This window comes from Sceloporus occidentalis, unplaced genomic scaffold (assembly GCF_023333645.1).
Source record: "Sceloporus occidentalis isolate IW3139 unplaced genomic scaffold, rSceOcc1.0.p SCAF_8, whole genome shotgun sequence".
NCBI lineage: Eukaryota > Metazoa > Chordata > Lepidosauria > Squamata > Phrynosomatidae > Sceloporus > Sceloporus occidentalis.
In genome coordinates, this window is record NW_028316988.1 from 35828520 (window position 1) to 36116877 (window position 288358).

Here is a 288358-nt window from a genome sequence, read left to right on the forward strand (position 1 = left end):
GCGGTCCCTTTACACTTTTTTCTCATTGGTTGCATGGACAAACCCACCTTCAGAAGTGGCGGCATGTTCAAGTCCCATTGTAAACAGTGGCATAGTAAAATTGTGCCCTTATACAAGATGACAAAATTAAGGTTTGCTTTTGGAATCTTTATTTCTGGAATATTTTCAAGTCATGGATGGTTGAATCTGTGGATGCAGAATCTGTAGATTCAACCATCCATGACTTGAAAATATTCCAAAAATAAAGATTCCAAAAGCAAACCTTAATTTTGCCATCTTATTTAAGGATGCAGAATCCGTGGCTAAGGAGGGCTGACTGTACTTTGCAAACACTCACCCACCCACGTACATGTTTTTGTCTCTCGAAAAATTGTCCTGCAGCACTTTCAGATGCTGAAATACTGGGAGAAAATTGTGCAAATATTCGCACTGGTTTATTATGCTTCCTGATGGAGTTTTCTGATTATTGAGACATCAATTTTTTGAAAAACCCGGGAACGAATAATAAGAAATACTCTCTCCATCCCTAACCTAGAAATAGGTCTGCCTGAGCCATCCCACATTATCTGTCTTCCACGTTGGTCCCGGAGCAGCCCTACTGATGTATGGCATGTGACATACAACTCCCTGGCTGTTAAGGCAAACGTCGACTAAATTTCAGCTTCATCTTACTCAGAGAGCAAGAAACCAGCTTTTAATATGGTGTGCTTTGCCAGCTCCCTTCCTGCAATATTGAAAGGGTGCCCTCTCCGTTTGGCTGCTGTCCATAATGGATTACTGATCTCTCTTAAATGTGACAACTTTGCTCCCGTGATCTATGATGGAGTGGCTCATTCCCAGACAGTTCAGTTCACCAGTGGAGTTGGGTTTAATTACAGGAAGCTAGTGATGCCAACGGCAAAGAGGCTTTGGCACTGGAATGGTTGTGTTGGGCCAAAGCAGTACTTGTTAATTTATTGATCCATTAATTTTAAAACTTGGGTGGGGTGCAGGGACAATGTACACAATTGCAGTTACCAGGCGTTTTGCATTCTTAACAGTATATCTCGCTAGATCGAGGGAAACCTTGGCACAGAGAATCCAGAGGTGGGTGGGAGGAGCAAGATGGGGTATTTGTCATGTAGTTTGCTTTTGCATGATTGCTTTCTCTTTAATACACAGCTGGCAGTAATGGTGTGGGATGGCAAGAGGGAAAAATCATAGATTTATGGAGTTGAAAAGGACCTCAAGGCCCATCTAGTCAAACCCTTTACCATGCAGAAATAAATAAAGCCCTCCTGAAAGATGACCACCCAACCTCTATTTAAAGACATTGAGGGAGAGGCCATCAACTTCCATTCCAATGTTCAACAGCTCTTGCTCTTGGAAAGTTCTTCCTAAAGTTTAGGCGGAATCTCTTTCCTTGTAATTTGCATCCAGTGGTTCATGTTCTAGCAGCAGTATGAGAAAACATGGCATGTCTTCATGTATTTAAAGATGGCTATCATGTCATCTCTCATTCTTCTATTCTCCAAGATAAACATACCCAGCTCCCTAAGTTCCCTGAACCCTGCAGTGTTGAAATGATGGCACTGAGGGAAGGTTGCCTCTCGGTTTTTAAGCAACAGTCCTGTTTTTGAAAAAGCAACAGGGGAAAAAGTTAAGTGGTAGGGGTTGCGTATTTTTGCAAATGAGTAAATGAATGAATGATTTCATTTTATTAATGGTTGCTTCATTCATTTGATCACTAGTGCAACCCTTTCTGAGTCCAGAGGCCAGCCTGCTTGGGCACAATAAATCTTTGCGCGTGCGTGCGCGCGCGTGTGTGTGTGTGTGCATGGTCACACTCATGTCTGTTTGCCGTCAGCCTTGGAGTAGAAATGAGATTAATATGCAGATAGGCAATTATCAAAAAGCCCCATTGACATGGGCCTTAACCTAAAAAAAATACAGTAGCGTCACAAGCAATAGCCCGTTTCCCTCGTGAGCCTTTATCATTCCTCTTTACAAATGTTAGCAGTAATAAATGAGAGCAATAAAACTCTTTGGGATGCTGGAGAAATGAGTGAGCGAGCCTATCTCCCTGCCACCCCCGCCCAGTGCACACATGCACACTTGCTTGGAAAGAGCAGCAGGAATGCGTGGGCAGAGAACTACTGCATTGCCGTAAGGAGTTTGCTTCCACACTTCCCTTTCGCTGGGGTTGTTTCCCCGTGATTGTCTTCCTGCTCCCTATTAGGAAACATTTGGCTTTGGCTGCTTATTATGGCTTTTTGTTTTTATTTCCTCGCTGGCTGTTCTGGGCCATCTAGGAGTTGAGATTGCCAACAGTTCCCATGGGGAAGCAGGGAACTGATTGGCAAACTAGACGGCTTTCTTGGAAACTGTGTTTGAAATATGAGTTAGAATCAGAGATGTGAATCTTTCCTTCTACATTATTGCATGTGCCAATGGAAAAATAAAAATCAGTTTTCCTCCCATTGAGATGTTGGGGAGGGGTTTTTGGACAACTTCTTTGCATTTTTGGGACCCTTTATTTCACATATATATAAAAATAAAAGAACACAAAGAAATCTTTTCATTTTAACTCCCCTTGCGCCTGTCTAGGAGTTGATTTTAAATGTGCTTTCCTAATTACATTTCATTATCTCTTGTCTCCCAATGTTCTTTCTACTTCCTTTTTCATTCTCCCCATCACCTTCTGTTATCTATGTACAAAATTTAATGTCTCTTTTTGCTTCTCTCTTTCTCTCTTTCACTCTTTAATCTATCAGTTTTGTATATACCTTAATATCAATATATCTATATTATTCCATATATTTGCTCGTTTATCTTGCTATGCTTTCCTTTCCATTTTTTTCTCGTCCTTGATGTGAGGGTCAGTCAGTTACATATATATGTGTGTGTGTGTGTGTGTGTGCATTATACGTTATTTATTAATATTCCACAAAATCTAAAACAGATATTTCACTCAGTTTCCTTTTCCAAAATTCCATAACTTTCAAGCAGATATTTGGGCCCTCTTTGTAAGAAAATTCACCAGCTGTCCTTGTGCAGAAACTATGGTATGCAAAATACAACATTGTTCTCACATGTAAAATACAGCATTGTTATCTTGCATAAGTGCAGTATTGTGTCTCATGCAAACTACAACAGCTAAGATCCTGCAAAGCTTCATCTTTGTAGATGCACATCTTGGAAAAGGAGGACACCTTGTCATCCATAGTGATAGTGGAGTGCTGAAGTGGCTTGTTGCAATGTACCTTGCTACTGGGAGAGGGCTGGTTGCATCCTCACTCTTTGCCCCACTCTCTAAAACCTCACACAATCCTCTGTTGTGAGGGCTGTGTACCTTAAATGGCAGCTTGTGGGGGGGCCTTTTGGTCATAGTAATGGCACAATGACTGTAGAAGGGAGTTGGTATAATTATAATGTTGCACGTTCAGCTTACAAGATTGCAATTACTGAACAGGGCATCAGCCAACATCATAGCATGTGCAAAACACAATGTTCTTATGCATAAAACATTTTTTGCACAAAACGCAATGATTTCAGACCCAAAGGAAGGAATGAGGGGGAAACACCCAGACGTTCTTCTATGTAAGAGACAGAGGTCCAAAACACACTGCAGAAATAATTCAGTTTGAGACCGCTTTAACTACCCTGGCCCAGCGCTAGGGAATCCTGGAAGTTGTATTTTATTGTGGCCCCAGTGCTCCCTGACAGAGAAAGCTCAATGTCTCATAAAACTACATTTCCTAGAATTCATTAGCAATGAGCCAGGGCAGTTAAAGCGGTCTCAAACTGGATTATTTCTGCAGTGTGTTTTGGACCTCAGGTCTTAGTGGTGAGCCATGCCTACATTTTGTCCAGTTGTAGCTCTGAATAGTGAAGTCCAACTTCTCATGTTAGCACAATCTATCAAGGGGATGCTTACCAAAACTAAAAATCCCTGTAGCTTACAACAACACTCAAATACAATTAGTAGCTATATGCTGGATAGATTAGTAGCTATATGTTGGATAGAAACATCCTGACATACTGAATGCAAGCTGAGATCTTTTCAGCTGGTGTCTGGGTTTGCTCCTCCATTTAAAATGTTCCTTTTGGGGGGTATTCAAGAATCATTTCGCCCGCTTGCCCCCCAGTCAATGTCATATAAGCCATTCCTCTGTGAGGAAGTCTGGTGACCCCAGAACCCTTTCCAATTACACACCCGCAACTCACACACTACATTGCCGTCAATTAAATTGGCCTAAAAATAAAACCTCCAATCAAACCCCAACCTCTTATATAATTAGTAGCGAGGCTGTTTGCCTTATCTCTCGTGCGGAATGCCAAATTAAAGGAAAGGATTTTGCAATGCATATTTAAAGGGACGGGAGCAAGTGGGAAGCCTTTTCATGGAAGTGTCAGGACATCCCATGCCAGTTGTGAAGCTGGGCAAAATCTGCCAAGCAGCCAGACACCTGAACACAACCTTGTGCGTGGAGCAACGAATGGGAGGCAAACAGGACTGAACCCTACAGAGATGAATGAAAAGGACATGGATCTGAGCTGTTGGATGCTCTGTAAATCTGGTGCATGCAAGCTGAGATCTTTTCAGCTGGCATCTGCAAGTGCAAGAGAGCTCTACTTGAGTGTCAGTCTATATACAGTTACAGCAATTCAGTGGCATTTTAGCTGCCATGACTCCTGCCTATGGCCAGGGATCTGTAGTTGGTTGAGATAATACTCTTCTAGAGACCTCTATTGCACTGCCCTACATTATATGGAGAAAATATTGATCCTCCTGATAGACACCTCTCTCTAATAATAACCTCTATTTCTAGTAGAGGCGGATTCATCAGAAGGCAAGGGAAAGAAGCCACCTCAAGCAGTGGATTATGGTTACTGTTGAAAGATGGCTTTGAATGGGGGCCAGAATTGTCTTGGGTTTACACCCAAGGTTTTTGTAATATTAATCATTATTTGGTATTTTAATGTAATTTGATGTTGTAAGCTGCTCGATCCAATTGGAGAGGCAGGATATACAGATATAAAATTATTATTATTATTATTATTATTATTATTATTATTATTATATAGAATTCTAACAAACTCACCAAACTGCAAATCCTAGGATTCCCTAAGATGGAGCCAAGACAGTTAAAGAGGCATTAAACTCCTATGGCGCTGTGCACTGAAGGTGTGTGTGTTTCTGTGTGTGGTGTGCCTTCGAGTCATTTCCAACTTGGCAGTAAGGGCATTAATAGATAAAATATGCTGGCATTTTTAGCAATAACCTTTTGCCTTTAGGTTTGTCTACTACTAGAAAGTGTTCCCCAAGAACTTCTATGGACTTGAATGTGGCACTTGGGTTCAAAGAGGTGGGGGATCTTTGGTCAAAACATTTGTTTAACCCCAGGATAAAGCCTGATCTGTCGGAAAGATCTGGTGCCGCACCAAACTACAAATCCCTGGATCCTGCAGGAAGGAGCTATGGCAATTAAAGTAGTGACAAACTGCTTTATTTCTGCAGTGTGGATAGACACTTCGTAGCATCACAGACACCAAGCCTCACACAACTGCCACATTTCTTCCAGGGCTCTCTCATTTTTGCAATCCAAGGGTTAGCCAGCATATAACAATCCCACAACACTGTGGGGAAAAACAATCTTATTCTCCTTTTTTTTTGTCCCCAGTCCTAAAGTACCGTGCGTCCCTTTGCATAAAAATACATATTATCTAATTGGGAAATAAATTATAATAATGGCCTCCTTTGAAAATCAAATCTTTTGTCACTTAACTTTACTAAAGAAATTTCCCTTTATAATGGAGTTTGCATTAGCTCCTCGGGCTTTTTAAATGCATATTTGCAGACATCCCTCTCTCCTGGCTCCCTCCCGTTTCCCAGCAGTCCTCTAAAAGAAGAGGAAACTTAGTTATTGGGTCTGGAAAGATGCTCAGAATGATTTCTCTCTTCTCCTTAAACACACACACACCTGTTTCTACGGAAACCACTTCTCCAGTGCCCTTTCAGAATTATCAATTTTGCTGCCACACACGGCTCCGTAGGTACCATCCCTCTGCTAAGAGTGAAAAGAAAGCAAAGGCATAAATAGTGAGATTTTTCAAGGATATCTGTCTGTCCATCCATCCAATCATCCATCCATTCTTCCAGCCGTCTGCCCATCCATCATCCATCCATCCATCCATCCATCCATCCATCCATCCATCCTCTATCTGTATTTCATCTTCTGTCCAGCCCTGTCTGTATCTGTCTGTCATTTCTCATCTATCTATCTATCTATCTATCTATCTATCTATCTATCTATCTATCTATCCATCTATCATCTATCATCTATCTATCCATCCATCCATCCATCCATCCATCCATCTAATCTATGCATACATATCTCTCTACTCCAGATTTATCTCTCTCATCTTCAATCTAGCTCTGTTTTCTATCACTTTATGGTTCTATATTAGCAATCCGTCTCTATAATCTCACAACAATATCCATCTATTTCCATTTATCAGCTATCCATACGCCAATCTGTCCATCCGTCCATCCATCCGTCTATCTATCTATCTATCTATCTATCTATCTATCTATCTATCTTTAACACAATTTATTTAAAATGGGTCCCCCACTAAACACATATAGGCAGGAGCCATTTGGTTTGACTAACAGTCTTTCAAAAAGGAAGGAAGGATGGAAAAGAAAGTATGCACATTATGAATGAATGTCATGTACATCTCCAGATGGAAGTTCATGGCAAAACATTTTCTCCAGGTTTACTTTCTTGAAGATGATAGACAACTCAAGGCTTAAGTTCTCACCATGACATTTGAAAAGTATAGCATTCTTGGGGACAAAGAGCAGGTATTCTTAGATGGCCGTAGATCCACTCCCCTCGCCCCAATCAGATCACTTCAGAGGCTGCTCACCTCTTCCTTGATGCCTCCAGCTAACTTACCATTCCCCCTTTATCTGTGCATCTCTCTTTGCTATTATATGTTGGAACACATATGTGTAAGAACTCCAAAAATTCAGAAGACGCATCCCTTTGAGCATGAGATACAAAGCACCTGCTGCTTCTGGATCTAAAAGAAAAGATGATGATGATGATGATGATGATGATGATGATGATGATGATGATGATGATTTGGGTTCTCCTCCTCCTTCCTTTGGCAAGATTTAAATAAGGTTACTAAACTGAGACTGTTTCTCCATCTTCCCCCTACACATTTCCTGTGACACATTGCTCCATTTATTGCTGTCTCATGGTTCCAGACACTGAAGCAATTGAAAAGCAAGGCTCTGCTGTGCAGTTGACTATTTTAACACTGGCTTCACTACATCCTGGGGTTTAAATACTAAGATTCACCCTTTTAGAATGAATGAATGAATGAATGAATGAATGAATGAATGAATGGTTCTCTTCGATTACTTGTAATGCAGTCTTGGAAATAGGTCCAAGAACCTTGCAGAAGTGTTTACCATTCTGACAGGTGATGAGACATTTGTCCCTCTTGGATGGAATATTAGCATAAGGAGGTTAACATCTCAAGAATATCAACGTTGCATCAGACCTAAGGCTCAGCAACTCCAGCATTTTGCTCACACAGTGGCCAACTACTTGGGAAGCCTGGCCACATGATAGGAATGCAACTGTCTTTTGGACCTTGGAGGCATACCCAGAAGTGATCTGTAGTAGTCATGACTAGTAGGCATTGAACTCCATGGCATTTCTTAGGGGGAAAAGGCCTCTGCCTGTCAAAGCTTGATCTGCGATGGGGTGAAATGGACCTGATATCCTCTAGGACAGTTGGCCAGAATCCTGTATGCACAAAGTTGATTCATAACCATGGTAGCCCCCAATCTCTGCTTACCTCCTCCAATCCGTACTTACTGGTCAATAGCTGTTGGATAGTTAGAAGTGTATATCTGAGATTTATTCACTTAAGACTGTTTTGTATTCATGATCCCTATATATCTCTTGTTTAGGGTATACATAGGGACCGTGAAAATTCCTCAATCTGCTTTTACCAATTGTTCTATGGAGTGTTATGTGGCATTTTTCCCCCAAAGAAAATATTTCAAATTTTAAAAAGAGGTCCCCAGGTCCCTAGAAAAGGTTTCAGGGGCAATGGCCCAGACCCTCTCAAGAAACAAGAATATTGACATATCTATATCTATATCTATTAATAAGTTGAAAAACATGTTTCTCAAGTGTCAAGGAACTCCTGGACTGATCAGAATTTTCACAGTTCTAGGCTTATTCTGTGAAAATTTTGCATGCAGTTTCTTTGTGCAAAAAACAACACTTCCTGCGTAGGAAACATTATTTTGTTCCTGTAATGAAAATGGTATTTCTATGTATGTGCTCACCTTTCATATGGTTGTGTTTTGAATGACATCTGTGGGGCAGCGGGTCATAGAGTTGTATCCTGTTGATGCCAAAGCCACAGTTGAGTTGCCATGCCCAGTGTGACTGGCAGCCTATATCTGATGCCACAAGGCTGGCGTTCCGGTGTCTAAGCACAATCCTCTCCAACACGAGGCCAGCTTCTAATCCACCCTGGGATTTGACAGCGTCTCTAAGCAACGGCCAAGATGGATTTACTGATGCTCCGTATCTTGGCTTGTATCCTTCACGTGGATGGCCCAGTGTCCTCAGACATTGCTGTTATTCTCTGCCTTTGACAGAAAGTGTGGAAGGTGTTTTCCTTTCTCCTTCTTTTTTTAACCACTTGGCAATCCTCCCAAGCAGTGTGACTGCTAGGAAGGAAAAGGCCTCCTACCCTAAATATAGGAACTTCTTCTGTATTACTATAGCTACTTATGTGGGGTGTGAAATGACACATTATTGTGTCCCAAGAATTCTGCATATCTTCTGATGTACGTCAACTAGACTTTTAAAGGTGGCTGTGACCACCACAGACTTTAAAACTTAAGAAGAGGGCAAAGCCCTCAAATATTTGAGGAGCTGTCATGTGGAAGATGGAGCAAGTTTGTCTTCTGGGTTTCAGATGATAGAACTCAAACGGATGGATTCAAATAATAAGAAAAGAGAGTCCAGATAAATATTAGGGGAAACATCCTGATGGTAAGAGCTGTTTGAAACAGGAAGAGACAACTCCAGATGGTGATGACCTGTCCTTCATTGGAGGGTTTCAAACAGATGTTGGATGACCATGTGTAAGGGATGCTTTAGTTGTAAATTTTCTCAACTGGGATGAGATTAGATGACCTGTGAGGTTCCTTGCACTTCTGTCATTCTATGATTCTGATGTATTGTACCACATGGCCAAATACTTTAATATCTTTATGGAGATGATGGTCCTTTCAGGTTTGAGCCAACAGGCCAGGTTTCATCCTGACTGGGCACAAACCTCAGATGTGATGGGATGCCATGACTCTGAAGTCCTTTTTAGGAACTTCTAGAGAGTGAGACACCTCATCCACCTACCTTAGGGTTGTAGACTCTGGTCTTCCAGATGTCAGTGGATTGCAACTCCCATCAGCCCTATCCAGAAATAATGGTGAGAGGATAGTGAGAGCTGTAACCCAACCACACCTGGAAGGCCATACTCTCCCATTCCTAACTAGCTTGATATTATCCACCCCAGGCTTCAGTTATCCAAGCTAAAGGTCTGTCCTGTCATCTCTGGTGGTTTTCATGTCAGGTCATTCTGCAGCTCAGCCTAGGTTATACCTAGAAAATCAGTTCTGAATTGAGCTAATGAATATTCCACCAGAGAAACACAGCAGCCAAAAATGGTGACAGGCTGGTTGTGTGAATGAGAGAAAGATTGAGAGAGAGAGAGAGAGAGAGAGAGAGAGAGAGAGAGAGAGGGGCAAGGATGCTTTTTGCTGGAAGAGATATAGAATCATGCCGCTCTGAGATATGGCCTCTAATGGCTTTTGAGGCTGGGCTGACAATGAGATATTGATTGGTCTTCACCAGTGTAAGAATTTCTCATTTTTTAAAAGAAGGGGAAAAGAATAAAGGAGGGGCACAAATGATTAATCTTTGTCATCCCCCCCCAAAATATGACGCACAACTTCTTGCTTGGAGGAAATGCTGCCCCCCCCCCTTCATTGAAAGCTGTGGCTTATTTGGAGATGAAGCTGTTTCTAGGGGAGAAGTCCAGAAGCTATGAAGCAGTGTTGTGTTTTTCTGGTAGGTGGGTGGAAGGAGAGATGGTTAACCTTTTCTCCATTCCAAATCACCTATCTCCAGCACTTTCTGTCCCCTGATCTCCATGGGTTATCAAACACGGGGAAAATACGTTGTTATTGCTATATGCTTTCAAATCATTGCTGACTTATGATGACCCTTAGGCAAACCTATCATGGGCTTTTCTTGGCAAGATTTGCACAGAGGCAAATCAATGACTTCCGTTCTCCCCAGGGCTTTTAAAAGAATTTCTCAAAGTACATGAAAATGAGTCCCCCCAGAACATGGCTCTCCGGCCATACAGGCAGAATGGATGGTTCAAGACTATATTTCAAAATCTAGTCCTCCTTTTCTGGTCCTCAAAGCATGGGAAGAGGAGCATCACCTTGAAAAATGTCTCTCTCTGCATGTATTCCTAATTTGTTTAACTTGATGTTAATTAATTACATTCTCTTTGCGACTGTGGCCGATGCATGAAATATCATGTTTAATGATATCACCTGAAGGCCTCTCCTTCTGTGGAATCGCAAGGAGCTAACCCTAGGTCTTAGGTTGGGCCCTGATGTCTCAGAGCCTGGGATAGTCTTGATGTGGTGACCCCATTCAAAACCCATTCTACAACCAGGATCCTGTCTTGTAGGTCAAACACATATTTACAGAATTACAGAACTGGAAGGGACCCCAAGGGGACGTCTAATCCAACTCCCTGCCAGTGTATTTAAAAGCCCCAATGATGAGTGGAATGGAGAGATAATGGAATGGGAAAATGATGAGGCAACCTCTCCCTTTGCAAAACACCAAAGAGCCTCAGTGTAGCAACTTCAAGATGCCTGGATTTATTTAAGCATGTGAATGTATGAATTACAACCTGCTTCCTCAGATGCATTGAGTAGAAAGGTATCAATTCCCACCTTCAGGAGCTCTCCCAATCCACCTAAAATATCCACAAGGTCCTCATTTCATTTGAGCTTTGAACATCCCAATCCTATGCTTACTTACTAAGATAATATTCAATGGGATTCTTGCCTAGCAAAGGGCACAAGTTGCAACTAAGCAAAATGGAAGGTGGCTCTGGGCTTTAATTCTCCTGTGAAAGTTCTTCAGTTATGTCGACCTCATTCTGGTGGCAGTGGAGCAGTGAATCCATTGCAGGGCTTAGTTTGGCATGTAAAAGAATAAAACCTATTTTGGGGGGTAGTATTCAACACTGAGGGTGCCTCCTTTAAAGTCTGGATGAAGCTCCAGAATGGACTCATTGCCCAATGACATGGAAGTCTTTACCATCCCCAGCATTGGTGTGTGAACTGTGGGTCCTCATGTCTTTCTGGACTTCCACTCCCAGATGGCTTAGACAACCTGTCCAATAACCAAGGATGCTGAGAGTTGAACTCTAGCATCATTTGTGTGTATGCACTTTTGTCGCCTGATGGGGACCCCATGAATTTCATAGGGTTTTCTTAGGCAAGGGATACTCAGAGGTGGTTTGGTATTGCGTTCCTCTGAAATATAGCCTAGAATTCCTATCAAGTACTAAACTGGTCTAACTCTGCTTAGCTTCCAAGATCAGATGGGATCTGGTGCCTACAGAGTATGTACTCCTTCTGACAACATTGAGGGACCCACATTTGGGAACCACTGGCCCACACCACAGGCATGTTTGTGCGTCTCTGAGGTGAGAAGGCAAAGAAGATCCATGGTTTTTAAAAAACAAATCCACAAAAGCTGTTGCCTTTTTTTAAAAAGTACATCATAATATAAATTAGTTTATTCAGTGCATGGTTGTATACAACAAATAATAAATGTCTCCTTCATACAGAGCAGCAGGAAACAGCTCTCACCAAACCATGTCAGCTTTGTACAGCTCCATAACAGAGGCCAACAATGAGCAATGCACAAAAAGTCTTCACGTCATGCAATTCTTAAGCCAAGATTCCAACTTTCTCCCATGCAACGGATATGAGGAAGTAAATGAAACTCTTAACGGAAGATTTTGTTTTATTTTGCTTTAAGGAAAGGTAGATGGGCAAGGCAAATTGAACCTTCCTGGAGGCAGCAGAGCAGGGTCAAAGGGAAGGGAAGACGATACAAGATTGCACCCCATCCAGTTCCTTTACCAGGCTATCTCCAAATCAGGGGCGTTGTAACTGGCGAAGGCATTAAATATGTTCCATTATTCATCTCCCAGCTGAAAAAATGGGTTTCCCAGCACTTGGGAAGCATGGTTGGGAAGAATAACACAAAAGTGAAAAAATTGGCAGTTTTTGCCCTGTATTTATACATCCAAAAGTTTTTTGGGGGAAGTAATTCTGTGCAAAAATACAATATGGGTCCGCCCCTGCATGAATATGTGGATGTTGTACAACCTCCTCTCCACACTCTCCAAAAACATATGCTGTTTTGGGTGCAAAAAGCATTTTTTTTTTGCACAGGAAAACCATGTGAGTTTCTGAAGAATGAAAAAAACAACAACACCCTGTTTGTGGGGACCTGTTTTTTTGCATTGCAAACTGACTTACAATTGCACAAAGTTAAATTCTGTGCAGAGAGATCTTGTAGCACCTTTGAGACTAACTGAAAGAAAGAAGTTGGCGGCATGAGCTTTTGTAGACTTCAGTCTACTTCCTCAGATGCTTTTACTGAAGCCTATGAAAGCTCATGCTGCCAACCTCTTTCAGTGAGTCCCAAAGGTGCTACAAGAACTCTCCACATACTGATTCTACAGACTAACATGGCTATATCTTTGAATTTTACCACTATGGAAAGTTAAATTGTGTTGTTGTGCAATGTCTGTATGCTCATGTGGGACACAGAGGCCTATGTGCAGGTAGAGCCAACAGTATGGCCATTGGGCACAGGTTCCTCTGCAGAATGTGCCCCAATGTTCAATGTGTGCTGTTGTGTGAGCAAAGTCCGCATTCCACAACAGGACATCTTGTGCAGCGGCTCCTTGTGCCTCGTTGCAGTTAACTAGCATAGTTGCATATCATGTCAGTGACATAGCTCCATCATTGCAAAGTTACACTTTGTAATATCTGAAGTAGGACTTCAGCCACTGCTTGTGTGAATGCAAAAAAACTGACATTTTTTGACTATAAACAAACCGACGTGTATTTCTGCACAGAATTATTTCACAAAACACTTTGGAAATGTGTGAATGCCGTGTGAAAATGGCACAGAGATATTTGTTTTCTCCTGCGATGGCGAGAAAACTGCGGAAATCATTGCTCCCTGTGTTCAAGGATGAAATAGCTGAAGGTTTGCATCCCTATGCTGCCATATTCAGTTCCCTGAATGTATCCTAGGAACAGGTTCCTCCTCAATGGAAGACGAGCAAAAAACCAATGTTGTCCTACATAAAAGAAAGTCATTGAAAGGAATAGGGACTTATTAGTCAGAGTTCCTATTGATTGCAGTGGGTCTACTCTAGGTAGGCCTAACAGCAGATTTAGCATCTTTCTACCATCCCACTACCTTTCTGTGCATAGAAGGGACTGGATGTTTTTCCCTTTCCATAGGAATATATATATCCTTTTAGCAATGAGTGTGTTTAAAGCTCCTCCTATCCAAATTTATGTAAATGAAAAAAAAAGGATACATTTGTTCATTTTTACAAATCGGATGGTTAAGTCACCTTAGATCCACAGTTTCTGTCTTTAGAAAAAAGAAGCCACGACAACAGGGTTGTGGTTGCTTTTAATAGGATACACAAAACATCATTAGGAGAGAGAAGAGGGGAAGGGGAAAAAGTCGACAGAGTGGGGATGACATGATCCCCCTTTTCAAAATAAAACAACGAAAACAAAACATCATCTTCCACTGACTGGGGTTTAATGTAACACCTCAGTTCCTACAGACTTGGGGTCAGCACAACGACTCGAAACAGGATACTACAAATCTATTTCTTAAAAAAACTGTATATATTTCAATGTTGTTTTTTTTCAAAACCACAAGAACACTTTTTGGCTGGAGCCAGAGGTTCAGCTCCAAACCTGAATCCCCTTCCCCCAAATAACCTACCGCTAGTAGCATCATTTTGCTTGCAAAGACACACCTCTGAAGAAGACCCATTGGAGTTAATAACTCAAACATCTGCCCTGTTCCAAAGGGGGGGGGGAATGCATTTGGGTTTGTTCTGCCTAGCAAAATTTAAAGAGATATAAAATGGGAAGCCGAGAAACAAAACAGAAAAGGTTCTACCTTCCTTTTTTTTTTGCCCCTCTGATGCTAGATATATATAAAATACTGAGCACGAAATTTCCCCCTGAAGAGGAAAGAAAGAGAAAATGGTCTTTCAGTCTCTCAGATAGGAAGCAAATTCACACCAGCTATGAAAAGGTTTCCTATATGTTGTCTTTTTGTATTTGCTTTGCTTCTGAATAAAGTTAAAAAAGAAAAGAGATGGAAGGAGGGAGATAAAATAGTTCTTCTCCACTGTTTTTATGCCACAACGCAAGGATGCCTGGCTCTCCTTGTGAGATCGCACAAGCACAATCTATGCTACTGGGATGTCTCCTTTGAAAAAGGAAAAAAGCAACCAAAACAATACAAAAGAATAATGTTATTTTTGAACAACCAAGAGGTCTAACATGGCTGATAAGACAATGCGACTCAGGCCAGTTCCTTGGCGTTTGCCTGGGACACGGAACGGTTGGGTGGGTAGACGGCTAAGTTAGGGTTCTCGACTGTGATTCCAGAGCTAAGGTTCCATCAATACGTCTCTCCGCTCATTCTCCAATGCTGGCTACGTCGATTCGTGCTGGCTCATAGATTTCCCACCGTTTAGCACTCCGGAGACGCTTCTGCTTTTTGTGGGCGTTCCGCTGCCGGACCGTGAAAATTCTGTGAGATCGTGGAGGGAGGGTTCTTTGTACATGGCCACTGGAAGAAACAAGATATTTGAGTCATTTAAGATGAGATGGGGAACCTAATGCTTAGGGGAAAGACCTGACCCTTCCAAGCTCACAGCCAGGACCTCTGAGAGGGCTGCACCCTCTTTCCCTCTGTTCTGTTCCTTGCAGAACTGCTTTGATATTGAATTAGGCTCTTAAACTGAAATAATTTTTCCTAGATGTGGTTCTAATGCCAGCATGCCAGAGTATCTTTTCCAGATTTTGCCCAGCATTCCAAAGGAGTTATCTAAGGTGATGGATGTAGTTGAAGGATAGGTTCCAACACCATGGGTAGCTCCTTTGTGAACTAAAACCAGGAATCATCACACAACTGACTTGGGAGCCACCAGCCATTATGGGGTAATTTACTTTTCTTGCTATGCTTTTGTGTGTGTACCAGATGGCCTTCATCACTGAGATTTTGTCCTGTCAATAGGCATCCTCTCTGCTGTTGGATGGCATTCTCTCTCCATCCAGCCACCACTTTTAAGAGGGTTAAGATTCTTCCAAAATGGACCCTCTACAATCCATTTATGTCACTAGCAGACTGAAATAAATTAAAAGGAGGGAATCTGGCATGCTCAACATATATGTGCATTTTTCTGCAAGCTACTAAGGCAGTTCTCAGCAACATTACCTTTTAATGGTTTGGGAAGGAAATGTGCGGCGGGCTTGTTTTTCTTGACGTGGTTGCCTTTCATAATTTCGCCTTCTTTGTTAAGACCCAAATACCAGCCTCTTCCTGACTGCTGTTGTCTGTAGATCATGGAGGAGTAAGTGACATAGTAGTTTTCAAAAACGGATTCTTTGAACTTGCATTCTGGTGTGAAATGTTCCTGCAGCAAGGGGGGAAAAAGGTTGGGCGGTATGGATGGGGGGAAAGAAAGAAGGGAAAGAGAAGGATCAATGCATGCTACACAATATGGCTGAGATATTACATTGAATCTGTGTAGTGCAGGGCCTTGTCTGCACTGGCCAGGATACTCTGGGCTCACTATGGAGTATCCTGGCCCAGAAACTCAATCTCCCTCCATTACCTGGGGCCCTCTATCCTGATACTGGGCAGATGTTCACTTGGACGTTATGCTCTGATACTCAATGTATCCAGGGTGGTGGCATGTCACTCACTCCTGAGGTTAGAACAAGATGTCCAGCCTTGGTCACATAGCTGGACCCCTTCTTCTTACCTCAGAATGAGTGACATGGGCCAATGACAGCTGCATTGGGTGACAGAACAGGATGCCCATGTTAACAGCCACCTGGTGTTTGAACAGAGGGCTCTGGATTTGCCCAGAAGATCTGGAGAAAATGGGGAGTTATTTAATCCATTTTAACAATAGTATACCCTGGGCTTAGTACTGAATGGACCAGATGTTGCCTGGTCTATTCTCGCCAGACTTGACGTATGAGCTGTTCATTGTTCAGTATCCCTGTCAAGAGGATGGAGGAAGGCTGATTTATTTAGTCTATGCAGACAGAGCCTAGGTCAGCACTCACATTGTTAGACAGACGTTGAACTATGCCACTTGTCTGCTGAATACCAACATTGTGCATTCAGTGGTTTATCTGCCAGTTTGCTGGCTGATTGAAGATACTGAAGATACTGATATTGAAGATACAGATGAACTGCTATGCTCCATCCAAAAATGCACCCCTGGAATTTTGTTGGCTGGTCCCAAATAGGGCAGACTCACTGAACCAAGTCTTGATCAGTGAGTCAACCCAGAGGTCAAATCAATCGATTCAATGGCTCTACTCCAGTTGGGACTAACAATAAGATGCAAGCTCATGGGAAATGTCACCCCTGCAGCCATGAACTGAAACTGTCTAACCTGTGTAAGGAAACCCATACTTGTGTACATGACAACAGGAATCTGGTCCACATCTCTGAATGTAAAAATAATTTCATACATTTTCACCCCAAAGGGCTCCCATGGCCACATGTCTACCTCCTCTCTGAATGCAGAACAGTGGCCTTCAAATGAATTTGAGCAAGACGTAATGCAATTTTAAGCACGCAGACTGGCTCAGGGAACAACCTGAGGGCAGTGCGGTAATACCACCTTAAGTTAAAAAAATATTGATCAGAAAGACAATTGCATTATCAGATTAGAAGTATCTATTTTTAAAAAAACACAACAGCAGCAATAGCAACAACATCAGCAGTGTGAACAGCTTGCTGGGTTGTGATGGGGAAATGTTGTCTAGAGTGAACAATTCCAAACAAACACTCACTGCATAAACAGTCATTTACCAACTGATGGTTGTTCAAACGATGTCTAAAGGTTACCTTATTGCATGGCGATTATTTATTTGCAAACTTTTATCAGTGCAGTGCAGGCAGGATGCCCTTGAAAGCCTATAATAGCGACCAGAAGCCCTCACAGTACAAATTGGATTGTGCACTTGGATCATTGTTGTGCGTGTGCCACAATGCATATAGATTGTATATGCACTTATCTGCATAGCTTGCATTGGTTTTAGGATGAGATGGGAAGCCTGATGGCGGCATTCCGCACGGTTCAAAACAAAAGCGTTTCTTCCACTCAACGCTTGCTGAAGCGAGTTGGTGGGACGAAGAGGAAAACCACAGAGTGCGTCATCCAATTAAGAGCAGTAACAGAGAACCCTGGAGCGTGCAGCGGGTGATTATAGCTTATGTATGGTAATGTGCGGCTGTTTAGGGAGCACAAAACTTTTCCCATTCAGAGATGAATGATCAAATTAAGAGCCAAGCCACACCATGCGCAAGCAATTTCTTCCGAGGGCTCTTCCCAACATGATGATCTCTGCATCTTGCAGCCAGTGGGATGTTTCCATAGACACACATATATTTATGCATTGTACATTTGAGGACGTGCTCAAAAAATGTGTTTCACCCAGGAGACCTGAAACCCACAGGATGGCTTTGGGCAAGTCACATGCTCTCAGCCTCAGGGGATGGCAATGGCAAACACAGATGACAAAAACCCTGTACAGATGAGAACCTTCACAGTTCAGGACTTATACTACACAAAATTCACACAGGGTTTATTTTGTGCAGAATATTCTTTTCGGCCCAGAAAATGTTGCTTTGTGCACCGAAAATGCTGTAGTTGGCGACAGAAATTTGCCTGTGGTTGTTTTGCACTGGGAACGGCATTTTGCTTTGTAGGAAATAGCATCCTCTGCACAGAAAAATCCTAATTCTCCACAAAACAACCACGTGCACATTTTGCGCAGAACAAGTCCTGAGCTGCAAATCGTTTTTGAAAACTATGCAGCTTTCAAAGATTTTCTTGCAGCAGGAAGAAAATTGCTTAAATTACTCATTGCTTTCTTTGAGAATAAATTTAGCACACTAATTTGGACCCAACGCAATAGCTAACTAACAACAACAGCAACATTTAAACCTTTTCCATAATAATAATAATAATAATAATAATAATAAATTTTATTTATATGCCGCTTTTCCACAGATCAAAGCGGCGTACAGACAATTACAACCATACAGGCATTTCATAAAAGGATAAAATCCCATCATAAAACCATACAATTACAGAACTCTAAGTACAATCATTCGCCTTCAAGGGTAAGCAGGGAATCGATGGCAACAGGGTAGATAACTTCATTCTTCAGGGGGGAAGGCTTGACAAAAAAGAAGAGCTTTAAGCCTCTTTTTAAATGTTTCTAGGGGGGTCGTCAGATGGAAAGAAAGAAAGTATAGAGAGAAAGGAAGAAGAGGAAGAAAGGAATAGCCAAGTCTAAGCTTGTTTGTATAATGGTGAACTCAGTCTCCCCTTGAAAATTTGTGCCCTAACATTGGTTTATTTCAAATTATTCATTTTGCCTCTTATACCAAAACAACAGGTGGATAGATGGATGGAGTTCATAAACATTAAATTTGCTTATTATCTTGCTTGTGCTTCTCATAATATTATTATTATTTTTTTAAAAAAACTAGAGCAACTTTACTGAACCATTTTTAACATGGTAATTCAAAATATATGTACATTCTTTTGATTCAGTGGATCTCAATGAGGATTATAACAGGATGTAGGTCCATTAATTTGTTAATAACCTAAGTCTCCAACTTGGAGACTCCTGCCTTGCTGTTGTCTCATCAGGTTCATAGTTTAATAATTCTTGACTTTAGACTTGTTCATAGACCCAACTGGAATTTCTGATTTTGTGGGCTTGACCAGAGAAAATCCCAGCTCTCTTAAAACATCGGCCAGAATCCTATTAGTGTCTTATTCCTGCATAAATTCCCCAATGGCTGTGATTCGATGCTTTTGTCCGATGTGCAAAATCTCCATTCAGTCCAGGGTTATGGAACCATTTGTAAATGTGGCGTCATCTCACTTATGAGGAGTGCATTCGGTTGTGGTCTGTGTTTTGTATTTGATTGTACAAATGCGTACACACCATCAGTTGTACAACATCATCGTTTAACACAAGGGTTGTGTAGTACCATAGAATCCCTGTAAGGGATCATAGCCAGTTTCTTCGTACTCCCTCCAAAATCCCACTATTTCTTGGCTTTCCATCTGCCTCCGACTGCCTGTCACTCCATGTTGCCCATGCAGATGATTCAATGTATTTGCTCCATTTTGATAAGTATGAACAGTGTCTGTGTGTGTGAAGTGGGGAGGAGGCCAACACACATAAGTACTTTCCTCAGGGCTTTCACGTTGTATTAGCTACAGTCCTTGGACATGCCTTACCTAGAGCAGTGCATCTAATTCTATCGCTTCAGCTCCTTTCTGATAGGACAAATGTATAATCAAATAGATTTAAAACCTGAAAACCATTCAGGCAAACTGGGGGGAAGGGGAAGATCGGGGAATTTCTTCAATTACTCCTTCAGTTAAAGTAGACCTAGAGGACAAATATTAGTGTTTTGTTCCATGTTCAGTAATGCTAGTTTTCTACTCCCAGGAAGACGCAGCACAAGGCACATCACTTAGTTTGTTTTGGGACCAATTCAAGCTGCTTGCTTGTAGCCCCAACACCTTACTGGGGCAGTCTGGAGAATATCTATTGAGACTGGAGTTTGGAAAGATACTTTCAAGAAGAAGAACTATAATAACCAGAGAGAGCCATCCACAACTGAACAAGAGTATGATGATACTTGGTAGGCATAACAAGTAACTCCATTACTTTGGAGCAGTGAATTCACACCGGGGTTTACTAGAGTTACTTCTGGTTTCAAGGGAGCTGTTCAGGATGCTGAACCTATTTTTTGATTCAGTATTATGGACAACTCTAATAAAACTGGGAGTAGCTCCTGTGAATCCCAATGTGGATTCACTGTTCTGGAGGGGGACTGGACATACTTGATGCTCCGGGTCCCAGAGCTTCATCCTTCCTCTGCTCACTTATGGATGGCTTAAGCAAGCCATTGTATGAATTCTTCTTCAGGATGAATTTCCAAGCTCAGACTGAGACATAAGCTGCATTGATCTCTATAGGTATTTCTTCCAGGGAAGACTGGGGCCTCTGTGACTGTGTAGCGGCTATCTGAAGTGCCTCCTCTTACATAAACCTGGCTTGAATCCCAAGGTAGGCTTTTCAATGGTTGTTAGTCACGTAGTAGAGCCAGATCTCTTGGGGTCAGTGCCATAAGTCTTTTGAGGAGAAGGGTTGATGGAACTAACAGTTACTTCAGAATTTAGCTGCAATTATCCCAGGATATGGAGGTAAAATAGATGTTATGAGTCTCCATGTGGCGATGCAAAGGATTCAGGGGACAGGTTGGCCTTGACTGGGCTATTTAATTAATTGATTTATTTATAACATGTATACCCTATCCTTTAGCCAAAAGGGTTCCCAGAGCTACTGGCTTCATAAAAGACCTATTTCTGATGGAAACTGAAGGCATGTCTCTACTTGCTCACCCCACCTAGATTTACTCCCATCCACCTATGGATTTGAATCCATAGAACTTCTGTAAATCTTGATTTCCTTTGGGTTTACTTTAGTGGGTTTACTCTTTGCTGAATCAGGTTAAAATTACTAGAAATGGCTTCTTGGTGTGGATCAGTATGGCACTCTGCAATTTAAAATTTCTTCCCTGAAGGATGGCTATGGAGGCTGTCATGAGGAGCTGCTGTTGCAGTCAGACCATACAGGGACCGTTAGGAAAACCTATCATAGGGTTCTCCAAGGGGGTTTGCCATTGCTTTCCTCTGGGGCAGAAAGAATTTGATTTCCCAAAGGTCACCTGGTGCATCTCATGGCTGAACAGCTATTTAAATGCTGGTCTCCCAAAGTCCTAGTCCAACACTCAAACCACTACACACTGCTGTCTCCCTGTCATGCCTGCTCTTATAGATTTCCTAGTACACCCATCATAGTTTTCTCCGTCTTGTTGGTGAGGTGGAACGCTACTTCTCTGAGATGCTGCCTGTCGCTTCCCATTTCAACCAAGAGCAGATTTTGGAAAAAACAAATGGAGAATTGTTGACATCAAAATCATCCCTAGGGCATGTAGGGTTAAAAATCCAGCAGCATTTGAATTCAGATAGCACCTTCCATCTACGTTCTTCTATCACCCACCTGGGCTGTCAGATCTTTTGGGAAACCTCTCCACTTAAAACCACTCTTTGAACTTGTTGAAAAGTTACTGGCTTCAGCTACTGAAAAGGGAAACAGCCAAGGGAAGCTCTTCTCTCTTTTTCATTCTTTCTCCTGTGACTTTTTCTCTCTCCCTCTCTTTTAAAAATGCTAGGAGGTTCTTTTTCTTTTGGTAGACCAGATTCCAAAGCCAACTGCGAGGAGTCATTACTCAGAGCGTTGCTGTGAAGAATTACAAAGTGTAAAAATAATAGAGTTTCTGCTCCGTTCAGATGAAAGGACTGCTCAGGGTTGGCGGACTGCCAGTCTGGAACATGAGACAGGGCAAAGGATTATGGGTGGTAAGGACCCTTCTTTCTTCTTGTATAAAAGTTGTGATTGATGTAGGGACTGTCAACGACTACTTAAATATAATGTGATACTGAGCTGGGTGGGCCAATGAAAAGCAGATTTAAATGTTTTTTCTGATGCTGGATGGCCTTTCCTGAAGCTTGGGCAGTTTAATTTTCTTGAGCTACAACTCCCAGAATGCTGGCTAGGAATTTTGGGAGTTGTAGTACAAAAGGCAACTTTTGCAAGGTCTGAAAACCATTGTCCACTTCTACCAGACATCAAACACAATGACACACCATTTTCACAAACACTTGTTTTCTGGCTGTGTGATTCTGGAACTTGTGTTCCAAAACGTAACTTTTCCATATTCTTCTAACAGGCATGAGGCAATGAATTAGAGATTTTTGGCCTGATGTATGCAGAACATCATGGATGGATCCCCCTTGTTTGTATGATATGGGTCCCCTTGCTTGTGTGACATGCCCATCATAATGACGGACAGGTTTTTCTAATGGAACCCTTTTTTTCATTGGAATCCATTGTTTTTTGTGGCTCTGTGACCATGTTCTGGAAGAGTTTATTACTAACATTTCTCTGAAGATCCCGTCACAAATGCAGGCGAAACATCAGGAATAAACTCTTCTTTCAGAACACAGTCATGGAGCCCAAAACCCCCACAAACAACTAAGAATGCAGAATGCCAAAAGTGCAGTAGCCGAAGGAATAAGTGTTGTCTGAGAAAGACCAGTCTGAGGTCAGGAGCCATAAATCAAAGCAAAGTCCACATAGGAGTAACAAGATATAAGGGTTAAAAACAGTCCAGGGTTGTAAATCAGAAAGTGTATCTTACAATGGATGCAGGCTGATAGAGAAACAAAGTTTGTTTCCAGCAAATCAAATGATGAAAGGCTCCTGACTTATAAGGCCTGCCGATTCAGTCCCAGCCAACATGTCGATTATATTTCTAGAGTTAATAAATAACAATAAAACTTTATTTATATCCCACCTCTCTGTCCATGACAATTGAAATGGCTTACAAGTTCACTTTGCAGCTGCAGGAGTGCAGCATCTCACTTCGCCGGTGGGGAAGGAACTGGGTTTGTGCCAAATGCCAAAGCCTTCACCTCTCCATGGACTTGGTGCTCTCTCTTCTACTCCTTAATCCTCTCAAGAACTCAGGTTGCTGTCATACTGAGTTGGAAGAGGCCACAGCTGCAGTAGATGAGTTTTTTTGTCTTCTGAAGCCAAATTGTCAAGGGGAGGCATGACACTCCAAATCCCCGGAGAGAGAAGAAATGGGGATCTGATGAGCCACTAGAACTCTCTGGCTAAGAATTCTGAATATCTGCTCCTAAACTACAAACCCCAGGATTCCTCTGGATATTGCCATGACAGTAAACTGCTATGCTGCATAGTGTGAAAAGGACCTTGGTTCAGACAGCAAAAACAGCAAAGCTCACCAGGCTTGCAACTACTGAACTGACCTGCACAGCTGAACTGAGTGGATCTATAGACATAAGAAAGGAAAGGTGACAATTTTAACATACCCCAGAATGATGTGCAACTTAGGTTACATGGCTGGAGGAGTAAGGTTACAAGTTGGAAAGCATTTCTTGAAGACTAAAAAAACTGGTGACGGGAGAACTGGGGGAGAACCCTAAATGGCAACGCACATTTCCAAGTCCGTGAGGGGAATGGAAGATGATATTGCAACAAGATTTCTATAGCAACTGTCAAAAGACTCCCTCCTTACCGCCATCCCCTCCCTACTTGGCAACATCAGAGAGATCGAGCTAAGTCCAATATTAGACAAAGATAAAGGTTTGTTGTGGCAAAAGCTTCCATCGACATCCTCGAAAGAAAAAATATGTACAAGACGAAGGGGGGGGGGGAAGAGATGAAAGATAGCGAAGTTGATGTGGGACGCCTTTGAAAAATGGGCCAACAGGTAATTAAGCCTTCAAAAGGAAGAAAGCCACAGTGGCTTCCAAACTTCCAAGAGATACCAATCTAAATAATGTACAACTTGTTTACCCTCCTTCTAGGGCCTGCAAAAATCTCCTTAAAGATTAATCCAGAAGCTCACCGACAAAACATTGCCACTTTTCTGGAGCAAGGTGGCTTCCTACTCAACCGCTACTCATCCCGTGTAACACAGATGGCTGCTTGCTTGCTTCTTTGAGCATGGCGCAGACTCAAAATGTAGCTCAGAACAGCCCATTAACCCCGTCTCCCCGTCCTTTTAAAGTCAGAAATCAGACCAGGAGGATTAATTTAGAATGTCACAACATTGACTAAAGCTTTGACATGCCAATAATGATAGCACAAGATTAATGGTACGTTTGCTTCTTCCTGCAGCAAAATCACAGAATGTTCCCTTTCGTGGAAGCAGATATGACTTAATTATTATTATTTTTTTTAAAAATTGATTACGATAAACTCAAATGAAGAACTGAAATTAATAAACAAGAAGAGAAGAGATATGAGACGAAATGGATAACATGCAGAGTTAGTGGAGGGAAACGTAAGAAGGAAAAGTCAGCAATCAAAACCAGGGGCCTAATTTCAGGGATATAGAATGAAATGACATAGAATAAAACAGAAGACAAAAGATTTAAATCCTATTGTGATTCCCAACTTGAATAAAGCCACTGGATCAATGAGATTTACCTTTGTGTTGAAACACCCTCCAGTAACGGATTCAATGGGTCTATTCTAGTTGTGACTAACCAACAGGATTCCAGCCAAAAAAAGGTATTAGCCTCAATCCAATGTATAATCCCAACTACAGTAGAATTGTTGAGTTAATGGGATTGACCTAAGCGTCAATTTATCATTCAGCAACTGTGAGTTGCCATGAGTCTCATACTGGAAGAAAGCCAAGATATACATCTAAATAAATAAATAAATAAATAAATAAAATGGATCTACTCTACTTGGGTTTAACAGTTGGCTTCACACGTTGATTTGAATATTAACTTGAAATGGGACATAAAAGACTTTCCCTCTTTCTCTTTTCATTGCAAACTCCTGCTCCTCTCCCCCACAAAAATCCATTCGGTGGTCTGCAGTCTTTTGGGGAATGATTCAGTTTAGCTACAGATTAGGTCCTAGAAAACATTAAATATTATTTTGTTACTCTTAAATCCTCAAATGTTTCGACAAGTGTTTAAAGAAATTGTAGCTGGAATCCTATAGGGGATTTAAAGTCTTTGTAAACGGACGTGTGCATACAGGGATTAGAATTGGGAAGTTCTGCAATGCTGATATCCAGTGGATGGCTGTTGTTTTGATACTACATGGGAATGGTGACAAACTGCTCGATGTACATTAGGACCAATGCAGAACAGGACCATTGCACAATGAGACCAGTGTGCATTGGTTTCGTTGTACATCAACACCGGCTAGGGAGCACCATTGTACATTGGTAGAGTCAGACGTACATCAGGACCTTCTTGCCAGCTTCCTGTTGCACATCTTTGCAAAGCTGTAACCGAGTTTCTTAGTGCCTCTGCTATGTAGCTAAGAATACCTAAAGTTATGTAACGTTGACCATGATAGATGATTCTGGCCCATTATATTAATCTCTAATGGCCAAAAATGATATTAAAAAAATAACAGCATGCTAAAAACTAATTAATTAATCAGAATTTTCCCCTAATGGTTTAATGACAACTAACCAATATTCTATAATACAGTAACTGACCAAAGAGACATTTCATCAGGAAGCAGAATCCTTATTTGGGGGCATGTCTTCATGTTGTCTCTCCTCCCCGGTAGCTATATCCGTGACCTGATCCATGTTTGGGAATGTTGTGGCTCTCCAGAGATGGTTGAAGTCCCTTTTCCACCACCCGTTGGGTGCATCTACAAGTGTAGAAATAATGTGGTTTGATACCACTTTAACTGCCATGGCTCCAGCCTACAGAATCCTGGGATTTGTAGAGAGGCACCAGCACTCTTTGGCAGAGAAGGCAAAAGATCTTGTGAAACATCAAATCCCAGGATTCCAAAGGATGGAGCTACTGGACATAAAGTGGTGTCATACCGCATTACTAGTCAGCCTGGTGAATGGTGAGCCATGATGGGACTGCTAGTCCATTGATCCCTGAGAAGCTGAATGTTATCTAGCCCTTCTCTAGACATCTCAGCCCTCCAAGGGCAAAGCAGCATCAGTTTTGATCCCTGTCCAAACAACAGGTTCGGTGATTACATCTGTGTTCTGCAAAGCTGTTAAGCAGCTTCCCAGCAGAAACTGTGGCTGCACACCGCAGCTTGCCTTTGCTTTAATCATCTCTCAAGCCCACTTGCATGTTTAATTTTTGCAAAAACATAATATCAGAAGGCTTCGATTGTCAGAAATGTCATCGTTGCGAAAGCAACCACACGCAAACACACATTCAAAGCTGCCGGAAAAGCTGGAATTTGTTATTTTAATCGGATGTTGGGGGAAAAACTTAATTTCAAGGCAAATAAGATTAAAACGAGAAGTTGGATGCATATACATGCCAACAAGAGGGGGGGGGGGATGAACAGGATAGCATCTGCAAATACAACAATATTGGTCTTTTTTCCATTTAATTGAGCACAACAGTATTATTAAATTAATGCTTTCTTGAGCTGCAGGCTATGGAGATGAAATTATAAGGACGGATTGACTTTCCTGATTTGTTTTCATGTACCAGAAAAGACAACACCCCTGAACAGCAAAATCTACTTTTTGTATGTCTACTCGGAGGCAAATTTTTTGGTGTTTATTGGTTTGAGCACTGGACTTTGGAGACTAGAGTTTGAATATCCATTCAGTGATGGAGAACCATTAGGTGACCTTGGGCAAGTCACACTCTCTCAGCTTCAGAGGAAGGCAAAGGCAAACCCCCCTCTGAACAAATCTTTCCACAAAACCCCGGTGATAAATTTCTCTTTGTTGTTGTATGCCTACAAGTCGTTTCCAACTTATGGCGACCCTAAAGCAAACCTATCATGGGGCTTTCTGAGGCTGAGACAGTATGACTCACACAAGGTCACCCAGTAGGTTTCGATGGTTGAGCAGGGTTTCGAACCCTGATCTCCAGAGTTGTAGTCCAATGGTCAAACTGCTGGTATGAGTCTTGGACTACAAATTCGGGAGGCTGGTTTGAGTCCCCTGCTGAGCCCTAGAAACCCATTGGGGAAGTCACACACTCTCAGCCTCAGAGGAAGGCTATTGCAAGCCTCCTCTAAAGAAATCCTAAGAGAAGGTTATCATAAGTTGGAGTCAGTTTTATCACCTTCAGCACATAGCAGCAACAAAAACAAGCTTCCTGTATAATGCCCCAAATGTTCATGCACCTGAAAATGCAGACAAAAATGCAAATGATTATTTGTGCATTTTAAAAACCCACATATGCCCAAATGGGCACGAATGAAACCGTGCTTTCAACATGTGCTTTTTAAAAATGCAAACCTTCTGGAAAGCAGAACAGAGTCTTCCACCCCATGTCTGCCAAAAGCATGGAGTGGATCTTAACAAATAAGTGATTATATGCATGACAACTAATTTTGCATTTTAAAAATAAGTTGGAGTAGAACAGAAAGGGAATTGGGAGAAAAGTTATCTGAATATATGGGGAACAACCTTCTCTCTCCAAAAATAAAAATAACATCAGAAAGGGTGGGTTTTGGGGGGATTTTTTTCAGTGGTGGTAGTGGTGATGATGATTATGAAATCTGTATTGTTTTTAAAATGTGATTAGCTGCCTTGAGTCCCATTACTGGGAAAAATGCAGGATATAAATGAATAACAGATGATGATGATGATGATGATGATGATGATGATGATGATGCAGTAGAGTTTCCAGAATTTTTACTGGCCCTCCAACTATGCTAGAATTTAGTTGCTAGATTTCTGTATGCCATATTGTTGGTTCAAGGCTACCCATGTTATAAAAAATCTCTTATGGAAACATATTATGGAATGAATAAAGGCATGGTTAGATGGATAAGCATTGATGGTGATGATGATGATATTTTAGAAACTTGTTTTTTAAAGTATATACAAGATTGTTCTTACTAGCTACAAATTCATATCAGAGGCTGTTTTTTTAAAGCAATCATACCAGTGCTGTTCAAACTATCTGAAGGTCTTGCATTTTCTTTCCCAATGTGCCAAGGACTGAATGTGGCAATATCTGTGGCCTATTACTCTTATTGTATTTGCACAGCCTCTCGGAAACTTGCTGTGGACCAGCAGCCGATGGCTCACAGACTGACAAAGGTCTGCAGATCTGTACTTTGTGTAGCACTGAGTTCTACCATGAAAACCAATCATCACCCTAAGCTGCAAAGACCTCTGTGGAAATTTCCTCTGGGCTCCAAAGACAGCAGTGGTGATGAATGCTTTCTGTTGCTGACAGGGTGAGTATGGCTGCTGTCAAAGAACCCTACAAGGAATGCAAGATTCTGCTTTTTGGTGTCGGTGTTGATCCCAAATCCCTGGGAAAACCAGCTCACACAAACACTGCTGCTCAGATTTGTAAAAGTACAGGCAGAGAAAACAAAGGTCCTGATAGGTTTTGCTGTACTCTGGGCTCCAAACTCCCGGTAGTCTAATTGTCGAGGAAGTATGCACAGCATACAATCCATTTGGCACTGAGACTGAGCCCTGGCTCTATTGCTACTGCATGAGAATTCCCTGGTTAACTCACACAGTCTCCTGAGAGCGAGGCGTGACGAATCATAACACCGGTGCCTAACAAAATACCAGCAAGAGATCCAACACAACCTATGTCCTTGATTCTGCACTTAAAAGACATTCACCCGATGCAAGGTTTATTCGCACAGTAGTCATGCCAAGCTGCTAAATGCAGGCAAATGTAATGTCAAAGCGCCCGGTCACACGGACTAGATCCGGATTCACAAAATGCATGGGCAGGGACCTGCTTTACCTAACTAGGAGTAGAAATAAAATTGGGAACCAGTCAACAATTGTCCAAAAAAATGAGTTTCCAGAGTGTGAAGTCGAAGGCTTTCATGGCCAGCATCCATAGATTTTTGTGGGTTTTTTGGGCTCTGTGGCCATGCTCTAGAAGAGTTTATTCCTGACGTTTCGCCATTCTCTGAAGATGCCAGTCACAGATACTGGTGAAATGTCAGGAATAAACTCTTCTAGAACATGGCTACAGAGCCCAAAACCCCCACAAAATCTATATTTTCTTGAGTGTTGGACAGCCCTGTTAGGAGAATCCTCGATGATGGAGAATCTTCACACTTCAGAACTTACTCTGCATTAAAAAAACTCACCTTTTTTTTTTTGCACAATTCTTTTTTGCAGAACCCAAGATTTTCTACATTGTTTTATGCCATTATTTTAATGCAAAATAACTTCTGCACAAAAGACAAACTTTATGTAGAGAAATCAGCATATTCTGCAAAGAAATAAAAATTTATTCAATATAGCCCAACCTTTAAAGGGATGATCCCTTAAGTAGGTTCAGAGTTTTGGACAGTTCCTTTCTCCCTGGAGGGACCCAAGGCAGCTCACAAATAAAACTTTAAAAATTGCAACAGAATCCAAACAATCCAAACATCATGAACAGAAATGAACAGAAGTCCACTGTATCCTGATCTTGATGATGCTGTGTGTCTTCAAGTCATGTCAGACTTATGGCAACCCCATCATAGGGTTTTCTTGGCAAGATTTGCTCAGAGAAGGTTTGCCATTGCCTTCCCCTGAGACTGAGAGCATGTGCCTTGCCCAAGATCACCCAGTGGCTTTCATGGCCAAGCTGGGATTCGATCCCTGGCCTCCAGAGTCATAGTCTGACACTCAAACCGCTACACCACACTGGCTCTATGCCAAACCACTACTCCTGGAAACTTCCAGTAGTAATAAAAGCACTTTGATGGGTATGTTTTCCTGCCTGGGGGCACCATGAGGGACCCTCAAGCACAGCTTTTCGGGGTTCAATATGTGCTTCATCAGCTTCATATTGCTCTCCTCCGGCCTACAATGTCTTTATAGTGAATCACAACAATTGCTTAGAAACAGCTCCTCTTGAAACAAAGCTGGAAAGTTTCTAGCAAAGGAAATGTGGGAGAACACATCTAGGCTCACATCAGCTCCTTGTTTCTGATGATACATCACTACCTGTCTCCTTCATCTCAAACCAGATCTCCTCCTTCGAGGCCGTTTCTGAGCTTCTGTAGCAAGGCAGTGGCAGAATTAGGTTCATTCCCTCTCTCTCTCTCAATCTCTCATGTGTTAGATCTTCCTTCCCTTTGTGATAGCTCCATTTTTTTTTAAGGGGAACCATTTCAAAGGCTGTGAGCATCAGCCCCGGAATGACAAAAAGGGTGTGTGGGCGTACGGTTGATCTGCCACTCGCCTTTCATTTACTACCCTGAATCTGTTTTTCAGGTGGCGAGGCACCTTTGTTTAAAAAAAGCCCAGAACTCACATAAAGTTCTTGAAACGGGGGGGGGGGGGGGGATGCAGATGGAGGAGAAAATGGAAAGAGGAAAGAATTCCCTTCTCATTTGCAAGCACCACTGCAGCTGGGAGATCCTACAAGATCTAGTGCAGGCATTTCTGGACTGCTAGTTTAAAGGAACTGACACCAGCCTGAAAATGTTTTGCTGACGAAAACCAAGGTACATGTGACCAAACAAAATCACAATGTGGTCAAGATGACGACAGTTATCACTGAGGAAGAATGCACCAGCTAGGAAAGGCTGCTGCTGTTTGCTTTTGACCGAACCTGCTGGGAAGAGCAAGATCCTTCTTCTCCTCTTCCTCCACTTTAGTTAACCCAATGCAAACTACTCTTTGCGCTTTGAACACAGTTTGAGAGCAACAGTTGAAAGTGGGAGGAAGAGAGAGAAACCAGGACATTTTAAAAGCAGTTGAGAAAGTGGGATGACAGAGAACTAATTGGGACTGTCCCTGGCAAATTGGGACAATTGGAGGGTATGCATCAATGTGAGTTAAGAAACAGTTGTCACACTTTAAGAAAGGAGTGGTAAAATGGAAACCCATGGGTTGCATGAAGTTCCCCAGGTCTCACCCACTTTTGTCCTTTCTAGCTCTGTAAAACCCCTAGTGATCCCTCCAAAAATCTTTGACTCTAAAAGATCCCTTTGCACCCTCCAGACTCAGGGTCACTTCTTGTTCATTTTCCCGAATGCAGCATCCCTCTGTGCCACCTGCTCACCAGTGCCAGCATGAGAAGCTCCTTCAGAGGTCACACTGAGGCATCCATCCATGTGATTGATGGCAAGGGACTCATTTTTGACCTCAGAGACAGTGACTGGCACCAGTGGTGGTGGCTGGCACAGAGGGACGCATGCGTACACAGCTGCCTGGCATCGGTCCAGAGTGCTCAAGTAATGGGGTGAATCTGGGCAGCTTTGGGGCCAGAAATCTAGCTAGGGTAGACCCACTCTTAATGCACAGTTCCAGCCCAAATCTCCTAGTTTTCACCACACTGTTGGCCTGCCCTGGACTGCAAGGAAACAACTAATAGTTACAGGAAGGTAATACTAGTGAGAACAATCAAGAGAAGAAAGATTCTGTATATAGAATTCAGACATAGCTGTGTTAGTCTGTAGAATCAGTATGTAGAGAGGTCTTGCAGCACCTTTGAGACTCACTGAAAGAAAGAAGTCGGCAGCATGAGCTTTCCAAGACTTAAGTCTACTTCCTCAGATACCTCTGAAATACGAAAGCTGATGCTACCAACTTCTTTCTTTCAGGTAGTTTCAAAGGTGCTACAAGACCTCTCTAAGCATTGGTTCTTTTGACTAACATGGCTATATATTTGAATTGAGAGAAGAAATGAAGTTCTTATTGACAGACTGAAAACAAAGAATTTTAACCCTGTAAGGCTGCATCCACACTGCAGAAATAATCCAATTTGACACCATTTCACCTGCCACAGCTCAATGCGATGGCATCCCTGGAATTGTAGTTTGTTGTGGCACCAGACAGAGAAGGCTAAATATCTTGTAAGACTACAATGCCCAGAATTCCATAGCATTGAGCCACAACAGTTAAAGTGGGGTCAAACTGCATTAATTCTGCAGCGTGGATGCAGCTGATTCCACTTTAACTGCCACGATTCCATTTGATGGGATGCTGGGACTTGTAGTTCAGTGAGAGAGATTTAGATTTTTCAGCCAGAAAGCTCTAGTGCCTCCCCAAAACTGGAAATCCCACAATTTCTAGAGAATGTTGTCTGAGTCAAAGTGGAGTCACAGAGTTAAGAAGTGCATAGATTGAAAGGGACCGAGAATTGTCATTCGTTCCAAATGGCACCCATCCAAACGTTTTCAAAGAACACGTTCAAGAATTTGCTGATCTGCAGAACGAAATTGTGTAATATGCTAGTAAGTTCAACATCTGTACCAGATGACTCTGAAAGACCTACTCAAAAACCCAGCAGCGCATACTATAATACTCAATTTATTAGGATCAGCACGACTGCAATCCTAGGCATGGTTTACCTGGGAGGAAAATCTATTGTACTCAGTGGTGCTTGCTTCCTTTTGACTGCATAGGCTGAGCTTGTTGCAAAAACACACTGAGCTTTAAGAAAAGGCTCCCAGCTGGATGAAGTGCGACGGTTAGCTTTTAATTAGAAACGCAAAGAATCCTGCAAAAAGGACTCCCATTTAAACTGACAGCATGTAGGGGAACTCATAAGGCATAAAACAACAAAGGGAGCAGGGATATAAACTGCCAAAAAACGTTATTTGCATTTTGAGAACAGTTTTCTTGATTTGTGAGCAATGCTCAGTCATTAGTTTCCATTCGGGTCTCTTTTTGAGAACGTTCATTTGTCATAGGCTTGCTCTTTCTGCACTGGAAAGAGGATTCCTGCACAGAAGACTGGACACAAAACACACAGTTTCCAGAACAAAAAGAGAAAACTGCACAGAAAACACATTTTCTGCACCAAAAACATGTTTCCCACGCCAAGAAAAAGCTGATGGCAACTTGCCTTTCCCTTCCAGAAAAGCATACTGAAATACGAAGAATCTCATGGCTGTTTCATATTTTCTCAGTTCTGAGGCACCCATTTTTTTCCAGTAAAGATGAAAGATGATAATATAAGTTCACATTTTAAAGGAACGACTCAAATCTAGGTGACATCTACATTGCAGAATTAATGCAGTTTGACACTGCTTTAACTCCCATGGCTCAGTGCTATGGAATCCAGGGATTTGTAGCTTTGTGAGATATTTATTCTTTCCTCTCAGAGAGCACTGGTGCCACAACAAACTACAGATCCCAGGCTTCCAAAGGATGGAACCTGGTGGTTAAAGTGGTGTCAGACTGCATTAGTTCTGCAGTGGAACAACAGCACTATTCTGCTTTTGACACCTTGGAGAGCTCCTTCCTTACAGGTAAAAGTGGAATTGGACTCACAGCCCACTGACAGGGGCTGCATTCGCATCTGTAACAGGTATAGGAGGCCAACCAACTCTTTTGCTTGTTTGCTCCACTTCTTCCTTCTTTCCCTCCATGGCCATTTAACATCTGTACCAATATTCCCCTGATGCCAGTGGAGATGGGGAAGGGAAGCAGTGCTACACAAGGCAATCCAGGAAAGAGATTTTTCTCAGCCACTATTGCTGAGAAAACCTATTGTCTCTCCAGCGATTGTGTTGATTGCAGAGAAACTGAGAGGGAATAGAAGAAGCTTGAGAGGAGATAGAAGGTACCTTCCTTTCTCCTGCTAATCAAATAGTTCTTGCCCTTAAAACCTGCAAGGCCTGGCTCCTCTGCAACCCTGATTAACAAGAAAGAAATTGGCAAGAAGGGAATCGAGGCATAGGATTTTAATCGTGTATATTTTATTTTATTTTAGGTTTTTCAAAGGGATCCTGCCAGTTGTTTCGACCCGGCCACGCTAAGGGGGCACCAAAGCGTAGAAAGGCTAAATTTCACATCTTGTTTGGAAGAAGCCAGCCTGCCAATTCTTTGACTACAAACTTCTGATTAGGTTTGCAACGACAATGCCACCCCAATAGCAGACCTAATTTTCACTGCATAACAAGGGGCATTTCTCGCTGTTGTTTTCTCAGTTTAGCAAGTGCACCAGAGCTTGGAAATGTCTGTGCAAATGGGGACATTTTAATCTGATTTTGAAAAGACTTACCCAAGATGTTGAACTTATTGAGAGGGCAGGGTTCAAACCCTTGGATAATGCCTTTAAAATTCAGTCTAAAACCTAGCACAGACGCATGGCCCAATAACATCAAAGTTATCATTTATTAGTGACTGAAATCAATTAATCAATCAATCAGTCAGTCAATCGCCTGAGATTTTTAAAAATGGGCTAGCACTTAAATGGGTATTGCCAGTTATGATTCTGTATGAGAAATAGCATACCCTACGATGTACACCCCTGCCATCCCAAACTGCATCTGAAAATGCCCACAGCAACAGAAGTACTGAAGTTCTCCTCCTCCATGGAAAAGAAACCTTTTTGAAAAAATTACTGGGCATCCCAAGGCCCTTGGGCACAACGAAAATAGTCACTTGAATCTCAGCCACGTAATTCTGCCATTATGGGAAGGAAGCCATAGGTTACATTTCTTGGCAAAGTCCCTGGCAACACAGGAGGATTATAATTGGGATCGGCAACAAAATGTTGTGCCATAAAAACTCTCCTGTTCATGGTTCCAGCCAGCCAGCCAACCAACTAGTCATGTCCAGTTTCCCAATGCTTCAGTTTTATTCCCCATCTCCTTGCCATTGCCATTGAGCATGCCCTCATACCCAGTATGGGGTTTTCTTAGGGGGCACGGATCAGACCCCCTCAGTCTTCTGCAGCAAGGATTATGCAATCCTGCAAACCTCTATGTTTGGAGTCTGTTGCTTCTTCTTTTCTGTGTTTGCTTGTTTGTTTTGCAATGCAAGGCTATACGTATGCTGAGCGAGTTTGCTATTTGCATTTAGCGTTTGCTTCTTTTTCCCCATGCTGCAGAATTTTAAAAGGGTGGGGGAGTCAGATTGTACATTTTGTCGGAGCATTGATTAAATGGCTTGTGAAACTCCACTCAGAAGGAGGGGAGCACCGAAGCCCTTTTCAAGTCGGGTTTCCGTGACCCTTTTTAGTCCAACTGATTTTCTGCTAAAGCAAACAAGAACATGTCTGATGCCAAATTCAAAGAACAATTAGGAGGAAATTCATGTAAAGTTATGCATCTGCAACAGAATGACCCACTTTGAGGGTGTTTACCAAGGTTTTACCTAGACATCTCCATTTTTTTAAAAAGGTACCTTTCCTTCCAGGAGCATCTTGCATTACAAAACCTTCTCTCCCCACTCCTCCATTTTCTCCACACAACAACCCTGCAGATTTATTTAGGCATGAAAGGAGAGAGTAATGGTGGCTAGTGACTCCTATCCAATGGGGCAATGAATTTGCTCCAGGTTTTAACCCAACCTTTAAAGGGATGATCCTTTAAATAAGTTCAGAATTTTGGACAGTTCCTTTGGAATTCTCCAAAACTGTACTAGCCCAGAATGCTTTAACATCTTAATAAATGACCTCCAGGATTGTATCCCAAGGGTGATTCGGACATTTGTTGTTGTTGTTGGGCACCTTCAAGTCATTTCCGACTTATGGGAACCCTACAGTCACAGGGTTTTCTTGGCAAGTTTCTTCAGAGGCTGTTTACCATTGCCATCCTTGGAGGCTGAGAGAGTGTGACCTGACCAGGATCACCCCATTGGGTTCCATGGACAAGTAGGGATTTGAAGCCAGTTCTCCAGAGTTACAGTCCAACACTCAAACCACTACACTTCAGATTGTACTCCATGGGTGATTCAGACGTTTTGAAATGTATAGCAAAAAAACCTCAGTGTATGACTGCAACATACTTTGTGTCTGCCAGTAGCCATGAGATTAAATGTGTGCTTGGTTGCAAACCTTTTGGGTCCTATGCTACACAGACCCCAAACAAGAATGAGAAGATACACACCCATCAGATTATTCTTATACTCGTCCGAGTTTTATTTTGGATATGATTCCATGCACTGCTTTTCTGAAAATCATCTCCATCCTCAAATCCAGCCTTCGCCAACCTGGTACCATGTTGCTGGTTTGGATTGCCACTCCCATTATCCCTGACCAAGTAAGTACAGAGAATGGTTCCCCCTCCATGATTATTGTTATGAGAGTACATATTCAGCGCCTGATGAAATTCAAACACAGTGGAACTAAAGGGACACTGCAATGTCGGATGAACATTCTGAGTGTGAATCTACTCATCCTTAATTTTAATCTCTGTATTTGGCACAGTGCATCAGCCAGAACCTACTAATGGCCTGGATCTCGGTATCTTATTCACTCTAGAAATGGGGTCTGGACCCATACCCATCAAAGAAAAAACCACATATACAAAAGAAAACATCCAAAACGCCAAAAACAAGTCCTATATATATATATATATATATATATATATATATCCCCCACATAGCAACATCACAATAGTCTCAAAACCAAAACAGAAGAGCTCTCTTTCAATTTCTTAGTTTCCCATAGGTTACCAAGGCTCCTGCCATACTGCAGTTTGACACTGCGTTAACTGTCATGGCTCTATCCTATGGAATTTCAGGATTTGTAGTTTGTTGTGGCACCAGAGCTCTCTGAGAGAGAAGGCTAAGCATTTCACAAAACTACAAATCCCCAAATTCCATAGCATGGAGCCGTGGCAGTTAAAGCACTGTCAAACTGCATTAATTTTGCCCAGTATTTGCCCAGCCCTAGACTCGCCACAGGAGACCAGGCAAATGGTTCTTGTAAGCTTTTGCAAAAAGGGATTTAGTTGTCCTTCTAGAAATAGCCTTTTCATCTACATTCACTAGAGGATTCTGTTACAAGAAACCAGACCTGAGAAGCAGGTTGCCTCCTTTGCTATTCCTGAGGCCGGGTTTCTGACACACACAAAAGACAGAGAAACAAATCAAGAGAAAGCAGGGACTTACCGATGTGTACAAGTATCCTTCGCTGTTCATTGCTAAGTACAATTTTGTCTGAACGCCCTGAATGGCCACCACTCGTAATCCCACAGGTATGAGGTTAAACAAAGCTGGAAGAAAAATGGAGGAATATTAGCCTCTCTGGCTTTCAGCAATAGGACTGAGCCATCCTGAAAGAGCCATTTTGTGAATGCTTAAATTTCCTTTCTGAGTGTGCATGGGTTTCATTGAAATTTTCAGTAGTTGAGCATGTCCCTTCGAAATGGAACAAACATGAGCAAATCACATAAGATGTGTCTTATGTTTATCCATCTAGCTGGAGATGGAGAACTCGCGTTGGACTCTAAATATTTGGACACGAGTCTCAGAATGATTCAGGCATCGTGACCACTATTTTGTAGCATCATCTGCTGGCAGAGATTCTGACAGTAGTCCCCAAAAGTGCTGGATGGGGGATTCTGGGAGTGGCAGTCCAGGCAATGAAGTTTTTCCAAGCTGTGTGTGTGAGTGCAATCTGAAGGGTTTTCACAGCCAACCTCCAGCACCGGCAACACAAATCTCACACTTATTATTTTTTAATGCAGTGACTCAGTTCCACTACAGCTGCAGCTGCACTGCAGAAATAATGCAGTTCAGTCCAAGGCTGAAAGAGTGCGACTTGCCCAAGGTGATCCAGTGGGTTTCTATGGCCAAACAGGGATTTGAATCCTGGTCTTATAGTCCAGCACTCAAACCACTACATCAGACTGGCTCTTACTCAATATTATCTGGCTAAACTGAAATAAATCAAGCTTTCCAAATGGATAATAAGCCTGGAGAGAGGAAGACAACATTCATCTGAAGTCTATCAGCATAGCCCAGTGTACAAAATGCCAAATTTCCATTATGGATTGCTTTCTCATTTCCCTGTTCTATGAGATCATTTGTTTCTCATTTTTAAAAAATAATTATTGTTTTTTGGAATAAAGATGGCAAGGCATCATATCAGTCAAAATGAGGGGGTGAGGAACTTTTGCTGGCTAGAGAATAAAATCCCTAATCCAAAACGAAGTGACGAAGCCCTCCAGATCTCCATGGAGATAACATTTGGACAGGTTTTGCAGAAAGCACAACTACCTCTGCTAGTTGATCAAGTGCTCGAGTGTTTCTCTACTCCAGGTTGAAAGAGCAAACATGCACACAATGATTAGGTTGCTTGGTTTCCATCTATTGCCCCTCAAAGTGCCCTTGATTTCCAAAGGCCATTCAGATTACACAAACAAACCAAGACAATATCTCTATAGTGGGTACTCACTGTAGGTACTCTCTTCCTCTTTGGTTCCATCGATAGTTCCATCAGCTTGCAACTGCAAGTGATACCCTTGCCGGCTGTACAGTTTTGTTACAATGCCTTTAAGCTGTGGTTCTGGAAGAAAGCAAAGCGAAGACGAAAGGTTAGAGTTCGGAAGGCAACATTGCCTTATGCTGCCGGTTGAAACAGAACAAAACAAAGAGGAATAAAAAGGCCTGGTTTTGCTTCTCCTAGAAAGAAAGCACCAAAATTTAGAAGCTCGGAAGGTGTCTGCAAGACTGCAGATCAAATGAATGGCTTGAACACCGGTGGCTGCAACCGATTATGTTTACCTTGGGATAAGAAATGCAAGAAACTTTAAAACACCAATCTTGTGCTGGAGAATCAGAATTCCAGAAGTGTGTTACATGGCTGAAGGACCAAGATCTGATCTCCATTAAGATTAGAAAGACAGTGGCGGGAAGAAGGGAATCCGGCTTTTTAATCAGCTGAGATTCAGCAACAGAAGAAGAGGGAAAATACTCTTCTAAAATGACGAGAGAGAGAGAGAGAGAGAGAGAGAGAGAGAGAGAGAAAGAAGATTGTGTACCAGTCAAGAACCAAGTTGATAGCTATAGTTAGCAGCTCCGCAGGTCAGACGAACCATTCAGCATCAAAGAGACTGAAGAAATAAAACATATGTCACCCTTCAGTAACAAGGATAAAGCTTAGCATCCCAGTAAGCTTAGAAATCCATATTATACTTTCAGGTGGTTCTAAATGGGGAAAAGAGTGAGTGAAATAAACAGGCAAACACAGGGATTGATTTCAGTGACTCTGGTATCCAGTGAATGCTGAGTCTTCCCTACAAATGTTGCCAGTGTTCAAAGATAGATGGATGTGGTCAATTATAATCTGTGGCAGTTCGTGCCTCCCATGTCAGTGGGACAGTGAATCCACTTTGGGGTTTAGTTTGAAGCTTAAAAGAGCCTATCCAAATTGGTGGACCTATTTGAAGATAAGATTCGGAATATTGGACAGCGACATTAAAGGCTGATGCTGCTTTGCAGAATTAATGCAGTTTGACACTGCTTGAACTGTCATGGCCCCTTCCTATGGAATCCTGGGATCTGTCGTTTGTTGTGGCACCAGAGCTCTCTGACAGAGAAGGCTAATGTCTCACAAAACTACAAATCCAAGAATTCCATAGCACTGAGCCATGGCAGTTAAAGTAGTGTCAAACTACATTAATTCTGCAAGGCGGCATCAGCCTTTAATGTAATTGTCCAGTGTGCTGAACCCTATCCACAAATAAGTCCACCAATTTGGGTAGCTCCTTTAAGCTTTAAACTAAAACCCAAAGTTCAGAGTAAAGGCCAGAATGAATTCACCACCCCAGTTACATGGAAGCTACCAGAGATAGCCATCATAGGTCTGAATTCTCTTACTAGGACTACATAAAGTAGACCCATTGAATGAATGGGGCATACCTATGTGTTGGCTTCCAGTTCAGCAATTCATTGAATGGGTCTTCTTTAGTTGGAGTACTAACCAAGAGAATTCCAGTCATAGAATTTGGAAGAGACCACAAGGACCATCTAGTTCATCATCCCCTGCCATGTATGAATACACAACTAAAGCACTCCTGAAATATGCCTCTGTTTGAAGAACCCCAAAAAGAGTCCAACACCCTCCAAAGCAGTCTATTCCAATGTTGGACAGCTCCTATGGTAAAAAAGAAATTCTTCCTAATGTTTAGGTAGGAATCTCTTTTCTTGTAATTTGAATTTCATATTTTTCTTGTCATTTGAAATTAAAGTGGGATCATAGTTTCTGGTTTAAACAGATTAGCATGAACCCATCTGCTAGTCCTAACTAAAGCAGACCCATCGAATCAAGTGAAAAATATGTAAATGTTGATATTTTTATTGTTTTAAATTGTTTAAGTGGATTTTAATATAAACCACCCAGATAGTTTAGGAAATATACATACAGACTGAGTTTTCCTTATCTGGGATGCTGAAATTAGAAATATTCCCAAAACCAACACATTTTTCATGGGTGGTTGAGATAGTGATGCTTGGCTTTAAGGCGACTCAATGCACACAAACCTTGTTTAGGGTCCTAGATCCAGGATATCTCATTTTGTACATATGTGCAAATACAGTGATTCCAATATTAAAAAAAATCCCAAATCCAAAACACCCCTAGTCCCAAGCATTTCAGATAAAGGAGACTCAACCTGTACTTCATTAAACAAAACACAGAAATTAATAGACAAACGTAAGTTTTCTCTTCCTTTTAGTGTCGGGTCCTTTCACACATTCTCTTTCTTAGGCATATACAGAACTAGAAATATAACCCGTGAACACATACATGTGTTGTCAACTCATGCACCACCTGAGTGCATTTTTGCAAGGCCCGCCACCATTCTTGGCTCAAAACCCCCCATGTTTCACACATCACAGCCATTTGATGTGTAAAACAGTCTTTTCATTCTTCAACTAGTCAACTACCTTGAGAAGACTGGCTGGTGACAGGCCTTGTAAGTTGAGCAAAATAAACAAGGGGAGAGGGAATCTGTTCATCACCGTTTTCCAAAATATTTTAGGCTGTTTTGATACTTGGCCATTCCTGCCCACTCCTATTCGCAGGCTTTCTTCGTGTTGCAAGTTCTGTTGTTTAGACTATTTTTACAGAAACAAAACTTTGAAATAAAAAAGGCACTGGGGAGAAGAGCAACCTGTAAGCAAAACACAGATGTGCAGAGAAAGAATAGCGACAGATTAGACAGTATCTTGGAAAAGAAAGACCGAGCTATACATCTCTCTTAAGCAATTTACCATCTCTAAGCTGAATCTATTTCACCTGATGGCAAAGCAAGATGGTTTCACTCCATGTACGTAGTACCACATATTTGTCAAAGGAAGAGTCACAGTTAAATGGACAGAACAGAGGCTTTGCAGGAAGAAAGCCCAGGTCCATTCTCTAATATCTCTAGAAATAAACTGTTTGCAAACAATAAATGTATACCTGTTCTATTTGTTATAGTTTCAAATACACACACACACACACACACACACACACCACAGGATATTGTACTAAGTGATTTGCCAAAATCACTATACAGCTGTTTCAATCTTAAGAGGCAGCCAACCTGGCAATCTTCCGGTATTGGACTACACACCTCACCATCCCTAGCCATTCACTACATTGTTAGGCTGTGCTCAAACACCTCTGAGGGCACCATGTTGAAGGAGACTGGAGTTAGACCGGTGTTTCTCAACCAGTCGTCCAAATGTTTTGAAATGCAAACCCAGCCAACATGGCTGGACAATAGCTTAGGATTCTGGGAATCGAAACCCAAATCCAGTGGAGGTCCAATAGTTGAGAACCACCCCTAGACCCGTACTATTCAAAGTGATGTTCCATGGACCAATGGCAGTCTGTGAGCCTTGGACTCACTGTCAGTCTACAGTGAGTTTCTAGGAAAGAAAGAAACAGTTATAGCCAACGGGCAGAAATATGGTTGCATTCCCTGGCACATCAAATTGCTGGTTCCCCATCTCAGACAGCCAGAGAAGCACTGATCTAAAAAAAATACTGGGCTATATGGAGAGATTGTCTGATAGATAGAATATCTGTCCTCCTGTGTGTGCAACTTTGCACAAAGATGTGCAATGCAAAGATGATGCACAGACAAAATCAGAACCATGGAAGGCTATCCCCCACTCCCTCCTCTCCATTTCATTTTCAAGTACCACATCTTGAGTGGGTACATTGGGGTATATAAGAGATCAAGAAACTGATCACGTCCCTTCATGACTTCCAAAACAAGGATGTGCGTGTGGAAATCAATGGTGCCTATCAGCCAAATTGGGTGTGCGTAGGTGGCATGCCCGAATCCAGAGAGATTAATAAGCTGGCGGTGCATGCATAAACCTCAGTTGCAACTGAATGCAAAATCAGAGTCTCAGGCACAGCCACAGTTTGGGAAAAAGCACACAGAAAGAGGAAAAGAAAATGCCATTTGCCACTGAATTGATGGCATTGAGTGTTCTGAGAGAAACTAACACATTGATGGCTTATAGGGAACATATAACTTCCCTTGCTGCAACAGCTCCACTGGCTGCTGGTCTCTTTCTGGGAAAAACTGAAGTGCTAGTTATGTCCTATAAAGCCCTATGTGGCTTAAAAGTGCTTTTGCACACTTAAAGACTGCATCCGTTACTAGACAGGCTGCAATGCTTTTAAAATGGCTTTTTAACATTTTTACTTTTACTTAAACTGTTTTAGTGTTGTTCATAATTTAAATCTATTTTAATATTGCTTTTTTTTGGGGGGGGATATTTTAAAACTGTATTGGACTTATTTTAATTTGTAAGCTGCCTTGTGTTCCTGTGTTGGGGAAAAAAGGTAGGACACAAAGTTAATAATTAGTATATTGCATGCCAGTTTCTTTGTGCATGCAAGAGGGATGTTTTAGAAAGGACTTGTCCATGTAAAAATGAAAAGGAAAGGAAAACTGCCCCTGTTTTTTCATCCTGGTGTCAGATAGTCAGAGATATAGTGTTTGGAGTTTCTACTTAGCTCTTCTGCTCCATCCAATCCACTGATCGGACCAGACCTATTCTAGGAATTTGCCTGATCCTTCCATGGAGACCTCAAAGCTATTGGTCTGTATTCTTAACCCACAGGGTCCAGTTTAACCAATCAGCCAACCAATCAGCAAGCCTCTCATGCACAGAAGTCCCAAGTCTTCTAATGGAGAGATGCACACCACAAGGAACTTTGGCTAATAAGCCAGCTGTGACAAATGTGCCACTACAAAGCATGACATGTTACCTCTTTGGCATGTGTATCACATACTTCAGCAATACTGCACATCAGGCAGCCATAGGAGATTACAAGAAAGGGTCACAGCTTTCCATGGCCCATCCCAGGCTGAGTCCCTGGCATTGTGAGCCCCAGAAGAGAGGAATGAGAAAAGAACCAACAATTGATCTGGATGGACAGATGGGCTGACTTAGTATAAGGGAGCCACACGGTACTAGCTCCTATCCTTTCCAGAAGGCAAAACAGTTTGAGAAGTGTTTCCTTAAGAATATCACAAGAAAAACAAGGTGTCATCAAAGCAAAGGATCTACCATCTTGACACTTACATTGGCCAACCAGATGCCTTTGGGAAATACACAAAGAGGAGGACGCATAATAATATGAATCCCCATAACACTATGGTCCTAGCATGATACCCAACAAAGTAGACCACCTGGGAGGTCCCATTTCTAACCATCATGGCTAGTTAGACAATGGTGGGAAGAGTGTGGCTCTCTAGATGTGGCTGAATGGCAAGTCCCAGTATTCTTCACCTGTGTTGGCTATGGGTGATAGGAGTTGCAATCCAACAACATCCTAAGAGTCAACTAATTCCCATCCTTGATATTAAGAAGATAAGTCTTTTTTGACCTGGACCAAATGATCCATCTCCAGTCCAGTGTTCTGTTTTCCACAGAGGTTGCCTGTATACCTCTTGAAAGACTGAGCCTAACCCTCTCTGACCTGCTGAAAAAATGATATTCTGAGGTATCTTGTGTACAATAGACTCTCCCAAACTAACATGGATGTATTAGGACTAGTTTCAATCATTTTGGGAGGACAGGATCTATGGTCCAACACATCTGAAGGAGTGCTAAGTTGGAGAAAGCTGACCGAAGCGGGCAGCTTTGATTTGTTTTTGTTGGTTTTTTGACATTAGTGTATGCCAGTCTTCTTCAACCTTCTGCCATATATTGTAAAGTCCAAAATACCACCAAGAGTCATAACCCACTCATCCCTTCTTCCATTCCCAGAGAAACTAGGTTAGACAGCATGCACAATCTTTTGGGCTTCTGGAAGTATAAATCCAACAACTTTGGGAGGACCAGAAAGATTGAGAACTCCTGGTCTACAGAAGGCTGGTGGCTGCTAGGTCAGTGAGAGCAGTGAATCTACTCTGGATTTTAGCCGAACTAAAGATGCTGAGTCTTGTCCCTCCTATATAGGTTAAGCACACTGGAGAGATACTTTAACTTCCTATCTTTTCAATACCTGGAACAGATATATCACAGATTGAGAAAGAGAGAGAGAAAGAGGTGAGAAGAGTCCTACCAGATCAGACCAGTCTATCTTTGTCCAGGACCTACTGACCTGAAATGGTCAAATCAGAAGGCTATAGGAATCCCCCCAGCCATACCACCTAGCAGCAGTGGGAGTTGTTTTCCATGTCACTATGGTGGTGGTGAATCCAGATTTAAATGAGCTATCCAAGGCGTTGCCCAAAATATGTTCAGCATTTTGGATAGCATCCCATCTTCCATCCCACTGTCATGGGAGCCACCTGCTAACCAGGACAAGAAAGGTCAACATGCCCTTCCTTGGCAACCACATCTAGTTGTTTGGGTCCCGGCTAGAGTCAATGTCAGCTGATGGCTTCCATATCAATAGAAGTGATGAATGGAGACTGAACTAAGATGCTGAACTGTAGCCACTCAAATAGGTTCTCTGGAGACCAGGGTTCAAATCCCTGCTCAGCCATGAAAACCCACTGGGTGATCTTGGACAAGTCACACTCTCTCAGCCTCTGAGGAAGGCAATGGCAAACCTCCACTGAACAAATATTGCCCTGAAACCCCCATGATAACCATATCTCTGGGTTGGCACAAGTCGGTCCCCTTAGGTTTGCCATAAGTCTTTACAGACACTATAAGTCAGTTCCCTAGGGTCTCTATAAGTTGGTCCCCATAGGGTTTCCTTAAGTCGGCATATAGCAACCCTCTTAGGGCTGCTTTAAGTCAGTCCCCTTAGGGTTGTCATAAGTCCATAGATTGGTCCACATAGGGTGGCCATGTGTCAGTCCCCTTAGGGACACCATATGTTGGTCCTCTTAGGGCCGTCTTAAGTCGGTCCCCTTAGGGTCTGCACAGGTTGGTTCCCATAGGGTTGCCATATGCCAGTCTCCTCAGGATCACCATACATTGGTTCCTTAAGGGTCACCATAACTTGGTCCTCTTAGGGTCCCCATAGCTTGGTCCTCCATAGGGCTGGCATAAGTCAGTCCCCTTAGGGTCTCCATAGGTTGGTCCCCATAGGTTTGCCATATGTCAGTCCCCTTAGGGTCACCATAAGTTGGTCCTCTTCAGGTTGCCATACGCCGGTCCCCTGGCTTAGAGTCACCACCGTAAGTGACTCTAAGGGGCCTCCACAAGTCCAGAACGACTTGAAGGCACACAAGCACCCCCTCTGTGTCATCTCTTTCCAAGTTCCCACCAGAAGCCGGAGCAGAGCCCTCACCCCAAGCCCAGAGGGGCGCCCACCTGGTTTCCTCCGTCGCCTCTTCTTGGATCCGAAGAGCTTGACCCGGGAGAAGACGCTGAGCTTCTTCTTGTCGGCGCAGGAGGTCTTGCTCTTGCTGGGGCTGCTGACCCCGCACTTGCCGCCGGCGTTGGCCTTCTCGCGCTCGCGGGCTTGGCGCTTCTGGCGGATGAGGGAGCTGGCGATGGCTGCTGCCATGGCCGCCACCCTGCAGGCTCCTCAGGCCGGGGGAGCCCCAGGCATGCTGCTCTGGCCTCCCTCGGAAAAGAACAACAACAACAACCACAAGAAGAAGAAGGGCTTCCTCCAAGGGCCCAGCCGGGAGAGAGGGGCCCAAGGGGGCTCAGCCGGCCAACAGGTCCCTCATCTCCGGGAGCCTTGGCGCAGCATCTTCGCCAGCCTCTCCTCCTCCTCCTCCTCCTCCTCCTCGGATCCCAAGCAACCTGTTGGAGGGAGGGAGGGAGGGAGGGAGGGAGAGGGGGACAAGGGGGATCGGGAGGACCAAGGGCCCGGGGGTCGCCAAAGGGTCCCCCCCCCCGAAGGTTTCTCTTCCTGCTGCTGAGCCTCGGTTGCTGGATCGAGCCCTTTGGTCCTTCAAGAGGGACGGCGCCTCCGCCTCTGCATCTTCTCCTCCTTCCTCGATCCGCTCGGCTTCTCCTCGGAGGGGCTCTGCAAAGCCAAGGGACGCGGAACGGGGGCAGGCTGCCTTCGCCTTCCACAGACTCCGGCCCCGCTCTCTGCAAAAGCAGCAGCAGCAGCAGCGGCAGCAGCAGCAGCAACAGAGGCTGCGCTCTCCTCCTCGCCTCTCGGACGATGCAAGAGAGAGAGAGAGAGAGAGAGAGAGAGAGAGAGGCGACGCGGCACAAGCCCTCCCCAACGTGCCCCCCTCTTCTTCTCCTCCTTTCTCCTCCTCTTTTTTTCAACCAACGCAGAAACCGGGCTCTAGAAGGTGGAGGAAGCAGAGGAAGAAGAAGAGGAAGGAAAAAAGGAGGGAGAGGCAGAGGAGGAAGGAGAAGAAGAGGAGGAGAAGGACAAGAAGTGGAAGAGGAGGAAGAGGAGGAGGTGGGGACGAGGAGAAGGAAGAAAAAGAAGAAGAGCTGGTGGAGGAGGAGGCGGAGGAAGATGAAGAGGAGGAGGTAAAAGAGAGGAAGAAGAAGTGGAGGAGGAGAATGAAAAAGAAGAAGAATAGCTGGGAAGGTGGAGGAAGAAAAGGAAGAAGAAGAGGAGGAGGAGGAGGAGAAAAGAGGAAGAGGAAGAAGAGAAGAGAAGAAGAAGAAGTAGTGGTGGAGATGAATGAAAAAGAAGAATAGCTGGGAAGGTGGAGGAAGAAGAGGAAGAAGAAGAGGAGGAGGAGGAGAAAAAGAGGAAGAGGAGGAAGAAGAAGTGGAAGAGGTGATGGAGGAGGAAGAAGGCAAGAGCAGGTGTGTGTAGAGGAGCAGCCTGAAGGCAGGCGCAACTGTTGCCAAAGCCAGCCAGCCAGCCGTCTCCGTGGGTCAGGAGAGTTGGAGGGTGGGGAGGGTCTTAAGGACCAGTGCCTCCTTCTCTGGAACCAGAGAGGCCTCTGGGGGGAGACAGAAGGCCCAGCAAAAGGCACCCAAAGAGACTTGGAATGGGCAAAGCCTGGGCGGAGCTGAGAGCAGCTGGAGAGGGAGAAGCAGGTTTTGCTGGAAAGGGTCCTGAGATGTCCACAAGTGGAGAGGTGTGGGACTCTCAGGAGACCAGAAGGCCTACGGAGAGAGAACAGTGGTGGCTCTCTATGTCGATAGGGGAGTGAATCCAGCCAGGTTTCTTACCAGAAGAATCTGCCCGACTGGATAGGAGCTAAAAGGGCAAAGGCCCATCTCAGAGCAGCATTATGATCCCACCAGGTGACTCTAGGAAGCCCACATGAAGATGCAGATCTCTGCCATTCTAGTAGGAAAAGTAGAGGGGAGTGATAGTAGTCATGGACAAGGAGGCTGAAATGTTGAATGTCCCCCAAGTGCACCATCTCTGGCCACTGACTCCCTAGTCGACACATGCATTAAAGGAGATACATGTTCCCGGTGTGATGGGACCACAGTTTGGAAACGTTGCTTTTCTGAACATCCAGCAGGTGTACACTGACCATGTTGCAACCAAGATGGGAACAGATTCTAGGGACCGTGCTCCAAAAATGTAAGCTTTCCAGGCTGTGGATGACAACTTCAGGGTTTTAAATATGCAACACGAAGCTGGTCCTTTGGTGAGGTTTTCTCCAGGAAAGCATTTCAAGGCTGTGTGTTTTTTCTGTGAAGGCTTGACTGTAAATGCCTCAGGCAAAGACAATTTGTTTCTTCATATTTGACTTCGGGAGCCTGACTCAGTTTCTACTCCCAAATAGAAGAGGCAGATTAGAAGACGTCATCCATGATTTATAATTTGCAGAGTGAGGGGAAGCCAGGTCAAATTTCTATTAGAACGTCTCAACAACAAGATTTGGATTGGACCTTATGTGATTCTGATTTCTGAGACTATGGATCCCAAAATGGCTGGGAAAACTGAAGGCTTCCCATTGCCATTTCCAAAATTCGTCCATTATTCACCCAGAACTGGTCCATTTCCATTCTTTCACATGTGCATGAATGCATGCTAAACCTTCTCTCTTCCATCTCTGTCCTCTCTTCAGTTTCTAAAGCTTTCTGCCAAACCTCTTCTTGCAATATCACCAAAGACAATTATTCAGGAGTGGATCACAGAATCAAGGAGTTAGAAGGGAATACAAAGATCCTCTCTTTAAACCTGTTGCCAATCCAGGAAATCCAGTAATACAACATGCGTAGTAGGTGGGCATCCAGACTCGGGTTCAAAAGCTCAACTTCTTCTAAGGCAGTTTACTCTAATGTTAACTAGCTTGTATTTTCAGGAAATTCTCCTTAATATCTAGTTGAAGTCCTTTTGTCTTGAATTCATTGGTTTGGGCCCTACTTTTCAGAGCAGTGGTTCCCAATTCTGCATCTCCAGATGTTTTGGACTTCTGCTCCCAGAATTCCTGAATGTTGGTCAAGCTGGCTGAGGCTTCTGGGAATTGAAATCCCAAACAAACATTGAGGAAGCACTATTCTAGAGCAAAGAGTCTATTCTCAATGTGATAAGCCTTCAGATGTTTGAAGATGGTTGTCATAAATATCTTCATTGTAAGGAAGATACCATTGGGTATGGGCTTCAGGTAAACTATACCCAACTCCTTTCCACGTTTCCTCATGAGATGTGATCTCCAGGCCCCTCATCTCATAATGCCTTCTGGACATGTCACATTTTGTCAGTATCTTTTGTAAACTTGGGATGCTGAGAACTTCAGGTGGTACCCCAAGCGAAGTATGGTGAGACAGGCATTGAATGGGACTATTATTTCTTACATTGTGGACACAAAGCATAATGGGGTCTATGGCTGATAGCAATCCTTACAGAGTCAGTATGGTATAATAGACTAAGTTTTGGACTGAGAGATTTTTTATTCGAATCCCTGCTCAAACAAGACATTCATTGAGTTCCTTTGGAGAACCACATTCATCATAAAGCTATTTCACAGGGTTGTTGTTGGGCTAAAGCATGGTCACCCTTGGTGAGAACATCTGATACAAATGCAAAATAATAATAATAATAATAATAATAATAATATGGCTTCCCTCTAAGCAAGAAAAGAAGCATACAGTAAAAATGTAAAGGTAGGAACAGATCAACTTTCATTAGTACATTGCACCTTTACAATAATGAAAATGTGCCTTGGTTCATTACTCCCTCAGATCAAAGAGAGGCATTTCAAGATGCAAAGGCACAACTGGTTCTTTTGCTACTGGCAACATACCAGGGTTATCACTGCTATATTTGTCAGATTGCCAAATGCAATGTAAAAGGTTCACATCAAATCCATTTCTGCCCACCACATGGATCAAATCAAATGCAGTTAATTCATTCCCTCTGTCCAGTTGTAGGTAGGGCTGTTTAATTCAATTACATCCGAATCCTAAACGCACTGGTTTTGCTTCAGGAGCGTGATCTTTGCTTTGCATGGAGCAATTTTGAAAAGCAATGTTGAAAAGTCCCTGCTTCACCTTTAGTACAAGCTGGTCCAAGTTTAATTGCTTGCTGCTCACATAAAAGTTTAAGAAAATGTGTTCCAACCTATTCAAAATATATATACATATATTTTGAGTCTCCCTTATCCAAAATGCTTGGGAACAGAAGTGTTTTGAATTTTGGAATACCTGTATTTGCATATAGGTACATAATGAGATGCCTTGGAAATGAGAACCACCTCTAAATGTGAAATCCATGTATGTTTTGTATACACCTTATAGACATATCCTGAAGGTATATATACAATATTTTATACAATATTTTAAGCAAGCGTACCTACACAAATTCTAGGGCACTCCATAACACCATGAAAATGGATTCCCTGTAATGTAATATGAGGCAGAATATAACTCTTACCAAAGTGTATGCATGCAAGCAAACACATCCACAAATTAGCTTGTAATCCTTCCTCTGTGCTACACCACCTATAAGATGTTAACTTAAAAACCACAACCACAACCACGACAAAGCTTAGAAGGTGAGTAAATCCATTGTGCAATAGTTTGAGTGTTGGACTATGACTCTGGAGGCCAGGATTCGAATTCCTGCTCAGCCATGGTAACCCACTGAATGATCTTGGGCAAGTCACACTCACTCATCCTCAGAGGAAGGCAAAGGCAAACCCTCTCTGAACAAATCTAGCCAAGAAAACCCCATGATAGGGTTGCTTAAGGGTCATCATAAGTCAGCAATGACTTGAAAGCCCAGAAGATGGTGCCCATTACATTCAATGCACAAAAGCCAAGAGACACGCAGAGAACACTTTCTTTGAGAAAACAGCAGATGAACAACTTGCACCACACTTGGAGGCACAAGACTAGATTAAGATGACACAGGGCAGGCCATTTAGCATATAGCTTTGAGAACTGATCTTTTTTTTCTGGGAAACAGGCCTTGTGTAATGTGCTAGACTTTTATCTGTTGTCGTCATTGTTGTTTTAATTGGTTTTAATTGGCTTCAGATATTATGATGGCTTAATTGTAGGCTACATTTCAGAGGAAAGAACTGGCAAAAACACCTCTGAGTATTCAGAGGAAGGAAGGAAGGGGGAGAGAGAGAAGGGAGAAAAAGGAAGGAAGGAAGGAAAAGAGAGGGAGGGAGGGAGGGAGGGAGGGAGGGAGGGAGAGCATAGGGAAGGAAAGGAATGTGAGATGGGAAAAAAGACAGAGAAAGAGAGAATGGGGAAGGAGAAGAGGAGGAAAACAGAAGACCAGCATTTTGGCCGCTGCTGAATTAATGTAGTTTGACACCGCTTTAACTGTTGTGACTCCATCCTATAGAATCCTATGGAATCCTATGGAATCCTATGGAATTTGACAGAGGAGGCTAAACATCTCTCCAAATGTCAAATCCCAGAATTCCATGGCATCGAGTCTTGGCAGATAAAGTGGGGTCAAACTGCATTAATTCTGCAGTGTAGATGCAGCCCTTGCATTGTGCCTCGAAACAGATGGGAAGCTAGTGGAGATGTTGCAACATGAGAGTTGTATGCTCCATGTCGTCAGCACCCATTAGCAATCTGGCTGCAACTCTCTGGACTAGGAAGACTTTCCCAAGAGAATTCCAGGTACAGCACATTCATATACACTTTACCTGATAATAATACCTTCTGAACTCAAGTCTAATTTACTTTTGCTTAGCAATCAATAAGATTCAGAGGTGGGTTTTAAAAATCCTTTTTGTATTGCAGTTCCCAGAATCTCCTGGACAGAAGGGCCAGTGGTCATGCTGATGAGGGGATTCTGGGAGCTGTAGTCCAAAAAGGCATATCTTTTCCAAATGTGGAAGGATTGCACCCTGGGAAAGTAAGTCACTTCCCTTTACTGAGTTTATCTTTTCATGACATTTGAAGCTTGGGTTCTCTTACAATAATTATCTCTTGCAAAGAAAAAAATCTTCACATATCGCACTATATTCGTAACGGCAATTTTTAACCAGATCATGGCACTGTGAATTGGCTTTTTTAAAAACAAACAAACAAACAAACCTGCTGCAATTTTTAAAAGTTTCCAATATTAAGATATTATCTATTTAATATTTGGTATTTACATATGATCTACCAGATGGAGAGGTATCTGTCCCTTTACTGAGTTTCATCTTTCCATGAGAGAAGAAGCTTGATCTTGTAAATCAAACACAACACTCAGAAGAGAAAAACCAAGGAAATAACAGATTTGGACATAATGTTTTGTTTTTGTTTTCATTTGGGGGAAGTAATTCCAATGATTGTCTGGGAAAAAAGGATTTATTCTGGAGTTGCTGGAATGTTTTTCCCCTTCTTGTTCCACTGTAGGGCGTTGGTTCAGTAAGTAGTTTGATCATTTCATAATGTCAAATGAGTACCTTTTGAATTAAAGGGAGATTATATGTATAATTCTGATCCTGGTGCAGATAAACAGATGCAAAAGAAAAATAGACTTGCAAACATACTGTTTAACTTAAATAAAATAAACTTCAAACTTCAGAAAAAACTGCCTTGTGGATATATATACATAGCTGCAATGTCATTCTGAGGTCACAGCTCTAAAACCATACTGACCCCTTGGATCTCCAAACCAACACAGATGAAATCAGACTTTAATATGGTGCTTCAGGAATTAAAATTTATTAAAGTCTTCAGGTTGGTACCTTATTCCTCCCTTTTCAAAGAACTATTCCCTGCCCCACCAACTTTGTCAGTGATGTGGTTGGTTCTAGCTATACATAGCATTAGTTGCATCTTCTCCAACGTCTTCTCAAAGGGTTTGCGGATGGGGATAGAAACTAAAATTGCCATCTCATCAGTATACGCAGGTACCTTCTACAGCCTGGACCACAAGAGTTGTTCCTTGTCACTGTTGCCGTTATTAAAGAAATAAATTTCACAGAGGGAGCAAGTCAATAAAAGAAAGGATATTAAAACTCAACACTCACAACACATTGCTAGATGGCTAAGGTTAGGCGTGCATCTTCCCCCAGCTACCAGACTTTTCAGAAGCCATAGTGGTGACCAACCAGTTCTCCTGATTTTCTCCCCCTTCCAAACTAATTTTCTGCTTCCACTTTTCTTACCTGAGTAAGATTTTCTCATCCCCAAAGCCATATCTGTCTTATGAGACGATGCTGCCCTTTCCAAGCCCAGCCTGCCTTTGAGAGCGAGCTCAGAGAAAGTTTAAAGGCATGTTTGCAGTATTCTCTAAGGTACCAGCCAGAAACATCTTTGTGGTATACACAGAGATCATTAATGGGCATTAGGAGGAGCAGACCATTACGACTTTCAGCGATCATTAAAAATGCATGGGCTCAAAGAAGAGTCGTCTTCTGGCAAACCTGGAACCATTTCTTGGGCGGTGGGCCGGTTGCTGCTGCTCTTGCTTGCTGGGTGGTGTTTTGCTTAAATGTGTTATTTTTGCAAATGCCAGATTTCATTGTCTCATCTCCTGAAGTAATGACATGGGGGAAGGGAGAGGTCCAGGGAGCTGTAACCAGATCCCATAATATGTTAGGCCTGGCTAATGCTTTTTGCGTTCTCTCTCTCTTCCTCTCTTTGCAGCTCAAATAGCCTTTTAGAGGCAAAAAGAAAGCATATTCCTTCAGTTTTGTTTAAGCTGAATTATTGATGAGCCCTGGATGCGACCAGGATAGTTGTAAACATTTGCAAGAATTGCATTCGCTGGACATTCTGGTATAATTACCATGCGGACACCTCTTTGTTGGGGTTGGGGATGTTGCTGAAGATTTATTTCAGACAAAATAGGGGCATGGAGGAATATTTAGACCATTACTACTAAGTCCTGCAGTTCTGATCCACCAGTCAAGTGCCAGAAGATGAGGAGATGTAGTTGCATCTTGCTGGCATCCTCATTTTACAGAGTCCTCCATTTCAGTGGTTCCCAGTGCAGAGGTAGGACCGCCACCAGCATCTTGAACACTCCTGATCCTTAGGTTTTTGTGGTTTTTTTCAGGCTATATTGCCATGTTGTGGAAGAGTTTATTCCTGATGTTTCACCAGCATCTGTGGCATCATCAGAGAATGCTGTCATGAAGATGCCAGTCACCAATGCTGGTGTAACATCAGGAATGAACTCTTCCAGAACATGGCCACGTAGCCCCAAAACCCCACAAAAAAACTATGTATGCCAGCTGTGAAAGCCTTCGACTTCACACCTGATTCTGTCTCTTTTTGGAAGCTTGTTAGGACTTGCATGGGAAGCCACCAGAGAACACCAACCCTCCCCAGGAAGGGCTACGAAAGAATATTACTTGCAACTGAAATTCACCTTCCAGTCAAAGTTGACAGTACTGGGGCTAGATGGACCAACGGTCTGACCCAGTCTAAAACAGTTCTGATGCATCTCTAATCTATTGCTAGTCCTCAGCAGTGACCCAAGGTTCCTGATTTAAAGGCCAGAACTCTTCTTCACCCTAAACTCAATTGAAACAAGAAACACTGGTGCCCTTGCACAGTTCCTGTAACACATGAAGTAAGGAGCTTTCTTGTAGTTCTCATTACACATGTAAAAGAGAACTTCCTGCTTTTAAAAAATATATAAATCCCCAAAAGCAAAGCTGTATTTTGTCATTTTATATAAGGGAAAACATTTTACTATGTCATTGTATTTAATGGGACTTCAGCATCCACTGTAGTTCTGTACCTGCACAAGAAAACTTCTGTACAGGTGGCTCCTGTATTCAGGAACAATATTCACCATTCATTATTAACAACATTTCTGTTGTGAAGTCGAAGGCTTTCATGGTTGGCATCCATAGTTTTTTGTGGTTTTTTTGGGCTATGTGGCCATGTTCTAGAAGTGGCCACATAGCCTGAACATGGCCACATAGCCCAAAAAACCCACAAAAAACTAACATTTCTGTTGTTAATCAAATGACAAAATGAAGTGTGAGGAGTTGTGAGATGTAGGGCCAGCCAAGGCTATGTGTAACTCTTCCTTTGCATGATGTCCCGTGCAGCAGGAAGGAGAAAGACAGTTCAAGATGGGAAATCGAACAGTTAAGTTCCCCTTTTGCTCATCATCATGATGATATGACCCATTAGAAAAGACGATCATCCGTGGCAGAGTTGGTGACAATGAGAAAAGAGGAAGACAACATCACATTGATTCAACCATGGAGGGCACAGCTGTGAGTTTGGAAGATCTGAGCACTTTTGGAGGCCTGCCATTTATTTCTCCTCCTCCCTGTGCTCCCCACCTAAGAGGCTGCCATGGGGTTGGGGACATTGTACTTTCCATGCATCTAAACTGAGTGCATCTCAAATAATATTGCAGACAAAGCAAGAAAAGCTAGTTTTTTGGACTGGCCGTGCAGGTTGGGGATTCTGGGAGTTGTTGTCCAAAGAAAGGGCTTTTCCATGCTTGGAGGAGGACTCTAATTTGTGTATCCAAATTTTAAAAAAGAAGCCTGTCTTGTATTTGTTAAATGCAGTAGCTGAGTCTCTTAACAATTTTACATATCTTGAGAAACTGGAGCGTGTCCAAAGGAGGGCGACTAAAATGGTGAAGGGTCTGAAAACCATGTCCTATGAGGAACGTCTTAAGGAGCTGGGGATGTTTAGCCTGGAGAAAAGAAGGTTAAGAGGTGATATGATAGCCCTGTTTAAATATTTGAAGGGATGTCATATTCAGGAAGGAACAAGCTTGTTTTCTGCTGCTCCAGAGACTAGAACGCAGAACAATGGATGCAAACTACAGGAAAAGAGATTCCAGCTCCACATTCATAGGACCTTCCTGACAGTAAGGGCTGTTCGACAGTGGAACAAACTCCCTTGGAGTGTGGTGGAGTCTCCTTCCTTAGAGGTCTTCAAACAGAGGCTGAATGGCCATCTGTCAATGGGAATGCTTTGATTGTGATTTCCTGCATGGCAGGGGGTTGGACTGGATGGCCCTTGCGGTCTCTTCCAACTCTATGATTCTATAATTCTATGATTCAATTGATTTCTCTATCTCTTTAATATATTTGCATGTGTGTTTTTGCCTCTGTATGATGACTGGAATGCAAACCAAAGAACTAAAATAAGTTCACTGGCAGCTGCTCACAAGCAGATACAAAATTCAAGGGGAACTTGAATTTTCCCAGATCTGATTCCTAACCAATCTTCAACGGGGACCTTTTTTGCTTGTCTTACTCTGCCCCCTGGTGGTCAGATAGCAGGCATGCAACCCAGTGCTGCAATTTCAACCCAAGTTCTTCCAAACTGAAGCTTATTTTCACAACGACAATAGAAACACCTAATTTTGAAATATATCTGTGAGGTCCTATAATTCACCCCCCTTGTTGCAGAAATCTACAGATTAGAGATGAGCAACAGCTCATCAGTCCTGGCATAAAAACACTTTTGTCTTGTGACTGGTGTTCTTACAAACGTACGAGTATATTACCTGTGATCAAATATGTATTTTTCATGTCCCCCAATTTATATTCCACCTCCATACATATCCTACTCAATGTGCAAACAGTGTGTTTTTAAAGCAACAACATTTGTATATGTCAATAACAACCCTTTAAAAAAAGTCCAATGTTCTTTCCTTCCAGACTAAACCATGATATGTTTAAAATGGCTTTGAAGAAGGGCCGATGATGGTTTCTATAGACTTTGGGCTTCCCATAGTAGAGCATGCATCTTGTTGGTAATTCCCAACTAAGTTGACTGTTTGAATATACTGGATTTGTCTACATAGTTACTATAATAATAATAATAATAATAATAATAATAATAATTTATTTGTATACCGCCCTATGGGAAACCAATCTGGGCGGTTGACAACAGTAAAATATAAAATATAACAATTAAAAACACTTTATCCCTCCCCCCCTTAAGACAGTATTAAACAGTATAACATATTAAAAACACAATATCAAAGCATAAAAACAACAATTAAAAACTAAAAACCCTGATATCCCTCTGTTGATCCTCAACCATCACTAAGATGGGGCCACGGGAGGAATGAGGGAATCAGGGAACCTGGGCCGGGATGGTTAATCTGGAAAGGCCTGCTGGAAGAGATCCGTCTTGACCGCTTTTTTAAAGCTGTCTAATGATGTTATCTGATGGATCTCATCCGGCAGGTCGTTCCAGAGTTTGGGGGCGATAGCAGAGAACGCCCTCTGGGAGGTCGCCGCAAGCCTAGATTTTAAAGGCTGTAGTAAGTTCTTCCCAGAGGACCGGAGAACGCGGGGAGGATTGTACGGGAGGAGGCGGTCCCTGAGATAGCTTGGACCCAAGCCATTTAGGGCTTTAAAGGTAATAACCAAAACCTTGTATTACAATCGGTCCTCCCCATTTGGAGCTTTGCAAATTTGATTATTCACGGACTTGATTAATCATGTTCTCTCTAGGAATATCTAAGTCCTCCAGCATGACTCTATTGTCAATTTCTGCCAAAAATCAAACTGGGGGGGGGGGGGGGGCTAGAGATTCCTAGAGAGAACACTTCTCAAGGCATATGTAGGTCCTCCAGTGCAATTTCATGGTCAACTTCTAGCAGATCCCAAGCATAGAATTGCCCTAGAGCACATAGAGATTCCTAGAGAGAACACTTCTCAAGGCATATGTAGGTCCTCCAGTGCAATTTCATGGTCAACTTCTAGCAGATCCCGAGCATAGAATTGCCCTGGGGCACATAGAGATTCCCAGAGAGTTGTTCTCTCAAGCAAAAATAAAAATAGTGGTTTTTTATTTGTGGTTTTTCCACTTTCATAGGGATCCTGTGTTCCTAACCCCGGTGAATGTGGAGGATTCACTGCACTCAAAAATTGATTTAGTGAATCTATTCTACCTGGGATTATCCAAAAGGCTTCTGCGGAAATTCTGTTACCTGAAAATCTTTTACTTAGAAATGCTAGAAAATCCTTATTTTGCACAGATATTCTACATGAAAAGCTTTTGCTGAAAATGAAAATGAATAATATGGCTGAACAGGGATTCAAAACCTGGTCTCTGGGAGTTCTAGTCTTATGCAAATCATTGCACCATGATGACTCCTTAATATCTAGATTATAATATTGCAATATTTTCTGTACTGGGCAGCTCTTGAATACTGTTCAGAAATAATGCGTTAGACATCATTGTTAGTCTCCACTAAATAAACCCACTGAATCTATGAAAATTACATTAATAAAGAATAATAATAGCATAACGGAAGGGTGGGATAAAGAAGAAGAAACTGGATCAGAATGGGGAAACACAGTGGGAATACTACAAGTGAATATTGTATATCAAGGAAACAGGTAAATATATACATATAATTATGATATGCATGAAGAAGTCGATTCATAGCTCTGAGCCACTTGTAGATCAATGGTGATGAACTTTCAAGAAGTAAATGTTATTATTTTAAACTGATAATAAATCTCCAGGTAACTGAGGACCAAAATATGGTAAAGGAGGGCCAAATGTCTAAGTAAATGAAAAGGAAATATAACAGTAAGGCCCACACATCTAACCCAAATACAATAAACTATGTCCAACTGTCAAGGTAAGTGACAGTTAAGGAATGGATATGTAGGTAAATGTACAAATATATTAAATACCAGAAGTCCAAATACACTAATTTCTAGGCAAATGAAGGCCAAAAAAGAGTAAATGAAGACCAGATTTCTTGGTAAGCAAAGGCTCAATGCAGTAAGTGGGACCTAGAAGTCTTCTTCGTTGTATTTTTTGTACAACCTATACTTTAAATAGGTGATTAACTTTCCATTTTCTTTGCTATAGTTGGCTCACAGGCCAAATGAAAAAAGGGAGAAATATTACCCAATGATAACACAAAAAGCATGTGAGGTGTGTGTGTGTGTGTTTGTGTGTGTCATGCCAGTGCTGCAGCATGACGCATTGCAGCGCAACACCAGAAGATGGCACTCATTCCTAAAAGTTAATGATCCTGAACTTCACGGTGCAGAGAAATCTTTTCTGAGAGTTACGTATTTTCTTCCTTCGGCTAGCAGAGTGTCTTTCTGTCATGATAGTAATTTCATGAGTCAGATCTATTGCCTAGGCTATGATCTTTCTTGTACCTTCTCTTCGGTCATCTTTGATAAATATTAAGGTGCCAGGTTCCTTTGGAGTGCTGCTTTTAATTGCACTCTTTGAAATCACTTTCTTATGATTTTTAACTGTGTGGTTTCACTGTTTTTTTATGTTGTTGTTATTGTGTGTTTTCATAACATTTCTGACTTATGGTGACCCTAAGGCAAATCTATCCTTTTGCAAGATTTGTCCAGAACAGGTTTGAGGCTGAGACAATGCAGCTCCCTATGTTATGGACACTTTAATGACAGTGAAATGTTCACGTTTTGCATAGTCTATCTATCCACTCAGCCTTCCACATTTGTGGCTTTGACTTGTGTGGATTTGGTTATTCACGGATTAGAATAATATCTTCTCTCTAGGAATCTCTAGGTCCTCCAGCGCAACTCTATGGCCAACATCAGCCGGAGGACCTACAAATGCAATTCCTAAACTCTAGGTCCACATGTTGTTTCAATGTTATAGCGAGTGTGTGAAGCAGAACCAAACGTTTTGGACTCATGGATGATGTAATTTTGAAAAACTACCAGCAGAGGGAACCACATTTCTATGCAATGTACCCAGAGAAACATTCATCACATAAATCAAGCAGAAGTATATTGTTCTAATCAATGTGTACAGCAGTCTTGCTCAACTGGTGTCCTCCAGAAATGTTCCACTACAGCCTCTGTTGACCAAGCAAATGACTGGGAATTAGGAAAGTTGCAATACAAAAGATCTGGAAGGCAGCTATAAATAGGGGCTGACTGCATCAGAAGTTAGCTCCTTCTTGGGAGGATTTTTAAACAGAGGCTGGAGGGCCAGCTGTCATAGAGAGTGCTTTGATTATGTCTTCATGCATGGCAGAATGGGTTTGGACCTGATGAATGTCAGGGTCTCTTCCAACTTTATGATCCTATGATCCCACAGACTATTGTTGGGTTTCTTCATGTTCTAATAGGCAAAGAGTATCAGGGCAGAAGCAATCACTTGGTGGCCAACTCAAATGTGACCATACAGGTCACTACCAAACAATGAGATGCACTGTGGGGAGGGCATGATTTGACAAGGAGAAGGTGAGGGGAGGATGGGTGCTTAATCCTCTCCATATCAACCAGTTCTCCCAGTCATGGCAAACATGCTGGAGAAGTGAAGTCGAAGGCTTTCATGGCTGGCATCCACAGTTTTTTGTGGGTTTTTTGGGCTATGTGGCCATGTTGTAGAAGAGTTTATTATTTAAGAGCTGGCATCTCAGCCACAGATGCTGGTGAAACATCAGGAATAAACTGTTCTGAACATGGCCACCTAGCCTGAAAAACCCACAAAAATATGCTGGAGAAGCCTGGTTCTGGGAGAATGGAGAGAGGGCAGGAAAGAAGCGGTGTGCTTGGGAAGAAGGAAATGGAAGGGAGAGACTGATACATTATTTCTTTCCCATCACTTGTCCCTTCTGAGAGCTTTGGTTCCAAACAAGATGCATCCATGTCCTCCTGCTTTCTATGAGCAACAGAATGGCCACAGTGTGGGCAGACTCTAGGACTTCGGGGGCAAATTTCCCAGTGACCTGTCTGCACTTCTGTCTACGAATGCACTGAAATTCTAATTGTTATTGCCCTTGTAGTGGAGCCATTAACTTTTTATGGGCTTGTTTCTCTGCTGTCATTTCACAGACAGCTGAATTTATAGCCCAGCTCTTCATTAGCAGGAAACACTTTAATTCAGGTGACATTTGGAAGTTTCTCCAGCGTAATTTCATGCCACTGGGGAGGCATTGATGAAGAGCAAAGAGATGCAATTTAGAGAGAGAAGTGCTCCCATGAGTTTGTCAGATGTCGTTCTCTTGGTTTCACCTGTGTTGTCTGAATGTGTGTGCATGTGTACCGGACTTAAAAAAAGTTACTTTTAAAGACCTTCACCTCCCAGAGTCTTCCACTAATCGCAGTCTTCATGTGTGCATCAAAACCTGGAAAAGTTACACTTTGGATGATAGTGTCCGCAGTCTTCCAGCCAGCATGCATCACAGCTGGGGAAAATTGTGTATGTAAAGATGGCTATCATATAATCTCTCAATCTTTTCTTCTCCACACTGACAACACCTAACACCATCAACTATTCTTCACGAGGCTTTCTTTCCAGACCATTTACCACCAAGATCCAGAATCTCCCAGTCATCGCGGCTGCGGCTATGATGACTTGTAATTAAAAAATAAAAATACTTTTTATATTATTATTTAAGGAAGCATTTGTTTTTTAGTACTTTGCAGCAGATAAAAGCTTTTAATTGAGGGCGACGGTTTAGTGTGTGCACTTTATTATGTTTTAAATGTCTTTTTAATGCTGTTGTTAATGTTGTTTTTAACTTGTGCTTCTTTAAATCAGCTAGTTTAATTGTGTTTTAATAGTTGTATTAAGGGGCTTTTTAAAAACCCAAAACAAACTCTGTACTGTGTTTTTAAATGTTTTAGGCCACCTTGAATCCATGTTTGGAGCAAGATGGGAAATAAATAAATAATCTGTCTTGGTTGCTCTCCTCTGGATACCTTTCCATTTGTCAACATCATTCTTGAACTCTGATGCCCAGAACTGGGGCCCGTTCATACTACAGAGATTGTGGTGCAATGATTCCACTTTAACTGCCACAAATCAATCCTATGGAATCCTAGGATTTGCAGTTTAGGGAGGCATTTACAGTTCTTAGCCAAATCATTCCAGTGCCTCATTCAATTGCAAATCCCAGAATTCCATAGGATGGAACCATGGCAGTTGAAGTGGAATAACAGTGCTATGATTCTGTAGTGTGAATGGGTCCTGGGAGACACTATTTCAGGTGAGATCTGACCAAACCAAAATAGAGTGCTGCTATACCTTCCCTCCAGCTGGAACCTAAACTCCTATCAATGCAGCCTTGGCATTGCGTCTGTGCCCAAGTCATCTGTGGCCCCATGAATTTTCTGGGGTTTTCTTAGGGAAAGAATATACTCCAAGGTGGTTTTGGCCATGCCTCTGAAATACAACCTACAATACTTGGTAATCTTTGATGGCTTCCCATCCAAGTACCAACCAGGACTGCCCCGGTTTAGCTTCCAAGCTCGGATGGGATCTGGTGCCTTTAAGGTGCTGAGGCCACCAGGGCAGTCTTGGCATTGCATTGGCTTTTAGGGTTGCGTATTACACATTTATTAGTATTGCAGTTTTTGCTAAGGCCTTGACTCCCCAAGGGTCTCATAGACCAAACATCAGTATGGACTGGTGAGCAACTCATGTTCCTTCCTCATTTCTATCCCAGTGCTTTGTTCATCTCCCTCTGGGATGTAACATGTTTTGTTTTCATTCTCTCCTTTCCACTAAAGCAATAGGAAAGGCAGAAATTTAAGCTTCCCATGGGGAATATAGGTTTGGCAAGCCACCAACTGACTGCAAGCCGTCTGAAAGGCACCAGTCTCCCTTTTTCCGCTGAGTGTCGCTTTGGACAGGCTCCTCTGTTGCTTCTGTCATTATTAATGATGCTAATTGAGCTGATGAGGTTAAAGAAGAGGAGAACCCCCTCCCCCCAAAAAGCCCAAACCCAAGTGAAGAATTCCTGGCGGGTTCAATAGGAAAGTTAAGATCAGCAATGCTCAGATTGCTCAATGCAATTAAGAAGGCTCATTCTTTAGTCGCCAACCATTTCCCAAGCCTTGCCACAGGACATAGATTTTTAAAAAGCCAAAGCGTTAAGGATGACGCATTGGAACAAGAGCGCACCGCCGGCATCGCACGCACACCCGCTGTGCTTTACACAAAAAAATATGCTTAATCTAGAGAGCCCTGCATATCAGAAAGCATTGCAGAAGTGTGTATCTTTTCAGAACAAACCGAGAGAGGAAATGGTCAGGGCCAATTTGCTAATGAGATCATTTCTACACTGCAGTCTGTTTTAGATTAAGAAAACTGGGAACCTATCAGGCACAAGGAGGATAAAATTTAAATCTGCCCTGTTAATTTACTGGCTGGACAATAGCCATAGTCACACTGGTAATATGGTGTGGCAAACATTTTTTGAACCCGGAACACTCTTGGAGGAATTCAGGAGAGGTGGCAGTGTAAACTGGATGAACATACAGTGGGCCATTGGTATCTGCTGGGGTTTGGTTTTAGGATCCACCATGGATACCAACATCCATAGATGCTCAAATCCCATTAAATACAACGTTGCAGTCAAATGGTCCCCCTTATATAAAATGGCAAAATCAAGGTTTGATTTTTGGAATTTATATTTTTCAAGCTATGGATGGCTGAGTCCATGAAGAAAGAATCCATGGATACAGAGGGCCGACTGTACAGGGGGTCATTGTGAGCAGAGGTGCCAAATGTCTGTGTTTCCAATAAACATTACAAGGCATGCAGATATTAATTTGGCATTGTGTCTATGTATGTCACAAAGAGGATTCTAGGTCAGCCTCACATCCAAACAGAGCTGGTCCTACCATTTGAGATTCCACCTAAACATTAGGAAGAACCTCCTGATGCTAAGAGCTGTTCAATAGTAGAAGATGCTGCCTTGGCGAGTGGTCAAGTCTCCTTTTTTGGAGGTTTTAAATAGAGTCTGGATGGCCATCTGTCAGGAGTGCTTTGAATGGGGTTGGATTGGATGACCCTTGGGGTCTCTTCCAATTCCAGGATTTTATTATTCTATAGACAAAATGAGGAATACTCCTCAGGCCACAAATGCTGGGTGGCAACAACGGCAGTCACCAAACGCCTGTCTTCATGAGTCTTCTGGTTGTTCCTTTTTTGTGCTTTACACTAAATCAATTGCTGCTCGTTGGGGTGCAAGCACTTAGAAAAGCAGTCATCATGCTGGATGCTGGATGCTGGGAACTTAGATGAAAAAAGGTAGAGTACTCTCTCTTCCTGCTAATGTGAAATAAGATTCAACAATCAATCTAACTGGGTTTTATGTACAACACACAGACTTGTACAAACTTATCCTTTGGCCAATCTTATCCTTTTCTTCAGGCACCAAAATGTATTGGGTCAGCCCTATCCTAAAGTGGCTGTGGACAAATTATTGGTGATGGTTTTCTAAAATCTCCCCTTGAAGAAAAACAGCAACAGCCTGTTCTTTGACGCAGCAGGGACAACATAATAGAGAGTCAGTGTGGCGTAGTGGTTTGAGCATTGGACCACAACTCTGGAGATTTCAATTCTCCACTCAAGCATAAAAAACCCATTGGGTGTCCTTGGGCAAGTCACACTCTCTCAGCCTCAGAGGATGGCAATGGCAAACCCCCTCTGAAGAAACATGCCAAGAAAACCCTATGAGGCGGCCTTAAGGTTGCCATAAGTAAACAAGTGTGTTGGAGGTACGCAGTGACAGCAACAATTTGATAACCAACTCAGAGAAAACCAGAGAGCCTCCATCTCCATCTTTCATTTTGTACTTCAATTTGGCCATGTTTTGACTATGTTTGTTTTATTACCTTATTTGCTACCTATTCTATTTGTAATATTTCATGGGAATAGAGAGAGAGCGAGGGGACGTGCCTTCTACAGACATCGCCAAAGCTTTGAGTCATTTCTGGCAAGGGGTGAGCCAAGCTCCTTGACATGGCACCCTCATGCTCCGTCATGTGTCCTTTATATCTCAGCCGCCACATCATCCAGAATTAGATGGCGCAGGCAACCGTATGTCCCCAGATCGCTCCTTCCAGCCCCATCTGTCAAACCCTTCACAGGAGAGTTACTGGGAAAATTGATCAAAATGACAGCCAGAACCTCTGTTTTCTCCCTTTGTGCTTGGGCTTTGAATCCCCACACGACGTCAAAAAGCATCCCAGCTGCTAAGCAACAACATTTGGGAGGGCTAGAGGAACCAGGGAGGACTTTACACGACACAAAAACAGCCACTGGCATAGGAAAAGGACGCAATTGCTTTGTTTGTTTCCAGCTGAGGTTTCACGGTGAGGATGCATAGAGGAAATCTCCACATGGGGAATTACGTTATGACTGGCGCTACCCAGCCCTTGCACTGAATGGCGACATTAAACAATTGGACCAAGACACCAAATGTAGCACAAAATGCACAATCCAATATGTCACCACATCTATGCACCAAGTGCACCCATGTGCAATGGCATCACATGTAGAAATCCACTCTCACAATGCTGAACTGAAAGTGGATGTTCCGCATTAGGCAGAGAAAGACTATTTTTAAAACAAGGGATAAATGGTAAAAAAAAGTAAAGAGGGGCAAAACCTACCATGTTTTTCAAATGTCAACAAACCTGAAGAGAACAATTCTGGAATGAGAAGAGTATCGACAGTTTGGGACTTACGCTGTGCAAAGTTTGCATGCGGTTGTCTTGTGTATAAAACTATATTTTCTGTGCAGAAAACAAATTTGGATGCTGGAATGTTATTTTCTGAACAGCTGGTCCTGTATATCAGATAAAATGAGAAGCTCTGCTCTAAATAATGGGTGAGCAAAATATAACCCTGAGACTACATGTTCCCCCTTTTTGATTTTGAGGCCTTATCCCCTATAGACACTTCTTCCTTTTTTAATTTTTTTAAATTCAAATTCAAATTTCATTAAAAATTAAATTTTTAATTTTTTTTTAAAAAACATTCTTTTAAACATTCTTTACGTTTTAACCAAATCTTCACAATGTATATATAAATACATTTAGGTTATGCATATGGTATTGTAATCTGAAGGCATAATTTTAATTTTGCTAGTTGTTTTATAGTTGTGAAACTATTAGCATGACATTTAGTGGTATATGGGAATCATGAGTTACGAGGAACATTTGTGCAAAAACGCATTACTAAGGATTCTGTATGGTGTGAAATGGGAGGAGGTCAATGAGTGTGACACCATGGGTTCCCGCATCGGGTGACACTAACTCTAGGGACACCACTGGCAGTATCTGGTGTAGTGGTTTGAGTGTTAGACTGGGAGATCAGTGTTCCAATCCCTGCTCAGCTGTGGAAACCCACTGGGTAACCTTGGGCAACCACACTCTCTCAGCCTCATAGGATGGCAATGGCAAACACACACTGAATGAAACTTGCCAAGAAAACCCCATGATAGGTTTACTTTACCGTTGCCGTACATCGGAAATGACTTGAAGGTGCACACAACGACAACAAGAGCAGCCTGGTGTGTTACCGATCAGACAGAGGTTTATCTTCTCAGAGAGAACTAGCCACATGTTGAATGCATGATTTTTATTTCTGCTCTATGACAGCCAGCTGCTTCATTCATCCAACCAATTTGGTGAGATAAATGCAAAGGGAGCTCTAATGGAATCCATTTGCATTAATGTACATGCTCAGTGCTCTCCAAAGGTAATGATAACCCAGCTCTTTTATTTCCAGCACGTCATATTTTATTGTTACTCTTACGTCCCTTTGTTGTTGTGAAATAGCAGTGCTTGATTCAATTAGAATATATATTTGTGTGGATGACAAATGAGAAACCTTTGATCTACTGTTTTCCGTCTGGATTTCCTCCTCTGGTTCCCCTCCCACCTGCTTTGAAAAAAGCCAAATAGAGTGAACACTCACTCGCAAATAATTCCTGCCAGAAAAATCACATTATGCGGACATAGCCTCCCTTCCCAATGAATTTCCTTGACATTTCTGTCTCAATGTAAACCCGTTGGGGGAACACACAGAACATAGAAACTCAACTGCAAAACTTCTTCTCAGCTACGCTGATCTGAACGTCTCCTAAGAATTACGTCTGCGCTAGTTTTCAGAAGTGGTATCTGCATGGCATTTTGTCACTTGGTGCCCAGGAGAGAGCTAAACACAAGCCTGCACATTATTAGTTATGTTAGGAGCCAAACTCTGCTGGAGGAGAGATGGTGTGTATATATGTATGTGTATATGTATGTGTAGGAAATCCCTAGGGTGGGTTCATTCAGACTGAGGTAGCACAGATGCATGTGGCAATTCTATGGACGTATCACAGAAAATGTTAGATGCTCCATGGGTTTCAGCTTCTTATAAATGTTGGAATCCATTAGAGATCAGAATACAAACCCAAGCTTCTAGTCCTTATTGTGGAATATATATGACAGGCAGTGTTGGTATTGTTGAGTGCCTCCAAGTCATTTCTGACCTATGGCAACCCTAAGGCAAACCTGTCATAGGGTTTTCTTAGCAAGTTTCATCAGAGGGGGCTTGTCATTGCCATCCTCTGAGGCTGAGAGGGTGTGACTTGCCCAAGGCCACCCAGTGGGTTTCCACAGCTGAGCAGGGATTCAAACACTAATCTCTGAGAATCCTAGTCTAACACTCAAACCACTACACTAGATACTGCCAGTGGTGTCCCTAGAGTTAGTGTCACCCGATGCGGGAACCCATGGTGTCACACTCATTGACCTCCTCCCGTTTCACACCATACAGAACCCTTAGTAATACATTTTTGCACTAATGTTCCTAGTCCAACAGTCAAACCACTAAGCCACATTGTCTTAGTCCAACAGTGTCCTAGTCCAACAGTCAAACCACTACACCACCCTGACTTTTATAATACAGGCAATACATATGGCAAAAACTCAGAAGCTTGAAGAGCTGCCAAATCAAATAGGCCCAATGATCCTCAGACGCTTGGATTCCAGGGTCTTTCCCCAGAAATGGGAAGATGGATTTATTGTGCAAAAATAGAATGTACATGCTGAGTCTATGACAAGGGTTTGGGAATAATAGAAGCAAAGAGGCATCAGCACTTGTACACAGAGATTATCGAGAGCAACATAGCTGTTCAGATCTTTCAGACAGAGGACCATGGCTTCCTTTACTGAGTCCATCCACTTGTAATGGGCTCCCCCCACCCTTTTCCTACTACCTTTCACTTTACCAAGCATCATAATCTTTTCCAGTGAGTCATCTCATCTCATGATATGTCCAAGTATGATAGCTTCAGTTGAGTCATTTGGGTCACACAGTCTGAAAAAAATACATTTCTGAATCTTTTTCATCTGATGACCTGACATTACAAGAGAGAACATACTGTTGGCCTCAACAACAACATGGTTTTCGTGTTTTTAAAATCTCTTTCATTGTTGCTGTTGTTAGTGTGCTTTCATTTGTAACTTATGATAACCCTAAGTCATACCTTGTTCTTGTTGTTGTGGTTTATGTGGTTTCTGATTTATGGAAACCCTAAGGAGAACTTATCATGGGGTTTTCTGGGGCTGAGAGTGTGCAACTTGCCCAACGTCATCCAATGGGTTTTCATGGCCATTCAAGGAATCGAACCCTAATCTCCAGAATTAAAGTCCAACGCTCAAACCACTACACCACTCTGGCTCTCCTATCACAGGCAAACGTATCACAAGTATTTTCCTGGACAGCTTTGTTCAGAGTGGGTTTACTGTTGCCTTCTTCTGAGGCTGAGAGAGTGTGACTTGCCCAAGGTCACTGAGTGGGTTTCCATAACCAATTGGGGGCTTGAACCATGGCCTCCAGAGTGCTATTCCAGCATTCAAACCTCTTACCACAAGTTATCTCACGGAGGCATTTGACCGTAAGGGCTCTATCCATTCAGAGATCCAGTTCGTCATGGAGAATAGTTCAAAACAGCCAGTGTGTCAGCATTAAAGTCTGTGCACACAATCCACCAAAAAAGGATGCAGCTCCTTGGGTATTTCCTTTAAAATTCAAGCTAAAACCCAGAGCGGATTCACCACCCACCAACATGGAGGTTGTCAGTCACTGCTTCATGCAGAACCAGCACACAGTTTCATCATGTGAAGTCATGTCTGGCTTCCATGTGGGTTGGCGCTTCACTGCAGCCATGTGCTGTTGATGAGCTTCTGTTGTGGTGGCTTGCAACAGTGGCTATGCATTTTCTCCTTTTCCCTGAAACATGCCAGGAAAAAAACAAAACAAAAACCCAGCACCCTCTGAATCGTGTTGATAAATTCTTGCTTAACAGCTGTCAAGGACAAGATGGCAGATTAGCCCGAAGGGCTATCTTGGGGCATGTCAGGTTCAGTGGGAGATCAGCGAGAGATCCAGCACAGATGTGGAGAATGGAAATATCACAGAGATGCCAGTCTGCATCTTGTCTTCACTTAGCATATGCATATTCATCCGGTATGATTTCACTCTCTCTCTTGCGCACACACAGAGCCACAGATCTCTAGATGTTGCTCATCCATGCTGCCTGATGATCAGGTTTCTGCCTGAACAATGACCTTTTGACTTTCCTCCTGGCAAAATGATGTTCCTAAAGACTGGTAAACACTTGGGTTTTCATAGCTTTTTGTGGGTTTTTTGGGTTATGTGGCCATGTTCTGGGAGAGTTTATTCCCGGCATCAGAAATAAACTCTTCCCGAACTTGGCCACATAGCCCAAAAAGCCCACAAAAAACTCTGGATGCTGGCTGTGAAAGCCTTTGACTTCACACTTGGGTTTTCACATCATCAAATGTGACACACAACACGACACACACACATGCAAAACACACACATACATACACACACACAGCATCCTTCTCAGATATGGAAGCTTCTTACAAAATGTTATTACATTTTGTTCTTCTAAAAACTCACCTTTCAAGTTCAGATTTTTACCTGCCCATGTTTAATATTTAGTATTTCATTTATTTATTAAAGTGTCCACATCCCTCCCTATATCTTAGGATTTCAGGGAGACACATGGATAAAAATGAATCCAATGGTTTAAAACAACATAACACTTAAAACAAGCTTAATTTAAACACGCTCAAAGCATATTAAGCAATTTAAGAGCTTGCTACAGATTTTAAACATTAATAACAGTTTAAAATCTTGTGCATTTGGGATTAAACTAGTCTCTACAAAAAGCAATGTTTTATGGTGCTAGAATAAAGTTCAAGTTGATGCCAATGAGGCCTTCAAGGAAAGGGTATCGGTATCATCATCATCATCATCATCATCATCATCATCATCATCATCATCATCATCATCATCGTCATTATTGCCAAACTGGATTTGCCACTTCATCTCCATGCACAAAGGATTAGTAATTTGAATTGTCATTCTCACATACCAATGGCATATATATGTCTGTCCCTGGCTTCCACTCCACCAAATGCATCTGAGGAAGTAGACTGAAGTCTACGAAAGCTCATGCTGCCAATTTCTTTCTTTCAGTTAGTCTCAAAGGTGCTTCAAGATCTCTCTACATACTGATTCCACAGACTAACACGGCTATATCTTTGAATCCTTGTAGTCTCTTTTGTTTCCCTTGTCTGGAAGGAGCATAGATGAGTCCCCAACTCCAATAGTGGCTTATAGTTTTTAACCATACATGAGAGCCAGTTTCTAGGATTCTTGTAACCAAGTATAGATCAACTCATTTTGTTTGTCTCCTTTCCGATCCCAAGATGGATTTCCGGAGACAATAAATGTAAGCTTTCTTTTTCTACCTTGCAAGAGCATCCAGAGTCATTTCTCCCATTTCTGCCACAGATCCATGCTGCACCAGCCCTGATGCACTCTGCTTAATATAGATACCAAATTTTTCTACGCACATTTCCTCCTCCAGGCCTAAGATTCCCCAAACCTAATTATAGCATTGTTATCCACAGTTGGAACAAACCCGGTGAGGTACGACATGTAAAGTCTTCTGAATAACATGTTTCCACATTTTCCCATTCACTCAGTCTCCTCCTTAATTCCCTTTTCTAATTAAACACACATTTCTTTGGAAGCAAGCGGCACTCAGTTTTGGGACACCCTTAGATTGTTTTCACACAACCCAACACTGCTATCACTGCCACAATGCATCGCGCAAGTGTGGCATCGCTTTTATGTTCTTTCCACTCTCTTTTCCCCCCTTCCTTCGTTGTGCTGTCAGCTCGATTCAGTCTGGTTTAATATGCACAAGCTATTTTTAAAGCTTCCCCCCTCTCTCTCTTTCATATTTTGCAATTCAAATCTGAGCCTGTAAGTCTAACAGATAATCTCGCAGCTCTTTGGCAGTCTTGCACTCCCAACTGGAGGAGCCAGAGCTGGCAAGTGTGGACTGTTCTCTTCTTAAAACTTCACTCCTGATGGACTTGGTTTCAAAATAAGCTGCTTCTTTTTCGTTTCCCAGACTTCCTTCCAAAGTTGGGAAGGAGAAACATTAAACAGAAGGGCCTGGTGTTTTTGTTGCCCTTATCTGGGGCTTGTTCTTGTCTTCCTTACAACGGAATTGGAAAAAATAGGGAATGATTGAATTGGAAGGGATTACTAGAGTCACCCATTTTGACCCTGCAAGCTCAGTTAGTGTATCTCTGGCGTTGCTTAAAAATCTCCTTCTATGGGGTCTGAAACAACAACGATGTACTGGGTGTTTTATAAATCCCAGGTAAGTCATGTGCAGCAGGGACGTAGCTAGGATTTTAGGAAGGGGGGGTCCAGACTAAGTGCCACCATTATAATGGGGCTTGGGTGTGGCGGCGCAGCAGCACACACCATTTATTTTTCTAATGGAAGGGGGGGGGGGGTCCGGACCTCAAGACCCCCCCCCCCCTTTGGCTACGTCCCTGTGTGCAGGGTTGCCAAATCTCAGGACCCTGGGCCTGAGTTTAGAAGTTTTCTGGGTCATTCCCGGGCAGGAGATAGAATACAAATTCTGAAGTCAGTGGGGCTCTGCTCTGTAGGAAGGACTGAATTTTGTTGTGTGTGTTCAAGCCATTTCTGACTTATGGCAACTCTAAGGTGACCCTATCAAAGGGTTGTTGGTTTTTTGTTACGGTATATTTAGTGAAGGTTTGCCATTGCCTTCCTCTGAGGCTGAGAGAGTGTGACTTGCCCAAGGTGGGCTTGCATTGTGAGAAGGGACACATCCATCCATATTTGACCAAAGTGCATGTTGAATCAAAGAATAAATGAAAAAGCAAACATTCTTATTTTTGCCCTTTAAAAAAACGTGGGTGCCAGTCTTGGACTGTGTGTTGAAGGAAGGCCAGTCGTTGTAAGATCATTTCCAGCGTTGAGCTGTCTAAACGTAAGCCGAAAAGGATTTATGCCTGTGCGGCTCAGTAGAATGTTGTGTCTTCATTTCTTTTGCTTTAACATAAAAATCAACCTAGAAGGACATCAGCTAGATGCTGAAATGACAGAATTTTAATTATCCAACTCTCTTGTTCCTTTGGTTTCTAATTAATACAGGGTTCTTGAAAAGAAAAAGGAAAAAAAATATCACACATCCTTGGGGATCTCTCTCTTTTTTCTTCCTTACCACCTTGGACTCTTTTTAACCTTAAAGATTTTATTTTGCAACAACACATCTTGGAGCTGGGTGGCAGAGATAAGAGGCTAGCTGTAAATGGGTTACAATTTTGAGTGCGGCTTCTTGAGAGAAGGGAAGCTCTGCCCCCTGCCCCCCAAATGGGATTTTAAAAGTCAGGTTTTATAATGGTCCCTAATAGCATCCTCAATGCTCCTGCGGAGGCCAGTGGCTTTATCATTTGCCATAGGACTCCAGCTCTAGCTTTAACTGGTAAGGAGAGTGGCACATGGCCAATTTGATTTCCCACAATGTCTCTGTCACAGCATCGCATTGGGGTCCTGTGGGAAATTACAATGGCTCCTGTCAATGGTCTCACCACTGGCCCAGAGTAGATGGGATTACTAATATAGAATCATAGAATTGGATGGGACCCCAATGAGCATCTAGTCCAACTCTCTGTCATGCAGGAAGACGCAATCCAAGCACCTGCAACAGACTGCATCACACTCTGAGGCAGCATATTCCACTGTCAAAGATTCTTCCTAATGTTTAGGTGGAATTTATTTTCCCATAGCTTGGATACACTGTTCTGTGTCCTAATCTTTGGAGCAGCAGAAACCAAGCTTGTTCCATCCTCAATAGGACATCCCTTCAAATATTTAAACAAGGCTATCATATCACCTCCTCTAGGCTGAACATATCCAGCTGCCTAAGCCTCTCCCCACACGGCTTGGTGTTTTCCAGACCATGCACCATTTTGGTCACCCTACTCTGGACATGGTCCATCTTGTCAACATCCTTCTCTGAATTGTGTTGCTCAGAACTGGACACAATATTCCAGGTGAAGTCTGACCAAAGCAGAATAGAGTGGTACTATCACTTCATTTTGTTGTTGTCCCTCTTTGAGTTGACCTCAACTCATGGCGACTCTGTGGATGAGAAATGGCAAGACTTCCTATCCTCCACTGCTGTGCTTAGGTCCTGCAAATTCATATCTGTGACCTCCTTAATACAGTCCAGCCATCCAGCATGCAGCCTTCCTCTCTTTCTACATCTCTCCACCTTTCCTAGCATTGTTGTCTTTTCCAATGAGTCATGTCTTCCCATGATGTGGCCAAAGTATGCCAACTTAATCATCTTGGCTTCCAGGGAGATTTCAGGCTTGGTTTGTTCTAGGACCCATTTGTTCATCTTTTTGCCTGTCCGCAGTATCTTTACCAGTCTTCTCCAGCACCACATCTCAAATGAGTTGATGTTCTTCTTACCTGCTTTCCTCAATGTCCAGCTCTTGCATCCATACTTACTTTGGTGCTCAGTTGTATATCCTTACACTTTAGCATCTTCTCTAGTTCTTTCATAGCTGTCCTCCTCATTCCTTGTCTTCCGATTTCTTGACTGAAGTCCCTGTTTTGATGTATGTTTGATCCAAATACAGCAACTCTTTGACTATTTTGATTTCCTCACTGTCTCAGCTGAATTTGTTGTGTAGATCCTCCACGGTCATTATTTTTGTATTCTTTATGTTCAGCAGTAAGCCTGCCTTTGCACTTTCTCCTTTGATCTTTCTTAGTAGTTGTGCCAGGTCTGTGATGTTTTCTGATAGTAGTATGCTGCCCATCCAACACAGACAAGGGCAAATGGTGATAGGAGTTGTAATCCAAATCAACTTGAGAGTCAGTGTTTTCTCCGCCTTGTTCTAGAATGCAGAAATCAATCAATGGGGCCATAATGTAGCCATAATTGAATGACATGCTTTTCATCTCTTTCCCTCTGGCCTATTATTGCCTCGCCAGCCTCTTCTTCATCACCTAAAATCTTTCCCTCTCCTGCTTCTTTCCAGTTCCCAGCACTTTTTCTAGCCAGCTTCAGCCTTTCCGCAGCTACCCCAGTTCAGGCATCTACAAGCGTCCCTTACTCCTAAGCTGATTATCTCTCATTTATCAGTGCTCAGCTGCATTGCCCAGCCACAATCCAGGTACTCAGATTAATCCCCCCTCATGGATCATATTAAATTGTTTCTCATTATCCGCTCTGCTCTCCTTTCAGCACCATTTATAAAACTGAAATCTGCTTTGCTGTAGTATAAATCAAGTCCTTTTGTGTGTGACAAAGAGAGAGGTACAGCAGAGAAATTTGCAGAAGGGGTGCAACCCAGAGCAGCTCCCAGGGGACAACATTGATCCCTGAACCATTCCCATCCCTCTCTTAGATTTTGTCTTTCCTCCTTTGCTCATGATGTCCCTGGTTTGTAAATGTACGTCTTTCCTCTCTCATTTCTTCCTCCCTTGCAATCAGTCTGTTGTGACAATTCATTGGTTTCCTGAGTCAAGAGAGACTGTTTCTGAGGAGTTTAATGATCATATATTTTCCCAAAGTCCCTCTCAGTTGATGCCTGAACGGGAAGTAGCAGAACAGATGCAATTTGCTCAAGAGTGATTCTCTTAGCAGGCAATTGCTTTCCAGAGCATAAATAGAAAATTCGCAGCAGAAGTTGGTCAACGAATGGCAAAACAGTGTTTTGCAAGTACGCAACGGAACTGGGTTCCCCAGTCTTACCAGTCTAAATATGACTTTGATATTAGCTAGGATGTCTTGCTGTTCATTATATTCCTGTTAATGCTTGTCACCCTTTCCTACAGAAATGCAACTTTGTAATTAATCATGTGCTGTTGCTGCTGCTGTTGTTGCTGCTGTTGTTGTGTGCTTTCAAGTCATTTCCAACTTATGGTGAACCTAAGGTGAAGCTATCTTGGGGTTTTCTTGACAAGAATTCTTCAGAGGGGTTTCCCATTGCCTTCCCCTAGGCTGAGAGAGTGTGAATAGGCTGACAGAGTATGAATAAAGTTTAATAATAATAATCTGGAATAATGATTGTACATATTCTGGCTGCTATGGGACAAAGTAGAGCAGAAAGAAGTGTTCAGATGGTGACCAAAAGGATAAAAGGTGCTAAAAGATGCAAAATTTCCATCTGAGGAAGTAGACTAAGTCTATGAAAGCTTATGCTGCAGTCTTTTGCTAAATTAATCTCAAAGGTACTACAAAATCCTTTTGCATGCTTATATTCCAGACTAACATGGCTATGTCTCTGAATGGTTGACCTTTTTTCTGATGGGATTTCACAATATGATGAGACATCCTTTCATGTTGACAAGAATGTTTACAAGTACTCTGTCCATTTTGTCTACTGTTTTCATACTCTAGCAATAGAACAGTTGGTCAAAGGTGGACTTTCCCATTCTTCTTAGTCGCAATCATCAAATGCCACGCAATGGCTTGTCGAAAGATATCTGAGGGATTTCACTGCAAGCAGGAAAGAAGGCCAGGGAATATCGAACTGTGTATCAGACTTGTGCTGGATGCTTTTCGCTTCGCAGCACTGCTTCCCAAGGCAACAGGGAATTTGGTTACTGAGGGCTGCAGTGGAGAGACAGCTGTCTCAACATAACATGATTACATGGCTGGAGGCAGGCGCATTGAGCAATAAGGGTTCATGCGAGAGCTTTCAAGGGGAAAGTTTTGGTTCTAAAGTTGAGTGGGGTTGCTTGCTTGTAGAAAACACAGACTTTATAGGAAAAGCAAAAACAGCTGCATAAACCAGGGGTAGGCAACCTTTTTGAGCCGGGGGCCGGGTTGCTGGCCCTCCGACAACTGGGGGGCCGAAGCCGGGGGGAGGAGCTACCACCCTCCGGGGCGGGGCCATGTGCTGGGGGTGGGGCTTCCAACCTCCAGGGAAAGAGCCTCATGCCGGGGGCAGAGCTTCCACCCTCCGGGGGCCAGGCCTCCTCCTCTTTGCCGGCCCCTGATGGGGCCCCAGGCCCTGTCAGAGGCCGGGAAAGAGCCGGCGGGGGCCGCCAACACTGGAGGCCTCCCCCTCTTTGCCGGCCCCTGACGGGGCCCCAGGCCCCGTCAGAGGCCAGCAAAAAAGCCGGCGGGCGAAAAAATGGCAGTGCCCAGAGGCGAAGTCTCGCGCGACCACAGAAAAGGTCGCGCGAGACTTTGGCCTCCAGGAGGCCCGCTGCGGCCGATGGAGCCCTCAAACAGGGCTCCGACGGTGGCAGAGGGCCTCTGGGAGACCCAATGCCATCGCTGGGGTCCTCCAAGAGGCCCCTTGCCGCCGCTGGAGCCCTCTTGGAGGGCCCCAGCAACGGCAAAAGGGCCGGCAAACAGGAGGAGGCCTCCAGTGCTGGCGGCCCCCGACGGCTTTTTTGCTGGCCTCTGACAGGGCCTGGGGGAGGCCTCCAGCGCTGGCGGCCCCTGCTGGCTCTTTCCTGGCCTCCGACAGGGCCTGGGGCCCCGTCAGGGGCCGGCAAACAGGAGGAGGCCTGGCCCCTGAAGGGTGGAAGCTCCGCCCCGGCATGCGGCTCCGCCCCCCGGAGGGTGGAAGCTCCACCCCTGGCATGCAGCCCCGCCCCCGGAGGGTGGAAGCTCCACCCCCGGCTTCGGCCCCCCAGTTGTCGGAGGGACAGCAACCCGGCCCCCGGCTCAAAAAGGTTGCCTACCCCTGCTTTATGGGATTACTCCATGGAGTAATTGGACTCCTGAAAACAAAGGACACGAGCATGGAAAGATTGCTTTGGATGCAGGACAAAGAAGAAAGATGGAAATCTTGGCAGCAGAATAAGACACGGCTCTCACGGACAACTCAAGCTAATTTTAGAACTCGCTGGCATCACAAAAGTTGCTTGTGCCTTTCGAGAGCCAGTAATGGACTCCACAAAGCCATGTTTAAGAACTTGGAAGGTGCCATAGAGGCACTGCCAACTCTTGGCGAGGCTACATATTCAGCTGAGCGAGCTCCAGTTTTATCCAGAAGTTACATTCTTGCCAAGGCTTTGTAAGGGAAAAGAATGTGGGCTAGTTTCCCATCTCTATGAACTTCAACTGGAAAGGTACTGACCTTAAACAGTGATAGGGGATAAAGTGGATGAATGTTGGTGGGGAGGAGGGATATTTTAAAGTTTGGCTTGTGAAACGTCCATCTTTAAGCGTTGGCACACAGGAGTTGTATTTGTAAATGGCACCTTAAAAATTTTCTACATGTGGCACGATCTTCTTGGGCTGGCAAAAAAATAAAAGAAAAAATAAAAGAAGGGCAAGTCATTTGAAAATTTGTTCCCTCGCCCCTTCCCTCCACTGGAGATCGGCTTTCTCAAACATGCCTCCAACATTTGTTGTACTACCATTCCCACTATCCCCTGACATCACTGACCACAGTGGCTAAGGATTGATGTTCTAGTTCAATAGATCTGGAGGGCACCAGACTGATAGGCATTGATATAAAACAACTGCTTACTCTGGAAAGATGCATAACTATGTCTCCCACATTTCCCAGCCAGTTTGGCTGATCTTCAGTGATTTGGGGAGTTGAAGTCTAAAACACTTGGACATCAGCGTTTGGGAACCACTGGTTCAGACTACAGTCTAGAGTGGATTCACCTTCCCACTAACATGGAAGCTACCAGCCAGCACTGCTTTTTAAAATTTGAATAATTTCAAATTCAACCAAAAAGGAAAAAGGCAGACTCTGGCATTTGGAACAAGCCATGACCTCTTTAAAATAGACAATAAAAAAATCTGTTTAAAATGCATTTTTTAAAAAAGGTGCAGGGGCTGACTATGATAGATGCTGCTGGCAACCCAGGCCCTGTGGAACGTGGACTTACAGCTTGGCATAGATGGTCCCAGCACATCATCCAAGAAAGGGCTTTGGCAACCCTCTTCTCTGCTTATAATTAATCACACCACTAACGTTGCCTTCAGTATTGTGGAACAATCATGGCCAGCCACGTTTGCCTTTGCTGGCAGACATATACAGCCATGTAGCACCCCTCAGAAAAGAGCCAAAAAAGTACAGTGCAAGTCACGTATCCTGCAAATATAAATTACTTCTCCCTTTAAAAGAATCCAGTTACTTGCTGACTGAGATGCTCTCCCCCTCCTCTTTGGGTGTTCTGAGTTCATACTCGTCCGGCACGCACAGCAACTAGGAGCAAAGCAAAGGAGTTGGTGGGTGCCTGGTTATTTTTAAATGCATGTCCCTGGCAATGCACTTGGGCCCCTTTAACAAAGGCGCAACTAGTTTAGAAAGTCCGAAGCATAACTTTAATGGGATAGCGCAGCATTCTGGTGTCCCAGAGAATGTGGGGCAGAGTTAGGAACCCTTCAATCCTATCTATTTATTCTAAAAGCGGTTAATATGTGTTTAGTCATAGAATCATAGAGTTGGAAGAGACTGTAAGGGCCATCCAGTCCAACCTCCTGCCATGCAGGAAATCTCAATCAAAGCATCCCCGACAGATAGCCATCCAGCCTCTGCTTAAAGACCTCCAAGGAAGGAGACTTCACTACACTCCGAGGAAAGAGTGTGTTCCACTGTTGAACAGCCCTTACTCTCAGGAAGTTCCTCCTAATGCTAAAGTGAAATCTCTTTTCCTAGAGCTTGCATTCATTGTTCTGGGTCCTAGTCTCTGGAGCAGCAGAAAACAAGCTTGCTCCCTCCTCAGTATGACATCCCTTCAAGTATTTAAACAGGGCTATCATATCACCTCTTAATCTTCTCTTCTCCAGGCTAAACATCCCCAGCTCCCTAAGTTGTTCCTCATAGGGCTTCATGGTTTCCAGACCCTTTACCATTTTGGTCGCCCTCCTTTGGACATGCTCCACTTTCTCCACATCCTTTTTAAATTGTGGTGCCCAGAAATGGACACAATATTCCAGGTGGGGCCTGACTAGAGCAGAATAGAGTGGCACTATTACTTCCCTTGATCTAGACACTATACTTCTACTGATGCAGCCTAAAATCGCATTGGCCTTGTGAGCTGCGTAGCCCATGATGAAGGTCAACCAGTTTGTGTACAGGCCAAAGCATGTTGGGCTTTTAAGATTAAATTCACATTATCAATAAATACAAGGAGATTAGTTTCCTTTTTCTTTTTATCCATCATCACCTCTGGAAGCTGTGTGCATCTCATTGGTGAAATAGGAGGGGAAAACTACCAAGGCCTTCATGCCATGGATGCAACTCGTCACTAATTTCATTGTTTACAGAAGCAATGTTTCCTGCATAGAATATGATGTTTTCTGTACAAAACCCATATGCATGAATTTTGTGCAGAAACAATCCTGGACGACAATGATTCTTTTAAATCTTGCATTCTTCACGTCCAGATTTTCAATGTTTGAGTATCACATTTACAACTACATTTCTTTGAATATTGTCATCCCCGCCTGAACCATATAGTGAGGCCATATAGTGAATTGGCCTCTGGGTTTTAAAGGTGCTATCCAAAGTGCTGAATTCTATCCCATAATTACTTCAGTACCTTGGTTATCGTATTTATTTTATTGAAAGTTTAGGCTAAAAGTAGGAGTGGATGAAACACTACCCTGACCTCATGTTTACACTAAAGGTTTAGGCTAAAAATTATCTTATTTAAAGTTTAGGTTAAAATCAGGAGCAAATCCCTCACCGCACTAAGCTCATGTTTAAGCTAAAAGCTTAGGCTAAAACTGTGTTATTTAAAGTTTAGGTTAAAACCAGGAATCCTCCACCACACTGATCTCATGTTTAAGCTAAAGGTTTAAGATAAAATTATCTTATTTAATGTTTAGGCTAAACCTAGGAGTGGATTAACCATTCCATTGACCTCATGGTTAGGCTAAAGATTTAGGCTGAGTATTTGTTTGTTTGTTTGTTTGTTTATTTATTTATTATGTTATTTAAAGTTCACTAAAACCAGGAGTGGACCCACCACCACACTGACTTCATGTGCTACTTCTGGGTTTCTCATAGTTAACTATTTGGCCATTGTGTGAACAAAATATCGGATCATAAGGCATTGGATTTATTTCTGTCCTCTTACGAGAAAGTGAATAAACTCTCTTATACCAACTTCATGCTTTATTCAAGAACATATTGCACAGTGAATCCAAGGCAAACTTTCCAAAAGGATAGATCAGCCACATGAGTGTCAGCAACCAGCAAGTCTATCAATCTTGCTTGTTTTAAAGGAAAGCCAAGTCATAAAATGTTAATTGTTCACTTCGAACATGACTCACTCCTTTCCTTTTCATTTTGTGCGCCAAACTCCATGTCTTTCTTCTACTCCCATGCTCTTCGCTAGCAGTTAGCACACTGCTTGAAGATATATTCCTTGTAGCGACAAACACTGTTGGGGTACAAGGCTGGGAGCAAAGATATGCAATAATGGGACCTTTCCACTCTTATCTTGAAGAACCTGGCTTCAGTCATCACAAGCATTGACTCTATGAACTTACTTTACCACCTTCCTTTCCTCTTAATCTCCTGTTGACATGGCATATTGTGCTAGAATCATCCAATGTGCAAGACCTAATAATAGTGATAATGGTGCCTATTAATATCCCTGCTTCCTCATCTCTTTTTGTAGTGAAAGAGCACAAGTCCAGAATTATCCATCTTCCTCCCAGTGGTGATGTATTTCCCTCACTGATGGACAAATCATGGCACATACTTCTGGGATTATTTAATTCCAACACTGCTTTGCAGGACTAGTAGGAGGTGAAAGTGAGAAAGATAAGAATGGCTTGCTCCTCTGTGTTCCGACTCATCTGCTCTTGAGAACCTTGTTGATGAGGCAGGTCTAAAGACATAGAGGAAGGACTAGCTGACACAAGAGAGAAATGTGTGGTGGGACTCACATTATTCTTGGATTTCAGTCGAGGAGAAGTCTACCATTCAGCCAGCCAGAAAGTCCTTTGTTATCGTTGCTCCTGCTGCTGTTGGTGTATGCTTTCAAGTAATTTCTGACAAAGGATGCTTCAGGTTAAATCTGGCCTTCTTGGTTCCCCAAACCCATCTTCTTCAGGTTCCCCAGATTATTAGCTCCCCTTCCTCAAGATATTATCATTTGATGATTTCCCATTCTTTTCCCCTTCTAAACAATTGCAGTCCCTCTCCTAAAATGTTGCTTTTCAATCCCACTTCTTTGGGCTGTAACCCCACAATTTAGGGGGATGGGGTTCTCAAGCACATCCCTGAAAGGCTGAAGGAGATTCCCCACCTTTGTTGGTGGAGAAAGGAATGGAAAGCTCTGGCTGGATCCTCAAAAATGATGGCATTGCTTCCTTACTTCCTAGCACCCTTTGCAGTGTTCTAGCTCTTAACCTATCCTGCTTTGGGGCCACTCACTGAAGGCTGCCATCCTTCATGATGTGCTCCTGTGACACTCCATCCATCCCCTGACTTTACCAGGCTCCGTCTGCCTTTTTCCTTTGAAAGGTTACATATGCCTTGAGGGAGACTGAATGTTGGAAGGGGAGGGAGGAAGTGTATGTGGGGAGGGGGGAATCACACTGAACTATGCGCTTTGTGCCAAATCCGTGATCACACTATTGCCACTAACCAATGGGTTATTTATTTTAAAGGAGAGGAAGACAAACACACGCTTTTATTATATTCCGTCTGCTCTGAACAGACCAACACAAATAAGGCTTTCAGAAACAGGCGGCTCTTTGCGTAACCTTGTTTTAAGAGGCAAGCAGACGTTTATGTTTAAACTATTTAGGAGAACAAATAGCTGCAAGATGTAGTTCAGATGGCCTTTCTGCCACAAGTATTGGATGCTCTGCTTGAGTGGAGCAGCACATATGTTCGGTGCTTTTGCCTGGATGTAAGGGAACGGTATGGGAAGAAACCTCTGGGGGGAATCTTGGCTCCCAAAGCCATATGGACCCTTCCAGTTAACACCCTCTTTGAGGTTAAGGGTTTGGGGTTAAGGATGTTGATGACAGAGGGCCCAAACAGACAGGCCAAAATAAAGCTGCTACAGGTCACTTTGGAGGTATGCTATTTAAATGATGCATGGTTCCTAAGAGGCTGGAAGCCGCACCAAAGCTATGCTCCAGTCCTAAGGACTGGAGCGTGGCTTTGGCGTGGCTTCCGGATTGTTACGGCACATGCATCATTTAAACAGCATACCTCCAAAGTGACCCGAAGATACTTCATCATAAGGATATCTTATTTTTCTGCAGGGAGGGTAAAACGGGTGAAGGACCAGAAAAAATGGCATTTCCCCTTTATAGGATGGTGCTTGAAAAGGGAGGAAATCAGACAAGGCACAGCTCCAAAATCAAAGTGAGACAAGACTTCAAAGGTGCTGTGAGAATCATTTACTAGTCTGTCTGAAGTCTAATGACCTTTCTTAAATTATAACTGGTTAATAATATAGTTTAGGGATCCAAAGAAAAAGGACAGGGAAAGTCCCCAGGAGGACGTGAACACAGCAAAGGGAAGAATTCTGGATGTCAACCACTATCAGTTTTTCATTCTCTGCCATTCTTGAAATTTGGGGACTGGAGGCATGTTGGGAAAACCCTTCCTCCAATCTTTACAACTTATCTTCTTCTGTAAGTATCTGGGACTAAGTGCTAAGATAACCATCACACACACACACACACACACACATCATCCAGAGACTAAGAAATTTACAGCGCTTTATAAATAAAGGTTAATAAGAATAATAATAAGAAGCATTGGCACAATTTTTGAACCAGTTCTTGGCCTCTCTTGCTTGGTCACCATAAATCAGGGTTAGGCTTGCCAGGTTGAAAAATAGAGAGGACTCCTGCATTTTTAATGGTTGTGTCGCAAAGGCAGCTTCAGCAGCTCTTGCTTGTCATTCCACTAGGTAGCAAGCAGCGTCTGTTGGAATTCCCTCATTTACACAGCCATCAAATGTACAGGAACCCTTTTAAGTGAGAATAATTCAGTTCTCCATATGTTGTTGGATGGAAAGTCCCAGTAATCCTAGCACAGTCAATGGTAAAGAAAGGTGGGAACTGCAATTCATAACATTTGGATGGCCACCATCCGCACCCTGCAATAAAGCCTAACTAAAAGGAAGAAGCCAGGAATGAGACTAAATTAAAAGGGTTATGTTCAGCCCAATGTTTGAGATGCACATGAGGGACCCAGCCCCTGAAGCTGTTTTCTGCTATGCAAGGGAGATACTATATGGATATAGAGTTAGATTTCAATCTCGTTCTCTATAGACATATCAGATTTTGATGTCTGTACACTTATTGTGGCCTTCTGGAATGGGGTATAGATATCCTTTAGGAACACCAGAGGAAAATCCCGAAAGGAGGACATCTAGCAGAGGAGCTCACTCCTGTGTTCATATTTTGTTCTCTCTTAATTTTAGGTGGTCTCAAAGGAAACTGAGTTTGGAATCTGATAGATTCATCTTGGCAGATCCTGAGCCAAAACATGCCTCTAGGTCTCCATTGGTGGAATTGATCTTAGTGTACATCATTGATCAGACAGCAAACCTTGGGTCCTTCCATACTCCAGTTTCTTTTCCTCTACATTAACAAAATCCCAAATGTCACACATAAGTAGAAGAGACCAAACCAATTTTATCAGTCAAGATTCAAGAAGAAAATCCTAGAAAACCCCAACAAAACCAAACAACAGTTCTCTGTTAACGCTTCCCCAAAACACACTGAAGAAAAGACAGAGAAGTTATCAATGTACATCTTCACACTAAACTCCCTTCTTAAAGGCTGCATAATTTTCATGCAAATGGCATCAGTCAGCATCAGTGTTCCCAGTTCTTTAGGAACCAGCAGCCTCACTACATTTATGGATTAGGCTGCATTTCCATTCCTTGCTTCTTGGCCTGTTCTCTTTGCAAATGAAAATATCAGATCCTCAGAATGAGAAAAAGGCAGCTGCCTTTATTATGTGTTTTTGTGCATGAGAATGAGGCAGACCATCTGAGCTTGTCTTGATTCTAAAACATTTTCGGTAAGATCAGCTTAATGATGAAACATGCCAGTGAAATGGAGCAACAGAGCTCCAAAGCTCCAGAAAATGCTTCAACGGTTGGAGATGGCGGGGAGAAGAGAATTCAGAAGAGATTCAGATGAAAGAAACTGATACTGGGATTTATTGCTAAACTGCAAAACAGACTCAATGTCTTGGAGAACTCTTTTTTAACATTTGAACAAGAATCTAGAGCACTTTCACACCACACAATTATAGCACTATGATACCACTTTAATTGTGGTGCCTGCATCCTATGGAACCCTGGGGTTTGGAGTTTGGTGAAGCACTAAAGGGCCTCTCTGGTGGAGAATTCTAAGTATCCCTCCCTAAACTGCAAATCCCACAATTCCCCATTGTTGTTCTGTGCCTCTGAGTTGTTTCTGACTTATGTAGGGATGCCATATCCCGCCTGTAGGCAGGGCAATCCCGCTTTGGGCAGTGCTGACCCAGTCCCGGTCCGGTTTGGTGCCAAAACCGGGACGGCACCACCCGCGGCCACCTCCGCCCCCGCGCACGCCGCGGGGGCTTCCAAGGCCTCGCTGAGGCCTGGGAGCGCTCTCCGCGGTCGGAGCTCCAACCGCGGAGACGCTCCCTTCCAGGCACCAGCGAGGCCTTGGAGGTGGCTCCGCAATTGTGGAGTTCTTCAAGGCCTCGCCGGGGCCTGGGAGCACTCTCCGCGGTCAGAGCTCTGGCCGCGGAGACGCTCCCTTCCAGGCCCCAGCAAGGCCTTGGAAGGCTCCGCGATCGGCTCCGCGATTGCGGAGTCCTCCAAGGCCTTGCCGGGGCCTGGGAGGAGGAGGAGGCTGCTTGCCACTGCGGCGATGGCCGCGATGACGGGTGGCCCCCGTGCCCCTTCCCGGCCTGAGAGGAGGCCGAGGCTTCCTCCCAAGCCGGGAAGGAGGACAAGGTTTAAAACTGTAGGACCTTTTTTTTTTAATTTCCTGGCCAGGAAATTTTTTTTTAAAAGGTCCTACATTTTTAAACCTTGTCCTACATTTTTCCCGGTTTGGAGGTCCTCAGATATGGCAACCCTAGACTTATGGTGACCCTAAGGCAAGCCTATCAGAGTGTTTTCTTGGCAAGATTTGTCCAGACAGTGTTTTTTTTGCCAGTGCCTCTTTCTGAGGCTGAGAGAGTGTGATGTATCTAAAGTCACCCAGTTGGTTTCCATGGCAGAGCAGGAATTCAAAGCCAGGTGTCCAGAGTCATAAGCCATCCTCAACCCACTATATCACACTGGCTCTGTGAGGATACCATAGGATGTTGCCTATCTTCCTTTTGTCCCATTTATGCAGGGACAATTTTATTTAATGCTGTTTTTCAACTGCTTTTCAAATGTCCCAGTTTTTCTCTCCTCCTCCCACTTTCCCCCTTCATCCTCAGCTTACTCCAGTTGCTGCAAACTGGATTCAAAGTACAAAAACAGTTTGTATGTACTCACTGAACTCAGCAAGTGAGATAGAACAGAAGAGCCGCGGGCAGAATTTAGTCCTTCCCAATAGGCTCAGGCAAAAGTTAACAGCTGCAGCCTCTCCTTGTGTGTTCTTCCTCATTACTAACATTAGTATCTGGACCAAATTCTGCACATGCATCCTGTAAATGTTGGAGGATATGATATTGCTGTGGCAGTTAAAGTAGGGTCAGAGGGCTATAACTGTGCAGCGTGAAAGAGTCCCAAAGAAGACTCACAACTTCCCTAATATCAGAGCCAGAAGATGCTGCCATGTGTCACTCTGGTGTATATATATATTACATTTTCCATGCACAGGTCATGACCATCCAATGCCTCCATGAATCCGTGAGATGAACTCACTCCGCTCTCTACTCAAGTTGATGGAACAGTGGAAAGATTTTCTCTGGTCTATCTCAATGTAAACTATACCACTTTTGCATACTATAAATAGACTTCTCCCCACTCAAAACAGTTTAATACCACAAGTGCAAATCTTATGCATATGACGGGTGGGGGAAAATCAGAACCAGAAGAGGAGGCAAGCTCAACAGTATGTTCATGAACTATAATTAAAAATTATTTTAAAGCAGTCAACAAAACTGTCTTTTCCATAAACAAAGCACCTGCATCTGACTTCAATAAGCTATGCTTTGTTTAAATGTGTAAGGCAAGTGAAAGCAATGAACAATTTTCTAGAGGTTCCAAGATCATCCTTACAAGATACTAAGCACACTGAACAACATGGAATGGAAAGCTATCCAAACTTGGATTTCATTTGGAAACACCAAGTTACAACTTGAGAATGTCACAGTTACTGGCAAATTTATTTGAACACATACTCACATGATGACCACAGAAACCAAGGCTATAAAAGTTTCAGTCCTGTAAATCCAAAACGAAAGGCCATTGTTTTCCCATAAAAGAGAACATATATAGTGACTCACGGTGGAAGTGTTTTGCTTTGAGCTCATCTTTAGCTGCATGGATCAAATCTCAGTGAAACCGTCCATTTACCTTACATGTTTGTGTGGCTGCTGCTGCTAAAAGCATTAAATTTAGCTACTGTCTTTAAAAATAAAATAACTCAACAACAATCATCCAGGTCAGTTCCTTTCCCAAAGCTGCAGATGTTGTTCTTGTAATACCTGTTACAGCAAAGATCTGCTTTGGGGGGAAATTCAGTCTTACACAAGTGAAATGCACAGGTACATTGGGACATAAAAGTGCTTCGGAGAGGTGATCACTCTGAAGAATGCAAAAGATATTTCCTGCTGGAATAAGAAACAAACCTTGTATTCTTCTCTGACTATGGGATAATTCTATCTTTGTAGGAGCGGATAATGCAAACAAGATCATTGTTAGTAATGTGTAAGTTCTTTGGGTACTGAGAAATGTTTAGTTTGCTGAACTGCATGAGACAGAGTTTGGAAAAGCCCAATTTTGGACTACAAATCCTAGCCATCTGGTTCCAGGATAGTCCAAAAAGTGACTTTTCCATACCCTGTATCCAGTTTGTAGAGGGATAGTCATCTAAGTTGTTTTTGATTGTTTGCAGTCAATGCAACCATGTTTTTTTCCGGAACCACTGACCAACATGATCATAGTGTAACCTTTGTGGAGATTTCCCATTTCATGACAGCTGAGGCCATAAAAAAAAATTGGATACACCCTAAGGTACCATATGACCCTTGTTGTTTCATACACATAAACTATTCAGTACAAGAATTCAATACTGCTCCTGTTAGTAAGATCCCACTGAAATTGATCAGACTCAAATAAGTCACGACTTGTTCTTCACATTGATTTCACTGAGGTATAACTGTAAATAATTTAGTCTAAACCTTCACCCCAAAATCTATTTGGAGTTAAGTGGGATGTGAGACACAGACATACACTGAATCTAAATAACCAGGTTGTTTGGATCATGGCAACTGTGCAAAGAATGAAAAAACAGCAGCAACTGACTTTTCGGTTATAGTTCCCCCCAAAAAAACATAGCAGGCTCGGAGATTCTGGAAGATGCAGTCCAAAACCTCACTTTGTGCTACATGGGCTCACATTTCTTTCGCAGCATCAGCCCAAATCAGTCAGTTCAGAGCTTACGGCTACATATTTATAACACATTTAATCCACTTCTTTACGCAAAATTTTCATTTTTAAAAAATCATCCACCATTGTACCATAAATGGAAACTTGTGTAAAACATGCAAAATCTTACCAGATAGGAATTGAGGCAGTAGTAGAAAACACATAAGAGAAAGCATTACAGAATATCAAGAGCCAGGCTGTATGGGAGAAAAGGTGTTTAAATTGCATACAATGAAAGGACAAGCTCTACAAGACAACTTTCCTCATCAACAGTTTCCAGGGATATAAAACAAGCAAGTGGCCGCTCCTACCTTGATACCTGTATCTGGAAAAGTTTTAAAGAAGGGAAACATGTCACTTAACATTTGCTCTATGGCATGCACAGTACATCTCCAAAATGCAACTCAGACGTGCATGACAAGCATTTATTTTTTACCCTGCTTTGCCAAACTGCAGCTTTCGTAAGCAATCCTTTTGGACAGCAGTGTGCAAGAAAAGCTTTATGAAGTGTCAACGTAGCTTCGAAACCCATTTTTCAATGCAATGCCACAATTGTTCCCTAGCTCAGTGCAAAGATAAAAGTGGAAGGCAACTTCTTGGATCAATGGCATCTCTGTGTGTGCAAGAGAGTTTTTTTGTGGTGGGTAGAGAATGGCGAGGAGCTATGAAGATGCTGTTTTATGGGGAGGAATGCAAGCAAATTTTGGCAGCCAAAAAGGTGGGTGTTATGATTAGAATGAATGGAAATCAATGTTTTTGCTCAGGGAGGGAAAACGGGTAGGAAAGCACCATTAAGATCATAATGCAAAAAAAAAAACCCCTTTCTCCTCTATTGTCAACCACTTCTTTACATACAGTGGCCCATAGTAGTCAACTCTTTTGGACATTAGCAAGCAAGCAAAAAAGTCAAAGGGTAGATAGGGGGGAAAATCAAGCAGCTCCTTGCATCCCGTTGCATTATATTAAAACACAGGCCAAAATAATAATAATAAAAGAGGAACATACAAAACACAATCCGTAGGACAGGCACATTCTTCCCGCAAAACTGACAAAAGAAACCAATAAAGGGATGGGGAGGGAGAACCGAAAAAGAAACGAACACAGATCTGGCGGAACAGCACAAACCTTCGGGTTCTGTGTTCTCTTTGAGGTGGACTTGCTTCAGTGGGCAACAGAAGATTTCATGACACTTAGCACGAAAGGGGGATTCTTTTTTCTTTAATTCCGTAGATTGGATGGAATCTTGCCGTAACATAATATACTCCTGTGTGCCAGGGGGAGCGTCATCCATAACTGCGGTCACCACATAACAAAATGAACTTAAGTTAGAACGAAAGGGAAAGGGAAAAAAAGAAAGAAAGAAGAAAACAAAGAAAAGAAGAAAACAAAGAGAAAAAAAAGTATCTAGAGAAGTAAATCGACTCTATAAATCCGAGCTTGAAAAGTCCATTATTATCATTATTATTTATGTTGAGCGTCGTTTCCAGAAATCCTTAGGCTGGCTGGAGGCTCGGGGACTTGTAGTCCAATGACTATGTGGCCGGCCTGGTGTTTCTGGAAACGGAAGCCCAAATTTAAAGAACTTTGCCCCAGCTCTGCCTATAATGATAAAAGGGAAAAGATGTGGGAAGGGGTGAGGAGATGAAGCAACAAGGGAAAATGTTGGTAGAGAGGAAACAGAAAAACAAAGTGGATTGTTGTTGGTAGGGTAAAGAAAAAGAGGACAGAATGGGATTGTTTCTACTACTACATTTAATGCTTATATCATTCTTCCTAGTAGTTTTGCCTAAAACGTGTTAGCTTACATATTGGGAAAAAAGTTTATCACAGGAGATACACACACACACACAGACACACACACAGACACACACACGTCCATTCCCAACTCATTTATGAAATACTACCATTTTTCTACCATATATTCCACCACACAAATATACCACCTCTCAGCGCACAAATGTACAGACCGAGGCTAGCCCAGCAACTTATGGAAAAATATGGAAATGCATCACCAAAGCAAGAGAAAAAGGAAGATGCAGATCCGCATTAGAGCAGAGTAACTATTTCTAAAGGTCCATATATTGCTACCATTAAAAGACAGAAATACAGTCGTCTGTCCACATTTGCGGCTTGGACTTTTGCGGCTTTGAGTATGCACAGATTTGATATGTTCTCTCTTGGGGTCTCTGGATCCTCTGGTGCAACTCTCCTGGACATTGATCATTATCTGCACTGGAAGAGCTAGAGATTCCTAGAGAAAACACTTCTTTAGGCATTTATCACAATTTCAGCAGGTTATAGTTGGGCTGTCTATCGCCAGTTGCAAGGAGGCCCAAGCAACCATCCCAGGTTTTGCCCCTTTTGGGATGAAAAAGACTGAAAAACAGCTCAAATTACTCTGCAAAATCCTTTTCTCAGTGTTTTGCAGGCAGCTCCATCTAGCAAGTCCCCAACCCCTGAAGCCTTAAAAGTGATGCAAGGTCCCTTCCAGTCACCCAAAATGGTAGCCATGGCATCACAGTGTAGGCTACTGCAGTGCTAGAAATGGGGCAACGTGGACCCTTGGCTTCATGGACCCCTATGGAGTAGAAGGTGGGCTGGGGAAGCATCCAACATTTCATCCTTAAGTGCAGAACTTGGGAAGTTCCTTTTAAATGTTACAGTTGGTTAAAAATATGGTTAGCGTCCAAAGCCCGCTCAGTTATATCAACATGCAGGAGGTGTTCTCAAGTTTTGGGTAACATAAAAACTGGCTGATTTCTTGATGCAAAAGAGTTCTCCCTAGAATCTGATTTCATAGCCCTTGAGATATCCCAACATTATGAGTTTCTCAGCTGTTACCAGATATTGCAAACAAAGGTACGGTTCCGGTTTTTCAACACAAGTCCTCAAAGCAACTTTAATAAAAACTGATAGCCAAAGAAAGAGAGAGGGGGAGAATGAAAAGCACAGAACTGCAAAACTGCAAAATCAATAAGGCTATAATCCTGTATGTACTTTCCCAGGAGTAAGTTCTATTGAACTTAGTGGAATACAACAATTCCAAGTCAACCTGGGCAAGATTGGTCTGAGAAAAAAACCATCTTGCAGAAGCAAGTGAAAAGATCAGAATTTGGAGAAGGTTCTTTTTTGGATGATAGTTCCCAGGACACCCCCAGCCAGCATGACCACTTTTAATTCAAGAATCCCTTTAACTCAAAGATAAGAGGCATGCCACCCTCCAGATGTTGTGGAACTGCAAGTCCCAGCAGGTCAATGGTGAGGAATGCTGGGAGCTTTAGTCCAAGATCTGGAGGGCCTCATGATTTCCACCCCTAATCTACACATTCCTGGTTGGCCCTTCCTTCCTTCCTAGTCCTAGATTAGTACTGAGCAAAGTATAGCCATCCATATGCTGTAGAACTGCAGCTCCCAACATTCAGAGGTTCTCAACCTTTGATCCTCCAGCTGTTTTGGACTTCAGCACCCAGAAGCTTTTGCCAGCATGGCCAATGATGAAGGAATCTGGGAGATGAAATCAAAAACATCTGGAGGACCAGAGGTTGAGAACCACTGCAATTGCGTATGGTGGGTAGGACCTTTGGAGTTGCAGTCCAACTACATTGGGGGCCATGGGATCCCCACCCCTGCTTCCAACTGGAAATGCCAAGGACTGGCGTTGAATTACAACAAAACAAGCCAAGAATCAAATAGGTCTGCAGCTGCATCCCACAGTTACCAGAAGTCTGTGTCACTCAATTCCTCCAAACATCTAGTTCAGCTGCGTATTATCACCTTTTCAAAGCCAGGTTCTCAGAATTCAAAACTTCTGATGCAACCTTATTTGAATGTGGATGAAGCTGTCTCGGTGGCATGATTGATGTCATCATTGTGAAATGAGCAGTAAAACCATTCCTCAACATGATGGATTGCCCAAAGCCAGGGATGGAATTTATTAAAAACTGAGAATCACAATAAGGTTTAAGAGACGGAGGGAGCATGGAAGTTCTCCGGTTTCCTGATGTATTGACAGAGACGGACAAGTTAATGTAAGCCATGTACGGAAATCTACAGACGTGCGCCAATCCTGGATTCTAATTACTATCCTGGCACACCAATTAGTGCAAAATGTTTAACAGCCTTCTGTCAAAGAAAGGGAAGGATAAAGGCCATTGACTGAGGAAGAAAGATTTCTGTGTATCAAAAAGGGGCAGCTCACCGACAGAATTTATGCAGTGAACTTTATGAAGGGCATGAGCAGCTGAGAAACATAAAAGAACATTTGCTTTTGCAGTTGTTGTTGGCTTACATAAAATGAAGAAAACAGGTAAAAGGCAGAGGAGAAACAAATGCATTAACTCAATGAAGGAAGGAGCGGACAATATTATATAAATGAAGCACATCATAATTTGGTTAAAAATGCCAGGATTAATATCCATCTTAAACAATGTTTTAGAAAGTTCACAACAAAGGAAGGGTTTAGACTTTTGGATTGCATGGAACTTCTGAGCTGTAAAGTCACTGGGGATAAAGCATCTTCCACCACAGAAATCCAGAACAAATACTAGATGGGTATAGGAATGTAATTGCTTGACTATTTTGACATCACATACATGGATGGATACTTACAGTTGTTTTCTCCCTGTCTGCAAAAAATCTAGAATGTCAGGAATGTACATTCATTGGCAATATTTTTGTTTCAACAGAGGGCTTGGGGAAACCAGCTCTTAAAACATCCTCCTGAAGCTGCTGCAAGGATCCAAAAGGCTCTTGGTTTCATTTACACTGCAGAATTAATGCAGTTTGATGCTGCTTTAACTGCCATGACTGAATGCTATGAAATTTTGAGATTTGTAATTTTGTGAGATAGTTATCCTTCTCTGTTGGAGCGCTCTGGTGCTACAACAGATCCCAGAATTCCATAGGATGCAGGCATGACAGTTAAAGCAGTGTCAAACTGCATTAATTCTGCAACGTGGCAGCAGCCCATGACTGCTATATAGTCTCACACTTTTCTCTAGGTGATTTCTCTTTTTAAGACAAGGAGTTCTTGGCAAGCGACCGGATGATGTCTGAAGCAAGTATTCTAAAGATGCTGCTTCTCCCTTTAACATGGCTGATTAAGGCTGGCCTTTTAAATTATGGATCAAATACTTAGGACTTGTGTGGATCCAACAAGGTTCTGTAGATCAAGGCTTTGCCACTGGTTTTGATACAGTCCGTTTGATGGCAGAAAGCACTGCGCCAACTCAGTGTTGAAGACACCAGCACTGATGTGCCAGAATTTCTTTTTTTCTCCCAGCAGCTATACTAAAATGTTTCACATTTCTGGATCACAGAAGCTAAACAAAGCTTGTTTTCTGCCACCACAATGCACTACTTTGCTAAAAATCCATTGCTCTTATGTCTAATCTGATGTGCACGTTCCATTGTGTAGACAGGCACATGTGGTACCAGGACTGTAGTTCAAGGGGAGTAGCTCAGACTCTCTAGCAGAGAATACTAAGTACCTCACCAAACTGAAACTCCCAAACTTCCATGACAGTTAAAGTGCTATAAATTTGTTATAGATGTATAGTGTAGCTATGCCCACTCTCAAATTCCACATTCCACCAAATTAAAAATTAAAATTATGCTCAATATTGAATCACAAAAATGAATAGGGTTTTTACAAGTAGCTTCCCAAGCCTTGCCAGAGCTCCTTGGAAATCTACAAACTGATTAATGCACTAGGGATGAATCACTAGAAACATCAGACCTGGAGGAGGGCATCTCCCCCCTCCATGTTGTTGCTCTTTTGTTAAGTTATCTCACATCAATAGTACTTCATTGAGCACAAAGAATGCAGCCTGTTCTACACTGAGCTCACACCATTTGAAGGTCTTCCCAGAAACTGCAAGGGGTGGAGGTGGGCGGAGGTGGAATGACAGAAATCCACCATCTCTTCCCACTTTAGAACTCTTGACCAAAAGAAAGCGTTCTCTGAACGTTTCTATTCCTGCCTTTATACACAGAGAAAAGCTGACTGCACTGAGCGATGAAAGGAACTTCACTTCAGGAGCAAAGCGTTCGATGAATATAGTCCCCCAGGCTCACAAATGGACAAAACGGACAAAAGCATAGAAGCGATACATTACAGAACCTCAGCAGGTTATAGCCATGTGCTCCAGAAGAACACAAAAAACATGATGTGCAACTGCGTCCTCAGTTTTGTACTGGCATCTGGCTCATTACTCTGCTAGGCAGACTGCTAGTTAGTGCTCCAAAAGGACTGGTTAATGTTTCTTTAATGGGAGCTCATGGTTAGCAGACGGCTGGAACTCTTTCCAGCCATGGGCCATACTAGCTTCAGGCTTCTGGGGGGCTGTAATCCATAAAGGGACTTTTCCAAGCTCGAAGGGACACAATACCCAAGGCAGGCCCAGTGAATCTGGCATGTAGGAATTCAGGAAGATCAGATTAAAGACTAAAGATCAGATTAAAGGCCCATCTTGTTCAGCATCCTGTTGGCATGACGGCTGTAGCCTGAAGCTTACGGAAAGCCTACAAGCACGACATGAATACAGAAACCTCTTGGCCATGTTTCTTGACATCTCACATTTGGAGGCACATGGCCCTGTCAACCACAAACCTGCCCAATCCCTTCCTAAAGCTGTCCAAATTGGAGCTGCCCATCTTTTAAGGTCTTTAAACAGAAGTCAGATAATGGCATCTTTCAGGAGGGCTTTAGTTGTGGATTCCTGCATGGTGGGGGGTTGGACTAAATCAGTGGTTCCCAAACTTTGATCCTACAGATGTTTTGAACTGCAGCTCACAGAATTCCTAAATTTTGCTCAAACTGGCTAAGGCTTCTGGAACCTGAAGTTCAAAACACACAGAGGACCAAAGTTTTGGAACCACATGATCCTTTCCAGCTCTAAGATTCTATGATTTTATGACAACATTTAGATCTTGGTGGACATGTCTGGAGGGTCTGGGGGCTAATCCAGAGCTGGATGGACTGGAAAAAATGTCTGCCACAAAAAAGCCTAAAAGCCAGAAATAATTGAAGACCTTTTTATGATATTGAAAAATTGACTTTTTTAAAATGTTGCATAGTGCAGGGAAGGGGTTGTAACCTATTCAGATGGTGAACTGGTTCTCTTGAAGGCTGCCAGAAAAGGCAATTCACCCTTTCTGGGGGGTAGGCAGAAAAAGTGTAACCCAGGAATCTGGAAGGGCTGAAAAAATAATTTTGGGGCTGTATGTGGCCCCAGGCTCATACTTTGCCCAACCTGGCCTAGATCAAAAGGAAACAGGTTGACAGACTGCTTGCTCTCTTTATGCTTTTCAGAGAAAATGTTTTGAGTCACAATCAAAGGGGCTAGGGTCTTGCAAAGTACCCTAGAAACGTCTCGTACTTCCCATCCTCATCAGCTTGGATGGGCCCTTTTTATTCATTCATCCTGGTTGCTTTTCAGGTTTCTTGATGCTACCTTTGTGCCCTGCAACAAGGATTTATCTCAGACCTTTGAAAAGGCAGGTGCAGGAGGTGATAGGATAATCAGTTTGCTTGCCAGGTACCCTTGGGGTGGCAGCAACAGCTCAAGAAGAAACTGCAAACTCTTACGCTTGAGTCTTTGGGTGCTTGACATGGCTGTGCACGCGCTCTTAATCACACCTGGCTGTTCAGCCATATGGCGTCACCATGCCCTTGCCTGCCAGCCTCACCTCTGTGTTAATTGAAAGATTATTCCAGAGGAAGAAAATAAATATATGCAGACACTGTTAGGATATATTGCTCCACCTCTCCCCAATCCCAGACCTCACATAACTAAACCACATACTGTCTTGGAAGCCACGGTTATTATCTACAGCTCCCTGAAGATTCTGAGAAGAGCGGTGGAAGATCATCTGCAAGTGCCTATGAATCTTAGCACTCACAGCCATAGAACTGGAAGAGATTTTGCTGGCCATTTAGTTCAACTCACTATCAGTGCAATAATTTGCCACTAAAGTACTTCTGAGAAGTGGGCATCCAAACTCTGTCTCAAGATCAGCAGTGAAGGTGAATTTACCATCTTCCAAGGCAATCCAGACTGATGTCTAACAGCTTTTGCCATCAGGGAGGTTCTAGCAAAGGTTTAGGACCATTGGTTTGGGTCTTATCCACTGGAGCAGGAAAAAATAAGGCCACTCCTTCTTCTGCTTAACAGCTTTTCAGATATCGAAATTGATGATCATATTCTTCTCATCTTCTCTTCTCCAAGATCCAATCTGCACTGCAGAAATAATGCCATTTGACACTGCTTTAACTGCCAGTGCTCCATGCTATGGAATTCTGGGATTTGTAGTTTTGTGTGCTATCTCTGTCAGTATCTAGTATGCTGTCTGGTGCATTGGATTGTTGTATAAGAGCACTGTTTTTGTTGCTGCTGCTGCTGCTGCTGCTATGTGCCTTCAAGTCATTTCTGACTTATAGTGACCTTAAGGCAAATCTGTCATGGGTTTTTCTTGGTAGTATTGCCATCCCCTGAGACTGAGAGCATGTGGCTTGCCCAAGGTAACCCACTGGATTTCATGGCTGAGCGGGGATTTGAACCCTGATCTTCAGAGACATAGTCCAACATTCAAACCATTATGCCAGGCTTACAGTGAAATAAGCAATGTAAAGCTTCCAAAGACTTCTTCCTACATATTACGCCAAAAGAGACTTAACACGGGTCTTTCCCTGAAAAGGGTGACAATTGTCCAGCCTTGGGTTGGACTGTGAGTCCTAGCATCCCCAGCCAGCATAGCTGATAGTGAGGAATACTCAGAACTGCCATTTATCAACTTTTTGAGATCCTCATGGTTTCCATTCCCTCACTACACCAGGTTAAATAACCTCAGGGGTTAAAAACAGAGCTTGGAAAAATTCCTCCCCCCCACCCTTCTTTTTTTTTTGCTCGACAACTCCCAGAATCCCCAAGCTGAATTTTTCCAAGCTCTAGTGTTGACACAGTAGCCTTTGCTTCTTTCTTATCATTATGACTTCAGGGAGTACACCTACTTCAACAGTTTAGCAAGCAAAGCCTCAGCATATGGCATCACTCTCTGGTGGCTCAAGGAAACCAGCATATTTAACAAGGAGCTGGACCAGCTGTTTTTGCTCTCCTCTTCTCCTGTTTTTCTCTCACTTGCATTTCGAGGGGGATGCATTGGAGGATTAAAGGGGCCAGGTAGGAGAAAAGGCAGGGATTGTATATCATCCTAGGAGAGCCTCAGCCCGATTTGGATCAAAGAAGACCTGTAGTTAGTTATCCTTTGGAGATCAGCAGGTGGAATCATGATCGATCATATTTGAGATTTCTATGAGCTGAGCCTATGTGCCTGGAATACAGATCTGAGCTGACTGCAGCTTCCTTTCCCCATGAGTATCTTATAAACAAGGAGGAAATGGAGGGATGTGTGTGTTTTCTTGTTAATTTTAGTCCTTCCTCCTTCAAGGGATCAAGTTACTCAACCTTTAAAAACACTACTTGAGATTCAGTATTCAAAGTATTGCAATATCAGCTATTTAGCTCAGTATACTGAACTAAGGCTGAATCTACGCTATAGAACAATGCCGTTTGACACCGCTTTAACCAAAAACCATCCGGTTCCCCAGCTAATATCAGCCCACTATGCTTCTAATAAAGGCATGAGAGTGAGATCTTATAAAAAGTTGGCAACACGGTACAAGCAGGGTAAACAAACAATAATCCATTGGATGAAACATTTACAGATGCTGTTATGCCAGTGCTTCGATCTATAGGTACCATAGCCTTGCTATGATGACTTGTTTACGGCATTGCTCTGGATATTTAGAATGTTTGCTGATTGATCCATTAGTTTATTAGCTAAACTAATGGATCAGTCAGCAAACATTCTAAATATGATGCAGTGTTTGCAATGAGTTGCTCTTTATTTGGATTATTTAGTAGCAGCATTGATTATTATATACTGCTAGAATGATGATCAGCCTTGTGCAAGGACCAAATTCCCCCTTGCAAAAAAGTCCTGCTGTGTAACTGCAGGAACCTACTTTCCATTGCCATTTAGTGACTGGTGGAGAGTACTGGAGAAGGATCTGGCCACTTTAGTAAATGATATCATTGTTTTGAATCTGGATACAGGAACATAGCCAGATGCTTCTCCAATGCCCCCTGCCCTCCACCAGTTAACAAATGGTCATAAGGCGGGGGAGTCCCGCAGCTAAGACATGGGGTTTATGGAGGGTGAGAAGGGAGACATTGCATAGTTTCATATGCAGAACTTTTACATGATGACTGATCTTGGTCCTCATTTTAATCCTCTCCCCATAATCTTAGGGACTAGGCGTTTACTAGTATTTAAAATGAAATCTGAGAATATGTTGTGTGCACGACAACAGATGGGATTAGGGTTACCAGATCTCATGGGTCATCTCCAGACAAGAGACAAGGTTTGCAAATTCTCCAGTTTTAGCGGGTTTGTCTCTAGGCAAAAGGAAAGGGTTGGATGGTATTAAAACAGGAGTTTTCTACCTATTTGCACGACTTCACTGATTTGTTGCTGCGACTTGCAAAGACTCTCCAAAAGGCCCATGTTACCTCTCCATTTTGATGGATTTTGAAGTGGTGACCCTAGATGTGATGCATTTGGATGCCATCATGTTTAGACCCACTGCTTTTATCAAAAAGCTGGTTTCACAGCTTGGGGGGAAAAATCCTCCTTGTTTGGATTGCAACTCCCAGAATCCCCTTTTCCAGCCTTAGTCCATCCAAAAATTTTCACAGCAGGTGAGGAGGTTCATCTGTTGTCATGCACACAACATATTTTCAAATGCAACTCCCATGACCATTCTGGATAGGGGAACTTGGAAAACTCACCAGGCCCTGTAGCAATGATTTATTTTAACTTGGTGCCTTTTCCCCCAAATTTACATTAAAACGTGCCATTTGGCACTGAGATTATGCCATTTATTTACTTATATTCCAGAATAAGGAACCTATCAGAGTTGTAATGTGCATCACTGCTGCAATTTCCCCTGGATGGTTGTCATAGCAACTAGACTGGATCTCTTTACTGCGGGTTCCAGTTTCCTAACGTAAGCAAGCCAGAAACCTATTTTGCAGTCACCGGTTTGAACTCCAAGAGAGCCTTGAACTGGAGAAAAGTTGCCTTTAAAAAAACAAAACCCTACATTCCTCTCCACCTCCTATACTTTGTTGATCCCATTTCAACTAGCATGTCTCTGGGATTTGTAGTTTGGGGAAGGACTTAGAACTCTCTGTCAGAGTGCTGTTATCAACTCCAATGAACGGAGCCTTCAAAACTCTAGACTCAGAAAATTCAACAGACGTTGTGAGTTATTACGTGCCTTTACATTGACTGATTTTTGGGCAACCCTATCCTAACGTTTTCTTGGCAAGATTTATTCAGAGGAGGGTTGCCTTTGGCTCAGAAAAAAATAACAACAATCCTGCTTCAATGCATTTGGCCCTCTGTATCCACAGATTTGTTTTATCTATGGATTCAACCATCCATGGCTTGAAAATATATTTTTTTAAAATACATTTCAAAAACCAAACTTGATTTTGCAATTTTATAGATGGATTACCATTTTATTATGCCATTGCACTTAACGGGACTTAAGAATCCATGGATTTTGGTATCCACAGGAGGTCTTGGAACCAAACCCCAGTGAATATCAAGGACCCAGTATACTAATTTCTCCTTCTCCTTCCCCATCCTTGTTCTTTCTTTCCAGTGAGACACGCGTCGTCCTGTTTACTTCTCAATGAAAGCAACCCTTGATAATCAACCTCTCAGGAGCCTTTGTGAAACCCAATTCATAACCTGGCATTAATCAGAAATATGCTGTTTGCTTAAGCAGAGGGAAAGTACATTAGAATAAGGACCTGCAGCTCATAATGAAAAAGCCCAGCCACTTTGCAGTCAAGCACCCTTGGAACAGAATGAAAGAGGTCCCTTGATGTAATGTTCCAACCCTCCCACCCATTTTTTAAAAAAAAAATCCTAGGTTTTCATGAACAATTTGTTTCTGCACTAGTGCAGCCTTTTATGCTGTGCTGGATAGTGCACCATATTTCTGACTACAGCTCCCAGCATCTCAAACACAGTCTAAGCCCAGTCTAAGTGGAACCCCATTGCTGTGCAGAGGAGATTTAAATCATTGGGTGGTGGCAACTAGGCTAGATGGCTTCTGGAGGCCCCATCCAACTCAGGTAGAAGCAGGAAGGGGACCAACAAGGCCATCACAGGGTGAAAGATCTCAAAACAAGCCTATTCTGATCAGAAATACATGGGACTGCACTAGGATCCATCCTACCCTAGAGGTGCACCTGCTAACTTTCCACCTTTTACCAATGGCCAAGCTCTTTAGCCTGAAGCAGCCACCAATATGGAACATGCAAGACTTGTCTGAATCTTCTTCTGAATTGCACATTTTTACTCTACGATTGCAAAGGTGGATCATGTCATTTTTTTCCTCTCTGGTCCTTGCAAAAACTTCTCAGCTTGCTATCCTTCGGATAATATGAAGGACTTTATTATGTAAGCCAGACAATGGCCAGCCATTGGGAGCTCTCTGACAAAGCTGTTTTTCTTTTTTCAACAAGGCTGGGGGCCAAACCGCCTCCCTTCCCTCCCTCTGTGCTCAGAGTTGCGAGATATTAATTGATCCCAACTTACTGAAGTTCTCCAACAGATGACAGACAGTTGTATCTATTTTTAGGAGTTCAGGTGGCTGCACTAATGTTTAAAAGACCCATTGACCCATGCCAGTCAGTTTCTCTAAATTCATCCCAGAGCAGAGGATGCCAAGACATCACTCAAGCTTTCTTGGGTGGCAGTGGTACAAGGAAGGGAAAGAGAGGGAAAAGGGCAAAGAAGAAATCCGAAGGATGAGCAATGGAAATCAGTGTCATTGTCCATTATTAAAGACAAGGTTGGTATTCCCATGGTTGCCCGGTTTGCGTTGTGGCCCCTAAACCCCAGAGAAAGCAGTTTGAATGCAAGACCAGTGGAGCAACCCATACTGAAGCACTAGGGGTAACTTTCCAGTGGGGAGTCCCTTTGCTGAATCTCTGTACTGGGAACGACTGGGAGAGCTTGATCCACAGATGCAATATTGTGTTTTCTTGCATTTATAATGTTAAATTGTTTTACTGTAGGGGTGTGGGACTTCAAGCCTGGGGGTCACCTCTTGTCCTCCTGAGGTCCTGATCCAACCATATCCATGGTATCCTCATTTGGCTACCAAAGATGTATATATTTTCTTAAACTGCTTCTTGGTCTAATCTGCACTGCAGAAATAACACAGTTTCACACCGCTTTAACTGCCATGGCTCTATTTTATGGAATCCTGGGATTTGTAGTTTATGGTGGCACCAGAGCTCTCTGAGAAAGAAGGCTAAACATCTCACAAAGCTACAGATCCCAGCTATGGAGCCACGGCAGATAGACTGGTATCAAACTACATTATTTCTACAGTGCAAATTAGACTTTTGTTAATGGCACTAACAGCTTTAAGCTGAAATGTGGTGATATTTTCACCCTGCCCCTTTTTCTATTGGCCTTAGTGCCCTTTGTACAAAGAGGAACATAGTCAAGACAGGAGTCATTCCACTACCATTGCACAATGGATGCCCATATATTATAACGTCACAACAGCCCTTAAGGTGGATACAGACATTGCACAATTACTTGGTTGTCTTTTCTGCATATGTAAATCCCATGTGGTCTTCCAGTTATCATTAAACTATCAATAAAATTAAAATGCGGTTTCAAGAATGACCATTAAAAACCACCCATCGTCTCCTCCAGGGCAGAAGCTAAACAGGAAAGCCAGGACAACAACTCATACAGAGAGACAGTCTGCTCTATGGCCAATTGCCAGGTGGTATTGCTTCATGTGGCACAACCGTTGTTCCCTTGCAACTGGCCATTTAGGAATCACTCCTCTAAATATAGACATTGGCAACTAGACACTGTTTCCTGGATGTAGCTCAGAGTCCATTTCTGTCCACTGTAATGCATTTGAAGATGAGAGAGGAAGCATCTTGCCCTGATTTAGGATGAATTGCAAATAATTCTGTCTCATGATCTTAGGCCTCAAAGGCTGAATAAGTAAGAATAAGCAAATGGAGTTGAAAGAGCAGAACTGGACTAGTCACTGGAGAACCTGAGCCCAAGGATACACACCTTACGCATAAGCAATTTAATACTCCCTGCAACCTGAGATTACGATCTGTTCAAGTAGCCAAAGAAAAGAGGCCGACGAAGAGACCATGGGAATGAAAACAGAACCAATAAAAGAATTCTCGGTGGGAATGATTTTCAGTGTCTTACTCTTTGCAATGCTGGGAACATGGGCACTGAAGGAAAATTTCATTGGGGGCACAATTCTTATTTGATTGGCAATACCCTTATTCTGTCCCTCCACATAACTGCACCTCTGCATCTATGTTAGTTGGGACTCCCAACAGAATTACGGCCCAAGCTTGCTTCAGCATCAAGTCAAATTGCAAAATTCACTAGCACCTTTCTTATTCTTGAGGCAGCAAAAGGAAAGAAAGCATTACAGAATCTGCTAAAACATCAGATCCGGGAGGAAGAGACAGCAGGATTAAGCGTTACTTTCATAAGCAAACATGGAGTGTCTTTCGGAAGCAACCCAGCTTTGAAAACTCTGACTTATAGACCCCCTCGGGTTAGACAGCTTAATCCAATGTAAAACAATATCTTCGAAATTAAAAGTGGCCATTTTGAACAGCTCCCTCTTAAGTTCTGCAGCTTTGTACCCAAACACTGCAGTCGGTCATCTTTCTTTCTTTCTTTCTTTCTTTCTTTCTTTCTTTCTACTTTAGATTGTTTTTATTAAATGCATATCTAATTTAAAAAAACATTCAACATTAACAGACTTTACATACGACGTACATTAATAAAACTGCACTTACATATAACCTAACTATACATTTACATATATACTCCCTTAACCCCCCTGTACATCCATCCACCCATCCATACAGATATACATAACCATGACATGACAAACAACACAAGGTTTCTGTGTATTATGTAATCATTTATCTCATCTTAATTACTATAGTTTTACTTATTCTGATTTTCCTCATCATTGCTACTCTTAATTCTCTATATATTTAATAAACAAGAAAATAAATTTTATTTCCCCCCCTCCATATATGCATTTTATTTTTTCTATCTTTGCCAAGCATTTCGATCATTTGGCTTTCCAAAATCCGCTGCACTGTCCCCCCCCCCCCCAAAAAAAGGGGGGGGGGGAAAGCAGCATAAAAGGTTGGAGGTTGAACAAGCCAGCAGAGTTGGAAGCCTTGCATGGCAGCTGGTAAAAAGCCTTGTTGCAGAATGCATTTGGAAATCATTTCTTTTTTGGGTTGGTGGGTGCGGGTGCAGCTTATGTTTATGCTTTGCTGAGCAAAACACCATGAGGCAATGAAAACCTATTGCACCGCCCCACCTGCTGTCAATACAGCTGATGTCGGAAAGAGGCTAATTATAGCCAGCTGGTGAAAGATCAACCAGTCCGGATGTTGGGTCGCATCAGCGTCATCCGCAAGTGAGCGAAAGCTCACCATGGCTACAAGCAAGGGAACCAGCAAAGACCTAGCAGACAGGTATCAACATACAATAAGCATAGGGACATCTGAATATCCCTTCCACCCCAGTTGGGCAACAGCAGTGGGCTGAGGTTTCTGTTGCTGGGACCCTTCAGAGGCCACACAATTGGCCAAACATTTAAAAAGGTCACCACAAATCCTGGGATATTTATTTGTATCTCACCTCTCCTGTTTGAGGATCGAGGCGGGTAACAGCCAGGAAAATTTCACATACCAAAGTCACATAAAATAATAACGAAATGGTCCCGCAAAACCCCCACGCTTCTCCCCTCCCTCTTATCAATACAAAATAATAACAATGTTTTGAATTTTGGATTCCTTCCCCCAACTCCAGATTTTGGAATGTTTTAGAGTTTGGATTTCCCCCCCAGATTTTGGAATGTTTGCATATACATCATGAAGCATCTTGGAGATGGGACCCAAATGTAAACAGAAAATTCATGTATGTTTCGAATACACCTTACACACATGGCCTGAAGTGGTGTGGTAATTTAAGCGCTGGATTATGATTCTGGAGATCAGGGTTCAAATTCCAGCTCAGCCATGTAAACCCATTGGGTGCCCTTGGGCAAGTCACACTCTCTCAGCCTCAGAGGATGACAAAGGCAGAAGAGGAAACTTGCCAAGGAAACCCTCACCTTAGGGTTGCCACAAGTCAGAAACAGCTTGAAAGCACACACACAAAATTAGATATCTTGGAGATGGGACCCAAGTCTAAACACAAAATTCATTTACATTTTGAATACACATTATAACATAGCCTGAGGGTAATTTTATACTCAATATTCAAAATAAATTTGTGCAAGAAACAAAGTTTGTGCATCAGAAAGCAAAGGTGTCACCATCTCAGCCACCCATGTGGACACTTTTGGAGTATTTCAGATTTTGGAATTCCAGATAAGGGAGACTAAACCTACAGGCAACTTATCTTTTTGGGTTGTTGTTGCTACTGTGTTGTGGTCTTCATGTTGTTTCTGACTATTGGTGGCCCTAAGGTGAACCTACCATGGTGTTTTCTTGGAAAGATTTATTCAGAGGGGGGTATACTTTGCTTTCCTCTGAGGCTGAGAGAGTGTGATTTGAACTCTCTAGCAAAGATCCTAAGCCCCTCATTGAACCACAAATCCCAGGACTCCAAGACAGTTCAGGTCTTATCAAACTGCTATAACTGTGTACTGGGAATGCAACCTTAAAATGATCGGTGTTAGTGTAAACGCCAGTATTGCATCTTCTGATTTATCTCCCTTATTACTAAAGTTCGTGAATTGTACTCTCAGACTATTCCAATTGTACTCCAATTGTACTCTCAGACTATTCCAATTGTATTTTTTCTCTCCTTAAATATTGCAGACCAGTTTAATCTAATATTCAGATCACAGATAATGAAAATACAACTTCTTTTTAAAAAGTTTGCTCTCATCAAAATGATTTACCCCAATGGCCTTGTCCTGCTGCATCTCCCTCCCAGATGTCGCCTTCCTTGTCTCCAGTTTTATGAGAAGAAGCCAATGAAGTAATGAACTGGCAACGGACTCATACACTGAAGACGGATCCTTCTTTCCAACCCAATTATAGTAATTTCTCAGATAAGCTGGACGTAAGTTGTCTGTGAGACAGAGATGGGAGCATGGACAGGACTGGACCGCACCGTCCTGATAATCTGAAATCTGATCCCTAAAGGAGTGGGGACAGTGGTTTGGTGTGTTTTGTGTTCTTCAGAAAAAGAAAAGCCATTGTTTATGGTATTTCCAATAAGCCATTAAAGATGACAGTAATAAAAAGTAATTGGCTTCAGAGCGGCAAGCCCATAAAATGTTATTCCTCCTGACAAATCGAGGGTGAGGCTATGAGATTCAAGCAAAAGAACAAAAAAGGAAGGGGGGGGGGGGGAAGGAAGGAAGGAAGGAAGGAAGGAAGGAAGGAAGGAAGGAAGGAAAGGAAACCTGGGAGTTGTTGGATATTTAAGCATATAGACGTCAAGAGATGGACACAGGAAACCAGTTCATGAACAATGCCAAGGGCCCATTCACACTACAGAATTATAGTGCTATTATTCCACTTCAACTCCCGTGGCTGCATCCTAGGAAACCCTGGGGTTTATTTCCACTTTCAACTTGTTGGTCAAATTGGATATATTTTAGCTCTTTAAAATTGGTGTCATTTTAAATTGTTTTAACTTTGTTTGCAATGATTTTGATTGTGCACCATGTTCACATATTTTGACACAGGATGGGATTGAATAATAACAAGGATGATGGGCCATATTCAACACCATCAACTTGGTCTCAATTTTTGGCCCCTGAGGTTTTGGGGCCTTGTATGATACTAACTGGGCAACACTAACTGTGAAGCAGGGTGCGTCTACACTGTAGATGTAATGCAGTTTGACACCAATTTAACTGTCATGGTCCCACCTTCCAGAATCCTGGGATTTGTAGTTTGGTGAGGCACCAGCGCTCATTGGCAGAGAAGGCTAAAGACTTTGTAAAACTATTGATCCCATGTTTCCATAGGAGGGAGCTACATTTCTACATTGCCAAGATGCATCTGAAGTTTTCTCTTTCATTTCTTGGATCATGGGCTTTAATAGCATCCACATTTGTGAACCTCCTGGTAGGTCAAAAAGAAAAAGGTCAAAATGAAGAGAAAGGCTGGGAGGAGAGAATTAAAACAGCAAGAGCCTGGTTATGTTTTCCCTGATCACCTCTGACCACTTTGCTGGCTTTACAAGAAACATGTGTTGTCAAGCCTGGTGAAGAAAGAGCTCCGCACGGCAGCAAATGTTGCAATGGAAAAGCTAACACACTCTGACAGAATTAACCGAAGCATGATTTGCGGAGGTTATTGGACATCTCTACCGCCCTGGAAACAACCAGCACAGTTTAAAGGGTTTAAAACATTCCGTTTTCATATATAATTAATGACCTCACTGTCATATCACAGTCTGTAAAGTCTTTCTTTCTCCCTGTCCTTTTGGAGTGATCAATTCAACGCTGCAGCCTCTTGCAGAAAAGAAGAGGGAAGCAAAGTGAGATGCATGAAAAATTAGGCCTGTATGCTTTGTGGAAAAGAGTACGTCTAAAAAAGAAGGAGTTCTCTGATATCACAACAAACTACAAATCCCAGGATTCCATAGCAGTTAAAGCGGTGTCAAATTGCATTATTTCTGCAGTGCAGATACACCGAATGGGAACTTGGCAGGCTGAAATTTATTCAGGTTGCACGCCTCTATTGTAATTGTTCACCAACAATTGGATTTAAGCCACAGTCTGCTGTAGAACATGAAAGTAGAAATGCTATGGCAGTGGAAGGACTTATTATTATTATTATTAATATTAAACGTAAAATGAACCATGAGACTCATAAAATCAACACAGCAAGAAAGAACACATCACTCTCCAGTCTCATCCAAATTAATTACACTATTTAACGACTTGTAAAATATGGACCGCTCTTAGAGAAACGGGATGCCACAACAGTTGAGTCTAATGATGCATAACCTGTATTCAGGACAAGAGGCTACTGTCAGGACAGAAAATGGAGAAAGTGAGTGGTTTCCGATTGGCAAAGAGGTCAGGCAAGGTTGCATTTTATCACCCTATTTATTCGATTTGTATGCCAAAAACATCGTAAGTAAAGCAGGATGAGATTTGGAAGAAGAGGATGTGAAAATCAGAGGAAAGAACATCAATAAACTAAGTTATGTAGATGACACCATACTACTAACAGAAATTACCAATGGATTTTGGAATGGTTATTGAAGAAAGTCAAAGAAGAAAGTCCAAACGAACATTACAGTTGAACATTAAAAGGGTTAGGGGGGGAAGATAACTTTAAAGCAGACCACGAAGACATCAAAACAGTTCTATATTTTTCATACCTTTGCTCAATCATTCGTCTGAGTAGAGACTTCAGTTATGAAATCAGAAGACAGGAACTTGGAAGGGCAGCTATGAAGGAATTAGACAAGATTCTAAAATGCGAAGATATATCACTGGATACTAAAATTAAAATGGTACAAGCCATTATATTTTTCTTCTCTATGGATGCGTGTGAAGGATGGACAGTGAAGAAAGTGGAGAGACAACTCATTTGAGATATGATGCTGGAGAAGAGTTCTGCAGATACCATGGACTGCTAGAAAGAGAAATAAATAGGTTCTAGAGCAAGTCTGAACTCTTTCTAGAGGCCAGGATGACTAAACTGAGCTATCATACTTTGGTCATATAGTGAGAAGACCAGTACTCACTAAAAACATGATAAGGCTTGGTAAGGCAGTAGGAAGAGAGGAAGACTACAATCTAGATAGATAAATTCATTCAGAGAAGACATAGCCCATGGGTCTGCAGGACCTGAGCAGGGCTGCAGAGGATAGGTAGAGTAACTTGGAGGTCTCTCATTCATAGGGTCACCATGGGTTGACATCAACTTGGGGGCAGCTAACAGTAGCAGCAGCAGCAGCAGCAGCAACATATTTTACCATAAATGACAGTGTGATGCAGTTGGGCAATAATATCTGCTATTATAGTAAGGACAATTGATAAGTGGGACCCATGTTACATAGAATAAATTATGTGCTTGATCCCTGTTTTGTTCACGAACATGCATGGTCAGCATTTCACAGGTCACAGGCAATCCAAAGAAGAACTTCATTGGCTTTGATTCATGGAAAGCTGGAAGATTGGGGAATTTTAGTGTAAAAGCCAGCATGAGTGATTTGAGCGTTGGACTATGACCCAGGAGACCAGGGTTCAATTCCCTGCTCAGTCATGGAAGCCCACTGAGTGACCTTGGTTGAGACACATACTCTCAACCCCAGAAAACTCTGTGATAGGGTCACCATAAGTAGGAAACGACTTGAAGGCACACAACAACAAAGTCTAAAAACAAACAATTCTCCAAAACTCTGGGAATGCCCACCTTCAGTGATCTCTGGAGCTGGCCTTGGAAATGCAAAAGGTAAGAGAGTCTTCCACAGTTTATCGTAGATCAGCTCTCGCTGCAATCTTCATTAAATCTCCATTCGCCCTGTCCACCCACACACACCCGAAAAGACGTTTGAATTGGCAATAGACTGAATGTGACACTAACCTTTCATTATCACTGCATTAGTAATTGACTCAGCCTGCATTCATCTCCATTCCTCGACCTCATTCAACCAATTGCCACAGTATAAACCAAAACAAAGCCAACACACAAGCGTCAAGGCAGGCTGCCAGGTTGTGGGCCGGTGCGGAGTGATAACAGCCTACAAAAAAGCTATAGAAGGACACAAATGGGTTCAGGCCAAGTCAGAAGAGAACTTACTGCCAACAGCGGCACCTCTTACCACCTAGAGGATCATGGCTATTTATTATTGTTAACAGAGGCCAAGATTACAATCACAGAAACATGGAGTTGGAAGGGGTCCCAAAGGCCATCTAATCCAACCCCTTATCAATTTAGGAAGCCACAGTTAAGCATCCATAAGAGGTGGTCATCTAACCAAATGAAAGCTGACCCAATGGAAGCGTCTTGTTGATTCATCTTTCCCATTGTGTCAGGTGGAGTAAACATGTGTGACAACAGTTTTCAGAGCAGAGTTCCTGGGCAATGAAAGAGACTTTCCTAGGATAATGAGCTCTGTTTTATGCCAGTGACTAGCATTTATATGGAGATACCACTCTGCCTTTCCATCTGGAGTTATCTAAGATGTTAAAGCTATGGGATCAGCATACTGGACAACCCCTTTAAAATATGGACTGAAACCTGAAGTGGGTCCATGGCCAACTCCGGTTGCCATCACTTCATTCCATCCTCCTGTCATCATTTATGAATGAACAAACTCTAGCACAAAATAGGAAGCACCATTGGCCTGGCAGTTTGGGTAGTAACCTGCATCTCTTTCGAGACTAGACCCAGAACAATAATTATAATGATGGAAATTTCTTAACGCTGCTGTGGGAAGAGCTTATGGTTTTCTGCACAAGTGGTGAAGTGCATTAGCTTTTGAAGAACTCATTTCTAACCCTTTATTAAAAAAAAAATTACAAGGTCTAAGAATGTATCAATTCTTGCCCTGTCCTTTTATTCAAGGAGCCTATTCATTTCACTTCCCAGGAGCACGCAAAGGCCAAGAGAGCTTACACTGGGTTGGCGAACAGCTTCTTATGGAGAGATACTATCTTTCTAAAAGGCATCTTAATGCAAATATATTCGTCTGCTGCAAACCTGCCGAAAAACAAGAATCCTCCCATTCTTTCATCAAGGTTCAAGTCTAGAGAATAGCAAAACGTTCCAGCTGGTTGAAAAATATTCCTCCCTCCACCACTCTCTTACGCAATGTGGGCCAAACCGTATCATGTTCCTAGTCCTCAAGGAAGCATGGAGTTCTGTGAAACTGTTAAGAAGATTGCAAGAGCTTTTTGGCCTACATTACAGTGTATACACCAGTACATATACACTTTAGGGTTCCCCTCCTAGATATTCTTGTATTTCTGCAAATATACAGCTTTCCCCTGAACCTGTTGATACCTCCCGCTTATGTGGCACCTTGCTTGGGCAACATAAGTTTCCACAAAGAGACCTAAATCTGAGTGGCAATCCCAGCTAAAGCAGATCCACTAAATCAACAAGAATGTAAGCCATCACTAATGTAAGGTCCATAGACCCAATAGATCTCATCTACTTGGCAAATAGCAATTGCATTTTGGTCTTGGTGAGTTATTTAGGATTAGCATACAGGGTGGGATAAAAGAGCGTTTGCCTCAAACTCCTCCATCCTCTGTAGCTTTCTTTCCCAGCATTTCTCATTTCCTTCCCTCCCTTTCTGTTGCCATGGCTTTGTCTAAACCTTTGCATTGCAAACTCTTTAAAATGTTGTTTGCAAAGGCCTCGTGTACATTAAAATCAGAAGGGAAATTAACAAGGAAATTAGTTCTTCCAGCTAGCCAATCATGCCCATTGCCTTGCATCCTTTGATGACTAGTTCACATCAAATCACCACTCTCGTAAGGAGTTTTGATGCGCCATGTTCCAAAATTAGGAAATCAGCATTGGTTCCCATGATACTGAGATTTGTTTTTTAAAAAATGCATTCAGACTGTCCACCAGATTGAAGCTAATTTGGTTATGCCCCATCTCAGTGGAGCAAACTAATTTGGCATGATCTCTTTCTAAGAAGGTCCTTATAGTTTAAGGAACAGCAAATCACTGAATACCAGCCGCTCTTTTAAGGCAGCACTTCAAAAGACCAGTTGCTTCAATCTGCTAGGTGCATCTACACTGTGGAAATGATGCAGGTTGACACCACTTGAAATGCTGTAGTTCCATCCTATGGGGAAAAAAATCCTGGGATTTGTAATTTTACAAGGTCTTTAGCCGTCTCTGCCAAGGGGTGTAGTGCCTAACCAAAGCCACAAATACCAGGAGTCTACAAATTACAAACTACATTGTTTCTACAGTGCAGATGCACCCTTGGTTTCATTTCAAAACAGCATATGCCAAAACCTTCCCAAACATCGTCACTTGTTATGTTTACATTTCCTTAAAATTCATACAAGTATGAATTTAAAAATTCATAAGGCAAACCTATTATGTTTTTTTTGGGGGGGGGGAAGATTTGTTCCGAGGGGGTTTGCCATTTCCTTCCCTTGAGGCTGAGAGCATATGACTTGGCCAAGGTCACCCAATGGGTTGCATGGCTGACCTGGGAATCGAACCGTGGTCTCCAGAGTCATAGTCCAACATTCAGACCCCTACACCAAGAAACCCCATGATAGGTTCACTTTAGGGTTGCTATAAATCTGAAATAACTTAAAAGCACACAACAACAACATAAACAACAACTTTAAAAGACAAAGCACAAGGAGGTGACAGTCAAGGTTCACTTGGCCAGAAGACATTTCTGATGCCCTTACCAATAAAAACAGTCTTTAAACAATGGAAATTTAAACACACACACACACACACACACACACACACACACACACACACACACTCTTTCTGCTCTGCCTGAAGTCAAACTGATGAATCAGTTGCTATGATTCAGCAGATACTGCCCGAAACTTTATGCAGGGTTCAAGAACCCAAGCTGGGGATGATTCAGAAAAGCGCTGCACATTTTTATCTCAAGGCTTTCTCCAAAGGTGACCTTCCCTCCATTCCTAATATATCTCCACCGATCATTCTCAATGTTAATGAAAGCGAAAGCTCTAACCCTTTCCCATTTCCACCGTGCCATAGATATTCATCTCTAGCTACACTTCCTTGCAGATTTTAAATGAGAAGATCTGATTAAAAGTTGGTGGGTCGCTACGGTCTCTGGACATGACCGGTCTCATGAATTCAAGTGGCATTTATTACTGTTGCAGGCAGCCTTTTTGGAGATACCAAAATGATGGCATTCTATTAAGGAACAGGTGTACTTTACAAACTGAAGGTGATTTCCTCAGTGACCTCTGATGGCACATGGCTACTAGCTATTTACTCGGATGGAGAGACTGAAGAAGAGAGTTTGACATCAGCTGGTGAAGGAGACTGCAACCTCAACTAGATTGCTAGCTATTTTTTGGAAGAGGTTCTGCCTGATGGACCAGCATTTCCTATCCTCTAGTGCCCTGCTATGCCATGCTCACCTTGCAGATTTGTTCTAAAAAGACATTTAAATTGATGGAAGCCTTTGGAAAAGAAGGAGGAAGATGGAAGAAGAAACAAACTTGATCCAGCATACCGATCATGGATCAAGAGTGCAATGTTGTGCATTCCTGATCATTTGGGTTGTTATTCTTCACTAATTTTCTTCTCAAAGAAAACAATGAGTAATTTTAACCATTGTTTTCCTGCTGTGAGAAAGTCTTTTGAAAACCATACTGTATCTGAAGCCCGCTTGCAATTCAGGACTTTGTTTGCCCATAATGTGCACACTCTGAACATCTTTGTTATTAAAATGCTTCACGGTAAAGACTTAACTATGGATGGTGGATGGTGATACTTTTCATGAGCAATGTCCAAGTTCTATTTGACCTTTTTTGTGTTGCAGAATTTCACACTTTTCTTTAAAGGCATGAGCAGAGCACACATTGTCCTGTATGTAAAGCCCTTGTTAATCTTCCCTTGAATTCTGTTGCGAACTTTCAACACCATGGCATACAAACACCTCTCCTCCCCATGATTCTTACAAGACCCTTCACCAAACACTTGTCTTCTGTTTTTAGCTTGCACACACACACCTCTAGTCATCTGCCACAACACTTGTATTTGTCAGCACACCCTAAGCATCACCCACTTTGTTGTTCCATTTCTTCCAGTCAACCCCATTCTAGGGTTTTCTTGGCAAGATTCACATTTAGGAAGTTTTCCATTTCCTTCTTCTAACACTGAGAAAGTGTACAGAGAAAGCCAGGCAATAATACAAGATGGGGTTTTGTGATCTATAAGTGAAGCAAGCAGACACAGATCTCTGAGCTATCCTCAACAGCAAGAAGGACAAGGACATGGATTGAGGCCAGTCTCCCTTGGACAATCTATGGGGTCATGTCATATCTGGTTGCCATCTGGTTGATGTACGCCATTTGGTATTGATAGTTTTGAGCTGGTGGGAGTTTCTGTACATGATTTTTAGTACTCTTGTTGTGCGTGCTTTGGCCATTTTGGTGCATTTTTTTCAGGCAAAAATCAGCTCCAAATAAGTAAAACATTTCATGAGACCTGAGTTTGGGCCTGTCAGACTCTGCATATCCCCCAGTATGTGTATGTATGTTGTGTGCCTTCAAGTCATTTACAACTTATTGCTTCCCTAAGGGAGACCCTATCATGAGGTTTTCTTGGCAAGATTTATTCAAAGGAGGTTTGCCATTCCCTTCCTCTGAGGCTGAGAGTATGTGACTTGCCTGAGATCAACTAGTGAGTTTCATGGCTGAGCAAAGAACTGAATTCTGGTCTCATCATAATCTAATGCTCATACCACTATTATCTTCCCTCCCTTCTTTTTCTCTTCCTGCGCTAGCTCTTTCCACTTGTAAGAGTGAGGCAGCCTTACTCAATGCTGAGAAGTAGGAACACTAAGAACTCCTTGACTGGCTTGGAACAAAAGTGTATTTCTCTCATTGTTTAGTCTCTGACTAAATCTCCAGGCACTCAAAAGCAAGAAAACAATGGCATGTGGGAATGATTTCTTTTCAGAGACTGCTCATAAATACATCACACTCACTGTCTCCTTTAGGAAGTTAGGGTACTTCTAAGGTGGACAGAAGGATCATGGCTGAAATCCAGCTGGTTGCTCCCAATTAGAGTAGACCCATTGAATCAACTCTTGGACGGTGAATTAACAGGTAAATCCAATTGCCTCAGTAGTTCTACTCTAGTAGCTAACTAAATTTAACAATAGGATTTTGACCACAGTTTGGCATGCATACAGTCTGAGACACTCCGGGGTCTTTCACATTAACTAACTATAGTACTGTTTCTCATTTTAACTGACATTGGAACATGCGATGGAATCATGGAATTTGATCCCAATTGTCTCAATTTGGTCTTTCTGATTAATCCTTTGCCATCCCACTTTTTCATCTGTTTTTATAATGTCCCATTTTCTCTCTCCTACTCCTGCTTTACCCCTTTGAACTCAGTTTATTTCCATTTCTGAAAACTTGAGTTCCAATTGCAAAAGTAGCTTTTGCTCAATTAACTCAGAGCAGAGGGGCAGAATCTTGCCCTTCCCAGTAGACTCGGGGAAAAGCAAACTGCTGCAACTGCTCCTAGCTTGTCTGTTCTTCCTTATTAATAACTTACTTATTTATAACTAATGTATCCCGATTTACATCTCTGAAATGTTGAAGGATATGGGACCTTTCACCTTGCACAAAATGCCATCACATTATCAAATGGATTTTTGCTAACCCAATGCAAAATACTTCCACATTATCCTACTGGTGGTCTAAGCATTTCTAAATCATGGGGAGAAAAAACCATGAAAACAGTAGCAACATTATTGTCATGTTTCCATTAAACCACAGCGGGTGAGGGGTGGGGGGGAACTCATTTGTTTTGCTTTCAAGCTCTTCCAACCATCTGGCTTTAATCTGCTTGCAAATCAATCATTAGATGTATTTATTGGCTTGTGCGTTATACCGCAGGGGTTGTCTCACTTTGCGAGAGCAACACTTGCAAGCTGAACTAGATGTGGTATTAATCATCCTATGATTGTGACGGGTGTGTATGTGTGTGAGAGTCCATAGGTTTTATATATGGAAACCATGATGGGGAGAAAACCCAAAGCTTTTCCGTAACACACAGTTATAGCGCTGTGACTCCACTTGAATGGCTGCATCCCCTGGAAACCTGGAGTTTGTAATTTGGTGAGTCATTGGTGTCCTCTAACTGAGAATGCTAAATTTGTTCTTGTTGTGCACCTTCAGGTCTTTTCTGACTCGAAGGCAGCACTATCATGGGGTTTTCTAGCAAGAGTTGTGCAAGGAAGATTTGCCACTGCCTTCCCCTGGGGCTGAGAGTATGTGACTTGCCCAAAGTCCCCCAGTGGGTTTCATTGCTGAGCTGGGAATCAAACCCTGATCAATACTCAAACCACTATGCCACACTGGCTCTCATACTTCTTCCTAAACTGTGAATCCTAGGATTCACTAGGATGTTGTCATGGTAGTTAAAGTAGAACCATTGCATTACCATTGTGTAATGCCAAAGTACTGCAGGTTGGGACGAGAGATGAGGAATCTCATGTTGAGTATGGCCCTCTGGGTATTCCAGTCTAATTCTCTGGACTTCCTCGGGCCACACCACTTTCCCGATGATGATGATGATGATGATGATGATATTAATATTTATTTCTTACCCACCTCTCCCCATGGGAGAGACATTGTGGAGCAGCCGTTTAAGGGTTGGACTATGACTTTGGAGACCAGGGTTTGATTCCCTGATCAACCATGGAAACCCACTGGGTGACCCTGGACAAGTCACACTTTCTCAGCCTCAGAGCATGGCAATGGCAAACCCCCTCTGAAGAAACTTGGCAAGAAAACCCTGTAGGTCACCAAAAGTAGGAAATGACTTGAAGGCATGCAGCAGCAGCAGCAGCAACAACAATCTCCCCCCATGGATCAAGGAACAAAAACAGATCAACAAATGCACAACACTGATGTCACTGTTGGGTCATGCTTTTGTCCAGTTTCTCCTCCCTGTTCCAAAAAGGTTGAAACGCCTTTCCCAAGACTTTTATTACTGGTGGTAAAAATGTTAAGATAAATCCTGCTGGCATTTTGGATCCCAACCCATTCACAACCATCACTGGGATGTGTCTCCTGCAGAACTTCTCTGAAAGGGCATTTGGTCCTAAATTTGCAAGAAGCCCCTCAACCATGATGTAGGGAAAAGAGAGGTTTAACCTCTTTGCTTTGCCATAGCCTCAGTTTGAATGAGGGCCCAATCCACATTTGTTGGTTGGTCCAAGAAGAATACATCCATTGGCTAGAACAGATGGCTGTCTACCTTGAAACCACAGTAAGCCCAAGAGTAAGGGAGAACTCCACAAACTCAATGCCTCTAGATTGGTTTGATGTGCACATTTGTGTATATTCAGTAATATATGGGTTTTAATACTCCTTGTTCATTGTAATGAATTAAATAATGCACTAAATGAAGCACTGTATTCATATGTACCTACGCAGAACATGCTGTTAAAGAGAAACCTCTCCTTGCTTCTCTGTATGGATCACGAAATGGAAACATTAAAAAAGAAAGAAAAGGATCAAAGCATCTTGGGATCTGATATGCGTAAGAAATCAATTCCTCATCATACCAATTGCATTGGCTTTTTCAAGTCCTACTCATTTGATTTATTAAGAGTCATTGCCGGCAATTTGCATAGATAGATAGAACACAGCACCCACTTAAATCCATAATTGGGATTAACAGAGAGAGAGGGAGAGAGAGGGAAGGAGTATTACAATGAACTCTAGTGTTCAGGTAGCAGAAGCTTTCCTAACACAATATGCTTCCCATGCCATTGCTAGAAAGTGTTTCAGCAGCAACAAGACAAAGGGTAGAAACAATACTGTAGAAACAATGCAGTTTGATACAACTTTAACAGCCATGGTGCCATCCTACAGAAATCTGGGATTTGTTGTCTTGGGAAGCAGCGGTGCTCTTTGGCAGAGAAAGCTAAACATTTTGTAAAACTACAAACTCCAGGATTCCATAGGATGGAGCAACAGGACTTAAAGTGGTGTTAAACTCCATTGTTGATGTACGCAAAGTCCCCCGGGTTTAGTTTTATTTGGAGTGGGAGTTACTGGAAAGCCGAGTGTGAAGATGTTTCTGTTTTGGACTACAGTTTCCAAAATCCCCCGGCCAGCATGACCAATGGCTGGGAAATTCTGAGGGCCATAGTCCAAATAAATTGCTCCCCGCCCCAAGTTTTGTGGAAAGTTATGGGCCAAGGTCCTACATTGGGATTGTGTAACACAAACCGCCATGTATGGAGTTGCATATAGATTGTGTTACACAATTCTTATCCTTTATGGCTTCAGAAATGAATATAGATAGAAACAACCACCAGGGATGGGGTGGTTCAGCAATTTGAAATGCTTGGTTTTCCAGATGTTTTGAATGTTGGTTCCCTAAGTCCCAAACAACATGGCGAATGATCCAGGATTCTGGGAGCTGAAGTCCAAAACATTGGGGAGACCCTAGTTTGAGAACCATTGGAGAAGAGAAGACATGTTTCACCACTCGCTTTTCCCAGTGTGAGGTTTTCAAAACATTACTGATGGAAATTGCTGCAGTTCTGGAGCAGGGGAGATGTTTAAAAAGAGGCCTGTCAGCTCTTCATTGAAAGCACACTTTTTGATGATATATGTCTTTTTTTAAAAGAAACCACACGTTTGAATAAACTTATGTCAGAAAGTAGGTATGACTTTGTTCTGTTCAGAGGCTGTGGTTTTAAAAAACAGGGGGAGAAAAGAAAGTCAATCATTGTCTTAGTCCTTTTTATTAATGTTTAAATACATGTTTTCAGACTTTGTTCTGTGCAGTGTGGATCTCATTTTTCAAACTCAGCATCCTCAACTGTTGCAAACGTCTGAGCTCTGCAGGCGGTTTTCAATTATTAATCTTCTTAGGGCTCTTTTAAAAAAAGAATCACGGTCCATCCTTTTTCTTCAACTTTGGAGGTGTTTTATTCGAATGTCACACCATCACCACCACCCCTTGAAAACAGGCTTTAATTTTTCATTTATACTATTGAGATAAAAGAAATGGTGGCAGCAAAAGAAAACAAGGAACACCTGGGAGAACATCTGAAGAAAGATCTCCAGGATATTCTTCTGAAAGGTCCAAGCAAGATCCTCTAATCTTTTTGGCTTTCTGTTGACCTGCATTGGGAGTTAGTGGTCCTCCTTGTGTAAGGAAGACTCTTGGGAAGACTCAGAAAGGCTTCAAAACATGGATTTTGAGGGCAAGGTTTTCAGTCTGGGCCTTATATGAAGCCTTTCTTTAAGTAAAAAGAAGTCTCTGCTTGAGCCTCCAAATGTTGCTGGTTGGCCATTTCTTTCTTTGACTAATTTGTGTCCCTTCCTCTGGGATCAGGAAGGATGTCTTGGGAGCCATAAGCCAGAATGGGCTTCCTTCTCCAACCATGGATAGGAAAGAGGTCCTCCTTTGCACGTCTTTCCATTGAGGAGGACATCTCCTTCACTCTTGCTGCTACAAATGGTGAGTTGTAGCTTCCATGTCAACTGGGTGGCAGACCCACTCTAAAGCTGAGATCTTATATGGTTGAGTAGCATCAAGGGTGAAGGAGGTGTCCGCATCCACAATGGTTGAATACAGTGTAAGAGTGGAATGCATCTATGGCTCCCCTGTCACCATCCATACAACTCAACATTGGACTGCAACAACCTCTTCGCCCCATGGCCATTCTGTTGCTGATGGAGAGAGTGGATGGTGGCAGAAGCATCTGGCTATGTCCCCAGGGCCAGATGTCGACCAGTACTGCCCACCAAGATCTGTTGAAATTCTGTAGAAGTCTCAATAGATGATGACATCAGTCTGCATCTGGCTCTGGAGACATAGAAGCTTATTGCAAACATTATTATACCCGAAGGGGACTCTGGGGGCTGCACGCGATTGGGAAAAAATGGATTTTATCGCATCACAAAATGGCCCCGTTCCATTCTGCAGCACCAAGCCGTCCCCATTCAGTGCTCAGAGGTACCATTTTTCTCGGTTGGAAGACTTCCAACCCAAACATTTCATGCTCCTCAGCACTGAATGGGGATGGCTTGGCGCTGCAGAATGGAATGGTGACATTTTGAGGAGGATTTGATGTGCGATAAAATCTGTTTTCCCTGGTTGCACGTGGCCCCAAGAGTCCTGTTCCCGTTCCCATAATGGGGAAAATAATGTGTGTGATAAGGTTCTCAGTCAGACATTTTCCAGGATTTTGGACTGGGCAGAAGGGACACCATGGAATTCTACCTCACATAAACTGCATCTGCAGTGCAGAAATAATCCAGGTTGACATCACTTTAACTGCCATGGCTCAATGTAATGAAACCCTGGGAACTGAGACATAAAGCTTTCTCTATCAGAGAGCTCTGGTGCCGCAAAAAATTACAGTCCTAGGAATTCCATCACATTGACCTATGGCAGTTAAAGTGGTGTCAACCTGGATTATTTCTGTAGTGAGGATGCAGCCCAAGATCAGAAGGATTGTTCCACAAATTAGCAGAGCAATACATTCTATTCCGTTCCCATTGCTGTATTCCACCTTCCAATCCATTTCCCAGTCAGGTCCCTGAGGAGATCATTTCCTTCTCTGTCCATTAAAAAAAGAAAAGAAGAAGAACCTTCCTCAAACAGAATTCAGCATGTCAGAATCTAAATTGGACTTTGCTCTGAATAAAACACTTTCAGTATTACACGATGCAGATGTGTATGTGTGTATATGTGTGTGTATGGTTCAAAAGAGGAACAAGAGGGGAGAGGGAAAGAAATCGATGAAGCCAGTGAGATCTAATCTTCTGCCACCCCGGTACAACATGACAGGAGGGAGGCTTTTTCAGATGAAGAGTCGGATTAGTAGAACAAGACTGCTTGCCATGAAGCAGAACGGAGGGAGGATTTCATTCAGTCTCCACTATCATTGTTCTGCTTCACAAACATTGCTTGGGGAAGGCCTATTTCTTTCACTCCAGGTGAAAGATTCCCTAAGGACCTATAAAGGTCTGGAACACTGGTAGAGAAGCTCCAGGAGCCCAAGGGCTAATTTCATGGGCTAAGCAAACTGCTGCAGCCTCTCCAACTGTGTGTTCTTCCTCATGGGTAACTTTTGCCATCTTTACCATACTCTGACATTACTTAGCCATATGTGCTCTTCTAAAATATTGGAGACTATGTTCTCCTACTTGTATTAGTGAGGACTAGTGTTTCTGTACCCTTTCATTTAAAAATTGAGCATAGCCCATCATCACAGTATCCTGCACAGTTGCTTCATCTCTGCGAGAACAGGAGACCTTAAACTGCCTCATTCTTTGAATACGTCCATAAATCAGAGTTCTTATTATCCAACGCAACCCAGCCTTGCCCAGCTCAGCTTCTGAGATCTGATAGCACAACCAAAGCAAAGATGATTCTGCAAGCCAAGACATTTCCATGCACAGAGATTCATTTTGCCAGACGTTAATGAATTTTGCAAGTCCAATTAGTTTTAATCTGAATGTCAGGCCCTGCCTGTCGTGAAACCCTTGTGCCTGTGACATTACAAAAGGCATGCATGCGCCCTCAGCTCCCATTATGAGATCATTAGATAATTTGTGAATGTCAGTTGGACTGGAATTAAAAATCTTGTTAAATGTGGTTTCGATTCGATTAGGCAAGACTGAAGAGGAGGCACCTGGTTCCCACACATATACACACTCTTGCCTTAGAACAAAACAGAACAACTGTTTGGATCATTGCTGCTTCTCCTCCATCAATGCCTAGGAAGGCATGAAACCGCTTTCTTGTGCTCTAGAGATTAGGACACGGGGCAATTGGTACAGCTTTGACCTGTCCTTTCCAACATGGCACCTTCCAGATGTCTTGTACTACAACACCCACCATCCCCAGCCAAGGCTCATTATGAGGTTTCCAGGTGGTGTCATCTCCAACATCTCCATGTAGAAATGGTTCCATATTAGGTAATGGGAAAGACCTTTTGGAAGCTAAGCAGGAACTGACTGTCTCAGCATCTTGCCACCCTCCCTCTGCCGAAATGCACAACCATGCAAAATGGATGGATAGCCACACATTTGATAATGCAAATACTCTCATAAAAACCCCTATCCCTTTTTTGGTGGAGTTTGAGGATTTTTACACATGTGCACACATATCCCACAAAAAGCCAGAATTCCTCCAAATTGCATGCGGAGGGATCATATTCTATTCAAATAGAATGAGGAGCATTTAAATCATGTAGGCAAGTCCATGGTTATCCATCCCTCACATGGGAGTAACTGGGGGCTCGAAAGCAGATGGCTCTCTGTGCAAACCACTGAATGTATCTTAAGCGCTTGACATTTTAATGTTTGTGCCCTTATTTTTCCTGTGGGTTAGAATGCATAAATATTTGCTTACCTGTCTGTATGGGGAAGGGTGTGTGTGTGTGTGTGTGTGTGTGTGTGTGTGTGTATCTATCTCTGTCTCTAAATACACAGAAAGATACTTTTAAATATTGTGTACTATATACCTCCCTGACCCATGAATTGAAGTCAACCCAATTAATAATCCAGAGGGCCAACAGAGATGCACTTTGGATAAAGATCATTTATTTATTCGTTGCCTCCAAGAGGTTCAACTCTTCCCTAAAACTTCATGCTGTCAGCAGCATCTTTTCAACCATCCTTACTCCTCAGTGCCTAAACTGGCTGTATACAAAGTAAGTCTTCCTAGCATCTACCTTGTTGGGAACCCCAGTGAAAGAAGTCGGATTTCGCTGCAATTGTGGCTTCCGTGTTGCTTAATCCATTCCAGCAGTTTGTTTCAAACTGGAAAGGAGCTTATGTTTAAGGCCATAGTTCTCAAATTTTGGTCCTCCAGATGTTTTGGACTTCAGATCCGAGAATTCCTGACTATTGGCTGAGCTGGCTAAAGTCTCTGGGAACTGAAATCCAGTATATCCATAGGACCAAAATTTGGGAATCACTGGTTTAAGAAACTGAAATATATGCTAGGTCCTACCACCACCATTGGTTCAGGACCTTGGATAACTCCTTTTAGGTTCACAGGAAAATCCAAAGTGGATTTGGCACCACCTTGGTGTAAAAACCACAAGCTGCCACTGCTAGGATTCTGCCATGAGTCTTGATACCAGGCAGAGCCTTTGAAAGCACCAAACAGAGGAAAGAGGGAGCAAATTCACAAGTGGTTCCAAGCTTATCCATCTTCAGGTAAAACTCAGAAAGTATATGCTAAGACAGAGTTTCATTGAAAAGCTTTTCCTTATGCACAGGATCATGATGCAGCCTCTGTTGTGCTCCTCCATAGCAGCCTGAATCTCAAATGCAAGTTCCAATTACACTTAACTTGCAGCTACAGCTTTTCTGCCTTCAGTGGTAAAAACACAGAGCACCTGGTGTGGAAAGGGATATAATACTTCCATAGACTGCAGATCAGTCCCTGCTGAGGATGCAAATCTCCATTTATTTCATGTTGATATACAAACAGAAATAATTCCAGAAGTCTTCTGAAAAGTGAGGATGAGTTTTTGCAGATTTCTAATTATTTTTATTTTTTGCATTTGGAGATATTGATACAAAAAATACAAGTATATATCTGTACTAAAAACTGTAATTTGTTGGGAGCATAAAGAACTGCTGCATCTGCATTGCAGAAATAATGCAGTTTTGACACTGCTTTAATTGCTACGACTCAATGCTGTGGGACTCTGGGATTTGTAGTTTGTGAGATAGTTAACCTTCTATGTCAGAGAGCCACAACAAAGTGCAAATCCCAGGATGCCATAGCAGTTAAATCAGTGTTAAACTGCATTATTTCTGCAATGTGGATGCACTCACACACAGAGATAAGGACTCCTTCATCTCTCTTTCTCTCTCCTTCTTTTATATCAGTGTCTATCATAAGTAGTGATCAAGAAACAGTGTGGGGGTCCTGGCCAGTATTTTCATCACTGACTAGTAGCCTCCCTGTCACCAGCTACCTAAAATCTATTCTAAATGGACATGCCTGAGCATAAACCTGGCATCTTCTGCCTGTAAGCCATGTGCTGTACAACTGGTATGTGTGTGGATGCATCTCACAACTGCACACAGGGACAAAGCCGCCTTTCAAGATGCAAAATATCATTGACCATGCCAGATTTACAGCTATTCTCTACTAAGCTGAAATAGATCCCTTGAGAGATTAAACATTCCATGAAACATTCTGACCTTGCAAGATGAAGAAGAATGTGTGACATTAGAATGCTTGTATATGGACAGGCTATGGCAGAGATGTCAACACAACCCACATAGCAAGGGGATAAATGTGAGTCACAGTCCTTGATGTAAGGTGTGAGACTCAAAATGCCAATGGACTACCCTTTGATCTCCCCAGTATAAGCAGAAACACTGCAATCTCACACGCTTCCCCATTTTCACCTTCCAAATGGGCACGGCTTGGACTCTCTGGCTGTGTTCCCTCCTTGAATGCAAAGCACTCTACCAGATCCATTCTGTGTTCCTCTCTCCCTTATCCAGGAATAGTATCTGACATTGCTCTTCAGTGATGTTGCCTCCAGCTCTATCACATGCTTCACCCATCTGATGGGCTATCCGCACTCGCTTGACTTTTGTGAGGTTGCTCCATTTGCCTCCCTGTTTGGAAGAACACTCGACGCATTTCCTGCTTATTTGTATCCTCCGGTCCTTCCTCCAACTTGAAATCAATAAAAGCAAAAAATGTTTTCCAACACACCGCTGCTGGAGGCCAGCACTCCCATTAGGCAGGGTGAGGCAGGCACCTTGGGCAGCTGATTTTGTGGGTCAACAAAGGGTTCACTATTAAATTGGTTGCTACTATTACATAATTTGACTTCCAAGGAGGAGGAGAGGCCTTTGTAGGGTTTGTTTTCCTTCTCATGTGCCAAAACAACTTGGCTCGCTTTATGTACCTTGCACATGGAAGAGGACTAGTGTGGCATAGTGGCTTGAGTGTGGCTTGACTACAACTCTGGAAATCAGAGTTCGATTCCCTGCTCAGCCATCAAACCCACTGGGTGACCCTGGGCAAGTCACACACTCTCAGCCTCAGAGGAAGGCAATGGTAAACCTCATCCAGGTGTTTTGGACTTCATCTCCCCAAAGCTCCAGGAAGCTTGACCAACAATCAGGAATTCTGATAGCTGAAGTCCAGAACATCTGGAGGACCGAAGTTTGGCAACCACTGATCCAAGCCAACATAGCCAAGGGATGAAGGGAGTTCCATTTCATTTCAGCTTCATGCCATCCTGATTTCCCTAAAACCGACATAGAATGTCTTACATTGGCAGATCTGATGGGATTTTCTTTCCTCAGGGCATGGGTGTGTGTATGAAGGTCTCCAAAATAAGCAAAACCCATACATAGATCATTATGATTGCTTCTTTCTGGAGCATAAACCAGCCTTAATCTGCAGGAGAAGGAATGTGCAGGAGCAGTCAGGGACTCTCTCTTGGTTTCCAGAGGGCAAGCTGGCTTTGCTGAACTAGGAATACATCTGGTAGTGGACAGCTATGTATCCCAAAAACCTGCTCACCTTCTTGGTTTGAACTATTAGGGACCATTGATTTAAACTGTACCACTATCCAATGTAGCTGATTTTATCCACTCAGGCAGACATTTGTCAACCAGTTAAAGCGAATTATTGAATCCCTGAAAGAAAATTAAAGTGAAAAGTGTATAGTAATACTGTTTTTTTGGTACCCCTCCCTCCAGTACTCCATCTTACAGGCTACAAGCCCATAAAAAATTAAAAGAGACCATGTCTACACAATTACACATAACTCAATGGAGCGGAATTGCACTGTTGAATGAAATAAATCACATCCTTCTTTGTGGGCTTATTCTGCACGGATCCTGAAAGATGTATAAATTCAAAAATGGAATGATGAAATTATTTCCCTTTGCTGAGAGACACAAGAAGGTGGCTCCATTTTTAGAAGTCAAGGACCTGAATATTCCACTTCACACAGTTCAAAGCTGATGGTACAATGAAAGAAAATGGCAATTGGAGGAGTTACTTCAAGATGTGCCTGAATGCTTGATGGTCATGGAAAACACCTCATCTTCAGATATCTTGTTGTGGTGGTATGCTTTCAAGTCCTTTCTGACTTCTGGAGACCCTATCATGGATGGTGTTTTCTTAGCAAGATTTGTTCAGAGGGAGTTTGCTTTGCCCTCTGAAACTGAGAGAGTGTGACTTGCCCAAGGTTGGCTTCGATGACTGAGCTGGGATTTGAATCCTGGTCTCCAGACACATAGTCAATGTTCACGTCAGTACACGTCAGATATCTTACCTGCCCATATTATAAGTTAACTTTCAGTACACTACCAGGAGGCCTTTCACACTGCACAACAATAGCCCTTTGAATCCACTTTAATTCCCATGGCAAGATCATATGGAATTCTGGGGTTTGCAGTTAAGAAAGGCATTAGAACAGTCTATTTGAGAACTGTAAGTGCCCCTTCCTAAACTGCCAATCCCAGAATTCCACAGAGGAACAACAATATCAAAGCTTGTTACAGTGGGTTCGTAACACTATAACAGTGTGGTGTGTTAGGGCCCTATTCCTCTGGCATCCACCTAACTGACCTGAATATAACTGATCTATGGCCCATTCCGCATGGGCAAAAAGTACGTGCTCGGCACGTACTAGGGTTAGAAAGGGGCGTCCTTTCCAGATGCCCCTAATCCTAGTGCGCGGTGAGCACGTACAAAATGGTGGCGCCCATTCTACATGGGCGCCGCCATCTTGACATAGCGGACGCTTAGCGTCCGCACGTCTTGGCACCATTATGATGCTGCAAGTGCACCATTGGCGCTTTGTGGCATCATAATTGCACCGCAAAAAGAAGCCGCTTTTTGCGGCTTCTTTTTGCTGCACGGAGCAGCCGTGTGGTTTGGCCACTGAAGCTGCTCCATGCAGCAAATGAGGGCGCTGGCAGACCGCCCTTTTGGGCGGTCTGGAAAGCACCTATATCTCTAACCCTGATTCACACACAAGCTTTTTCACAATCTGGAATCTGTAGTTTGTTGTGGCACCAGCACTCTCTGAGAGAGGAGGCTAAACATCTCACAAAACTACAAATCCTAGAATTCCATAGCACTGAACCCATGGCTGTTAAAGTGCATAAAGGGCAAAATGCATTGATTCTGCAGTGCAGATGCAGCCCAAGACTTTTAAAAAAGGAGTGATAACTACCAACCTTGCTGAAGCCTTTCCCATTCTTAAAACACACATAGACAGACACACAGAGAGAGTTTTGGCTTTGGAGTATTATACTGCCCAAGACAGCAATTACAACTACATGCACGTTTTTATTCCTCAGCTATTTTTAATCTTATCAGTGAGCATGGTTTGAGATTTTACTGTGGCTGCCATTTGACTCCATCCTTTGTTATATGCAGCAGAGAGAGGGAAAATGATCTCTCATTTATTTATTTCTGTTTCCACTTATCTACCAGCTCTTAGCACATTACATGCATTAAATTCAAGAAGAATGCTATCAAATTATAGCCCGAAAATCATGAAAACAGACTTCCTGTGAGAGGCAAATTACCACCTTGGATTCTGAATGGTTCTCCTAGGTTAGGTATCGCTGCTACCCAAAAGATGCATGGAGCAAATCAGCAAATTGTAGGAGACCTCCACAATCAACTCAAGTCCCCATTTTTAGTTCAGTAGTATTGCATATTTTGCAGATAGAAGGTTTTAAAGAATCATAAAATCATGGTGTTGGAAGAGACCACAAGGGCCATCCAGTCGAACCTCCTGCCACGCAGGAACACACAAAGCATCTGCAACTAATGGCTCTGTCATGTCCAAGTAGACCCCCTGCTGAAGTCCTGAAGACCAACCTTTTCTGTTCTAAGTCTTTCCAACACTCACTTCTTGGTGATGGGTGAATTAGTGCCCATCCCAGAAAAACACATGGACCAGAAGAATCTCACTGGTGCTATACAGATGTGTAAGCTTCCTTACACACACACTTGCATTCCTTGACCATTGCATAATGAACATATCAATTGTGTAAGCAGAATTCCATAAGTGTAACCATATTGCATGGGGTGAAGTCCCATCATTAGTACTAGTATCCCATGTACCACTATAATATCATCATGTGGGACCTCTGAAAGACCTCTGGAAGCTGCTGAGGAATGCATGCATCAGCACCCACTTGTCGCCTGGCTGTACAGGTCAGAAAGATATGGGGAGCCAAGCAAGGAGGATTCTCCTTCTCTGGCTATGGTAAATGGTGATGGGAAAGCCCCTCACTTGACTGCCTTCTCCACCCTTACTTTGGGGGTGGGAGGAAAGAGGCAATCCTGTTCGGAGGAACTCTTCTAGATAGTCTTCAGTTTTTGAAGACATCCACACTACTAGAAAGAAAAAAACCTTTACATTGGCCATTCTCCCTTGCAAGAGCAAGAGGTTAAACAAGCACATCCCTGCCTGATGATGGCTCCCCTTACATGCCTCTTTTCCTTAGCCGAACAGCTCCAAATGTTGTAACCTTTCCTTGCTGAGGAGTTGTTCCAGTCCTTTGATCACTTTGATAGCCTCTTCTGTACACTTACTGGAAATCGTCACTTCAATCAACGCCAGTGAGGGTCCGGTCATGAGTGTGACACTATCAAGTAAGAAGGCTGCCACAGCTGAGCTAGATGGCATTTCTACTGTGGTCAAGAGTACAGCTGCATGAGAGAGAGATTGTGGTGTGTGTGTGTGTGTGTGTGTGTGTGTGTGTGTGTGAGAGAGAGAGAGAGAGAGAGAGAGAGAGAGAGAGGGAGGGAGGTGTTGTCAGTAATCTAATCACATCAGCTTTCCAAATAGAGGCATGCAGGACTGTGCATGACTTTTATGAACAGCCTTGAAAGGCAATTGTGAAACACAGTTCTCTGGAAGCAGCCACATGAAAGCCAGGCCACTGGAGTTCAGCATGTGTCTGCTCTACATAGTTGTAGCAATTCAATATCATTCCTACTGCCAAGGCTCCATCCTAAGGATACTTTGGTTTCTTTGCTAGAGTTCAGAGAACACCACAATAGGTTTCCAGCAGAGAATTCCAGGACCTCACCAATTCTAGAATGTTAAGATGGAGCCATGATAGTTAAAGTGGAATCAAAGTACCCTTGCCCTAGGACATACCCTTGCTCCTGGATGGGGATGGCCAGGGATGTGTGTACTATTTTATATGCCTTCCTAAAGAAATCAAAGAGATCTGTCCATATTGTTGATCTTAGTAACTTGTAGGGAGGAGGAACAGTGACAAAACCACATCCTCTCTTTGCCCTAGATCCTACCTTCTTTGGTCAGGGCACCTACAAGAAATCTGCAATAGCAAAGTCGCAGATTCAAGGATCTATGGGAAATACAATTCCCCAAGGGGCCCAAGTTCAATGGTGGTGGGATCCAAATCCTGACAGGGACCAGGCTCACATCTGGAAGGGTCTGGACCCATGTTCTTAAGCTGAGCTTTAAGTGCTACACAAAATATTTTCCATATTAAATAGGAGTTGTCAAAAGGGAAAGTAGTGAAAATGCGTGTTGTCTGATCTCCCTGAATTGACATAATGATCTTTGTTTTTCATTTCAGCTCCAGCTGCTTGATGATGATATTAATTTCTGTGTTCTTAAAGGCTTAGCAAAGCAATTACTGCAAGGCGCATACTTCTTAAAGATTTACAGAGGAATAATATTCTTCCTGAAGCCAACATCAAAAGTTCTCTCAAAACCATTCTGTCCTCCAAAAACAGCTGGAAGCACATCCTTCTGCACCGCTGTGACCTTTCCTTCTCATGAGTGGTCCTTAGATCTATACCTGATCCTCATCAATACAAATTAAAACATTTCCTCTCGAGAACAAAACCTCTGTCTCTCTTTCATGTGCAGCCAGAAAAGAAGAGATTTCCTAGCACATAAATAATGGACATGATGCTCAAAGACCGAGATTGTTTTCTTTTTCTTTTAGAGTATACTTCTGAAGATTTTACTTTGGTACAATCCAGACTTGAGCAGTCCTCAGACAATAGTTGCTCAAATTCATAGCAATCCTAATATGATTAAGAATGGGAGCTGAGTGGAATTTTCCTCTATTGGTAAACTACAGATAAACAGAACAGATTCTTATATATGAAAAGTCAAATGACAATTGCCACTTAACTCAAAAGATGTGTGCAATACACACACATACACATGGTATATACCAGCATGGTATAGTGGTTTGAGTGTTGGACTACACCTTTGGAGATCATGGTTCGATTCACCATTCGACCATGGAAACCTTGTGATGGGTTCACTTTAGGGTCACCATAAGTTGGAAACAACTTGAAGGCTACAACAACAATTCCTGGATCCTAAATGCCCTGACAGCACCAGATCCCCATCTGATCTTGGAAGGTAAGCAGGGTTAGGCTTGGTTAGTACTTGGATGGAGGACAACCAAGGAATTCCAAGTGCTGTAGGCTAAACTTCAGAAGCAGGCAATGGCAAACCAGATCTGCTATAGCCTCTCTTAGCTTGTCTGTTCATTTTCATCAATAACTTTGGACATTTTGACCATACTCTGAGTTTGCCCAGCCACACGTGTCCCAGTTTTCATCTGAGAAAAGGATGAATCTCAAAATGGCCATTAACGGCAATTTTGAAAGCCATTTCCCATTCACATCCCAGGCACAATTGAGTGGTGTGGCAGCGGCCCCTAAATTCTTACCTAGCTGCCCATTCCTGGACTGAAGGATCCCTTTGGAAATGGTCCTCTGTTCTATGCTAGCACACAAACACAAAAAGCTGTCTGGAGCCTTCTGGGAAAGAAGAATGGATGACGTGAAGGAGGCCAATCTTGTCAGCGGGAAGCGCCGTAAACACTGGCAAATATATCACAGCGGGGAGCAAAGCAGAGATAATGAAATCCAGAATGATTACCGCAGAATGGCAGGTGGCAGACCCACCTGCACAGACTCCAGGTTTGCAACTAAATAAACCCTCGAAGATAAGATAGAAATCTCAATGGTAGAAAGTGCAGCAAACAAGTGGGCTGAGATAGAATAAATTACTTTGGGGGGGAAAAAGCATGACCCAACCTTTTGCTTCTGCACATATAGACAGAGAAAAAACAGGAGGGGTTAACCAGGCAAATGATTGGCGAAGTCACGGGGAAAAAATAATTCCCCAAAGGTGTTATTGCTTATTGCTGTGGCAAAGAGCTATTAAGCATTTGGCACTCCCTTCATTCAATATTTTCTTTCTATACAAAGCCAACGCTGGGGCTAAGGACAGTTTGGCCAGACTGTCTTCTAATACTGTTTTATTGCTTCATTAACAATGAGCTCTCCTTTTAACCCTCCACCCCAGCTCTTAATTCACAAGGCTTCCTCTTATTATAAGAAGGGAAGAGAAAGGAACTGTGTGTGTGTGTGGGGGGGGGAATCCAAGGGAGAATCAATGCAAAGTGTTGGCTTTGCTGCAGGTTCATTTCATGTCGTCCTGAGCTTGGTAAGCAAGCAATCCTGCTTCTGGCTTCATACTCTTTACAGATTCATATCCTATTTTTTTTCCAGCATGAAATACATGAGAGGTTTAGGGATGGAAAGTGTGTGTGTGTGTGTGTGTGTGTGTGTATGCAATATTTTCCAATAAACCAAAAGAAAACAGATATTTCATAGGTGGGAAGGCATTGCACAGAAAAGTATCCACTGGAGTTTGGTTCCTTGACCCCCCTCATGGATCCCAAAACCTATGGATGCTCAGGTTTCATTAAATACAATGGCATAGTAAAAATGGCGTCCCTTATATAAAAGGGCAAAAACAAGGTTTGCTTTTGGGAATTTATATATTTTTAAAAATATTTTCAAGCTCTGGATAAAGAATCTGTGGATATGGAAGTCTGACTATACTGAACTATTTATTGTGCAACAACAACAAAAGACCTAATAATAATAATAATAATAATAATAATAATAATAATAATCTTTTATTTATATCCCACCGACGGTTCTCAGCCAATTGCCAGCCCATTTTCAGGCATGTGGTCCAAATGGGTCCAAACTGCAGATTCTGTGGCTGACCACCTTGTTCTAAGAGACTGGCAAGGAAAGGCAGCTGGCATCTGACTTTCTGAGCAAATGCTCTTATAGCTGGAGAAAGACAGATGCCGATGTTCTTCGAGCAATGATCCAGGCTTCTTATAAGGACATCTGAGATAGCATATGTGAAATGTGATGAGTACTTGAACCGTGCTCTTGTAAATGCTGCGCGTTATTATTAGTATCGACAAATTGAATAAACCACGCTAATAAAACATGTTTGGTGATTCACCATGGAAGGGCAACATTGCGACGGCGTGGGGTTTTTTTTTGTCACCAGATAGGATTTCAAATTCCAGTCCAGAGGCAATTGTATCCGAGTGATCTCCAGATGAAAGGCAAGATAAAGATGACATCCTTCTATTATCCTGATCATTAAATTAATCTAAGGAGGCCCTCGCGGCAATCCAATCTCAAGTATGGAAATTAATCACGTCATCGGAGCATCAATGCAAACCAACAAAAAAAAGGGGGGGATGAAATGAAATTGATATCATAATTGTGTGGGCTGCATTTCAAAGCCTGCCAATGGGACACGCAGACAGGTGGGATTTAAGGAAGGTAGATGGTTTATTGTATTTATGAAAACACCCTTAAACCAGTGTTCATCTTTACAGGCCATGCCTGTAGGGAAAACTACAAAATAATTGAGACAATTCACTCTACAGTTTTAAAATTGTACAGCTCTGAAACTATCCAATGGAATGCTCTATGACCAGTACATAGGGGTTTATTATACGGAGGCAAGCGCCGCCCAAATGTCACGCAAGTGCCATGTCACATAGCGCCCATGGCGCTACGGAAGTGGAATTGTGGCTCCCGCTCCGTTCCTGTCATGCATTCATAACTGGGGGAGCCTCCTGGAGCACTAAATCATTAATAAGATAAGCGCTCCAGGAGGCTCCCCCGTGTGATAAACTCCATACAGTCCGCCCTCTATATCAACAGATTCTGCATCCAAGGATTCAACCATCCATGGCTTGAAAATATTCCAAAAAAAAAAGGAGGAGGAGAAGGAGGAGGAAGAGGAAATCCAAAAAAAGCCAGACTTTGATTTCACCATTTTATATTGGGACACTATTTTGCACCCATTTTATATAACGTGATTGTGCATCCATGGATTTTGATACCTTTTTTTCCCAAGCTTCAGAGTATCTATAAGCCAAAATAGGTGTTGGGTTTTTTAAAAGTCTAATAAGGACCATTTTCCAGCATCCTGAATTCACCTTTTCCCTTCTTTTGTGGTTTTTTTTTTTTTTTTGGGTGGGGGAATGCTTTCCTGTTTTTGTTGTTGTGATCCCCTTATAAGAGTATTACAACAACATGGTCCAGATGAATTTTAAAATTTTGAATTTTACATGATGAATTTTAAATGTGGATTGTTTAAATATGTGTACGTCGTATTGATGTGTATTTTAACTGACATGTTTTTAACTGATGTTTTGCATTTTTAAATTGTTGTTCCCCAGCTTGATCCATGGAGAGATGTGGGCAAGAAATAATAATAATAATAATAATAATAATAATAATAATAATAGTTATCATTATTGACAATATAAAGCTGGACTTAGGGAACTGGGGATGTTTAGCCTGGAGAAGAGAAGGTTAAGAGGTGGTATGAGAGCCCTGTTTAAATATTTGAAGGGATGTCATATTGAGGAGGGAGCAAGCTTGTTTTCTGCTGCTCCAGAGAACAGGACCCGGAACAATAGATGCAAACTACAGGAAAAGAGATTCCACCTCAACATTAGGAGGAACTTCCTGACATTAAGGGCTGTTTGACAGTGGAGTCTCCTTCTTTGGAGGTCTTTAAGCAGAGGCTGGATGGCCATCTGTCGGAGGTGCTTTGATTGGGATTTCCTGCATGGCAGGGAGTTGGACTGGATGGCCCTTGTGGTCTCTTCCAGCTCTACAGTTCTATGATTCTATGTGTCTCCTGAACAAAGCAATTTATAGCATGTGAATGCATGACAGTCATGAATATGTAACTCTGTGTTGCACATTTGTAAATGAGTTAGTGGATTCTGGCTATCAACAGTGGTAAGAGATACATAGAGACATAACAGAAGATTAGATATAGGTATAGACTCAGAGAGATACCTTGGTGATATTGCCTTTTTGGTATCTTTGGATTCATTTTATTTTCCTCCTTGTGGCTGAGGCTTTGACAGGCTTCAGACTATTTTGTCTCCACATTTTGACAGTCCTGGAATCTGGGTTTTAGACCTTTCAAGATCAATTTTCTCCTTTTCGCCAAGGCCTCTTTCCACCCCACACTCTGAATCATCTTAAAGCTCTTGACGTTCCTTTCTTGCTTTCATTTCAAAGGCTGGGGAAGCTTTATTTCTAGTTCGTTGCAGTGCTTGGCTTTGTGAATAATTTTGTCTTACATCTCTCGCAATTGGGCTTCATTTCTTAATGCCTTCTGACAAATGGACCAACCTGTGCTGTTTCAATTTCTCTGAACTTCACTTATCCAGAAATCCTTTCCGTCTAGCTCTGTGACAGTGTGCCCTCCAACAAAGAGAAACAAACCCATTCTCTTGGGTCTTTTCCCTATTTTGTATTTTTGTTGTGTGTGGCTGCTCTGGAGATTGTGTGCATAATCATCACTGACTGCATATTTACACAAAGATATTAACGTACACAAATCATCACATATTATTTCTATAGGAATGGACTCCTCCCCAAAAAATAAAGCAAGTCATAGAATCATAGAATCATAGAGTCGTAGAGTTGGAAGATACCGCAAGGGCCATCCAGTCCAACCCTATTCTGCCATGCAGGAACTCTCAGTCAAAGCATCCCTGACAGATGGCCACCAGCCTCTGTTTGAAAACCTCTAAGGAAAGAGACTCCACTACATTCCGAGTGATTTTGTTCCACACCCTAAGTCATTCCTCATAAGACATGGTTTCCAGACCCTTCACCATTTTAGTCACCCTCCTTTGGACATGCTCCAGTTTCTCAATGTCCTTTTTGAATTGTGGCACCCAGAATGGGTCACATAGGGATGTGAAAGCCCCCTAATCCTCACTGACTGGGCAGCTGCCACTACGATCAACGGGGGGGGTCTGTTCCCATCCATTGAGAGGCAGCATGCCCAAGTAAATTCAGACATATATCTGCATCTTACTACCTCATTTTATTCCATCGTGGCTCCCTCTTCATGTACATCATGCCTCTCTCTTTGTGTTGGACTCGATAGCCCTTGAGGTCTCTTCCAAATCTATGGTTTTATGATATAATCCCTGGTTCTGTTTTTATGTTTTTGAAGCTAAGCAGGGTGAGGCCTGGCAAGTACCTAGATGGGAGATCACCAGAAGGTAATGCCAGGGGTCTCTGTGTATAGCTAGGAAACAAATCCTATAAGCCACCACCGGAAAGTGTTGACCATAATAGTTTAGAAGGGATAGAGCATTCCCAGCAGGTGGCCATCCAGCCTCTTTCTGAAGATGTCCAAAGAACGTTCCACCATCTTGCAAGGCAATTGACTCCATTGCCAAACCACTCTGTACCTTCAGATCATTAGACCGGGTCTTACCCTTTGGGGTAGCAGGAAAAAAAAACTGCCCCCTCGAGATATTTAAAGAATGTAATCATATCACCCCTCAATCTTCTCTTCACCATGCTGAATATACCCGACTTCCTCAACCTTTCCACATACCTTGTTGTTTTCCACACATCTTATCATCCTTGTCACCCTTCTCTGAAGCTGTTCCAACTCATCTGTATCCTCCTTAAAACTAGGTGCCCAGAACACACTGCAATACTCCAGATGTCATGCTTTCCTCTACTGAAGGCAGCACAGCAGGGGAGTATACCAAGGAATAGTCCAGAGTCAAATCCAAAGGTCTCACAATACCAATAAACCAGTCACAGCAAAGGGCAGAGTCAAGAGCGTAGTCACAAGGCAAGTCAAGGGGTCAGATAACCAGAGTCGTGCATCCAAGAGCAAGGAACACAGGAACAACAAGGCTGCAAGACTGGTTGTCGGCTGCAAAGAATCTCTGCACCTGAAGGTCTTTTAAAAGGCCTCTGCTTCTCTCAGTTGAAACCTATTAGCTCTGCTCTTGGCTTCTAGCCTGGAAGAACACCTCAAAGACTCCTTGACCTGCCTTTGCTCCACAGGTCCCAGCACCTGTAGCCTAGAGTCCATAGAGTGTGCTTCTCCCTCTGCAGCTTCCTGAGCCTCCTCTGAGACTGCAGATGCAGATGGCCCCAGATCTGCTCCTGTCTCAGCCTCCTCCGTGTCTTCAGGGTCTGAGTCTTCTGACTGTGGCTCTAAGTCAGGCCCAGGGCAGTCCATGACACCAGAATATAGTGGGATGATTATTTCCCTTGACTTGGAAACTATGGGCCTGAACAGACAGGCCAAAATAAAGCCCCTTCGGGTCACTTTGGAGGTATGCTGTTTAAATGATACGCACATATTAAGAGGCCAGAAGCTTCACCAAAGCTGCACTCCAGTCCTTAGGACTGGAGAGTGGCTTTGGCATGGCTTCCAGACTCCTAGGATCATTTAAACAGCATACCTCCAAAGTGACCCAAAGCAGCTTTATTTTGGCCTGTCTGTCCAGGCCCTATATTTCTATTAATGCAGGCTAAAATATCATTCATCTTAGCTGCAGCGCCACACTACTGGCTCATGTTGAATTTATGATCAACAATAATCCCATGGTCCTTTTCATGTGAAGTAATGCTGAACCATGTATTCCCCACCCCCTTCATCCTACATTTGTGGACCAGATGCAGAATTTTGCATTTCTCTCTCTTGAATTTCATTTTACTAATTTCTGCCCAGTTTTCTAATTTATCCAGGTCCTTCTGATTCCTGTTCCTTCCAGTGTCCTAGCCACCCCTCCCAGTTTTGTGTCATCTGCAAACGTGATAAGGATTCCCTCCACCCTGCCATCTAGGGTCATTGATAAAAATGTTATACAGAGTAATGGCCCTAGGACAGAACCCGGAGGCACTCCACCTGAGAGTCTACATAGAACTAGGAAAGAATCTTGCCTGAAGCCCTGGAGAGCCATTGCTGCTAATCAGAGTTGACAATACTGAACTTGATAGATAAAGGGTCTGACTCACTGCAAAGGCAGCTCTGGCATTCCTAGGTAGACCTGTTCATCTGTCAATCTATGTGCCTGTCTTCCTGTAACACAGACATTGTAAAGGGAAGGCAGAGAGGTTGGCAAGTTGGGCTCAAGGCGTTTTGCTCCCTGTGGTGGGAGAGCAAATGCCACTCTGCAAATCAAGGTATATAAGTGCCCTATGACAGCCAAGTTATTTTGGCACCTGAGACAGAAAAACCCCCACGAATGTCTCTCTGCCTCCATCACAGCAAATACTGCCATTTAAAAACAGGTACAACTGTCTACCTTTTCTGTGCAGGAATTAATAGTTTGGCATTGAAATATTATTTTCCACACAGAAAAGGTTGTTTTCTGCACTGAAAATGCTAACTTTTGCACAAAACAACCACATGGGATTTTTTCACAGAATAAGTCCCAAATTGCGAATAGCTTTCAAAAACCGTGGTCTTTGAAGACTTTCTCACAGTGGAAAGGAAAAAAAAGCTGAAATTACCCAGTTCTACCTTTGAGACAAAATGGAGGGTGCATCTACAGTGTAGAAATAATGCAGTTTGACACCACTTTAAGTGCTGCAGCTCCATCCCATGGAACCGTGGGATTTGTAGTTTTACAGGCTCTTTAGCCTTCTTTGCCAAAGTGTGTTGGTGCCTCAGGAAACTATAAGTCCCATGATTCTGTAGGATGTTTCCATGGCAGTTAAAGTGGTGTCAAGCTACATTATTTCTGCAGTGTAGATGCACCCTTAGTGAAGGATTACATCCCTGCAAATGCATGAATTTTCAGTACCTAATATGATATCCTCAGATTTAATAACTTTAAAGGGTTGGTTTAAATCCAGGCTACTATAGGATTGTCTTTGTGGAACAGCAGGAATAATGACACCCAAACACATTGTATGTTACTTTGTTCTTTCAAGAATTGTTAAGGATTTTAAAAAGAAATCCACCCCATGCAAAATGAAATATAATCCCCCTAGCTGCAAAAATAAAACCCATGTCTGAAAGTTTAAAGTGGAGTGGGGGAAAGAGAGAAAGAGAAGGATGAAATCTCCTCCTCACCCATAAACCAAGTCAACAACTTAAAATGCAAATTCTAAACGGAAAGGTTTGCAACTAGAAACAGAGTTAGAAGAGCAGGGATTGCATGGAAAAAAATAGGATGGGGTGAGATTTGAAATTATTCAGTGGAGATATGTTTGTGTGTAAAATAGAGAGGGTGAATAACACTTCAGGTGGCACCACAGAAGGCCCCCTGGAATACAAAGGTTTCAAGACTCGGCCCATTTGTCTTGCAAAATATAAAAATAAATACCCGCTCATCACCCCCGTTCTGCGTGTTTTGTTCAGCAAATGCATAACTTAATGAAATCCTGAGACATGAAACGGATTATCATTCCCCTCCCCCTTTCCTTCCTCTTAGCCTGCTTAAGGTGCTACAATAGAGCCATTCTTGTTTATTAATGGGGTGTTGTCACAGTCTTACTTGAACGGGTTTCATCCTGGGTTTTTGGTATGTGGTGGGACCTTTAAGGTCTATGTGGCCGCCATTGAACAAGAGGGAGGTCCTTGTACACTGCTAAAAGGAGCTGGCCTCTTTGACACTGTCTGAAAGGACAGAATCTCCATCCATGAATTCCTCATCCATGGATTCAAACATCCAGGGCTTGAAAAGATTTTTTAAAATATAAATTCCAACAAGCAAACCTTGATTTTGCATTTTTTAATGTAAGGGACACCATTTGACTATACTACTGTATTTAATGGGACTTGAGCATCCATGGATTTTGGTATCCATGGGGGATCCTGGAACCAAACCTCAGTGGATACCAAGGGACCACTGAAGTGCACTAATGTACAAAGTGTACAAAGGTACTATCCGTTCACGTTGTTCTCCCTTCCATATCCAGAAATGGTATAGCTCTGGATATTTCTTGAGGCATCCAGCATACCACATGTGAATTTTGCGCATGAGTACAGAACTGTGAATAGTCTTTGAAAACTCAGCAGTTTTCAAAGACTTTCTCACAGTGAGAACATGCAACTCACTTGTTGCCTCCTTCAGGAAGAAAATGAGCATCCACTGTCTTTCTTTCTTTCTTTCTTTCTTTCTCTTTCTTATCTTTTCTACGTTCTTCTGTCTTCTGTCACTGATCAGGGAATTAGGAGGAGACAGTAGGGAGGATGCAATTTGCCATGACCAGAGGTTGCAAAAGTAGATTTTGTAGACTATAATATCCTGAATCCTCCAGCAGTATGACCATTGAGGAGATTGTGGGTGTTATAGTCTAAAGAAGCAACTCTGCTCATGAAAGACTTGGGAAGGGAGGTGTTACCAGCTACATGCACTTTCTCTTCCATCTCAGCTGCAAAATAGATGCTTTCCCTTCTCATATGATCTGCCCTTTTCATGCTCTTTCAGATGCACCTGCTGTTGGATTATCAACCTGCTCAGCGTGCTTGTCCTTGCTGTCCACTTCATCATGCGATCTGGCCAACTCTCTGTGTAGGTTTATTCAGTTGCTTTAAGAACATCAGAAGAGCCTTGCTGGATCAGGTCAAAGGCCCTCCCAGTCCAGCATTCTGCCTCCACAGTGGCCAACTGGTTGCCTATGGGAAGCTCACAAAGAGGACAAGAGTGTAAATGGATCATCCCTCACATGTTTCTCTCCAGCAACTGATACAGAAAGGCAAACTACCTCTGGTACTAGAATGGATATATAGCCATCCTGACTAGCTGATGGTACTAACCTCCCTGAACTTATTCAATCCTGGTTCAAAACCAGCCAGTTGGCATCCATTGGCTTGTGCCAGAAAGTTCTTCAGTTTAACTATGGGACTGCAAATGTCACTCCTCTATTTGAAGCCTTATTCTGTTTGAGGGGTAAGCAAAGCATGGCTCACAGTTCACATGCAGCCTCTCAGGACCATTTTTTTGTAGTCCAAGGGTAAAATAAATATATAATATAATATAATATAATATAATATAATATAATATAATATAATATATTTGCTTCCCCAATGCTCCTTAGGAGTCATGGGGGCATATTTATCCAACCTTTGGGGTCGTTTTCATTTTTTAATTTAATTTATTTTTTATGTTTTTAATTGTACTGGTTTTAATGCTGTGAAGGCTCTCTGAGTCCCAGTCCTGGGAAAAGAGCGAGATACCAATAAATAAATAAATAAATCTGGGCCATTTTAGGCCCAAGAGAGTCCTTTCTTTAACAATGGAAAGTGATTTCTGGGTCCCTTCCTGTTCTAAGACCTCTCCTAAGCCTAAAATAGCCTGGGGAGAAAAAAACATCACAATAATAATGATCATAATATTCTTATATCCCGCCTTTTTCCCAACATCAGGGCCCCCATGTTTGCAAGAGGGTGTTTGGGGGTAAACATTCAGTGTGGAGATGAAGTCCTCCAAGATCTTCTGGGGGGCTAATGTGGCCCAATAACCTCCAACAGTTGTTCACCTCTGATCTGTTTGGAGAATGCCCATCCATTTCCCCCAGCACAGTTATCCTCCAGCAATCTGGAGAAATCTACTGCCTCTGACACCAAAGGAATAGAGAATGACTGTGACTAGAAGCACAGTATAGTCTCATCCTTCATTAACTGTTTAAAGTTGGTCATGTAGGTGACCATTGTTCCATCTTGCAGTAGTGAATACCACCATTGAGGTACATGCTAGTGTGAAGTTTTTCCTTTTCCCTGTCTTGGACAGAGCTTGGAAATAGAAGCTTTTGGACTACAGTTACAAGAATCCCCTAGCCTGGGCTGGCTGGCTGGTAATCCTTGGCACTGTAATCTGCATGAAAGTAATTTCTCAGGGCCTGATCTTGGATCTTCCATCACTGTATGTCCCTCCTCAGGAACATCAAGGTTGCACATCCTCATTAAAAGTTGCATATCCTCATTCAAGAACTAAATTCCATCAAATCAGAGGGGCAGATAGATATGGATGCACAACTTCTTCATCCAAGAACTCCTTTTCCAAAGAATATTAAATGGTTGACTCAACCATCTCTTCCTGCTATGTTAATTTCTTTCTACTTTTTTAAACTTCACCTGTATCTTTAGTTCTCCCATACCTCCAAACTTCCGTCACCCTCCAAAAACATTCTCATGCCAGCTGACATTGGTCTTGCATAGAAGGATTCAAAGATTATGGACATCATCAGCCTGTAAATGATCTAACCATGTTCGACATCCTCCCTTATCAAAAGAGAGGCAGGCAAATACGTAATTCATGAGCACCGTGTTCTGTGAGAGATATCATGCAAACAAAATTACCTTGGCATAGATTCCAAATTGGTCACAGGAAGACAAACAGTCTGAGCCTATCTGCATGGTTGCTCAGAAATGAGTCCCAGGGGTTCGGTGGGGCTTCATTTCAAGAAAACACATGGAGGATTTGTGAGCAAATTCTCAAGGCTTGGGGGAAAACAAGGGAGAAGAGGAGGCTGATTTTGAAGTGCGGGTGCCCATGGTGATAGACCCTCTAGTCTTACTGCCCAATGTCAGCCTCTGTGTTCAGCTCTGTCAACAAATGAGTTCTAGAAATCCTCATCTCCAGAAGGAGCACATCTTTTCTAAAACAAATGGATCTTAACCGCTCATTCAAGACCGCCCCTCTTCCCAATACTTTGCATCGATTGCAACAGTAGTTAAATGGTAGCTAAGATTCAGTACTGAAGAAATGGAGCCTATGTTTGTGCTCATGGAATTTTGCAACTCCACCTCAATTGGAAAACCTAATGTGCATTTGCATCTGCATGTACAAGGCATAACATGTGGTGATGTATCATGTGCATCCATGTACAATGGAACATCACACGCAACTCTGCTTTCACAACCTTGAATTAAATGCAGACCTTCTGCATTGGACAAAAAGGCCCAACATAGGGAAACATGTACTTGAGTAAGACGTCATTGGGATTCTGGGCTTTCTTTTTCTTTCCTGGGCAAATTCAGCTGACTTCACATCAAACCAACATACTGTATATACTCAACTATAAGTCGACCTCATGTATAAGTTGAGGGCAAGTTTTGGGGCCGAAATTATGGATTTTTGACCTAAATTTTTAGACTTATACATGAGTATATACAGTATTGAAAGAGAGTTTCTTCCCCTCTTTTATCTATTTATTTACCAAGGACACATATAGAGAGAGAGACCCAAGCATTGCAAAATATATGATGCAGGAGCCTTCCCAAAGGTAAGCTACACCTGGGAGAAATTATCCAAAATGCTCCAGCTGAGAGCTGTAGTTCAAAAAAATCTTTTTTCCATCAGTAACTCTACTAAGGCAAACATTTTGGCATTTGAACCCTGGAAGGCTTGGTCCTACTATACAGCTGTGTGTCATTGCCCTCTTCTGCAAAACTGTCCTGCTAGCCAATAAAATCCCTTTTTCATATTTACAGGTCTTTATTGCAAAGCAGCTGATAAGATGTCTGCAAGACTGAAGGTTCTCACAAGAAATAGTAGCTCAATCAGGGTGGGAAAAGCATTGGTACATAAATATAACTGTCTCGCATGACATTGGCTGCTGGGGAGACTTAAGTCATTGGCAAGGGAGGAGGAGAGAGAGAGATGACAAGCTCTAAATATTTATATCTTGGTGGTGAAAAGCGGCACTGGCTCTCCAGCAGCTAAAAAAGGCTACCGAAAGGGAAAAGAGACAGGGGTTGCATCTACACAGCAGAATTAAGGCAGTTTGACACCACTTTAACTGCCATGGCTCAGTCCTATGTAATTTTGGGATTTGTAGTTTTGTGAGATATTCGGTCTTTGTCAGGGAGCTTTGGTGCCACAATGAACTCCAATCTCCAAGAGGCCAAGGTTCAAATCCTCACGCAGCCATGGAAATCCACTGGGATTTACTTGGGCAAATCAAATGCTCTCCACCTCAGAGGAAGACAATGGCAAACCTTGACATAAATCTTGCTAAGAAAACCCTACATTAGAGTCAGCATAAGCCAGTGTTGTCTTGAAGGCACATTGCAACAAAACACTTGTTATCCAACACAAATGTCTGCTCAGTGGTTTTACCACCTCCAAAGCTGTGAAACAATGCATTCTGAGTTTCAAGAGAATGCTATCTATCATCTATCTATCTATCTATCATCCATCCATCCATCCATCCATCCATCCCACCTTTCTCCCAGTATAGAACCCAAGGTGGCATACAATACATACGCTTGTTCTCTTATGCTGCAACCAGACTGACATACCACATGTTGTAGTTTAATGTACATTATGTAGGTAGTTTCGTCTACATTAGGAGCCAGTGCAGCTAGTGTTTGGACCATTGGACTATGACTCTGGAATCCAAGGTTCAAATCCCTGCTCAGCCATGGAAACCCACTGGATGATGTTGGGCAAGTCATCCACAATGAGAAAACCCTGTGATAGGTTCACCATAAGTTGGAAAAGACTTGAAGGCACACAACAACGAGGATTCATCTACCATTTGATCTAAATTGCCCCCCTCCTTTTAATGTAATCCCATTAGATCTGGTCCTGCTCTCTGGGACAGCACAGAATAAATCTGCGCCCTCTTCGATGTGGCAGCCCTATTAGCTGTCTGGGGAGCACTATCATGTCTTCCACCCACACAGTCTTCTCCAGGCTAAACATAAACGGTTCCTTCAACCTTTTCTCAAAGGATTTGTTTTCCACATCCCTGATCATTGTGGGTTGCACTCGCTGAACCTGTTCGAATTTCATCTTCCTTGAAGAGAAACAGCACGCTGAACACATTGGCTGGAAACATCCCCTCCAGCATTTCACAGGTGACAACTGTCACACGTGTGACCATGCAATATCTGAGTATGTTCAAGATGGCAAAGGTTATCCATGAGGGAAAAAAAACCCACATGCTAGGAGAGGCTGTAGAAGTTTGCTTTGCCTGAACCTACTGGGGAGGGCAAGATTTTGCCACCTTCCTCTCTTTTCCCTCCTGTTGAATTAACTAAGTGCAAACTTCCCTTGCGCTTTGAATTCAGTGTGCAGAAATTGAAATAAGATGAGGAAAAGCAGGGAAAGGGGAAGGAGGAGAAAGAAACTGGTCCATTTTAAGAGCAGCTGAAGGACAACATAGGATTAGTTGGCAAATCAGGAGAGTTGGTAGCTGTGGTTGTAATGCTCTTCATCTGTCCATTACAGATGTTGGCAGGGAATGGAAAACTTGGAATTATATTGCAGTTGGGTTAATACTCTTCCCAACCTCAGTAACACTGGGCCTTACTGGTGGCGCAGTGGTTAAATGCCTGTACTGCAGCCATTCACTCAAAACCACAAGGTTGCGAGTTCAAGACCAGCAAAAGGCCCAAGCTCGACTCAGGCTTGCATCCTTCCGAGGTCGCTAAAATGAGTACCCAGACTGTTGGGGGCAAATTAGCTTACTTGCTAATTAGCTTATTTGCTGTTCACCGCTATGATCTTTGGAATAGCGGTATATAAATAAAACAAATTATTAATTATTATTATTATTACTGCTTAGTTCAGGTTCAGCGAGGGCACCCAACAATGATCAAGGGTACGGAAGACAAATCCTACGTGAAAAGGATCCAGTTTGACATTGCTTCAACTGCCATGGCTCAGTGCTATGGAATTCTGGCTTTGCTCCAGTGCCACAACAAACTAACATAGCATTGAGCCATAGCAGTTAAAGCGGTGTTGAACTGGACTATTTCTGCAATGCGGGGAAACTTTTCAACGAATCTTGCAGGGGTGCAATGGGAGCGGTGGATGGAATCAGCTCCCTCCGCAATCTCTTTCCATCCTCACCCCACCTACCATAATGACAGGCTGCTAACAATCACTTCATAATGACGGGTTCCAGATGCCCATGCACTTCTATTTTTGTCTAGTCAACTTTTCGCTCAAAAGTAAAATAAAAATAAAATAAAATTGCAGCCCCCGTTCATGCTTGCCAAAAGCTGTTGGAAAGCTGTTTCGTCTCTCTCCGCCCCACCCGGCATGCTGAATAAGCCTCTCCGTTTCTATATTCGGAGTGCAGCTGATGCCAAAGTTGCTTAACACCCACTGAACCTGAATAATTGATGTCCATGCTGGTCTTCTGTGGGGAGATACAAAGGGCTTTAATCATGAAGACCCTTCGCCAAGGAAAATGGAGACTTTGGAGGAAAGAGGAAGAAGAGAACAACAGTTCCAGCAGAAATAATCAAGCAGTTCTTTTTTCACAATGGGATGGAAAAGAACACATAAATAACACACATACAATCCAATGGAAGTACAACAATCAGTTCCTTTGTTGTGTTTGGTTCTCATTTGCTGTTGATGGTCTAAAAAGAAAAAAAAATCCAGACAATTGAGGAAGAACAAAAAAAAAAATCCCCTTCTCAATCTTTAAGTAAATATTGTGTCCCACTGGATAGTCACTCTCTCTTACTCAGACTGGCCTACGCCACAAGGTTGTTGTGAGCATGTGGGAAGGAAACTTTGATAGTAACCAACAAATAAGAAAACAGATATTACTAAAAGATGTAAAGAATAAAATCTACCTCTTCTATAACTCCTTCATCTCATCAGCTGAGTGTTCACCTAAATCCTAGGAAGCCATCTGAAACCAATTCAATTTTTTAAAAAAGATTTCTATGCTTTTGATAGACTCCCTTCATGAAGACACAGGGATACCGCAGTTAACAAAACCTCCGATGGTGAAGTTCCCTTTTCATGGCTGTCAAACTCCTGCAACCCGTGGAGCATCTCTGGCCCCCAAGAAGTTGCTAACCCTGCTTGGAAACAAAGCAGGTATTATGGATGTTCAACAATGAGGGAAGGGCCTTCAAGCTATTTAAAAGGTAAGATGTAGTAGAATCATAGAGTTGGAAGAGACCCCCAAGGGTCATCCAGTCCAACCCTGTTCATGCAGGAAGACACCATCAAAGCACCCCTGACAGATGTCTTTCCAGTGTTTGCCTGAAAACCTGCAAAGAATGAGACTCTACCACTCCCCAAGGTAGTGTATTCCACTGTCAGACAGCTTCCTAATGTTTAGGTGACATCTCTTTTCCGTTGAATCCATTGCTCCATGTCCTAGTTTCTGGAGCAGCAGAACACAAGCTTGCTCCATCTTCTTCAACATGCATCTGAGGAAGTGGGCTCAAGTCTACGAAAGCTCATCCTACCAGCTTATTTCATTCAATTAGTCTCAAAGGTGCTACAAGATCCCTTGGCATAACCATCTTCAATATAACATCCTTTCAAATTTTGAAAGACGGCTATCATGGCACCCCTTAACCTTCTCTTCTAAACATGCCCAGATCCCCAAGTCTTGGTGGTTTTCCAGACCTTTTACCGTTTTGGTCACCCTCCTCTAGAAATGCTTCAGCTTGTCAACATCCTTCTTAAATCAGGATGACCAAAACTGGACACAATATTCCAGGTAAGGTTTGACCAAAGTGAAATAGAATAGTGCTATTATTTCCCTCGATCTAGACACTACACTCCTATTAATGCAGACTAGACTCACAATGGATTTCTTAGTTGGCGCATTGCACTACTGACTCATGTTCAGCCTGTGATCTATTAGGACTTCTAGATCCCTTTAGCATATATTGCTGTCAAGCCAGCACCCATCCTATATCTTTGCATTTTATTTTTACTGCCCAAATGCAATAATTTACATGTTTCCCTGCTGTATTTTGTTAGCTTTGGCCCAACTTTCTAATCTGTTAATTCACCCCTCTTTTTGACCAGGAAAATGGCAGTCTGTTTGGCATGAGTGAAGGGCTGAAAACTGAGCCTGGCCCCATTGCATCTCTTTGTTCACTCTTAAAATAGACCCTCCACCTATATAGAAAGCTTTCAAACAGTACAAATGGACATCACCACATTGGTATGGCACAACTGACACATTCTTTTTTGATATACTACAGTTGCCAGAATCCTCCAGCCAGTATGATTATAGGTCCACAAAAAAAGTAACTTCCCTAGAGTCAGTGCACAAAGGGCTGGGAGGGAAGCTGTCATCTCAAACCAATTGGAATAGGGTCAAGAAACATACGCTCGCAGTACGATGGATGCCGGCTTTTATTTCTTTTTACAGCACATCTTAATTTCTTTATACTCTGTTTCTTCCCTTGTGCCTTGAAGGTGTAATTTCATATATATATTTTTTCCAGGGAAATCGATACTACTGTTTCTCTCTTAGGAGCCACACATTTCTGAGAAAATAAGCCAATGAGGCAATGACAGAAGCCGGCTTGTGCTTTGCGTCATTCGCTTCTCCCAGGGTGAGTATTGCTGATGCTGCCGTTTACTGGTCTGCATTGCACTCTGCATTCTGGTGTGGTCCTGGCTTTTTGTACTCACACGTTTTTGAACCTTGATCACCTGCAGTTTGTTTTTGGTGCACACACTGAACCGTCTAACCTTCCCAATTGGGCAGGGACAGTCCTTAGTAATCTTCTGCCATCCCAATTTCTTAGCTCCTTTTAAAATGTCCCAGTTTGTCTCTCCTCCTCCCACTTTCCCCCTTCATCCTCAGCTTTTTTTCAATTGCTGCAAATCACTGGGTTCAAAGTGCAAAAGTAATTTGGATTCAATTTAGGCTGTACAAAAGAGAGGAGAGGAGGAATCTTGCCCATCCCTGTAGACTCAAGCAGCAGCAAACTCTTGAAGACAGGAGCATCACTAGGAATGTTTGGGGAGTGTGGAACACCTCAGAAAAGCACAATTTGGCCATATATGTCCTGGTTTGCATCTATGAAATGATCCATTTCAGCTATGAAATGTTGCCCATTTCAATAAGGGACCTTATGCTACACACTTATATCACAATGATGCAACCACCAAGGATGAATCTTTCCATGGGATGACACTCAGTTCTAGTTGTGTATGACCACTTTTTAAAAAAATAATAATCATGTTTCTTTGAACCATCCATCATTTTACAACGGCCATTTCATGTGTTACAATTATAGCACTATGTTTCCACTTTAACTATAACTATATATGCAACATCCTATGGAATCATGGAGCATGGAGTTTAGTGTGCCATTAGAGCTCTCCTGCTGAGATTTATAAATCCTCCTCCCTAAATGGCAAATCCTACAATTCCATAGGATGTCACCATGGCAGTGCAAGTGGAAACATGGGGCTTTGGATGTGTATCATGAAAGCACCCCTAATCTTTTTTTCATATTCCCCACCCCAAATCACTTGTTCTTCTTTGCAAAAACACCCTAAACACTTTACTAGCTTTCTTCAGTCCAGTATGCCCACCAGATCCCATATCATCCAAATGAAGCAAGCTCATATACAGTCATTCTACATAGTAGAAAAATGTGCAAGCACTTCCACAGGCAAACTCAGCAGAATCCCAGCCAAGATTTTCTTACAGAAGCAGGGAAGGATAGCCAAAAGTGTTGATGAAGAAAGAGAAGCCATTTGTGCTGCAATAATGCGTTAGTTCAGCTTTCTTCCAAGCCTTCTAGATGGGCTAAGGATGATCAAGATGGCTTAGGAGGAGTACAATTCCCAACATTCCCAGTTAGTATGGAGGGCATCAAGCTGCCTTACAGCATTCCAATCCTCTCCAGGATTCCACAAAGGTAGAAGATATTTAGCAAAAATCGATAGTTGGCTCTCCATCCATGTTGGTTATTTGGAAATGTATTATCCTTTTTGCACATGGCCTTAATGTTGGCTGCTTGATACAGATCAGGAGTTATGCCCAAAGAAATTGCATACCATCCGGGGACTTTCCAAAAATATAATGGATCACCAAGAAATGATCCATTTTTTAAAAATGGATCTCTTCCTACTTGGAGAGAACTCTATAAACAGAATGGGAAGAATCAGGTAGAAGCAAAAATTGTTCTTCAGCCACATTATTATTAGATGCCACTGCCAAATTTTGGTAGCTATCTATAAGATTTATCATGTATTTTTTTAGAAAATAAAATCTAAAGAGCCCTGCATTTTTTTTTTGGGGGGGGGGGGCACAAAAAAGCTGGAAGGCCACATCCACTCTACACTTTGCCCACCCTTGCTTTATACCAACAACAGCATCCAAAACAATCAAGCCACACCGAGGTCATTTTGTTAATTATTCCTATTGTACGAAGAGCCCAGCAAATGAATCTTTGTCCGAGATCCTGATGAACACATCTGTGACTTTGTCACTTCATGCTGGGGTTAATAGGCCACATCCCAGCAGGAGGATCAACCAGTCCTCTCCACCACAGGGGAATGAGACTGGCACCAAGAGGTGATGCACATGTTCCAGCTTCCTAATTTACCTGCATTTACTCTCTATCATCTATTGAAAACTGCCTGGTCTTGTGGCTGGATGTGGCCTTAAAAGCTTGCTGTGGTTATTAGGCTGTTAAATGTGGATGTCATCTTGCAAAGGAATGTAAACAATATGTTCAGATTATCCCATCTTTGATGAGATAGTGTGCCTTAACACACTGGTCAGCCACCATTAGATTTCTCACATTGCAGATTTTGCAAAATACAGTCAGTACAGTCAGTCTTCCATATCCACAGATTCTTTCTATGGATTCAACCTTTCATGGTTTGAACACACACACACACACATTCCCGAAAGGAAACCTTGATTTTGCCATTTTATATAAGGGATGGACACCATTTCATTATGCTATTGTACTTAATGGGATTTGAGCATCCACAGATTTTGGAGTCCACAGGAGGCCCTGGAGACAAACCCCGGTGGATACCAAGGGCCTACTGTAATTGTACAAAAATACACAGTTCTATGGGGACAAACTTCCTTTTAACAGAAAACAAAACAAAATGCACTGACATGGAAGTGACCAACCAACACTGACGGCAACCATAATTCAGCATTGCAAACCCAGCTGAATGCAAAAGGATTCAAAACCAGATTTTTGACTTATGGCGACCCTAAGGCGAACCTATCATACGAGTCCCCTTGGCAAGTTTCTTCATAGGGAGTTTGCAAGCAAACTAACCCTGAGCAATTTACAATGTGTCCAATTTATTCCCATTTTTCATCTACTGTTTTTCCTCATTTGTCTAAATAATAACTAGTTAGTGCTCAACTTACACAACAAGCATCGCAAGGCCTCACCAGGAGGAGCAAGTTCTCGCCGCAAAGCACTCCATCCTCAAGCGCTCAGTGGAGGATGATTCCCAAAATGCATGAAATATTAACGTTCTCTACTTTGTCCAAGACATGTTTCTTCTGCCTTCCATGAATCATACTCAGATAGGGTTACAGAATACTCTCAAGGGCCTACACTGTTTTGAGTAGCTTGGAAAAAAAGGCTGTCTACTGTTCTCTACTTTTGCTGGACATGTGGTCCTCTCTTCCTCCACAGAGCATGCAAACCAGTGGACCTTGTGCACCACTCCATTATAATGTTATGAGTCCCCTTTACTGGCATGGCGACATCTTATGGAAACCTGGGATATGCAGTTGAGGGAGGAATATTTAGAACCATCATCAACCAGAATGCCCTACCAGATCATAAACCTCGGGTTTCCACAGGAAGCAGCCATGGCAGTTAAAGTGGAATGATAATGCTATCTTTGGGAAATTATAGTAGTAAAGGGTTGTGAGAAGGTTCTTCTATTGAATTAGGGGAAGGCAAACCTGCCATGGGGTTTTCTTGGCAAGATTTGTTCAGAGGAGGTTTGCCATTGTTGTTCCCTGAGGCTGAGAGTGTGTGACTTGCCCAATGTCATACAGTATTGCTTTATCTATACCCCACATCTCCCCCAAAACTGGGACTTGAAGCAGTTTACAAGACAATCCCCATCTTCGTAGACCTAGGATGAGGGGTTAAAACACCCAAATCTGCATCATATAAACCTCTAGATGGCTCCAGTTGCCGACCCAGAGGTCATGGACAATTTTAACATGTACACATGTCTCAAGCTAAGTAAAACTACTGGCTGATGGAGGCCAGTGCTTTTTGCTCTGACTGGCAGGAACCTCTGAGCAGTTCAGCAAGCAGAGTACAAAGCAATGTACTTTGACACCACTTTAACTGCCAGGGCTCAATCCTACAGAATTTGGGGACTTGTAGTTTTGTGAGGCACCGGCATCCTTTGGCAGAGAAGGCTAAAGATCTTGTAAAACTACAAATCTCAGGACTCTATCGAATGGAGCTACAACATTTAAAAGATGCACCAAATGCATTTGAGGAAGTAGACTTGAGTCTATGAAAGATCATGCTGCCAACGTCATTCTTTCAGTTAGTCTCAAAGGTGCTACTTAGAGTGGTGTCAAAGTGCATTATGTCTACAGTGTAGATGCACCCCCTAGGAGAGGAAAATCAAATGTATGAGAATGCTTCCATGCTGCCCAGGGGATCATGGGAGTTGTAGTCCATTTCCCCAAGCTCTGATTCCTTTTTGAAATTGCAGGAGTGGGAGTGGCAGGTGGAGAAGGACGAGAAGAGGGAGAATCTATTTATGAAAAGTGAAATAGTAGTACTACATGATCTCGAGTAAATAATTTGAGAAAACAACGCATGTGACTAACGGATGAGTAATCTGTTCTTAGGAACTGCACACATTTTCTCAGGAAAGTAAAGCCTCCCCTCAAAATCTGCACCTTCCCAATGACTCAGAAATCCGATTAGCATGGATAACGTGACAGCATTGAATGCATCTGAAAGAAATACATGGCAGCGCACTTTTAACGAGCTTATCACTCAAAGTCCTTAATTAGCCATACAATTAATGGAGCCCCTTTGAAGACTGCACATAAGAAAGGAGAAAAAGTGGGAGAAAGTGGCTTGAGGAAAGCAGAATTTCCCAAAGTTTGCAACTTCTTGGTTTTGCCTTACTGCTGACCTAGGTCTAAGGGTGCATCTACACTGTAGAGATAATGCAGTTTGACACCACTTCATCTGTCAGGAGTAACTGGAGCCATGATTTCCAAAAATGTTCTGGACCACTTTAGATGCATCTACATCATAGAAATAATGCAGTTTGATACCACTTTAAGTGTTGTCACTCCATCCCACAGAATTCTGGGATTTGTAGTTTTGTGAGGCAGCAGCACTCTTTGGCTGAGAAGAATAAAGACCTTGTAAAATTTCAAATCCCAGGATTTCATAGGATGGAGCAACAGCACTCAAACTGGTGTCAAACTGCATTATTTCTATAATATGGATGCATCCAAAGAGGTCCAGGTTTTTGAAATCATGCAAAACTAACAAGACATATTTAACTGAAGCAAAAACAGAATGAATAGATGGAATAGGAGTTGCCACTCCTCTTTGAAATTGTCTTTAAGAAAACCCATCAATTCTTTTCTAGGTGACCCCTTTCCAAACAAAAATATTCACATCAACATCCCAAGTTCCCATCCCAGCCTGAAATAATATTAGCATCAGCTATAAGCTCTTAATGTGTATACATAGAGGAAGATATAAGAAAATATTCCTAAGGCTGAAATACTGCGTTTAGCAAGAGAAAGCCTCACTGGTTACATCCAAGAAAGAACACACTCCAGGATAACATTTCAATTATTTGAAAGAAAGAAAAAAAAAACTTTCCCGAAAGCTGCTGCTGGAAAAGAATTGAAGCCAGGCATCGGCAACCTGCCACCCGAGGGCAGAAAACGCAGCCCTTGAACTAATTTGAAAAACCCTTTGGAAAAGTTCAGCTCAGATATCTGACAAGAGACAGAAGATAGAGCTGACAGAGACAGAGTGTCTAGGTTGCCAATAAAACAGGCAGAGAAAAGGAGCTGGCAGGGAGACATCGAGGCGGAAAGGAAGGTGGAAAAGAGGGGAAAGAGACACCAGAAAGAAAAAGACCATGAGACCTTCTACATGCAGTTGTTGTCATTGACTGCCTTGGCAACCAACTCGTGGTGACCCTATGGATGAGACATTGCCAAGTCCCCCATTGTGGTGCTTACATCTTGTAGAATCATGTTCATGATCTTCCAAATTGAGTCGATCCATCTGGCCTCCAGTCTTCCTCACTTTCTACATTGTTGTTGTTGTTGTTGTTAACTGCCCTTGAGTCGATCTTGACTCATGTTGACCCTGTGGATGAGACATCTCCAAGACTCCATCATCCACTGCTCTGCTTAAGTCCTGTAAACTCATACCCATGATCTCCATGATAGAGTCCATCTATCTAGCATGTGGCGTACCTCTCTTTCTACTTCCCTCCGTCCTTCCTAGTATTATTGTTTGTTCCAGTGAGTCCTCCCTTCTCATTATATGTCAGCTCTGGTTAGTTCTTGGATGGGAGACCACCAATGAATACCAGATACCATTGGCTCCATTACAGAGGAAGGAACTGGCAAGACCATCTCTAACTATTCCTTGTTTAAGAAAACCTTATACAATTCATGGGATTGCCATAGATCAACAGGCAGCTTAAAGGTGCATACATGCACACTGCTTTTAATCTCTGTTTTTAAATGATTGTTTCAAATGGTTTTAATTGTGTTGCCAGTTTAAAAACATTATGCGCCATCGGTGTGTTTTTATTTGTAATTCTACCTGCTCTGTAATTCAACTTGAGTTCCAGTTTGGGAAGAAGGCAGGGCAAAAAGAGAGGGATGGGAAAGTGGGTGGATGGATGGATGGATGGAGTCATCACAGACCCAGTGTGGCCTCATTTTAAAGAGCAACAAGTGGCTTGATATTGGCAGTAGCATCAAATGCTGTTCTGGGTAATGAATCATCATAAGCTGTCCCTGTAAATACTGCAAGCATCAGTATGTTGACAATATCTGGCTAATTAAGGGGAAAATCCTGGAGAGGCTGACACCCAGAACACCCACCGACTTCAAAGGGAATTTGGGATGGAGCTGAATGTCAATCGCAGGGGTGAACATCTGTTCCCATCGCCTGCAATATTGAACATTAAATGCTTGCCAAGATGGGTGATGGTTCTTGGTGGCCAAGTGCCTAAATCGACACCAGCAGCTATCCATCGTAATCCCAGAGTGAGTATAGGATGGTTGTTCCTTTTTTAAAAAATAGATTTTTATACAGTTATTTTACACAATTACAAAATAGCTGGACACCAGAGGAAAAGAACATCTTTCACTTCTCGCACCTACCTATAAAACCTAAAACATCTCAGTAGACAGTTTGTCATTGCATCCATTAGTACACATATCTTCAAGCTTTGAACATTTAATATATGGAGAGTGCTGAGTTTTCGAATTCTATTGTTGCATTTTTACATTATCGCAAACTGGTCTTGAACCTAATGGTTAACCTCCTTGTTGCATTTCCATGTACCTAGTATGCAATAATATTATAGTATTGTTGTTTTAACCATTCATTATTGTTATAAAGTAGCCAGATATCAGGAAAAAAGAGCATCTTTCATTTCTTATACATATCTATGAATCATAGAATATCTCAGTGGACAGTTTGTTAGTACATCTATTGGTACATATCTTCAAACTTTCAGTATTGTATGTTTGGTTATCTTTAAGAGTTTTCCATTTCTATTTTTGCATTTTTACATTGTCGCTAATTTATCGTTAACCTAATTGTCAACCTTCTTGTTAAAGAAATGAGATTGGGGTGCATCTACACCACAGAATAATGCAGTTTGACACCAATTCAAATACTGTAACTCCATCCTATGCAATCCTGGGGTTCATGGTTTTACAAGGTATTGAGCCTGCTGTGCCAAAGACGGCTGGCACCTCATAAAACTATAAATCCCAAGATTCTGTAGGATGGAGCCCTCACAGTTAAAATGGTGTCAAACTGCATTATTTCTACAATGCAGATGTATTCCAAAGATGACCTTTCCCTGATGAAGAAGCATTGTGTTTTGCAAGCTTGCCCAAATAATTTGGTGCCTTTTTGGGGTGGTCTAATAAACATATTACTGCAATAAGGTCTTTAAAGCTTAAAAGAGGTTTACTTTTGGACTTCACTGGGATGCTGTTTCTCTTCTATCTCTGCTGTGATAAATTAGGCTTTCTAACTTTAATAAATCAGCCACCTGTTTTAAACATTGCATTTAATACAGGATGTTCAGAGACAGTAAGGCAGCACTGTTAAAAAAGATTTATGTGGAGGTTCCTGCTCTGAATAAAGTTGTGGCTTGCTGCTTCCGGAGACCCAGTTTAAAGATTCATGCATAATTTGACATGGCGATTCATTCAGTATTGCATTGCATCCAAGGTCAAGTGTTAAGCCTTTTGCTTAAATTTAAAAGGGTGGGTGCAGGAGAAAGACTGAGGAGTGAGTCCTGTGAGCAAAGGTCAGGTAAATTATGGGAGAGATTGGGTAGATGAGGTTATTCACAGCCTAAAATTTATTTTTAGAACCTAAAATGCATTTAGACTGTGGATCTTGACCCAAACTGGTACAAATGGTGCAGTACAAATGTGGGTAAATATATCAGAAGTTCAGCCTAGCTATAGGTGCGCTCTCTCGCCATGCTTGCATCTGGAATATTGACACTGATGGACCAACTTAAAAAGTTCTTATCTTATATGAACTGATATGGTGGTTTCTGTAGGGATGAGGCAGCTTGACACCACTTTGAGTGCCATAGCTCCATCCTATGGAAACTTGGAGTTTGTAGTTTGACAAGCCTTCTTTGCCAAAGAGCGCTGGTGCCTTATGAAACGGCAGATCCCAGGATTTTGTAGGATGGAGCCATGACAGTTAAAGTGATATTGAATTGCAATATTTCCGCAGTGTAGATGCACCCTTGGTGTCTATTTGATGTTGAATATACCAGGCATCACTGTCTTGTCCTCTCTCCTACTTTCCATAATAACAGAGAACTGGGTAAAGCAGGATCCAGATCAGACTGGGGGAAAGATAGGTTTACAATTCTCAGAATCTCAAAGTCAGCATGGTCATCATCACTGAAATAAGTACCTTTCCTGAGCTGTGGAGAAAGTGGAGAAAGATATTTGGCAAACAGAACCAGGAGGCCACAGAAAGTATAGCTCCTCCCTTGCAAAATACCATTTGAGCCTGAGCAGTCAACATGAACTTGCAAAAGTAATAAATCATGCAAACTCAGTTTGCATCACATACGACGGTCACAGATGTATTTTCATCCTAATCTGGTATCTCTTGCCAGCTCCGTTTACCTCCCAATGTGTAATTTGCAATGTGTAGTTTCATCTGCAATGCTTTTCATAAGGTATGATGCTACTCTTGTTGGGGGGAAACCATTTTGATCACCAGGAAAAATTATATATTCACACATACACAGTCCTTGCAATAGTTTTAAAGGGATGGAGGAAAGGAAATCTGATCAAAATGGAGAGTAGGTTGCCTGCCCCTTTGAAGGATATACCTGTCCCATAAATTGATAATATGGACTTATCACCATGCACTCAGCCTGTCTCTGATGTTGAAGTTCAAAGAACATTGCTTCAGTTGCAGTGTTCTTCAAGATATTTGCCATCTCTTCTTTAGCTCCATGCCCTGAAGATAATGCACCTCTGGATCTCTTCTTAGCCATGTAAGCTAGAGAAAAACAAAGAAAACCAACACACCCTGTTTCTTGGCTTTATCAGAAACTGTATAATGAGGTTCATTATAAAAAAGTTCATTGTGACAGGAGTAGCAGTGTGTACCCGGGAGACCTGAAGGTATCTCTAAATGCTCTGAGAAACAGCCCAAAGAATTCAGCTCAGAGAGATGGTTATTTAAAGAGAGTCCTCAATCCAGAGCTTTGAGGAAGTGGTTTTGGACTAGACCCCCAGTATCCCCTAGCCAGCAGGGGGATTGTGGGATTTATAGTCCAAAATCTCCCCATCCCATTGATTGGACTAGTTTCATTTGCATGGTGGCAGAACACCACCATGAAGACACTCTATCGTATCTGAGGGTATAATGGTAGAACATCTCCCTGAAGACCATGCCATCTGAGGATATGATGGTAGAATATCATACCTTCAGTTGTCATGGCCTAGATCCCATACAACACTTGTGGTTGTTTTTTGTGGGTTTTTTGGGCTTTGTGGCCATGTTCTAGAAAAGTTTATTCCCGACGTTTTGCCAGCATCTGAGATCATATATACCCCACTCTCTTCCCTGCCAGCATTCTCTGAAGATGCCAGCCACAGATGCTGGCGAAAGGTCAGGAATAAACTCTTCTAGGTCATGGCCACAGAGCCTGACCCCCCCCCCCTAAAAAACCTTTGGATGCTGGCCATGAAAGCCTTCGACTTCATACTTGTGGTCAAGTTTCCACCACGAATAATAATTGTGTAAAAGAGGAAATTTCAGCACATGTTACTTGTGTGATGAAACACATCTGCTGAAATTCTCTCTTCTACACAACCATTAAAGGGCAGGAATGTGTGTGTACATGCCTTTATGACGCCTGTCAACTTATGGAGACCCTATAAATTTCATAGGGGCTTCTTAGGCAAGGAAAACTCAGAGGTGGTTTGCCAGTCCTTTCCTACAGCACTTGGTATTTGTTGGCGGTCTCCCATCCAAGTACTAACTGTAACTGACCCTACTTAGTTTCCAAGACCAAATGGGATCTGGTGCCTTTAGGGTATTTAGGCCTCCCCAGTCCTCTGATAATGCTACCTGACACACATGTTGACATGAGATGGAAATGATTATTCTGCAGCTGTCAGTCATCCTTGTTTCCAAAATACATAACTGGCAGAAATGGCTGATACATGTCTCATCTGATGGCATGATGGTAGAACACCATACCTTCAATTGCAATGGCCTAGATCCCATGTGACACTTGTGGTTGTGTTTTCTGGAACATGTTTTGACCATCAAGAGAATTTCACAATACCCACATGTCCAGAACCCCAACACTAGTGCCTTTTGTGGCACAGACACAACATTTTCAGAGAGTATTTGTCTAGACAACATTGCTTCCACTTTAATTCTCCAGTGTCTTTGCTCTGTTTCTTCTGACTTTCTTTTTGCCCTTAAAAATCTGTTAAATTCAAAAAGATGGAATACTTTCACACTGATCTGGTTCATTCCATCTAGAGTGGACCCATTGAATCAACTGTTGAGTGGTTAGTCAACATATAGATAAATCTCATTGTTTCAATTGCTCTTCAATAGGATTATCATTATCATTGGCATTCTTTTATTTATTGATTTATTGCCTTCTTTCCAGACCTGAGACTTAAGATGGCTTACAAAAATTAAAACAGGTCTAGCTAAAAAGTACCCCTCACAGAAAAGTTAGAATTAAATTAAATGCAATTAAAAGCACGTCAATTGAAAAGAAAAATGAACAAAGACAATGCAACACATTATGATAGGCACTTTCTCCATGAGCGATCAGTGCGCAAAGGCCTGCCGAAACAAGAAAAGAAGTTGTCACCTCCCTCTGGAAAGTTAGCAAGGGTCTAACTTCTTTGGGAAGGGAGTTGAACCACTGAGAAGACAATGTGTCTCATGTTTCCATCAGATGTACCTGTGAAGGTGGTGAGACGATAGGAAAGGCCTCATCAGAGGATCTGAAAAGATGGACAGACTCATACCCCATTTCCCATATCCCATCAGCCCCCTTGAATCCCATTTTGGGAGAAAGGTGAGATATAAATCCAATAATAAAATCAATAAAAATAAGGTGCACATCCCATATCCCAATAGCTGCCTTAAATCCCATTTTGAGGGGAAGGTGAGATATAAATTAAATGAATAAAATAAATAAAAGTGAGGAGGAAGAGGACTGTCCAATAGTCTTGACCTAAGCCATATAGAGCATTATGGGTCATAACAGGGACTACACTCAGTGTGGAAACTACGATTCAGGGCCATGCTTTTTGACTGTGAGCGCTAAGAGTTACCTCTCTGGAAACAGACTATGTCACTAGATAATGTTTTCCGAACTTCATACAGAGAAAGCCTACACTGAAAAGAAATTTAAGTACAGAAAATCAAGGGAGTGAGACACAGAGAGAGGAGGGGTGGTCTCTTTATGTGAGATGCAAAAGGATCTCAGATTCTTGCAAAATATAGGACATGTATACAAATAGCAGCTTTCCAAACACCTAAGTTGCCAGTTCCCATCCTTTAACACAGAGATAATTGAAAACAGCCACTGCAGTATCTATGCAGTGAATGGGACATTCAACAGCAAGAAAAATGAATTCAGTACAAAAAAATATGATCATGCTAGAAGATTATTGCTTGACCTGAGAAAACTATGGGTAGAATACTTCTGCCTAAGAGTTTCTCTGTCTGAGACAAAAGCAGAAAAAAGAAAAGAAAAGACCAATTCTAGTCAATTGGATGTGGGAACAGTTGGCTACAGAACACCACAAAGACACATGGAGACACTTCCTACACTTGTCCAAGTTGTAACTTTGTTATAAGAAAAAAAAAATCGACATGTCCTACTCCTCGGTGCCAAGAGGCCTCTCCGCAGCCTGTTTAAAACCCAAAATTTGGAGGGATTGAAACACATTTTTGAGCCTGGTCCAAATCTAGCTGGAATAGAAAGGTGCATAACTTGCCCAGCGTGTTGATGGAGATGCAAAGGATTTCAGGCCCTGGTTTATTTCAGGAGTGGGATTGTGGCTGCAGGGCAGGTTGGCTCATGGCGCAGGGTCCCGTACTTGCCAACCGACATAAAATCAGGTTCGGTTGTGGTTTCTACTAGGAGAATCAACATTCAACCCTATTGCAGCCTCTTGTAAGTTGATTCCCAACACTGACAACCAAGAGCATCTATATAAACATACACACAGGTGTGCTTATGTGTGTATAATAAAATTCTGCAGTACTATAGACGAGGTTGGGGGCTGGCGCATGAACTAAGCAGGCGGGTGTTAGATTTAGGAAGGTGGCAACACCAAGAATCTTGCGCCAACCTTGTGTGAGTATGGGAGGACAGTTTGAGTTGCATGCTTCATTCCTTTCCCTTTTTTCTGCCGCTTCCACTCAATAATCCCCACTGTCTGGATTTTGCTGGCCCTCTCCATGGCCAGGCATAGAAGTAACTCCCATCACTGAGTCCTCCTCTTCCTCCTTCTTCTCCCCCCCCCCCCGCCACCTTATTTTGTCTCCATGGCAATTGTTACCCAGAGTATACGTTTCAGACAGAAGCAACGCCAGACCGCTGCATGGGAAAAGCTTACAGAGAGGGGTGGGGAGATGCAAAGCATCGCTTGCCCTCTTTTACCCATGCAATCTTGGGGGTGCACCTTTCAAGAAGTCTTCCTCTGTCCAACACCATCCCCTTGCACCTGTTCCATCGTCTTTGCAGCCTGAGTCCAAAGAAGCCAGGCCAGGTGTCTAGGTGTCTAGTTTGCTTTTCCCCTCTATTATTTCTCCCCCAAAATGACTGGAATAGCCCACAGGCTGCTAGATGCGGCACTGCACAGGCTCAGCAACAAAACCAGAACCAAAATAAAAATAATTAAAGATAGGTAAAGTATATAGGGACACCTTTTGGTTGGATTGACCAAGAAGGCTAGATACCAAAAGGGAAGGCGGACCAGCAGAAGGAGGGTACACACACATACATTACGACCCACTTTGCATCTGTGGGACCTCTGTGTCCCTGGTCACCCAGCAGGTGACAGTGACAAGGGACAACACGGGAAGACTTTTTGCAAACTGGCTAGCCAACAATTGCCAAAGACGGAAGAAAAAGGAGGAACACACCATTGCACCCCATCACTCCCTCTTTCTCTTTCCTTCTCATACACACACACACATACACATGCATATGGATGTATACACCAAGCGACCAAACCCAGCTTTGGTTATGGCTAACCTGCTATATCCCCACACTTCCACATCTATGGGAGACTCAAGCATGGGAGGCACAAGGCACATGCTCTTCTTCCCAGAGGCACAAAAGAAAAAAGCACCTCCAAACTGTCAGCAGGAAACACTGCAGTGTGACAGAAGGTCTCTTTCCAAGATGTGGGTCTCTATATAGGCTAGATATTCACAAAGGTGACAGGGAAGAGGGAAAGGGATTCTATCAATTCCCCCCATTAATAATAATAATAAAAAACACAGCCCCTTCCAAATGATTTGAAGCACATTGGAAGGACAAGGTGAAGGGTTTGCTTCCATTGTCCCCCCCCCCGCCCCAAAAAAAAAAAACATTGTCTGCTTTCTTCTCCCACATCCCTCCAAAATAATAATAATAATAATAATAATAATAATAATAATAAAAAGATCAGCCAGGAAGGGGAGTGCAAAAGACAAAGGAGAGAGGTCTGGAGAAAAGGGTGGGTGGGGATGGAGACAAAAGGGTTGTTTCAGAGGGGTGGCAGTGACTGAAGAATGCAAGGGGGTGGCTGGGCTGGTACCCAGAGGGTGAGATCCAGTGGGTCCCTTACCTTTGGAAGCATCTTTCTCTTCTTTCGACTTGATCACCTTCCCGCTCATAGATCCCAGTTTGGTTGTAAAAAATCCCCCAAAGAGACCTCGTGGACCAGCTGTCTGGACTTGCAAGAAATCAAGGATGAAAAAAAAAAAGGATGGGGAGGGGTCTTCTCTTCCTTCCTTCCTTCCTTCCTTCCTTCCTTCTTCTTTTTCCTTCCTTTCTTTTCGCAGGGAAGGGGGGAGGGGGGATGGAGAGGGGGATTTTTAAAAAGATTCCTACAAAAGGAAGGGAAGGGAGGGGAGAGAAGGAAAGAAGAGAAGGAAGGGAAAAAGGCAATGAATGGACTGATCTAAAGGAAATAAAGGATGGCTAGTGTGCCTTTGTGGATGTGATGCAGAATGATGCTCAGCTAAAGATGCGAAGCCCACCAAAGCCAAGCGCGAAGCATGGATGGAGCTGTCCCTGCTGCTGCTGCTTGCTACTCTTACTACCGCCTGCTTTCCTTTCCTTTCCTTTCCTTTCCTTGCTTTCTTTCTCTCTACCTTTTCTTTACTCTCCTCCTCCCTGCTCAGGTTGCAGGGGGGAAAGAGAAAGAAGGGGTTCCCTTAGACATCTGCAGGATTCTCCTCTTCCCTTGCTGGGTGGCTGGGGAGATTTGCAAAAGACCCCCAAAAAGCATGCAGAGTGTGATTATTTTTTCCTTTTGCAGAACTGTCAGAAATTCCCTCTCCACTCTCCTCTCTTTCCCTCTCCAACCTTTCCTAGCAAGAAGAAGAAGAGGGAGGAGAATGATGATGATGATGATGATGATGATGATGATGATGATGATGATGATGATGATGATGGGAGACCACCACTCCAGAGCTTAAACCTTCTCCTTTCCTCACAGCCACACACTCCAGGTGCAATGAGCAGGTGCACAACCACACATCATACACATCTCACTCAGGCAGGGTCTGCAAGGCTGAGATGGAAATCTCCTCCTTCCAAAGAAAGGTCTAAGGAGGTCTTGGGTGCCACCAGATGAGGAGAAACCCTGCACTGGTGTGGAAAGGCTGGCAGGATTTTGCTTGAAAGACCCAGGAGAGCTCACCCAAGTGAGGACTGAGGTCTCTCTCTCTGTGTGTGTGTGTGATAGACTTGGCTTTGGAGACTGGGCAAAGCCATTCCCAGGTGAGATGAGACTTACCTGTTGGGGCTTAGAAAGTGGGAGTGGGAAAGCTAAGGTGACGTCAAAGCCTCAGGAGTGGAAGAAATCTTCCCATTTTTGGACATTTTTGGAGACAGGGAGGAGGGGAAAAACAAAAGGTGATACAGCCTCAGCAAATCTGCTCAGCTAAATATATTTGGGGAGGTATCTTAAAGGATTACTGACCTCCCAGCTTAAGATCCCATGGGTTGGCATAAACCCTGAGAGCCAGCATGGTGTAGTGTTTTTAGCATTGGGCTATGGAAACCCACCATGTGACCCTGGGCAGGTCACACTCTCTCAGCCTCAGAGGATGGCAATGACAAACCCCCTCTGAAGAAACTTGCCAAGAAAACCCCATGACAGGCTCACCTTAGGGTTGTCTTAAGTCGGAAATGGCTTGAAGGCACAACAAAAAAACCCTAAATATATTGTACAGCATGCCCATGCTAATCACAGACTTGCCACCTGTGGATTTTAGCATCCGCAGACATTAACTCCCATTCACTTCAATGGCTGTGCTTGCATGCAATCCTGACAGAGTGGCTGTGTGCACCACTATTGAACACCGCAGGGCTTGAAGTCCCACAGTTTTTGCCATCCATGGAGGGGGGATCCAGAATGGTACCCCCACTGATAAGAAGGGCCCACTGTATTTACTTTCAGTGGCTATTGGCCAAAGCAATGTAAACTGAGGTTGCCATCTGAAATAAGGGACAGGGATCTTGACCCTTTAAGAGAGAATTTCATCAGGTGTTGCTTCTCATGCCAGTGACATTTTCTGAAATACCTTCTTGTCCACATCCTCAAGATACAGGAGCCCAGTCCCTTATTTCACTTGGCAACCCTAATAAAAACCGAATGGCTAAACAATGATAGATTGCCTCCAACACAAAGCATTGCATGTGTCTGTATTTCCTTTTAATTTTTGTAAACTTCCTTGAAGCCCAGTTGCAAGGAGGGTGTGTGTGTGTGTGTGTGTACATAAGTGAATTCATCATCTTCATCATCACCATCATTTCTGGGGTCTTATTTATTTTTTTTTTTTTTTTGCATGGCTTGCCAGAAGCAGCAGCCCTTTAAGAGTGCTGGTGATGCCGATAAGGAGGTGTGCACTCCCAGTTGATGTCATTCCTCCCCTAACCCAATCCAATCCAGCAGATTTGTTCTGCTTCGTTGCCCAGTTTGCTGTATGGAAGTCAGAACCCCAACAGCCTGACCCAGGCACAATGTCACAGACAGGATTTAATGAGCAGGAAACATTTCCCTTCTGGAGCTGTCTGGCTTGACGGCAATTAATTCACGTTTTGCATTGCACTCCCTGGCATAGACAATGGCAAAGGGGCATAAAATACCAGCCGTCACGCAATGTTCATCCTTGAATTTCCTTCCGCCTTTTCTCCCTGGAACATTTTGCACACCCGAACCAAAGCTGTGTTTTGAGAACGTGGGTTTTGTCTGCTTGCATTTGGGCAGGGTTTCTCATTCAAGGCATGATCTATGCTCAAACTCAACAAGTCTTGGGGCTGGCTGCTGCTAGAAAGGGGCTATAATTTTTGTCATGGGAAAAGTGAATGGTTTGGGGGGATGTAAGAATATATAACATAACATGGAAGCATTTTTTTAAATAAGAAACTTTGTTGTGGGGCCTTTTCAGCTTGCCTTTCTTTCATGAATCCACACATTAATTTATTTTTAATTGCTTTGCTTTGGAGACATTGGCTTGCACAGAAGAAAGAGGGTAGAGTTCTGCATATAGTGGGGTGGGAAAGACCTTCAAAAGAGCAGTGAAACAGACAAAAGTGGAAAGCTCTGTCTAGCTTAGATAGCTGTTCAGCTGCGTCTGCATTTTTAAAAATTGCCTCTAAAATTCTTATTAAAGAGAGAATCCATATTCAGAGTATTCATTAGCATCTTTATCACAGAGTCCTCCCGATCCTCAGAGCTGGCATAGTATAGTGCTTTGAGCATTAGACTTGGACCCTGGAGTTTTAATCTCTGCTCAGTCGTGGAAACCCACTGGGTTACGTTGGGCAAATCACACTCTCTCAGCCTCAGAGGAAGGCAATGGCAACCCACCCACCCCCTACAAATCTTCCCACGAAAACCCTGTCATAGGTTTGCCTTTAGGTCACCATAAGCTGGAAGTGACTTGAAGGCACATTACAACAAAAGGACCTGACTACATTAATGACTGTTTAGGAGTGCCAGAGCCATCATAATTTAACAGGAACCAACTAATGAACTTTAATGGAAAAAGAAGCAAGGAAGAAGCTATACCTCAAATATAAAAAAAATCCAATACCTAGTAGTCTGAAAACATCAGATGTGCATGTAGCCCATTGAACACCGTGGGACATACGTCTGGGAGAAATTACATGCACATATTTACACTGACAGTCATTCATTGACTAGGGTGAGCAAATAACTGCAAAAGAGCTAGTTTGCAATGCAAAATATAAGCAAAGGTGAAAAAAATAATAGCCATATATATATATATATATCCATACAAGATACAGCAACAGACAAATATGTCTCCCTTGCATTTCCTTCTCAGCAACTGCAAACATCTTAGTCAAGTAATATATTCTATCCTCCTTTTTTTAGGGGGAGGGTAGCAAATGCTCTTTACCTTCCTGACTGCTATTAAAATTTACAAGTAATACTGTTCACTTAAAATATGTCCGGGGATCTATTTTTACACTACAGATCAGTTTCAGTTATCATGGCTTCTCTGTGATGTACCAAGGAGTGCAGATTTTGGAGTGCAGACTGTCTACCCAAACAGGAATTCTCTCTCACACACACCCCCAGTGAAATTTTCCATCTTTCCACACATTTCTAGCCTTGCAGAAAGCAAGACATTGAAAACCGTTCACACCTAGAACTCTTCTACTTGCTGTGTGTAGGCTTCCCTTGGTCCCTTTGCCTGCCCTTTTTCTTTCAGTTACCAGACTCTTATCTCCAAATGCTCAACTGAAGTTTTGCAAATGGAAGGGAACTTGGCTTGTGGCTGGCCCAAGGTCACTTAGTGGGTTTCCATGGCTGAGCAAGGATTCGAACCCCAGTCTCCTGAAATCCTAGTCCAGTACTCAGACCACTACACCATGCCAGGTTATAGCCAACCTACCAAATTCATTGATGATGATGATGAGGAGGAGGAGGAGGAGGAGAGCTAAGATGCTCAAGATCAACAGTAGAGAACCTTGATCATGACGAAAAAAATTCAGAGTTCTCAGGGCCCACATTATGGTCATGGATGGGGCTAAAGGCAAAAAGGTGGATCCAAAAATCCCAATCCATTTTAGCTTAAACATCTTACTGCTTTAAGGGGAAGGCATGTCAGCCTTTTAAATGTCGGAAAAGAAACCCACGCAACATCTGGGAAACCACAAAATAGGGTTATTGTGGGCATTAGGTGTAGCCTTTTGAGAAACCCTGGATTGTGCCCTAAGGAAAGAGACCACAGATGGAAAGTTCATGTTCACCTAGTAAGCATGTGAGCAAAGCACAAGTAGGTTTCTTTCCATGTCTTGTTTCTGGGCTTTCCAGAAGCCACCGTGGGATTCAGTCTGATCCAGCAAGGCTGGCTTTGCATTCTGTGCAATTCTCTCTAAATCCTAAGAGAAGTTTTGAAATGCAGATGGTGTGAACATGGACGGAGAGTCTCGCATATCATTTAGATTTGCGAAGCATGTATGTGTGTGCTACTGTGTCCATCCACCCACAAGCTTAGCATGCACCCCTTTCTACCTCTTGAACATTGCTGTCACCTACCTGAATGCAAGAAACTATTCTTGTGCCAAAGGTTCCTCCTGGCACTCTTAAGAAAAATCCTGGATTAATCCTTTGCTTCGCCACATGCTCTTTGCTCGCCTTCTGTCCTTCAACAACAACCACCACAAATACAAACACAATCCAAAGCACAGCTCTCAGTCTGGGGGGGGGGGGGGCTCTTCTCTCCTGGTTCCCCTTAGTCTTGGTTGTCAAAAATATCCCAGTGAGACACAACCGTGTAAATCCGGAGACTGCCGGAAGGCTAAAACTCCATCCAGCAAAGAAGATTTGGACTTGGAGGACCAAGTGGCAAGTCACGAGGGTGTCTCCTGCTTCTATTTTTCGTGAAACAGGATTCCCCCAAGTTGTTTTGACTTTCCCAAGTTGTTCTCTGTGCCGGAGAAAGCAGCTGTGGTCAGATCACCTTACAGCATGGAGGGTTCCTCTGGAAGCAAAAGAAAGAGACTAGAAAGGAAAGTCTAGGGAGAGGAGAAAGAGAAGAAAGGAGGGACATTTGACAGTCCTGGTCATCACTCTGTGGCTACTCTGTGGCCACCATTACAACTGGTCACTTTAAGTATAACCCCCGGAGCTCTTAGCCCCCATGATAGGCAACCACCGTCCAATGTAATAGAATCATAGACTCATTGGAAGAGACCCCCAAGGGCCATCCAATCCAGCCCCCTGCCATGCAGGAAGAGACAAGCAAAGCATTTCTCCTTTGTTACAATGGCCATGTCTCCAATGCAGAATTAGTGCAGTTTGACACTACTATGGTTCAATGCACCTACACTGCAGAATTAATGTACTTTGATAGCACTTTAACTACCCCACTGCTATGGAATTCTGGGATTTCTGGCTTTGTGAGATATATAGCCTTCTCTGACCATGAGCTCTGGTGCCACATCAAAGTACAAACACCAAGATTCCATAGGGATGGAGCCATGACAGTTAAAATGGTATCAAACTGTATTAATTCTGTAGTGTGACAGCAGCCACAGTCTTCCAAAACCTGTTCAAACAAAAAAGTATCTTTGAGCTTGTACAGACAGGCCAAAATAAAGCTGCTTCGGTTCAGTTTGGAGGTATGATGTTTAAATGATGCATGCATCCCGAGAGGCCAGAAACCATGCCAAAGCTATGCACCGTTCCTAAAGACCTCCAAAGTGACCCGAAGCAGCTTTATTTTGGCCTGTCTGCAGGCCTGCCTTTTTAAAAAAAGGATAGGATGGAGGGGGACACTCTAAATTCTTTGCAAAGGGAGAGCCTGGGAGCAGCCACCGAGAAGGCCCTATCTTTTCCATATTCCCACCAATGTCCCTCTGAGGGTGGTGGGACAGAGAGAAGGGCCTCCCCAGAACATAGGGATGATGCTAGCATAGATTGCAAGTCATTTTGATACCACTTCAATTGTCTTGCTGCCATCAAAGGGAACTCTGGGATTTGTAGTTTCATGAGGGAGTGAAAATTCTCTTCTAGAGAATTTTGTGCTGTAGTTCAGGGGAACAGGCAAGAGTTCTCTAGCAGAGAAGTCTAGGTATTCATCAATCTACACATCCCAAGATCCCATAAGGCAAAGCCATGAGAGTTAAAGTGTTACCAAAGTGCTGCAACTCTGCAGTTCACATACACTCTAAGGGTATTGTATATCCATACTACACAATCATAACACTTTCATAGTACTTTAACCACCATGCCTACCTCCAACAGGATCCTGGGAGTTGTCCATTGGTGAAATAATTAAAATTTTCTGCTGGAGCAATCTAGGTCTATAGTTCAGGAATACTCTATTCTAAGCACCGTGTGAAACTACAGATCTCAAGATTCCACAGGATGGTGTCACAGCAGCGAAAGTGCTACCAAACTGCTCTAACTGTGCAGTGTGGCTTTAATCCAATTCTTCCTCTCCCATTCCTCATGGATCCACCCTTCTCTGAACCAACCCTCTTTCACATGCATATCTCCACTCCCTGCCAATCTCTTCACACTTCTCCAGTACTCCTATTCCTATTTAGTGTGTTAACACACATTGCTAGCATACAAACCTCAAGTGAAAGCACCAGCTGTCCCGAGACCTTTCACTGCCTGAGCAGTAGGCAAGATGGTATCTTCACGTCATCTCTTCCATACACAGATGCCAAGCAGCGCGAATACTGTATCTTAATACTAACTCAATCCTCACAATGGGATAATATCTTCCTTTGCTGCATCAGACTAAAGCAGCAAATCAGCCAACTGAAGGAAAGCAATGTAGGCTGTTTCACCCAGATCTCTCTCACTTCCAACACTTTGCTGCCATCTCCCAGCATCTGCCACTCGAAGCTGCGCCTGCACTACTGAAATAATCCAGATTGACACTGCTTTAACTGACATGGCTCAATGCTATGGAATACTGGTTATTGAAGTTTTGTGAAATGTTTAGCCTTCTCTGCCAGAGAGCTCTGATGCCACAACAAACTGCAATTCCCAGCATTGGGCCATGGCAATTCAAGTGGTGTAAACCTGGATTATTTCTGCAGTGCAGACACAGCCTGACACAGCAGTGATAGCTTCATTCAACTAATGGAAGGGCTCAGGTCTTGCAGAGCATCCTTAAAAATCAGCATCTTTTTCTTTGTGCCATGCTGTAAACCTGACAGTAATTCCTCCAAAATCTCTTTCATGCAAAAACAAATTCCAGAAGGAAGGAAGGAAACCACATTTGTGGAAAAAATACCCAATGGGTAGGTCATTTTGCTGCATGTGCCAGAGATACCAATTAAGAACATGCAAACTGACATTAGCTGGCTTTCTGCACACAGAAAAAGCAAGTCTTTGGCAGAGAGTAATGGCAGGGGACTAGTTGGCTTACAAGGAAGTCAAGGACACCATGAACAAAACACAATGCATGTACTGCCATTGCAAGTAGGAAGCCAGCATCCCAAAGGGGACACGAGAGCCTCTAAACATCACCAAAAAAAAAACAACAAAAACAAAAAAAAAAAAACCAACATTTGTGTATCATGAGAATTTTTTCCCCATTGCAAGTTGGGAGGAGTGACAGTGAGTATGCAGGTGGAAAGCAGGGAGAAATGGGGCTGGAGTGTATTGGCTGCCAACAGTTTCTCATCTGAATTCAAGTTGCTTGTGATGAGATTTAAAGTTCAAAGTGGCTTGAGACTTTGATACTTGAGGGAGCATTTCTCTGTATATCAGGCTGCTCAAGGAGTGAGGTCTTCTGGTGGAAACGTCCTCTGTGATGTCAATACAGACATGGAAGAGGGCCTTCTCAGTTGTGCTCCCTTGGAAAAGTAGCTTACATCAGTGCTGGCTTTGTCTAGGCACCTACATGTCTACGCCTCTTCAGAGATGTAATTTATGGACATCTCTGGAAGGTATCCACTTCTCTGTTCCACCCTATCATCTCCTCTACAACCGTTTCCCCATTTTTTGCAGGTCTAACATTTAGCTGGCTTCCTTCCAGAAAGGAACAGCCCCCATGATAAAGTATTTTCCCTCCTTGACTGTGCCTTGCTGGATCCAGCAGCAACCCGAGTCTGTGGCATGCAGCACCTGTTGGCAAGTTTGCCTCTTCACGTCACACATCCGATTGGGTTACAACAAACATTGCCTAAGGGAAAGCTGCTTCAGTGCAATCCACTTGCTGAGTCAGCGCTCTGGATACCTTTCTGGGCTGTGGCTCAAAATGGGATATTCAAAATACTTTTTTTTAATGTCTAAGGGTCAAGTCACAAGTTAAGGGAGATGCATACTTCCTACCTTTAAAATCCATTTACCTATAGGCATGTAATTCCTTCAAAGTTGCATCCCTGAGCAATCACTATTGCAAAAGAAAATCTATCTTTATGTCCTGGTGACCCACCACAAAACAAAAATAAGCAAATTTGCAAATTGAAGAGGAAGGCAAGCTCATATTAGGACAAGCAGGTATCTTTTAATATTAAGGCTCAACATGTACAGTGTTGTCTTGGTTTCAACCTGAGTCTAGACTGGAGAAGATCAGAGCTTGGATATGTTGCTTGTTGGACTACAGCTTCCAGAATCCCACAGCCAACATAGACAAGCCGCTCCCTTTAGAAACTGTGCCAAGTCAGCAGGGCTATGAAGGAACACACCATTCCAAACTGTCTTAAGTAAGACTCCAAAGTGGCCAATGAAAATAAGTGGAGCCTTGCCTGGTAACTTAAATAGCAAATGGCATTTTCGCCTTGCTCAGAATGGGGCAGTGACGACACTCTAGTCCGGTCTCCTTGCATTCCAGAAGAGTGTGCCAGAGAACAAATTCTAGAATGAGGCCCACAGTGTTGCAGTAGACCACAACAAAAGGTCCTTCACCATCCAACAGACTATTACATTCTTTATTACATTAGATGCTTCCATGGATTAGAACAGGGGAAATGATGTGGCCATCTCAATGTTATCGGACTGTAGTTCCCAACATCCCTCAGCATTGGATCTGCTCTCAGGAGCTTCTGGGACTTGTAATCCAACAACATTCTACATGGCGGATGATTCCTACCTTTGGGCTATTTCATCCAAGCCATGAAACCCCAACCCATGAAAGCTTCTGCCATGACAAACATCTCAAGAGGGATGGGAAGAAGATTCATTCACAGGTTAAGAAATGAGTTGCTCAACAGTCAGGAGGCCAAAGAGAGCACTGAGAATTTTACACAATGTTCTCCTGATATTCCGTGCCACAAGGTGTTGCAAAAGAGTTATTCTGTAGAGAAAAGCACATCTTTTCTTCTGGAAAGAGAGAGAAAGAGAGAGAACAGCCAGAATTCTGTATAAGCTACTTAGGGGGCATCTATACTGTAGAAATAAATAAATAAATAATAATAATAATAATAATTTGTTTTATTTATATACCGCTATTCCAAAGATCATAGCGGTGAACAGCAAGTAAGCTAATTAGCAAGTAAGCTAGTTTGCCCCCAACAGTCTGGCTACTCATTTTAGCAACCTCGGAAGGATGCAAGCCTGAGTCGAGCTTGGGCCCTTTTGCTGGTCTTGAACTCGCAACCTTGTGGTTTTGAGTGAATGGCTGCAGTACAGGCATTTAACCACTGCACCACCAGGGCTCCATACAGTTTGACACCACTATAAGTGCTGTTGCTCCATACTATGGAATCCTGGGATCTGTATTTTTACAAGGTCTTTATCCTTCCCTGCCCAAGAGTGCTGGTGCCTCACAAAACTACAAATCCCATGATTCTGTAGGATGGAGTCATGGCAGTGCTGTCAAATAGCATTATTTCTACAGTATTAAGTGTTATTGTTGTGTGCCTACAAGTCGTTTCCGGTTTATGGTGACCCTAAGGTGACCATAGCACAGGGTTTTAAACAAAAGCTGAAGCAAAAACAACTAAAAGACTAAAAAAATGTAAGAACTGAGCATCACAACCTAGGAGCAACAGGCAGAGTTCTAATACAGGTACAGACAAATATGCAACAGAAACTTCAAAACACAGGTCATTTAATCCAACACCTTGCTCCAGGTAGGGAATTTAGAGCTAGAGTATCCCAACAGATGGATATCTGGCCCCAGAAGTATTTAGTTCCCCAAAAGCGACTCTCTAAGGGTCACTCTTGGCTCTCTTCTGGGGAGCAGCTCTTCCAAGATCCAAAGAGAGCTCTCCTATCTGTGCCACCTTCTCTGTTCAGCCTCAACATACCCAGTTCCTCTTGTTTTCCAACACAGACACCATGTTCATTTCCCCTGCCTCCCTCTGGACCTGTTCCAAGCCGTCTACAGCCTTCCCCAAGTGTGATGCCCATCTACAAACATGATGGGAAAACATGCCTGCCTGGCTGCCTATTTTAAGCCATGGAGACAGACATGCTAAGTCACGTTAAACACGGCGGTGAATTTCACTGCTCAGCACAGTTCACATAAAAACACCTGTTTCTCATAGGACTTCTTGCTGGAAGTAACAGCGAACAGCCACATAAGAAGAGACCTTTGGGGCTGTGGGTGGGATGGAGGAAGAAAAGAAACAACCAAAGCGGTTGCAGAGCTTGGGTAGATTTACACATCCGGCACCTGCTACAAAAACCTATCCGTCTCAGCTCCGCTCCCTGGAGTTTCACACCATTTTAGAAGCCTAGCACAGCAGAAAATCTTGGATGCCAGGCATTTAATATTAAATAGCATTGTGTCACTGCTTTAGTTCTTGATAACTAAAGGCGAATATATTTGATATGGTTTCACAGAAACCGTAGAGTTGGAAGGGAGCTGTAAGTTCATCCAGTCCTGCACATTGGAGCAAAGCATAATAGACTACCAATATAATTTTGTGAAACAATGTATTCAAGACTGGTTCCCCTCTTTCACTTTGCAGGATGTAGCAGTTGAAGGAAGCATCCTTTGAATTAAGACCATGATGTTCTCTCCACTTAACCTCTCAGATGCATAGTGCTCCCTACAAATCTGCTAATAGGACAGAAGAGCATAAAACCCAAAGGGTGACCTTGGGCAAGTCACAGTCTCTCAGCCTCAGAGGATGGCAATGACAACCCCCCTCTGAAGAAACGTCCCAAGAAAATCTTGTGATGGGTTCGCCTTGGGGTCACCATAAGTCAAAAATGACTTGGAGGAACACAACAGCAAACAACAAAGCCAACTATGGCTCTCTGGATGCTTTTAATCTGCAACTTCCACCATCCTTTACCACCGACTATGTTGGCACAGATTGCAAATGCCTTCAGATTGACCCTGAAAGCCCTGGTGACAACTGGGAATAGATGGAAATGGGTTGATATCGTTCCTCATTGTCATCAAGTCGGTTTTGACTCGTGACAACTCTAGCAGACCTTGCTATCAACAGCCCTGCTCAGCTCTTGCAAACTCAGGCCTCCATCCAAGGGGAGGGCATTTGTATTTGAGATGCCACCTCTGAAAAGGCCCCCTCCTGTGTCCTCAATGGTGGGACCTCAGTCCTTAGACAGACACATATAGGGAGAGGACACATGGACACACATGGAGATTTTTTTTCCAGGCCCTACAATGCTCCTGGAGCTTGTAGACATTTTGCATGCATGTTCCTCCCCTGCTTTCGGATCCTCATTGGAAACCCTACACAACCTCATTTGCCACTTGCCAAATTTCCAGCATTGGGACGCCATCCTCAGAAACCTGGCCTCTCCTTTTGCAAAGACCAGGATTAGAGCTTCCTCTTTTAATAAGTTGCCTTTGAACTAGTTAATTACCTGTCAGAACTTTTCAGACCCGATCATCAGTGCCCAAATCAAAAGAGATCAAAGAGGAGATCTGCGCCTCCCTGTCCAAACAAGAGAGCTGTGCATCCTTTAGCAATTAGGATAATAGATTGGCATTTGGAGGATAACTAATTGCACTTTTGCTGGAGTTCGGCTCAAGTTTGCTGCAGATATTAATTACTTGGCATACGCTGTACGCTTAAAGATTGAGCAATAAATGAATTTTCAGAAAGGGGTCCGGGGAGTAAAACTGCATATTCCCAGACTTTTTAAGATGTATCATGGGCTTTGCTTTTTTCTTCTTCTAAATTTGTTCTCGTTTTTGTTTATACATCCTTCCCTTTCCTGTGTCTTTTTTAAAAGTAGGGTTGCACTATCCTAAGTGGCTTCTGTTAGATCCTGCATGGAAAGTGCATTGTGCACTAGATGTTGCTGAACTGCAGCTTCCATCAGCTCTAGCCAGCATTGCCAATGGCAAAGGATGCTAGGAGCTGCAGCTCAAACACATTCAGAGTGTAGCATAATTCCCACCTCTCAAGCGCTTATCAGAAGGTGTCTAGTCAAATGGCTTTCATTTCTGAGATATTAGAATTGTGTGGCCCCATTTAGGCATGGGGTAAGAATATTGTAGCCCTCCAGATACCATACTGAAAATCCTGAGATTTGCAATTTGTTGTGGTACCAGAGCTCTCTGATATCACTATACATAAAAATGGTGTTCTGTACACTTTTCTTAATGCACTCTCTGAGCTTGGTGTAGCATGATCATACTTCTTGCACACCTACAACTCCCAGGATTGCATAGCACTGAGCCATGGAGGTTAAAGTGGTGTCAAACTGCATTAATTCTGCAACGTAGATGCAACCATTGTGAAAATTAGAACTTTTAATCGCAACTTCACAGAATGCTACTGCCAATATGAAGTAAAACAATCTGGGAATTGTAGTCTGAAGTTCTGGCCTTTAGGGTCCAGGCGGGGGATTCTGGAAATTGTAGTCACAAACTTTTGCAAACACAGCTCTTTGGAGTCCAGGAAGAGAACTGATGAGTGAGGAAGGCTGTCTGGTAGAATGATAGATCTCCAACCCAGTTGTGGCGAATCCACTGATTCCGTAATCTACTGACATTTCTATAGTTGAAGCAAAATCACAGTATTGTATGATCCTAAACCTCCTCCCTTATTGCTTCTGAGTCCAAAACAACTTCTTGTAACCATTCTGGAATTTCTCGCTTTACTCAGAAATGAAATGAAGTTCTTTTTTTCTTGCAGTTAATAAGATTGCAGCACAAGTACTCTATTCGTCTCATTATCACCTATTTTTCATTACAACACTCCCAGACGTTGTTCTGACAGAATATTTAAGAGACCAAGAGGTAGTAGTGAATGATGTGAGCAAGACAGGGCAATTTAAATTCTCTTGAATTTTTAAAGAACCAATAAATCATCCGGGGACAAAATGAAGTCTGCCGGTACACATTATACATAAAAATAGTGTTCTGTATACTTTTCTTAATGCACTCTCTGAGCTTGGTGCAGCATGATCATACTTCTTGCAAACCATAATGGGACAGCGTCTAGAGAATGCACCTCTGATTTTTAGTGTAATTTGGTCTTTTCCCCCCCTTAGATATCTTGAAACGCACACAAAAAAATTCCTATATGATGCATAAGATTATATGCACATTCTGTATGGATATCCTGATGTTTCACCAGCATCTCTAACTGGCATCTTCAGAGAAGATGAAGATCTTCTCTGAAGATGCTGGCAAAACATCAGGAATAAATACTTCTAGAACTTGGCCACATAGCCTGAAAAACCCACAAAAATCTATGCCCCTGTGAAATTTTGTAGGATCAGCATGAAAGAGCTATTTCAGACCACTGGCTATCAACTCAAATAAGCAAAGGGTGGGGGAACAGAATGAAGTTCCTAACACTCTAATCATAAGCTATCAATGCTACAATATTTTGTTGCAGTTCTGTGGCTGTGCTCCACTGAGGTACCTTGCTGACAGCTCAGCTCCCTGTAGGACCATTTGATATTGCAAAGTTGAAAAAGAGATGATTATTCCCTGTGCACACCCTGCAAGATCACTGACATTCAACCAAGCTTCAGAAGTAAATACTAGAAGGAACCATCCAGCAAAATTAGGAAAACATTGCTCAGTTGACTCCTGCCATCCACCTCTGCCTTGCCTGAAGGGGAGTTACTTGCAGATGGCTTGCTTGTTATGTTTCCTCTTCCAAACCAATGCAGATTGGCTGGCATTTGACAACCAACCCAGCTGGGTGGCCCAGCTTCCAAACCGTGTCCTTTGCTTTGCCCAGAAAGCATATCACTCTCTATCCATGCAGACATATGTTCCACCTGCTTTCATAAACATGAAGATGATCTTGAAGCAAGCAAGACACACCAGCCACGCCAGTGCAACTGCTGCCACTCAATTCACCCACCTGCCTCTAGACCAGGGATGGGCAAAATAAGGATCTATGTAGTTCCTAAGGCTGCATCTGCACTGCACAAATCATGGGAGTTTATCACATGGGAGGAATTTCTCTTAATTTCGAATAAAAAGAAAGTAGGGCCAGAACGCATTCACATGAATTCACTAGTTCAGCGAATTTACATGAATTCGAATTGCATTCGAACTAACTTCCCATTGCCTGAAAATAGCTTGCCATTGCCCGAAACTGCATGTGGTAGTCTATCACGCAATAACGTGAAACCCCATGATTGCATTCGGATTGACTTCCCATTAACCAAAATTGTGTGTGGTAGTCTATCACGCAATAACGTTAAACCCCATGATTGCGTTCAGATTGCCATTGGATTATACTTCCAATTTGCCTTGTCTGTTTAAACTCCATGGTTTCCTTTCCAAAACCTGAAATGCACTTTGGGCCACTTCTAGTTTTAGGAAGCCTCCAGAAGTCAAAAGCACAGAAAATAGATCCACATCCAGAATAATGATCACCCTCCCTGCCCTCCCTCCATCAGTCTGCCTACATGGGTATACTCAGCAAACCTATGGAGATATATGATTGGAAAGTTATATCATACCCATTATTCTATACCAACTGAGCACTGTGCGATGCCAGCAAGTGCTATGCCAACTCTTGTTTGGACCTTGACTACCACATACTCACCGCTGCTGCCACCTTTCCCACCTTCAGAATAAACTTCAGGAAAGGGGCTTCCAAATATTGTCACTTCAGTCTTGACATTGCTCTCAGTGTTAATCTTGTAACGATGGGAAGGAAATCTCTCTTTTTTAAATCCATGCTGGGAAAGACAAACACGATCTAGACTTTATTAACCTTCAGTTGCTTAAAGTGTGCTCAGGCAGGCCCCTGGAAAGCCCATTTGACACAGAAAGAAAGCCATTCCCCCATCTCCGTTCCATGCAGCTGGTGTTTATTCTGAGCTCTGAAGACTTGGGGAGTTTGTATTATTGATTTGCTGTACCGCAAGATGAATCCACTGGCACTTTCTAACCTCAGTGGGTTAACCTGGAATAACGGTAGACAATTTACACTCCAAGCCACAGAAACTATTGCAGCTCTGTAATATGCTCTGACTTTCCAACTCTGTCTGTCTGTCTGTCCATTCATTTATTATACCACATGGTTTTTCTCTTCCCCATTATCTCCTTACAATAACCTTTTGAGGTACATCAGTCTGAGAGGGGATGAAAGAGTGTCCAAAGGATATTGGCTGAGTTTCATCATTCAGCAGGGACCTGAACATTGCTCTCCTAAATCCCAATCCTACACACCACCCATGATCTGGATACATCTGGCATGCTCATAAATCTGGCACATGATTGTTCTTTGCTGGTTCTTTCCATCAGCTACTGTAACACAAGGATGCTGCTTTTGAACTTGGAGGCTCTGTTTCACTTCCTGGCTGTTGCTATTTATTTAAGTATTCTCAGGATTTATATCCCTCCTTTCTCCCACAATGGGATTCAAGGGATGCTAGATCTTGCCTCCTTTTTTTTTTTGGACTACAACTCCCCATATATTAAAATATAGGGAGGGGTGTGCACAGCAATCGTTGGGAGGCAGAAATTATAACGGGAGGAGCAGAAAATATTGTGCCCTGTGCAAAACAGCCATCTGAAAATTTTCCACAAACAAGCCTGGAATTGCAAAAAGGCTTCCAAAACTGCACGGTTTTCTGAGACTTACTCACCGCAGGAAGAAAATTGCTAAAATTACTTGTTGCTTCCTTCAAGAAGAAGCTTAGTGAGGAATTACATCCCTACTTGAAAGCACACAGTGGCAACAACAAACATTCACCGAAGTTTGCCCCTCCAGAGGAGTTTAAGTGGCCATTCATTGACCCTGCATAGTCCATTTATTTGCAAGAGATTGAGAGAGAGAGAGAGAATTACCTCTTCTGGAAGACTCTAGGTGCAATATTTCACCTTATAAACCAGTTACAGGGTTCACCTACAAAACTGAAGAGCCAAAATGACCTGTTCTTCAAACCCTGAAGTATATTTGACAGCCTTGACAGACTGCTTAGCATTTTTTGGCTACCTGTGCAACCCCACGATAAGAAAAATTGTCCCTGGACCAGCCAGAGTTGCTCACCTTAGTGTACATTTTGGTTTAATGGTGCTCCATGGTCCACTCATGGGGTGAGTTATCCCTGTTGTTCCTGTGCATCCAGTTTCGTGTAGGATCAAGATATTCCCTGGCTGCTTTTGGCTTATCTGTAGGAAAGGTAAAAGGATGGGGGAAGAGCATAGGAGATAAATTGCAGTTAGTAAGAGCTAGAATCAAAGCAAATCTTTGTGTTTTAAAGAAGATCAAAGAAACTTTCTAGAGGCTTAATCAGTATGGGAGGAAAAACATATGTAAGGTAAAGATTTTGTAGTAAAACTCAGAGGCAATAAAACATTGTTATTAATGGGAGCAGGGGGAAAATCTATTTGATACAAGAATAGTAGTATCTAATCTTCTCCCCCCCCCCCCCCCACCCACACATTCATTATATATTATCTTTAAAAGCACAATCTGCATGTTTATCCAGAAGTACATTCTGTTGAAGTTCAATAGCAGTCAAAAAGAACTCTGCAGACTTGCATAGTGCATATTACAGTCGGGTACCAAAGCCCTCTGTATGCTTTAGGCTACCACTTCTGTAATCCTTTGCTATTGTTCTTGTCAGGGGGGGGGGGTGATGAGAGTGGTAGTTTTTGAGAGCCAAATGTTTGTTGCCTTTGGGTTGTAGGAATGCAGTTCATAGGCATGTCTATTCAGATATAAATCCCACTGTATCCAATGGGGCTTATTCCCAGGAAAAGGTGAGCAGAATTGTAACCTTAGGACTGAAGACTCTACTGAAGATACACTCAGGATCCTCCAGATGTTTTGGATTTACAACTACCATAATCCTTTGCTACAGGTGATTCTGGATGGAACTTCTGGGATTTGGAAGTCTAATATATCTTGAGAACCATAGGTTCCCCTTCCCATAATCAGGACCTATGGGGTTTAGGAACCAAAGTCAACATGTTCTCAGTGTAGTGTAAATATCTGCCCACAAGGGTACATTATGCTAGCAATTGTTGTTGCATGCCTTCAAGACACTTTCAAGTTATGGCGACCATAAGGTGAACTTATCACAGGGTTTTCTTGGCAAGGTTTGTTCAGAGGAGGGTTTGCCATTACCTTCCTCTGAGGCTGACTTGCCCAAGATCACCCAGTGGGTTTGTCTGCATGGCGGAGCAAGGATTTGAGTATTACGCACTCCTTATACAAAATCAAAACAATGTGCAATGCATGCACACAAGTGGGCCCACTTGCATAACTGTGCATTCACATTTGTGCTATATACCCCTTTGTGTATGTGCATGAACAATGGTTCTGCATGTGCAACTCTGTTCCCATTGCCATGAGCTGAATAGGCAAGGTCCAAATAACAGCACCATGTGGATAGCAGAAGATACAATTGTGTAAGTCTCTAACAAGATTAATATGCCCACACCATGAAACAGAGCATGGAAGACATTTTAAAGGCAGGGGGTGAGAATTAGGTAGACCCCCAGATGTCATTGGACTGCAGCTCCCAGCATTGGCTCTTCTGGCTCAGGCTGCTGGGAGTTGCAGTCCAACTACATCTAGAGCTTGCATGATTGTTTTAAGGCCTTTGCAGCCACTCCACCTGGACATCCTCCTGCACCAGCTCCCATTGAATTGAACGAGGACAGCAGATAGAGGGATTCTTGCTCAACCAGTTGTGCTTTTTGTGCATCTTCCCAATCAGTTTCAGTGGGACTTGCAATAAAGCAGAACATCTCCATGGATCTGTGACCTAAATTAATTAGATTACCTGTGCGCCCCCCCCCCTTTCTGCCTGCTTTAATTCAGAGGACTCAAGTTAATCTCCCATGATCTTTCCCTTTGCTCTTGGCCTAAATTATGGTTTCTTGTTTCCCATTGCTTTGCCTGCTATATACGATTAGGAGCGATATGCCTTTCTACAACACCATCGTGCACCTCAAAAGCAGACGGAGCTGCTAAAAGTAGACAGAAGCATCTTTAAAAAAGAATTGATCGATAGTAATATTGAGAGAGAGAATGAAAGAGAGAGAGAGAGAGAAACTCCTTCATGTCTCCAATGAAATCTATTCCATTCTAGGGTTTCATTGAAATGATGTTTCTGTAATGGCTGCAGAATATTTCCCTATATGAACCTGACAAAGATCACCCCTGTCCCCAACCAGAGGCTGATCACAAATTTCATCCCAAATACCAAGGATAACCAGATCGGATGTCATGGAAACTGAAAAGAGAGAGAGAGAAAATGAGAGAGAGAGAGTGTGCTTCCAGTCATAACTGTTGCCTTTTTCTTTATTTAATTCTGATCAGCTCTCTCAACGCAGAGCCATGAGGCGGGAGGGAGTCAGGGTTGGAGAGGTGCCGGCTGTGCTAAAAATAGCCTGCTGTCGGTATTTTAAACTCAGCCATGTTTAGTAACATTGCCATCCTCTGCTGCTGGAGAGTCGTTTTCTTCACGCAGAAGTGCCAGGGAGAATTAAGATGCCCTCTGTGGCTTGTTGCGGGTGCTGCGTGCCTTCGTGTCATTTGCAACCCTATCGTGGGGTTTTCTTGGCAAGATTTGTTCAGAGGAGGTTTGCCATTGCCTTTCCCTGAGGCTGAGAGAGAGTGACTTGCCCAAGGTCACCCAGTGGGTTTCATGGCCTTTTGAATTAAAATGCATAAGTGCCAGGTATAGTTAAAATGCCCTCTGCAGCTTCAAATTATTTTGGACTTATGGAAACCCAAAGGCGAAGCTATCACTTGGTTTTCTTGGCACATTTCTTGAGTCACAGGGTTGCTATTTGCCATCCTCTGAGGCTGAGAGGATGTGACTTGCACAAGGTTACCCAGTAAGGTTCCATGGCCAAGCTGGGATTCGAACTCTGGTCTCCAGAGTCATAGTGTAATTCTCACACTACTGAACCATGCAGGTTGTCCCTCTGTGGCTTACTGAGTTCCTTTCAGAGAACAAAATGGCAGCTCCCAAGGAGGGGGTAGTAAAAGCCTTTACTTTCTCATCTTTTCATCTAACTGCCTATCTTCCGGCTTATAGAAAAATATCAGGGGTTTTTGCACCACCACTGCCATATTTCTTGTGCGGAATAATACATTTCTTGCATAGAAAATACACAGCAGACACATTTCCTGCATTACAAGACACCCTCTTTCTTGTTGTACAAAAGGCCACATGTTTCTCTGTCCAGTTCCCCCCTCGAACGTTTTGGGATGTGCACATACTGAGTGAAAAGTGTAAAACGGTTGCAGCTCTATTATGCTTTCCTATGGGTTTTCCTGCCTGTTAGGAAATCCATTTTTCAACAAGAAACCAAATATCTGGGACTATTCTTTGCATGGAGAGCCAGTGAGGAACAGTGGTTTGAGCGTTGGACTATGACTTTGGAGACCAAAGTTTGAATCCTTGCTCAGTCATGGAAACCCACTGGATGATCCTAGGCAAGTCGCACTCTCTCAGCCTCAGAGGAAGGCAATGGCAAACCCCCTCTGAAGAAACTTGCCATGAAAACCACATGATAGGTTTACCTTAGTGTCGCCATAAGTTGAAAATGACTTGACGACCCACAACAACAACATTCTTGGCATCGCTATACTAGATAGTGATGGAGGCACAGAAGTGTAGCTATAACCTACAAATTGTGTTTTCTCTTTCCCTGGCATGGCTCTAGCAGGCCTAAACAATGACAATAAAACAACATCCCCAACACTATCATCAGCATGCAAAAATAAATTTATAAATCCCACTCCAATGCTGTTTCCCCTTTTACACTCCCTTCTCCTCCTATTGACTTTAGAGAAGCCATGGCAATTTGTGCCTTTTTCGGGGATCCGATCCATCATTTCATAGCAGCCTAAAAAGCTGGAACAACTCCCCCCAATGATGTCAGACTACATCGCTTTCATTGCTGCAGCGCAAGGTGGAAGGGGTTAGCTATCAACAACACTCTCCCTCTTTCTTCTTTCAAAGATTTCCCAAGCAGGAATGCAAATGTATTTGGGAGAGTGACATTGGAGCAACTGACGTATTTAGGGGAATGCAAAACATTTCACTTCCCATTCATTTCAGCTCAAAGGAGCAAGCTGGCAAGAGGATGGCAGGAGGGCATGTCTGTTGTGTATTTCCGGGGAAACAGCAATAGAGCAAATGAGGCAGGTTATTAGGCAGATAAAGACATTGCAGCTATGAAGGAAGGAAGGAAGGAAGGAAGGAAGGAAGGAAGGATCTTGAAAAGGCAGGTGAAAAGAGTAACAAAGCTTTCTGTTGAACAAGTGCAATGGGACCCTTGCCAAGCTGTGGATTTAATATTCTGCTATTATGGCTAGATTTGAAGCCGTTATTCCCCAGGAAGGTTTTCATCTAAGCCTGTGATACAAGTGTAAAAGACAAGCATTACATAACCTTCCTGTTCAGAATTTGGGAGCAAGAAAAATCCTGTTAGAAATGTGTGTGTGTGTGTGTGTATGCAGGGCTGTGGGCCTTCAAGTCTTTTCTGACTTACGGTGACCTTAAGACAAATCTCTTACAGGGTTTTCTTGGCAAGGATCTTCAGGGGGGGGGGGGTTGCCCTTGCCTTCCTCTGAGGCTGAGAGAGTGTGACTTGCCCAAGGTCACCCAGTGGGTTTCATGGCTGAGCTAGGATTTGAACCCTGGTCTCCAGAGTCGAAGTCCAATGCTCAAACCACTACACTATGCCATCTCTCTCACTCTCTCTTAAACACACAGACATATATATCCTTGAAGCTAACTTAACCATTCCTCTCCTTTCTGCAAGTAAATAATCCCCCTCTTCACTGTGCCTTTTCAATTATTGTTCTTTGCTTTTCATGAAAAAAGATAACCGGTTTAATTCCCCCTATTCACAACGTAAGGGGAAATGGAGCAACCGGTGTGTTTGTGTGTGTACACATTTTTCCCTCCTTCTGAAAATTCTTCTTCTCATCCTTATTGTCCTTAGAATAATGCCTTTGGTCATATTCTCTCTCTGGCCTCATGCCCACTACCATTGAAATCAGATTGTGAATTGGTTTGAACCAGCTCAAACAACCCTAGTTCCCACGTAATCCAAATCGCTGGAGCAATTCTGAGAGGGAGGCCATGCGCTAGACCCATTTTACTCATGTCTGTTTGCCGCTGATTTTTTTCTGCTTCTTTTTCGACAAATTGAATCTGCGCAAGCGTGAACCACATGCAGATCGGAATTGATTCAAATTTCCCCTTTGGCTGGCTGGAACCAAATCATTTTGAATCGATTCATTTGTGAATGGGAACAACAAGTGGATTGTTGGGGAGGGGGTGCAATCAGGGCAAATGTAGTGGGAGCCATGCTCCACTGTCGAATTGATCCATCAATTCAGATTGCACACCAATTTAACTGTAAGTGTGAATGGAGCCTCTTTTGACTCTGCCTAGATGCTTTTAATTCCACAGAACCGATCCAGCTAGGCTTCTGGACATGAATACTCAAAGCAAGATTGGAGCCAGGGGCTTCCCAGACTCATGGCTCACATGTTGCTGTATGTTGGAGCCAGGTGACAAGGATGAAACTCTTTTTATGCTTCAAGATGTTGACATGGAAAGGAGGAGGCAGAGAAGTAAACCAATTCTGCTTTCCTAAAGGGAACCCTTTACCTGCCTAACCCATTCAAACCTATACCCCACCTTGTCTGCTCAACCTCATTTGCTCAAAACTCAAGGTGCATGTACAATAACATTGGAAATCCACAAAAAAAAAAAAAGTTCTACCTTTCTTGGCCAACCCAAATGCACAAAATACATCTTGCAAACTTTTGAAGGTATCATTGTTTTGTGGATTTGGGATGATGTTATTGTATTTTGCTATATGGCCACCCTGGATATGTTTTCAAGGTGCATGCATTTGCAATAGGGTTGCCAAGTGAAATAAGAGGCAGGGCTTTTGTACTCTTTATGGTTGTGCATAACACAGAATTGCAAACAAGCCACATCTGTTGAAATCCCCCTCTTTTACACAACACGAGGCCAGCTCCGGTTGTAGTCCAGGGAAGGAACTTTCCTAATCTAGAAGCAATTCTGATTTTTTTAGGGGGGGGGGGCGGGTTGGCTATTCAGATCAATGTCAGCAATGCCACTTTGACTTTTATTATGTCTGCTTATATTTATTTGTATTTTGGCTTATCTCCTCCTCCTCCTCCTCCTCCTCCTCTTTTTCTTTTTCATTGGGTGAGACTACAGCTGCTTTTCAGTGCTTTGCATGGTGTCAGTTTTTTATCCCAGCTCCTTTCCAGCAGTGTGCTTACCCAGTGTCAATTCTCCCCCCTTCCGTAACCCCCAGGCTTTCTCTGTTTTAGCTATCAATTACTTCATAATGCCATTTTAATGGAAGAATTTGCCTGCCCAGCTGATGCGATCTGCCGTTCTTCAGAGACTCCATTTAGCCGTGTGAGATTTTTGTCTGGGTAGCTTGTTCTTTTTAATCACACACTCGAAAACTCATGCCCAGGTGATAATGGCTACATGACATTTTGCAGCAGCAGTATGGTGCAATATGTGTGTGTCTGTGTTCGTGTATATAGATATATAGATATATACACACACACATGTGCGTGAGAGGTGACATAAAAACTGATCCAACTCCTGGAACAAAATGCCATTCATCTTTCTTGCATCTGTTCTGAGTAAAGGCATGGCTCAAATAAAAACACCATGGATACTGGTGATATACGCTTTCATCCAAAGCACATCACATTATGTGGCTTGTAACAAAGTACCCTGAATGCATTCTGGAAGACATGATGAAGAAGCCAGCATGACTTCAAAAGCTTACAAAATGTAATTGTGCATTTTGGTTGGCCCAATAAAAAGGTATCATTGTTGGGATGTTATTGGACATTCTGGAACAGTTTGAATGTAATGCAAAACCATAGTTAGGAAACCATAGGTTAAGAGTATAAACTTCCAGTTGCAAAGCAAACAAGCTGACTACAGATATATCACAGGCCATGCCTGGACTGACAGAAAAACCATTGGGGCTTCTAGATCCACAAGGATGTGAGCTGCCCACACAACTGGCACTCACAGTGGGCCGATAATGGCAGCACTGTCCACACACTCCCCTGAGCATCGGTGCAGTGTACTAATAGTATTGTTGTGCTACTGTGTGCTTGCACCATCAGTTTGCATGCATGCAAAAGAAATACGCTGGAACCATGCAAACTGGAAAGTGAAATTGCTGTGGTGGGGAGTTGCAAGTTATGGATGGGAAGAGGTACTGGATCACCCACCACTGATCAGAGGCATTTTTTCCCTCCATGTGGACATGACTTTGCCTAACAAAGTAGATGTGTTCCTGGGCATTATTTCTTTAGCAGAAAACTTGGTGCCAGAGGCAGGAATAACATAGAATGAATAGGGATAGGTCCCCAAAGCCATAAAAAGGGAGAGCAGTTCATCATATTTCAGCAAAGCATCTATTCCAAACTATTAATATGCATACATGGAATGAAACAACCAGGTCAGTCAAGCCTTTGTATAAGCAAAGAAATCCCTTTTAACCCTTCTAGAGACCACTGGAAGGCTTCTTCCAAAACATATCCAGAGTTCATTCAGCAGCCTCCATTTTATTTATTTAATGGGCAAATTTATACCTATATGCTTTTTAAACATGCCCAAGGTATTGATAAAGCAGGCTCAACTACTCTCTCCATTTCTTTCTGCTTTGTTTCCCATGCATCCTCAAGTAAGGGATTGTGGATGCAGCTGCTGTTTACCTTGCCTGTTATAAGAAACCTTACGGAGCTACAGTAGGATAAGATAGAGTAGAAACACATCTTGGTTAAGCTTTATTGCATTGTTTACTGCAGATACACTGCTACAACCTGACATGGAAAATCTGTGCCCCTCCGGGCCCCCTTCACCATCTTCCCAATGTTAATACTGCTAAAAGACTTGCATCTAGACAGAAGTTGAAAAGGAAAAGTGGCGGGGCTAAACAGAAACAAAAAGTTTTTCTAAAATAGAGCTTCACCGTTAGAGGCTTTGTTAACTGCATGCCAAGGACTTCAGCATCATCATCCCTCCCTCCCCTCCTCCACTTTTTCCCGTGGCAAGGAAGGTGCCAAGAAAGAGGTGTGTGAGCAAGTGTTTGTGAGTTCTCCTTCCGACACCTGGCTTATGGAACAACCATGAGCCTTTGGAAGGGAAAGAAAATCATTGAAAAATCAAATAAGCTACCCGCCCAAATTCCACCACTCGGAACGTCAAGTTAGGTAAATTTGCCATGAGTGCGCTAAATGACACAAATTATGCAAAATATTGTTTGGTTATGCGATCTAATGGCTCAGTTAAGTTTGATTACCCACAGATGCCACTCAGCATCAGCATTAAGTGCAGTCATTAATAGTTTTATTTGAGAGAGTGCTGCATTCATGCTCGGTTGGTTGGATGCTCTGTCCTTATCAAAAAACCAGAAGAGGAGCAGCAGCCTAACAGTAAGGGAGGCTGATGGATGGAGGACATGGTCAAAGATGGGTAGTGACCAGGTAATAGCAGTGCAGTTACCTGTAAGAAGTCACTTTTTGGTAATAACTCAGGGTGCATCTGTACTGTAAAAATGATGCAGTTTGACACCACTTTAATAATAATAATAATAATAATAATAATAATAATAATAATAATTTATTTATGTCCTGTCCCTCCATCAGGATGGAAGTGGTGTACAATAGGCATAAAAATACACTTAACTGACATGGCTCCATTTTACAAAATCCAGGGATTTGTAGTTTGGTGAGGCGCTAGCATGCTTTGGTGGAGAAGACAACAGACCTTGTAAAACTACAAACCCCAGGATTCCAGCTACAGCACTTAAAGTGGTGTCAGACTGCATTATTCCTACAGTGCAGCTGCACCCTAGATGACCACAAACTCACCTTTCAAAAGTAATATAGGAACAAAGTCACTCTGCTGGTTTAACAAATAACCTTTTTCTATCTCCTTTGAACTGGCATAACTGTGCAGGATATGTCTCAAGAACAAAAGTTATATCATGGCTATTCGATTTTTAGAGCTAGTATGATGTAGTGGTCTGAGTGTTGGACTTTTTTGACTTTGGAGGAGTGTCATCTCCTTCTTGGAAATGTTACTGTCATTAAATTTACAGTCAAACCATGAAATCTCCAGGACAGGCAGGAGACTGAAGAATTTCAATTTGCAGTAGTGGGAGATCTATTACAGTTGCATTTGTCATCTTATTAGCTTTTTACCAGAATACACAACCGAGACCTGGAGAACTGAGCCTCTATTTGATATATATTTTTTCCTTTTCTTTTCACTTACCTGGAACCAACAAAGCCAAATTCAAAAGGGTCTCTTTTTGGTACGGCTTGTGCTCTTCTTCCAGCCTGGAACATTTCAAATGAATTCTTCTGAATTTTACAGTAAGGCACTAGAGGCAGATGCCAAGCAAGAAGAGAAGAAGAAAAGAGGTTAATAGAACTGAATACCATGATCACACATTCCCCCAAATTTGTTGCTTGCGGCTTGCACTTATTGGTAGGTTCTGACTAAAAATTAGAGCACACATCCAGGTGAAAAACTCATATTCCTATTTCATACTTGGATTGTTTCTTTGTGTGTATCCCAGACAAAAGTAAATGGTGTGCTAGACTCTTTTTTTTTAATGTGCAAAATTAACATTTGCATAGAAAAGCATATTTTCCGTGCAAGCAGTTGCTTTTTCTATTTCCTGCACAAAAATGTTGTTTTCTGTGCAAAGCAACAACTTATTCTAAGTTTAGCTAAGTCTGAGGTGTGGGATATGGCCTAACATAGGTCAGCATGTGTACTTACTACATTATGCCAGTCCATGCAGGATTCCAGCCAGTATGTCCAGCTTCACATTAGAAAAATCTCTCCGTTTTCTTTTTCCTAGAAACTGCCCTCTTGGCCTTCTTTCCTTCCAGTCAAATTGTGGATCAGAGGCAAACTGCAAAGGTGAGACCAGGGGAGACAGGAATAAGGCGACAGGTAGAAATGGATTCATAGTTTGCACTTCACAGCATAGTCACTTTCATATATATATATATTTGCAGAGAACCATGCAATTAATTTTCCCTTTTAAGATTTAAATATGCAAAAGTAGGTCACCTCACTGTGATGGGAGTGAAGAGAAGAGAAGGGAAGATTTCCTGCCAGGCAATCTGAAATTGTACGGGTGATTATTATGGCCATATTTCTAATTTCCTTTACATTCACCACCAGAGGGCACAGAGGTAACTTCTTTTTATAACAGCTGCCAAAATAGATGGAGTCATAAGCCATCTGGATCAAATCCGAGGGTATGCTTGTGCTAGAAAAGGCAAATCAAAGACTCAAAATCCACTCTGGACATATTCCTTTTCATCTATGACTTTCTTCGATTATGTCACTTGGAAATGGCCAAGAATTCCCAAATGAAAATATGGAGAAGAGGGAACCAAAGCCTGGCAAAGTTATCTTTTATTTGGACTACACTTCCCATAATCCTCCAGACAGCATAAACCAGTCAGAGATTCTGAGAGTTTCAATCCCTCCTTATAAACAAATTAAACACTTTCAATATAAAAATACAATGCATTAAACTAAACTGCACATACTAATACATATTCATTAGTTTCCAAACAAGGTGCAAAGTTTCTTGAAGGGGAACAGCGAATGTGGTGTTATTCAATGGGCTTCTTGGTCATGATGTATCTGGATGACATTTTGGAATTCGTCCTGGACAGAAGATTGAAATGAAGGACATGTCCTGGAAAAGGAGACATCTGCTCACCCTGATTCAAAGATGTTAGACCTCCATGCCTTCCACAAAGGTGCATGGATTGAGCATCCTCATGCTAGCATGCTCCATCCACCATGTATTCATTGAATACTCTCAAGGCTGCCCAAGGGTCCAAAAAAAAAAGGACTGTGGGTTCTAAATTTAGTTTCCCATTAGTACAGATGCCATCTGTACGCCTGGCTCTCTTTCCAGAAGAGACAATTGCCAGTAGATGAAAACAAAATCTTAGGATACATTTGTTTTTGTTTTTAAAAGGATCGCATAGAACATTATTAGCTCTCTCTGGCAGAACGCGCCGGTTGTGATGAATTAATCATCATATTTACCAGTATCATTGGGACTCTTGCAGCCGTTTTGGCATCCGTCAACCAGGGGAGCTGCCTTTGAACTGAAGAATTTCAAAGGGTTTTGAGTTTTCCAACACACACACACACACACACACACACACACACACACACACACTCTTTCCAGATTTATTTTTGTTTCTGCAGAACCAGGCAGGCATTGCTTCGCTTTTTGACATTTACCTCCTGAAAACAGTCCTCCATTAGCCATCCCCAGTTTAACATTCTGGCTGCAGTTCTTTGAGCCAACTGAAATTTCTGACCACTTTTCAAAGGCAGTGCCATGGAAAGGGCATTACAATAATACAAATGGGATGTAAGCACAGTATGTGTCATCATGGCCAGGTGAGACATCTCCAGGTACAAGTTCCCTTATGGGCATTTTTGTCTGATGCAAAATTCTCAAATGCTGCACAAGGTTGAGTAAGCAAAGTTGTGCATGCGGTGCCATTATGCATGCAGATGTGCATTGGATGTGCTGTGCATGGAACTTCATTTCATCATGCAATCGGTGGCACACTTGAGTGTGCATTCAGTTGCACAAGATTAAAATTCAACGCAAGCATTGTGTGGCACAATTAATGCTGGACTCTGGCCATGAAGATAACATGCTACACAACCTGGATGTAGCATCTCAGCCACTGTTTGGCTTCGTGGGATGCAAGCCGGATATTTAATTAGCACTCTCCCTCTCTTTTAACAACAAATGCAAGTTAAGCTGGGTCAGGAGGGCTAGGCTGTGTGATCTATTGTGGCAATAACACTTTCCTTCTTCATTGGAAATGTAAATCTCAGAACTGAGGGCTGAGTTTGGGAAAGAAAGGAAATACGTTAATCTGTTTTGCATTAGGAGAGACAGCAACAAGCAGCGGGGGAAAAACAAAATTAATGTGGTTGCTCCCATTGTTGCAACGTTTACTTGGAAAGTCGGATTGAGGCTAATGCTTTTATCACAAAGCTGTAGAGCTTAAAAGGACTGCAAAGCCCATCTAACTCAATCCCATGCCTGTGCATGAAGCCACAGCTAAAGACTCCTTGGTAGATGTCTATCAGCTTCCAGTTCTCCAATGCTGCTTTCTAGCTGATTGGTACACTGAGAGCCTTATCACATGAGAAAAGAAAGCCAAAATGGAGCGAGAGACAAGTGGCTTTCTCTGTGCCTCTCCACATGCCGTTGTAGCACTTCCATGCTCTTTCCCAAAGGAGATGGTCATAAAAGCATGCCTTTTGTTGTGCTGGAAAAATCCATTTGGCAAAAGGCACACTTTTATGACCGTCTCTGTAAGGAAGGAGAACGGAAACAGTACAATGACATGCAGAGAGGCATGGAGAAAGTCGCTTTATCTCATGCGATAAGGATCTTAGTTTAGCTCCTCAGCAAAAGCCTGTCTGACATGGGAGCCCATACCAGCAGCATTTAGAAGGCATTTGGAGACAAAAAATTGGAGTATTTCTTTTTTTGTAGAGGACATAATGAGGGGCACCGCTTCTTCTTCTTGTGTGCATTTTTAACCAGCATCTCCAAACGTATCTCAGAGCAGATCACATAAAATATATATTCGCACAGATGAAAAAGCAAGGATTCATGGCTCATCCTGGCTTATGGTGGAGGCCTTGTGTGAAGATGATTGCAAGTGTGTTCGCTCTCATTTCATTCTCTTTTCACAAGTGGGTCAAACTGTATCCATACAAAACAAGTATTATGCTCTGAACTGCCATGATGCCATCCTATGGAGTCCTGGCATTTTTAGCTTGGTTTGAATTCTCTCCATTACTACAAATGCCAAGATTCCATAGGATGAAGCCCCAGCAGTTAAACTGGTATTAAACTGGTATTAATGTGCAGTGTGGATACATTCCAGGAAAGGTATGACCAATGAGACAGGAATTAGATCTCACAGAGTAAAGGCACTGAGATATTATAGTTTTCAGGGATGTTGCCATGTTTCCTGCTCAATATTCCTTTATATATAATCAAACTCCTCACAATATCCAGCGGGGAAAGAAAATAATGTAATTTTCCAGCCACTATATATCCTTGTGAATTGTCTATATGCTTTGTATTGAAATGTCTTTGTCATAAACTGGCAGTTAAACACTGTTAGCCTTACAAAAGGCCCACTCCTGGTGAAGCTTCAAAATGCTAGATTTGGTTTATCAATGTGAATTAACATACCTGCTTGACGTTTCTGAACTCTCCTAGGAAGTGTGCATAAGCCAGGGATCCTGGTATATTGTTATACAAGGAAACACAGATGCAGACTCAACAACCCTGTAAGGTAGGTAAGGCAGCTCAGTGGAAATATGACCTCAGAGCTGAACCCAAAACAAAACAAATATGTACCTGCACTTTGGAATGATTGAGCCACAGGCTCACATTTCGCAGTTCGTTGGCAAAGGAGATGCACGGTTTCCCGAAAATGTCAAACATCTTCTTGCTTACTGTGTGTCTCCTGGGATCTGTTCTCCATACTAAATGTGCAGGTTGGTTCATTTTAAGTTAACAAGAAATTTGTGTTTCCTTTGAGTCCATAAAATAGCTCGGTTCTGCTGTCTGATGAGGGATCAATCGTTTACGAAGGATCTAAAATGTCTGGCTGCTAGGAGCTTGCAAAGAAATTAGAGCTGTTGAAGGAATACTATGCATCACCACACTTCTACCTCCTGTCACTGATAAATGGATTTTCCATCTACAATGGTTGGGGCATTCTGGAAGTTGACTACCCTGTCTTGTCTGTTTTAATAATTTTAACAGCATTGTTTTATTGTTATTGTTTATAAACCCAACAGGGTACTTAAACTTACAACTTGGGACATTTGCAGGGAGTTCCCACTGAAGCACCTTGCTGTTTTATTTGTATCAAATGGACATTTTATGTTTTGAGTAGTTAAAAGCTGGCATCTGCTTGCAACCTTTTTGGGATGGTGTGGATTAGCAATTTTGTCAAAGAGGCACAAAATAGATCTGACTTGGGTTTAATGTCTAGACATTTTCCCTTTTGCTTTTGTTTCTGCATAGAGCAATGATATTCTTCTGGGTGATCTCTTCTTTCTTTTCATGTGGCAGTTTTTATTAACCAGGAGGCAGCAAGTGATGTTTTGCAGAGATATAGGAGGCACAATACTGGATTTCTGGAAGAGTTACTTGAAGGAAATCTGGAACGCGAATGCATGGAAGAAATATGTGATTTTGAAGAAGCAAGGGAAGTTTTTGAAGACGACCAGAAAACGGTGATTATTGTAGCTGGAGATTTCTCAAAGCGTTGTCATTGGGTGCTTTTCTGAGTCATCAGAGAAAGAACTGTGTTGCCTAAAACCTACATAGTTGCTTGTCCCAACTAAAGTAGACCTATCGAATCAATGGGATGTAGCATGTCAAACAGTTGAGCCAATGTGCCTCCCCTAACTGAAGTTAGCAATTGGATTTGGGCAATGTATACTTTCCCAAATGTTATTAGTGTTCTGTCCTTAAAGAAATGCTAGTAAACATCTTGATACTTATTCCTAGAGCACTTGCAAAACCAGGTAATCCAAAATCTGAAACCAGGAAAGCTTCATTCTTTGAGCTTTAGACACCAAGCAAATGTAGATGCGTGTTCTCATCCTGCATAATGTATTATGCATTATTATTATTATTATTAAAAAAGAGTAGTTTGGCATCATTTTTCATTTCAATTGACCCAGACTGCTCTAGATATTCAAGCTCCTGGAAACCTTGCTCAGTAGCGTCTTTGGCTTTTGCTGTTTCCATACGCGTGATTGCCTTAGCTTTCTAATGTTTCTAATGTGCATAAGGGCTGAAACCTTTGCAGCATCAGTGAGAACTAGAATCCTTTTCTTTGTCTGTTTTTAAATACAAAATGGAAGGTGGGTCCTTTGACAAATAACACCGGCTTACAGCAATGGACAATAAACATTGATTGATTGATTGATTGATTGATCGATCGATTAACTAGGCACACACAAACACACATAGAAAGACATTATGAGGGCTTTCTGTTGAGTGCATTATCCTTATTATTCCTGAAAAAATATGTTTAGGACTGGACTGTACATAATAGAAAATAGTACAAAGGCACTGAATTCCTCCCCACAAATGAATGCTGTGCCTAGAAAGCAATATCAGTGCTGGCTGGTGGCTTCTGTGTCAATGAAACTGTATGTCTGCTCCAGGATTTAGTCTATCCAAGATGTTCAGCTTTAGCCTCAAATAATCTCAGTGCCTTGGATAGATCCTTTAAAGCATGGACTAAAACCCAGAGCAGGTTCACCACCTTACTGAACTTGTAGCTGCCAGCTGCCCTTGCAATAAGTGCATATAACATGAACACTCTCTATATATTAATCACTTCTGCACTTGCCTGTACATTTGAATTTAATTTTTTGTTGTTTGTTGTTGTGTGCTTTCAAGTCTTTTCTAACTTATGGCAACCTTAACGTGTCATGGGGTTTTATAGGCAAGTTTTGTTCAGAGGGTTTTTTGCCATTGCCATCCTCTGAGGCTGAGAGAGTGTGACTTGCCTAAGGTCACCCAATGGGTTTACATGGCCAAGCCAGGATTCGTACCCTAGTCCCTAGAGTTATAGTCCAATCCTCAAACCACTACACCAGGCTGGCTGTTCATCTGAATTTAATTCTACTATTTGAATTTAATTTTGCTATTTTACTATTTTCCCTTTTAGGTCAAATTTTGGAAGAAATACCACGGTACGTGCTTTGTTTTCTTTCGAAATCAGATTTCAAGCGTATCTCATCACTCATGCAAAATGCAAAGAACTCCCAGGAAGGGCATTGCAACATCGTGAAAAAGTACATCAAATATACTTTGGTCTCTTTGTTGGCCAAAGTTTTGGTACCACAAATAGAAACGTTGCACGCGTACACACAAGTGGTCTGTCTGAAATGCAAAAAACAAAACAAAAACCTGGTGCAATTTTTTGAATAAAGTTTATTGTATTAAAAAGCACATATATACAATAGACCAAGTGACATTAACCCACCACCCTGGTATAAACCCACCACCCCTAAAAGACAGTATTCAACACATAGAGCCAACTAACATAAACCTTCCTAGGATCCAATACATCCCTCATTTTATAATCTTGTAGTTAATTCAGTTCCTCATTTATGATTTAACCTACTTACCGCATAATCTTATTACTATATATTTCAGCAACATCTTATGGATGAAACTTGCAGTGTTCTTCCAAAAGGAAAATGCCTTATAAGAAAATCTAAATTCACACCATGGTTCTAAATTTCTTGCAAACATGTTTTCCTTTTATACATTGACAGAGAAGCAACCTTTAAAAAAAGGAGAGGGGGGAAAAATTAAAATTTTAAATTTTGGGGCAATTTTACACCAAAAATGTAGCTATCTAGAAAGTGTTTTTCTGCAAAAATCCCATTTTTGTATTTAAAAAGCACGGGAGGAATTTATCTTAATTTCAAATGAAAAGAAAGTGGGGCCAGAACATATTCACATGAATTCACTAGTTCAGCGAATTTATGTGAATTTGAATTGCGTTCGAACTGACTTCCCATTGCCCAAAATTGCGTGTAACGCAATAACATTAAACCCCATGATTGCATCCGGATTACCATTGGATTATACTTCCAATTTCCCTTGTCTGATAAACTCCCTTGCTTTTCATCTTTTCGTGGCGTTGCATCTTTTGGAGTGTCATTTTTAGCAGATCTTAATACAGCCAATAATTTAATTCCATTTTAATGTTCACTTATTTATATGTTTTAGCTGCATTGTTATTGTTTTAAAATTGCAAGCTGCCTTGAGATCCAATTTTCAGGGAAAGGTGGGAGGATGATGAAGCTGAGGATGAAGACGATGCCAGTAATAATAATAATAGGCAAGCCCTTGGTTCATCCAGCCCTGTATTGTTGACTATGAGTGGCACCCATATCTCTCCTGGGTTTCAGCCAGGATTCTTTCCAGCGCTAAATCCCTGGGATTCCCTGGAGGTCTCCCATCCAACTATTAGCCACATCTGTCCCTGCTTCGTTCCTGAAATCAGACAAAAACAGATCCGATCAAGGTGGTATCATGGTATTTGAAACCAAGCACCTGTTGAGCTGCTTCTTCCTGGTTCCAATTAGGATCCAATCTTTATTTCCAAGGTCCAGATGGAAATCCATGCATAGGACATCCCTGCATGAACGGGGGGCAGTGCCATGGCAAAATCAGTTACTATAATTGCTCCTGCCCAGCTGGCTATGAAGGAAAGAACTGTGAGAGAGGTATGTGACAGTGCAGTGGATGCTTCAATGCTCAGTAGCATGCATCAAGTGAGTATTTAGTTTGTTGTTGTGTGCCTTCAAGTTAAGCTTATAGTGACTGTAAGATGAAACTATCATGGGGTTTTCTTGGCAAGATTTATTCAGATTGCCTTCACCTTCCTCAGAGGCTGAGAGAATGTGACTTGCTCAAAGTCACCCAGTGGGTTTCCATGGCTGAGTTATAAACTGTAGTCCAGAGTCATTGTCCAACACTCAAACCATTTACATCAAGATGGCTCTTGGATATTTAGTAGAACTGGACAAATGAGCCTACATTCAGCCAGAGTTCTGTTATGAACTACAAATCCTAGAAGTCACCAGTTTCACTGGAGCTATGAGCTGGAACTGGCTGAATTTTCAGGCTCTCTGAAAATCCATTTGGTACTGCTATATATCACTGCTATAAGACAAGCTTCATTGGCGATAAATGATGCAGCAAAAGCTCTAAAGTGGAGGGAGAGTATTCCAGTCTTTTAGCTTGTGGGTTCCAGCATCCCCTTGCAACAAACTGTAAAAGTTTAGTTCCCCATTCTGTTCCCAACCTTGAACTGCCATGCAAAAATGACACTTAGTCTATTACATACAAATTAATCCTTTCTATGACACTGGACATCTTTAAACACTTTGCTGTGTTTCTGACAAGTACCCTAAAGCTCATCTGTCTGGTAGCAGAAGGCAAGTGCTCTACAAAACTGGTTGGAAGTAGCTATTATTATTATTATTATTATTATTATTACTACTACTACTACTGTCTGTGAGATTCTGGGACTTATCCATAGCCTGAGAACTTGGTGCATGTCAAGCCTTCTTCTCTGTCCCATCCCCTCGCACTGCAGCCTCATCTTTGTGTTTTAGAAAGTTTTGCCTGTACTAAAATGTCATTCTTGCTCCCCACCAGATGTTTCTTGCTCAGCAAACAATGGAGGCTGCAAGCAGATCTGTGAGAATGGACTAACAGGGAGAGCCATCTGCTCCTGTGCATCTGGCTACAGACTGCAGGAAGACCAGAAGTCGTGCGAACCAACAGGTAAGGGTATGCCATGCTGTTTATCAAAGCCTAAGGTGTAATCCTTCCCAGCCACTTGTTCAGAGTAAGGAATTTGGTAGAACTTGATCCTATATAGACATGTAATAAGCTTGCACTATAACTGCCCAAAGTACGGATGGAAGCAATGGTTGAAATCATGGAGCATAAAGGATTCCACAGATAGAACTACTCTATGGCTCCTCTCTCATGCCCTCCAGGACTCCTTGTTTTAGCTTCTGCAGTGTTTTGAAATTCTGATTAGAAGAATCTTGGACGTTTGAGAATCTTTTCACCTCGAGACTTAATCTACAAAGAATTTACATGTGCAGTTTCTGGGCAGTAATACTAATTTCTGTGCAAAAATATTCATTTCTGTTACCTTCACAGAAAAGGCTGTTTCATTTGCAAAACATCCTTATTTTGTGCAGAATAAGCCCCAAAAGGTGAATAGTCTGAAAACTGTGCAGTTTTTGCAAGACTTTCATGCAGGGAGAAAAAAAAATAGCTGAAATTATTTATTACTTCATTTAAGAAGAAAATTTGCAGTGGATTACATCCCTGGTTTTTACTGGCTCTCCCTGACTTTTGGCTTGTGCTCTGTTCTTGGCTTCTGATGCTTTAACTGTGGCCTAAAAAGCCAGCTCCAACCTGCAAATCCTGTTTTCTAACTTCAGCAAGGGTTAGAAACATATTGCAACAACAATGTAACATGGGAAAAGAACGACAGAGCCCTTCAAATGCTGGAAAAGTGCTATGGAAATTGTTAGGAATAATAAATGTTGGCAGGGCAGAACATTTGTATTAGGGCTATCTGTTTCCTGGCACTTTTAATTGTGGTGCTTATTGATTTTAATTGCTTGTTTATTGACCGGAGGTCCCTCGTGGCACTAATATTTCAAGACGCAGATGGCACTTCCCAAAAGGCAGGAGAATAGTCCATCTTCCTTTTCCCTCTTCATTTTTTCCCCTCCTATTATCTGATCCTGCTTAAGTTCTCTGTTACAGAATGGCTTGTGATTCCATCTAGAGCAAGGGTGGGAAATAATAATAATAATAATAATAATAATAATAATAATAATAATAATTTATACCCCGCCTTTCCATTAAGATCAAGGTGGCTAACAACATTAAAAGATCAAAAACAATACCATTAACATTATTGAAACAGTCAAGACAGGGTAGTCAATGGGGGCGACTGAGATGCTAATCTGGGAAGGCCTGTCGGAAGAGATCCATCTTGACTACCATTATACAAGCTATGGGCCACAATTGACCCGGTGAGGGTCCAGCACATCCTTTGACACCTTCATGTACTCCTTGGACCCCATAATATTCTTTAGAGGCCTATTATACATACTGATGCCTTTTTTCCCCCACAGTGCCCTTCCCATGTGGAAAGATCACAGCTCCAGAGGCAATGAAACATGAGCTTTCCCAGGCATCAAGGACCACGGCTGGAGAGAGGGAAAAGGTGGACAATGCTACTCAGGTCATTCTCCCAGCTTCCAGACCTAAGCGAGAGGTTGCCAACATGAACAGCTTGAAAGGCCAAGTTCCATGGCAGGTAGTGAAATGAAGTTATCCGTTTAACAGTCAATGTTTGCTCACTCAAATTCAAGTTTGGGAAATATGACCCCCCCCCTCCCAGATGTGGGGAGATTCCCATTCTTCCTTCCCATCCCAGTAGAAGCTGGTGTTTCCAATGTCAGTGAGGCAGTCAATCTGTTCTTTGTTTTTAGAACGAATCCTTTGTTTGGTAGCTCTATACTCAAAATATTGCTGATTTCAATACCATTTAGGTTTTGCTGCCCTCTCAAGGCAGCCAGCGTCAAAACAACATTTAGGTTGCAATCCTACATTTGATTTGATGGGCAAGTAAAGAATTAATTATTAAAGAACACTTGTCAGTTTTGTTGTCCTCAGTGAGAAAAAGTGTCTGAATATACTAAGCCATTTCCCATTGAGAAAATGATAAATGAGCATGCTCTTTTTGATTTCATGACTTTGCTTTGCAAAAAATAAATCTCTTTGCAGACTCATTGAATCAGTTGTTGAATAGTTGACTAGACATTCATGTCAAGGGAAAACCTTTACCCCCCCCCCCTTTTGAAAAAAAAAAAAACCCTAAGTCACTCTATAGATAAATGCAATTGGCTCCATGGCTCTACTCTGTTGGAATTAAAATAGGATTTCGGCCCTGGTTTTAGCACTTGGTTCGCTTTCTCTGCTCGCAGGTTTACATGTATAGCTTTGAGCGGAGAGGATTCTGCGGAGGCACAATCGTCAATGAAAAGTGGGTTGTCACTGCAGCGCATTGTTTGGAGCATCAGCCTCACACTGTCCTGGCAGGTAAGCAATTGAGCAACTTGAACATGGAAACTGCTCCTCTTACTTTCCTTATTTTTGTGTAACGCAAAAGTGGAGAAAGTGCAGCCTGTTGGCTACATACTGTTGGGACCTCAAAGTGCAGCCTCTGCAGTCCCCCAGGAGCCTTCCATCCATCTTTCAGCATCCTGGATAGCTCTTTTAATATTCTTTAATGTCCCGACACCTTTTAATACTCTAAGTAAAATACAGAGCAAATTTTCTGAGACACCAGCCTCCATTGAATAACCCTGAAGTATTTCCATCCTGGAAAGTTTTGCACATCTCTTCCCCTTTTGCACCAGTCGCTCCATCTTGGAGAGGACCATGTTGCAGCTCCTTGCCACACTGATGTTAAAACCGAGGCGCTTCTCTAGGAGACAAAAAGACAGGAATTCTAATTCAGCACCACTTTAGTTAGGTTGTAAGAGTTATGTAGCCCAAGCTCTGGACTTGGATGGATAGCTCTCCCTTTTGGGAGAGTTCCTCTCCCTTTTGGATGTTTGAACATCTTGCTTTCTTCCCATTCCAAATCTGAATAAAAAGTGTTGACCTTAGAAGGTTGCATCTTCCTGCACTGCAACACTCCTGCAAAAATGAGGATTTTCCCCCAAATGTCCCCCAAAATCCTTTATGGTACATGGGAAGCATTATCACCATGTTTTGGGGCTTTTCTGACCCATTTTAGGCCAGTCAGAGGCCCTTTCTTTTGTAATAACAAGGAGTAAAAAGCAGTCACTTCTTGTTTCAAAAGAAAAGGCCACTCCTGGTAGGGTCAAACCATGGTGGAAATGCCCCCTGTAAATCATTTGAGGTTATTTTGGAATATTTGTGTGGCCTACAACCCACATTTTGCCCACCCTAACTAGTTCAAAGCTGAAGGCCTGATTAAATTTTAACATCAATATTAATCAGAATATTCATTGTTCTTTGAACATTTGCAATGCCTCTTTTCCCAGGTGAATACAACACAGATGTTTTTGAACACACGGAACAACTCCGTCGCATCGTGAGGGCAATCCCGCATCCGGCATACAATGCCAGCAACAAGTACCACCAAGACATTGCCCTTCTTGAACTGGATTCACCCCTGGAGTGGAGTTCTTATGTCACCCCTATTTGCCTCGCAGACAAAGCCTTCACAGACCGCCTTCTGGAGCATGGATCTGGCACCGTGAGCGGCTGGTGGAAGTTGGTGGACCAACGAAGACCAGCAAACATCCTCCAAGTTTTGCAAGTTGACCAAGCTTCGTGCCTAAACAGCACTGGGCATACCGTTGCACCAGACATTTTCTGTGGCAAAAGCCATGCAGCAGCTACAAAAGTCCACCAAGGAGATGGCGGTGGCCCCTATTTCACAGACATTGAAGGCACCTGGTTTCTAACAGCTGTAACCACCTGCGGGGAACCATGCGCTGGGCAAGACAAATTCAGCATCTACACCAGAGTCGGGGACCATATTCAGTGGATCAAAAATATGACAAGGCTTCCCTAATTGAGAAGTCAGACCAAGAATAGATTGGTCTATTCTTTTGTGAGCATCCTCTGCTGGGGTGAGGGAAAAGGGAAATATAACCATCCCAATTTCTTTTCAGGAATGATTTCTCAGTATTAAATATAAATAAATAAGCCAGTGCACAACTGAACACATATCTTATTCAGCAAAAAAGTGTGAACACCTGGAAAACAAGAGATGGCAGGGAGCAAAATGGTTAGCTTGGATAGCTGAGATAAATTTGGCTGGCATCTTGTATAGTTCAGCATGGTGTAATAGGTCCAAATCACACTGTAGTGTCTGAGACCGCTTTAACTGCTCTAGCTCAGTGCAAGGGAATCCTGGGATTTGTAGTTTATCATGGCACCAGAAATCTCTGACAGAGAAGGTTAAATGTCTCACAAAAATACAGTCTCCAGAATTCCCTAGCATTGAGCCAGGGCAGTTAAAGAGGTCTCAAACTGGATTATTTCTGCAGTGTGTTTTGGACCATAATTCCTTGTGAGGAACTGTGCTACAGCTGGTCATTAAGTGATACCTGAACCTAACTGTAGAGTCACTGAAGCCTCCCACAGCCATTCTGGGTGTCTGGTAAAAGAAATGGGGAATGAGAGAAGAATCTGGCTATGTCCCTATATCCAGGTGTTAAATGACTGCATCATTGTTGAAGTCTACTGGAGTCTTTTGGAGGTATCATTGGATGTTTTGCTCATTTGAGGTTGTGGCTATGCGGATAGCCAGATTCTTCTCCAATTTTTTACCATCAGGGATGTTATGAACACAAGGGAAGGGCTGCAGTGATTCTAGGGTACGCCAAGTGGGGCAGGTTGGTCGATGGAGGAAGGAATACCAGCCTCCACAATGACTAGAAAGAGACATATCCAAGCATAAGGTGGCAGTACACCTGCACAAGCCACTAACAGTTTACCACACCTTCAGTGCCATAGGCTGTGAGTCCTTCAGCACGATTCATTGTCTTCATCACCCTGAGAAACAAAGGGCCTACCTCACCAGGATGTTGTGGGAAGGAAAAAAATGCAAGATGGTGTAATGTGCTTTGGAAAAAACAGGGTGGCAAATGTATTAAAATGCCCTTGGTTCTTCTGCTTTTGGTGATATGGTGAAACACTATGGATAAACTCATCAGCATCATTGTTATGAATCTGAGCAGTGGAAAACTCCCAACCCACAGTAAAAATCCACAGGTGTATATTGATCCACTTAACCAAGGATGGGTAAAGGGCAGGCCTGGGAAAGGCTCACTGATTGATTGACTGGATTTATATCCCACCTTTCTTCCAAAATTGAATTCAAGGCAGCTCACGAGGATCCATTCAAGTATTTCTTGCATCTCTAGATCCTTCCAGACCCTCTGAACAGCCCTTGTTCTACCCATGAAACCTATCTCTTCTAGAAGAGTCCAAGAGCAGCGATGCACCTTTTTAAACAACCCACTTGTTTGGGTAGTTTGTTGGTTTCAATATTTGCATCTCACCCTAGATCTGAAGATCTCAGGGTAATGAATAACTGAATCAGCTTAGAACCATTTAAATCAATAAGAATGGTTTTAAAAGACCAAAAGCACATTAAACCACTTAATGCTCACAACAAGATAATTTTAAAACAATTTAAAATAATTTAAACTGCAACACATGTGCAAATTGGACAAAATCGATTGGATCCCAAGGGCTTTATTAATAATGCCAGGTCCAATTCGGCCTCTAAGGTATAAAAAATTACAGTGCTGAATTGATACAGTAAGGGAAGCATTCAAAAGCACTGGGAATTGTGAAGGTGGTCATAACTACATACTGAGTCACTTTCTATCTGCAATAAGGATTTGTAATTAAAGTGACAATAAAAGAGACAGGCTTGCAAGAGTGTAGGAGTTAAGAAATGCTTGGAAAGCTTATGTTACCCCATGCATATCTATTAGCCATTGTACTAACCATAAAAGATGGTTGCAAAGATAGAAGAGGTAGATCACTATTTATAAGGACACATGGCATAAAGTGCAGAAAGGGGCAAAGCTAACATGCATTACCCTGGATACAGAGCAACACTTATGGCCCATCCATTCTGCAGTCCTTGGAGTCGACCATCGTCTCCAAATTTAAGGATGCGCTTCTGAAATTCAACAGTGGAAACATTGAATTTTGTTTGAAAGGAAGAATTCCAGAAGCCCCCAACAAGCATGATTCCCCTTTAAAATAAAGTGCATGGTTTCTACATACGTTGTTTCAAGCATAAATGCACTGGAAAGTAAGGAAGGAATTACTGGTTAGTTCCAGTGCTAAATCCTAAGGGTTTTTAAAAACTCATTTTTCTATTAACACCCCCCCCCCCAAACTAACAAAAAAGTAGTGATTGCAGCATTGGATTATCACTATGGTTCAAATCTCCACTCGGTTATGGAACTCTACTGAGTAACCTTGTGCAAGTCACACTCTCTCAGCCTCAGTGGATGGCAAGGGTAATCACCCCCAACAAACTTGCCAAGAAAACCCCATGGCAGGTTCACCTTTGGGTCGCCACAAGTAGGAAACAATGTGTAGGAAAACAGCAGCAACAAACAAAAGAGAGACACACAAACCAAAAAGAAGCCAAAGCAGGCAAAACATCTGAGGCTGAAGTATTAACTCCTTTATGGAGGGATGCTGTAACAATGAATTACATAATAAGTTACTTTTAAGAAGTAACCTCCCAAACTTTTTAAATGAATACAAGAGGATTTTTTTACCTTTCAAAGACACCTGGAATCTACCAACATAATGTTTATTGGTGTAATGCTTTCAGCATCGGGTTAGAACTTGGGGAGACCAGAGTTTGAATCCTTGCTCAGCCATAGAAACCCACTGGGTAGCCTTGGATAAACCACACTCTCTCAGCCTCTAAGGAAGGCAAGAGCAAACCACATCTGAAGAAATCTTGTAAAGAAAATCCTAGGTTGGGACTACCATAAATTGGAGTCATCATGAAGGCATATAGCAATCACTTGTGAATTGATCAGGAAATGAATCCAGTTTTTCATGTTAAATCATGTTAAAGAATTGACATCCTTAAAAATAAAAAGAAATCAAGCTAGAAACCCTTGGTCTAAGGTAAAGTCAAAGGCTTTCGTGGCCGGCATCCATAGTTTTTTTGGTGGGTTTTTTGGGCTATGTGGCCATGTTCTAGTAGAGTTTATTCCCAATGTTTTGCCAGCATCTGTGGTTGGCACGTGCGCGCGCGCACACACACACACACACCATTCTCTTCCATGCTAGCATTCTCTGAAGATGCCAGCCACAGATGTTGGCAAAATGTCGAGAACAAACTCTTCTAGAACATGGCCACAAACCCCGAAATACCCACAAAAAACCATCGGTCGAAGATTTGGAGGTACCTAAAAGTTCTTATCAAGGCCATGCCAAAATTGGCCTTTCTTTTAACCTGGGGGAGCCATTTTAGAAACCTCCAGATATGTCCCTTGAGAGACCTTTAATGAAAAAGTCACTTCAGAGAGGAGCTCAAAGCAAAGCAAATATGTACTTGCACTTTGGAACCAATTGATCCAGAGGATTCTGCTTCATTAGCAAAACGCTTGGGTTCTTTTAAGAAAATGGCAAATCATGGCTTCATATGGGTTGTTTGTCTCTTGGTGGGTCCGTTCCTCTTCTCCGAATGTGCAGGTTGGTTCATTTTAATGCTAACAAGCCCTCTATTTTCCTTCCGATGTCAGGTAAGAGTGCAGTTTTGTCATTTGATAAGCAAGGTTATATTGTTGATTGCTACCTGCTTTTCTGTAGATCTTCTAAAGAAAACATGGTTGCTAGAGGAATAGCATGTATAATTTAACTGTTATCAGTTGAAAGTACATTTTTCCTAGGCTAGGTGGTCTTCCAATCCATAATACAGAGAATACTTTATACAGAGAGATCGAATGTGAGAGAGACGGAGAGGTCTAATAGAATTAACTTGCATTTTGTGTGATTTCAAAAATAGTGCCTCTTATTATTCAGCAATGCAACCCCACACAGAAGAAAGAGGGTTTAATAATAATAATAATAATAATAATAATAATAATAATTTGTATTCCACTTTTTCACAAAGGAATCAAAGCAGATTCCAACAGTATAAATAAAACATCAAACACCCCCTGAAGTCCTTGCACAAGTCATACTGTCTCAGCTTCAGAGGATGGCAATGGCAAACCCCCTTTGAAGAAACTTGACAAGAAAACCCCATGATCGGTTGCCTTAGGGTCACCGTAAGTCAGAAATGACTTGAAGGCGCACAACAGTAACAACATCATGGCCGCTAGACACATAAGTAAAGCTACCAATTTGCCTTCAGTATCCAACTGTCTTTGATTTCAGCTGTTTGCAGTTGCCTTCCTGAACTTCAGGAGTGGGCAAAATTTGCCCCCTGACATTGCATGTAGTCTCTCAAGCTGTTTTTGTAGCCCTAGGCCACTCCAGATTCCCAAAACTATCTTTTTTTTTCCTTGTAAGAAAAAAGTTAATGGTCTCTCCTGGGAGTTTATCAGACAAGGGAAATTGGAAGTATAATCCAATGGCAATACGAATGATAGACTACCAAATTTTCACTTTAACTGCATGAAACTAGATGCATGTAAATACATTTAGGCTGTGCATGTGAGACTGTCATTTAAAGGTGTAATTTTAATTGTGCTAATTGTTTATGCCACAACTTCAGTGATATACTGAATTACGATGTACGCGTAACATTTGTTCAGTTCTGATCTTCCTTCCCAGTCTTCTCTCTTTCCCGGCAGTAAATGTGTATCTACACCACACAGTTTTACCAGTTTCATACCACTTTAATTGCTCTGTGGCTCCACCGTAAGCAATCCTGAGATTTGTAGTTCACGAAAGCTGGTTGGAGGTCTCTAGCGAAATAATGACTGCACCAACTTTCTGTTCCTCTAATTCATCTCCTTGTGTCTTGAAGTTTTTATTAGTCCAGAAGAGGCAAGAAGCGTTTTGCACCGATATAAAAGGTACAACACTGGGAGGCTGGAAGAAGTGGTTCAAGGAAACCTTGAGCGTGAATGCATCGAGGAAACTTGCAGCTATGAGGAAGCAAGAGAAGTTTTTGAAAATGAGGAGAAAACGGTGAGTCTTGATTCCTGGAATATGAGACCTAGGAAGACTTCAGAGTTGAGTCTTTGGGTCTTTCCTTCACGGCTGCTGTGTCTATGGGCCTTTTAAACCATGGTTTACATCAGCATAGTTATGGCAAAACCCTAATCTTTAGTTCCATCTAAATTTAAATTTCTAATCAGTTTTACTCTTTTCTTTCTAGATGGCATTTTGGAAAGTATACCTTGGTAAGTGATCTTTTCTTTTAAATTTCCAGTTGCATTAGGATCCTCGATATTTATTCCAAACAAAATGCCAGAGCAGAAGTCATGGAGAATCACTGCATGGAAGTCATTGAACTCCTTAATCCAGACTTCTTCCATTCCATTCTAGATCTGTTGAAGTACAACTCCCATCACTGACTTTCTCAGTCTCCTTCCAGCCAACATTAGTAGCATAGCAGACCTACTGAAATGAAGCAAACATGTTAGTCACCTAACAACTGGTTTCAATGGGTCAACCAGTAGCGGCTGATGGTTTCCATGTCAGTGGCAAAGTGAATCTGATCTGGGTTTTAGTCCAAATTTTAAAGCCATATGCTGTCAATGTCAATGGATTCAACACTTTGAATAGTTCCTTTAAATTTCAAAATTGAAGCCCAAAGCAGATTTACTGTCCTGCTGACAGAGAGCAACAGCAAAGCAACAAACACAATGCTATAAAACACAAACAACTGCATTAAAAGTAAGAAGCCTGTTATGTCCTTCCTCTTTATTAATATCTTATCTTCCCAGTTATGTGGTTGCAGCTGTTACTGCGGTTGTATGTTTTGGACTATTTACAGGAAGAATTTCTTTAAAACAGCACCAGTTCTGAAAAATAATCTTTGACATGGAATAATATCTAGAGGTCCATTCGATTCCACCTACTTGCTTACTTCACTTATATCTGGTTATATCAACTCTGAGCACAATATTGTTCATTCCTGTTGGTTTAGGATTTTGTAGCAAGCTGCATCACTTATTTTGAATACGTTTTGGCATTCTTTGTTCATGGTTCCTGTTTATACCTGTCTCCATAATTTAGTTTTCATTCAGTCTTGTTTTTGTGGCCTTGGGTTGTTTGGTATCGTGCTTTTCTAATTATTTCTTTCTTATGTTTTGTTGCAGCCATGTGATTTTATAGTATTTTCTTTTATGCTCTTATAGTATTTCCTATGGGTTTGTTTTTTTCTGGCTCCTTTTGTGATCTGTTGACATATGGTGAATCTACACTGTAGAAATAATGCTGTTTGACACCACTTTAACCCAGAATCCTGGGATTTATAGTTTTTCACTCTTTGGCAGAGAAGGCTAAAGACCTTGTAAAACTACTAATCTCAAGATTCCATATGATGGAGCTACAGCACTTAAAGTGGTGTCAAACTGCATTATTTCTACAGTGCAGATCCACCCATAGAGGCCATAAGCTACTACTGATGTCTACTGAGCTAACGCTCATGTTGCATCTAGTCCTCAAGCCCCACCATCTCCTTTCTTCTCTTTTTTCTTCCATCTCCTCCTCCTCCAAAATGCATGAACGGTAATGTCTGCATATATCTCTCCTGGATTATAATATCTTTCAAGTTCCAATTATAATTTTCCATCTTCATTTTCAAGATGGAGATCAGTGTGTTTCAAACCCCTGCCAAAACGGAGGCCGGTGTGAAGATGACGTTAGTAACTACATCTGCTGGTGTCCGGCCGGTTATGAAGGAAGGAACTGTGAATTAGGTTTGTGAATTTGTGTGGTTGCCTAATTATGTATTATATTTGCCTGCCTCTCTCATAAGAGTTCTTGTTACCATATATACTCGACTATAAGACGACCTCATGTATAAGTTGAGGGCAAGTTTTAGGGCCAAAGCTATGGATTTTGATATGATCCGTGGATAAGTCAAGGGTAAAATTTAGGGGCATATGACAAAGGATCTAAAGAATGAAGCAAAGCAAGACAATGCCAAAGAACTTACAAAATTCCATCAGACTTTTTGGGTCCAATTTTTGACCTATACATGAATACTTATACATGAGTATATACAGTATATTGGCTTTCAGTTTTACTGGAACATCTTGGTCTACTTAGTGTTTTCCTCCACTTCAGAGCTGGGAAATTATTACATTATTTTCAGTGATAAATCAAGGTAAATCAATGAAACATCTTTGGAGTAGCCATGTTGGCCATGCAACAAAGTACAACACAATCCCAAACCCGCAAAAGGGTGCCCACCAAAATGCGCAAAACATATCATGCATCTTTAAAGGTAGGAATGGGAAAAATAGGATGCACCATGGACCTCTTGTGCATTATTAGGCACTGAGTTGGCCAATGGTGAGTACAATTCAGCTAGCAAATATTATATGTGCTGAAATCATCACGTTATAAGGATTCCTCTGTGAACCAGCCCTAAACCACATCTGCCTGGCAAACCTCTTTTCTTCACTGAGTTTAGGCTGTAAGCAAAGGTGATTTCCTTCTCCCCTCTTTTCCAACCTACCATCAGATGCTACCTGCTCAACAAAGAATGGAGGCTGCAAACAATTTTGCAAGAACAACCCTGCTGGAAAAGCCATTTGTTCCTGTGCTCCTGGGTACCGGCTTAAAGCAGATGGGAGGAGCTGCGAACCGACAGGTATAGCAAAGCATCTCAAATGCTGGAAAGCAATATGGAAATCACTCACAATGATACATGTCTGACACAGTTATTAAATATATCTGCATTATGGCAGATGATATCTCAGCCTTCTTAGCCCCTGTGCTTGCTTGCTTGCCTATTTATTTATTCAGCTTCTCCTAGGATGGAACCCAATGCGGTTTACAAAATTTTAAGACAGATGTTCAGCTAAAAAAAGCCCACTTTATTTCATAAAATCTTTTTAAAAAAACACACACATAATTAAATAACAGTTATCTTCAAAGGCATGTGGTTAAAAGAGTTTAAAAATACTTTTTAAAACAATGTAAAAGATACAAGGGAGGAGGAAACAGAGCACACCACTTTTAAATACCATGCTACCAAAATGATTAAAAGTCAAAGACCTGCCTAAGTAGAAACTTCTTAGACTACAGTAAGCCCTTGGTATCTGCTGGGATTTGAACCCAGGACTCTGCAGTGGATACCAAAATCCATGGATGCACCAAGTCCCATTAAATTCAGTGGCATAATAAAATGGTGTACCTTGTATAAAATGGCAAAAATTTTGGAATGTATATATTTTTTGAATATTTGCAAGCCATGGGTGGTTGGATCCATGGATAAAGAATCCATGCCTATGGAGGGCTGACAGTACCAGTGGAGGGCAAGGAGGGGAAAGGAACAGCAAAACTAGGAACCAGATGGTTTATATAGGTGCCACATAGAGGCTGTCAAGAGGAGCAATGAATCTACTGTTGCTTTTATAGGTGCTCTTCCTGCAGTTGCTCCAAGTAACTAAATTGAGCAGGAGGAAGATCACTCAGGATGCAAGTGCTTAATATCTCTATATACAACAACCATAAAAAGATATGCACAGGCATGCTGCCACATTTTACTTGTGTTTGTTACCAACGGGATTGCAATCCCAGTCTTCTCTGTGTTTGCTGTAATTTTCTTTCCAGACTCACCTATGTGAAATAAATCCATTTCCAATGTAAAGATCTAAATTGCATGCAAAGCCTGTGCACATATGTTTATTACATGCATTTTATGGCAGGTTGTGGTTTAGTGGTCTTCTATATCTCCAAGGGCTAAAGCCCCCTGCAGTTGATCTTCATCTACCTTCTATATGCTTTGGCCAGTCAGAAAGTCGTCTTGATGCACAGGTGTTTCCTTGTTGTTGTTGCTGTTGTTGGTGTTTTTATTCCTCCTTCATGCACCCTCCCACTCCTTGTCCCAGTGCCTTTTCCATGTGGAAGGATTACAGCTCCAGAAGCAAAGAGGAAAATCACCCGCTCTCAATCCACATTTGACAGTTGGGTCTCCACCAATGCTACCAACGATGATCTTGAAGAAGAAGAAGAAGAAGGGTCTGACAATACTACACAAATTCTATGGAAGGCAGCATTCCGCAATCGAGTGGTTGGTGGCACAGATAGTTTGAAAGGCGAAGTTCCCTGGCAGGTAGTGTTACCACTGTATGTGGTGTGTGTTTTGTTTAGCCTGAGATCTGGGAACCTTAGGTTAAATACATGTTTGCTTTATGCCAGATTGCAATTCTGGCAACCCTAGACTACTGTTGGGCTTTAACTAAGTAGGGGATGGATTTTGTACCCATCCTGCCCCCTTAAGTAACGTTTCTGTGCTCTCAGGTTTATTTGCTCAACCCTGAGAAAAAGGGGTTCTGTGGTGGCTCCATCATCAATGAAAAGTGGATTGTCACAGCTGCGCACTGCCTTGAGTTTGAACCCCATAGTATTGTAGCAGGTAAGCAATGTTGAATGTCAAAACCGGGTTTTGTTTTGCCTTATTTTTGCTTGCATAATGGGTGGTGTTTCATAAAGCAAGATAGCAGGGATGGCAGAATCAAAGCTGGATCTAGGGTTTTAAAAGAGACGTTGTGGGTAGGGGTTATATCTATTTGTCCTTAGAAATAAAACAGTGTCCTTGAACATGCTGATCCAGAGGGTCTGATGTTACAGGAGGGCAGATTTTGGCTGGACATCAGAAGGAACTTCTTGATGGTGAAAACAGTTTGGCAATGGAACCAGTTACCTAGAGAGATATCCTACTCTGGATATCTTCAAAAAGAAGCTGTTGATATGCTCACCCAAAAACAAATGTACCCATTTTTGTTTCTTCCTCTTCACATTTGAATTTTGCAAATGTTTGTGATTTCAGATGGAGGGAGGGAACCTATAATGAAATTTTCAACCCTATGTAAATCTGTTGGCTTCACCTTGCCCCACGCATATATGCTTTGCAAACATATTGTTAATTCCAATAAACTGGAACAAAATTTTCACCCACGGGTGAAAATTTTGGCAGTTTTGCTTTCTCCCATGATCCAAGGTTGTGAACGTAGGTGAAATGTTATTTTGGAAAAGTGAAAGAGATAAAAAAAAATTCCACACATCCCTAAAAAGCAATGCATGGGTTTGTTTAACCAGGGGAACACAACGTGAACGCCATCGACCACACGGAACAGTCTCGCCAGGTGGCACGGGCGATACCTCACCCCACATACAATGAGAGCAACAAGTACCACAATGACATTGCCCTCCTCGAGCTGGAGTCGCCGCTGGAGTTCAACTATTACGTCACTCCAATTTGCATCGGCGACAAAGAGTTCACCAACAACCTCCTTAAGCATGGATTGGGCACTGTGAGCGGCTGGGGGAAACTGCAGTACCAAGGACGACAGGCGAGCATCCTCCAGGTTCTGAAGGTTCAGTACATTGACCGTCCGACCTGCTTGAGGAGCTCTCGGTACACCATCTTGCCCAATATGTTCTGTGCTGGTCAACCAGGTGAAGCCAAGGACACCTGTCAAGGAGACAGTGGGGGACCCCATGCCACCGATATTGAAGACACTTGGTTTCTAACTGGGATCACCAGCTGGGGGGAACAGTGTGCTAAGAAGGACAAATACGGCATCTACACCAGGGTTTCAAGGTACATTAAATGGATAAGAAACACAACAAGGATTACCCGGGACTAGAGATGCAAAGGCCCTTAAAACAAAAATGGAAAAATGTGGGATATGGGGACGCTTTTTCCATTTTCTTTTCCAAACTCTTTTTCCCCCTTAAAAATATGAAATAATGGATTATATTAGAATGAATAATAAATGTTTAGAGGAAGACATTCATCTAAGACTATGAACAGTATCAGATCATTACAGTATCAGCGTCCTTTCTCAGCTCTAAGCGAGTGTTATGTCTGCATGATGCTATGGAGAACTAGTGGAGATAGTATATATTTGTTTTACTTGATGTTTCCCCCCCCCCCCCCTGATTTTATTGAAGGGTGTTCTTTTTTGCCTGTTTCTCATAAAACTGGCAAAAGCAAAGAGATATATAGTTCAGGTGTTCCTTGCAACATGTGTCCTTGCAGCTGAAACAAAATAAATTCTACTGAAGTACATTATTTGCAAATATTTTCTGAATAAGAGGTACTTTTTATACATCAAACAAAACACCCCTGTTCCAGAATAGCAGGTGGTTTTTTTTTTTTTTTGGAGCAAATGCTATGCAGAAGAGTAAGGAAAATGAGTTAGCACAAACCAATGTGTAAATAGTTGACTTGAATCACTGAGAACACTATTCAGAAACCACAGCTCCAAGGCCTCCAGCAAAGAACCCCATAGTCTTCACACTGCTAGGCATTAAAAGACCTACCTCACAGGATTGTTGTGAAGGTAAAACACAAAACTATAAAATAATTTGGAAAATCAGTGTGCAAATTGATTTAAAATAGAGGGATTTGAACTCTGATCTCCAATATCCCAGTCCAGCATTCAAACCACTATACCATACTGGCTCTCAATTCTAGCAGCACAAAACTCACCACACAGTATAAAAGAAGTTCATATACATTTCTTTATTTAACAATATTGATTTTTTTTCCTCGTAAATATAGATTTAACACTTTTTTTACAAGTACATTTACAGTAGAATTTAACTTTTTAGGCAGCGGCAGGAAAACAAAAATCCCTCTGGTGCAGCTTGAAATACCATATACCTTTTTATTACAGTTGAAGTGGTAAACTTGTCTACTTTAAGATGGCATCAGCAATTTGTGCAAAGTTTCAAAAGTCTAACAGTGCAACCCTATACATGTCTACTCAGAAGCCAGTGCCCAAAGGCCCTTACTCCCAGGTAAGTCGGTACCCGATTGCAGCCTAAGACTGTACATTCAGACTTGTGGGACTAGCCGTTTCCATAAATAAAAGCGTGTAAGATCCAGAACTAGGAAGACAAGATTAAAAGACCTAGATGTGCCACGCGTGTGGTGACTGTTGAGATGAAGTATTTTGATGTGCAGTGGAAAAATGTGGCCTCTACACAGCTTGAGTGGTCCTTCTGTAATAATAAATTTGACCCTTGTTCCTTCTGATGGATTTTAATAATATAGATTGGGGGTTCCTAAACTCTGGTCCTCTAGACTTCAGTTCCCAGAAGCCCCAGTCAGATTGGCCAACAGTCAGGAATTCTGGGAGTGGAAGTTCAAAACATTTGGAGGACCAAACTTTGAGAACCATTGATATACATGAATACCAGTTAAAATGGTACATTCTAAAATTCTCCTAAGGAATTCTAGGATGCCTTCCTTCAACTAACAACAGGACTATGCAGATCCTGGTCAAACTGGACTAGAATCCCCAGAATCCCCCAACCTAAGTGGATGGAGCATTCTGGGAGCTGTAGTCCAAAAGAGAACTTTTCCACTATTGGCTTAAAAGGTACATTAGAAGTTCTTCTACGGAATTCTTCGATCTTTTCTATCAAATGACAGGAGAATGCAGAACCTGGGCAAGCTATTTTTCCCCCTGGAATGTAACTCCCAGAATCCCCAACCCAAGTGGCTGGGGCATTTAGGTCATTGCAATCCAAAAGGTCACTTTTCCAATACCTGGATTATGCTGTCCTTTGGGAGGGGATGGGCTACAAGGGGACAAACTATTAAACATTGATCTGAAATTAGACAATTAAAGAACTATCCCCAAAAGGTTTATAGTACAACTTAAAATCTACACTATCAGGAAAAGGTGGCAGCAGACAGAAGGGATGGCCTGAATCCCATTGTGAGTTTCAACTAGAGTAGACCCATTGAGTCAATGAGAATTATCTATATGTTGACTTAACCTCCAACAGTTGATTCAATGGGTTTACTCTAGTTGGATCGACTAATAAGATTTTAGCCAATATAATTTCTTTATTTGGCATGCAATCCAGTTGTGAGTTGAGGGAACCAATTATGTCTTTACAGCTGCCAATATGAATTAAGATTTGTATACATGTACAACAGCCTGTACAAACACATTTGCACAAAAATAGGAAATAAGAAAAATCAAAATAGAAAATAAATTATGTAAACTTCATTTAAAAAGGGGAGGTCTACTGTCCCCATCAGAACATCAGGTCAGCCTCACGAAAGAGGCTGGAGTTTTACAGTCTTACCACAAACAGTAACATATTTTTAGTGCAAATGTGGATTTTGAACTCAGATATGGCACGTGAGTCCCCCCCCCAAAAAAAAACTCCCCATTCCCCAAATTACAATGTAAACTTGGATACTTCTACGTCAGTAGCCTGGGGATACGGAAGAACCCAAAGTGAGTTTCAGCAATCCTGAGTTGTCGTGCAATACGATCAGGAACCACAACTTGTGGATGTTGTGGACTCTGGTTCAGACCCTTAGTGCAAAAGGAGACCCTGTTCCCCAACAGCATTATTGCGTTGATATGCATCATCCAACCCCAATGAAAGTCTCAGTGCCAAAGACAGCAGAATGCATTCACATCCTTTCCAGGGGAATACAGCTCAACTTGAACATATAGCTTTATGACAATCCTTGGCCTAGATCCAACTAGGCTTTAGTCAAGCACAGTGAAGAGTGAACTGAAAAAGAAAGTTTGAGTTTTCTTGTACCTGCAGTCATCTTAACCAATGCCAGGGAAGCCATCAAATTTAGTTCCCAAATGGAGTAGATGTAATGCAGAGAAAAGGGGGAATTCCACCTCTATGGCAAATCAAAATGGTGCCATGTTATCTGTCAGTTGAAAGAAATGGAAAGAGGAAAGAATGGCTTCCATTGATGGTCGCAGTAGATGTTGGTGAAGTTGTGATGTGCGGCAAATGTTGATGGATGATATAGGACAGGGGATCTCCAACAAGTGTTATTATCTCTCTCTCTCTCTTCAACCTTTTTCAAACCTCCACTGATGCATTCAAAAATGCCATGAGATTAGTTCTCCCTTTCATTTCAAGGAGAACTTAATTTTCTCGTCTTATACAGGCCAGCGTCTATAAAGCAATGGAAAGTGACGTTAAAGTCAGAAGCGTGTATCCCAAGAATACTAGGCTTTAGATGGCTGCGTTGCATTTTTCTACAGTCACAGTCAAACTCCCAGTGATAGGAAAGATACACCTGGGATTATGGCTCTAGCTGAATAAAGATAACAGAAGCTTTTGTCTCCATATCTAGCTTTATCATTTCTCCATTGCTGAAGCCTGAGTCACCCAAATGACATTGACAGAAAGGAACAAGGTGGGAGAACTATTTCAAAAGTCAGCTAAAGGAAACACAAATTCAACAACTATGTATTCCACAGACCTAACATAAATTAAGGCTACCACACAAAAACTTGGTGACTTAAATTTTTAAAGTGCATATAAAGTGCAAACCAGTGCATTTAGGTAATCTTGCAGTTTTACTGACTGAATTTTGGCTGTTTTGTCTCCCACCCTGATGGCTGCAAAATCTTATCAAGGATATTCTTATGAAGCATATTAATTTTTCCCCATCACTAAAAGGCTTGCCCCAATTTATTAAAAGCAACCGTTTAAATTGAAGATGCAGGGATTGGACCTGAGCCATTGTGTGTGCAAAGTAGATGGTCTACAATGAGCAATGGTCCCTTCCCATTATAATAAGGGTGAGAAACCTCTGTCATCTCAAGGGATGGATTTAGTTTCCGGGAAATTCTTGGCGGTAGCATCGCAGTCGTGGGCATCACTAAATGCAAAAAGATGGTACCCAAAATCCCATATAGAGTTTTCAAAGCCAGCTTATGATAGCTTCATAGAGCTGCATAGAGATGAGCCATGATTTAGAATTTCATTTGAACTCAATCATTACCTCTTGCTTTGCATCTCTGCTTCTTCTCTCCCAGTGCAAAGAATGCAAATTTAACACAGCAAATCCTGTTTAGAAAGGTCATTTGCACAGAACCTTAGCAGAATGCGTTCACTTTCGTTTTGAATAAGCAAACATGCTCCTATCACTTAAAAATCACAGAGGGGGGGAAATGAGCATATGAGCACCAGAGACTGCAAAACCACCAGAGAGCATGAGCAGCCCTCAGATAAACCAAGGAGAAAACACACCCATCACTTTATGCAAATCATCAAGAGTCAGATTCTGTGGTTAAATTCAGTGGCATTACCATGCCAACAAAGATGGCAGGAAGATAAATGCCAAAGGAACAGCAGAGACAATGCAAAGAAGATGGCAAGTCAAAGCAGTGGCAATGGAAGGACAGGAAAGCTGTTAGCTCTGAGCTACCTATTTGCTAGTATCTGAGTTCCAAAGAGTTCCTTGGAGGAAAAGTGCTCTAGGAGTATTGGCTTAGCATGACTATTGAACAAGCAAGAAAGGGAAATGGCACCCTTTCTCACTCACCCAACAGCCAGACCAGACCCAGAAGTTGGCAACAGTCAATAGGGGACGGATGGACCCTGGCTGCTAAAGGGAGGTCACCAGGGAGGTCTTGGGATCAATGGGAGCAGGGTGGTCAGCTCTCATATCTGCAAAGGAGAACAATGCACCACAAAATATGGGACCTTCAAGACAAATGTAGGACATTGCAAAATAAAAGCTGAACACACTAACATGAATTCACGTTCCTGAGTCAAGCTAAAAATGAAGGACATTTTGGAATTCTTTCTGGGCAGCAGGCTGAAATGTAGGACATGCCCTGGAAAAGGAGGATGTCTGGTCACCTGGTATGGGAGCTACTACCCCACCAGGTTCTCACTCCTCCTCAGAAGTGTCACCCAACGTTGTGCCCACCTGTGACACCGCTGGCTTGGCCCATAGAATAGGCGATTGTCCAAGCCAACTCATGTGAAACATCTGAAGACCCCCCCACACAACCCTGGAAGCTACACATGAAAGACAGTTTGGAAACATCTGCCTTACACTCTCAACAGAAGTGTTTGTCTTTCCTTCTTTGCTGTTGCTGTGTGACCCTAGAAGAAGTGCAACCATTTTTTTCTAAGGCTATTAGCAAACCAACTGGATTCTGGCCCAAGTATTTTATAAGATTGCCTCATTTAGCCATTGTGCTCTCTCTCTCTCTCTCATTCTCTCTCTCTTTCTCTTTAGCACCTTATTTCAAGTCTTAGCCAGTGCATTCTTGGCAAAACAAACAAACAAATAAATAAACGTAAAAATAAAAAAGAGATTGTACAGCGCTATTGCTAGCTTTTCTTTTAGCAGTGCAGATTACAGACTCGCACCCTCCCACCGACCCAACCCTGTGCGTGCTTATCTTAGTTTAATTCAAAAAAGAATGGCAAAAGCCAGCACTTCTCTAAGCAAGCAAGCAAAGAAGCAAACGCCTCCAAACTCCTGCATGGTCCAATTCTGAAGCAGTTCGGGAAGAGGATATCTGTCATCATAGGATACCTGCAACTCTGGCATTCCGAAACCTATAGTCCCCAAGGATTATTTGCAAACTGTTGACAGGTACCCAGCCTTCTTTTTTTCGGTTGAGGTTTTTGACCAGCCTGCAAAATACAAATGAAAATATTAATTAATTAATTAGGAAAGATAATAATGGCCAGGATCCAGTGGTATGCATCTTCTGGATTCCACTACCTCTAACAGGTGACTCCTTATCAAGTTATGGCAGAAACTTTAGCTGTTCTGAGATCAAAGTGAAATGAGGGGTTCACACCTTTTTATGGCTCACCTCTTAAGGAGATAGGATAAGGAACATTTAATGTAGCCTACTTGTTTCTAGCCAGAAGGTGATGCAGAGCAGAGTGGAGAGTTAGCCTTGGTGCTACAAGGACTGCAAGGAAAGGAGAAAGCTAACTTAGGAGCTGTGCAGCCGTCCTTTTTGCAGCCAGATCAGGGCTGTGGCAACCACACGCCGCACCGCGATCTGGCCTTTGCAGGGTGCAGAAAGCATGATAGCTGTGGTGCCATGGATTTAAATACTCCTTTGGCGCTGCGTCGTCTAGATGTAGCACCAAAGGAGCACCATGATGTTGTAAGGCATCTGGCATCATGGCACCATGGGGTGGAGTCAAGCATGTGTCATGAGGATGCTACACCTCGATACCACCCCATGTCAGCCTTTATGGCTGGTGTACACATCCCCTGGTAAATAAGTAGACTTGCCAGAGAGCCTTTGCAAGTTGCAGAAACTAATCAAGCCTTGGAAATAATAGCAAACTGCATGTCTCCTAGGTGACCTGGAAATTTGTACACACAACCCTTTCCTCTTCCCTGGGGATGAGCCCACCAAAACTGGAGAATTTGAATTATTGTCTCCTGCCTAGAGAAGACCTATGGACATGGGAGACTAAGAGCCAGTTTCCAAGCTCCGACAATCCTAATCAATAGTGCATAGCACTAACAACAGAGCATTATATTGTGGGAGTTTTGTTGCTACTTTCTTTCCTCCTGATAAAAAAAGCAAAAGAGTTTTGGAGAGTACGTACCACTGTCCTTCTTCATTTTCATGCAAGAGCTGAATCACATCCCCATTCTTCACCAGCAAATCTTCTGAGTCCCTCTTCTTGCAGTCTGCTAAGGCTTTATATTTTCCTGGGGACTGTCACAAAAAGCAGAATAGATGCTATAAGTCAAAGGCTTGCCAAGGCTAATCATAGTCTCTCGGTATACCAGTCACAGAGTCCTAAAAAAAGACACACAATTCTTCCCACATGTAAATCCCAGGGACCCCAGAACCTCTTTTTAAGATGGGGAGGCACTCAAGATCAGCAGACAGATCATTATGAATTTTGCATTTATGCTTTTACAAAAGCAAAACAACAACAACATAGAATACAATGGCATAATAAGGATAAGTTGTTAACAATAATAAGAATAAGATGCCAGCCGCAGCTGCTGGAGAAATGTCAGGAATAAACTCTTATAGAACATGGCCTCATTGCCCGAAAAACCCACAAAAAACTATGGATGCCAGCCGTGAAAGCCTTTGACTTCACAATATAAATATCATGAAGACAAAGGCAAAATAATAAATGAAACATTATAACTTGCTTAAAGAATGAAATTGGTATATAAACGAAAGGGAAAATATGCAAGACCCAAAGGAATGCAAAGATGGTCATAAACTAGAACAGTTATGGATCTTGCAGCACCTTTGAGACTAACTGAAAGACAGAGGTTGGGAGCGTGAGCTTTTGTAGAATTGAGCCTACTTCTGCAGATGCATGTGAAGTAGACTCAAGTCCATGAAAGCTCATGCTACCAACTTCTACCTTTATTCTCAAAGGTGTTGCAAGATCCCTTTGCATACAGATTTTCCAGACTAACAGGGCTATGTCTTTGAATTAGGACAATTAGATAGATAGATAGATAGATAGATAGATAGATAGATAGATAGATAGATAGACAGACAGACAGACACTCAGTGGGCTTTTAAAAGACATAAGTGGTGAGAGCAAGGAGAAGAGATTAATAGACAGCAAGCATATGAACCTTTGTATTTCTCCACTATTTAGGGCTGTCTCTTTGGGCCACAAAAATGGAGCGGGGCAGATGTGATCATGCACTGTTTGTTCATGTGTCATGGTGTTTTTTTAACTAACCAGCTGATTTCCATCTTCTTCTTCAGTGTCAGAGCAGGTTGAGAAGTAGTTATGGCTGGACCAGTCATCGAGTCCTTCGCAGATTTCCAAGGAATGGGACATTCCTGGCCAAGCTGTACGGAAAAGAAGATAAGGAATCCAACCACTTTAGGATGCTTCTGGCTTGCTCCCAGATCCAAGTCAGTCTGCTGGTTCTTACTTACAAAGTCCCAGAACAAAATAAGTGCAAATGCTTCCAGTCTCACACAGCAGGGGAACTCTTTTGAAACTCTTTGTTCTTCACATGGAAGGGTGAACTAGGAGAAAGATTTACCTCTCTAGCAGGCTGCATCTGCACTGCAGAAATTTAAGTAACACCGTGGGATGAAATATTTTGCCCACCCCAATACAGACAAAATAAAAGAAAGAAGCTTCAAGGTACACTTACGCCTGCTAGACTTGCTCTGCTGTGAAGAAGCAACGCTGTCCGAAGGAACAGGGCTAGTGCGTTCTGAGTCATTTTCCTCGGAGCTTACAGAGACGCTGGCCTGTTTCCTGGAAATGTACAAATTTCATTCAAACCATCAACGGAGACAACTCTTTTCAAGCTAAGACTTCCCAATGCCCACAATTGGCGACTGTTGTTGTGTGCCTTCAAGTTAGATCTGACTTATGGCAACCCTATCCAAGGGTTTTCTTGGTGAGATTTATTTGAAGGAGGTTTTCCATTGCCTTCTTCTTAAGTTATGAAAGTATGACTTGCCCAAGTGGGTTCCTGTGGCTGAACAGGGATTCGAACTCTGGTCTCTCACAGCTCTTCTTAACTGCAGAAATAGAGCAGTTTGACACCACTTTAACTGTCATGGCTGTGGAATCCTGGGATTTGTAGTTTGGTGAGGCATTCAGCCTGGTTTGTCAGAGAGTTCTGGTACCTCACCAAACTACTAATCCCAGGATTCTATAAAATAGAGTCACGGCAGTTAAAGTAGTGTCAAACTGCTTTATTTCTTAATTCTCAGAGTCCTCATCCAATGCTCAAATCCCTCCATCCAAATTATATTCAGAGGAGGTTTGCTGCTACCTTCCTTTTAGGCTGAGACAGTGGGACTTGCTCATGGTCACCCAATGGGACTCTACATCTGAACAGAAATCTGATCCCTTAATCCCCCAAAATCCCAATCCAGCACTTAAAACAGTACAACCACATTGTCCTAACATCCACAATAGCCAGCATTATTATTATTTTATTATATCTTTATTAGACATATACAGGAGCTGCCAGCATGCTATACTGGTCTGAGTCTTGGACTCTGGAGATCAGGGTTCAACTCCCCACTTGAGCATAAAAACCCACTGTGTGTACTTGGGCAAATCACACTCTCTCAGCATCAGAGGATGGCAATGGCAAAAATGTGCCAAAAAAACCCTATGATAGTTTTGCTTTGGGGTCGCCTGAAGTCAAAAATGACTTAGAGGGACACAACAACACCAAAAACAGGCATAGACAGAGTCTACCTGCATAGTTAATATTGGAATGAAACCATTTTAATTGGCACAGATTGATCCTAAGGAATCCTGGGACTTGTAGTTTGAAGGATGAAGTATTCTGAATTCCTTCACTTATCAATCTTCATTAGAGAGGTCTAATGCGGATTGAGCTTGAGAATTCTAAGTACCACTGCAAACTACAGTTCCCAAAATTCCATATGAACCATGCAAGTATAAATGATATCAAGTGGGCAGGGTTGAAACAGTTTTAGGATCAGCATATAGTGTTGCCCCATTTAAACATGGTATCCAAAGTGGTAGTAGGGTTCTCTGTGTTGTGTTGGATCCTGCTGACTTACCCTTCGCTCAACGGAGGAGAAAGTTGGATTGGGTCCGTACAGAAAGGTGTTGGCTGCTTCTCAACTGTGAGTACAATGCAAAATGGCATTAGTTTAATCTCTTTTACATGGTCCATATGTTTTGATGGAACAGTTTATTAGCCCTTTCTTTTTAAAAATGGACAGTTGTGCAATGGTACACTGGTGGAATTCCATCATTTTGACATTTAAACAACAGAGGAAGAAGTAAAATAAGTTGTTATTTTGCCATTCTTTTTGGTGAAAGACATGTCAAATGAAATTATTCTGATGATGGTGATGATTGATGGTGAACATTGCTTGGAATATGCCATATTATCATGATTACTAAATTCTTGGATAGAATCTGAATTGCTAAAGGTTTGAAACTCCAGTTGGTAACAGCTGATTGGCTGTGATCAATGATGATGATGTTGATGATGAAATGATAAACTCGCCAAAGATTTCTTGGCAATTTTCTTCAGAGAGGTTTTGCCTTTGCCATTGCCGTGCTCTAAGGCTGACTTGCTCTCTTCTTGAGCAAGCATGAAATGCAAAAGGGGAAGAACAGATAAGCCTGCCTTACCAGCTCCCCGCTCCTACCATATGTTTATAAAATTAGCTCTATAAGTTTGGCCACCAAAACAGAAATCATAAAAAATGGTGGGGCAAAATTAATAAATAAATTTAAAAAATAATTAAATTGTCCCTGGATGCATCATGGAAGAAGCTTTCATGTGGTCTGTAGAAGGTTTAAAGTATTCTAACCAAGGCTTACTTGACCTGGTTTGGAGAACTAAAGGAGGGCTTCAGAAGCCAGAAAAGTGGGATCCAGAGGTCACAGTGGCCCACTCCCCTTTTGCCCACTTGGGCAAAAGGTCTCCCCTTCTGCCCACTGGTTGTGGTCCAAAAACACACCTTTTCCAAGCTCTTGGCTCATCCTGACATTGAACCTCTAACATACCTTTGATAAGTTCCTGCTGTTTGAACAGAATCTTTCGGATTTCATTAAGCCAAGCCATCTTCAGATCCACAGTTTGAGCCTGCCAGGAGACAGAAGTGTCTGTAGTTTAGAGGCCCCTTTGGAATCAAGAAATGTACATATACAAATATGTACAATTCCAAGACTGCGGTCTACATTGTGAGCAGTCTTTGGAAAGTGTACAGTTCCTCAAAAGTTTTCTCCTACCAGGAAGAAAACTGCTAAAATTATCCATTGCTTCCTTCATGAAAATGAAATGAGCAAAGAATTACATGTCTGTGTTTGAGACAGACTGGTGTAACTGGATGGATATATGGCCCTGCTCAAATGAGACATCTCACTGGCTCTTAGGGCATTCAAGAGTAAGCCAACCTGTACAACGTACACCTCTTCTCGACCGCTGTACCAGATCTCAAACTTCCGATGGTCTCCTTTCACGTTTTCCGTGATGCCAACTGCATTCATCTGAGAACAGAAACAAAAAGCTCAAAATGCAATGACCACAATGAAGGAAATTTCCACATCCTAAGATTCTGGAAACTAGGGTTTGATTCCTTGCTTGTCCATGGAAACCCACTGGGTGCCCTTGGGCAAGTCACACAAGCTCAGCTCCGGAAAATACTATGATAGGATTGCCTTGGGGTCACCATAAGTCAGAAATGACTTCAAAGCATGCAACAACAAATGTCCTTAGGGACCTGGGTGGATGGATTAAAAAGCAAGCTAAACAAGTCTCTTTATAAGTATGAATGAGCCATGTATAAATAGATGTTCTGTTTACAGTTCCTATTGTTCATAGAGAGTACAACCTCCTCTGTTCTCCATGTGCATACAATAATGCGATCAGGTGGCCAGAGACAATAAATAAATGAGGCCACCTGGCTGAACCGTCTGTTCCTGAATGTTTCTCTCTTTCCCTCTTTCTTTTGGCTTTCACCGTCTAAAGAAAACGGCCTCGGGAAATCAAGAAGCCATTTGTTCAATTAAATTTTCTTTCCGCAACGGCGGTTTGCCGGCAGTGCTTCGGAAGCCAACTCTACGGACAGATGGGTGTCTCTGAAGGAAATGAGAAGCAGAAAAACCGCAAGAAGAGACCCTTTTACCTCTGCAAAAGCTGTCTTCCCTCATCCCTCGCCCCCCAAAAGTTGACTTGTCACATATTACTTTATGGATAAATAGATACAATCTAGGCTCATAATCTGGAAATAGGGCTGCAGGGACGTGGAACAAGGAACTGTCCAAATGAAATGATTGTTAACCATATTTTTCAATATTTAGTTTTTTATCCAGGGAAGTCTTTGGTCCATGTGTTCTTTTCTTTTCTTTTTTTGGCCCCCTCTCTCCTGCAAATGGGGCTCATGAAAAGGTTTCCACCTTTTTTCAAGGAAAAAAGAAAAGGAGCTCATAAAGTTTTACTCTATCAATGATTACAGATAAAAATAGGACCATTTGCTTAAAAATAGAATCGAATAACTATTCTTTGAAATGAGATCAGTGCACTATAATAATTTCAAGGTATGATCACCTAGGAAGGAAGTCAGTTTTTATGTTGTTGTTTTTTAAAATAAGAAACATTGTTTGTTGTAATTTTATTATATATGTTATATATGTTATATATGTTATATATGTATGTTACATATTAGTTAGATATAAGTTATGCGTACATTGAATCTTTGTAATCTGCTGGGGTTTGGTTTCAGCCCCCCCCCCCCCCCCCCCCGCCGTGGATAACAAAATCCGTGGATGCCCAAATCCCATTAAATATAATGGCATAGCAAAATGGTGTCCCTTGTATGAAATGGAACATCAAGGTTTGCTATTAGAATTTATAATTTTTTTGAATATTTTCAATCTGTGGATAAAAAAATCCGTGGATAAGAAGGGCCGACTGTATAATGTTAAAGTAATTATAATACATGTGTTTATGTATAGTTTCCCCAAAGATTTCTCTTACTTTAAGAAAGTGCTTAAAGCTATACGATGAGGTTTTGTCGTATCCGTCTCCATGGTCTTCTCTTTTCTTGCAGAAGACCAGGGCTTTCTCATACAGGAAGAGATGCCGCTGCATTGGTTTGAACCGGGCCAAGTCCTTCATCTTGGTGGGGCCTTTCCGGTGCCCTGTCCAGACGCTAAAGGACCCTTGCATCAGCACTTTGCCAAGCTCACTGATGTCCCCCTGGGCACAGCAAAACAAAAGAGGGTCAGTTCTTTCTTTCTTTCTTTCTGTAGGACTCAAAGCCCCTGTCATTGGCAGAAAGGCAGAAAGCTATTTATTTAGTTTCTGGCCATCACCACTTTGTCCTCTTCTTGTGAGCTTGCCTTGAGTCCCAGTTTGGGGACAAAAGTCAAGATTACAAGCCAACAAGCAAATAAATTTGAAATTAAGTTTGGCTGCCATTCCACCTTCTTTCATTTGCACTCGATGGCATCTGTCCAGGCCAACTCCTGGCTCAGGGTGCCTCTACACCAGTGTTTCTCATATTCTGGTTCTCCAGATGTTTTGTACTTCAACTCCCAGAAGCCATAGCCCATTTGGCCAACAATCAGGAATTCTGGGAGATAAAATCCAAAACGTCTGGAGGACCAAAGTTTGGGAAACACTGCACTACACGATAGCAATGATCGGTTTTACACCACTATAACTGTCATGGCACCATCCTACAGAATCCTGGGATTTGTAATTTTCTCGAGGCACCAGCAACACTCTTTAGCAGAGAAGGCTTTGTAAAACTACCAATCCCAGGAGTCCATAGGGTGGAGCTACAGCACTTAAAGAGGTGTCAAACAGCATTATGTAGATGCACCCTTGTAGGAACAAATGCTTACGTCGTAACCGGTGATCGAAATCTGATGCATGGAGTCGTTGACTGACTTCAGCAAGTCCAGCATGGCTACCAAGGCCTCTTGAAGTTCCTGAACACCTTCGCAACTTGTGCTATATTTTAGCAGCTCCTGCAAACCAAGAGATAGGAAAGTCAGGATTGGTCCATGCTATGGTTACCAAGTTAAATACAGGACAGGGCTCCTGTAGATTTAATAGTTAGCAGATTTTGGAGCAAGAAGATCTAACGCAAAGATCCAATAGGCAGAACTACAGCATATCTCCTCCCTCGCCATACTTGCCATATCATTACATAGTAGCAAGAATACCTTCAGGAGCAATTGATATTTGGTTAATCGCTGCACCGGTTTGAGGAGATAGGAATCCAAGGCAAGCTTGTGTTCCAGTTTTCTTTGGCATTCCTACAACAGCAGAAAGAGAAAAACACTATGTATTATGCCTTGAGTGGTTTGAGAGTTGGACTAAGACACTGGGAGACTAGATTTGAAATTCTTTCTTGGTTATGGAAACCCATTGGGTGAGTTTGGGCAAGGCACACTCTCTCAGCCTCAAAGGAAGACAAAGGTAACCCCCCCATGAACAAATTTTGCCAAGAAAACCACATAAGATCATGTTTTCTAGGGTGCTGAGGTCCCTAAATCACTTTCAGCTCCCGATTTCTAAGTATTTGTATTCTCTGGATCCCACCAAAGAGAATTCAGGAACTACAAGAATCATAGAAATGAGGCACAACTAGAAGTATTACAAGGGTTATGCAAACATTTTGGAGAAGGAGCCCAGTAAGTCAAGATTGCTTTCCAGTGTTCTAGGATAAGCTATACACCTTTGAACAGCCGTACGCCTATTTCCGAAATCTCTTGCAAAAATAAAAATCTACCCACAAACATGTTCAAAAAGATTACCTTCCCAGTTAATGTCCTAACGTTTTAAAAAAATACCTGGAAAAAGACACTTTCTGCACACTGCCTCCACAATGATTCTGATCGCGGCTTATTCTGACAGTACTTCTCATACATCTGAAAATCCTCGCGCTGCATGAAAATAATAACATTTATGGTAATAATAGTAATAATGATATTATGTGTCCTAGTTTCTAAACACATAGAATTATGGAATGATAGAGTTGGAAGAGACCACAAGGGCCATCCAATCCAACACAATGCCATGCATAATTTACTTTAAATCAGACAACTATAGAAACAATAGCAGTTTGATTGTTATCTTCAGCTTTCACTGGACTGAGAGAAGATGCAAGCAAAGGTGACCATGATCACAGCTCCTTTTTAGCTCCTGCGTAGTTGGAGTAAAAGCCAGAGCAGAGTCACTGTCCCACTGATATCAGAGCCATGGTCACCATTGAATGTGCAGCATGCAAAGTGTTGAACCTCGTTCCCAAAATAAGGACAGTTCCTTAGACATTGGAATTCAAATTTGGAGCCGATTTACTACTTCATTGACATGGGAGACACTGGCCAACAGAGCTGGAGCAACGGGGCTACTAACCCTTTCCAAGAAGCAGTAGCCAACTTTCTCTGGAGCTTCCAGGCAACTCTCCAGAAGGTGGAGGAAAATCCTGGAAATTGGAAGATATAGAGGAAGAAGAGGAAGTGTGAAAAGAGCAGGTTATACTTCCTTAATAATAATAAATAAAATTTTTATTTATATACCGCCCTTCTATATAACCAGAGCGGTGTACAGCATTATAAAATACATAAATAACAATACAATAAAACAATTACAATTACATTAAAAACATTCTAGCCAGCTTGCCACTGCTGACATAGAGGAGGGAAGAACTAATTGGGGCCTGTATCAGGGAATGCTGATTTGAACAGGAAGGTCTTCAGCCCCTTTTTAAACTGGGCCAGGGAGGTGGCCGAGCGGAGCTCAATGGGCAAGGAATTCCAGAGGGTTGGGGCCGAGATGGTGAAAGTCCTCCTAGACGTGGAGGCTAGTCTGGCCCCTGGAACCCTCAATAGCTGCTGCCCAGATGTTCTGAGGGTGCGGGGCGGATTATATGGGGAGAGGCGGTCCTCAAGGTATCCTGGGCCCAAGCCATTTAGGGCTTTATAGGTAAGTCACTTCTAAGAGGAACGACGGGAAATAGTTGGGAGCGGAGTGGCACCTTACTTGTTGTGGAAATCGTAAATCTCGGGCATATTCCCAAAGAGGACATCTTTCCGGTTCTGCAAGGGAGGTGGCAGGAGAAAGGCCATGGTGGGGTTGTCCATCTCAGCTCGGTAGCCCTGCCCATGAGATTGTCACATTTAGCACTAGGCACACACACTGGACTCACATCGGGGAGTCCATTGTGACACCCCAAGCCTGTCGCAAACATAAACACTCCTTGTAGCCAGATACACACACATATATACAAAGTTCTGAAACTGTGGCCATGCTCATCCTCCATCTCTTGCATTCTCCATTCTGGCCACTTTAGATATTCCCTTGGCAATGGTCATAGCACCTAAAGGCACAGCAGCTAAAGTGGTGTCAAACTGCTTTATTTCTGCAGTGTGGATACACCTTGTTTGACCTTGAGCCAACCACCTTCTTTCAGGATGATCTACCTTACAAGATTGTTGCTGCAAAAAAACCAAATGGGGATAGAGGAGAGCCCTATACACCACCTTAAGCTCACAGAAGGAATGGCAAGGTATAACACTTAACTAACAATATTAATAGTAAGAGGGACATAGAAATAAAACAAGCATCCTACATATACTTGAGGGAGGTGGAAGGAAGAAATAAAGAACTCACCATCAAAATGGTGAACAACTCCTCCACATAAACCCTCTCCGTTTCTATCAGTTCATTTATCACATGGCTAAAATGAATTGGGGAGAGAAAAACATGTTTAGTGATTCTCTAACAAGAAGGGAAAGTATTTGGGCATGGCACTGACAGCAATCCGCTGTAGCTCCATCATATGGAATCCTGGGATTTGTAGTTTCACAAGCTTTTTAGCTTTCTCTGCCAAAGGGTACTGGTGCCTCATGAAACTACAAATCCCAAAATTCTGCAGGATAGGGCCATGGCAACTAAAGTGGGGTCAAACTGCATTATTTCTACAGTATAGATAGATCATCCTCAGCTTACACCAGTAGTAAACTGAGGATGAAGGGAGAAAGGAGGAGGAGAAGAGAGAAATTGGGGACATTGTAAAAACAGATGAAAAAGTGAGATGTTGGAGGTTTACCTGGGACTGTCCTTATTAAACTGGCATGGTCAGAGGGTTTCCCTTTCCAAACAGCCCAAGAAAGTCAAAACCCGGAGCGGGGGGGATACCTTTTCAAAATGTCTAAACTGTCTTCGCTTTCTGAAATGCAAAACTGCAAGGAATTCCTTTTCTCTTGATAATCGTGCATGACTTCAATCTGGAAAGAAACCCCTACGTGTTAGAAAGAGACATAAAGGAAGGCCAGCTTAAGAAATATTATTCTTTAAAAAGGAAATGTATTATGTGCATAGTCCCCTAAACACGCATGTCAAAAAGTGGCTCAAAATGCAGCAGGTACATTAAAAGAAACCCAGTTTTTATGACCTCCAATTTTGCAGGCTAGCGTAAATCTTCCACGTACAGGTTCTAATCGTGCCTTTTTAAACATATATAATATAATTTGAGCCTATATATATAATTTTCAATCAGTCAGGCCATTTTTATTGCTTGATGCCCTGAGATCTTTGGACATAGGATGAGTTATCAATAGATAATCAAGATGACACTATATTGTCATATATGATTGCAGGTCCTTTATGTATTTGGTAATTTGCAATTTATTACTTACATACCTTACGTGAGCTTTGAGATTTCCGTGACGTTTTCTTCCCAGGCAGCGAGATATCGAATGAAAATTTCAAACTGGAGTTGAAATCTACACCTTGGACATAAAAAGAACCACAATGGATAGGTTATATTCTGTACAAATACCAAGAAAGTATACATATATATATACATATACATATACATACACACAGCTATATTTAACCTTGCTAAACTATCCATGTTAAGCAGTTATGGATAGTGGTGTTAAAATGAATGTTTTGATTTCTTAGGAATTAAACATTCAGAAGGAGAGAAAAATAATAGTTAGGCAGGAAAATAGAATAACTACAACGTAAGTTGCGAATGAAAAATAAGATTAAAAGGGAGAAAAAGTAATTATCCCACCAAGAAAATCCATAAATCAAATCAACAAAATCTGGAATTTTCCTATACTATAATGTACTCTACTCTACTATTAGGTTCTAATAACCTATAAAGTAGGAGTAGTTTGCATATAGTCCATGGGCCATATGTATCCCCTGAACCCCACTTTCGGGATATCTGAAGCCCACTACCAGTCCCCACAAAAAACCCAAACCCCAAATGTGTGATTTCAGGGTTACTGTGGCTATATTACCAATTCTGTTGCAAAACCCTGAAATAAAGACATCCCTCACTTCATGGGATGCATTGCCACCTGTCCCAATTGTTAGCTTTTTTCCTGCCTGATGCTCTGGATAATATATTTTAAAAGCCAGCATTTCTCCAGAAATACAGCACAACAAACAAACAAATATAAGCCATCAACTATATTAGGATGGAGGAACACATGGTCCTCTGGGTATCATTGGATTGGAATTCCCATCTGCCACCACCAAGAAAACCAAGGGTGATGATGATGGGAGATGCAGTGCAACAATATTCAAGGGGTTGCACATTTTCCAACTCTGTTGCGATACTAGAAAGCTGGAGGAAGTTGCTTTATCTGGCACCAAAGAGATATTGAAATCAGCACGGAAGTTATGCACTCACAAAAGTGTAGTTGTGTTAATGGGTGTTAAGAAACCCTGACCAGAAGAGGTTTTATGGTTTGTATACAGGGTATTTTTTAAAGGGCCAGTGTGATATAATGATTTGAACATTGGACACTGAGAGACTGGGGTTCGAATCCCAGCTTGGCCATGGAAACGCACTGGGTGGCCTTGGGAAAGTCACACTGTCTCAGCCTCAGAGGGTGGCAATGGCAACCCTCATGTGAAAACATGCCATGAAAACCACATGACAGTTTCATCTTAGAGTCACTTCAAGACATACAACCACAACATACAATATTTTTTTTAAAAAAAAATTAATTTTAATGTATTATTGCACAGCTATGGCTTTAAAAATAGAAGAAAGGTATTTAGGTTTTATTGACCTTTTTTGGTTAAAGGATAGTGTTGAATATCAGGTATATAGAAGAAGCACCTTTGATGAAGCAATGGGCAAAAGATGTAGGGAGAAAAACTGATGCAGAGGAATGCAAACAGATATGAAGAGAAGGGGCATCGTCTTCAAACGGTGCTGTTGCAAAAATAAGACGGTTAAAAATAAAAATTACTATTTCCACAGGTCTTATTGACGTCACTCAGCATTATATGAAAGAAGCAAGCGCCTGGGAATGGGGTGTGGAGAGGAGGAAGGAAAAAGCAAGTTTCTGGGGAGACACAGGGCACAGCAGAGGACGTGAGAGCAGGATTGCTGGGTCACATCTGCTGGCCATTTTGATGGGAAGGGAACATGGTTCAACAGCATATAGCCCATTCTTTGCATGCATTGAGGACCATAGAAGAACAGAATGGGAAGGTACCTCAAAAGGCCATATAGTCAACCCCTTGTTAGATGCATGGCATTCACTGCTTTAGCTCCCTTGATAGGTGGTCAGCCAGCCTTGTCTTAACTGCACCCCCTTAAATATCCTCTTTTGTCCCTCAGTTGGTTCCAGAGCTTTGGGAGTTAAAAAAAGGTTTTAAAAAGAAGCTGTTTCTTTGGCTCAGTACAGTATTTAAAAAGGAATTTGCAGTCTGTACTCAGTGCAGCATTTTAAATGTGGAGTGCGTGTTGTTTTTTACTCTTTCATTGCCGATGCTGTTTTGGGGAGGGAATTGGAATTGATAATGGCATAAAAGTTGAAAACATACTGTTGAAAATCTCCTAAATATACCCTTGTGAGTGATTTTAAAGTTTTTAAAGGACTTTTGACAAGTAATTAATTTGACAAGTAAGTATTTTTAATAAATATTACCTGGAAAGCGTTATTAAATCAATAAAGTAACTTCAACTCCTTTCGTTATGTTGCTTTTGAAATAAAGCTTCATTGGGCCAAGAAAGTAACTTCGCCTCTGCTCATTCTGTTGCTGTTGAAACGTAAGTCTGTTGGGCTCTTATTGCCGACAGAAATGTAATTTGTTGCAAGGAATTCAATTGTTTGGAATTCATTGCTTCATTGCTCTGGGACATAACAAAGTTCTGCCTCTAATTTCAGGGTTGACAGGGTTGACAGAATCAGAGAGGGCTCCTATACTTTTCATGGATGTATTTGTTGTTGTTGTTGTTGTTGTGTATCTTCAAATTGTTTCTGACTTATGGTGACCCTAAAACGAATCTCTCATGGTTTTCTTGGTAAGCTTTGTTTAGAAGTTTGCTCATGCCTTTTCCTGAGGTTGAGAGTGTATGACTTGCCCAAGTCATCCAGTAGGTTTCATGGCCCAACTGGGATTCAAACCCTGGTCTCCAGAGTCACAGACCAATACTCAAATCACTATGGCACACTGGTTCTCTAATGGTTGTGCAGAACAGGGAATTCAACAGGTGACATGCAACCAGGTAACAATTCAACAGGTGACATGCAACCAGGTAACCTGAAAGTCCCTTTTTATGCAACTATTAAAAGTACAGCAGCCCTCTCTGATTCTCAGTTTGGCAACCCTACTGGTTTCCCTATTTGGAACCATCAGAAAACCATGCATAATTTGAGGTTTCACAGTTTGACTGCTGGCACCACAAGGAGAGAAGCAAAGGAACAGCATTGCAGCATGCAAAAAGTTGCCAGCTTTCCATCTGGAGCTGAGAGACAATTGTTCCAAGGCAGCCAGCTTTAAGCAGCTCTTTGCTGAAGGTGCGAGGCAAATAATAATTTAAAAAAATGCAAACTGCAAAATGGATAACTTTCATACTATCTTAAGTAGATATCCAAATAATACTGGTCATTTCAGAAGAGTTAACCAGGCATTTCCAAACACACATGCAAAACAGGTCTAGGGAGTGGAGGGATGAAAGTGGGTTGTTGACATCACAGGAACAAGACAACAGGTGTTTTCCATATCTGGTGCTCCCCTCCCCTTCCTCCAAGCACAAAAGACCATTTCCAAGATCATCCCCAAGGCTCACACACAACCCTTTCTGGATGGTATAACTTAAAAGCACGTTACCATGTTTTGGAGAAAACAATGGTGATCTCGATCGAGGTGGGTTCTCCGGCCGTGGGGCTACGAGCTGCACGGGGCGCACTTGCTTGTCCACCAGCTTTTTGAAGCAAGCCTGTCTGTTCTCGAACATGCTGCGCACATTCTCCAGCTTGATCTGGACCATCTGGATCCGGGCCTGCAGAGTCCAAAAAGATACCTCTGTAAATGAACAACATCACCGTCACCTCTTAGACTCTTCTCTGAAGCACTGGAGTATAGTGTGTTTGGAGACTAAATGGATACAGCTATGTAGCCAATGAGTTTGGTTGGTCTTCAGTGGACCTACCTTGAGTTCGGGTGTTAAAATGAGGTCAAAGTCAGAGTAGAGGGCTTGGGGATCAGCATTTAAATGCGGCGAAGAGCTCTCAAGGAACGTCTCTATATCTTGGAGAGCATTCTGGGCACCTTCCCGGGACTGGCATTTATCCATTGGTTGGTTGGCTAGAAGATATGCACCTTCATCACAGCACTCCAGAGCCTGTTGGAAACATACAACAAATCATTGGTACAATCCACGTCCATGAGCTGGATTGTGATGGCCAACCGTTTTCAGGTCTCCTCACAAGTGGTTACTGGTGACTATCTTTTCATGGACATGCTTTTAATTCTACTGAGTTTATTTCAACTTCTGGATATCTACCTGCTGCAGTGAGGTGAGAAGGTCTAAGGTCTTCTGCAGCCGGTTGCGTTTCCTTTTGATCTCTTCCAGCAAGATGTCCGAATGGTGCCTCAACTCATTACATTGCTGGCAGATCAGGTTGAGGGCATAGTGGTGGTTAGCAGCCAGCTGATGACCATGGAGGATGACCACCTGGGCCTTTCCAGTCACATCCTTTCAAAGAAAAGCCAAAAGGGTTGGCGGGGGGAAGAATTATTCCACCAGACCATCTACGATCCAATCTTCACTGCGATTCAACACCTCTTTAATGGCCATGGCACCCTGTTATGGGATTCTGGGATTTGTAGTTTGTTGCGGCACCAGAGGTCTCAGACAGGAAGAGCTAAATATCTCACAAAAATACAAAACCCAGAATTTCATAGCATTGAGCCATGGCAGTTAAAGTGGCAACCAACTGCATTATTTCTGCAGCACAGTTTAGATCAGTTTCACATTTCCGTGGAATGGAAGGTTGCCTCACCTGTGCCATTTTGTCCAGGTTATCCATGTCTGAGAGCCTCTGTTTTACTTGAGAAATGTTATCGCCAGTGTCAGGCAACTCCCCTTGCTGCTCCGTTAAAAATTCTATGGCTTTACTGAGCTGAAAGGAGAAAAATATTTAAAGAAAGGGAAAAAAGGGGGAGGGAGGGAGGGAGGGAGGAGACACAATGTTATTCAAAGGCCAGCCTTAAGGCTCCTGTACAGGTTGACTAAATATTACAACAGTGTGTGTGTGTCTATCTCTCTCATTCTCTCTCTCTCTCTATATATATATATCTATATATATATAGATATCCATATATGTATGTGTATACACACACATATCTCCAATCACACACACACACACACACACACACATATATATATATATATATATATATATATATATATATCCATCCAACCAAAGGAGTAATTTAGGAAGGCTGGAGGAGTGTCCACTTCATTTTACCTCTTGGAAATGCTGCTCAAATTTCCACAGCTGCAAATATTGCTCCATCTTCAGCTGATGCTTCTCCCAGAATCCATCAAAAGCGGTTTCCATCTCACACAATTGGGCAAGCAATCTTTTCCCAAGAGAAAGCAAGAGTTTAGTTTACAAGTGTGTGTGTGTTTTTCCATGCTCCTGACCACGCTTCTATAAAGATTTACCAATCCACCAACCCACCCTCCAAAAATTCCCTGTGGATGAAAGGAGAAGGACCTAGAAGGAACATGCAAAGTGATGGCTTGTTCTTTGCTGTAGAAGCCTGCTTTTAACACATGCCTTTCTTGGTCCTTTGGAATACAATGCACCCACTTTGCTTTAGAAGCCTCCTTTTGACACATGCCTGTCTTGGCTCTCTGGTGTACAGACACATCTGCCTTTGTAACTGTCCCTTGGCAGCCACTGCCAATATGATGCCTTCCTGTGCATTATTTAAATAGACATGACCAATATTCTCATCACCACACAAATGCACAATGCATGACTCTCTCACCTGTTGACCGTCTCCCAGTCCCCAGATCTCTCCTGCGTTTGCTCTCCATCAGCATCGTCTGTCTCAGGCTCCTCTAAACTACACAGCAGCATGTTTCCCTCTTTGGTAACTGTTGTAATATCTTCCTGCAAAAGGCACCAAAGCAACACTGATTAATACAATGTCATTAATACATCATTTATTGCTGTAGTGTTATCCAATTTCTTCGCAAGGGCTATCCAGAAAGTTGATCATAGATTCACACTGGAGGACCTAGAAATGCATAGAGAGAACACTAATGGGCCCAAGTTTGCCATTTTGCTATTTTTTGCATGGTCCCTGCACCCCTAACTCCTGCAAAGGTTGAGGGCTGACTGTATTACTGAACTAATTTTAAAGGGTTTAAACTGATTTTACTGTAAGTGACTGAGAGATCTTATGATACAGACAGGATCTAAATATTTCAAATAAATAAACCTGGTTGGGGATGCTGGGCATTGCAGTCCCACATTATCTGGAGGGTATCAGGTTGGGGAAGGCTAATTAGGATTTTTCTTTGGCTCGGCCCTGCTTTTTTGGTCTAACCCCCAAATTTGCCCAAGCATGCAAACCCTCCTGAAATCAGGTAAGGCACCTGAGAAAACTTACTTTCAGCTGGTAGTATTTCTCTGTCCGAAGGGCCAGGATGCGCTCGATTGAATAGGTGTCATCTGGCAACTCCGTTTCTGCCAGTTCCATGCCAAAAGACTGAAGCATCTGGGCAATTTCCTTCACCGTTAGTGCAAAACTTTCTATAGCCTGGAAGGAAAAACAGGTTTTGAATCCATCAGCTTGGTATTTAGCTTAGTGCAGGGGCAAGGGCTCCTCTATCTGGGGAAAAAAGCACACTTGATTTTCACTGAGGATGGAAAACTGTGCAGCTTTCCAAGAGCAAAATGCTGGATCTTTTTCGGGACTGTGTTTAGCACCCAGGAGAGTTCCTTTCAATTCTGACTAAAACCTTGGCTGCTGAATTAATGCAGTTTGACCCTGTTTTAACTGCCATGACTCCATCATACAGAATCCTGGGATCTGTAGTTTGTTGTGGCTCCAGACTCTCTGACAGCCAAACAGCTCACAAAACTGCAGATCCCAGAATTCGATAGCATTGAGCCATGGCAGTTAAAGCAGTATCAAACTGCATTGATTCTGCAACGTGGATGCATCCCCAGTGTGGCTTCACTGGCCCATGCACATGGAGACCACTAGCTGCCACTGACATTGCTTTACAAATGTCTTTACAGTCTTAAATGTCTTTAAACATCCTACTGCAACCAATCCTCCTCCACTCAAATTATGTACCAGATGGCGGGCTTATCAATCTCTCTTTTTTACAGCCCAGAATCCGGCAGGCTAAGTTGTAGATAATATTAACAGCATATGGGAGAAGGACATACTGTTCTGAAGATCACCCATTCACTATGGCTGTATTCCAAGGTGCCCCCGAATTCTGGCGTCAGCTGCTTCTCGTCGATGTACGTAAGTAAGTCACTGACTGAACTCAGCATTACAACCTAGAAGGGAATAACCAGAGAAAATAGAGGTTTACTATCCACAGGGCTTGAAACCTGATTCCACAGGGATCACATTTTCCCCAGATGTTCTTGGACTCCACCTCCCATCAGCCCCAGCCAATGTGGCTACTGACCGCAGATGATAGGATATACACTATAACATTCTGTGGGCAACAGAGGCTCCACTTCTGCTTTAAGCAAATACCTGCTTGATCTTTTAAATACGAGTTAATTTAATGCCCTGTCTTCTTTGCAGAGCATTATCTAAGAATGTGTCTGCATTGTAGGCATAGAAGTTTGATACTACTTTAATGGTTGTGATTCTGTCTTATGAAATCCTAGCAAGATTGGTAAGATACCAAATAAAGCCACTAGAAACTCTATCTAACTGCAGCTTTGTTTGGTATCTTACCAAAACTACAAATGAGAGGATTCTGTAAGATAGAATCACAACTGTTAAAGTAGTATCAAACTTCAGTACTGATCGAAGCCTCACAAAAAGGCTGACAGATGGAGAAAAATTCCTTTGCATTTATTGAAACGGGGGGGGGGGGGGGGGGACATTATTTCCGAATATTAACCAATAGCCCTAGGACAAATGCCCCAGATGGCTGTTATTTATTTATTTAATATATTTCTATAGTGGACCTTTCATATCAGCAGGCTGGCAATCTGCATACCTGACTGACTAACAATTGCCATACCCCGTATTATTAAATGGCGGTGCATGTATGCAGACGTGCTGATGTATCCACATGCATGTCACTGCCACTGAATAATATGAGCTGCAACCATGCATGGTTTTGGCCATCTGTGAGGGAGCCAGGAACAAAATTTCCATGGATGAGAAGGGTCAGCTATACATCACCTCCCAACCCATAAGGGCTCGGAAAAAGATGAACAAATAAACACAATTAAAATAGTTTTGCTCTTGACCTATGGCTACTCTATGGATGAGACATCTCCAAGACCCACCCACCCACCCACCCCTATCCTCCACTGCTCTGCTTAATTCCTGCAAGCCCATATCCATGCTCTCTTTAATAGAGTCCACCCATCTAGCATGCAAAGGGGGAAAACATTTTTAAAACATACTAAAATGCACTCTAGAAACTTTTAAAAGCAGTCTAGATACAGTCCTAAGATACCATTTTCAAATAGTTATAAGACAACCATTTTCAAACACTGAAGGCTACATAGGACATCACTCTTGTCTGCCCAGATGAAGCACAAAAGTGCCTAACATCCTTGGGTAGAGAGTTTCACAGTCCACAAGTAAAGCTTCACAACACAAGACATTACAATTCATGCAGTTAATGCCACAGGTTGTCATACAGGCAGCTTGAGAAGGAAGTCCTCCTGGCTAAACCGAAATCCAATATCGGTAAAAGTGCGTTGGAAAAATCCAGTGGGGCGGAGGACCATCACAAGGTGCAGGTTGCCTGGGAATGATGCCTATAGAGAGGAGGAAAAACAGATGGAGAAAGAGAGAGAGAAAATATCAGTATTACCTTTCCATGTAAAATCAGAACTCACAGTCTCCCACAGAAAGATTTTCCACTCCATTTTTGAACCTTAGCAGGTCAGTGTAGTGGTTGCCTCCCAGCCACAAAAGTTGCCAACTTTTCAGACTTGCCAGGTTGCTTTGGGTTTTTGTGCACAACTGTTCCAGTGCAGATCCAAGTGCTCAAGGAAACTCATGGACTGGATTAAACCCAAATCACTGCAATATTAGCAATTTAAAGAGGTGTGAAATGGTAATAGCAGAAACCCTTTCTCCCAAAAATGGCAGGCATCCATCGACTTCTCCTTCAAAACTGGCAATGGGAGAGCATCCTCTGTCTCAGGCGGGCAGAAAGATATTTTTAAGGGGGCACAGAGCAGCTCATATCAGCTTGCTGCTCTTTGCTACTGGTACCACTTGGCCTAATGGTAGGGCTGGCCTAGAGCTTGGGAAAAGTCCTTTTGGAAGCCACAAGTCACCCAGAGATCTACTCAGCCTATACGGTTTAGGTCCAGGCTATCTGATCGACCCGAGCTCCCTGGATGTGTCCACCTGGATCTTGACATCCTTAGGAGAGACCCTTCGTTCAGTCCCACCACCTTCACAGATATGGCTATTCTGCACAATATAAAGCCAAAAAAAGTATAATCGATAAGATCTTGATACAGATGCAGGTCAAGGACTTTTTTTTTGGCACCTGCCTCTTTCTATAATAAAAATGCACATCATCAGCCAATTTCCAGCCACTTCCACATGTGCTGAGATATATTCAGCATCAAACATAATGACCTCATTCACGGGAGAACAGAGAGAATCAACACCATCAGTAGCCATGAAAGACTGAACATGATCCAGTACCATCATCTCACTCATGCGTTAGAACCTAGCAACTATCACGTGTCTCCATCACACCTTCTTCAAGGTGCCCAAGCCACACTAGATGGGATTCCTCTAGTATATCTCCACAACAACGCCATGAGGTTGGCTAAGGACTTGACCCCAATCCTACAGTGTGCAAGGAATATGAGTCCATCTCTGCCTGGTCCAAACTCAACACATTATCTTCCACACCAGTGGCTCTCTGGGTGTTTTGGACTTTGATTCCTATATGCCCTAGCCAACTTGGGCAATGATCACAGATTTTGAGAGCTGAAGTCCAAAACGTCTGAGAAGCACTGCTTCCCATCACAAGGTTCAAGACCAGCAGTGCGGGTAAGTGGATTCTGGAGACACTTCTGTAGCCTCCAACATCCTCCAGAAGTTCATAGGGTCTATGAGATTAGATAGATAGATAGATAGATAGATAGATAGATAGATAGATAGATAGAGTGATGCAATGGTTTGAGAGTTGGACTATGACTCGGGAGAACAGGTTTCAAATCCCCACTCAGTCATGAAACCCACTGGGTGACCCTTGGTAAGTCACACTTTCTCCATCTCAGAGGATGGCAATGGCAAACCCACTTTAGCAGAAACTTGCCCAAAAAAACCCATGGTAGGTTTTCCTTAGGGTCGTCGTAAGTCGGAAACAAACTGAAGGCATGCAACAACAACAGTGTGTGTGTGTGTGTTTTTGACACCCCTCAAATATGTATTTTTAAATAAATAGACAGAGAAGAAGTCATTTAAAATGCTAATGCTAGAACTTTAGTATCTATAATGCATCACACCAGCTACCAAAGTGAAATAGGTCTCAAAATTGGCAATCAAGCAAGCCTGGCCTGTAATAAATGATACTGTTAATAGTGCACAATGCAGTGTTGCCTCAGATGATGTACTTTGCATGGCACTATGAGACGTGGAACTACAATATTTTTGATCGCAGCTCCATGGGACAAAACCTGCCATGCCAGTGTTCTTATGTTCCCCGAGCTATTTTTAAGAGAGGCTTAAAAATAATAAATGGATGCAAATTGATTGCCAAACCCCCGGTCCAATTTATGGCAAAGGGAATCCTGCCAGGAACCAAGAGTTGGCTGCTGTAACAAAGTGCTCAAGAGAACAGGATATGATGGCCCTAGACTCAAACCCTGCAGGCTTTATATCGACCAGGGATTGTGAGCCAGGAGATGGAGACAGGTTGCTTCCAATTCTGTGAGGCCCCAAAACAGTCACACACAGACACACACAGAGCCTACTTCTAAGGACATCCAACAAAGTAAAACTGGGGCATAATTATTCACAGAAGGAACAGTAGCAAGTGATTTCCAAGTCAGTGGATTAGTAAATCTGCCACGAATTTTAGTCCAAAGTTTGGAACTTCTGTCCAACATGTTGTCCCTCTTTTGGAGATGGTGCCAAAGATAGCTCCCTTAAAGTTCAGAGTAGAACCCAGATACTCCACACCACTGATGTGGAAACTCCCAACCACTAGTCTCCAAGGAAATATAACCCGCTGAGTTTATGGGGACTTGTTCCCATGAAAACATGCACTGGATATCAGCCTGCATTTCTCTGAAAGCAAGGCCATGCTGAGATATTTTGCTGCCTTGGCTGGAGTAGCAAATGGTACCCCAAACATGCCCAGGTTAAGTGGCATACTAATCACCAAATGATTGGGGCACCTGAAGCAGACAATTTTATCATGTGGTTGTGCAGCAGCCTTAGTTGCAACATGAATATTTCTCAGAGCAAATGAATTTATTTCTCATCACAGCGGTCCCTCCACATTTGCTGGAGTTAGGCATGAAGGACCCCCGTGAATGTTGAAACCCGCAAATAAAATACTACTATTATTTTTAGCTAAGTGAACACCTCTCTAGGAATCGCCAGGTCCTCTAGTGTAATTCTATGGTCAACGTCTGCCAGAGGTTGATCATTTTTGTGGGCTTTTCGGGCTATGGGGCCATGTTCTAGAAGAGTTTATTCATGACGTTTCGCCAGCATCTGTGGCTGCATCTTCAGAGAATACCTGGAACTCCCAGCCAGTTTGAGGATTCTGGGAACTGTAAGCCAAATGGAAACTTTTCATAACACCAGTTTTCTTCCAGTGCAGACCTCTTTTTTGGCCAGATTCTGCTTAATATGGTTTGTTTTTAAAGACTGTTCAGTGCAAACTAGTAGGCTGCTTCAATTCAGTCCTTACTACCTTAAATCTATCCTTGCAGCCAAGAGCAGCAAGGTTTTTTTTAAAATCCTTCCCTCTCATCCTTACATAAGCAAAGCTGTTTCATTCAGCTTCATTTCCATGCCACACAGTGAGGCTGCTGCAGGAGATCCCTGTGTAATCTTTCCATTTTTTGCTGCACTGCTGTTCAGGAGAGGTTCAAGAGCGAGGATTCCCTCCTCACCTTAGTTTCGAAAGCAATGAAGTTATAAATGGAATTTATATCCACCGCGCCCAACAATACATGCCCGAAATCTTCAGCTAAAGATCTAAAGCAGAGATGAGCTGAACTGGGGCCTTCAAATATGTTGTTGGATTGCATTTCCTATCATCCACTGCTATTGACAATGCTAGTTGGGAGTTGCAGGCCAATGACATCTGGAGGTTCACAGGTTTTCCCTCCCTGAATCTACAACAGGATGAACGGCTGTCAGACTTTTGCCTCCCTAGTGGCCGCTGCTGCATCAGTTTTGGGCTGGAAATGACATTAAAAGTCACTTCCAATTTTCATTTTGGGGATTTCAAGGGTGTGCTTTTTGCTGGGCAATTTTTCTTTAGAACGATATTTGGGGGTCCATTTTAAGGCCAGCTGCCTTGGGCACATGCTATCAGCCTTAAGGGAAGGCAATGACAACCCTCCTCTAACAAATCTTGCCAAGATAACCCCAGGATAGGTTTGGCTGAGGGTCACCATGAGTCAAACAACAACAAGCAACAACAAATTGCTAGGTTTCAGAAGAAAGGACTGGCAAAACCACCACTGGGTATTTCTTGTCTAAGAAAACCCTAAGAAATTCATGGGGTCACCATAAGTCAACAAATGGCTTGAAGGCACATATGCACACAATGCTTTTGGAGAGCTCCAGCAGATCCTCTTTAGCCTTCTCTGTCAAAGAGTGCTGATGCTTCATAAAACTACAAATCCCAGGATTGCGTTGGATGGAGCCACGGCAGTTACAATGATGTTGTAGATGCACACTCAGACTGCCTCTCTGCATGGAGCCTCAGTTTCAGTTAAAATTATTAAATTAGAAGAGAATTTGGTGATACAAGAACAAGACAAAGAAAAAAATTCAGATGAGCTAATGGAGGAGGAGAAACCAAGTAACTGGAAAAGTTCCTCTTTTGAAACAATGGCACCCAGAATCCTTCAGTCAGTCTGGTTACTTATTCCATGCAATGAACTGATCTGATTCCAAAATCCACTGATAGCATTAAACGTTTATTAGGTGAACTGGTACAAAAATGTGAAAGCTTCTGAGCTTCACAGATCTCTTCAAGAGGCAAGGTGATACAAAACACAGACAGTGGAGGGAGGTAGCTATAAGGAGCAGATGGAAAAGAGGAACTGTCCATGCTGAAGCCAGGAACTTCTAAATAGCTGTGAGTTAAAACACTCAAGATTTACTCACAAGTAATTTGAATGTGTATCTGTGCGCCTTCAAGTCGCTTCTGACTTATGGCGACCCCATGCATTTCATAGGGGTTTCCTAGTGAAAGAATACTCAGAGGTGGTTTTACCAGTCCCTATCTCTGAGTACAGGGCTACAAATGAAAGAGATTGGTGCAACAGTATTAATTTCCATGTTGCGGGCTAAAGCTGTCTGCATTAACTTCTGAAGAGACCCAGGGGAGCCACACATCCATGTCAGCCAACCAAAGTTTTAAAAAACGTTCCTTTCACACACAAAAATTGGGACAATAATTTCCCCAAGGACAGGTAAACCAGAAAACAGTAAGAACAACACAGGATCATCCCTGACAAATAACTAGGACAGCTGTCAGGTAGGCATGCAGCAAAACATCCTAGCAGCAGCCTGCCACTTTGAAAAAGTGGCCTATTTTTGCAAAAGTGTCTCTCCAATTTATCTCATCCAGCCTTCAAAGACAGAGTATATGATGCAATGAAAAAATGCCGAACTCCCCACACATCTCAAGGTGGGAGAGCTAGAGATGGAACCATATCCCCGAGATGTTCTGTTTAAATATGCTGCCAGTCTTGGGACACCAGGGTTGACAAATGTTTTGGACAGATATTGGGAAAGGCAATGCTAAATTGCAAAATGCAATTTTTCAAAATGCTAAATGCAAAAACGAGCTCTCGCTCTCGCTCTCTTCTAAAGGCTGCATTCAGCAGATTTGTCCTAGAACACTGCATTGCCATGCTTCCTCAACTGCTGCAGGAAGACAGTGTATGAACTTAGAATCTGATTTGGAAAGGGAACAAAAAAAAAGACCGCAGACAGAGCCCTTACCGCATTCCTTCGGCCCCTCATCTTGCCTCTTGGGGGACTTGCTTCAGCCATTTCCCTTGCTCACACGGGAGCTGGTTGGCCTTGCCCAAAAGTCAATGCAGCATCAGTGAAATAAGACCCGGCTTCTTAAAAGTCACCGGGGTAACCAGCTGTCTGTACAGCTGCTTCTCTGAGTACCAAGGTAGCAGCATCATGATGGCACAGCAGGACACAGGGAGGCTCCTTGCTCTGATCAGGTGTGCCGCCATGGGTTAGCCATGTTCCCATCATCTGCTAATTGCCACTCAAACCAGGCTGGCAGGTGATGCTGGCGAAAGAAGCAGAGGGCACGGATGCCAAAAAGCATGCACAGCCTTTGGCTGTGCTACCCGGCAAGAAAGAGATAGAGAGAGAGGAAGGATAAAGGAGAGACAGATGGGGAGAGGGAGACACTCTATGGCCAGGAACAGCTGTGCATTTTTTAAGGTGGAATGCAGAAATTCAGAGACATGTCAAAGCGTCTGACACTTTAAAAAGAATTTGCTCACAGGAGCAACCCATTGCTATGCGTACATGTTGTGTGCCTTCAAGTCATTTCAGAATTATGGCATCCCTAAGGGGTTTTTCGTGGGAAGATTTGTTCTCTGAAGATGCCAGCCACAGATGCTGGCGAAAAGTCAGGAAGAAACTCTTCTAGAACATGGCCACATAGCCCGAAAACCCCACAAAAAACTATGTTCAGAGGAGGTTTGCCACTGCCTTCCTCTGAGGCTGAGAGAGTATGACTTGCCCAATATCACCCAGTGGATCTCATGGCCAGGTTGAGAATCAAACCCTAGTCTCCAGACTCACAGTCCGACCCTCAAACCATTGCGCCACATGATTGCTAGGCTGACCATATTTCCTTGAAACAATGGGATGGCCAATATGGGACGGGGTTATGTAATATTCCGGATCCACAAAAAGTAAGACAATAATAAAAGTTTTATTACATGAACCTATTGAGCGAACCATTTATTCTTCACTGACAAAACTCATAAAAATATTTAGGTAGATGAGAAGGGGACCATATTTCACCACGATCGCACCATGAATATTTCTCTGATAATCTATGCAGCAAATTTCAGTCTTGCAACACCTTGTCATAAAACTTCTCACACTCCATGACACAATGGGTTTTTTGACAACCACAATTTCAAGCAGGGATTTTCAAACCATTTTTGCAACGTAAATGCATTTTTTCCTTGAAAACGCAACAGAATTGACATTTAGATTAAAACAATGGGATGGTCTGGAAACGTGGGGGGAAATGGTACTGTGCCATTTAAAATGGTACATATGATCAGCCTAACTATTGCCTCACCTTCCTTCCAGCAGAATTTTTGCCCAAAGCTTTTTCAGACCTCTAAAATTGTGGGATAGGGTGAGCAACTGCAACGGGTGCAAGGAATAGTTTTCTGCCCCTGAAACTCTCCAAGAGCTCTGTAAGACTCTTAAAAATGCCCCCAAGATGGAAGGTGAAAAACCCAAAGGGGCCAAAAAAGGCTATTAAATATATTGCTTTTTCTTTTTTTACATTAAGCAGTGGATAGAGGACATTGTTGCTGTGCGCCTTAAAGTTATTTCTACTGATGGCAATGCTGTGGCGATCCTGTCATGGGGTTTCCTGGCAAGGTTTGTTGAGAAGGGATTTGCCACTGCTCTCCTCTGAGGCTGAGACAGTGTGACCTGCCTAAGGTCTACTGGTGGTTTTCCATGGCTGAGCAGGGATTCAAACCCGGGTCTCCATGCAACCAATTTAAAATATGTATCACAGCTCCTTGAGGCTTCTTGGAGAAGCAGTCTACCTTTTCTTCTTTGGTGGGTAGCTTCAGCTTCTAAAAGGGAGAATCTAGGGTAGAGTCTTGGGAAGGGCCAGTGTGGTATAATGGTTTGAGTATTGGATGGGGGCTGCATCTACACTGAAGAAATAATCCAGGTTGATGCTACTCATAGCTCAATGCTATGGAATTCTGGTAATTGTAGTTTTGTGAGGCATTTAGCCTTCTTTGTCAGAGAGCTCTGGTGCCACAACAAACCATTCCCAACATTTCATAGCAATGAGCTGTGGCAGCTAAAGTGGTGTCAACCTGAATTATTTCTGCAGTACAGATGCAGCCTATGAGATTGGGGTTCAATTCCCCACTTGGCCATGGAAACTCACTCGGTGACCTTGGGCCAGTCACAAACTCTCAGCCCCAGAAAACCCTATGATAGGGTTGCTTTAGGGATGCCATAAGGCAGAAATGGCTTGAAGGCACACAACAACAACATCTTGAGGAGTCAAGGGCCACACACACAGCTGCACATTGCCCACCCGTTCAGTCAAAAGGTGTGACCTCAAGAGAGGCTTACTGCTATTCTTTGAAGAGTCATCTTGACCGACGTCCAAGTATCCAGCCTTCTGTCCAGGATTAGGGTAAATTTGCTGTCGGATTTTCGTTGGCTATAAGAGAAGAGAAGGGTTGAAAAGCATGGAGTAACCTGACATCCCCCAAATTCATACTGAAATGCAAAATGAGAGCACGTTATACCTGGACCTTCCCTGTTTCCTGGTTGTTGTCCAGAGACTTCTGATCCCCAAACAAGGGTTCTTCATCGTAATTCTACTACAAAGACTGATCCTTGTAACCTAGCTTTGGCAAGTGAAAAATGTGTCCACCTTCTGCTTGAAAGGTTCATATGGAAGAAGTTAAGCCTCACTAGGAAGACAGAACATGTCAGAGGGCCTTCTTGGTGGCTGTTCCCAACCGGTGGGACTCTCTTCTTCTCCCTCCCTTTGAGTTAATTGATTACTCTTTATTTTTATTTTGACTGAGCACTTTTGCACTCTGAACTCAGTTTACATGAGCTGAAATAAGCAAAGGACAGAGTGGAGGAAGGCTGGAGGAAGTGAGATGGAGAGATCCTTCCCTTTCTCTCCCCTCTTACCTCCTGAGTTGAGTAAGAACAACTTTTTGCCCTTTGAACTCAGTTTGCAGCAATGAAAGTAATCTGAGTACAAAGGGGGAAAGCTGGAGGAGAGAGAAACTGGGAAATGTTAAAAGCTGCTGAAGAAGTGGGATGACAGAGGATTCACTAGGCCTGCCAAATCAGGACAGTCAGAAGGCATGCAAGCATTTTCCTTTTCCTTGCAGCATGAGGCTGGACCCATTGGAACTCTACATATCACATGCCTTCACTAGCATCTTCCCTAACCTTGTCCATCTCAGTGACTCATTCCCTTCCATCTATTATTCAGGGAAACCCACTCCTAATCTACTCATCAAACCATTAAGAAAAGAGCTACGTTCACTTAATAAAAAATGCCTGGAGGTTAGGCTTCCACCAAGTACCAAGAGCTGCACCGGCCCACTCCATGTCTTTTGTCCCCTTGTATCAATGCTCCAGCAGTAGCCACAGGGACTGAAAGAGTCACATCAGGACAACTGAGTAGAGCAGGAATGGGGAAGAGGACATCTTGCTGATGAAATCCAGGGTCACCAAACTCAATTTCCAGTCCAAGACAAAATGCACGCTAGGCCAGATATTGCCCCTGCATCCCCTTGTCTGTGTGGTGGATAGCAGGAGTTGTAGTCCCCCCAAAAGGAAAGTTTGTCAGTCTTACCACCCGAGGCAGCTATTTCAATTTGTCTCTTCTTAGGAAGGAACCACACCAATGGGAACTTTATACACAAATCATCATGGCTTATTTGTACCCAGATCACTCATCTCTTCACTTCCTAACCTGGCAAGACATTTGCCTTCCCTGGAGTGGTTGCTGTTGGCTCCCTTTAGCAAAGAGAACTATCGAATGCACTGGATTTTGCTCCCAAACTAGTTTCAGCACTCTGAATAGCTGCAATAAAGATCAGATTTAAAGCCCAGTGTATTTGCCACCCCATGGGCATGGGAGCCACTGGACACCATTAGTTCCCTGTAACTGGCAAAGGAAAGAAAGAAAAAATATGCAAATCTGGAATGGAAATATACCCACAATTTCTCCTCTTCCTTTATAAAGGGACCACAGCTCCATTGCAAAGCAGATTATTTGCATGCTGGAGATTTCTGGGAACTTGCGAAAGAGCCAGCGCCCATCAGAGTAGGCAATTGGATTCTCCATGGTCAAATGTTCTCTATGGGTTAAACCCATAGCTCAGCAATAAAACACCTGCTCTACATGCAGACAGTTCCAGGCTCCATCCCTAGCAGAATGAGGTTGTGGCTTGAAATGCCCTCTTGCTCATTCGCCAGTTAAAGAGAGATAGGGAAGCAAGCAGCAAGGCAAAACCTGGGCTCAGAATCCTAAACAAATGTCAAGTGCACAGCAGATAGGCGTAAGCTAGGTGGCCTGTCCTGATTGTTATAGTTGTTGTGTGCCTTCAAGTCATTTCCAACTCATAGTGACTCTAAGGCGAACCTATCACAGAGTTTTCTTGGTAAGATTTGTTAGAGGAGGTTTGCCATTGCCTTCCCCTGAGGCTGAGAGAGTGTGACTTGCCGAAGGTCACTCAATGGGTTTCATGTTCCACACCAACTTTTGCAAGTTCTCCCACCCCCCCCTCCCCCCCAATATCATACTCTCTGGTTAAGAGATTACCACAATGCTGAAAAGTTTGGATTTCCCCCCTCTTTATTTGCAAACTCCTGAGTGGCCACTTCCATGGGTTTTGCCTTGGATGCACCCTCTATCCATTATCAACAGGAGTTCAGTTGTGCCATTTAAAAGCTGGAGCATATCAGCCAAAAACTCCTTCGGCTGTGGAGGAAGCAAGATTATCTCTCAGCATTTGAAACGGTAGCCTTAAATTCCTATTATTATTCCCACTCTTTAGCCAAAACATATTTATTTAGCTAACATATTTCTTTGCAAATGAATAACAAGTCCCTGCCTTCATTCTTAAAATGTTTATTTTATTTTATTAAGATGTATTAAGATATTTACATACTGCCCTCTCTCCAGAAATCTGTTTGGCATGTAATAAAACTAATGTCACAAATTTAAATTGGAATGAATAACAAACATGATTTTAAAAGGATAAAAAAACCATGTTAAACAATTTAACAAGTTGCAAAGAGAGATTGAAAGGGTTTAGATAGTTTAAAGCAAATTAAAACCATGCGCACGGAAGGGATTTGATAGGGATCAGTGTCTTAACCATTGAGGACTTTAAATGTCATCACCAGCATCTTGAATTTACTCCAGAAACGTATTGACAACCGGTATGAGTGATGTTAGGCTGTTTTTACATGATGTTGTGGTTAACAGTTTAGTTGCAGCATTTTTGCACTGTCTGAGTCTTCAGAGGCAAATCCACATAGAGTATCTAACTCTAATCTAATCTAATAAAACACAATATAAAAGAAAAAATGGAAGAGGAAGGGAAAGGAAAACAAACATACACATACAAAATGCCTGTTAGGCCAAGTCAGATGCATCCCTGTGTCAGTGATTCAATCACAATGCTTTTGCCTGGCTATATTTGCTTTCCCTTTCCTTCAGGGTAACCTGGGTCCTCCTGACTTCCCGGCAGCAGTATGGTGTTTCGGCTGTACACACAGGCGAGTTAACCAAGCCACTGTTTCCTTTGAATTATTAGTCAGAGAGCAAACAGATTTGCAAAGGAAATTAAGAAACCAAATGTACGCGGCTTATTTGTACTGCCCGGATTGTGTGTGAACTTTAAAAACAAACAAACTCATGCACAACTGAGGTAGGCACACAGAAAAATCTCAGCTTTTCATTCCCACCCTTTGCCAAGTTTCTAGATATCACAGCAAAGGTGTTTCTGTCATCTTAAAGGCTGGCCTTTCCCAATGCAAGGGCATGCCAAGGATATGAAGGGATACCTCCCATTGCTGTGATGTTGTGGTCTTTTTTTTGGGGGGGGGGGAGTGATATGTTGTTGTGCTGATTACAGAAATTAAGATAAAATGTGGCCATATATGAGATGTCAGAAAGTAAGTCATCTGTTGGGAGGGGATAAGAGAACGCAATGTTCGAAGTGACTTGTAAATGTTTTGATGGGATATTAAAAAGGCTGCTGTGTGTTTGTTAGTTAGGAATATGAGACAGCGGTGTGACTTAGACTTAGAAGATTATCAGTTATGTCCTTTTCCCGTTCCCATAGCACTATCACGATAAGATTTTCATGTCCTTAGTTAGGGTCAGTCAGAATTTAGATGGGTTAAATAGGTATGTTGAAACCCTGCTGGGGTCTTGCATCTTCATAAGTGGACTGAAATTAGAACTGTGCGGTTGCATAACGTCCATTTCCAGTGGGCTGCTGTTATGTTACCTTGTAGCAAAGCCAGCAAAATCCCCAATGTTCACTGATGTGCATTGTGCTAGATGTTGCCCATAGAGTTGTGCTGGAGGACCAAGAGTTTCCTAGAGAGAACACACCTGTCTAGGAATCTCTAGGTCCTCCAGCACAATTCTATGGTCAACCCCTGGCAGACGTTGTCCATAGAGTTGGCTGGAGAACCTAGAGATTCCTAGACAGGTGTTCTCTTGGGTAAAAAAAGTAGGGCTTTATTTGCAGTTTTTCGACTTTCATGGAGGTCCTGTGCTCTGAACCCTAACAAATGTGGACAGCCCACAGTACAATAAAACCATTAAATTAAAATGAAGGCATTAAACTTCCCTATGACCCTGGGAGGCAGGTTAGGTTAAGAAAATGTCCTGGGTCTGAGTATAGGCAAGAGTCTCAAAAAGTCTTCATAAGTAATGCCTTGTACCTAACCACTGATTTGAGCCACGCTGCCAGCCTTCTACATAATGCTCCTGGTTCTTGAAACCCATTTGGAAGACCAGCCCTGGTGCAGAGTGCTACAGTTACATAACATCCCAGTACTCACTCAGCCTAAACCCTAAGGCAAGAACTGTACCTTGGGATCCGAGTCAAGTACGTTAACACTTTGGTCACAACGTCTTCGGGCATTTGGTTGAAATGGGAGTTTTCAGGGAGCGTTATGATCCAGCCGTTGTCTTTTCCTCTTCCTCCTGGGCAGAACAAGGGAGGAGAAAGAGAGGAAAAGATTACAGAGCAGCACTGCAAAGTAGTGAAGAGTTCAACCCAGTGACACACCAGCCTTGCAAACAATCACTAACTCTCCCTCCATGCACACCAATAACATCCCAATGGTTGGGTCCTGGGCATTGCAGTTCAAGAAAGATATTGACAAGCTGGAACATGTCCAGAGAAGGGTAGCCAAGATTATCAAAGGCCTAGAAACCCAGTCTTATGACTACCAGCTGCATTTTCTTCCATTGAGCTACTGTATATATCCATTTATAAGTCTAGAAAATTTAGTCAAACAAAATCAAAACCAAAAAACCTAGGTTGACTTATCCATGAGTCAATGTCAGTATTGTACTTTAACGCTTATAAAAAAAGGAACCAAATCCTTCTCTGAGCAAGATGGCAAAAGGTGAGAGCTTAGTCCATCCTAGGAGAACCAAAAATACCACTGACCCTTTCTACTCGATCCTATGGGAAGAGGCAGGCTATAAATAAAAAACATTACTACTACTACTGCAACTCCTCCTCCTACTACTACTACTATGACTCTCTACCATGGCACCACTTCTGCCCTTTTTTAAATGCCTGGGTGCGGAAATGGCAGCATTCTCCGCCCTTGTTTTCCTTTGCTTCATCCTTCACATCCTTTGTTTCATTTTACCTTCGACTTATCCATGGGTCATATCAAAATTCATAATTTTGGCTCCAAAACCAGCCCTCGACTTATACACGAGGTTGACCTTTAATCGAGTATATATGGTACTTTCCTCCACTGGCTCTTCTACACCAGTACGTACCAGTAACAGTTTGATAGCTACTGGGTGGAAGGTTTTGGATGGAGCAAAAAGGACTAGACAATAGTGTTATGTGTCCCGTCAAAAAAGCAACCTACATGAACGTAAGCCACACTTACAAATGCAAATGTCACTAACATGCTCCCATTCATGATCACCTACCTGGTCTTGGTTTCCTTCTAATAGAATGAGATGGCCTGTATTTCTGTTTAATATCCATGATTTAAAATAGGCACCTATAAATATAAATCTGCATATGCAAAGGTTATGCAGATCTCTGACTGCCTTTGTCATTTCACAACATTTGTCTCTGTTGGCTATGGAGGCGGCCACCTGATTTCTCCTCTACTTCCCACCCCAGTCCTCCCTGCTTTAAAATAAATGTACTGGGAACTGTAAGAGTGAGCAAACACATGTTGACCGTACTCACCGGAAAGAAAGGCAAACTCTTTCATCAAGTCATCAGCAATGTCTCTTGCCCGGGTTGGGAGTGCCGATTCTGGGAACGAAAATAACATGGAATGGAAGTTCAGTTGCATGTTTTTCAATCTGGTTTTTCTCCCTGGCTTTGCCTTTCTGCAACTAGAGGACTCCATAACCCAAGAGTGCCTCAAGTGTCTTCTCCCCTTGGATTTCTCCTGTGAGCTACATTTCACTGAAATTTTACCCAACTCAATCCAAAGGCTGCATCTACGCTGGAGGAATAATGCCGTTTGACACTATTTTAAGCGCTATAGCTTCATCCCATGGAATCCTGGGATCTGTAGTTTTACAAGGTCTTTAGCCTTCCTTGCGTAAGAGTGCTGGCGTCTCACAAAACCACAACTCCTAGGATTCGGTAGGATGGAGCCATGGCAGTTAAAGTGCTGTCTATCTGTACTATTTCTACAGCGTAGATGCACCCTTTGTTTCCATTTTCAGGTATTTTGGGATGTTTTTCCTTTCATTTGGGAGAAACACGTGGGTGTTGCCGAGGCATCTGCCAAACCTGGAGGTCCTGAGGAATGCCAGTGTGCCAATTTGGGGACGGTTTCTGATCCACGCAAACTGATTTTGAGGTGCAGGGATGAGGAGGCTTAAGGCCAACCTGGGTGGGATAGGGAGCCAAATAAAGATCTTTGGGGCCACATTCCCTTGGGGTCCTGGACCTCTTCCCCTTTATGGGGTATTAATCCCAACCAAATGTGGCAAGTTTTGTTCAGAAAGGATTTGTCACTGTCTCCCTCTGCAGTTGAGAGACTGCTCAAGGTTACCCTATGGGTTTCCATGGCTGAGTGGGGATTTGAACCCTGGTCCTTTGGACAACAGTGTGTTCTTAAATCCAGTTTTGATGACTGGGGTATAGGAATGAAAAGAACATTCACGGTTACTTATTTCCTGGCCCTATAACACAGAGGCCAGAACTTGCCTGGTTTCTTTTGCCTGGTATTTGTATATCCCATTTCCCCACTCAGCCATGAAACCCACTGGGCAAGTCACATGCTCTCAGCCTCAGGAGAAGGCAATGGCAAACATCTCCTGAACAAATCTTGCCAAGAAAACCCCAGGATAGGTTCGCCACAAATCAGAAATGACTTGAAGGCACACGACAACAACAGCTGATATACAAGTGAGACCTATGCATGGCATCCCGTTAATTTAAGGACAGTGGGTATGATCCTGCTTTCTGCTCCTTTCAGACCACCCACAGGGGAATGTCAGCATAGTACTTTTTGTTTTTTGAGGGCTAGAAACTTGACATCTTCTTTGCAAGGGAGTACCTTCAAGGGTTAGCCACAAACCTGATTCAGAAATACAGTGCATGCCTTAACTGATTGCCTTTTAGAAGGCATTGCTGGTCCCAGGTTTCCCTGCATGGCCCACGCCATCTGCAAACAGCAGGCTCACAACACACCTGTCCAGCTGACTGAAAAACTCATTATTCTTCTTGATAGGAATCTATTGCTCTTTGCGGAACACAATCCCAATTGTGTTTGATTTATAAAAAGAACACGGGAAGGCTTTGACAAAGGGCTGAGACGCTGCCGTGGAAACCCAGAACTGGCAGAGATTGAAAGAGATGCCAATATTTTACTCACAACCTACTTGCATATTCTGAAGGGTGGCAAGAAAAAGATGTCTACCTTTGCAGGGATGCACATCTTTGACTCTTTTCTCTTTGCAAGTAATTTTTTCATAGTTGTCTCCCTATTTCTATGTAATTTTCTCCTGGTATATATGCATCCCAAAGTATGTTTCCCATCACATGCAAAGTTATTCTGCATGGAAATGTATGTGCATTTGTTATGTGTAATTTTCACCCCCCACCCCAAATATATTTTTGCACTAAAAACATGTATTTCTAGAAAAAGTGGTTTTTATACAAAAAAATAACCCATAGATTCTACATGAAAAGTATAATTGTTGCACAAAACTCCATGTAACTTGCAGCTCAGAGGAATTTCCCAATATACTTTGGGATGTACAAATCCCAGGTTAAAAACTGGGCAAATTCTTGCCAGGAAATAAGTAAATGTCCTTTCCATTTCTAAATCCAAGTCATCCAAATGGGGGATTTTGTGAAGATTTAGGAATCAGGACTAAACATATAAATCAAAAGACAATACATCTCACCCTAGAGACTTAGATCAGGCAACCTCAGTCTGCAATCTATGTCAGAGCTCAGAAAAGTTACTTTTTTAGACTACAACTCCCAGCATCTCTCAACCAGAACAATCTGTAGTTATGCTGGCTGGAAGATTCTGGGAACGACTTATTCTAGAAAGGCAATTTTTCCAAGTTTTGATCTGCTACGTGTTCAGGGTCAACGTCAGAGCCTCTGCTTTCCATCCTGGGCTTGACTGCTTGAAACAGTGCATACGATTGCTCTGCAAAAACATTCAGGAGAGACAAGGATCTTCAGTCACAGTCCTTAAAGCATCCCTAGTTTTTAAAACTGGAGGCTGATCCCAAAACAGCAAAAAATTATCTGCTATTAAAGCTTTATTACATTTATGGCTTTGGGCTACAAAATAAGATCTGTAATTATATCTCTCTCATTCCACTAATTCTCTTATGGCTTTTTTCCCAGCCTGAAGGAGCCAGTTTCTTAATTACAGTGAGTCAAAATGGATTTTCATAAGTAGCAAAGATGGAGCTGCTACTTTGGTTTAAAAGGCCACTTTGTTTGAGTTTTGGATTACGAATCTGAAGATCAGGGTTCAGCTCCCAGTTTTTGTGGCAAGACACAATGACGGTTTGCTGTTGGTTTCCTTTAAGGCTGAGAAGTTGTGACTTGCCAAGGTCATCCGATGGGTTTCCATGGCAAGGCAGGGATTCGAACTCTGGTCTCCCAAAGAATTAATCCAACCCTCTAACCACTACACCATACTGACTCGCAGAAGGACTAGTTAACCTATGTTAACTTGATAGCCTGCCTTGTTTTCTTTCCTCAAGGGGTATACTCCTACAAACAAAGGGTATCTTTCCATTTTGTAACACCATGGCAGAGTAAATATGAAGCGGAAAGGTGAGCATGTCCTGAACAATCAAGCCCTAGTGATGGAAAAAGCAGAAGCACAAAAAAGAAAGATGGAAGGGATAAGAGCAGGGGAGTAAAGTGATACAAGGAGTCGGCTGAGGGTAGCTGATCCATGTCGAAGCTCAACTACCAGGTGGAAAAGATTGCTCTCTTTCACAAGGGTGTCTTCTGCCTGAAGCAAAGAGGTGACTTTCCTTCACACTCCACACAATAATTGCACTTCGATATCATTTTAACAGCCACAGCTCCATCCTACGGAAGCCTGAGATTGGGAAGTATCTCAAATTCAGAGCTCTGGTACCATGCCAAACTACAAATCCCAGGATTCTGTAGGATGTTATTGTGGTTGCTACATATTCAGAGAGAGAGAAAGAAATCATGTTTTTGGTTGCACAGAGAGAAGAGATGTCTGCAGCATTAATTGCAGAGACATAAAATCATCCCTCCTGGAATGAATGCAAAATTGGTCACTGCATTAGATGGCAAACAAATAGAGAAATTAGTCTTATTGTTTTATGGCAAACTCTTATTCTCTGGGCAGTTGCAGACCATCTGAGATGAAATCACCATTGTTTGTAAAAGGGACAGAAAATTGTACAGTAGTGGGTTCCTGGAATACAAATGCTGGAGATCTGTTTAAAATGAACAGACCGGTGGTTCTCAATCTTTGGTCCTCTAGATTTTTTGGACCACAGATCTCAGAATCCTTGAATTTTGGCCATGCTGGTTAATGGGAGTAGAAACTGAGGAACATCTAGAAGACCAGAGGTGGAAAAAGGAGGAAAACCTTGGGGCTAGAACTACAGAACAGATGTAGTACTCATGCATTGCACCTAGAAAGTCCCTGATTCAATCCTTGGCATCACCAGTCCATCAATGTACATTTGTTAAGTTTCCAAGTGATGGTATTGTTTATATTGGTTGTCAATGACAAAATGTCAGAATCTCCTGGAGACTTGGCACTATGGAGAATCTGACTTGCTTAGCATTTGCTCACCAGTGTACAGTACAATCCCCATATCCACAAAATTAGTATCCACAGTTTCACTTGCACACATCTGAAAAATTATGTTCTCTCTAGGCATTTTCTGGATCCTTCAGCATAATTCTATGGTATGCTAGTGGAAGTTGACCATAGCGTTATGCTGGAGGACCTAGAGACTCCTAGAGAGGTGTTCTCTCTAGGAACCTTTAGGTCCTCCAATATGACTCTTTGGTCAACATCTGCCAAATGTCATTCATTTCAATAGGTATGTAGAGAGATCTTGTAATAGGGTCACTATTTTCCATACTTTCCACAGTCAATCCGGGAACGTATCTCTCATGGATACAGGGGTTGTGCTGTATAGTCTGGGGCTAGGATTGAAATACTCCTTCTACACCAGATCTCTCTTACATTATTGTAAGGCATTATTGTTTTTTTCCCCCTCACTATCTGAGAATGGAGTTAAAACAAGTGGTTTTGTGCAGCATTGACTATTTTATCTTGTAGTGCCCTTCCTTGAGGCCAGATATCTTTTACAGGGTTTATTCAGAAATCAGTCTCATGGTGCAAAGATCTTTTACAAAGCTTCCTGCTCCTCTGTTTAGCCCATTGCCTTCCATGCTGAAATTTCACTTACAATATCAATTAACAGCTTCTTGCTAATGAGTTCATCCCATTATATTATTCACCATTGAATTCAGGAGCTGAATTTCTGGCCAAGAACTAGCAAATTGTCCCAGTGTCATCTTCTGATCCACTGTTTCTCACATTTTCCCAAGCTCTAGTTTACTGTACTTATTTCAAGATGGTTTTTGCATATCACTGCTGGAACAGATATCTCTGAATTGTATTTTATTATATTTTTTAAAAAATAGCAATTGCATACTCTATATACTCTGAATATTGGCCAATATACTCTGAATATACTGACTGCTGTCTTTCATGGCAAAGCTAAGCTATGAAGCACGCAAACAGGGACCAGGAATCTTTCTCTCCCTGCTCACTTCCAAATAATGCTTCAAATTATTTTCTTCCCATGTATGCTTACTATCCATATATAATATATAAACACAATATGGGTTTTTTTGGGTGCTAATTTGGCATATATATAGGACTTTAAATGACCTGCTTTGCTCTCTCTCTCTCTCTCTCTTTCTCTCCTTCAGATGCCTGTTTCATTATCCAAAAACTGAAGAGGCAGGTACTCTTAAAAGCATCCAAATCCTTTTGGGATACGGTTGTCCTATATTCCGAATGCCCTGAAACAGCATCTGAGGTATCTATATTTAATGGGATGAACGCCTGTGAGCTTGGAGTAAAAGAGTTTGTAAAGGGAGGGAGCCAAGGAGACAAAACAGAGCGTAAATTTACAATCTGCTGGGTGGGAGGACAACTTGAAAGGTAGGAACAGAAGGCATGCTAAAACAGGGTTGACAATGGGTTACGTTTCTGCAGAAGGCCATCTAATTTTGCATTTGCAGCACTCACATTGGCACAGTTTGAGGAAAGAGCCTTTTTCCGAGTGACAGATCCCAGAATCCCGCAGCCAGCATGCTGGGACTTGTTGTTCGTTTAATAAATAGGCATAAAGTACTCCAAGACCCTCTTTCTTTAGCCTTCCAAAGTGACATATTATGATTAAAACATTATGATTCCAAACCATCAAAGAACAGCAGTTTAAAAGACCCATGATACCTCAAAGTAATCGCTATCAAAGTTCTGGGGAATTCAACAGGGAATTGGAACCATTAATGGATGAGATCCTTTAAAAGATCAACTGGAACACAAAGGAACAGCTATAAAAGTTCTAAAAATGAAAAGCAGAAAGAATGAGGTGTATCAATTAAAAGCTCAAGAGAATAAATTATTATCTCACCACATATCTAAAAATCACTCCTTAAAAGAAGACATGACACAGAGTGTCACTCACAACCACAAAGACCCCATTCGAGTTAGCATCAAACAGCAGCTACTGCATCAGTTTCTCTTTAGGCAACAATTTGGAGACAGTTGAGACACAACATGAAATTTCCTTTATGGGGAAATGGGGTGGATTACATCTCCCACAATTCTAGCCAGCATTCTGGGAGGTATAGTCTACCAATGACTTCCCCCAAACTCTCAAGGTGAGCTTTCTTCATCTTAGTTATAAAGCAAAACTCTACAGGCAGCCAATGAGAAATAATTCTATTCTATCATCAGAAGATTTGGGAGGTAGCTCTAAATATTCCAAATAATTCACAAAGGCCTCATCTGCACTGCAGAAATAATGCAGTTTGACACTGCAAACAAATCCTGTCACATCCCCCCTCATTCTTTTCAATGCATAAAATCATTCTTTAAAATGTGCAGGTCAGAAAGCAGAGACTACATTTAGTACTGAATCTTGTGCCGAGGATGAGTTTTCATTTGCAGCAGAGGGAGTGTCAAAGCTCAGTCTGAACTGTAATGCATCAGTACATTACAGATTTTCCATTGCAAAGCAACTCCCTGTAAATGGAAAAGCAGAGTGTCAGGGAAAGCTGTCCTTATGCTGCTGTGCTCTCTTTCTACATGAAGGGAGCCATAAGTGGAAACGTCACACTATGCACTCCAGCATCCACTGTCTGAAGTGGCAAAGCCTAGGCACAGGTTGTAACCCTGTCGTCCGCTATCCGTAATCAACAACTTATTAAAACCTCCTGAGATTGCTCACATTTAGACGTTGCATCTCAATTGGAAGTAGGAACTGATCTTGTCAATCAATTTCCATGGCTCCCTGTGCCACGCCGGTTGCAAACACCCATTTGGCAATGAAGCCCTATCAATTCAGATGGCTTGGTCACCCTACTTAGCCCAGAGACATTGCACTGGGTTAATTTACTACTAAAACCTGGGATGTTTGTTTCCCAAGAGGACCCAGAGATCTACAGGTAATTTGACTTTCCTAGCCTGAACAAGACAGATGACTGCAGGCTAGCAATGTTTATCTGGAGTTTAGAGACAGCCGAAAGGTGAGCAAATGGAGAGAAGGGCAGGTGCGATGGAAGCAGGCATGACTAAGAGACGGACCTGGGAGTAACGTGTTAAAAATTAATTGGCGACTCCTGCTTTCTTTTATTTCAACAATGCTTTAAAAATTCATTGTTTTAATTATTCACTACTACTGGCTCGGGTCCAGGCTATCTGGCAGACCACATCTTTCCCTCTGCGGCTGCATCCGCACTGCAGAAAGAACCCGGTTTGACACCACTTTAACTGCTGTGGCTCCATGCTGTGGAGTTAAGGGATGTGTAGTTTGATATGGCACCAGAGCTCTCTGACAGAGAAGGCTAAATGTCTCACAAGACTGCAAATCCCGCAACATTGAGCCACGGTGGTGTCAAACTGGATTATTTCTGTAGTGCAGATGCAGCCGGTGGGCTTTCCTGGCTCCTGAGATTGTAAGGAGAGGCCCTCCTCTCAGTCTCACCACAAGCATGGTTAGTCCCAGTCTTGGGAGAAAGGCGGGATATAATAATAATAATGACACAAGAAAGGGCCTTCTTGGTGGCTGCCCCCAGACTCTCGAACTCACTCCACAACGAAGGCAGGACGGACTCCTCCTTGCAGTCCTTTTGTCGGCAGGCAAAAAACCCCAACAACCCCCTTTTGATTTGAACAGGCTTTCAAAATACATAGCTTTTAAAAGAAAAGCAAAGGCTGCAGTAATGTTTTAAACTGAACTGTTTTTAATAGCTCTTTTATCCTTTTAATTGCAATTTTACACTTTTAGGTTCAAGGTTCGAAGTTTGAGAACCCGTGTGTAGTAGCATTTTGAGTGTTGGACTGAAACTCTGGAGACTGGGGTTTGATTCCCCGCTCAGCCATGAAACCCACTGGATGCCCTTGGGCAAGAAGTCACACTCTCTCAGCTCAGAGGAAGCCAATGACAAACTTCCTCTGAACAAACCTTGCCAAGAAAACCCCATGATAGCTTTGCCTTAAGGTCTCCATAAGTCCGAAAGGACTTGAAAGCACACAACAACAACAACAACAACAACAACAACAAATGTAGGTTTGGCTTGTCTTAACATCATGACGAGTTTAATTACATATTAATAATTACTTTTTGTATGCTTTTAGGTGCATTGATCTTTTTAAAATGATTGTTTGCCTGCTTGAGTGCTAAGTTTGGTAGAAAGGTGGGACACAGGGAATAACCAATAACCATAACATATTTCTTTTACTAAAACTTTACACGCCTTGTTACTTTGGTTACTTTGAAAGCAAACAACACTGGGGCCATTTTTACTTATTTTTAATCTAAAATAATAACGCGTATCTAGTTTAATAGTGATGGAGTAATCGGTCCTGGGTTCCAGTGTGAACTTTCAAGGACTAGCGTTCGGACTAAAACTCAGAACGGACCTACCACTACCGCCCCATTGAAACTCACCAGCCCCCACCAAGTCAACCAAAGGGAAAGGCCTAGCAAGCCCCTGCGCCACAGGCCCTGCGGATCCATGGCCAACTTCTCCTTTGACCCCTGCTCCTGTGCAGTCAACCAGGGCAACCACTCTCTCATCTTTGAGAAGAAATCCTGGTCCTCTCCAATCCCTGGAGCAAGAAAAGCCCTGCAGTGGCCTCCTTCCGGGTTGCTTCCCCTAAAGAGCAGCATGGGGGCCTGTGTTTCCCTTGGTCAGTTGGCAACCTCTTCATATCTCGATGTTAGAATCATAGAGTTGGAAGAGACCACAAAGGCCATCTAGTCCAACCCCCTGCCATGCAGGAATTCACAGTCAAATCATCCAAAGGCAGTTGGGTTTAGAAGGGGATGGGGCTGCGTTAGGACCCCAAGGAAGACCCTCTTCTTCTCTCTCCCCAGCCCCAGGGTCACCCTATCCACACAAACACCCAGTTCTCCTCAGTGGCATCAACAGGGGTGCGGGGGGTGCGCATCGCACCGGGTGTGACACCCCTTCTGTTCCAACAGAAACATTGTCAGAAACATTGTGGCGTTTGCCCGCGTCTCTTTACAACAGTTTAAGAGATGCCAGGGGTGAGGCAAACCTGAGCGGGAGGAGGAAGGAGAAAAAAAATTGAAATTAAAAATTAAAATTTCAATATCTTTTTGTAAAAATTATTCTTTTAAATGTTTTCTTTCAAAAATGTGACATTTTTAGCCCAGTCTTCCCTGTGCATACATTGTGTGCACAGGGTACGGTAATGCGAAAGTCTAATTCTTTAAAAATGTTGCTAGTGGCATATGCCACCCCCATGAGCCTGGCATGGAGTGGGAATGTCTGGGAATTGGGATGGATGGGGGGCATTAGGGCCAGAAAGCCTGGCAAAGGATCCTGTATTTTGTCCAATGGGAGGAAGAGGAGGAGGGGGTCAACGAGGGGGGTGACCCCAGCAGAGACCCTAGAGATGCCCCTGGTCCCCCTTCATCCCAGTTGAGCGAGAAGGGAGAAAGCGCCTGGGACTGAAAGAGGCTGCATTGCAGCTCCAGCCAAGAAGCCAAGCGCAGGCTTCCTCGGTGGCTGCTCCCAGCCAGACTCACCGGCGGCGGCCAAGGCCTCGGTCCGGGCTGCGGCTCGAAGGAGCCGGTAGTAGAGCTCCATCTCCGCCTCCGAGATCCGGCTCAGCCGCCCCTCCAGCTCCGGAGGGACCCCGGCCAGGGCCATGGATGGATGGAGGGAAGGAAGGAAGAAAGGAAGGAGGGAGGGAGGGATGAAAGAAAGGCGGGATGGAAGGAGGAGGGTCAGATGGCGGGAGGGATGGAAGGAAGGAGGGATGGAAGGAGGAGGGTCAGATGGAGGGAGGGATGAAAGGAAGGAGGGGTGGGGAGAGAGGAAAGGATGGTTGGATAGAGAAATGGTCACGTGGAGGGAAGGAGGGATGGATGGATGAAGGAAGGAGGGATGAGGATAGAGGGAGGGATAGAAGGATGGAGAGAGAGGAAAGGGTGGTTGGATAGAGCTATGGTCAGGTGGGAGGGAAGGAAGGAAGGAGGGTGAGCTGGAGGGAGGGATTGTTGGAAGGAGGGAGGGAAGGAGGAGGGTCAGATGGAGGGAGGGATGGAAAGAATGAGGGATGGGGAGAGAGGAAAGGATGGTTGGATAGAGGGATGGTTAGGTAGAGGGATGAAAGGATGGTTGGGATGGAAAGAAGGAGGGTTAGGGGTGGAGGGAAGGAGGGAGGAATGAATAGAGGGATGAAGGGATGGGGGATGGAGAGTTAGAGTGGGGAAGGATGGAGAGAGAGGGAAGGATAGTTGGTGGAACGATGACGAGGAGGTAGTTGGGTGGAGAGTTAGAGTGGGGAGGGAGGGAGGGAGAGAAGAATAGTTGGAGGAGGGAGTTAGAATACAACATAAAGGCAATAGGGCCAAGGGAGGTTTGGCTCTGGGTCAAAGGAAGCAGGGAGGCGCACTCCTCCAGGTGCTGTGGAACTGTACCTCCTATCATCCCCAGCCCTTGGTTCTGCTGGTCAGTTTTGATGGGAGTTGTAGTGGAACAACCCCTAGAGAGCCCCAGGTTCATGCTACCTCTCTTGTGCCTGTATTCATTGTACACAAATGAGGCTATATAAAAGTAACAACACTTTTCAGAGGTCAAGGAGTAGACAGGCATCACTGCACCTGCAGCTCCAAAACACACTGCAGAAATAATCCAGTTTGAAACCACTTGAACTGCCCTGGCTCAAGGCTAGGCAAGTTGGGGAACTGTAGTTTTGTGAGACAGACATTGAGCCTTCTCTGGCAAACAGAGCCCTGGGTCCACAGGGAACTACAATTTCCTAGGATTCCCTAGCACTGAGCCGGTCTCAAACTGGATTGTTTTCTGCGGTGTGTTTTGGACCTAACTTTGGAAACAGTAGTGTAAAATGGGAAGTCGAAGTCCTTGGGAACAAACTCTTCTAGAACATGGCCTCGTAGCCCACAAAACCCACAAAAAACCTATAATATAAAAGGTTTGGCAGTATTTTTCACCGCTCCTTAGCATCTGTGTGTGCGTGTCCATAGGTGGCATGTGCAAATATAGATCAGCTTTGTTCACGGTCCATGCCAACCTCTTTTTGGAATTCACAATTGGGGAAAGCACTTCAATCGTTCTGATATTTTCCCTGGGTTGAATACTTATATTTCTTCTTCTTACATGCAAGAGATTTAGACATCTGTCTTTATGCCTTGGAGGAAGAGAGAGAAATCTCTCTTTTTAAACCCAAATGGGGGAGAAATGTGGATAAGATGCAGGGAGAGCTGTGTTGGCCATTTAACAAATGCAAAGAAAAATCCATCAGTGATACCTTTACTGGCCAACCGAAATACACCATATGCTTGTGGCATGCTTTCAAAGCTCCATGGGCTTCTTTATCAATCAATCAATCAATCAATCAGGTAAGACATTACCAACCTGTTTGGTTTGTCTACGTTTATATATGGGTAAGGTTCTTCCCATATGTTTTTGGTGGGTTTTTCAGGCTATGGGGCCATGTTCCAGAAGAGCCCTTTCCTGACTCTTCTAGAACATGGCCTCATAGCCGGAAAGATGCTAGCCACAGACGCAGGAGAAACGTCAGGATTAAACTCTTCTAGAACATGGACGCATTCCCCGAAAAGCCCACAAAAAACCTTCGACTTCACTTCATCCTCATTTGTGACCTTTGGTAAGTCACACTTTCTCAGCCTCAGAGCAATGGCATCAGAAAGAATATCCCGAAATACTTGCAAATGATCTTCCAAGTGTATCTGCGGAGTGCAGAAATGATAAGGATCCTGGATTGACAACCTTTGCAGTTTGGGACTGATTCGACACAAAATTTGCATATATAGAAAGCAGCATTTTTTGGAACGGAAACAACATTTTTGGTACTGAAGCAATATTTATATACAGAAATATTTTTGGTGAAGAAAATGCTATTTCCTGAACAGTAAATGCCATAGTTGGGGACATTTTGTGTGCAGAATTTGCATGCTCTTGTTGTTTTGCACACATATACAAAAAGAAGCATCTTCTATGCAAGAAATAGCATTGGAAAAGTCTGACTCTTGCAAAGGAAATTATGTTTTCAGTGCACAAATTTGTCGTTAACTGTCATCAAGACGACTTTGACGGATGGTGACCTTATAAACGAGAGATCTCCCAAGTTAGGCAATAATCAATAGCCTTGCTCAGGTCAAAGATCAAATCTGTTTAAGACAACAATTTGGTCAAATGCATAATCAGAACATACCAAAGTTTTTATTGATTTTCTTTTTCAAAACAAAACAAAAGGTTTGTTTTTCCTGTAATGAAAAAAAAAGGGGCAAGTTGCATTCAATAAAAGTCGACATTCACATTCTACTGTCATTGTATAAAGCAACATGGAAAGTATAAAATTGCAGTTGAAGTGATAAAAATCAAGGATGCAATCCCACCGGTTTATATAGGAAGCTGAAAAATGCATCGTAAAATCTGTATATAATTTACACCCTCCTCCACCTTTCCTCTGTATTTACAAAATGTATGTGTATGTGTGTGTATATATATGTGTGTACGTGTGTGTACACACACACACACACTTTTTTTCTCACAAGACCCGCTGCTGATTTTAGTCAGACAAAGTTTTTACAATATTGACGTCTCTTTGGACTTGGCATGGCAGGGATGGGAAGAGGAAACCCATTTCTTTGTTTGTTGCTTGCATTAGGTCACTGAATGCCTACCATCCCTCTAGTAAATCTGTATTGCTTTGAGGGAAGGGGAGAACCAGCGATTAATGCAAGATGAAATGGAAAAGGGAAAAAATAGCTATTTTTAAGGTCAAGTATTGGTGATCTTTGCAAATGCGAAACCACAGGATCAAACAGTTGCTGGTCTGTACCATATTGAAAGGAGCTTTCGTCCTGCCATCTTAAAAAAGGATGGAATTGGAACATGTTCTGCGTGCTGCTAAGACTACTTTGACAGTTTGTTTTCTATGGTTTTATCAGCACTGCAGAAATTATCCATTTTGACACTACTTTAACTATAGTCTTTTGTGGGGGTTTTGGGCTTTGTGGCCATGTTCTGGAAGAGTTTATTCCCGACGTTTCACCAGCATCTGAGAGCATATATACCCAACTCTCTTCCATGCCAGCATTCTCTGAAGATGCCAGCCACGGACGCTGGCGAAACGTCAGTTATAAACTCTTCTAGAACATGGCCACATAGTCCGAAAACCCCACAAAAAACCATGGATGCTGGCCGTGAAAGCCTTCAACGTCACTTTAGAAATCACCACTTTAACTGCTATGGAATTCTGGGAATTGTAGTTTTGTGAGACATTCAGCCTTCTCTGTCAGAGAGCTGTGAGGCAACAACAAACTACTATTCCCAGAATAGGATTGGACCATGAAAGTTAAAGTGCTGCCAAACTGGGTTATTTCTGCAGCGCGGATGCAGCCTATGTGTAGTGAATCTTCCCAGATTCCCACTATTTACAGTCTTATGTGCCCAGACCAATGGAGGACACAATTTGCTAACTTTGGTGTTCCAGACTAAAGTCCCCGTTCTTTTCGAGGGGATTTTAGGAAAATTAACTTTTGATTAAAACTTTCAACGGAGGAGGAGGAGTAAAGGATACCTTGGTTTCATTTTGAGCATAACTTGGAAAAGTTATGAACCCCGGCTCCTAAAACTCTCCAGCCCATGCAGCCGTTGGCTGAGAGATCCTGAGGGTTTTAGTTCAAGGGAGTAACTTTTCCAACCTTTTCTTCTTAAGTAAGCTTTTGCAACATATGAAATGGGATAAAGTTAAAAAAAAAATGCCATGAATTGATGCAAAATGATGGTAAGATGACTGGCTAAAGGAAGCAAAGTAGAAATGTATCAACTATGTGTCTGTATGTGTGTCTATAAGCATGTGTGTTATTCTTCCTCCAAGGACACTAAAGTTTCTTACGAAAAGCCAATGTGGAATGCAAAATGAATTTCAAGCTTTCCCTTGGCTCAGTCTGCATGGTTAACCTCACCAAACAAAACCGAAATCCCCAAACAACACAAACTCCAAAGTAAAATATTTGGGCTAAAGCTAGAGTTCTGTACTACACAGTTATAGTGCTATGATTCCACTTTTAACTGCAAGGGTTCCTTCCTGTGGAATCCTGGGAGAAGTACTTAAAATCCTCAGCCAGAGAGCTCTAATGTCTCTCTAAGCTGCAAATCCACAGGCTGCAGCAAGGAGAGCTAAAATGAAATAATAGTGATAAAAATATGTAGTGTGAAAGGGCTCCAGGTGTGAGAATGGTTCAGCTTTCCTGATGCTGTTGAACTGCAGTTCTAACAATCCCTAGCTATTATTGCCAAGGGTAAGGAATGCTGGGAGCTGCAATCCAAAAACATTTGAAGGGCGAAATAAACCCATCCTTTTTCAAACTTAGAACAGAGTCATTCAACTTGATGGATTATGTTTTCCTGGCTTAAGACATGGCTAACACTGGATTTAGCATTTTAGCCGGGAAGGAAGTGCTTCTTGATCACAAAACACAAAGCTGGAGGCGATTGTAGCACCATGATCCCGTTTTTATTGTCATGGCAAACATCCTACAGAGTCCTGGAATTTGTAAATGGGGGAAGACTAAAAGCCTCCAGCAGGGAAGTCTACTTCCTCAGCAAACTACAAATTCCAGGACTCTATAGGATGTCGCCACAGCAGTTAAAGTAGAGTTAACATGCTATAATTATAGTGTGGAAAGGCCCTAGAAATGTACGAGAGAAACAACACATAGAGTATTGTAGTGTTGAGAGTATGACTTTTTTCTCATGTAGGTTTCATTGGATGCTACCTGTTCTTGCATATATTTTAATTTTGTTTCTCCAAAATGGAACGTTTCACCTCTCCTGATAAAGTGGGGGGAAATAATGTACATGCCAATGGAGATAGGCAAGAGGATATTTTTCTCTTATACATTTATGCCACCCTAGGCTGCCATTTTAAGGTTGTCTTTTTCAACTTGTTTGGAGTTTGGGTTTCATAGTTGCTGCTCTCTTAGTCAGTGCCTTGCTTTCTTCACATCTAGTTAAAAACACAGTGCAATGCATTAAAACATATTTAGTACTTCCATGCCCATTGCGAGCAGCAGCCAATGAATGATGGAAGAACAGATTTTGTTCTGCAAGAACAGATTTTGTCTAACTGACATACAAAGACCATAAAGGGACATGCAGCCAGGGATATTGCCAAGGAGACATGCTTGGCTTGGAAAAGTTACTTTTTGGACTGCAGTTCCGAACTAGCAAGGTCAGGGGATTATGGGTGCCATAGTCCCCCAAAAGTAATTGCTACTAAGTTCTGGAATGTGGGTCAATGCCAGCCGTATTTGCCTTATAACATCCAGCAGGGCTCATAGAGATGTACTTTGTACAAAACATAGCCATCGTGGAAACATAATCCCAATATACTGGCCCTCCTTTTTTAAGTTATTACTTTTAAAGGAAGAGAACAAGTGGAGAAAAAGGTTCTAATTCTGAGTATGGAGCAAATGGAAATGGAATCTTTTGGCAGCTTCACGGTGAAATGAGCATATTGGAAATCCAACATAATGCCTCGCCATATCAGTCCAACATAATGCTTCCCCAGAGCATCTCCAGTTCATTATTTCTGTCAACAACAAACCTTAAAACATATGTGTCACTGAAATGTGGGAAGCTGCAAAGGAATTGCCATAGTTCCTTCTGGCATCTTTAGGACCACAAAAGAAATGCTGCAATTGTTCTGATCATGCCTAAGCAGCAAAAACCATTGTAGTGGCAAATATTTGTGCGTACAGCCCCACAGAGAGCTGAGATCATGCATTTGTTTCACATGCAAATCATTTTTATAAAAAGAAGATGCAGCAGGTACATCTTCCAATATAAAGTTAAGGCCGCTGCTACAATGCCCTGCGCTTTGGAAGAGGTGCAGCCAATATGATGCATAATTAAAAGCATCATATTTTCTCTTCCTTTCTCTCTTGGATGCAACAGAAAGAATGGACAATGCCAGGTTTGGAGAGCTGGTTGTTTCAGCCCTCTTGAGGAAGGTGCAGCAGTTGCCAATCCAGAGCAATGAATTTTCCCCTAACGTCACAAGTTTTGAAAAGGAAGACAGAGAACAGAATTATCATTGCACTGACTAGGAGAATGTCTGCACCACACAATTACAACAGTTTGATACCATGCTAACTGTCATGGCTTCCATCTACACATTTCTGGTATTTGTAGTTTGCAAAAGGATGTAGCGTTGTCCCTGCATAAGGGCTCTCGCCTACTTCTCCGAACTAAAGCTCTCAAGCAGATAATTCTAAATATCTTGCCAAACTACAATTCCCAGGATCGATGACAGTTCAAAGTGGCATTGTACCATCATACGTATCGATGTAGATACACCCTTTGCCTTGAAAATAAAGCCAGCCTTTCTAAGAATGTGGCCAACTGCATCCCAGGCAGGCAGGGATCCCCTTAAAATTTCTAACCCAAATGGGATGAAAATATTTTCATTTGGCTGAATGCAGTCTGCTTCTAGAATCCTATGCAATTCCTTAAAACAAATGCATTTTTATTTGATGGTGTAACACTTGTTTGAGGAGACAGGAGAGAATCACAGAAAAGAAGATGTTTTTAAAAAGAAAGTGAGTATTTTGTGCATCTTGCCAGTTCTTTGATTCCATCCCGCTCCCCAACACTTAAACAAGGAGAGAGCATTTTCACCACATTAGCTTCAGTGTTTGAAATTAAAGTGGATGCCACAGGTGAGAAGAAGTCTGTTGGATTTGTTTTTCCTCCGATTGGTTGCACGAAGAGGGAAAAAAAAGGTATATATTCTCAAGGTCCACGTTCTTGGTAGAAGAACAGGGTGGGCGATGGAGGAAAATACACCTCTTTATCGGTACTATGTCAACAGAACTTGGTTCAAATATATGGCTGAGCCACGGAATGGTATACAAAAAGACTTTCTAGTGCAGTCCGTGGGAAGTGGAACATAAAAGTTGTGCTGTATCTTTGGTTGGGAGAAATAATAATAAAAAAATAAAGGCCCATGAGTAGCTCTTCACTTTTCTTGGAAAAACATGAATCATGGCCAAACAAGACGCTGCATCCGCTGTTTCCGAGTACCAAAATCTCTCATCAGCAAAACTGCAAGTTTACTTCTGCAAAACTTGCATTCGGGAAGAGAAGGGGGAAATGCAAACAATGCAACTTTTCCTTGCTTTTCCTGTTTAAAAATTCAAAATGAACCAATGTCTGTTACAATTTTTTTAAATGGAACAATCTTGCATCCTTTTTCTTTTCGTGGGCATGATTCCTTCCATTTTTTGTCTCACAGAGCACTGTTAATGTACACCCACATGCTGGGTTTATAATCTTTGCATCTGAGGTATCCTGAGATGACAATGTTCTGAAAAACCAGCCGCGGCGACTCCCGCCTTCGCTTTGGAGTTGTAGCCGTTCTCCAGCTGTTTGTAGGACACCAGCACTGGCAACTCCAGAGGGTCAGGCTGCAAAAATAGAAATGGAGGGGAAAGAGAAACTTAGCCAAGTTACTCCTGTCAACCAGTCTGGCGAAGGAGAGAAAGTCCCAATTTACATTGGAAATCAAGAATGAGAATTTGCAAAAGCAGCGTGGAGGGGAGGGAGTGTTAAACACACAAAGCGATTGTGCTGGGTGATAAAAATGCCAAAGCAGAGAGTATTATAGGAGTATTCATCATGCTTAGGCCCAGAAGCATGATGGAAAGCCATGTTTCCATTACAACTGGCACTGCTTTGGCTGCGGAGGGAGAAAAGAAGTGACAATATCTGTTGGGCAAAATTCCCTCCTGCAAAGACTGACTGACAATGTATGTATATATGTATGTAGGTAGGTATGCATGCATGGGCGTGTATGTATATGAATGTGCATACACAGAGTGCTACCACAATCTTTTGTTGCAACTTCTGAACCACATCCATGCTATGTTCCTCACTTTCCCTGCCCTAAAACAGCAGCTGACAAAAGGGAAAGGAGAAAAACAAGTCAAAGATGTGGAAAGTAATCATTAAGGTTTGTTCTTATCATCTTACTATACAGTTCATGGCTTGAGCAACAAGCCATGGTCAGTGCAAAAGATGGCTTACTGTAACGTGTGAATGCACCCACCAAGTAACCAACCCAATATTTCTATATCCCATCTTAATAAGGAAATTTTGACTTGGAATGTACTGCTTTGGCATTTTTCCTCCCTTGTCATTACATATGGTAATTCACACATATTAACAAATCAAACATGCAGCAAACCATGGTGCATGAGATGACAAATGCACTAAACACATGATATAGCTACATGTACTTGCACGCATACAAGTACACAAGGTTGCAGGATATCAATAGGTAATCAAACCAATTTGAGTTCATTTCTATTCAAACCAAGATTCTACGTGTTTAATTCAGGCAGAAGAACATGCAACAAAAGAGAAAGCAAACAATCAAGTTGCTAAAGCTTTGCAGGTTCAGTCCCAGAATACTTGGGAATAAAAGAGAGACATTTTCTTACTGAAATCTATTTTTCTTGACATTAAAAAAATTTAATATGGATTCATCAATGCCCTATCTGGGTACAATTCACCAAGAACTTTCATATCCCATCAAAAGAAATGGAACATGCCAAAGTGTCTATCTATGGGCACTGCAAGTTGTATTATTTATCTCGGACAAAGAGATGCCAAGCCCAGGAAACTTAATTTTGAGGAAATGTGAGTTCACTTTCCTCTTGGGAAATTTTGGAAATGCATGTGGGCTCAGCTGGGACATGCATATTTGGTTTTGGTTGTTAGCATCATTCCCTTGCTTGCCCCAAAATGCTGCTGATACCTCCATGTTCCATCTGTAATACCGCAGGAATCCTAATAAAATATTAAGGCTGCATCTGCACTGCAGAATTAATCTACTTAGACACTGCTTTAACTGCTATGGCTCAATGTTATGGAATTCTGTAGTTTGTTGTGACACCAGATCTCTAAATGTCTCACAAAATTACAAATCTCAAAATTCCACAGCACTGAACCATGGCTGTTAAAGTGGTGTCAAACTGGATTATTTCTGCAGTGCAGATGCAGCTTAAGTGTTAGAGGACAAGCAATTCCCATGGTGGTTGCTGTGAAAACTCTACTGAGGAACCCAACTAGACCTTGGAACACCCTCCTCTATTTTCCCTGCCCAAAAAAAGCAGGCTCCCCAAGGCTGAGTCCTTAATATATCCTCAAAAGGAGGATGGATGACTAGTCTGGCCAAACTCTTTAATCCTTACAGAATCTTCACAGAGGCGGCTGGTGGTTCCGATTTCAGGTGGGCGGAAAATCCGCTCCAGATTTTAATGCAAACTTTAAAGGGGTTATCCAAAAGTTTGCATTATGGGGACAGAATCCAACATTTTAGACAGCAGCCATTTAGAGTTTGGATTAAAATTTGGAGCATTCACCATCCCACCTCATGGAAGCTCTCAGTTTCTATTAGGTCCAACTTTTACTTCCATGATATCCACCATAAAATAATTGCAGTATTGTAATGAGTGGCTTCTGGATCATATCAAAAGGCCTGGAACATTTAAGGCACGGAAAATCCCACTCTGAGCAATTTCTCTGTGCAAGTGTAGTGATTATTTGCATCCTTTGCCTTATAGAGCTCATTCTGATTGCACTGTTTCAAGAGTTGTGGATTTATTTATTTATTCATTTATTATTATTTTGCCAGGGAGGGTGCAGGACAGCTTGGCTTTCATTGATCCCGAAAAGAAAGAAGCTCCCTGCAGGACCAGAAAAAGACAGGGCAGCATGCAGAGCAGAAAAAGAACTTCAAGCGCCTTTTGCTTCCTAGTCTTTTGGAAGAAGACACCCAACCCATTTCCAAACAACTCCAAACCTCAACCACAAAGCTTTGTATTAAAACAAAAGCTTTGATGCTCTTGGACAGGGTGGGCAACTGCAGTCCATCCAGGGGCCAAATTTCTGCCCTTAGGACTCTCTGGGGGGCCACACGGACAGCCAAAATATACACCAAAATGAATGAAAAGGGTAGTGACTGGAAGCAATTTGGAAAAATGGTGAGCTTTTTGTTAGTGTTGAACAGATCAGGGGGACCCAGCAACTTATTTGAATGGTAAACTACTGCGTCTAAAAGAGGCAATTTACACTTTTTTTAAGGGGGAGCGTAAAAAAAGGCAGTCTAGAGAGTCTGGTGTGGTTGAGAGCCCCCAAAAACAACCTTGGAGGCCACATGAGGCCCCAGGGCTGTCATTTGCCCACCCCTGCTATAGGACCTTTTGGGATAACAGGCCAAAGAAAGCACACACACTTCTGGCTAAGTCTGCTGTTAGACACTCCAATTTGTTCACTTGTTTAAAACCTACAACATTATATGGCAGGCGCTGTACCTGGTTCTGCTCGGGAAAGAGAGTTGCTGTCAGCAAGAGCTGAGATTACAAGAATCACAGATTAATTGATTTCTGGGATCACTTGGTTAATCCGTGGCTTCCGGAGCCCTAATTCTCGAGAACGGGATACCTGTTACAATACATTAGATTCATCTGAGAAGGTTCTTAAAAGGAGAGGTCGCACCGACGGTCTGGCCGGCGCAGAATCAGTCGTGTTCCTACTCTTGCGCACTCTTTTCTCCAACTAGCGAGGCAAAACAAAGTACAACAAAAGCACATGAACATGCATTTAAGGTTTATGCAGTGTTGCAACAAGGCGACATGGCCAGAGTGCTTTAGGAGAAGCTAGACAAGAAGGGAAAATGCAGAGTTAATACGAACAACATCCGCAACATTGCGCATGGAGAAGCATGGACCAGTTTTCGAGCATTGCGACAAGCGTGCTCAATCAGGTTGAATGCATATGAAATATTTGCATAATCCCACCCACACCTCAAGAGGGGACCAATCAACTTTGCATTCTATTCTACATCACAATTGGATAGGTGGAGCTTACTGCTTAAAGCTCACCATGCATTTCGTTGACCAGTGGTTCTCAACCTTAGGTCTCCAGATGCTGCTGGACCTTCAGTCCCAACCCCTATGGCCAATAGTCCAACCAGATCTAGGACTACATCAGTGATGTCCAAGCTTTGGCCCTCCAGGTGGTTTTGGACTTCAGCTCCCAGAATCCCAAACCATTGGCCAAGGTGGCTGAGGCTTCTGGGAGCTGAAGTCCAAAACACCTGGAGGGCCAGAGTTTGGACATTGCTGCGCTACATAAATGGTGATGCCCAGAAGGTGTGTTTTCAGAGTACAGAAGACCCAACCAACATGGCCAATGGTACAGAATTCTTGGAGTGATGATCAAACATAATCTGGAAATCCACAAGTTGGTGGTTCCCAACGACAGGTTTCCAGATGTCATTGGGCTTCCAACTCCTAGAAGCACCAGCCAGCATGGCCAGTGGTGTGGGATTCTGTGAATTGTAATCCAACAATGCACAGGTTGGGATCCACAGCCTTTGGTGATGTTCAAGGACTGGCCCATTCTCCATCATAGAAGCTATATACTTGTTTCAGTAATACTCCCTTCTCAAGGAGTGGATATTTATGGACTTAAACCTACCTGGGGCTCAAAAGCCCCTTCGGGGGACAGAGGTGAACTGCAGTGTGTGACACTGATTGCCATAGTTGGTCAGATGTTTGGAGATGCTCACCAGGAGCCTAGCCACTTGCTTTTTCCAGCAGGTCAAAATAACAGTTTCTGCTGCATACTGTTTTTGCTCCTGGCAGCCAGAATGAAATGCCTCCCCCTGAAGAGGGCATGAGGAGAAGAAAAGTAATGTAGCCCATAGTTTCTTCCTTTCATTTTCTAATTTCCTGAAGATTTAGATGACCAAATTCAAGAAGAAAAATAATAATCAGTGAGTGCAGAATTTTGGACTCAAACTCTCAGAATTCCCAATCCAACTGGCTAGTGGATTCTGGGTGTTGTAAACCAAAGAAGATGTAATTAGTATTGTTAAGCATCCTATTGACCTGCATAGGAAGAATTTTATTCATTTATTTATTTTTGTACTATATTCTGTGCTAAGGCAAAACACTGTTGATTCAAGTTAGCTCAGGGGATTCCCAATCATTCTGTGTGAATACGTTCTATCAAATCACCTGTCTACTTATGGCAACCCCATGAATTTCATAAGCTGTTCTCAGGCAAGGAATACTCACAGATGGTTTTGCCAGTTCCTTTCTCTGAAGTACTGCCTCCAGCATCTGATATTTATTGGCAGTATCCCATCTAAGTACTAACCAGGGCTGATATACCTCTGAACAGATACTGAAAGCATGCTTGTATAGGCTGTCACTAATAAACACTGTTTGGAACCTGATGATATTGTTGTTGGTTCCATGAGCTGCCTTTCAGGTCCCCGGTATGTTGAACAATACTGAGCTACACAACAGGAGTGACACTTAAATGCCTCTCAAAGCCAACCCATGCATGCATATATGCCTTTGCTTGACTCATAAGCAATTGTTCAACACTTTATCATAGTGGAAACCTCAAGGTCCCTGTAGCAAATTGGTGATGGCACAACGCTAAGGGGGTGGGCTGTGCTACTTCAGATTGCAAAAGGAGGGGGTGGTGGATGTCACTGAATGTTCTGTTACAGACCGAAAATGGAGAATTAACATATCAAGGTCGAACCCTACACTGCTGTGTTGTTTTTTTCTATTTGCAAGGTCTCCACTACTCCATCCGCAGAGAAAGGAACACTAAAAGATGTGACCTTCCACCTACAGCCTCTAATGGTACTATCCATCATGCCATGGAAAGCTTTCATCACCTCATGAGTTAGCACCCATAAAGTACTATTTTCAAGCTCTGTTGGTAAGCCAGGAGGTATATCCCTTTGGCCATGCCACATGGAGGCCTACAGAGCTTGCAAAAATTACAGGCATACCTCAGTTTACAAAGCCTATGATTCATCTTTGCAAAAGTTTATGTCCACCCAGCATTCCCATCTTTTCCTTCTCATCCTCTTTCTTCAATGCTGCTTTTTAAAAACAGCATTGACATTGGGAGGATGGCGAAGGAGAGGTTTAGCATATGTGCAGCAAACAAAGCTTGAGCTGGAAAGAAACAGAGGAGTCTATTTTAGCCAAACCTAATATGACTGTGTGCACCTGCCTCCAGTAGGCAAGGTAAACAGCGGCTGCCTCCAAAACCTTTACTCAGCATGAGTGAATAGCAAAAAGAGAAAGAAACCCTTGACAGCAGATATGCCTGCCTCCCCAGCTACCTCCCAGCATATTAACAGACTATAGGGATGTGCAGAAATAATGCAGTTTGACCCCACTTTAACTGTCCTGGCTCCATCTTACAGAATCCTGTAGGATTTGTAGTTTTGTGAGACAATAGCACTCTTTGGCAGAGAAGTTAAAGACCTTCTAAAACAACAAACCCCAAGATTCCATAGGATGGAGCTAAAAGAAGTGTGAAACTGCATTATTATCTACTGTGCACAGGTACCCTCGGTCTCTTACGTTTAGCCACCAAAATGGAGAATGCAAGAATGCCTTTTAGAAGAGGCTTTCAGGAGGTCTCTAGAAGATTCAAAATGTTTTTATCTGCTTATGCAAGGTTGCCTGACCTGGTTGTTCCAACGTCCATGTGAATATTGTTAGTTTTGAACAAAAAAGTGCTGAAACACAATGCACTGCTCTTGTTTTTTGTGTTGTGGGAACCTATCCCTATTCTTTCCATATTTTTTTCTGCCTCTGCTGCCAACTTTTTCTGCTAAAGTAGTAAATGCCCAGGAACACATCAACTGTGTTAGCTGAGGTTTGCTGTACCTTTCGAGGATGGCAACTTCCCAAATCTCACATGTTAGCTAAAGGATTCTGGTAGTTATTGTCCCCAAAAAATAATTTTTTCCAAGCAGTGGATCTCAAGATATCTCCTCACCCACCACACCTTAACAGACAAATACCCATTTCAGTTTCCAAGCAATCTTTGTGTCTGGATCCATCTGAACACCATCTGCTATAAAGGCAGTGAGGCTTCATGGAGCAAACTAGGATACCTTTGACTATTGGGAAATGAAAGGAATGAAAAAGGAATAGCAATTAAAAGGGTTTTTTTAAAAAAGGCTGTGAATGCGATAGGAGGTATGGTTTAAAAGAAAAGGGAAAGAAGCAGGCAGAAGCACACACAACTTTTATCGAAAGGCGATACACACCGAGAGGAAAGCAGCAAAGCAGACGGAGGGTCTGTGATAAAGAGAAGAAAAAGTCACCTTATTCACTCAGAGAAGCTGTGGTTGCTGGAGGTTTGAGAAAGTACAAAGATAGTAGACATTCCCGAGGAAGGAAGGCGCTTCATCCCCTGGTTCGTAATGGCACAAAAGGAAAGTGGGAGATTGAAGAGAAAAGAGAGGGTGCAATAGGGAAGAGGCAGAGAAAAAGAGAGAAAAAAATTACGGTCGCTCGTTCCATTCTGAAACACACCCTCGCACAGAAAAGAGGGCTGATAATAAAAGCACAGAATATGCTAAAAGAAAAGAACAGTGAGGAGTTAGGAAGGAGGAGGAAAGCGGGGTTTTTTTTGGGGGGAGGCAGACATTGATTATGAAAGAGCAGGCGCTGAAACTTTTTCTTGCCCAAAATGCAACAACTTTTTCAAAGCCAAGAATGCGTTTCATTCGAAGTGGAGGAAAATATGGGGGTGTTCTTTTAAAAATCGGTGCAGAGCTTGGAAAGGTTCCTTTTTTGGACTCTGATTCCCGTAAGCTGACTGGGGGGAAATCGGTGCAGAGCTTGGAAAGGTTACTTTTTTGGACTCTGATTCCCGTAAGCTGACTGTGGAGATTCTGGCTGTTGCAGTCCAAAAAACCCCAGCATTTATCAGGGCCTCATTCCCACTACGTTTTAAACAGGTTCGTAAATTGGTTTGAAGTGGTTTTAATGACCCTGGTTCACATTTGAACCGAATCGCTGAAGTGATTTAGAGAGGGGAGCCATGTGCTAAACCCATTTTGATGCTGTTTTTCCCCACGTCTTTTTGGATACATCAATCCCATATAAGTGTGAACCAGATGTGGATCAGAATCTATTTAAATTTGCCCTTTGGCAGGTTGGAGCGGATCCATTTTGAACCAATTCATTCATGAATGTAAACCAAAAGTGGGTTATTGTGTTTTATTTTGCAGCAAGAAAATGCGATCGAGGCAAATGTAGTGTGAACCACGCTCCACTGCCATACTGATCCACTGATTCGGATTGCAAAGCGATTTATCTGTAAGTGGGAATGCGGCCCTATATTGCAACAAAGATTTTGGCTTATTCAAACCATATAGTGATTTTACTAGATCATGCCTGAGCATCTGTCTTGGCACCAATGTCCAATAGGTGGTTCTTGATAGCCTAAAATTGGGCAAACCGCCCCCCAACTAGCTCCCTATTCTCACTAGTGGTAGACTACACCAGACTTTGGAAGCTTAATTTATGCCTTGCAAGCAATAGCCACCAATGGCCATTGCCTGAAGTCATCTAACCCTCGCTGAAACCTTTTCAGAGCCAGAACCCACTGCCCCATGGCCTGTGATGCAGCAAGGCAAGATCAATCCATTGTTCATGAAGAAATACTGTTTCACTTCTCTTGAAGGAAATCACTGGGCGATTCTCAGTTCCAGTTTTATCAGAGGAAAAGCATCCCTCGCTCCCTGTGCCACTTACAGAATGACTCATTCTCCGCACCATTTGTAAAATCCATTATACATCTTACTCCTCCCTTTGCTTTCTGAACCCTGGCTTTTAGATAGTAAACCAGAGGAGACAGGGCCTTCCATAAATACACGCAACCTGTTTTGTAATCCTCTGCAAGTGACCTTTCAGTTGAAGAGTGAGCTAAAAATATTTTAAATACATAAAATTAATGGAAGTCATAACACGGTCCCTCCCTTCTGGGCTCAGGTACGAAGCCCCAACACCTGGACCTTTCTTCTCAACCATCTTCTGAAAAATTTTCAATGTCCTTTTCTCCATCTTGTCCTTCTCTATAATAGCCTTATTAAAAGTAGCTGGCCAGACCTGTACACAGCATTTCAAATGTTTCTGCATAATTCAGTGCTATGCACATAATACTAGCACTGAGAGACTTGGCTGTTTTATTAATAGAACCCTTTCATAATAAAGCTTTCTTAATCAAACCTTCTCATTTGCCCAATTGTACAGCATGTCTCTTTTGAAGTGAGCATGTAAAGGGTTTAGTATTTTTTTAAAAAATTAAACCCTTACAGTTTTTTAAACTAAGCCTTAATATTAAAACATCCTCTCTCCTTTTTTCCATTCTGCAGCTGACTTGTTGAGAAAGCGCTAATGCATTTATTTGGCTGTTCTGAAAATGCTGATATACATTTCAGAGTAAATCTCCTCCGAAGGCAAAGGGAGCTAGCTTCCTTTTTAAAAGGTGTTTCAAACTCCTTAATGGATGCATACAAATGAAGAAAGAAAGAAAAAAGGGCACTACTCCCCATGCATATTATTCAAATATACTGTTTCTCTAGAATCAGGTTCAATGGGGAACCAATCTGCAGAAGATGGTTGTGCACGGTGGTGAGGATCTGTGCATTCACAAATCTTCCATCTCCAGATGCTTTTTAATAATAATAATAATAATAATAATAATAATAATAATAATGCTATATAAAAACCATATTAATTAATGGGAAAGGTATACACACCCAGATTCTATGTTAAAAACCCATATTCCACATTGTGCAAGAATTTCATGATCAAAATGCCTATGTGCATTTCTTTCGAAGCCTTAAAGCAGGTACGGCTCCAGTTGCTTGGGAGCAGATTCTATTGTTACCAAGCATAAGTGCAGTGATATTAAATACACAAAATGCTGTTGAATGTTCAAAGCCCTTCATATCTCTGTAACTCTTACAACAGTCCTGTAAGATAGGCCAACATTATTAAACCATTCACCACCTTAGGGAACTGGCTTGCCTAAATCTGCTTTGTGAGTTCACAGCAGAGGGGGATTTTAAATTAGGGACATCTTGCATTCCCAATTTTGTTTCTTAGCCACCAAATGATGCTAGCAATACTACTTCATATTATTATTCCATTGATTACAAGATGTCCATCAAAAGCTTCTCCGTGCTCTATCTATACTTAACTATAGCAAAGACAACTCTTCAACAGGTTCAGTTATGTACAGAATTTACTGAAAGAACACACAAAGGTATAAACAGTACAATATACACACCTGTATTGTTCAACTTTCACTTAAAAGCAAAGAAATACACCCAGTAGTATTCCTTCATTTAAAACTTATCAAATCCCTTTTCTGTGCCGACTCCAAGGCCTCAAAAGAAAAATAAAGAAGGCCCATGTTCAGGCAATGGTTTGTGGACTAGATGCTTTAATGTCAACTGAAAACACAAAATATTTTGTGTTTTCAGTTAACATTAAAGCTCATGAAGTTGATCTCTTAACCATGGCTCAGACATCAGCCCCAGGCTTCCACACTTCCCAAGACATGCACATGAATCCCCTTCATATTCTTGCTGTAACCATGGTTTACCATTCTGTCTGCACAGGCAACAACCATGGTTAGTTGCAACAAGGACTGTCTCTGCATTGTAATTTTTAAACTAGGTTCACAGCAAACCCAGATTGGCACTGGTACATGTGTAACCCTAATCCATGGTTAAGGTGGAAGGAAGGAGATAAATAATTCATGCTGGAGAAGGGAGGAAGGTGCACACAAATGCACAGGCCATAACGCCACATTAGCTCCAATACATTTCCAAGTGCTGCATTTTACAGAAAACAGCATGAAAAATAATACATTTTCTGTGGCTCCAACTAATACTCCGATCCTGCAGAAAAGCGTGGTTTAAAGGGTGGAGTGGCAGGGGGGGGGACATACACAAAGCTGTTTGTAACACACACACACACAAACACACACACACACAGCACCTTAAACTACCAGTTAAAAAGGGCTGCTTTCACATAACGCCTTTAGAGAAGAAAACCTTAGTGCCAATCCAGAACAGTCAATGCATTCACACAGCTTTGATCCAATGAAGCCGACCTCTTTAACCATGGTTGAGAAATACTATTTGTGAACCAGAACTACCCGAAGACCAGAACCCGAGAGGGGCGGCAGGAGTTAAGAGACCCGGTTTCTTAATTAAACTTGGTAATAAAAAATGCTAAGCATTTGGACTGAGGGTCCCCAACCACCACCACCCCTCCGCCCTGGTTCTTGTTGATCTTGGAATTGCTGGGATACATTTCAGTGCAATGGGCTCTTGGAAGTATTGGCCTCCTCACAACCTAGAATCGTGATACCATCATGCCTGCGACCTGTGTGGGTTGACCATTTCCTTCATGCTATCCTTTCCACAAGCCATGTATCTCTCCTGCCACAGATGATGGCATCCCTAACTAGGAATCCAAATGAAGTCCCCAGAAGATAATCACTGGATCTGAAGCTGAGGCTTTGAAAACCCTTTTCCCCCCAATAAATGCCTTCCTGAGTGCTCTCTGCTGGCTAGGTAGGTGCTGCTGGTCTTTGATTTAGTGCGCTTGGCTGTCATTCCACTTATAGACAGTGAGAACCAGAAATCTTTTTTCCTGTTGATCTTTAGTAGCAGTTGGCTTCCTCTGCTTAAAACTGTCACAAACACTGTCCTAAGCTAAACTTCTGCTTAGCTGATCTAGGGTGGATGTCTCAAACGTTCAAAGCAGCAGTTTGAAAGTGCCGAGGTGCCCATCTGTCACATCGTGTTTTTAATGCACAAAAAGGCATCAAGCCAATCGCTCAGAAGAGGGGGATCCACTCTTCCATTTGAAAAATCATGGAGCCGGTCCGTGTGTCCCTTACCTGGTGGATTTTTCTTTTCATGTTTCTAAAAATGAGGGCAAGGATCTCGGGGAGAAGGGAGAGGAAGATGAGGCAAAAGATCCCCAGCCAGGAAGAGGCAGACGACAGCAGCTGGGCAAAGACGTGATACATTCTTTGTTGCTTCAAAAAAGGCCTGGGTGGGAGAACACAAAAGGGACGGGGGTGAGGAACCCACGTTACGCTTGAACATAGTTCCAGAACTCTGAAGAGCTCTTTTGAAGTTCAAACTAAAACCTTCAATGGATTCACTGTCCCACTGAAAATGGCAATGTTGGCTAGTGCAAAAGGGAACATGACAGCTGCCTATTCCTCCTTCATATTAGCCATCTATTTTTGAAGCCATCTAAATTTAGTGTGTATTTTAATAGTAATGGGTGTGTGTGTGTGTTACCAACAGTAATGGGTGTGTGTGTGTGTTACCTTCTATGAACAAAATGTACAGTGGGCTCTTGGCATCCAGAATCCCTTTTGCATACCAAAATCTGTGGATGCTCAAGTCCCGTTAAATACAATGACATAATAAAATAGTATCCCTTATATAAAATGGTAAAATCAAGGTTTGCTTTTTGGATGGAATATTTTCAAATTATGGATGATGGAATCCGTGGATGCAGCATCCATGGATACAAAGGGCTGACTGTATTTTAAGCTTTTGAAACAGCTAGTTCTAATCCATGCCTGCCTCCCTAACCCATTGCTTTAACAGGAGGTCTAGTACTTTGCAGAGTTAATCAAATTCCAGATGCAACTGAGAATGGAGCACAACAATGCAGGCCTGAATAAAAATACTTACCAAATAATTCCTCCCCAGAAGAAGGAGAAAAACACATAGAAGATCAAGGAACCCCAAATGACAAAGTGGTTTAACCACGTCCAGTACCGAGTATCTAACGCCAGCTAAGTTTCAAAAAACCAACACAACAGAGGGAGAAATGATTACAAAAGTGTTTTGAATATACTACAAAGTACAATCATCATCAAGGTCTACAATGCATATCAATAAAGAAATTCACTAAGGTCAGTGTAAGACCACCCCCCCCCCCCGGTCCTTGCTCAATGCAACTGACTGCAAGATGGGCTGGTTTCCAAAGAAAGGGACTTCTTGGTAGCTGCCCCAGCTTTAGTTACTCCCTCTGTAACAGGAGACCATCAATATGCAGAGATATTTTTATTCAAACAGTTGTTCGTATCTGAAGCTGTTGTAGGTCCCAATAGGAAAGATTTCAGTGTTCTTTCTCTTACTCAACATCTTTATTTGATGTTACACTCTTTCCATTATAGCTTTTCTCTTTGATCTCTACATTATTATATGCTGCCATGAGCATTAATATAGCAATATATAAACTAAATAAACCCAAACGTCCAGTAAAAGAAGGTGCTCTAACCTTTAGAGTGACGGTGAAGACCAAGACAGTAAAAACCATCGTCCCAAATGTCCAGTTTCCTGCCATCTGGAAAACATATTCATTTCAGAGGTTTGTCAGTGTTTGAAGAATGGGGATGGTGAGAATCAAGGACTTTCTCACACACAGGCAAATTGGGGATCTGGCATTCATTCCAGATCTTGTTGCTTCTTACCTTCCCATTATTCTCCATAGAAACATCTTGGAAAAGAAAATAAGCTCCAAAGAAAAACACGCAGCCGTCAAAAAGGCCTAGGAAGGTCCAGTATATGAAAGGCTTCAACTGCAACATGGCATTGTCAGAAACATTCCTACGAAGAAACGGGAATAAAGAAAAAGACAAGAAAAGGAAGAATTAAACTTAGGCACGAAGAATGAAATTGCCAAATGTTCTAATGCCAGGTAGGCAACATGGGTAGATTCAAGGCCTTCTCAGCGACTGCTTTTAAGTTCTGGTAATCCTTTGCTTTGTTGTTAGCTGCCTGCAAGTCAAAGGGAATTTAATAGTGCACTTTGCTGCTTTTATTTCTTTGCATCGCTTATTATAATAGCTCTCTCTGACTTTATGCACGCCACCGAACAGGACTAGACTCACAGGAAGGAGGCATGAAAATTGGGGCAAGGAACACCAACCATTTAAAATACAGAGAATGCTACCGTATTATTCACAGAAAATAGTAAAGACCAGGAATGACTACTGAGGAAAGTCAAGTAAGAAAGTGCAAAAACAGAGATACAACTGAATATTAACAGAAACCAAAATACAGACTGGAGATGATTTACATAACTTTAAATTGGGTAGTATAACTACCTACGCTCAAAACACTACACCACACTGGCTCTCTTCATATTGGTTCGGTCATGAAACCCCATTGGGTGACTTTGGGCAAGTTACATTCTCTTGGCCCCAGAGGACGGCAATGGCAAACCCTCCATCATTGTTGATGTTCCTTCCCCCAATATTCATGCCTCCTTCCTGCAACTCTAGTCCTGTTCAGTGGCATGCATAGGGACTTGGAGAGCTATTATAAGCAATGCAAAGAAGTAAAAGCAGCATAGCACCCTACTGAATTCCTTTTCTCTAAAAGTACAGTATTCAGTTCTTAAAATCCTATTAGAATAAAAACTTGCCAAGAAAACCTGGTGATAGATTTTGCCTTAGGGTCACCGTAAGACTGAAAGGTACAACAAAAACAAGGCTATCAGATGATCTTAACACATTTCAGTTTGCTGGTCTGTATTCTCTTTCTTTCATTGCATCTTTTCTTCCCATGTTAGCGGCTACTTCTCCTTTCCTTGGCCTGACTGGATTATCTTTACATTCTCCAGTTATTCCGAAGGAACCACAGTATAATTGCAAAGCCTGACAATATCCAAATTGTTCTTCTGGCTTATTCTTGTGCTTTTTAAAAAGATATATAGTTTTGAGGTTCTCTAGCTGCCTCCGAGATGGATCTGCAGCATAACACTGGATGAACTGTGATGCACAAGTGCCCTCTGCTGGACCTGAGCAGCACTTTCTTTTTGTAGATGCATTCCAGATAAGATTTTTAAAGAGAATGCCCAAATGAAAGTTGAAACCATCAAGGAACCCATAGCACAACCCATTAGGATTGATACAAAAGACTGTTCCTTTCCTTCCAAATGGACATAGTGGACACCTAACTTTGGATCTTCTGGAAGCAACAAAAAGTGTTCTACCACTTAGCTATGGGCTCTTCCCAACACAGAATAAGTTGCAAGGATAAATGGGTGCCTAGATATGAAGAGATGTCTGTCCAAAACTCTGCACCCTTCTACTTCTGAAGAGGAAAATACCAACCTTCTGGACTGCAGTTATCTATTGCAGAATGTTCCAAGCTACTATACTATATTTCCCATCATCCCCCACCAACAGGTCCAATAGGGGGCAGTAGGTTAGGGGAGGTTAATCCATGAAACCCAATCAAAGTGGGATAATGTTGCAAATATCCATCTGCCTGGTTTTGCTAGTCCATTTATTTTACAGGTAGAGAGGGCAACTTACATCCGGTTTGACTAAAGTGACACGATGGCTGCACAAAAGATAGCCCAAGAAAACCCTTCCAAACACACCCACAAAATGTCTTGCTATTTGTAGGTGAACATCATCCCAAGAGAACTAAACAAACACAACCCCATGCTCTAAACAATTATGTTATAAACAATTATCTAAATCATGTTATAAACTATCAAAATCATGTGTTATAAGCAATTATTTCAGCAAGACTGAAATTTATTCCTTAAAATTATTTTTTGAAAAAATTGTTTCGCATCACCATTAGAAGTTTGAATGTGATTTCATGATTCACGGAAAACAAGTCAAACCACTGACGAGTTTAAATGGGTACCGGGGCAGGTGGCATGACACATAAGACTCTGTCTTCCTGAGCTTTGCATGCCATGCTCTCAGCTTTGCAGTGTTTGCCACCTGAGACAGCTTCCTTACTTTGCCTTAGGACAGGGCCAGCTGTGGAAATTCTGGAATCTGTTTTCAAGATAGAGCACATACCACTGTGGAGGTAACTGTCTGGTTAAGGTCCAGTCTTACATATGTGTATTGTGTGCATTGCTGCACACTTTCGCCCTGATGGTGAATTGCTTTCACTTTCCTCAAATTTGCATCTATCTGTATCTACTCACCCTTCTTCTGCCAGAAAGGCACAGCCATTGAATACATGTGATACGTGCAATAATGAGCATTTCTGTGGATATTCTGGTAAAAACAGCAAAGCCTTTTTCTGCAGCGGTTAAGTTTTTGCCCTCACCAAAAAGCCCGAACCTCTGCATATCACATGTGGCCAGATAATATTCTATTTGATTGGAACGAGAAGTATTTTAATCATGCAGACTAGCCCTAAGAAACCTTGTCTTGCTTAGCACATGCTGCGAAAAGCTGCTGGTTTTCATTTTGTGTGTTGTTTCCCTTCTTCTAATAGCAATGCTGAACAGAGAAGAGGGAATGGCAGCAAGCTGCCAAACCCCTTGTATCCAGGGACATGCTTCAGTCAATGAATATTCAAACAGAGGTCATTTAAAGAAAATACAATTAGATTGTTTCTCTTGCATTGCCTGTGCAATTACACTTTCGTTAGGCAAGCTGATGAGCGTGCTAATCTCCTAGCAAGCTATAAATAGTGCAGAAGGAGGGAATGCCACAGCACTTGGCAAAGGGGGAAAGGAGGGCAGGGGCACCGTGACAGAGAGAGCAAGCTCTGGAGCAGATCCCTTTTCTCTTGCCCCCCCCCCCCCCCCGCCATTTGCTGCACACACAAATCCTATGGATGTGAGAAAGGATGTTTATACCACACCAAGTGCCTGATAACAGACAACAGCAGCTGACTTGCTGGAGAGGAGCCAGAGGAAGGTTTTCATCTGCTGGAATGGGTCTGCAGATCGCTCGGCAGATCCAAGGCTTGGCATCGGCCCTTGCGCAGCTCCAGGAGGGGTGGGGACAGCCACTGCCATGGTGCTTACCCAGATGGTAGCCCTCCATAGTTTGTGTCAGCTGCCAAAATTGAGAAGCAACAGACTGCAGGAGGAGGTCTGGAGGGAAGAGCTGCTAGAAACAGAAATGTTGGCAGGGGCTCCTTCCGTTCCTTCAGCTGGACCCTTAAGGCATCCCAGAATCTTTTTGGTGACATGGGCAGAAGTGATGCCAGTGTATGTACTTTTTGGGGATGATGCACAAGGAGATGTTCAGTATTTCCTTGCCCAATACTTTTTCCCCAGGCTGTGCAAAAAAGCAGCCTAGTGGTGAAACCATCCTCAATCCCTGGTCTCCACTGTAGGTATGTAGGTGGAACTTTACATTCCTTCAGAGTCAAACAGGATGCTGGCTTATGCCAGGGGCTGTTAAAAGATGCCCAGTGGAAGAGTTAAAGATTTTCAAAGGGCTGAAACTGATCAGTAGGTAGATCTCCATTGGGACAAGTAGAGAAAGTAATAGAGGCATAAATGAGAACAAAAAGGTGAGAGAAGAGAGTAAACCTATGGTTGTCGCTGGCCAAAAAAGGTAAGTGGGCCCTTGGTATCTGCTGGGGTTCGGTTCCAGGGCCTTACATGGATACCAAAATCTGTGGATACTCAAGTCCCATTAAGTGCAATGACAAAGTAAAAAGGTGCCCCTTATATCAAATGGCAAAATCAAATTTTGCTTTTTAGAATTTATGTTTCGTTTGAATATTTTCAAGCTGTGGATGAGTGAACCTGTGGATACAGAATCCATGGATCCAGAGGGCCAACTGTACATGGAAACTGGAAAGAAGAAAAAAAGCATGTCTGACTTACAGATATAACTTTGGGAAGGCCATCAAGGTGTCAATGTGGACGTGTTGCTCCAGGAGACTGTAGGCCACGATCGGCAGAGAGGTGAAACAGATGTTGAACATGGTAAGGTAAGCGGCATCATAGAGAGGCTGAAAGCAAATTAGAAAGAAAAATTGGGAGACAGCACAGATGTTTTCCCCACCATGCAAAGATTAAAAAATGGGCTTTTGTTAAGAGGTAGGCTTTTTGTCTGATGATGAAAAGAGCAGGAAACAAACTATCAGACTGTGGTTGCAGACATTTCTTATAATTGTGCAGCCGGCTGACAACTTCTCTTTTCTCTATCACACACACACACACACACTTAAAACTGCAGCTTAAGTTGACAGCTTGAACAGCTTTCCTCTCCAACAGGTTTCCCCCTCTGCATCTGCACCTCAAAAGGCCCTGTTTTAAGAACAGGGGTGGTTTTTGGCGAACGGATGAACACATGTTATATTGCTCTTCCTTGGGGACAAGGTGGCCACTTCAGGTCTTGACCCCCTCCCCTTTTTGGTTCATTTTTGACAACCCATCCAGCTGTTTGTGGATGCTGGGGCAGACAACTGGCCCCCAGTACCTGCCTCCCTTGTTCATCCTCCTCTAGGCAGCCATTTGTCTTCAGTCCCTGCCCTACTCCTTTTAAACCTGCAAACAAGGCTAAGCAAATACAACTGAAAGAATGGTGTATATTCACCACTACATCCCTGTCTTTCATTGTTCTTACATCATATTTTTGGTTGCAAACTCCTCGGGCCAACTTATTCTGCAAAGCATTTTATTCTGTGAAAGACTACACACAGACAGATAGCACTGTATCAGTAATGATAAAGAGACTTGCTTTTGAATGCATTTGTTTGAGACTAGGGGTCATACACAGACCTTTGTGTGTGTGTGTCTTCAAGTCACCTGTTGATTTATCCCATGTTGGTGCCTTTATTAAGACTAAGAATGCAAAATACATTGAGCTTGTAGAATATTCTCAGGTTGCAACAAATGTTGCTCTAATACAAATAGGTCTAGAATTTCACCCCGAAGTTAAACTGGGATCCATAATTCATTTCTCATCACAAGATCATCCCCAAAAGCAACAACATACCTGTTGTGAAAAGCCACAGAAGAACTGGTACAAAAATTGGGGGAAAATGAAGCAAAGATTCTACAAAAGAAAATACCAGGAAAGAGAGGGGAAAGCAGGTTAGCAGAAAATTTTTACAAGTTAATTCACCCCATCTTCCAATTTGTCAATAAAACGCTATGGGACTCATTATTTAAGAATCAGACTTTTTTGGATTGTGCTTGTTTGTTGTTGAGTATGAATACAAGGCTTTCTACATACAATGGAACAGTAGCTCCACAACTAAGCTCTCGGTCTGAAATACTAAATGTTAATGAACATGACAAGAGGCAAGGAAGAACCAAACCTATCCAAAGACAGCATGAGCGGCAAAGACCATGCATTTAGGATTAAGGCTTTGGGTTATTTTTTTCACTTCCACATCACACATTAACATTCTGCTTGGCATTAATCCATGCGTGGGAAGTGAGAAATTATCCTGGTAACCAAGACAGCCCAAATAACTGCTTTACCTTGTAGAAGAAATACTGTACAAGGTGTGCTATTCTCACATAGTATAAATGCCCATGTGCCAAAAGCAATCTTTTCAAGTCTTTAAACTTTGGGATGGCGTAGTCGCTGTTTCGGGCTGCCTGGCGACCCTCTTTACCTTTTATACCTGGATGCAGAGAGGAAAGACAGCAAGTGAAATTGCATTCTGGCAACCATATCTCACAAAGATACATGCCACTTCAGAATCACTACAGAAAAGGGAGTATGCAAAAAAATCTTATAGCACCTTTGACACTAACTGAAAGAAAGAAGTTGGCAGCATGAGCTTTCGTAGACTTAAGTCTTCTTCCTCAAATGCATCTGAGATCTACAAGATCTCTTTACATACTGATTTTAAAGACAAACACAGCTATATCTCTGAATTACAGCAAAGGAACTCAGTGCTAAATTTCTGCAGTTCTGGCAATCTCCCTGAACAAGTTACTCTTATGTCAGATGAAGAAAAACTGAGGGAAGGGTAACTTGGTGGGTTGGAACACAGAAAGGGGATTTCTCACCAAGGCTACACAACTCTAAAACTTTTCAAACAGGGACTCTGTGCAGGTGCAATACCCATTTGTGTGAGGCACAGACATCATAAAGAAATCTTTGCTCTGAACCAAGGAGTGGCAAGATGTGGTCAGCAAGCCACATGTAGTCTCCAACTTAACTCCGTTTTTTTGCAGTCCCTCCCCTTCCACCATCATGGCTGAGTTTGAAGAAGGCCTTTCTTACCTATGCCCACATGAGCTTCCAAAATCATGCTGACGTCGTTGGCTCCATCCCCTACGGCGAGCGTTATGGGACTGCCCTTTGAATTCTTAACCATTCGAACAATCTAAAAATAGGCATGACAGAATGCAACAATATGGGCAAACAAAATAATGTGATGTGCTCAAGGTCTAGGAGGGACAATTCACCCTTTTTTATTTTAGCTAGAAAATGGGAGAGTTTGGAGGGGACAAGGGCCAAACAAAATAAACAAACCACCACACATGCAACCCCAGGGATGGACTTGGCTCAAAGGCCCTGTTCCTCATGGCCATCAGCTGAATGCCATCAGCTGAATGCTGGTAGTCAAAAAAGGAGCCAAAGAGCCTTAAAGGTACCCAAAATATTTATCATTCGGGCCTTTAAAGGGGTCAGAACTGGGAATCTGAACTGAGCCTCAAGGATGGAGGAAAATGGGATAGCACAACCCATTCATCCTTTCCATGGGGAGCATCACATTGATCGAAAGCCCAGAGTGACTCACCTGGGCTTTTTGCAGAGGAGCCATCCGACAACACAGGACTGCAGTGCACTTCAAGCAGATCTGAAGGAAGATGGCCTTGTAGTGACTGGAGCGTGAGTCTTGGGAAGGGTTCAGGATCAGGGATAGGGTGGCCCCGTCAATGACCAGCCCGTACTCATGACTGAGCAGCCAGGTTCTAGAAAATGGAAGGCAACACATATGAAAGCAACATGCATTCCATTCAACCAGAATCCACGAAACAGCAAAGATGATAGGCTTCCTTGGTGGGACTGGTGTAGCAAAAAAAAAAAGAGAACAACATCATCAGAAAGTTTTAGGAGTAGTCACTGACCTTTCAAGGGTGGGGGGGGGGAGAGGGGAAGTGTATAGTGACTGTGGGGGTTCAGGGTGGATGTTGGGCCCACATGCAGTTTAATAATAATAATAATAATAATAATAATAATAATAATTTTTATCCTGCCCCTCTATGCAATGCAAGTCTAGGGGGCACACTCTTCCCATCCCCAATATGACAGAACACAAGGAGATGATCTGAATTCACAACAGATTGGGTCACATCAGGCTCCTTTCCATGGACCTAAACGTCCTTTCTCCAGCCTTCCTTGCAAGGCCCCTGAAAGGCATTTACCCTCAGAGCCCCAAAAGGTGCAAATACCTCCCTGCTAACCTCTTGCCATGAGGCATGTCCACCACTAGCTTCTTGTGATAATCCACCAGCAGCTCGTGCAAGCGATCCTCCTTTCGGCCTTCTTCTCCCACTGTTTTGGTTGTCAGCTGCAGCAATTCTGTGTTGGTTTGGAAGAGCCTGCAGGCATAGCATGTGGCCTGGGCCGTCTCCAGCTTGTCCCCTGTCAGCACCCAGATCTTCATGCCAGCTGTGTGCAGGGCCTCAATGGTTTCGGCTGCAAGGTCCTGGAGCCTAGGGATAGACATGGCTTTACTGGCCAAACAGAAGGATGGATGCTCCCAAAAGCTTCCTGTCTTTGGTGGTTTCTGTTTTCTTTTGTTTAAAGGCAAACAAATATTTAGACTCTTTTGAAAAAAATCCAAAATGTTTAAGAGGAATATAGGTGAATTCAATCAATACAAACATACGTTGTATTGTTGTGTGCTTTCAAGTCATTTCCAACTTATGGTGACCCCAAGGCAAACCTATCATGGGGTTTTCTTGACAAGATTTGTTCAGAGGGGGTTTTCCATTGCCTTCCCCTGAGGCTGAGAGTATGTGACCTGCCTAAGGTCACCCAGTGGGTTGCAAGGCCAAGCTGGGAATTTAACACTGGCCTCCAGAATAGTAGTCAAACACTTAAGCCACTGCACCACACTGACAAACACAAGGATTTCACTATTTATTATAATTGAAATTCAGTTTTAAGGGGGAAGGAGGAGGACAAGTCCTTTCTATCTCAATAATTATATTATTTTCCAAACCAGTTGTTTATGGTATCGTTCTGTGCCAGTATTGGAAATCATGAGGCCTACCAGATATTATTAAGATCAAACGTGCAGAATTCCTTACTATTGTCCATGCTGGGTAGGACTGCTATCAGTTAAATGTGTCTACTCAAGTTTGGAATAAGAACTAGGGTTAGACCCAAGAATGTTGACCCTTTTATGTGCAAGAACTTTACCCACAGAGAGTGAATCTACACTGTAGAAATAATGCAGTTTGGCACGTTTAGCACTGTAGCTCCAGCCTATGGAATTCTAGCACACGTCTTTAGTTTTTCCTGCCAAAGAGTGTTGGTGCTTCACAAAACCAAAAATCCAAGGATTCTGCAATATGGAACTATGGCAAATTAAATGGTGTCAAACTGCAATATTTATATGGTGTAAATCACCCTTAAATCCCCCCATGCTCTGTCCTTTCATACAGCTGCCCTGAAAGGGGCGTATGGATGTGAAAAGCTAGCAAGTGTGATCCCACTGCTTTCCTTCATACAATGCAACTGTGGATCATACAGAGGAAGGTGTTTTATTAATG

At 42.4% G+C, this 288358-nt stretch overlaps 5 protein-coding genes across 16 annotated transcripts in view; 2 read left to right on the forward strand and 3 right to left on the reverse strand.

The window, feature by feature from the left end:
• Positions 1 to 11890: 11890 nt before the first annotated feature.
• LOC149308685 (fibroblast growth factor 13-like) lies at positions 11891 to 164897 on the reverse strand. Of its 5 annotated transcripts, none has more exons than XM_089536291.1 (7): positions 164453 to 164897; positions 159500 to 159761; positions 88299 to 88466; positions 38194 to 38304; positions 36906 to 37009; positions 15675 to 15873; positions 11891 to 15026 (listed from the first exon to the last, which is right to left on the reverse strand). In XM_089536291.1, the coding sequence occupies exons 2-7, from the start codon at positions 159546 to 159548 to the stop codon at positions 14890 to 14892; spliced, it is 768 nt and encodes a 255-aa protein (XP_089392417.1). In that variant the 5' UTR covers positions 159549 to 159761; positions 164453 to 164897; the 3' UTR covers positions 11891 to 14889. The 5 variants fall into 5 exon arrangements, with proteins under 5 accessions (XP_089392417.1, XP_089392421.1, XP_089392422.1 ...); XM_089536295.1 differs by having other exon boundaries at positions 88299 to 88492; XM_089536296.1 differs by lacking the exon at positions 88299 to 88466.
• Positions 164898 to 189774: 24877 nt separating this feature from the next.
• Positions 189775 to 198712, forward strand: LOC149308686 (coagulation factor IX-like). The gene is made up of 8 exons (XM_089536297.1): positions 189775 to 189865; positions 190449 to 190612; positions 192064 to 192088; positions 193517 to 193636; positions 194574 to 194702; positions 196082 to 196266; positions 196937 to 197051; positions 198026 to 198712. Exons 1-8 carry the CDS (start codon positions 189784 to 189786, stop codon positions 198559 to 198561), a joined length of 1356 nt encoding a protein of 451 aa, XP_089392423.1. The 5' UTR covers positions 189775 to 189783; the 3' UTR covers positions 198562 to 198712.
• Positions 198713 to 202147: 3435 nt separating this feature from the next.
• On the forward strand, positions 202148 to 209743 carry LOC149308687 (coagulation factor IX-like). The gene is made up of 8 exons (XM_089537101.1): positions 202148 to 202232; positions 203515 to 203678; positions 203869 to 203893; positions 205304 to 205417; positions 206188 to 206316; positions 207560 to 207783; positions 207972 to 208086; positions 208770 to 209743. Exons 1-8 carry the CDS (start codon positions 202163 to 202165, stop codon positions 209318 to 209320), a joined length of 1392 nt encoding a protein of 463 aa, XP_089393227.1. The 5' UTR covers positions 202148 to 202162; the 3' UTR covers positions 209321 to 209743.
• Positions 209744 to 210088: 345 nt separating this feature from the next.
• On the reverse strand, positions 210089 to 259098 carry LOC149308688 (proto-oncogene DBL-like). 4 transcript variants are annotated; one of them, XM_089536298.1, is made up of 31 exons: positions 258470 to 259096; positions 248871 to 248939; positions 247513 to 247627; positions 242998 to 243088; positions 235095 to 235214; positions 233643 to 233759; positions 232855 to 233004; positions 232228 to 232352; positions 231699 to 231813; positions 231231 to 231350; positions 230732 to 230923; positions 230378 to 230569; positions 230056 to 230227; positions 228053 to 228148; positions 226612 to 226700; positions 226108 to 226196; positions 225580 to 225646; positions 224950 to 225065; positions 224323 to 224392; positions 223758 to 223850; positions 223128 to 223220; positions 222804 to 222929; positions 221932 to 222153; positions 220350 to 220442; positions 219960 to 220038; positions 218999 to 219062; positions 217600 to 217706; positions 217173 to 217285; positions 216057 to 216169; positions 215014 to 215114; positions 210089 to 212627 (listed from the first exon to the last, which is right to left on the reverse strand). In XM_089536298.1, exons 1-31 carry the CDS (start codon positions 258591 to 258593, stop codon positions 212587 to 212589), a joined length of 3474 nt encoding a protein of 1157 aa, XP_089392424.1. In that variant the 5' UTR covers positions 258594 to 259096; the 3' UTR covers positions 210089 to 212586. The 4 variants fall into 4 exon arrangements, 3 of the variants coding, with proteins under 3 accessions (XP_089392424.1, XP_089392425.1, XP_089392426.1); XM_089536299.1 differs by lacking the exon at positions 228053 to 228148 and having other exon boundaries at positions 258470 to 259094; XM_089536300.1 differs by lacking the exons at positions 242998 to 243088; positions 247513 to 247627; positions 248871 to 248939; positions 258470 to 259096 and adding an exon at positions 240625 to 240922.
• A 2032-nt stretch (positions 259099 to 261130) lies between these two features.
• Positions 261131 to 288358, reverse strand: part of LOC149308689 (phospholipid-transporting ATPase IG-like) — a 77685-nt gene continuing 50457 nt past the window's right edge. For 2 of the 5 annotated variants that reach the window (XM_089536305.1, XM_089536303.1), the window contains exons 19-29: positions 287042 to 287314; positions 286375 to 286549; positions 285855 to 285957; positions 285101 to 285246; positions 284610 to 284669; positions 283493 to 283620; positions 279360 to 279495; positions 279167 to 279232; positions 278575 to 278678; positions 277761 to 277914; positions 261131 to 266407 (exon numbers count right to left, since the gene is read on the reverse strand). In XM_089536305.1, coding sequence (XP_089392431.1) covers positions 266267 to 266407; positions 277761 to 277914; positions 278575 to 278678; positions 279167 to 279232; positions 279360 to 279495; positions 283493 to 283620; positions 284610 to 284669; positions 285101 to 285246; positions 285855 to 285957; positions 286375 to 286549; positions 287042 to 287314 — 1486 coding nt within the window. In that variant the 3' untranslated portion in view covers positions 261131 to 266266. Of the gene's footprint in view, positions 266408 to 269447; positions 269562 to 277760; positions 277915 to 278574; positions 278679 to 279166; positions 279233 to 279359; positions 279496 to 283492; positions 283621 to 284609; positions 284670 to 285100; positions 285247 to 285854; positions 285958 to 286374; positions 286550 to 287041; positions 287315 to 288358 lie in introns of all 5 variants that reach the window. The other 3 variants (XM_089536304.1, XM_089536301.1, XM_089536306.1) reach the window with 2 other exon arrangements.

Coding starts and splice junctions, on each gene's coding strand:
- LOC149308685 (XM_089536291.1), bottom strand. CDS start 159,548: ATGAGCGGGAAGGTGATCAAGTCGAAAGAAGAGAAAGATGCTTCCAAA. Junction 37,010..38,193: donor AGAGGAAGAGAGTACCTACA/GTGAGTACCCAC, acceptor TTTTTCTTCCAG/CTTTGTTTAACCTCATACCT. Junction 15,027..15,674: donor CCTTCCCAAACCATTAAAAG/GTAATGTTGCTG, acceptor TGTTTCTTCCAG/TGGCCATGTACAAAGAACCC.
- LOC149308686 (XM_089536297.1), top strand. CDS start 189,784: ATGCACGGTTTCCCGAAAATGTCAAACATCTTCTTGCTTACTGTGTGT. Junction 190,613..192,063: donor TTGAAGACGACCAGAAAACG/GTGATTATTGTA, acceptor TTTCCCTTTTAG/GTCAAATTTTGGAAGAAATA. Junction 193,637..194,573: donor AGGAAAGAACTGTGAGAGAG/GTATGTGACAGT, acceptor GCTCCCCACCAG/ATGTTTCTTGCTCAGCAAAC.
- LOC149308687 (XM_089537101.1), top strand. CDS start 202,163: ATGGCAAATCATGGCTTCATATGGGTTGTTTGTCTCTTGGTGGGTCCG. Junction 207,784..207,971: donor AAGGCGAAGTTCCCTGGCAG/GTAGTGTTACCA, acceptor CTGTGCTCTCAG/GTTTATTTGCTCAACCCTGA. Junction 208,087..208,769: donor ACCCCATAGTATTGTAGCAG/GTAAGCAATGTT, acceptor TTGTTTAACCAG/GGGAACACAACGTGAACGCC.
- LOC149308688 (XM_089536298.1), bottom strand. CDS start 258,593: ATGGCCCTGGCCGGGGTCCCTCCGGAGCTGGAGGGGCGGCTGAGCCGG. Junction 230,570..230,731: donor TTCTCACCTCACTGCAGCAG/GTAGATATCCAG, acceptor TGTTTCCAACAG/GCTCTGGAGTGCTGTGATGA. Junction 222,154..222,803: donor TTTCGATCACCGGTTACGAC/GTAAGCATTTGT, acceptor TGCTGTGCCCAG/GGGGACATCAGTGAGCTTGG.